This window comes from Hirundo rustica, chromosome 13 (genome assembly GCF_015227805.2).
Source record: "Hirundo rustica isolate bHirRus1 chromosome 13, bHirRus1.pri.v3, whole genome shotgun sequence".
In the NCBI taxonomy this organism is placed as follows: domain Eukaryota; kingdom Metazoa; phylum Chordata; class Aves; order Passeriformes; family Hirundinidae; genus Hirundo; species Hirundo rustica.
Genome location: NC_053462.1, coordinates 4,775,779 through 5,030,771, shown reverse-complemented (window position 1 = coordinate 5,030,771; position 254,993 = coordinate 4,775,779). Strand labels below are relative to the sequence as shown.

Genomic DNA, 254,993 nt, shown 5'->3' with positions numbered 1-254,993 from the left:
AAGAGCGTTTCAGCTACTTGGTGCTACCCGCATTTTAACAAGAAGCACTATATTCTAAATATGATGCTGCTGCATTTATATTTTGTATTTGCTTTCAATTATTTTTGACAGCATATAAACATATAAAATATGACAGCATATTGTCCTCAAACCTTAGAAGCCCAGATCTGTGAGATGCTTATGCTATAGCTAATAAGCTCCTGGCTTCTCCGGTAATTTCCTCAAAAACAAGAGTCCCTTCTTCTGTGAAGAACAGAAGCCAAAGGCAAAGCACACTGGCTGCAGTACAGGTTTTATCAGTAATGGAGATACACAGCCTGTCATGACTGTGCAGATCTAAGGCAGGGGCACCTCAAACACCTCACAGGCCATCAGACAGCAACAGATTGAAGTGGGAAATGAGCTTGGTGTGTTCATCTAGCTCTCGGGTGACAATGACCAAACAGCAGCCACTACCCTGCACATCTGTGGGACACTGACAGAGCCGACATGAACACGGGTGTTTTCCCCCATAGCTACATTCTGCTCCACAGAAAAGATCTGGATGCTGTAGCAGAAACAGTGCTGCCTATAAGCACAGCCCTGCCTAAAACCCATCTTCCTTCTTGGATATGTCCCACTGTCTCAACCCCACACATTCTCTAGTTCCAATGGCAAATTTATAACACACTTGGTGACACATTATCCAGCCTTCTGGAAAGTGTTTGTTACTATATTCAAACCCAACTGGCACCCAGAAAGTCTGGAAAATTATCAGAACAAGTAATGGGTCAGCTTGTTTTTTTTACTTACTAAGTAAAAGGTATTAACAGCTGGGTCCTTCACTAGCTGTTGCCACTTGCTCCAACAACTTCCTCCTCAAAATAATCCAAGTTTTTTATCATAATTGGCAGATGAGGTCTAGGGTCTAAAGTCACATTTCAAAGAAACTTGACTACACCATGACTTACAGGTTGTTGGATGTTGTGGAAGAGGAGTGGATGCTTGCATCTGCCATCCTTTCATTCCAGTCTCTCCAACACTTCTCAACCTTTGCGGGCATCCTGAAGATGAGTTCCTGTAGAATGAAGAAAGTCAATTCAGCATCATTCTACACAGCACTGAGACATCTGGCTTTTCTACTCAGATGGTTCTGTGACTTTCTTGAGTGAACACAGTGAGTTAACATTTTTCTGTGTAGAAAGACAGTAATGCAAGCATAAAACAAGGCACAGCAGAGGGAGGGCAGGAATCCCTTAGGAATTTCTCCAGCTCAAGGAGCTCAGGTAACTGCCTTGGCCTTTGCTTCAAGCAGATTTCTCTTATGCTGCAAATAGCTAAACTTTTGGCAAAGATTGGCAAAGATGGTTACAGATTTTTTTTTTTTTGTCTTAGACTCACATCACTTTGTGAGTTTTGATTAGCTGTTTAGCAGTCCATTATTATCAGGTACCAGTGTAGCACTCTTAAGTCCTTACTTCTCCTTGAAGAGGCCTTCATCATCACTCCTAGGAGGCACATGGCTGGCATGTCAGCCACAGCTGCTTCTTCCATTTCAGGATCCTTTTGCTCCTCTAAGTTCTTCACTCAAGCTACTCTTGACCTTTTCCTTTTTCCTTCCATTACTGCCCTCAAGGGGCAGCCCCTGCAATGCCCTCTCCATTTGCAGTGTGTCCCTGACCTGGGTAACTGTGGCACAGACACTTTTCAGTGGTGCAATTCCATTGTCACCATTTCTGATGTACACTGAAATTAGGTAAGAGGGACTCAGCCTCTACAACAGGCAAGAGAAAGGAAATCTTTCCCACAGGACTTGTACTTGCTCTTGATCTGAGGGTTATAGCAATGTTATACTGCTTCAACTACTTTAGTTTTGTTTCCTCTGAGGTAACAGTATTATAACAGCTCGGTTTCAGCAAGGTATCCAAGCTAGCTGGAGCTTTGGGAAAGGGACTCAATTTGTTATTTAAGTGCACTTTATGGCAGCAGCACACAAGGCTGTGCTGATCCAACTGCACCCCCAGGTTTTGCAGCAGCCCCTTATCCTTTTCCCTGCTTCTTCCCTGAGCTTCGGGGTCTGCCCACCATCACCCAGACAGAGCACACAGAAAGCACAAACAAGAATTCAAGCAAACAGGTACTTTAGAAATAAGTTAATTTTATTGAATAGGCATTGTAGCTTCTCTCAGATTCAAATAATGGAGAAGCCAATTCACACAGATTACAGAGCTATCAGTTACTTCGAGTAATCTTTCATAAAAGAAAGAAATTAAATACAGTTCTGCTATAAAAAGTGCGACAGTTATAACTGGAAGTTTTTCAAAACAAAAGCAAGTTTTACTACCTATTGCAAAAATTGGTTTAGTGCTTTAATACTTTACAAAGTAACAATCCAACTGCTAAAAACAGCTCTTACACATCATCTTTGTCAAAGTATGGATCAGATTAAAAATGACATTTAATTTAAATGAAAACTGCATGTAGAAAAGGTTCTCAAGAACTCACATTTTTCACAACAAGAAATACTCCTTATTCTTTAACGTTAATTAATGCTCCTGTTTCTTTTGAACAGTGGATTTGAACAATATGGCAGTCAGCTTAAAAATGATCAACTGTTTTCTTTCACAGACAAAGGCGACTGCAACCAATTGTGTTTTGAAATTATAAACAGGGAGGGGAAATGGAAAAAGATAAATTCATTCCTTTTTGCATGAAAATGAACAAACAAGAAACCTGAAAATAATTTCAGCTTTAAATAAATTTCTATAGTTTCTATTACACAGTTTATTGAAAGCCTAAATCAATATTTGCTGAAAGAGTATAAACTTATAGAAGGCAACAAGTAACTCAGACTCTGAAAAATGAGAAGCGTGGTAAGACTATGAAGAAGTTGAATTCTCAGCCAACCAAAATCATTGAGACTTACTTTATTCCTTATTAACATTTTCTTAAGCCCCAGTGAGAGCCAACTAATTTGTTTGAAATAGACTTCAAGTACAAATACATTAATTGTACATTTCTATGGGTTAAAAATGCTGAGTTTGCCAGGTTATTAGATACAGTCACATTACCAGTCCTGACATTTTAAACTTTATATAATTAGCTTTGGTTATAATTGACCAGAGACTCTCAGTTAATGAGTAAATAAACTTCTCTAAGCCAAGGGTGTGACATCTGTTACTTCAATTCTTGTTTGGGAGACAAGCCACTCCATATGCAACCTGAACTGAGAAAGCCTGAAAGTCTTCTTTATTGGAAAATCCATCACAGGCTTTAAGGACAAAGAGCTTTAGAATTTTTCTAAGGAAGTAGAAGATTTTTTTTTAAAAAAAGTTAGCAATAGGAAAAAAGATGTACAAACAATTGTGTGTGTGTGTGTGTGGGCATATTGTACAATAGCAACAGTAGAGTTATGACGAATTAACTCCATATACCTTTTGTATCTAATTCTTCAGACTGTCCTTCAAGCTTTGCCCATGTCTGAGAGGCATTGTGTTTTAACAGCACAAAGTGTACCAAATGGCAGAAGTGCATGTAAACAGCAGTGATACTTTCAATGGTTCATTCAACTTTTTCCATACAAAGATGTTAGTCACAAGAATCAATGAGGAAGAACAAGGCCTCCCAAGGAGAACAAAGTCTTTCAGTCCCACAAGAGACAACTTCGAGGCATTATGAAAAGCTCATACCAATATTTTATGTCTTAAAATTGAATGCAAAGTAAAACTCGAGATGGATTCCAAAAACAAAACAAGAGCTCTATGGAGATTTTAAAATCTGTTTCCAAGCTGAATCATGCTAAGCCTGCCACATTACAAACACAGGAGTTAGAGACCAAGAGCAATGGGCTTGGAAAAGACAGAAGCAATCGCTTCTCCTCAGGAAAGAGCACAAAGCTAATCTCAGTCATTGGGATGGAGTTTTGTACAAAACTGTCAAAGCTGGCCTAGAACACCATGGCTGGGAACTTGCAGCTGTTTTAGGTCTATGTGGCTAATTGAATCCATTATTTAGTCTAGGCCTAAATCCTGTTTGTTCTCCTTGGTTATGGTGAGTAGGCAAAGCTGGGCACCACGTGCATGCAAAGCTCTCCGATGGCTCCGAGGGAAAAGCATTTCTGTACCGTACACACACTGTGCATTATACAAAGACTGTATCTACAGTACTCGGAATCTTAAGCAAATAAACAATAAAACCATTACTTAATTTTTGTTAGTATTAAAAGTGCACACAATCTGCAAAGTTGAGAGATGAGAGCGCTTCTGTCACGCCCACATGGCTGTGTTTCGATTCATACCAAATGGCAAAGCCCATTTGAAGGAGATGAGGGGCATTCTCTGAGCCTGAGACGCCACATTCTGCTGCTGCATCTCCTGCATATTTTAACCAAAAGCACAGGGAAGAGGCTTTTTGTTACTCAAACCTGGAAGGAAATGGCAGCAAGGCAGAGTTCCACTTCATCTTTACTACAAAGATACCGTTCAGACACCACGGGCCAGGATGAACTGCACCTGTCTAAAGGCAAGAACAATCAATGCTGTTTTGGCTACGGCAGCCATGGCTCTCAGGCTCCTGACATGCTGTCCGGCTTCACCAGGCAAAGGTTCTGTCCCAAGGGCTTCTAATTTTACTCTGTGGCAAAGCAATTACATGGAATTTACCTATAAAGGTGGCTTTTACCTCTCAGCAGGGGAAGTACAACCCCAGTGTAACTCTTTTCATGTTTATATAGATTCCACACGTGAAAGAAGGAAGAACTGGATCATTAACGTACAAGTTTAGTCTGTAAACTTCCTCCTCAGTCTTTCTCCAAAGAAATGGTGTTTGAAAGGGGCAAAATGGAAATGAAATACACAATGCACGTGGGAGTTAGGCACTGTTTAGTTCCAAAATTGGATCATATTTTTGCAATCTCAGATGATTCTGCCACTAGAATTTGCTTTAAGAAGGGAAGAGAACTTCCTTTTCTCCCTTCTTCCCCAACAGCAAACCTCCGCAACAAAGTAAGAGGCTCCACTAGATGCAGAGATGAATGGCAAAAACATTTCTCTGTTTTCCCAGAATACAGGAAGATCTACAAAACATACAGTCTTGACAGGAAATAGGTTTTAATACATCTTATTTCCCCCCTTTTTAGTATTTTGGTGCCCTGGTTACTTCACTAGCTACAATAATTTCTCTGTTTTTACTCCATCTCCTCTTTTGACGAAGGTTTCCTGGCACACTAACACTCATCAACCAATCACAGTTTTTCAAAGATTTTCTGTTAAGATTACAGGGTATTCAGATGAAAATGCCTGGAGACACACAGACAACAGCAGGCTTGAGTGTTTTACAGTCTTGGTTAAATGAGGAAGCAGGACAGAGGCTGCATCCAGTTAAGTGACTCTCAGTCCCCAGAGAGTCATAATTTTAAGGCTGTTTGGAACACGGTGGCTTTTACCCACATGGCCTGTTCCACAGTGCAAATGTGCATCAGCCATTTCAATTCTCTTGGCACAGTACAGGCATTCAGGTAATGGGAGATAAACCATCAGAAAACAGCAATCAGAACAGCATAACCCAACCAGATGAATAACAGGATCACGATACCCAAGACAAAAATAAGGTCTTATTTCCCCACTCCAGCAGTGGAATACAAGAGCCCCATTAAGAATGCAACAGTTAAACAATTATATGGTGTTTTGGTACAAGGCAAGTCTCTCCAGAGTCAAACAATCACTTTATGAATAAACCCTATTATTTCTTCACACATGGAAGATCACTAAAGCTAAAATGTAAATTCCATTGACTGAAAATAAGAGTGTTAATAAAGAAAAGTCCTGAATGTGCGTTGGAGTAACACTCAATTGATTTTCTGAAACCAAGAGGGAGCTTTTCTTCCCACACAAACTGATGCTCAGTACACCTTAAAACCAGTCTATTGATCAGGAGAAACCCAGATGCACGATCATTAGGCATCCATTTTTGAAAATTTTGGTTGCAGTAAATACCTTAATAGTAATTCTTAAATAAACAAATCCCAACAAACTAAATTACAAAAGTTAGGGCATTTTAAAAACTACACAGACTTCTAATTTAACATATGCATTAGTTTGTGATTTTTGTTTTTGCACAGTTCATCAGTAATTGATATGCACAGTACAAAGAACTACGAAGAAATAAAATCTGAACATTTCAATCTGCAAGAAGCTAATGCATATTTGATACATATTAAGAGGATGTATCTGCCAATTAGGGATGACATCTCTGTGATCTAGAGTGATTTTTTTCCTCCAGATGCTAAATGATTGCATGGGTTATTCAGTCTTGATTTTCATTCTGAAGGAATAATAAATAGCTGATTATATATTAAAAAAAAAAAAAAAAAAAAAAAAAAAAAAAAAAAAAAAAAAAAGCAGCAAGCAAAGGAATCCTACTCCAATGGGTTCAGGGTGTATTATGAAAGTCCCAAGTCAATCAATATCTCTGCAGAAATGTTTCATTTGGTAAGGAATTTTTCCAGATGCATGTTTATTCAGAAGCTGCTTATAAAAGTGGCTGTTGGTAAGGACTGGAAGAGAAGAATTAAATAGAGAGGAACAGTGTTGTACCAAAATATATAAAGAAAAATTTAAAGCTTTTCAATTAAAAAAAATTTGTATATTCAACTTACATTAGATACAGATGTGCACAACAGACAGAGCAGTTAGAAACAAGTACATTTACAAAGCTTTCTTTTCATGGTTAATTTCTACCAGCATTTCTGAAAGTATCCTACTAAAATGATGACCCTGTTTATAATGAAGGCGCAAAATATTGCTCTGTAGCATATTTTGAAAATAATATAAAAATAATTTCTATATTACAATTTAAACTTGGCTTGTAAAATTCCAACATAATACAGCCTTAATTCTACAAATAGAACATACTTACAAACACCTTTGTGTTGTTTTCCTCTCATTTTAAACAATATAATATTTTAGTCACATACACTGGAAATCCATGTGCAAATTAAAATAGATATTAGTGTCTGTTATTGAAATAATTTCATTTCTATGCTATTGTTTGGTGATCCTCCGCATAAGCTGCCATTCCCTAATGCAAATACTCTTCAAATACACAGAGACTTAAAATACACTAAGCTGAAAAGCCATCTACAATCAGCATCAGTTATTTTGCTTCTCTGGACTTATGTTCATCCGAGATCATCGTGGTTTCTATGAACGTATGGGTTTTCACCTGTGCAAAACACTCACAGTGTTATGAAGACCTTACTCCCTCACTAGCTTGTACTTTACTTTCGTGCCCAGTTTGCAATATTTTACATGTCAATGAAGCACTTGATTTAAGGCCCCCACTACTAATGGGATTCTGTCCACGCACTGCAGAAGACAGCAAATGGAGCCCAAAGAGGCCTAAGGCTTCTCTTTACTCCTCAGGCAAAATTCTCGTCCATTGGCTCCTTGGAAGCGTAACAGTAGGCAGCCTGTGGGGAACAGACACTGCCAAAGGCTCAGGCCTCGATCAAAAGCGTTTGTTCTCTAACACTTGCCGAGAGTTTCGGAAGATAAGCGGCCTCCTTGCTGTCAGGGAGACCATTCACATTGGTGAAGGCGAGCACCAGTGGAGCTGTTTCAGACAGGGGAGGCGGAGGGCAGTATTCCCCAGCCCTGTGCTGCGCACGTTTTGATCTCCACACGTTCAGCACCCCAGCAGATGCCCCTGTGCGAGGAGGGGCCCAGGCAGGCACCGTGTGCCGGGTCCTGTGCCTGTCCCTGGGCCGCTGCTCACACCTCAGCTCAGCTCCAAACGCTCGGCCTGCTCAGACCGCTCACGGTACAAGCAACACAAAGCTTCCCAAGTACAGCATTGTTCTTTTACTGATGCTCCTCGCATTACCTTTGATTTAGGAAGAAGCAACTAATTGCTAAAGAAAGCTGGGACAATATTGCCATTGCACTTATAGAACGAAAGGTTCACCAGTTGCTTTAAAATCCAAAATATGAAGTTACTTTTGATAATTTACAAAACCTTCTCCTCAAGAATGAGCTGCTTGTTAGCCATAGCTACAACTGATACCCACCTCTGAAAATGTATTTGTAAACTCTAACAGTGGTTTATTAATTCTGTATAAATCATTTAAAATGAAACTTTAATATAAAGCATGGCTGAAACCCATTATGTATCACAGGTATCCTCTGTTACAAAAAGACCTTTGCATCAGAGTTTAGAACAAAGTAAAAAAAAAAAAAGAAAAGAAAAGGAAAAAAAAAAAGTGTAATAGGTTTAAACCTTTTTCAAATTAGAAAAATTGCACATTCACACTTCAAAAGTATTCCAGCTTCCTCCACCCTACATATCTCCCTCCATTCTGGGAAGGTGTAGCCTACCCAGTATTTACTCTGTACTTCTGAAAATGGACTACAGTGACAAATGTTGAATCACTATCAAGAAGAGAGAAGGGGAGGGGAAAGCACATGTAAATTCAAAACTATGTGAGTGCATTGCAGCCACTTGGGCTAACAGAAGGAATGAGCAGAAAGCAAAGCTGATTTCTCCACATCTGGGACTCTGGGAACTCTACAGCTCTGGAGGCTGTAGAGAGCACATCAGGCACAGAGCTGGCTGGCCTATGGCTGCAAACATCTCCAATTGTCAGGAAAAAGAACCCAAAAGAGAACTCGCACCTTAGCTGAGAGCAACACAACAACAGAAAAACACATACCAAGGTAATTACCTCTAGCATGTAGCTAAGGAATGACACAATGTCTTTCAGAGCTGGTGAATGCAACTCATGAGCAGTTGGGAAGTCTCTAAAAAAATAGGTAGAAAAGTTTCTTCTATAGCTACAATCTTCTTTTAAAGGAACAACACCTCTTCAGGAGGGGGCACAGTTTCTGCATGTTTGGTCTGTTTAATGACAGCTATGGCACAGCTGCCACAAATAGCCCAGAAATAGAATGTTTGAAGAGAGTTCTAAAAGAAAACAGCAATTAGAAAATTCTTGACAGATATCCCAACAAAAAGATTCTAAGGAAATGAGCACAACTAAAAAAGGTTCTGTCAGTATTTCATACAACAGGTATTTTAAAGTGAGCAATCCTGTAGAGGTGAATATTTATGGAAATATCTGAGAGTCCTGAGGATGATAATGAACACTTGGGTTTGGTATCTTAGACAGACAAGACAGAATATTTTTTCAAAATAATCTAATGCACAATACAATGTATTCAATAATTCGGAACAAAGTTACCTAAAGGCTGACTGGTTGTAAATATCTTTCTTTTATGAGAAGATCTTAAAACATACTATAGCAACAAATCCTATGAAAATGGGAAACAGCAAAATCTCATGGTAATCACTTATTTTTACACAAGTACTGCTTTTTTCCTCATTCAGAAAGGATGTAACACTTAAATACATGGGCTGGTGTGGTTTGCTGCTACCGCAGTATTTCTGGAGCACAACTTTACACAGAAATATCACACACTACTGGTACTCTAATGCCCTAAAAATTCTTAAATATTTCTGGTTTATCCTGCCAGCTTTCTCAGTCTCAGCAGCAAATACAATCAAGTATAATATTTAATTTCCTTTAACGTGGTCTGGCTCCTTTTAGCATAATTAGCGATCCCAGTTTTCTTTGACAATTAGAACTTAAATGTAATAATAACAACTGCAAAGCAAAGCAGGACACTGCTTACCAGTGTATGCAACAGGAGACACGGGGTTTGGAAGGTGCTTACCTTAAGGACAGAAGTCACACGGATCTTTAACAAACACCAACATTTCCCTTTCATGAAGGAATGCAAGTTCAGTAAGATTCAGTGTATGCTCAGTATACAGCAAGGAACACGAAGTACAGGTCTGGATTCATGGAACAGCTAACATGGCAAAGACCCTAACTTTTTATAGAAGTGACCAAGGGACTTATTTTGAAACCTCTCATTCAGCAGAAAACCTAAAAATATGGTCAATTTTAAACTCAGTTCTACCAATTTGGGACACAGGAAAAAGCTCAAGCGCTTTTTCTGAAAGCCAGGACACAGCAGCAGAAGTTTGTGCATTTTGTTTCACAGGGGACTTTAGGCTTGATTTCAGGGTTAATTAGGATTAACTGTATGCAACGGTGCCACCCATGTCAAGAATTAAAATTGGGCTGCAGCAGGAAAATAATCAGAAACAAAGACTCTTTGGCAAAGAACCTTTCCTGTGTGGGGCTGTTATTCCCCTAAGGAGGAGGGCAGAACTCCTGCTCTGCACCTTGAGGTGGCAGTCAGTGGTCCTGAAGGCAGGACATCACCTGTTATGCAAAATCAGCTCTTAAAACGAGCCATTGTTTACAAAGGTAACAACACCAAAGAGCTCCTGTCACTGCATCCTGCCAACTGATGGTGGAGGGGAGCAAACCCAGCCCTGTATCCCAGAAAACTTCCTCCTGTCATCCGTCTACTTCAACAGTATCTGCGGTGTCTGCTTTGCAGAAATGTTCCTGTGAGCAAAGTTTTATTTTCCAAAGTATTGCAAACACTTACGTAAATATTTGGATGTCAGACTTGTGCAAATCTGTGCTAGGAGCTGCCATTCCTGCTGGAGGCATTTCACAGCCATCTGGGAGCCTCCTGGGGAGGAGATGATTCACTCCAGGAGAAGACTTGAAAAGAGGTGGAGCCAACAGTCTTCAAGAAAGGCTCAAGTAGTTACATTTGCAATAATTATCACTCAATAATGTTCAGAAGGAATAAGTAAATAATGATTAGGTTTGTGCACTAGCTAAGGGAATACATTGATGCAGTACATTGGTTTTGGCAAGCACTCTGAGTCGAAAATGATCCTAAATTTCTTAGCTGGTCATCAAATTTTCCATATCTAGTAATTTTTTTTATATCTTAATTTTATTGTAATATTTCTTTGCATTTTAACATCAACAAAAATACTTCTGAAATTCAGGTGTGCAAAACTACACAGTGTGGGGGGCTTGGGGACATGAAATCATATTGAATTTTCTTATAAAACCTGTTTAAAAACTCAGTGCAAGTAAAAGTGGCTCAAATATACTTTTTTTTTTTTTTAAATGAAAATTTAGAAATAATTGGGAAGAACTTAAAATTAGGACAAGCTACAGCCCTCATGAATTCAGACCTTTCACTCCCATTTTTGCAGAATCATTCAATTCCAGACTGAAATATACAAACGTTAGTAGCAATGCAATACGCTGCCATGTTAAAAATGTGCAGTATGCAAAATCACTACCCTCCTGAAAAAAAAAAAGGCTATGAAAAATTTAGGTTTTACTGAGGAAAAAATACTCTCAATAATAGCCATATCATTTCAAATGTCTGCAAGGCAGATACTACCCTACTACAACACCACATCTTCACTAGTATGACTTTCTCCTATCATTCTACTACCTGAGTGATGTCAGTGTAAATTCAGGCACCATTAGTAAATTTTTGACCAAACATATACACAGCACTGACAAAGGAGTAAACAACCCTTCAGCTTACCAGTATATGTAAAAAAGACACTGACAAAATGGAAAATAATACTTTTTTTATGATAACTTTTTCCTATTATTTCCTCATTGCCCTGGAAAAGCGAAGAGCTAGACACTATTTACTCATCAATCCTTTATTCTTTTTTAAGGATTCCTTTTACTGCAATCCAACACTGTTTACTTTGTAAGTAAGAAAATGGTAAAACTAAGTAGTCATGGAAGAATCCTCAATGCCTGTGTCCCTTGCTGTCCCTCTCCCTGCGCTTTAACTCCTCTTTGTAGCAGTAGGAACAGTAATTTTCAGTCTCAGGACGACCATAAAAGGAACAGTTCTCCTTCTTACAGCGGTTCTGCTGGATGGAATATATCGGGCAAACTGTGCTTCTGCCTTGGTTTTTGTCATTGTTCAGCCAGGTCTGAGGAGCGTCCTCGTCAGCGTACTCTAAGCAGTCTCTGATGTCCCCGGTGTCGAAGCCGTTTGTGTAGGTCTGGGACTTGTGTTCGGCGGGCCTGGCGAAGCTCAGCGACTCCACCGTGTTCACCGTGCGCATCCCGGGCAGCCGCGCGGGGCTGTAGCTCTGCGAGGACAGGGATCTGTTCTGCTGGGGGTACGTGGCACAGGTTTTCAGGGTGCCAACCACTGGCTTGTAGGTATCGTCCTGGAAGCTCGATGGCTTGGAGTTGACGTCATGCAAATGGATGACACTTTGCCTTTGAACGGGGGGGGTATGGCTATAGTGGGCAGACACTGGGATGGGGCCGCTTTTCTTGGCACTGTTGCTGGGTGAAGAAAAGGACCCGGGAGTGGGACTAGTGCGGTCTTTAAACTTTAAAACCAGTTGAGTTGTATGGCTTTGAGGCAAGACGGGTGATGCCCTATCCTGAGGAGATGATTCTAATTTTTCTTTTGAAAATGCTTCCGGCTCCAGTTTCCTACTAGAGGAGCCATTCAGCGCAGCCTTTTTCTCAGCTTCCTTTCTTTTCTGTTCCTGTTCTGCATTGAAGCGCTCCTGGGCACTGGTCAGGTAATAGCCGATCATCTCCTCGTGGAACTGATGCCTGTGACTGGTCAAGAGAAGGCCAGCAAAAATAAACTTTCGTTCACCCTGCATGGCAGCTCTCAAAATATTTAGGCTGAGTTTCACGTCTGTGCTGTACTTCCACGGGTCAGACTGCTTGTCAGAGAAAGGTTTTGTGTTCACCTTTTCAGTGGGGGAGCTGCTGGCTCTGTCAGTTGGAGATGGAGTGGTCTTTTCAGAGGGAGACGTGCTCGCAGACTGTCCAGATTCCTCTTTGCTCCCCTTGCGAGACTTGGACTTCTTCTCTTTGACTTTCTCTACTGTATCGCCGTTTTTCCCATTCCCTGAATTGGCTTTGCTCATCTTCCCGTGCACCAGACCTCCAAGACCACCCATGTTCTTTTTCAGTTTAATTCCCAGGGTTTTACTGAGGCTTCCTATTTTATTGGCAACTGAATCCGTCCTGGTTTTGTCTTTATCTTTCCTTTGTTTGTCCTTTTCTTTTTCTTTACCGTTTTTGCCGTTATTGCCATTGGAATTACTACAGATGGAATCTCGGTCTGAGTCCATCGAGTCAGCCAGAGACTGCACGTCTTCTCCAGCGGAAGCTGTAGGGGATTCTGGTTGAGCCAAAGGGGCCTGCTATGGAAAAGGAATTATAATTAGATACAGCAAAATCCATTTCATACAGGAACTGGTGCAAAAATACCCACCCCAAACTCAATACAGATTTTGACACCAATTTTAAATATATTTTTTAATTTATGCACTGACATTTTTGACTGGTTTCATCACTAAATAAAGCTTTTCCAGCTGTGCTTACTATGTATTTTGCTTGTTTCCACAGTATCTCCTGGCTCATTTCAGGCACATTTGTAGAATAGAGGTCAGTCACTCAGAGGCTCTGTGGAAGTCAGTGCCTGACCCACGGGGGAAGTGCATCTCCTCCTGCCCCAGTGAGCCAGGACAGGGAGGATCAGCAGGGCAGGCTCCCCCTCAGCCCAGGGGAAAGGAGCTGGGGAGGATGTGATGGAAGGGGAATGAGCTGCTGCTGAAAGCTGTGTGGGAGATACAATGCACAAACCTGTGTGCAGAAGCATTTCAAAATTGATTATGTTCAAAACCCAGCTTATTTAAATTGACTTTTTATTTATTTAGGTATCTCTGGTGCATGAAAATCAAAGGTACCAGAGCTAAACACGTCATCTGAAATATCAGAGATTAAACTCAAGCAAGTAGGCTGAGGAATATGATTGGTCACAAGTTTGAGGTCCACTTTATATTTTAGATAACATGATAAAACATCCTCCTTGAAAATGCAATAATAGATCCTAGGGTACTTTAAAACAGGACCCTGTTCATGCACTCCCGCACAACAGCCTTGCTTTCAGGCACCATGAGGCTAAAATCTGCAAGAGATAAATCTGAAACCCTCCAGTGACTACAAGGACATGGGGAGGGACAAGCTCTGTACATCTGTATAATTCTGCTATAGAAATACTTGCCTGCCTCTGTCCCTGGGTACTTACACGTCCTCTCTCCTGGGAAGCCCTGAGTACCCCAACACCCAGTTGGGAGTGGAGGTGTTATTCCTATGGAGCAGAGGGGAAAGTGCCAGAGTGTTCTTACTGTGCTCATGCAGCAAATGTGAGCAGGGAGAGGTAACCCAGGCTCCACAAGGGCTCACCACTTACAACTGCAGGACCATTCTGACTCTCCTTTTTCTGATGTGGTAGCTACTACTGTAGAAACTGTAGAAAAATGGATTTTTCCCCTCTTGTGGCTTGTTAAAATACCTTTTCCTTTTGTGTTCTGTTTCTCTGTTCAAATCCCACCTATGTAGGCTGTCTAAATCACCTCCATCCTCTCCTAGCAACCTCTTGCCTCCAGCCCAACCCCTCCACCTATTCAATGCAATTTGCAGAGAAGTTTGTAGCTGACTCAGTGCCAGCTGGGCATGGCTCTAAAACTGCTCTGGGAGAGGCAGGCTCCAGTTCAGTGTCAGTCGGTGTTCTTTTGTCAGCTACTCTAAACTGGGAGCTGCTCACAGGTGCAAACACATTCTCAGAAAGAAATTGGTGACCTAACAGTGGCGTCAGGAGAGCAAGACAAAGTTCTGAGAAAACAATGGTGAGAAAAGATTTCTTTAAATTACACAAATGACTGAAATATATAACAGAAAAATTAAGCTAGAAGACACATTTCAGCAAAAAGTATACAAGCAACAGTGTTATTAAAACAAATAACCAGAAAAATCTGTAAGCCTGATTGGCGTCAGTGAGGCATGAGTGACTGTCCCTGCTGCTAGGACACTGAGGGGTTTGCAGGCAGCCTGTCCCACTGTGCCTTGTATCTCCCATGCTGCAGGACCACGGGGGAAGTTTACCTTACCCGTGTCTCAGATGGGATGCGGATCCAGGTTACATTCATGTAGCTGTGCAGAAGATTGAGCTTTGCCTCAAGAGACAGAATCAAACTAAAGACAAAAAAGAAGGGAACAAACAGTCAGAAAGCCTGAAAGAAAAAGCAGTATTTGAAAACAGGGAGAGATGTAACAGCAGCCTGATTGTGATTGTCAGCTCAAGACCCCCGCCCCCACATCTTCTGCCATGTAATCAGAGCACATGAACCAAGCCCTTGCTGTTAGCAGCTCTCCCAGTACTCCCTGTACTACAGGTACAGCTCAAGACATTTTACTGTTTAATACCGAAGTTACAGAAAGGTCTTACTTGGCCAGTCTGGTGTTATCATTGTCATCTTTTCCCCACTCCCAGTCCTTCCCAGGATCGACCGCAAAGTGCAAAGGCAGTAACTTGTGTTCAGAGTCAGTCAGGGGGATCACCGCTGAAGCAGAGAAAAAACAACGATTGGGGTGGGGTGAACAAAAAAGAAGAAAAGACTCAGCTGTGAAAAGCAGAATCGCTGCTTCAAGAAGGGCAGAACTTGTGCTGCAGAACTGCCTCATCCAGAGCACCACAAATCATTTATACTGGCCTCCATTTGCCTGTTTTCATGTTTGAGCAATAAAAGAGAAGAGGGAGAGGTTATTCCACTGATTGCTCCTGGAGTGAACGATAGTCACCTGTGGAGGAGGGGAGACCTCTGGAGAGAACCACATGGCCATTTGTACTGTACAATCAACATTTCCTGGAGACAGAGCCATTTAGCAGAAAGCAGTAAAATGTTGTAATATTCCTGCCTATCTCCCAGAATCAGGGATTCACATGTTTGTTAATTATTTTGTCTTTTCAGTGTCAGTACCTTTGCACTGTCAAAGAAATAAAAATATATTGATATCAGTATTAAGAAACAAAGCAAGAGGCAGACAGAGAGATTTTGGATTCAAACTGAATTAATGTAATTGAAGAGCAGACACCAACATATATATGGGTTAAGAGGTCAGTTTGAGGCCTCTGAGTGAGTGCAGTGCAAAGGCCATTATTGTTCTTAGGGCCCAGCACTGCTGCCCAGCAGTTCTGCTCTTTCCCCTCTCTGGTCGGGCTCTGCCCTAATGACTCTGCCTCTTAATAACTGTTTTATACTCAGCATGCAGGGACCACACGGGTGTCACAGAGTGTCTATCATTCATCACCAGCAAGAGACTAAGAAATTAAGCCATGTCAGTTTTAGTTAAAGATGCCGATTTGCTTGCATTTGATTAGGAAAACAAGTAAAAGCTGTTGAGGGCCCGGGTAGGATCCTCAGCGTGTGCAGGTCAATGCTACTCCTCTGACAGCCAATCGAGGTTATTTACCTTTCCCCACTAGAACCCTTCAGGACTGGGTATTCATTCCAGACAGACCAAGGGCAAAGAAACCTGGAGAAGCCACACAAACATCGTGGCACTCAGTTACTGAAACCTGACCGCACCAGGGGTTCTATGCTGTTCGTATCCCTTTCTGCGGGCCAGCAAACGCGCTGTCAGAGCGGAGGCGCAGCATTTCCGTCACACGCACTGTTCGCTCGCCCCGGCAGGGCAGGGCAGCGGCTCGGTAGCCCCGTAGCTGCGGCCGGGGCCGCTCCCGTTCCCGGGGCCGTTCCCGGCTCAGCCGGCGCTGTTCCCGTTCCCGGGGCCGTTCCCGGGGCCGTTCCCGGGGCCGTTCCCGGGGCCGTTCCCGGGGCCGTTCCCGGGGCCGTTCCCGGGGCCGTTCCCGGGGCCGTTCCCGGGGCCGTTCCCGGGGCCGTTCCCGGGGCCGTTCCCGGGGCCGTTCCCGGCTCAGCCGGCGCGTCATGACGGAGCTCAGCCCAGGCTCAGCCGGCGCCGCTGCCCACAAAGGCCCCAAGGCCGCAATCCCGCGGGGCGCCGCCCCCTGGCGGCCGCGCCGGGAAATGCGCACACGGCGCCGCGGGAACCGCAGCCCCGCGGGGAACTGCGGCGGCACGGAGCCCGTGTCTGCAGTTCCGAACGCACCTCACCGCGACGTGCTGCGGCACCGGAACATCACAAGTGTACAGCACACGTGACAGATGAGCACACTTCTAACCCTCCCTGGTGTCATCTGAGGGATTACCCTAATGCATTCAAGGAAATTATTGCAACAAGGAGGCTGGAATAAGAGAAAAAAATTAACTGAAGGTGTTTCACAAGGCAAATGCATAACCTGCCAATTAACTGACCTGACTGGCATCTGACCCAGCAGTACAACACCTCATTTAAAGGAAGAAGGCAGTTTAGCAAAAGTAATGTTGTAAGTTTACAACGCAGCAGATCCCTTCTGGCAGCACCTGGTTTTACAGGTACAGCCTGGCAAAGAACTGTGAATGGAATCCTAGGACAGGTGATGATGGAAAGCTGTGAGCAAAGAACCACCAGAGAGTTGAAGCAAGTCTCTTTTTGGGATGGAAACTTCAAAAAGTAAACGTGACTTTCTTCTCCATGGGCAGCTTTAAACTATTTTTCACATAGTTAAATAATTTTTTTAAATAAAAAAAATTAAAAGAATGCTTTTCAAAGCTTGCTATTTCTACTGATACTGAAAATACCTATTAAAAATGCTTAGTGATACTCAATTTTATTAAAACACAAAGTTAAGTACAAAACAAAGCTTAGAGCTGATTGTCTATGGCATATGACCGTTGTCTTAACTCCTGTACACATTCTGAGTGTCAGAAATGTGTTCACTGAGTTGAGTGCTAACTCTATCCCCATTCTAAGGTATAGTCTGAGGCTGATATGAAGCACTGCTGTTTTCATGGGAAACAAATCTGCTAAAGTGAGAGACTTTGAAAACTCTGTCTTCAGTGCAAGAGATTTTCTCTCATTTGATAGCTGGGGTTTAATGTCAGATTTCCCCAAGTTCCTGACAGAAAAGTATTTTTATGTCACAATTGCAAGCAGGGTCCATCCCATTCATTTCTGAAGCAAACCCCCCAGGACTGCAGCATGTCCCTGACACCCAGCAGGGTCTGCAGCTTTGGTCGCTGTTGGTCCCACTTGGCTGTGGCTCTCCAGCTGGAACTGCACTACTCCAAGCAATCTACCAGCCCTAATGCCTACAGATGGGGTAAGTGACAAGCAGCAGCTGCTGGCTGGTCCATGGCAGTGGGAGACACAGTGAGGACTCTGCTGCCATTCCCTAGCTGGGTGTGCTGCCTTCTGTGCTGTGAAGGAAGTAACAGCACTTCCCAGCTCTCATCCTCATGCCTCAAGTGCCGCTATTCATTTTAAAAGAACAACACTTTAACTCTTTCTGAACATGCCAGGACAATAAAATGCTGACACAGACACTGACACGGTGCTGTTCCAGACCACTGCCACACCTCTCACACTGCTACTTGGACTGAGCACGGCAGTGTGGGAAGCTCCAGTGCCAAGGAAGCAATCCCAGGGACAGTTGAGACCTAGACTGTGTTTTCCATAAACAAAGACACAAAACATCTGCATCAACAGAGCCTGTATTAATATAAAAGCATTTACCCAGACACTGGATTTCAAAACAAGAGGGCCTCATGTGACCATCAGAATGCCAGGGGCTGTGTGCTGTATGTGAAAAGAAGTGCCAAAATGTGTTTTAAATCCTCTCCAGACAAGGGGATATTAGCAGGTTTTCTCTTTATATCTATTTATAGTAGTGTTTTAAATGATCTGACACAGGACTCTATGCCAAAGCAGAACTTCAGCCATTCACATCAGTATTTATTTGACCACACATATGTCTCAAATAGAGACATACTGTCTCCTCCACTGCAGAGCTCAGCAGCTGCTTAAATGTGCGTGTTTGTACCTGTAGTAGTTTAGACACCTCCAGATGCTGCTCCTGACACCTGGTTAGAGCATAAATGCTACAAGTTATGAATGGCCTGGCTCTCCAGGATGCTGCTTCTAAGGTGCCACTCTTAGCAGCACACTCATAGCTCAAGATCTGCCCATGTGCTGAGGCCCCTGAGCCCTTGTTGCTAACACTTGACAGCTGTGGCTGTCCCTTGCCATGTGCCAAAGCTGCTCTGCTGACAAGGTGCAAACCCCAGGCACTGCTGGAGCATCCCAGTGCCCATTCCCCTCCTGTCACAGCATGGAGGACAAGAGCAGTGCTGTGGTTGCTGCAGTCTCCTACAGCAGCTGGCCTGGCAGCTACAGCTACAGCATTCCCTCCATCCCAGAATAAAAGCCAAATGCTCTCTGCTGCTCTACACAGCTGAAGCCTGTGTGCTCAAGGCCCTGAAGTAAGAGAGGTACAACAGGTCACGCAAAACAAACTCCACTTTGATTCACCGACCCTTGTCATTAACCTGGATGAACTTGCACATAAAGTCAGTATTTAATGTTGCTGATGCTGTACTGGATATCTGGTAGGAGTTTCTCTCCCTGCACCTTTCCTGTGGGAATACAGGTGTAGAAAGATCCTACAGAAAGGCAGTTACTAACCTCAAGAAGGATATTTATCTCTGGTAAGACCTGGGGTGTTGAAGTCAGATAGATGTACCTGAGATAAATAAAGTTATATAAAGATATAGTTCCTGTCAGTCTGTTGCTATTATTCCAATAGTTAGAAGGGAAGAATGGACTGTGTCATTGTCTTGTGATTAGGCCACTCAGACTCCTGAACATGCAGCAATAAAATTTACTGAGTATTGTTTCCTTCCTGATAAATACATCTACAGGTAAAAGAAAGCACTTTGTGCACTGTATTCAATATATATGCCAGTGTTGCTGTGTTTAAAGCATACCTTGTTCTCTCTGTTGGTCTTTTTGTTCCATGGAGACAAGAGCAGAGAAATGGGCCTGATCATAGGCCAGCACAAGAGGTGAGCAATGGCATCTGTTTGGCAGAACTTCAAGTGGCAAATAAATTCCTCCAAACGGTATCGGTGCAAACGCTGGAGGGAAAAAGGAGATTTTTGCAACTATGTGAAAGAACAGACCAGAGTTGTATAAACAATTGTGCTGCAATATTTTCAGAGCTCCAGGAGAGCAGCTTAAAGTAATCAATGCAGAAAACAGTCACAAACAGCAGATAAAATTTCTTTATAAAAATGTCAGGAAATATATGAAGAACCATAAAGAAAACCTTCTGCTCTTACATAATCTTCCTTGCTCTAATCGTTTCTTAGTAAAGATGTTATGGTCTTATAACAAAATCTTGATGACTCTCACATGTAAGGAGAGTTGTAACTCCCTGAAATGCTTCTAGGCAGAATTATTTTCTAACAATCATCAGTGAATACACTGTCAGATCTTTGGGTAACATGCTCTGCTTGTGCCTTCCATTAACAGATTTCTATAAGAAACGTTACAAACATGTTTATAGCCCACACACTTCATCACACACGTTATATCTATCTGAATGTACAGACACATGTATATACGATAAAGTTATAAAAATCCTACAAGTAGAATTTGAATGGGATGCTCCATCTGGAGGAGCAAAATTTTTCTTTGAAAGATTCTACACTTGTTTATATATATAATTATGGGAAACAGCAGGTTTGGGAAGGAAAACTCTCTCAATGTTTTTGGTTCAAATCAATTATTTTTCCTTTTGCTACAAAAAATTGAGACTTTATTGCTGAAATATTTGCAAGATGAGTTCCCCTCATGAACCCGTCGTTCTGGCTGTGACCAATGACTGCACTGTCTTTCAGGTGTGTTTTTCAATAAGCTACAGAATAATCTACAACCATTACTTGCAGTTCATAATTTGCAATGGAAACTGAAATGATGCAGCATTTTCCTGTGAAAGTAAATTTCTGTAAACTCCATCACCTGCTTAACATCCTCCCTTAATCAGCCAAACATCCCCCCCTTCAATTAACACCCTATCATGAATTAGAATTCTGGTAGTTCATGGTAGAAAGTGAGATGAATATAATGCTCTGAGTCCTGCTCAGACAGTGTCCAGCTGGATCTAACATTTGTGTGCTCACGTGTGCAAACTGAATAAAACTTTCTGGAAACTTTCGAATGAGAAGGTGCAAAGGAGTAATTTAAAACAAAAATCCAGGATACACACATCCAATTTTTCAAAATCAGATTAGATTGATTGCTGGAGAGTTTTAAGGAGCACCTAAATTACACGGCAAAATTAGAGCTTTGTACACTTAGACCAGTCAGAAATGTATTGTGTTCTGTAATGTGGTGGTTATTTAAGTTAATAGTGAATATCTAGGATAAAGAGGTTTCCAGCAAGGCTTATATAATTATCCTGTATTTTTTTACTTTTATCTAATAAAAATGGATTGAGCATGGTTCTGTGTTTTCTTTTTTTCCTTTCAGAAAAAGGCAGCAGCTCTGCCATAAACACTGATAAGTTACAGCTGGGTCTTTTGCTGGTGTCTGTTTACAACTGATTCAATATACAGAGGTGCATGGATCTCTAATAAAAGCTCTTACCTTCTCCCCCTGAGTCTCGCAACATCGTGTCTGCTACTACGACAATGGGTCTTCTCAAGATATGGGCTAAGACAAAAACATGGAATTCTTCCAAGCTCTCATACACTGGATCTTCTGCATTGTCCACTCTGGAAGACACAGCATTAAGGCTTTATGAAACAGCTTGAACCAGCCATGAGGCTTTCATGGATCAACACACCTCTGCAGCTGTTTCTTCTTCACTGTCCCTTATATCCCCATTCTTCTGAAATGCGTATTTCAATCACGGACATAGGTAAAAAGAAATGGAAAGGAAAATGCAGTTTTGTAAATAAAATAATAGCAGCATTTAAAAAAAAAAAAGTTGTCCAGCTAGTATCACTATGCTTCAGCCCCACAATCTTCCAGGAGATGGAAATGTCCAGCACCTTTAGAAGCCATCCTAGAAAGTCAATTTTCTACCAAACAGGTAATTCTTTGATCTGGACAGCAAGAACAAAACTGTTCAAGTCCCCACTTCTCTAACTGACCACTTCCACTTCTATGACTGCATAAACAATAGAATGAATTTTTGGTGCCAGTTATCCTCTTTTCCCAGCTTAATGTCATTTATATCAGTACCACATCTCAAAGCTTTGCCTCTGCCTGGAAAATCAAAGCAAACTAGATGGAAGAAGACTGAAAAACGGTAGGGTTGTCAGAAGCAGACAAAAATAAAGATGATAATTCACTGCTGAGTGCCACCCAGAGCCAAATAAAGGTGACACAGGCATACCCTTCAATGGAGGCAGCACCTGTCCTCCTCCTGCCAGTTGTGCAGGAACCTCCAGAAGTGACTGTGGTTAATTTTCTGTGTGTGTGGAAACAGTAATGGAGCAGAAGTGCCTGGTCACTGCTCCAGAGTGTGTGGCACAAACACAGCATCCTCTCAGAGGTCTGACAGCATCCAGCCCATCCCTGGAACTTCTCTAAAATCTTTCATCTCAGCCTAGGAGCACAGCAGGGTGGAAATGATCAGCACCAGGCTGGTGCAGTGGAACACCTCTCCTTCCCTGCATCCCTCCTCCTGCTACCCAGGCTCATCAGGAAATTTTTCCTGATGTTCAAACCAAATTCCCCTGTTCCTTACTGAACTCTTCTCCACAGCTGGCTGTGACAGCTTTTCAGTATTTGCAGTCCATTCTGTCACCTTAGAGTAATCTGTCAGTCAAAAGCAACTCAGGGGAATCAAGTTATTGGCAAGACAATATGCCAGAAAGATTTCCAGCTATCTTCTCACATTAATATTTCCAGCCTATCAGTCCTAATTTTTTCCTTCACAATCCTCTAATTATTCCTCATCTCCTAGTTAATGAGGTTTCTAGAACTGAAAGGCATATTCCAGATACAGCTGTATCAGAGGGATCCCTATCCCTTTCATCAGCTGATGCCATGCCGCACTACACAAACTCCAAAATTCCACTGGGCTTTTTTCCTCTTCCATACCACATCCCCACGCTGGTTGATTCACTGTCTCTGATCATATTCACAATTTCAAACCCCTCTCTGCTATTACACATTCCACTGCTCACTGCCACAGGCTCCGAGTGGCTGAGGTCGTAGGGAGCTCTAGGGAAGCCCTTATTCAGCCCCTGCTCCATCAGGGCCACCCAAAGCCCTGAACTGTGTCCTGACAGCCTTTGGGTGCCTCCAAGGAGAGGGAGTTCACAGCCTCTCTGGGAAACCTTTTCAGTGCTCAGTTTTCTACCATCACTGGCAGTAATTTGTGTGGCCCATTTTATATTTCCACTTGCTGAGGATTCAGTATGAATTTTCCTAAAGATTAATGAGAATGAAAAATCATCATTAACAAGTATCCATAGCAACCTGCCACATCCTTTGATCCACTGATCATTCCACTTTTTTTCAGGGATCTTTTATGCATGCTGGCTTCATGACCATGAAAATTGTGGCCAAAAATTTTGTCAATAAAATATGGAAGCAAAGAAAATTTAAGAAAATTAAATCAGTTCCTTTGTTCATGTAAAGTTAACTTTAAATAATGAAATCCACTTATATAAGAGCACCTAAATCTGCACTGCAGAATCTTGCTCAACCCGAGTACTCTGACTAAATAAATTACTGCCATTCTAAGAGCAAATTACGAATAAAAAGAAAAACAAATAAAAATCTCAGTCTGACCTACAGGACCACTGGTACCTTCAGTCCAACACAGCAGACACCGTCTCATCACTCCAAAGAGTCTCCCTCTCTTATGGAAAATCCAATTTGTACTGCAGCCAGGAATGAAAAGAAATACTCTTTCAAAAAGCTGGAAGGGAAAAGTCACCTACCCTGCTGTTCCACCTGGCTGGCTGCTGCTCTCTTTGCCTGTACACTGAGCAAGATCTGTTCTCATGTCCTTGGACTTCCTTCTAACAGCTCCCTATGGTAACCTTGCTTTCCTTCCCCACACACAGCTCCAGATTTTCAGTCCAACAGGCTCTAACAGCTATTCCGAGTTTAGGGCTCATTTTGGGGTTCACACAGAGCAAGAGACCAATGCCCTCAGACAGCTGAGACGCGCTGACATGACGTGACAGGGATGAAGTTCTTCAACCCGGTGATTTGTCAGAAGCAGGAGAGCAGAATGATGTCTGAGTTCAGGGCTTGGTTTGCCTCCTCCATTCTATTTCTGACACTTTTCTTTCCCTGCTTAACATTCCCCAAATGAAAACCAGCACAAACCACAGCTGCAGCTGTAGGTGTAGGAACCTCTCCTCTGATTTCCTTAGAGTGTTTGTCAGCAGCGGGCTGCAATTCAAACCCAGGAAATTGCACAGTAGTGGAACATTCTCTTTCATTCTTCAAGGAAAGAAAGGTATATTGAATTGACTCAAGGAAAGGAAACACAGAATGTGAATGCACTGGGTTCCATACTTGAATCACCACAGCAATTTGGCTGTGCTTGGCTTCAGTACTTTATGTGAACTGAAAATAGGCCAGATAAAAAGAGGTATTAGCCTTTAGAAACTACAGCTAATAATCAATAAATATGTTGTAATGAGCCATTTCTATCTGCACCCTATAATTGCTGCATACACCAAATAGTTCAAAAGAAATAGTGCTCCTGTTACAGACATCAGATCAAATAAAAATCATTTTAGGGCTATGTCTTGTTAAATGGTCTAAAGTAAATTCTGTACAAGGTGAGGGTCTTGCACGGCTGCAGGACTTGTGCATGAAGAGCTGTTTGTCGAAGCACTCTGAATACCAAACTAAGTCCAAAGCCTCATAGGACACTTGCATTTGAGAGGCACTTCCTGATTAAATGTTCTGGGTTTCTACCTCAAAGTGAATTCCAATGACACACAGGAAGATTACAGCAGTATTCCCTCCCTTCTTCCCCATTTTAAGTCCCTTGAATTTATTAATAAGATAATGCCAAGAGCACGGACACAGCTAGGAGGTGACAATGAGTACAAATTCCATTCTCTGCCAGCGTCTGTATGAGCTCAAACCATGACAGCACCTGGGTGTTCCAGCAGTGAATAACAACAGTGATATTCACTCTCACATGAGAACAGGCTCTGACTGACAATTGCACAGTGAAGGAATGGGTTGGAATTTTCTTTTGAGCAGGACGGCAGGAGTTAGGTTCTTAACAAAAACCAGGGTACCAGACATTTTCCTTTTCTCAATGCAGTTCTTTCAATTCAGTGCCCCTGCTTTTACTTGTAAATGGAGATAAATGAAGCAATTATGTTAATCTAGAATTTGTTTTTTACATTTACAGGAAGCTGTACAAATCTGTTTCAAAACAAGAATCTGCTTCACAAGTTTGCTCTGCTTTACATGCTGGAAACAAGAACTTAAGGACCAGGTTTTTCTGTCTTTCCTTTTTCTCTTTTTCTGACTTCCCAGCCTCAGAATGAGAGTGCTCTCAAAGGAGAAATCTTGGGAAATTTAGTAACAATTGCTGATCTCCTTTGCATGTAGATCACTCTGAAAAATAACTAAAAGAAGTTTGCAGTTGAATGAGGCAGCACAATTCCAGCCTGAGGTTTGTCACTGAATTCTTTTGAAGCAGATACAACTTCTGATGCTTTAGCTAATTCTGACAGCAAAGGAAAACATCTCATCTACAGTTCAAAGACTGATGTGCAAGCTTGCTTAATATAGCACCAAACTAGAGGACATAATATACCCCATCTCAAAAATACTATTTTGATATTCCTTTTCCTTGTCAAGGACCCCACTTTGAACATGGGCTCATTAAACTGAAAAAATAATTCATCTTGCCACATTCATTCTATCTCTGGAATGAATGTAAAGAGAAGTATACATTCACTTCTTGAAAAGGGTAAGTTTCTTGCCTGATTCATCTTTGACTATTTAAAAGGAAAAAATTAACAGTTGGCTATTTGTATTTACTTTATTTTGATTGGGAAAAAAAGATAAATGCAAACCATGATGAGAAGGTTATTTATGTACTAGTACCACTCCCTGTGTAGGTACCTGGGAACTGAAGGTTGGCTGCCTGGCAAAGGTAACATTTGAGGGCAGCTCTGACTAGGAGATACTGCAAATGTGTGGTACATGGGACATACAGAATGAGACAGAATAAGTCAGAGAAAACTGGGGCTGAATGACCAGATTAAATAGAAATATGAACTGAACTGCATTAGAAAACTGAAATGCATCAACAGAAAAATATCTACAAACACAGGAAACAAACTAGAGATTAAAATGGAAATAACTTTTCTTTTTTCACTTCAGAATAGAAGAAAATGAGATGCACTGTGGCTGACGAGTTTCTAAGCAAAGTCCTCCTGAATTCCTAGAATTATCTATCATTAAAATCACAAGGTTAAAGGGAAAATAAAATATTCTTTCAGAGCGCAAAGAATATTTTCTACAAACTTTGTTACTCTCATTGTACTCTATGCCTTATTTTGTCAGTTTACTCATCACCACACATGATTTTCTCCAGGGGAAATAGTAGGTAGAGAAAATTGTGCACTGAGCAAGCACTAAATATTTTTAGTGATAAACACTAGAAACAAAAACGAAAGCTTCTGCATTCTGAAGGCTAGTCAATAATCCTGTCCTCTGGGGATAACTGCACTGAAAGCGAGGGGTTTATCACACTGGCTATTTAAAGCAGATTCTGTATGTGGGTCAGGAGAAATTAAATATTGTAGATACTGTTTCTTCCCAAACCTTTTCCCAAATATACTCCTGGAAAAAAAGCAAAGCGATACTGCCAACATGCTTGTTCCACAACCGAAGCAATTATATTAAACCCAGACTCTTTTGGATACAAAATAACCTCAAGTTGGTGCGGCAACTGTATAAGAAAATATCACCAAAACGCTCAATATTATAACTGGATATTTAGCCAGTTCTGCCATGCCAAAAGAGTACAGCAGTTGCAAAGATAGTGTGGTGGTGCTCTGAACACCTTTCCCCAGCTGGCACTCAGAACAAAGCCTGAGGGATCGTGCCACAGCCTGAACTTACCCGCCACCGGTGCCGCCGTTCTTGCTGAAATGCGTGCGCGGCTCGCTGGACGCCAGCTTGAGCAGCTCGTTCCACTCGCGCTCCCACTCCTCCTCCGTGTACACCAACCCTGACTGCGGGGCAGAGGGAAACGCTGTCACCGCCCTGCTGGCACACGCTGGGAACAGGGCGCTGGAGCACTGCTCACAGCGAACTGGACTCACTTCAGTATCCTGAACCATTAATGGTTCAACATTTCTGCTCAGCTGAAACAATGTTAATGTATCAAAAAGATCTAAAATATCAAGTGTTGAGTCAGAGCATTCACTTGTTTGCCTTCAGGATTACTCCTGAAATTGGCTTTTCTAGCCACTGCCTAGGCACAGACATCTTCAGGAAATAGTAACATGCTGAAGGTACGGCTTTCAATCAAAAGTCAACCCAAATTTACAGATGATTTTAGTCAGAACACTTCCACTCAATATTTGGCCACAGCTCTAAAAATCCTAATTCATGATTCTGGGAAATCTTTCCTAAAGGGGGTTCTCTCTCATTTGTGGATTTCATCCACTCATTTTAAAATCCTTTGATAGCTAAATTACACATTTTATTTTCTACAGGTTCCAAATGCATCTTACACCTTTTAGGCACAAAACTCTACATAGTTATACCCACAAAGCTACAAACACATTTGCATTCTGGTATGAAAATTTCAAATACAAGTATCCCCTTTCCCCATACAAAATGGCAGCACAAGGAATTTGATAGCAATGAAAACTTTCACAGCAAACTTCAGAAGAATGCTTTTAACCCGAAATGACTTAACAAGTCTGTCTTTGGGCCATACAGACCTCTTTATTCTGCTGAGTCTGTTGCCATCTCCATCTTCTTTTCAGTGCTTCCCTTTCAGCTCCACTTCTCATCATAGTATAGAGGGCTTTCCGTAACACGAGGTCCCGGTCGTGAAATCCCCACATCCCTAAGGCAGCACAAGATGAGACCAAGTTTTAAAGAAGCTACTGTGAAATAGAAATAGCTAATACATAATTGAAGAGTCTCCCTGGCAAATAATTCACTCACTATTTTTAAGGTTTCCAGAAGGGAGAGTCATCACAAATAAGCTAATGAACAACAAGAGGGAGTTCCAACACATTTTAAGCTTTGATGAAGGAATGACCAAGGATTTGAGCTGGTTCAGTGTTTGCTTGCAGGCAACTCCAACTTTGCTGCAAGCCATGGAATATTCAGTGCACGGGCTGGTTTTAACTGCAGTTGCCAGCAGGCACAAGGATGGCAACGAGCACTGCAGGCACCTCTCGGAATCATGGATGGTGCTGGCCCCCAAAAGGCTCTGGTTCTCACACAGCAGGAAATTTCTTTTGGTTTCAACACCAAATGAAGAGACAAGAGCTCAAGATGATAGAAAGTCTAAAAATACAACCAGCCACAGGCTTGCAAGTTATTTTAAGACAACGAAACATATTTATATGGTTGGGAATGGCAACCTACACCAAAAGAAAGCAGAGTTGTCCCAGTCCTGTGCCTACGGACAGCCATGTTTCAGTCACCACATTGTCAGCTACCGAGTTCAGGTCACAATACTCCAGACATTTGCAGTAATTAACACACAAAATAAAGTAGACAAAGATAAAAGGATCCTTGGAAACAGCAAAAACTCTTTTCTAACTGCTTCTTTCAACAACAAGAGTCTCTTCAAAATATTAAAAATTCCAGTGTTTTTTTAAAAGTCACTTTTCGGAGTACTTTTCATAGAAGATTTTAGCAATGGCAAAAAATCTAACTTTCCTCATAATAGGTTAGGATGTAGAAAGCACATGAGAGACCTTCAGCTTCACAGGTTTCTGGTGATTTGAAGAAAGGCTTAAAAAAATCTTGTATTAAAAAATTAATTTATCAATTAGAAATTATTTTAATTCACCCCAAAATGAAATTATTTTAATTCACCCAATATGTTTCACATATGCTTCAACTCTACAAGTAACTGAGATAATAGCTTGACACTGCATTCTTGAAACAGCAGAGAACTGTCTGAAGAAAATCAAGAGAATGAATGAAATTCCTTGCACATAATGAGGACAATCCTGCAGAAGCACCTGGAATTTGCCTGTTCCAGATCTGTCAAGAACACGAAAAATATAAGGAAAATACAAATCACTGGTGTCTGTGATTCATGGGTTTGGATACTATTTCAGCTATACTTTTATATCCTGAGAAACCTTTTCCTTTCCTGCTTTAGGCATGCTTGAGGGAAACAACACTACAGCGAGATGTGAAGGACATTCTGCTCCAGAATCAGACTTTCAATGCCAATCTTTACATCTCGAGTGTTTCTGAGCTTTGGCTGGGGTTAGAGCAGAGCAGTGAATACTCCTGGCAGAAGGTTTCCTGCCCAGACTGGCCCTTACCTAGAGAGGCAGCATGCAGGAGGCAGTTTCCATCCCCCGTTGTCGCCAGGGGCAGCAGGCGCTTGCAGCTTGTGCACACTGTGGACCACCAATTGAGGCGTCCTGGAAAGGAAACACCTGTTACAGGGGAGAGGAACCTGCAACAGGAGCAGGGCTCAGTGCAGGAGGGGTAACCATGAACAGCTTCAGCTTGAATGTAATGCCAGACATCAAAACTGAAAAGATTAGACTTGAGGCAGATAAACTATTCTCTGCATGGATCTAGAAAAGAAAAGAGCACCTTTAATTGATTTTCATCTTCCAGTCTCATCCAGGGATGGATTTCCAAGGAGTTTATTGCCTTAATACTATTATGAGCCTTGCTGTCAGTTCCTAAACATAATCGACATTGGCCTCCCACACGCGCATGACAGATTACATGAAGGCAATAAAGGAATTTTCCTTATGTCAAAAGACCAAAGTAATATGTATGTGGTAATCAAGAGATGTTACTATAAAGGTAAGTTTATTAAGTAAATTACTTCAATGAGATGGATTGTTTCAACATCTGATTCTCCTCTCATTTCCCACAGTGTAAATCATTATTAGCTCTACTAATACCAACAGCTACACTATTAGAGAATTAAAATGACACCAAAGCATAGCCTGAGGTGAATGTGGCCTTTCTCTTTTGGGAATACTCAGAGAATCAGTTATCCATCATTGCTATGTGAAGCGTGTTTTACAGATTATAAACCAGAGATGGATTCTGGAAAAGCCTGGCAAAAAGGACAGATATTCAATGAAGAAACAAGTCATGAATACTATCACTGCCCAAACCCACATTAAAAGTAGGTAATTCCTGGCACACAGGTTGTCACTTTTAAGTGTGCCACTTAAAACTGGAGTGTTAAGTCATGGTCAAAAGGTCATGTGAGCACTTCTACTAGAAAGAAGGCAAATGGGGGTAATTGTGTAACATCTCTGGGGATGAGGAAGAGCAGATGATTAACAGGGATGAGTAGAGCTGGTACATTTCCCAAGACCTGGCAGAGCTGTGGGTAATGCACAAGTGAATAATTGAATGAATAATGCAATAGGCAGACCTTTTCTCCCTGTTTCTTGACTGGAAAGCTGGGAGGTAATAGCATCTATACATTTGTACAGGCAGTATTGCACTTAAGGTTAAACCCCAAACAGAAGGAAGATCAAACAACAAATAACTGTCTCTCCATTAATAAGTTTTCATTACAAAATTATACTGAAGTTTATTTGTAACTACAGGTAATACACATTAGGGGAAAATAGTGTAGCAATACTTATTATGTACCCCAATTATTTGTTCTGGGTACTTAGAAGTATGGAATTAAATTGCAATTAGTCAGAATACGTTAAGAGTGCCACGTTCTAAAGATGCATAGCAGATCAATAAGCACATCAGGTAATCCTCAAATTATTTTAACAGCTGGTTTGTAAATGCACAAAGGGTTCTTGAGTTCTAAATTAAATATGCAATAAAGAAACTTAATTTAAAGCACTATTAGACACCTTTGGAAAAAACAAGATCATTTTTAGAAACTCCTGAATCTGTGAAATAACAACTTGCCACCTGTTTTTAGCAGAATGTTTTGATGGAATCATATTCAGCAATAAGTTACACCAAGGTGCTGTGTAAAAAAACAGTGAGAAGACCTAAAACCAGACAGAGCTTAGGTAGAACTTAAAGAAATAATGAGTGGAATTGCTTTGCAGATTAACCAACATCTGTTGGTAAGAAATGCCAAGGTCTGGTGTTTATGCATCTTTTGAGTACCAGGAGGTTTCTATAAAAGTGATCTTCCATCAAGTGCATTCCACAAAAAGCATTTGGGGCCTTGGTTAACATCACAAAGCTCATGGCTGACCAAAAAAATAGCAGATATGGGTTTAATGGGTCCCTTTAGAGAAAAAACAGGAAAATGGAGCTTAAATGAAAACTGAGATCAAACATTTCCACAATTTTGGTGGATTGGTTTGGGGGACATGAAGCCAGCCTTAACAGCATATTAGTGTTTACTTTGGCTGTAGCTGTATAAAATGCTTCCTAGAAAACACAAACATGAGCACAGAAAGAAAAGTGTAGGAAAACAGCCCTTGGACTTTCATAAAGTATACTTGTACTATTTGTATTGAATGGTATTTCAGCACTGTAATAGAATTGGGTTTTCTTTCAGTTAAAAACACAGTGTTAGACCAGCCATTCCTCTGCCTGTACTGTTTTTTAAAACACAGTGCTCCAGTACAGCAGAAGTTTTCATTTTATCTCTCTTTGTGTCAACCCACACATTAACAACACACAGGGGAGCATGTGTCTATAATGAAAATCAACTTGCTGCAGCAAAATATTTAGAATTATAAAACTGCTTTCACACAGCTTTCATTTAATATTATGAGTACCTCGAGCAATCCTCTGTTGAAGAACCACAGCGATTGCTGCCAGAGCTCACAGAGATCAGTCTGCCTTTTACCCACAAGCTGACCTCATTCCAATTCTGGCAATAATCAACAGTCGAGTTTACAAGATGAACAAAACCTCAGAATGTTTTTATGGCTGTGATGCTTTCTATCCTTTCAGAGGAATATTTGGAAAGCAATCATATTAAGGAGTAAATAATACACTGCAGCAGTGGGGAGTAAATAAATCACACTGCCTTTCTCTGGGCCTTGCCTTTATCGCTTCACACAGCACTTTGCAGTAAACTGGGAATTTTGTTCTGAGTTTCCAAACAGATAGGATGTGACCAGGACATGCTGTTGCAAATAGATGTCAAGGCAGCAAGAGCTTAAGCATATTAAAAAAGAACACAAAAACTTTACAGGCTTTTACAGACACCCAGCTCATATGGCCACTTCAGAGCCCATGTGTTAGTGGCAATTCTGCTTTCCCAGTCCAGGCTTTGGGAGTAATAAGCCATTAGTTCCTAGCAAATTTCCTCCTCCTTTTGCCTAATCAGCCTCTTTCATATTTCTTTTCTCTTGAAATTCATGGCATTATATCCAAGTACACTCCCCTCTTCCTTTAACATCCCCAACCTCAGCTACAAAAGCTACTGTCCTTCATGGGATTTGGTCTGAAATAGATTTTAGGCTCTTTGCAGGGAATGCACCTCATCTTTTAGTTTAGTGTCATTGACCAAACCATAGTCAATTGTTGGTAGGAGACAATAAAACGTCTAATACTCTGTGGCTTTCCTATTAATTCAGTCTCTTCATTTTGTACAACAAATCAGATTAAATAAATAAAATAGGCAGGGAAGTGAATATATTTACATCTAAAACCATGGCAAAAGGTTTATTTCTATGAAGCCTTACACGATTTTCTTAAGCAAACTGTTTGATCTGTTTTACTTACTTGAAATACAGAAGTGTTTCCCAGGAATTCCAGGTTATTTGAATGAAATGCTCACAAAGTAAACTAAGTCTGTGTAGGCTACAAGGAAACCTGTGATCAAAATCCTGAGTACATCAAATGGTAAAAACCTCTCCTTTCCAGGATGCAAGAGGCTCGGGGGATGAAGGCACTTTTCCAGTGTGTGTCAAGTTACTGCCCTAATTAATGTGCAAAAAGAATGAATGATTTATTCTAATTTTCAGAGAGGTTTGACAGAGGAATGCTAAGAGGCAGCAAATTCAGTAGTTTCTGCAGCCATTTCAAGTTCAAAGCCAGTCAGCTCTGTATGGATTAGAGGATGTCAGCTCTAAATTCACATATTCTTTGATTTTAAGGTCAGAAAGCTTCTGTGATCCTCTAGTTCATGCTAGACTCTAAAGGCTGTAATTGCACTGTAGCAGGTAGAGCAACAATGGTACTGTACCAAGGCATCTTCTGATATTCCTTTGGAATTTGGAGGGTTTGGCAGAGCTGCCAGAGGGAGAATCATCCTACTTTTTTCCTGTCCTCCTTTGGTTAGCTAGTTCTTAGAGAAACTGGATATATTTTCTTGATAGGTGACTTGCAGTTTTCATGCTTCATAGCTGCCTGGTAGCATTCCTACCTTATTTTACACTGCTATTTCTTCCCCAAAAAAGGCCTTCTGAACACTGCTTGGGGTTCTGTTGGTTGTTTGTAGGTTTTGTTTCCTTCTCCTTAAGTATGTATTGGTTGAGGCTATTATCTAAGTATGTCTGGCTTTTCAATTACCAAAGCCAAAAGAGAGCACACAACAACACCTCCTAAGTACTCAGTAGGACACCAGATTAGCAGAGCTCCTGCCTCAAATGAGAGCTCCACTTTGGGGCTCACACAGGGCACCAGGGCTGGAGAATGAATCCCAGATCAATCCAGAGTGTCACACAAGCCAGTAGAGCAATCCACACACACAAAAGCAACTGTCTATTCCATCTCCCACAAGCAACCATGAAATCTGATTTTACAACTCTTTTACATCACATGGGTTGGGCATTTCACTATACAGATGTGTTCATTTCATGGTTCATTAGCACTCCTGCTGTTTCATAACACACCAATACTAATTTTAAAGAGATTTCTCCATATCCTTCAAAATTGGCTTAAAACTTTAAACTACTAATAGATGTGAATTAACATCAATTTTAAATATCTACACTTTTTTCCCCATGGCAATACTGAAGTATTACTTTAAAATTATGTAGTTCCTCATTTAAAAAAATAATAAATACATAAAATACGTATCTAAAAACTATTTTCCCAAGCTGCAACAGAACTTGAAGATGTTTCCTTTCACAGTCACTGCAATGCAATTTCCTCATGAGAAGTGGAAGTACCAACTCCCTCTGACCATCCAGACTCATGTCCTTCTCTATTGCATGACTTCCCCGCTAGGCCTTTCCTTTCTTTCCCAATTTCTTTGTTTTATTAACTAAATTGGACCGCTTTTTCTGTAATGTTTTAAAAGAAACAGAGGATTGGGATATGTGTCATTTGGCAAAGAAGTTGCTTTTACTCTCTGCCTTTTATTTCCCAGGCAGGACGTGCAAGCTCCAGACGTGAAGCAGGATTAGAAATGCCAGCCCGAATGTTGGATTGGCCACCTACTGACAGCCACGGTGTCACCCAGCTGTGACAGACCCCACAGTGTGACCCAGCTGTTACAGACCCCACAGTGTGACCCAGCCATGACAGACCCCACGGTGTCACCCACCTGCTTGCTCCAACGCAACCATGGTGGCCTGCTCGATCAAGTCCCGCTCGATGAAGCTCCTGAAGTCCTCGCTGTACACGCTCAGGTCTGGCAGCTGGAATGTGTAGATGGGCATCTCCAAAGGGAACTGCTCATTGCTGCAGTCGTTTGCTACATGTGAGCGAGCAAGGGAGACTATGGCTGAGCTGGCATGGGAAATTCCTCTGGAAAGACGCTTTTCTGTTCAGAAACCAAAGAGAAGTTAGATCTGTACCACTGCATAAAAGGCTGGCAATGGCAAGGCTGGTGATTGCACATTTATTTCACTAGAAATTTATTCTACATCTTGTCTGCTACCTTTTTCAGATTATTTCCCTACTGTAAAAGATTGCTTGTTCCTATTACAGAACCCTTTGGCCAGCCAGAGGAACTTGATTCTCCTTCTAGCAAAACAGACCAGCAGGAAAAATAACAAAATATGAAAGACAAATATTCCTATAAAATTTTTTCTTGATCTATCTTAGGTTTTCAAAGATTCATTGAGAGAAAAATTTATTGACCGACAGATGATAGTCAGTTAATGCTTTGCACTCCCAATTAAAGCTTACTTTAACATAACTTATCACTAATAGTGTTTTTAAGACATCTCAAACTGACTAATGGTTATTTAAAATTACCTTTCTTGCAATTTGTGAAACTTTTGTTTCTCTAATGGATCCAAGTCTTTCTAATTTTGCGAGTTAAATTGCACTCCCTAAATTATCCAAAATTGAGAGAGAGGGTAAAAGGTTTGATTTTGCATTTGTGCAGGGCAGCAGCTCCACGTGACATCCCCTCGCTGCCACTCCATCACCCCTCCCAGCACAGCCGAGCCCAGTCCTCCCCTGCTGGCTGCATCCTTCACTCCTTGGTGCAAACCAAGGTGCTCCTTTCCCTTCTCTGCTCCTCCCTGAACACCCCTAGGTCCCCCTGGCAGTCAGAGGTGGCTCTCTGACCAGAAGATCCTCAGCTACACAATGAGCTGGCAGCCAAATTCCTGTCAGTCCAGGCGGTCAAAGCCAGACGTACCCCACACTACCTACTGCACCCACTAAACATCAGATGGACATCTCAGTGCAAACTGTATCCCAAAGAAGCTGAAGGGACATGGCTTTATCAACTGTGCTGCTCTTCCTCCCTTTAGTTGTATTCAGAGCTTTAAGGAGTCATAAGAAGTTCCACAGTTCCTTTTCTTCTGATGGAAGTCAACAATTTTGAAAAAGCTTTATTGAAACTCCTACGTACTGATGCTATTTCCTGTTTAATAGGAGGGAAGAGCCAGCAGGAGAAGGGAAGCCCTTGTGTTCCTTTCAGCGGCTGCACAGAAAGCCATCACCAGGCTACTGCTATTATCTGCCTACATGACAAGCTGTCAGACCTGCAGATTTGTTTTGGTGCAAACCACAGCTTCTTGAGAAATTCATAGAAAAAAACTGCAACCCAACAGTCAGAGAGAGAAAGATCTGAAATAAAACCCGTAAGAGGTCTGCAAACAGAAAAGTAAATTCTAATGCTTATCATCCTATACTGGAAATTAACTGTCAGAGGTAGTTGACTAATTTTTCTTTAGGTTTCAATTTCTATTCAGCAGGGGATAGGAGGCAGTTTCTGTGGAACCACAAAAGAATAAAATTTTAAAGCTGAAAGTTACTCATAGTCTTCATACACCCTATTCACACACTGTGAGTAAGAATGCAAAGAGTGAAATACGGATTTTTAAACCTCTTTGTTTGTTTGCTTCAATAAGCATAGCAAACTGTATACAAGAGTGACACCCTCTAATTAACTCCTTTTATAAGTACCACAGGACTGCTTGGGGACAACACATTTAACTTCATTCACATATTAACAAAAACAACTTGCAGAGCTGAGGCAGAGCTCACAACCACAGAAACATGACAGATAGGGTCTAGCAGCAGCTCTGAGCCCCGTGACAATGGCACAGCTCACCGGCTGCTGGCACATGGCCTCCCACTCCCTGCAGCCAAGCACAGCTCCCAAGCAGACAGGTTAGAGACTCACCTGTCCCCCAAACCCCCCAGAGGAGCTCTTACCTTGGGCAATGTCATCCTGCCTTTGCAGGCAGGGCCTCTCAGCCTTGGTCACCTGTGGAGGCTGCTCTGGCTCCTGCTGCTTGTAAAACCTGCCCTCGTTGAACACCTGGGGCAGGTTGGCCGTGTGCACCTGCCGCAGCTGCTCATAGTCATTCAAAGCTGCTGTCAGGTCCCAGTTCTTGCCTGCAAAACAGCAAAGGAACCATGTGCTCACCCCTGTCTAGGGAGCAGCTACCCCCAGCACCCTCCTGGGCCCACACACACAGCCTGTGGCATCCCAACGCAGCAGCACTGTGGGAAGAAGTGTCAAAGACAGCTACCACTGAGTAAAAGCCACCATCCACTGCTCTCCTGTCATCCACAAACCCCAAATCTATGACATCGTATCACAGGAGATGATCAAGGCCGGGACTTCCCTTGCTCAGATTCCAATGAAATGGCTCCAGAAATCAGCAATTTAGGATGAACTCTAAATCCCACTGAGAGAGAGCAATAATTTGCAATTGTGTGGTTGTATTAATAACAAATAATAATTAGGAGCAATGATGGAAAGACAAGATTGATCGCATCATAGCTCAAAAGACTGAGAAACTCGCTTATCTTTCATTTGCAAAACAGAATGCAAACACAAAATACTTTAGGTCCCTTTATCTCACACAGGCGAGAACTTGTTCTCTTAGAGATTTTAAAAGCCTTTTAGAAAGCAGGTAATATAGGACAGTATTCCATAACAAAACCTGCAGCGAGACTCAGCCAATGTGGTTCCATGTCTGTGGGAGCTGCTCGTGGAACCTGTCAGCACAGAATCCTCAAAAGGATTTGCTTCCACCTTCTACTTCAGCATATTGCTCTGACCAGCAACCACAGAATGCAGGCCAGTATCCAGAGATGCACAAATCTGTTTAGTACAGGTGGTGAAACAGGATTTGTCATTCTCAAAAATCATGAAAAACATCTTGAGATGTCTGTCTGCTATTTTTAAAACAATCCTGCTAAGTTAAGATACAGAGATGTGTACTATTCTCCAAGTACTTCATTCTGATTGGAAAATTAAAAATATTTAATAAGAAAGAGAGACCCTATAAGTTAGGTGAGACTTTCAGAGCATTCCACAAGCACTTTTCCTGGCGATTCAAAAGTAACCTGATAGTGACTCATATGTGATTTATTACACCATAGAAGATTGTCATTTTATGTACTTTGAGAAGCTGCATTACCTGAGTGGCAGTTAAAGATAACTTACTTGCTTACACCAAGGAGATAAACTAAATATAGTACAAAGCAGTTTTAAACAGATAAAAGAAAGCCTTTTACTGTTACAGTCATATCTGTGAAGAACAAAAACCTGACTGAAGAAGGAAAAAATAGCACAAACAGCTGGTACCTACAGGGTTGAGCTAAACTACCTCAGGTTTCGAAGTACTAACAAAATTCTGAAAGGAGAATTGGTATCATTGAGCAAGAATGCTATCTAGCCCCTGAGCAGACTATAATATAAACCACCATGTGAGACATACAGCATTGTTCTGTAATGCTTAAATTACCTATTAGAAAGTCTGTCGGACAGACTGTAGATTCAGTGAAAATTGTCAGAGATACTGGAACAAGAACTTCAGTTATTGCCAGAATTTGTTCACCAAAATTCCTATGCAGAATGAATGGCCGTAATCCAGTCAGGGCTCTGCTGTAACTTTACACACATCCCAACCAAGTTACACAACCCAAAGAGGCAGAGCCATGAGTGTGTTCCCTAAACCAATCAGTGTTTGGAGTAAGAACTGCTTTTCTTTGGTTCTGGTTTCAAAAGGCATTTTAGACACATTTTAAAATTCTTCTTCTCAACCATAAAAACAATAAAGTAAATTTAAAAAAAAAAAAAGGTGGCAATAAGTATAATTCTAGGAAATGTAGCTTTAAACAAAACATTATTATTGTAGTATTGGCAATGCTACAAACCGAGGGCTGTGTGACTCCCAGGAACAACCTGGATTCATTGAGTACAGATCCCTGAGTACCAGACCTGTAGCAGTGGAACACAGCCAGCATTTCTCAGGGCATCCCCTGCAGTTCCCCTGCTCAAGATTTTTTCATGTTTAATTCAGAAGCTAACAAAAATCCCAGTGCATGTGCTGTAAGTGGCTGCTGTGTGACAGGGCTTTGATGTACGTAAGAGGAAAGGAGAAAATCAGCAGACTCACAGAAATCCCGCTGGCCTCAGTTTTAAGCCAAATGCAATCACCTTATATAAAAGCTCTGTCATAAAAATTACATTGAGCCTTCAGAAAGCAGGCTCACAGTGTGCTGCATTTAAAACTGGATTGCACTTCAGTTATGCTCCATGGTACGTTGTAGCAACTGAACTTCTAATACAGACTTGAAACTTTACAAAAATTAAAATTTCTATACCTAAAGCAGAAGTATTTTATTTTCAAATCTCTCCATATCCCTGGATTTGTCCCATCTCCTAAACAGAAGCACCGATTCAGCACCCAAGCCATAAACTTCAGAGAACCAACACAGGAAATTACGATTGGACTCACTTTCCCTAAATTTGCTGGAGCCTCCAAGCACTGAAATGCAAGAAAAACATTCAACCAAACTAAAGAACATATTCAGCACCTTTCCATCTCCATGAAATAGTGTTTTTGAAAATTAGACACCCTCACTGACCAGCATAAGTGTTCCCAGCTACCCTCTCCACTGGAAAGATGGAAGGATTCCCCCTTTGCCGCTCTCCGTTTTGTTTATACTTCCACAAGTAAATACAAATGACAATTTTATTTTTTTTCCCCATTGCCCATTAAAAAAGAGGCAAATTCATCAGTTTTGGAGAACGAGCAAAGAAAAATCCTAAGTGAAAATAAAGGATACTGGAGACAGCAAAGAAAATTAGAGAAAATAAAGAGAACAAAACTAAGGGTTTTATGAAAGATACTGAGAGAAGAAATACAAATAGGTACAAAAATTTAATGCAGTGCAAAATAGATTTTAAAAATTTAACAAATCTAATAAAAAATCTGATGCAATTTGGAGCACAGGAACAGACTGAAAGAGGAAGTCTTCTCCTAAGTTCTGTTTGTATCTGTCTCCCGTGTTCTTCTCTGACATCTCCCAGACCCTGCTCCTCACACAACTCCCTTCTCTGTCACATCTCTCATGGTCTTTGCAATCTCCTGCACAGGCACCCAAGAGAAAGGACCAGTCTTTCCTACCCCCACAGAGGTTATGTCTGAAGGACAAGTAACAGGCAATACTTTACTCTGCATAATTTCATCAATTAAATTAAGTCAAGTAAAAGCTTTTTTTGCAATTTGATAGACAAAAGCAACACAAGACTATTTTTTAGATTGTCTATTTTTGTTTCCCTGTTGCTTATCTAATGCACCCCATTCACTGACTGCTTCTTTGTTTATATGACATATGATTGTATTTAAAAAGGCATTTCAGAGGCATAGCAACGTTGTTTCAGTGCACACAGTCACATCAGATGACAAGCCACTGGCAGCTCTGTATCAGTAACAATTTGCACCAAACCAGCACCAAGTAGTTTCTCAGGAAACACTTCCAGTTTCAAATGGCCAGAGAACATCAGTCAGCAAAAAAGCTGGAGCAGCACAAAGTTGGTTAGAAAACACAGGTAGTGGAATCATGATCAGGGTGCTGGAACCAAATCAGCTCACTGACTGAACAGAAAGAAGCCTCTTACTGAGCAACTGCTTCCTGAACAGCTACATGTGCTACAAGTCAGCAGGTGTGCAATTTAACAACACTCAGAGGTCTCTGCTTTGAAACCAAGTCCTTCTTGTTTGGAGGAAAAACACACACACACCCACAGACACACACACACACAAAAAATTTTTGCAGATGAGTAAGGAAGGGAAGATACACTGCGGCTGAAGGCTGGTACTGATGTTTTAATGGCAGAGATAGCAGACGCCTACATAAAAGGGAAATTCAGAAATAAACACAGCTACACTGTGAAGTTTCTGCCCTAAATAATGGTTCTTTGAATAACAACAGGAGGCCTCATGAGCTTGAAGAAAAAACCAAAGATTTAGATAATATATGGCCTAAGAATCTACTTACCAATTTTTGCCTTACCACCTCAAACTAGATTAGCAGAGGGTTAATAAACAAAGTGCTAAAGAACACCATAACTAGGATTCACCTTAGAAGCACTGATAAAATTACAGACTCAAAGAATAGATTAGGTTGCAAGGAACCTCAAAGATCATTTCATTCCAACCCCCTGCCATGGGCAGGGACACCTACCACAGGACCAGATTGCTCCAAGCCCCATCCAACCTGGCCTTGGACACTTCCAGGGACGCAGGGCCATCCACAACTTGTCCGAACAACCTGTGCCAGGGCCTCACCACCCTCACAGGGAAGAGTTTCTTCCCAATATTTAATCTAACCCTGCCCTCTTTCAGTTTGAAGCCATTCCCCCTTGTGTTATCACTCATGCTCCTGACAAAAGCCCCTGTCCAGCTCTCTTGGAGCCCTTTTAGGTGTTGGAAGGTGCTCTAAGATGTTCCCAGAGCCTTCTCTTCCCCAACAGCCCAAGGGTGTCATACAAAGGTGCTCCAGCCCTCTGAGCATCTTCATGGCCTCCTCTGGACATGTCCTGAGAGGTCCCTTGGGGGAGCAAAGCTGGATGCAGCACTTCAGGTGGGGTGTCACATGGGCATTCTCCAGTGCTATAACCCCAGAGCAACATATTATTTAGTCTTTGGGTTTTTTTGCTTTGTATTGCTTTGGCTAACACATTATAGCTTAGTGGGGTTGTAATAGTTAATAAATCTGTTATCTTTCACTTCTTAAATCAGGTATAATGGAAATCAAGAGGATTTTATCATTAATTAGTAGGAAAAGCAAACTTGCAACTATTACACAGTTCCCCCCAGCCCCCAAGATTTCAAATATCCACCTACTCCAATATGTTAAAAAGAACATTTGAAAGGTCACCAGAAATTCCTGATTTAATGATAAATAAAATGCTGGAAAGGACGCAATTTGAGATGGGGAGCTAGGAAAGACCTAATAGAACAATGAAGGGCAACTTGCAGCAACAACATGTATAGACAGGACTTCAGCAGAGGAAACGTTCAAAGGGACAGGAAACACTGCTCGGAGTGAAACAGGACCAATGGACCCAGTGGGATCCAGCCATTATGGGACAACATCAGCCGAGTGGGAAGAAGTTAACTTGCAGTCAGACAAGAATAATCTGAGGAAGGCACTAAGCATCAAGACAATATCCATGAAATGCACCTGTAAGTGCAACTTGAAGGCAAGACAGAAACACCCCAGGCTAATGCAAAGAAGTCTGTTTTTACAAACCATCTGCTAATAAAGCAATCCTCAAGCTCAGTTTAAATGCAGGCACTTCTTCCTGTTTGGCATGAAGTAGTTTAACAAATATTTACAGGCAAAAGGTAGGAAGAACTTCAGACCAGCTTTTTTCCTTCTGAAAACTAATACACAAAATTAGGATAAAATTAGACCGTGTGCTTTAAAACAAGATTTCATTTTGGTCCATGTTCTGAAAGTAAAATAATGCAGCAAGGCCATTTTGGTAACACATGCCTTGTTTTCTGCTAGAATGCAAAGTCACTCCAAACGGAACTGGCAGCTGGAAATGACAGTTTTGCTCTCTGCTTAATGAGACACTGGTAGCAGCTCAGCTTCCTCTTCCCATTGCCAAGCCTTCCACAAGAGAACTAAAAAAGAAACCATCTGAGGGAGAAGAGAATGAGAGACTATTTTTGGGGAGTTAGTTTTGTACACTCAATCACATGACAGCACTGTAAATGTCTCTCTCTCTATATAAATAAATTACACACTTTTCTTTGAATTCTGCTTGTATACATTGTTCTTAGGAGATGTCTCTGTACTGCAGTTCTGTCTTTTTCCACAGGGCCAGTCACCTTTCCTGCTCACATTTCATGACTGGAAAGCCAATCTCCCAGTTCCTGAGTTTATGTTCAGCTATGTACCCATCAATTAAGCGCTGTTTGAAGCTGGAAAAAGACAGGAGTTATTTTTATAGAATGGTGAAATACCACATCATTTATATAAATAAATGAAACCTTTTATACAAGACAAAAGGGCAACTTTTCAGTTAAATACATTCTTTTAGAATCAGTTTGTATTATTATAATTTCACAAATCCTCCAGTACCTGATGATTGCCTACATTGTTGGCATCCTAAAGTATTTCATCCCATGCCTTCCCCCTCTGCTCCAGGGGTCACTGCCTGCACACCTGCTGCTCCCTGAAAACTGAGCTGTTTTCTCAGTGGTCTCTGAGTTCATCCACACCTACAGCCCTGACACTGTGAACCACATACAGTACAACTTGTTTTAAAGATTAAACTATTTTCTTTAATGGTGTTTCTGCCTTAGGGCACATTTTAAGTAGATTATATATAAACACACCAGCATTACATTCTACGTACAAGAGAATCAAGGTGCCAGCCCAGACTATCCAGGAGGGCAAGGGATGTGCCCTCCTCATCCCTAGACATTGGGGAATTTGGAGCTCACACAGCTGAAGGGAAGGAAATCAATTCTCCACCATGGAGAGCTCTCAGTTTGTGCTTAAGAGTGTTCCCAAAGCTGAGTGAGCCAAAGGAGTCTTCTCAGTGACCAGAAGGCACCTTGAACGCACAGAGGTGACATCTGGAGAGTCTTGCAGCTGATTTCCTGTTTCCCTCTGACACGAGGCTGGGCCATTTCTGAATTCACTCCTGCCCAAAGCAGTGATACACGTCTGCCGGCACAGGCTGCTTTTCAAACTGTTTTGCTAAGGTTGTTTCTGTCACCTGGGTCACATTTATTGTCAAATTGCTCTATCTATATTAACCACTCAAGTGAAGGCTTTTTTTAGGCTGTTTTTATATAAATCAGCAAAGGTTGAGAATGAAAGGCTGAAAAGGCAGACCCAGTGAAGGTTCACAAAACGTAATTTCTACTCTCCATCACCTCATATACGCAAAAATGCTTTCAGTTCTTGAGATCACGTAAACAAGGTAAAAACCTCAGGAAGTGGCAAACAATGTCTGAGATAGGAAATGAAACATGAAGAGTCGGTAAGTAATCATCCAAAAATGAAAGCAAAGCTGGAAAATAACATTTCTAAGGAACAAATGGTTTAGCGTGTGTGTATAATCCACTAACACAGAATAGGTACAGCTAATGATATGTAATTGAAATGTATGAATATTAATAATTAATTTGAAATAGCTATAAGCATCTTAATAAATATGGAAATCCAATATTAGACCTTTATACCAGATACCAGCCATGAAAATGTTATATAACTATTATTTTTTTAAAATCTCTTTGCCTCTTCATTTCAAAAGTAGAATGGACACTTTCTGAAAGATACATGCAGCAGAATGTTTTCTGAGCTAGAGAGACAAGCAGCTGCACTCAATAAAAAGCTCAGCAGAAGAAAACTGCAGGGATTTTACCAGCAGGATAGGCAGAGTATAGAAACATCAAGTGAGCCAACATTTAGGACAGCTTCTGGCAATGTAGAAAATCTATATGGAATGTATAGATTTTTTAGCTATTTGCACAACATTCAGTGTGTGTTTAACTCACGCACTTCCTGCCGGGACAAACAACACACTGTGCACAACTGTGCTGTGGATGTAGTAGGACATAATCAAAGCAAAACAATTAATATGTTAAAATAATTGGATAAGGAAGGAGAAATTGGTATCCTTGCTTATCTACAGGATAGTGAAATTGAAGAAATTTCCCCCAAGGATGAACAAAAGAAAGAGCATTGGCTTTGAAAAGGAGTTACTCCATAGGAGCACACTGTGAAAATTCAGTCTGAGCAAATTATAAAAATAGAATTTTTGAGTGGATCAGAAAGAGCAAAGGGGTACGAGATCATAGAAGATCTGACCAAAACTTGTGATTACATGGAAATGAGGGTCTACACAAGCTTTTTTTGGCTCCAAGTTCACTACAACTGTCATTTTTGGGGCTACAAACAACCAAACCTTGAAAATTCTGGGAAATATTTGTGCACACCTGTTTTTGAAGTTTGATTGTAACTATGGACATCATCATTCCAAGGCCAGGTACAAGGCATTGGCACCATGGGGTGGGGGGTTGCTCTTCTGAATATTGTTTATATTACTGTTAAGAAGCTACTCCATGGGTTTCAGTGCTGCTCACAGAGAACTGACACACTGGGATAGTCAAAAGGCTGTGAGGGTGCCAGTCCCTGTTGTGTCCTTTTTAAACAAATGAGAAACCACTCCATCAATGGCTGTCTCCCAGCACAAGACATGACCAGCGTTAGAAGCTGTTCGACCAATTGCAGCTACAGCCACAAGGGCTGAAATGGTTGTCTGAGCACATCTTGTTCAGAACTTGCACCAATCCCTTTTACTTTGAGAAATTCCTGTGTAGGAGGAAATGATTTGGGGCAGATGCATATGTCTATTAGTCTGTCAAAATAATTAGATTGTTTATTTCTTATTTCTTTGTTAGTATGTTCTATGTGAATCTATTCATCTACAGAAATGAGAAGTACAACATGGAGAAACTCTATTCGAAGTTTATTTGAAAGCATTACTCTTTATAGAAAGGAAAACAAGGTAAGTAACTCTCCTGAAAGACCTCTGATATGTAGGAACCCTTTGAAATTTTGGCAATGCTCTATCAGCACAATAACTGACAATCTGTCCTGAGATAGCTGAGAAAAATCTCATGTTCTTTTCCTAAAAGACCATCAGACTAAGACAGACTCTAGGCGAGAATGACAGGTTGATCAAATCAGCCAGACAAAACAGAGGGTTCTTAAATATAGCAAGCCTATGCTGATATTCCTTGCTAGGCATTCCAAGATTTTATTTCATGTATCAGACTACTTGGGAAATGCTGCAGAATTGTGTGCACCTCCATGTTAATAATCTATCGTGCCTTATTACTGAAAAGCCCAGAGTAAAGGAAGAACTCAACACAAAATGAAAAACTTTCAGCATACATAAACTGAAACAGCTCTGGCAAAAAGGAGATAAAGCAAACCCCAAACCTCTTAGGCAGCAAGTACAGTATGGAAGTATGGAACCAACTTGCAATTTACAGATATCATCTACTCTTCTCCAGCCTCCCATCTTCACAATTATTGTTAGCCCACATGAGGAGAAACGAACAAACCCAACTATTATGAAACGCTCTCAAATATCAATGGTGTCTTTCCACTTTTAAGCCTATAAACCTAAAAACAACTACAACAAGATGAATAAATACAGTTATTTTTACAATACAGCCTCTTAATTGTTTTCCAACCTAGCCACCTGGCTGCCATGCTGTGAAGTTCAGGTATGCATATTAACCAGTGGGACCCGAAAATACCTCTGGTGTCTTTATCACTGTACAGTAAATCCTTTTCAGACTAAGCACAGTGACATGAGAAACTTACAATTCTTTTCAGGCAGCTGAATATGAAAATTCAGCTAAAGTCTCCTCCCTTCTCTCACTGGCACATAAACATTTAGGGCTTGACTCTTGGTAACTTAACACAGCAATCTAGAACTAAGACTTAAAGTTTTTTGTTAAAAACACCTGCCTTAGTATAATCTATGGTCAGCTTATTACAACAGTTGACTTGGTAAAAATACTAAGAAATATCTGTTACCATAGCCCTGAGCTCTCTTGTTATGACTGGTTCTTGGTTTAAGCAAGCAGTGAACACAGGAAATGGTTGTGTCCCACAAGTTTACCTTCTAGTAAGTCTCTTGCCAGACCTGGTTCTGCCCCTGTGGACCGAACAAAGTCTGACAGGACTGCATCCATATCAAGAGTCATGTGATCATTCAGAGGTGCTGCCAGACATGCAGCAGCAGGATTCACTGGCTGGCTAAAAGGTCTCCATCTGCCAAGGAGAAAAAGAAACAGGTTTTAGAATATACTCCTGGGCGACATAAACAACATTTTTCCTCTATTCCCTAAACAAGACTAATAAAAAAGCTAAAACATACAAATTGCAGCATATTAAAATAAACAGCATTTGTCATCCATCTCTGCCTTAGCCTAGAGCTGCTGATCACTCACACTGGAAGCTTTTCTCTATCTTAGTATTTCATATTTTTATTGATTTTTCTTATGTGCAGCTCATAAATAGCTTTGCAACTTGACTCAGTTCAGCTAAACACAGGATCGGTTTATTAAAAGCACAATCACCAGATCATTGTCACGGCTCATAAACTGAGGTTTAGCAAGGATTTAAATGCCTAGAGCTCTTTTGCCTTACTAATACGAACACAAACACAGCAGGACTTAGGATTTGTTCTTTTATTTGCCTTGCCAATACAGCTTCTGTAATTTATAGATTCTCTGCTGTGCTGGATCTGGCTGGGATGGAGTTAATTTTCTTCTTTCCTTTTCTAGAACTGTGGTTAAACCCATGTTCATAACAGCTGATATTACAGTAATTTATGAGGCTTATTTGTTTTATTTCCTTTCATTGGTGACCAATGCTGTAGCTGCTGAACAATTTTTACTGTGTTTATGAGCAGCCCATGGGGGACAATCTTACCAGTGTGCTCTCCTGGGGGCACGATCACCCAGGGACCTGTTAGGCAGCAGATCATGTTTAGCCCCAAGTGAAATGTAACAATGTCTGGCATTGGAATTTTTCTTGCCAAATCCATGGCCAACAAAAATATATCTGCTCTACTGCATTTACTGCATTTTGCATCTTCTTTTCATTTCTGAAAACAGGAACCTCCTCCTAGGCAATGCTCTTTACAAACATAAAATAGAAATTAAAGCTGGCACCACAAGAAGGGTTCATGCTAGGCAAGCTGTTAAAACAGCTGGAATTTAAAACACAGTCATCCTAAGCATATTTCCATACTTCAACCCTGCCTGCACTGCTGCTGAAATAGTGCAAAGCAAAGAAAACAGGATGAAATGAAACAATACACAAAGTAAGGAAAACTATACGTTTTACTTTCATGCTTGCTATTCACTGGTCAAAGTTTACCTTTGAGCATGAATTGGATTTTTCCTGTTGATTCCTCCTCACAGGCTCAGTTGCAACTTTACCTCGTGCCAAGGGTAAGGACTGGCATGGGAATTTTCTATTGGCAGCAGATGATGTTGGTTGACTCTTGCTTGCACCACAGCTACAGGGAAATAAACTGTGAAATAAATTGGAATCCAATTAATTTCACTGTCCCCTCCATGAAACAGTCCTTTCCTCCTTCATGTTTAGTTACCTGGTTATAGTTTGCCTGAAAAATGGAATGCTTTTGCTTTCTTAGACATTGCCTTTTTCTGTAAGTCCATATCCCTGCTACACTGCAATAATTTACCTTCTGCCTCAGGGGGATGGGGTCCTTCTCAGCCTCCTCCATGAGGACTGGCCACTAAACCCAACTCAGTCCAACAAACTAAAACTTTGTGGGATATAAAAATCACAGAACCATAGAATTGTTACAGTTGGAAGATACTTTTAAGATCACGGAATCAATGAGGCTGGAAAAGACCTCTGTGGTGGTTTCAGGCAGATTTTGAGATCTGAGATGATCAAATCCAAACCATGACGTGACACCACCTTATCAACTAGACCACGGCAGTAAGGGCCATGTCCAGTCTTTCCTTAAACATCCCCAGGGATGGTGAATCCACCACCTCCCTGAGCAGCCCATTCCAATTTTCATCAAGAAACTCCTCCTGATGTCCAACCAGAACCTCCCCTGGAGCGCCTTAAAGCCATGTGCTCCTGTCCTGTCACTTATTTGGGAGAAGAGTGACACCCATCTCACCACAACCCTCTTTCAGGCCAGAGCCATAAGGTGCCCCTCAGCTCCCTTTTCTCCAGGCTAGACAACTCGAGCTCCCTCCCAGCCCCTATGCTCTGTGGATACCAATTCCAGGTTTTTCAGGACAAAGGTAGATTACACATATAATTCTACTCATTAAATGTTCTTTTGGCCTCTACACTGTACCACCCCCCATTTCAGATATTTTATACTATTTATACAAATGTATCATTATGTTTAGGCCACATGAGGACAGCAGGGGAGGTGATCTTTTCCTCTCTATTCAGACCTGGCAAGACTCATCTGGAATATTATGTCAATTTCTGGATCCACAACACAAGAATGACATGGACATGCTGGAGTGAGTCCAGTGAAGGACCACAAACCACAGTGGATCACCTGTGTGCGAGGGAAATGTTTCTAAAAGGTAATCCTAATGAAGATGCAGTAACAGAAGAAAAGCTGGAAATACTGAGGAGACTAGTTAAAAAGGAATGCAGATTTTCTGGAAAGAGAACTACCTTAATGGATTATGGCCAAATTTGACATCTAAGCTCTGTCTCAACGGAATCTGTTCCAATGCAAACGCAGGACAAAAATGCTACTTTTATTTTTAACAAACACTCATACATAGATACACTGTACTCAACAGCACTAATCTGTACGAAAAGATCACCAGAAACTGAATACAACTAATTTCTTTGGTGACTACAAGAAAGAACAAAATTAATCTTAGCCAGCAGGACGGAAACATATGGATCAAACGAAAGGAACCTGCCAGAGATGATACAAAGCATTGGTGCATTTCAGATCACCACCAGAAGTGACTCAGTAGTATAATGAGTGTTAATTTAAAATGCACCAGCTGGGCACTCAAGTACAGTCACTGTGTGGGGGCTGGAGTGCTCATGAGTTTGGGGAGCTGAAGTGCATATCAGCCTGGAGAAGCCAATTCATGAGCTCAGAATCAGCATTACTTCAGTATTTCCAACGGTACAAAAAGACATCCTTCTCAGAGCAAAAGACAAGCGCAATCTCTGCATTTATGATGTCACCATCATCTCAAAATGACCACATAGAATCTATACTCAGGAAGCAAAGAGCCGAGTTGGCAGGATCCTCTCTGCATACATTTGAACTAACAATGCTTTTTTCCCCATGGAAGTTGTTTGCCCATCCCTCTAGAATTTAGATTAAAAAAACCAAACAAAACAAGAAAAAAACCAACAGAAAAAGTCTTAAAATATTATTTTTGGCAGAAAAATACTACCAGCAGTGAAAACCCACCGAGACAGAAGTGTAAAAAGTAAGCAAAAAAGAAAATAAATTATAAATTCTAAAGGAGGCAGTGACTCAGAAGGCAGGTGGCTCTCAGACCACTTCTCCCCTAAGAGACTTGGTCTCTCCTCACCTAAGGAACCATCAGCACCACCTTTACTCTCGATGATTTGTCAGAGCATTAACACAACTGACACTAAATACACACAGGGAGCAATCTAACACAATCCTTCATCTCACACCACCCGTCCACGAGCACCCCTCCTCCCGTGGTTAACACTACAGACACACACAGACACCTGCAGTTTTCATTTCAAATGGGTCACACGTGACACACAAACGTCACTTTGAACTGAATGCAAATTGAAACACCTTGGCCATCAACAACACAGCCACACCTTGGTTTTCACTCACTATCTGGCCAAACTTGTTCCCTAAAAAATTTCTTATTTATACAGTGCAAATACAAGAGGCAGTGGAATTGGACAATTTGTTGTATATTATAAGAAAAGGAATTTTTAAAGTATTTAAAAAGGAAATACTGATTACTTTGAAATGTTAAGATGGGCTAATAGAACTTGAAATCAATTTAGTAGAATCTCAGTTACATTTGATCTTTGCTTCTCCTTTAAGTACCTCCCTCTCAAAGCTGAGCCATACTTGGAAGTAAACAGTCTTTACCTGAATCTAAATTTAGCTTCTTCAAAATCAAATAGCTTCACCCAGTTTAATGATATGAAGTTTTTTGGGTTTTTTTTCCTAAAGAACTTAAAGAGATGCACAGGGATAAATAATGGAGCAAAAGCAACCATGTTAAAACAAGTTCCATCCCATGCATCCAGAACAGACACAGCTGACAAAACCAAAGTGAGGAACAGAGAGAAAACAGCAGATACTGGATGAATCGTCAGGAAGACAGAATGACTAAGCTGCAACTGAGATCTTTCACTTTCCTAATTTTCAAAGAAAGGATGAAATAAGCACCATCAGTAAGATGCACAGGCCTGGTGCTCTGGGAAACGGATGGAGACACCCAGTGCTTGCATTAAAGCAGCTCCCCCAGGCTGTTCTATGTCCCTGCAGTGTGGCAGGGCTCAGGGCCTGTTTAAACCGCTGCTGGCTCTCAGCTGCACAAAAGTGCACTCAGCTCCTGGGTGCAACATTCCTGCTGCTTGGGCTGCCTGTGAAGGCAGAAAGACCCTCTTTGTGCACAGTTTGAGACTTTGAAAAGAATTCTTTCTGACAGGCCACAATTGATGGGAAATGCCATCCTTCTACAATATTGACAATATTATGAAATTAAACCACTCTTTATTAGTTTAAACTATTAAGGAAAAATCTCTAATTAAACAATCAAGCTCAGTACAAAAGATTTGTTTAGGAGGAAAACAACAGCTTTAAGGGAAGTGGTAGTTAATGCAGACCACTTTAGAAAGTGGAGATGGTATTTTTTTCTGCTAACTGGATTAAAAGGCACTAGTCGAAGAAGCCAAATCAATTATAATTACCTAAACAAAAGATTACTGTGAACCAGACCGGATGGCAAAGTGGGGCATTTATATCCTAAAATTTGGACTCTCAAAACACAGTAAAATTACACAACAGCATTTGGTAAGGGCCATCTACCTTCTCAAGTCTCAAAATCAGAGTTTTGGAACAAAAGGAGAAGAACATAAAAGACAAAAAGTAAAAGCTCAAATCAGATATTATTACTAAGGTTTTATCTATGCAATGGAACTCAGGAAAATGAACCCAATTAATCTATCTGGATTTGTCCATATCCAATAAATTCCTTTGGAAACACTTTCATCTGTGAATAAAATGCTGGTCTTAATTTGTTTTGGCTCCTCTTGCCTTCGAAGTGAGTTAAACGGAATTCACTGGAGGCCACTTTAATTATGAATGGGATAGTGCACACAGGGACTTGCTGGGATTAAGCTGCCTTCTTCAAATTCCTGCATTTAGTTGATTTGCATCAATATTCCCCGGTATCTTGTGTAGACAAGTCCTGAACAGATACATTAGACACAGAAGTGTAAAAAGCACAGAAAGAAAGCTGTGTTGAAGAGTCCTCAGCTCTGTGGGAACCATCAAAGAAGAGCTGTCCAAGAGAACTGTTCAAATACTTCAGGTCCAGTCCTAGGATAAATACCATCAAGGTTCAGACACCAACAGGGAAGTATTTAAAAAATGAATCTATATTTCAATTTTCAGAAATGCTATTTGAAGTATCTACTCTTTGCTTATATAGTTGAATTATTTCAAGCTAGAACTATAATGAAGGACACAACTAAATTATCTCTAGGTGAGATTTTTACAACTGTATTTTCATGGAGCTTCAGAGGGTTTTCATAACACCATTTTTCTTACTTAAGAGTGATTACATTCTCAGAAGGAAAAAAATGTCACAGATAAACAAGTAGTCCATAGAAACAGGGGTCCTGAACTGGAATAAACCAAGCAAGAGATAGCATTTCAGGAAAGGATCTTCTACATCCCTCAGTATTTTTTCAGGAAAAAATACCACCATTGCTATAGCATTGGTTTTTTCAAACAAGAAAACATGATACAGATAACATGATAAAACATTTTATGGAGAATGAATGTAAGTTGATTACAATGTTTCCCTTATTTTATTCACAAGGGCCGTCATAGTGTGTTAGTTGTATTCTAACACAAAGCAGCTGTGCGAAGGATAAGTGTAATGCCACTGATAAAGTCAGAATTTCTCTGAAACAAATACCTTAATTTTTAAACAAAGGCAAGTATTAATTATTCTTTTAGCTATGAGAGTGATAAAGAAGTAGGCAATATTACATTGCACTAGAAAAATGACAATTAGGCTTTCAAATGTTAATCTGAGGCCTCTTATCAAATCCAGTTTCACTAAGTAACATGCATCTCCTTTACTAGAATATATCTCCAAAGAAGCAACATGAACAAACTAGATTTCTTCCTCATTTAATTTTTTCTCCCTATTTTTCCCCTCATTTTCCTCATTTATGATTTTGTCCTGATACAGCAGGAAGATCTTATACTGAAATATTGAATATATTTCTCCAAATGCCATCCTTCTTTCTAATACAGACAGTATGCTGGCCAAAACTCTAATCTTAACACATCATGTAATCAGCCTGCATAAAATTAACTTCAGTGCATGAAAAGCATGCATTCTGAGCAGCCATTTTTAGATATCGATAACGTGGAATTTCATTACTTTTGTCAAGTCAGCCTTGCATGAGGAGTGACCCACTCGGGCCTGTGGACACCACGAGAAGCCTTCAGCTCCACAGCCAACCCCACCAGCTGCATCCCTTGCACTTCCCCACATTTTGAGCTCTTTACCCCCTGTTTCTCCACTGCGATGTCTGAAATCAATTGTCATAGCAACAGGAGGCTGAGCCTTCATTTGCACCGCAGATCAGCTTCCTGATCAGCCGCTGGCACCGGGGCCTGACCCCACTGCGCTGAGCCCGCTCCTGAGGGGACAGCCGGGTGACACCGGAGTGACACCGGAGCCGCGGGCCCGGCCCGAGCCCTGCCCCGCTCCTCAGGGGACAGCCGAGTGACACCGGAGTGACACCGGAGCCGCGGGCCCGGCCCGAGCCCTGCCCCGCTCCTCAGGGGACAGCCGGGTGACACCGGAGTGACGCCGGAGCCACGGGCCCGGCCCGAGCCCTGCCCCGCTCCTCAGGGGACAGCCGGGTGACACCGGAGTGACACCGGAGCCGCGGGCCCGGCCCGAGCCCTGCCCCGCTCCTCAGGGGACAGCCGGGTGACACCGGAGTGACACCGGAGCCGCGGGCCCGGCCCGAGCCCCGCAGTCGCTCCCCGCTGCCGCTCAAGACCGGCAGCAGCCGCAGCAAAGCGCCCTGCTCAGAGCAGCGGGGCTGGGTCCGGAGCTGGAAATAGACACAGTGCTGATTAAAGCTGCCTTGAAGCAAGTGGTTAATTTGACTTACAGTAGACTTTAAATGAGAGTTCCTTGAGGCAGGTGTTGGATGGGTGTTATGCTGCTGGTTTTTGGTGAGGAAAATAATCCATTTTTGCCACAGTAGAAGGTATGAATAAGCAAAATTTTGTCCCCTGAGAAATCTGGAAGAAAAAAGAAAAAGAAGTAGTATATTAATCATTACACTTCTGCTATCTGAATAAAAATAATTACCAAAATAGACTTTACCTCTGACCTTAGAAGCCTAATAGATACTACTCTTAAAACAGATAAACTACCATATACAGTAATTTGCATTAAGACTATTACTTGGGCACAAACCAGACAATTAATTAAAAAAAGAATTACAAACATGCAAAAAAAATCCCTACGGCTCTCCTACATGAAAATGGCAACATGCACTTGGAATTTCTTTTAACAGTTCTTTGTCCTAAGGTTCATCAAATAGAGCTTTGAAAGTTTGCTTCTCACAAACTTCCAAAATCTGAAGCAATGAACTAATGAAGAGATATCCAGGAAAAGACTCAGTCAGGATAGCCACTCTTTTTGATGAAAATAGATGGGCACGTGAAGAAAGAAGGAACACCATTTCATGGGGTTTATTTATTTTTAAAGGATACAGCAGTTCCCTTTCCATATAATCTACTCCAATCTCCTAAGAATAAATCTTGTCGCTTGCAAATACATAATCCAATTACAATAAGCTTCACCTTATTATTCTAAAGGGCATTTACAATCAGTTTTACTGTTTCTGTTTTTTTAATCCATTCACAAAACTCATACAGTTGTAACTGGGCCCAACCCTACCAAAATCAGGATTTAACCGCTCAAATATTTTTATCATGGAAAACATTCTTTCTAATAATGATTTTAACAGGCAAAACTATAACAAGGTCCACAACTTTTATTAATTAGGATTTTAAGATTTTTAGAATTTTAAGGTTAAAATTTTAAGATTTAAATTTCATATCCTTCTAAGAATTAGGATATGAAAACAGAACATAACATTATTTCTTGTTATTTCCTAAAATACATACACAAGTAAGCAAATCTCAGTAGATAGTGGCTCCTATGCAAAAACTCCCAGTTTTCTCTGTGACAACTCAACTGTAACATGAGTTAAGTACCTAAATCAACAAGTGTTAACTCTCCAACTCTAACTCAGGTGTATGTGAGCTAGCATATAGGAGTTAATAACATTCCTACCTTTCTTTTTTCTTCACTGTGACATATTTTCCTGCAAGAGCCATAAACCTGACCAAAGTATTGTCTTCAATTCTTTGCTGGAACTCACTTATGGATGTAGCACACCACAGATACCCTCACACTGAAGCAGATTATTTCAAAGTTTGTAACAGCATAAAAAGCATAATTTCATACATTGCAAAGGAATGCAGCCAAACCACATTCACCTGTGACCCTCTCTTTATCACCGTCAGGGAACTTAAAAAAAAAAAAACAACTGTAAACCCCTCAACTAACAGAAGCAATTTTTAATAACTTTCAAGGGTACTTGGACTGCAAGGGATAGAAATAATCAAGTGTGAATATGCCTCCACATTTCCAGCTATACGATATTAACAAAGTGAAATATCTACACTATGAAACTCCTGTTAGCTATTGGGAAATAACTAACAACTCTGATATCCAGCCCTCAAACCAAATGATGATGCTTCTGCCAAGGAGATGTAACTTTTATCATTGCCCTGGAAATAAAGAAGCAAAGTGTATTTTTTTTTTTTTCAATGATTGAAACATTTTTATAGTTTTGTTCAACACGTCTGCTGCACAAAGTAATAAACGCTTTCCAACACTCAGCCTACTTCTTCTGTTGAAAGAGGACTCAACTTATGTGCTTGCAGTATTTATTTTTTTAATTATATCACAATTTATCATTTAAACTAAAATAAAAATTATTCCATTTAGCGTGTGGGTAAATAAGTTGACCTTTGTATAGTGGGCTAAGAAACTGAAGAATGCTCCTTGTATGACCCCAACTTGGTCTGTGACAAACTACACAAAGATATAAAAGCTCAGAATAAAATTATCATGAGATACAAAAACGTTCAGGATGGAATTTCAGTTGTAATTCTTCATCATTCTGAGCACAAATTTTGAATTTATCTTTTTATATTTGCATGGTCCCTTCAACAGCTTCTGTGTGAAATTAGCAAAGAAAATGAAATGCAGACCAAAGATGCTACATGCCTATTTGCAAACCAAAGAACTCAATCTCCAACAAGTCTTTTGAAGGTAAGAGTCAGACAAAATCAGCTGAGGCCAGAGATCAGAGATGTTCTTTATTAAGAATGAATATCCACAGTAACTCTCATTTCCCCTATTTTTATCTGACATTTCAAAGTAGTCACTAACAAAGAGCTGAAGAAGCTTCCTCCACTCAGTTTCTAGAAATACCTCAATCCTCTCCCAAGATGCTCATGCACTGCTTGTTCTGAACTCAAAAGGGGTTCCAGTTTCCACTTCTGCTTCTGACACAGGACTCAAATACTTCCTACAATTTTCTCAGCAGCTTAGGACCAGCTGCACTGTGCTGAAACCCTCTGCCAATACTCTGTTGAATGTGGATCAGCATCTCCCCAAGTGTGAGCACATCTCAAGTGTGGGCTTGCTTCCATTATTTCTGTTACATACATGCGCACTGAAGTAGCTGTAAGTCCAGACACAAATCATCATCTTCTGTAACATCAGCTTTGTGTTTAGATTCTGTCAAGACCTGGCTTCTTCAGTGCAAGTTCTGCATTCAGTACAAGGCCTTGCTCACTGCTCCTTGGTTCTTTGCAAATTTTTAATTTAGCTCAAGCAACATATGAAGGAAAAGATATCTCTAATTATAGGGAAGCAATAATATTCAAGAAATAATAACAAAATCATCAGCAGGAAGGGGTATTCATGATAAAGATGGCCACTATCAATACTGGTCTTAAAGACGAAGGACAAGTACCAAAGAAATGATAATTCTATTCTAACTGTGGAACTTTGTCTATCTGTGTCCTGCAGATGTCTGTTGAAAACTGTGGGGGGAAGGATGCAAAATTTGACACATAGCATCTTTCTACAGCTCACCTACAAAAGATCCGTGACTATCTAATGTTCTTGCAGATCCCTGTGACAGTTGTTATTCCCCAGAGTAAGGCAGCATCTCAATGATCTAACTTTTCAAACACGAGTTCTTGAGCACAGTCTAAAGTGCTGGCACAAACTCAGTTTCTTTTTTTTTTTTTCTGAACCTTCATCAATTGAAATCTCTTTATAATCACTGCATGAGAAACACCTATTGCTTTATCTGTGTCCTAAGTCTGTAGAACCTCTCACAAGTTACTCACCAAGGCAAGGATTTCTCCTTCTGCTAGAAAAATGTTTTACTGTGACCAGTGTTCTTGCATGTGAACACATTTTTCCTCTTCCTGGCTTATGCCAGTTTGACTCAGAAAATGTGTGCAGTGGACTGAGCTGACAGGGGTATGGAGGCAGAAGCTTAAAGGACATCAAAAGTGTTAGCAGTATGAGCTCTGTATAAATAGTCTTACTGATACAAGTCTCCGAGCATCCTTTATCTTCTTGTACACAGAGATTAGAGGAAAGCTTAAATGCTTAATTGTATGTCAAGTGCACAGTCAGCGATTAAGGGTTCAGTATAGTCTTTAAAAATGGAGTCTGCAGCACATCCATGCCTTGATGGAGACAATTCAGCTGCTATTTTAAACACGAGGCTTGACTGTCTGTTACTCTGCACGTTACATTGTTCCTCCCATCAAGGCAAAACACATAATGGAGATTTTTCCACATTCCTCTTAAAAATACTGATCCAGTCAATTGGTTCGTCCCACAGCTTCAGTGACAGACTGATGAGAAAGTTCTCTCTCTTACAACTACCCTAAAAATAGCAGCAGGATTGAGCTTCTGAAATTCAGGTTATGTACAAAAAGCAAGTCCTTGTAAGTGCTCAGGTGCACATGAGATATAAAGAATAGCAAGCTATGAGCAAGCATTCATTTAATGTGCTGGAATTCAGCAGAGCTGGAATATCAGCTTGGTGTGTGCTGAGCAAAACGAGCTCCAGCAGGGAAGAACACACACACACACACACACAATGCAGCAAAACAGAACTGGGTAATTTCTCTCCGATCCTGAGACTCCTACCCTTATTTCTGTGAAACATGATGTTCCTCAGTTACTGCATTTAGTTTAGAAAATGAAACTAAGAAGAACAGAAAACTTAATTCCTTTTCATCCTAAAAAACTCCTATCATTAAATATCTCCAAGATTTTAAAACAGCTAGAGATACAAAAAATGAAATAAAGATTTGAGACGTGGCATCTAGAATGATTCATTTCACAACATTTTGAAGATACATAATAAAGTATAGCAACTGTGTGTTTCACTTAGATTACATAAGTAGTTGAAAGTCCTGCTGTAGGAAAGTCATTCAGTGAAATGAATGTGAAATTATCTAGTATTAAGAACTGTTGTTCATCAGAAAGATTTTTTAAAAAATGCTCTAAACAGTAAGAAAAAACCCTCTTTCATTTAGTCAAATAAATTTGGTAACACAGACTTAGTTTTCTCTATCCCTAAATAAGCTGTAACTACCTCTACAATAATGGTTTTTTCCTGTAATTCAGGCAATATGAAAAATAGTAATTAATAGGAATTATTCAGGCTAAACAAGGAGAACTAAAAGCTGATGGATCAAGGAAAGTGTTATCAGGAAACATGCAGCAGAATTGTACACGCAAAAAAGCAACAGCAACTAACAGATATTCCAAGTTGGATGTTAAAATAGCCTAATTTCTGACCAAGTTCAACAGGATTAATGGATATTCAGCATTGCTAAGAAGTAGCCCATTAGTTCTAATTGCCACTGTCGTCATCGTCTATTATTGCATCCTATGGAAAAGCAGGACATGGAATTAAATAGCACTGTACAAACTAGGAAATTCAAAATGCCAGGAAAAAACATATGGAAAAGGCCATTGATTGAAAAACAGAGCCTGGGGTGGGGGCATAAAACCCTTCACTACACTGAATATTAACGTCTACAGGCAACAGCTAAAAAAAAATTAACAGTGCCTGCATTATTTAACTTATGTATCAAATTCACATATGAAAAGAGCACCTGTAAACTAAATTAAGAACAATTTCTTCTGAAACAAACAGCCCATCATGGACTCCCAGACAGGAAAAAGAGGAAAATACAAAAGAATTTGCAGTCTCCTTGAGTCTTAGCTAACAAACGTGATGGCAACCTCACTCTGAGGAATTAGGACATAGCTGTAAGAGCTTACTGCAAGCTTCAGCATATAAATATCTTTCAATTTAATCTGCTGCAGAGAAAAATATTTGTATACTTTTTAAACATCTGAAATACCTGTATCTTCCCTGCATTTTATCATAAAAGCCTTGGAAAGTTGACAAATACATTAAAAAAATTCCTTTAAGCTATCCAAAAACCTATTCTCTTTCATATATTTAATATTTTTTTCTTTATTTTAAAGACATTGATCAAGCTCCTCTGCTTTGTTGCTGATCAGAAGCAAGATGCATAGAGCTGATTGGGAGTTGTTGCTGATTATTTTTAGAAACAAATGTTTCAGCACTTTGGACAATACCCACAGTCAATTTATTAGAAAGTATTCAAAAACTCGCGGCAGAAAATGGCTCTGCCTGACTAGCAGGGCTGCTTATTAGCCAGAAATGCAAGGAGGAGACAGAGAATCCTGTTACTCTTGGTTCAGAGTAAAAAGTTGTGGCTGTGGAGCAGGAACAGTTTCAAGGAAGATCTTCAAGTTCATTTAGGTTATATATGAAGCACAAATGGCTGCGTGGGAGGGAAAATTATGATTTGATGCAGGGAGCTGGTCCCACAACAACACATCAGTTGTGTTTGGGGAGACACGCTCAACAGACCGACAAGACTATAAGCCACACAAAATTTAAAAAAACCCAACAAACCCCACCAAAACCAAACAAATGAAACAAAACCCCACGAAACAAAACAAACTCCTCAAGCCCTCCAAAACAAAAAAACCCAACCAAGGGAAAAAAAAAAAAAAACAACCCAAAACCAAAAGAATGAAAAAGAGTTTGCTTGAAACCATGGCCTTCCATCACCTGCAAAAATCCCAACTATAAGAGCTTTTCAAATTGTTGGCTTGAGGAGTGACCAGCCACAGTGCAAGAAGCAGATCTCTCATTTCCTCTGCTTAGCTTTGCAGAAACCTATTTGAAAAAGTGATGGCTCTGTTTTTTCTGTCAGTCACTTTGCACTGAATCAGTCAGTCTGCCAGACTATGTGCTGTTGTAGTTTAACCTCAGCCAGCCCAGCCCCATGCAGCTCCATGGCTGCTCCCTCTCCAGCAGGACCAGGGTGAGAACTGATAAATGTAAAAGCTGGAAAACTCCTGGGTTGAGATGAAGATAGTTCTACAGGGAGAGCAAAGCAAAACAAGGGATCAATCCATGGTTGGGCAGGTGTTCAGCCACGCCCAGGAGGGCAGGGCCCCATCACACAGAAGGGTGCCTGCGGGAGACAAACACCAGCACTCCAAACGTCCCCTCTTTCCTTCTTCTTCCCCCACTCTATATTCGGGGCATGATGTCACAGGGTCTGGAACATCCCTGTGGTCAGTGGGGGTCACCGGTCCTGGCTTCTCCTCACAGCCTCCCGTGCATCCCCAGATCCCTCCCCAGCCTGGAAGCAGGAAAGCAGGAAAGGCCTTGGCTCTGTGTGAGCTCCACTCAGCAATGACAAAAACATCCCTGTATCATCGACCCTGTGTTCAGCACGAAACCAAAACACAGCCCCATACAGACAGTGTGAAGAAAATTAACTCTAGCCCAGCCAAAACCGGCAGACGTGCAATATTCGCTCACTCGAGTCAGCTTTTCTCTTATGTACAAATGTTTGGGAAAACCTTCTTGCTTTTCTGTTTGCTGAACCAGTTGATTAACCAGCAGTGTTCTCCGTTTCATGACAGACAGAATGAGCTCATTTCTTGGAGCTGCAGTCAGTACACGCTGAAAAGCAAACTATCTATACATGATATTTGAAAATGCAAAAAGGTACAAGCAGAACTTTACCCGGTTGATAATAATTTGGTTTTTTAAGCACTAGCTTCAAAGTAAAAGTGGTATGTCAAGAAAAGAAGGAGGTCACCACCATCAAACAGTCAAATATTTAAACTTGGATCAGAACTAGGCTCATGCCACTAGTATTTGTGTTTTAATTAATATAGAAAATGATCTGCTTATGTGCATTGTAACATATGCAACTCAGAAACTACACAGCAATCACTGTTTTCTTATGCATAACAATAATGTTTCCTGTGATGATGATCTCTACAGATCGGAGACTTTTAATTAAAAAACAAACAAACAAACAAATAAACAAAAAACCACAACCAAAACACCACTTCCACAAATAGATTTCATCCAAAAGAGATTTAGTTGCAAAGAACCTCTTGGGCAACTTCAAACAGTCCTGAATCTGACATGTGGATTTTTACATAGCTTATGTGACTGAATATCTACTCCACACGTACAAATCCATATCTGCTTGCTTAAATTACACTGTCAGTCTCCTGAAGTAAAGCCACAGCCAAATGGCCCAAAGTTATACAAAGGATCTCCAGGAGGTAGAAAATCTGGCTCTGTACCTTCTCTGTAATTCAAATGATAGAATTTAAGCTCTCAAACAGAAAGACATTCAGAGAATTCATATTATAATTGCAATTGCTACTTAGAGATAAGCAGCAAACGTTCCCATAATATTTCACCTCTGGAAAGTCAGACACTTAATAGAATGTCACTCCAGCCTGTGTCATCCCTGAAAGCTGACCTTGGAAATCTTCCTGTCCTATCAGGCCTTCCACAAACCACTACAAGAATTGCTAAGGGACAGATTTGCTCACATTGTTCTCAGTTCTTTCCATGAACTCATCCATCTGTTAAACACTGAGATGAAGGCACATCCATGGGAGTAAAGGCTTCAAACAAGGGCCCTTTTTTCCATGTGGAGACAAAAAGGTAAGGACTGAAGCTGTAATGTATCAGGTTTCTTACTGGAAAAACCTGGCTGAAAAAACACCTGAACTGCTGGAACTATATCACTTTGCCTTGCTAACACAGAACAGCAGCAGTGAAGTAATGTTTGTAATGGAAAAATCGTAGATAGGTTGACAGACTCACCATGCCTTGGCTGAGCAGGAAAAATGGCCATTGCTCTAAAGAGTGCTAATGTGCTCAGGAGGAGCAGGGAGGAACTGCAGTCTTTTTCCTTCTGCATCTGTATTTTAAACAGCCTGAAAAAAACACTGAAAAATTTTCATCTCCCTGCTCATTGTAGGTAGAGGCGTAAAGATGAAATTTGGGGTTTAGCTTTTATAGTGCTTTTGCTCTCCCTTCTGGGCCTTGGAAACTTTCTCCTGGGCATTACTAAGCTGGCTGTGATGTCAAACAGCACATTGTATCCACTATGTTCTCTGAAGAGAAATAAAGAACAACACTTGGGCCTTATACATCATTTGTAATGTGCCACAGCGCTTCAGTGAAGATAAAATATCCAGTATTCTTGCGGAAGGCCTTAAAAATAGAAAAACAGCCTTGTGATTGTGAAAGCTAGGAATAAAGTTAATTACAATAGTACATCAGAAGCTGAACCAAAAAGCACAAGCATGATAAGCCACATACAGTCCTGTGATCTTCCAAATTTATAAATAGCTCCAACATTTTTCAGAAAGAGAAGGCAAGATCTCAGTGCTGAAGGTGCCAATCTCTTCAGTTTTATCTGGACCCATCTATCTACTTTTGGTTAATAACAACACACAAGGATCAGCCTGCTTTGAGGCTTAATATCTATAAATATTAATAACACTTAATATCTGTGAATTCACAGAATGAATAAACCAGTTCCACGTGCAGAAAACTTATTTGGGAAATCCTATCAGTTTTACAGGAAATTGTTCTGCAAGAAGCAGAGAAAAGGAAGCATCATTTTCTTTGGATTTCTGCCCTGTAATACCCAAAACTTGTGCAGCACAGCCAGAGTTAGCCCAGACACTCGTATTCACTTCTGTCAAACAGAGTAAAAAAGAAGCACCATGCTAATTTCAGGGATTTTTTTTTCTCCACCAGCCAAACGTTCACAAAAGAGACAATTGGCTTCCTCTTGAGGAGCACCTCCTCTCAGTGATGCTTTAATTGTCACAAGAATCAAAATTGTATCTAATTGTCTCATCACAGCATTGAGCAATCCAGCAGATGCTTTCAGAATCAATGAAAAAATAATGAAATGATTTCTTGTACACAGCAAAATCTGTGTTAACAACAGTTGCTGAAAAGAGTGTAAATCTCTCTTAATTTCTGCATAAAGGGAAAGATCATTCCCTCACAAAATAAAATACCTCACCATAAAAATTTATTCAATTACTAACATAACTTTTCAACCAAGACATTTAATAAGACATCCTTTTAATCCCTGCCTGTTTAATAAGACAAATAAGACATTTGGTAGTTTATTATACCACCAGTGCACAATGCATTTTTGCAGCACAGCAACAATAAATAACACAAATGAAACAGTCAAATCTCATAGCCTCCAGAGAAACAATATTTGGAATATAATTACATGCAGTACACATTTTGCAAAGGACGTAGACTCAGTTCCGAATTTAGCAAGATGCGTCCAGGAAATAAGCGTCTGGGACTACACCACAGTGTTTGTTTGACCTTTTTCAGTTTTGAAATTTACTATTTGCCAAACGTGGCTTCAGCTTATGAGAGTGTTAAGGCTCCTCTAAGCCTCTGCAAAGAATTAACTGCTCCATGAAGAAATGCTTTTAGAATCTTGCTGGTCTAATTTATGCTGTAACTTATTTTAGTTACTGAAAACTTTATTCTCTCTGGGTAAAGTTTCCAAAGATTTTAAACATCCATACGAAACAAACTATGTCAGTTTTTCATGCTTTAAGTATACAGAGGTAGCTCAAAAGAAATGTCAGAGGAGATGATTTACTTGGAGACAAGGGATTTCCCTGTCTTCTCCATGAACTGGCTTTCTTCTTTTAGCAACACAAACAGCGCCGGCTTCTCCAGCCATGTGCTCTCTGCTCTTACAGACATTAAAAACACAGAGCTCAAGTATGGATAGCTTCTGTCTAATTTATTGAATTCCTTTCTGGCTTTGCAGGGGAGGTAATTCAAAACCACATGAATTTACTCATAAATATGACTCTGAATGAACTTAGGCTGGGCCATAATTTAGTTGTGCAATGCTAAAACTCTACCATAGACCCCATGCAGCATCTAGAACAGACAGACATTTATTTTGAACCATCCTGATTTTAAAGGTTTAACACATTAGAAATTAAAGAGTTTCTAACCACCTTACCTAAAATAGTAATACCTCAAGAGAGACAAAGATCATACTTTCGCCATGCAGCCATTGTCTCTATTTTTGTCTGCAGACACCATGCTAATATGCACATCATATTCTTAACAGCAAACCCAATGGAACAGAAATTCTCATGGACTTCATGCTAAATAACCATAAATAGTGCATGGATTCTATCAAAGGATACCACATCAAAACTTAAACTGTATCCTTCTACTGCTCTATATTGGTAATTTTCATGGATTAGCATCCTTAGATTAAGATAAATTTCTGTAGAATGACAGGATCTTGCTCTAAACTGAACCAGTCTGTATTTTAAAGTTAAATTATATCCTGATGGTTAGATTGTCCAGTGAGAACACTTTTAAAAAGGATACACTTAATTCTCTTCACCCAGGTCTAGAACTACCTACCTCAGAAAAATAAATTTACTGTGAAAATGAAATCTTCAAGACAAACAAAAATTTCCTAAAATTCCATGAGAAACTACCTTGGACAGTACTGGCTAAGAGAAGAAATACACTGTCCTGAAAAGCTCTGTGAAATTTGTGCTTTAGGGACATGGATTCAGTGGTAAAAAACAGGATTTAAACAGTTTGGGCAAAAGAGAATGAATCTCATTTCTCACTGTGGAATAGCACTTACAAGTATTTTACTCTACTTCTAATATATAGCAAAAGTAATTTGATTTCATGAGAACTGAGTAAATTATTTTATCAGTGTGAACTAAACTAAGTGATGAAAACTGGAAAGGCATGTAGCAAAGGTAAAGAGCACTAACTAGAATGTTTATGTTTATATTTTCTACATCTCCATGTTTGCACTCAGTCACAGTATGTACCTCATGCCATAACAATATTGTTGCTATTATGTAATATAATTGTCTGATAATAGACAGTTATTAAATAACCAATCCAACTAGAAATTAAATCTCAGAATGACAGAGCATTGCCTGTAATTACAATACAGTTCTACTTCCACCCACATTAGCCAGAGCTGCCCAAGTATCCTAATGCAGCAGTTAGTCTTTATTAATTTTATCTTAATGAGGATTCCTAGGACAAATTCAATATTGAAATTCAGACCATAATCAAATGGTTCATCATCTTAAATCAGCCTAAAATGAACAGTAACTGCCAAATGATGAATTCAAGAGTAAGCTGCCTGTAGTGGCAGGTAATGTGTCCCAGTTACTTGCAAAACCAAATGCCACTGCTCTATAATAAGCCAACTTCTGTAAAAATACTACCACAGCAACAACCAAGATGGCACTTAAATAAAATGGAATAACATTTGTGTCTTAGCACTCTGACTACAAGCTATAGTAACTGCATCAGAAAATTAAAAGTGATACCCACCTCCTCACTACGGGAAAGTTCTGGGACGTGGCCTACATCCCAAAGAAGGCAGTTTCCTAACAACTCATAGGCAGGAGTTTGTTGTGCTTTGGGTGATGCTGTCACCAGCCCTGCTGGGAAAAGCAGCTGCCTGATGCAGATGTGCAAAACAAATTCGAACCTGGAAATCCCTTTGTAAAGGAGGAGCATCCGGGAGGCACTGGGGGAAGGGTGAGAGATACTTGGGCTTATTTACGAGCCAGCCTTGCTCAAGTGGGCACTGAGCTGAGCAGGACCTGCAGGCTCCCACAGCTCAAGGCAGCAACACAACAGCACCTGTGACTTGAAGGTTCAGCCATCTAAAGCAGGCCATCGAGGGAGGCACAGAGAAATTAAGTTCTGTGAAGTAGGTAAAAGGAATATCCAAGAAGGATCTATTTTTACAAAAACAAGAAATAGCTTAAAAGAGATTTCTACCATTAAAAAAAATTATGCAAGGTGGAATAATAGATAATTGAATTTCTTCCTTTTTCTTCAAGTCTGCAGGTTGCGTGTTCTGCTCTAATTTTTCCCTGTATATAGTAGAATTAGACAATTCAGTTGCACAAACAAGATACATTGGATAAATTTGGTTTAGATTAGGTACATAAGAGTTATTAGTATATACAGGGCTAACCAGTATTACCTGAAATCAAGCTTGGAGAAGGTAAACCACATGCAGTGGTACGACTTCTGAGAAGCAAGTTTAGAATTTTTTTTCAGTTCAATTAGGCACAAAATGAGGCAAGATCAGTGTCTGACTTGTCTTATGCGGGCACTGCTTATCTCTATTTAACTACTATCCCTAGCAAGAGAATGGAATTGGCTGGAGCCACTGCCCCAAATAAAATAATCACTTTTAAAAGATTAAAGAAGCCATTAACATGGATTGACTTTGTCCCAGCAGAACAGAGCAATGCAATCTGCTCAGTGCTGGTGATCTGGCAAGGACAAATCAAAGTAGTCTGACACCCAAGTAGAGAGACAGGGACTTGCAGATGCTGAATGCAGTGTCCAAACTCACAAGGACTTCTAAAAGTGACAATGGTTCCAAAGGAAAAATTCTAGATTCAGCTCATGGATACAGCTGCTTCTCCATGATCAAAATGGATACTTACACAATACTCAGCAAGAATCCCAAAGGTTTTACTAATACCATACTTAATCCTCAAAAGCTTAAATAAAATCCAGTATGCACAGGGGAGGGTAGAGCTTGGAAAAAAAATTGTGCATCAGCTATAGAGAGAACTGATGAGCTCAGCAATAGTTCAAGAGCCTTAAGAGAGTTTGGAACATCAAGCCCCACTTCTGAAAGGAAGAGACAAAGAATCTGTATTGAAGCAGAGACAGAAACAGAATCTATGTTCAAGCAGAGACCTATGGAAGTCAGAAACGAAAAAAAAAAAAAAAAAAAATCAACCAACAACCAACCAACCTAAAAAAAAAAAAAAAAAAAAAAAAAAAAAAAAAAAAAAACCACACCAAAAAAGTGCTCGCAAAACAACACAGGAACTGGAGAAACTCATGCTTGAAGGTAGGAAAGAAAGATTTGGGAATTCTAACTTTGCTTTTTTGCTTATCCACACAAAATCCAGTCTGCTAACACACATTTGGTACAAAGGTTTGCTTGAAAGTAAGCATTAAACATTTTTCAGAAGATACTGCATTTGTTTTTGTTTAAATTAATCCTGAATTAATTCAAAACTGTCACATTTGTAGATGCATAAGTGCTTTGGCCTATCTGAGTGCAGTATGGGGGAAGCCTCTGCCCAGAAGCTTGACCTGGCACATCCATAACAAGGCACTGAGATGACGTGAAAACTGAGATAACACAGAAGTGGGAGGCTCAGAAAACCTGGAGAAATGAAGGCAATAAAGAAGGCAAGACATGAGACAGAATTATCATTGTGAGGAGGAGGGAGAAGGGCAATGCTTCTATAGCAAACTATGTTTCATTACTCCCTATTGCTGCTGAGAAAGTTCTTTGCAGTGAATTTCAAACCCAAGGTTAAGCTTCAACATTAGAAACAAATCCATTAAATGAAGATACCAGGGCAGATACAACGTCCGTGCTGCAGTGCTATGGACTGTCAGGAGTTCTGTTGGGACTCCTTCACAATCATAGTGAACAGTGACAGAACACTCCATCTGTAGTACTGGAGAATTCATCTCTATGAAGGATTTTAGAGGGTATTTAACAACCCAAATTAAAAATACAGTTCCCATGTACTTAATTTTAGTAAAATGTTCAAGACAGATGCTGTGGTTCCAAATCAAAGCTACAGACCACAGTTTCTCATACTTTTCATGTGTACATGGTAGAGTAATTCTTTTTAGCTCCATTCAATTTGCTGCTTTAATTTGCTGAAGGTCCCCTCAAGCACTTTTGTGGACCTCACGTGGGAGGGGAGGCAAAAGCAGTAGGGAAGAACCTCTCAATCCAGCACTGCTGCCAAGGAAGGGTTATGTGTAACCTATTCCAGGGAAGAGAGCTGTGTGAACAGTTTGGTTTAAGCAATGTACACTGAGAAGCTCTGCAGCAAAAGCAGGGACAAAATCTGACTCACCATGATAGGTTCTGCTTGCAAAAGTCTCCCTTCTCTCCTGCATGCCTTAACTCATTTTGGTGAAGTAAATGAGGCAGGCATCCACAGCAGCAAACCCACCTTCTCCCTGGAGACAGGACAGAGGAGCCAGCAAGGAAAAGGCAGGTCAGAGCAGGTGAATTCAGCAGCTATTCAGCAAACATTGTTCTGGTCACTGCCCTGACCAAGGGGTCACCCTGGGGATCTCCTGTTTGAGCCTCACGTGGTTACACCACGTCATTACAGAATGAACTGCTAAGAAATACAAAAGCAAAGAACTAAGCCCCAACCAGCCTCTGCAGTGACACATCAACTGCAGCATCAGCTTAACACAGCATGATGTGGATGGTTTTAGGAACTTGTGCAGCATCCAAGCTTTAGGAAGCACAGATAAAGGTTCATTTAATGAGTAACAATGCATCATCCATCAGCTCTGTGTAGCCACAGGTAACAGGCATGCTGGTAGCCTGTTAATAATTTTAGTTGGTTTCTTTGGTTGGCTCCAATTAAATGTTGTCAACAAGAAAACAAATTCAATTTTTTGTTTTCTTGGCCACATCCTTATGCTCGGCATTCCTAAACAACAACCTGGCAGATGCAGATTTGAGGGGTGGAGGGGTTGTTTATAGCTACTCACAGGAATGAGGTAGGTAGGCCCCTTCTTCTGTTTCTAATAAGTTTGCCTGTTTAAGAAGGCAGGAGGCAAATGTCCAGCTGATTTACTTCTGATTTTGAATCTCTGCAGTATCATGTGCCTGTGAGGACAGAGAGAAGAGCAGAACAAGTTTTACTGTTTTATTCCAAAAGTGACACCAATGTACTGTTCTGCATCCACTTATCATATGCACTACACACTCTGACCCTGGAATACTTTTCTGTAGCACTATTATGGAAAAAATAATTCTATGCTATCTACATCAGATGGCAGCTTCTTAGGAATCCAGCCCCCTTCCTGTTTGGCTTTAAGATAAACAGAGGAAATACACCTCAAAATCCAGTTTAGAGGCTGGTTTTCTACCAGTTTAACCAGTTCTGTCAATGGCAGAACAGAGTAAAATATTCTAGTAGATCCAATCTATTTAGTCCCTTACTACTTACGAAAAATTCATCTGCAGATGGATAACTACTCATTTTGTTCACAAAAAATATTATTTAAAAAAACCCAGTAACCCCCAAACCAACAAGCACTGCATACTGATATAAAAGAATCCTCAATATTAATTAAATTAACCATGAAGCATAGACTAGAGTGATTTAATGAGCTTTATCTCAAGTGTTTTGCATATGTGAGCATGTTGTCATTTATATAGCTTTAATCTGCTTTACCTACTAAGAGAGCAAAAATGACCTGCACATACTCTTCTTCTACAGCCTGTTTAGCAATACTGTGACCCAATTTAATTTTTTCTTCGACACTGTCTAAATATTGCTTCTCTGTAAGTCTATGCATCATTAGTCAAAGTCTTAGAACATAATCTAAAGTTTTTGGGGCTTTCATTCTTATAAATTTTAAATACTAAGAATATGAATTGTGAATTCACACAATTCTTTCAAGTTACATCCCTCCTAGTTACACTTCCTCCCTCATTAAAGAGACAAATTATATATTTATGTAAGAAAATACACATATTTGTCAAATGTATTTCTTTTACAAAAAAGGACAGACTAACAAACTCTTTTCTGTTTTCCTTTTCCACTCTCTTAGCTGTACTTTTTTCAAGTATATACTGTTGCACAAATTTATTTGAACATACCACACCTTTGCTGGACATTTTTAAAGCCCTTACACGCTACCTGCTCCACAGGCTGGGTTGAACTCACCTGGTGAACTCCTGTCAGCCACCTAGAATATTAAGTTTACTATTCTGTGGAGCTGCACTGAAAAGGGAAAACAGCCATGGTAACCAGACCAGAAAGAACTAAATGGTCTCCATATTCATACACAGAGTATTTCCCAGTGGTGGTGACAACACCAACATATTGAAGATTTAGAAAATGAAGATACAGCTCCATGCTGTTGGGAACTTACGTGCACATTTTAACAGATTTCTACTGAATTTTCACGTGCAAAATTTTACTGACATTTTTGACTAAAGATAACACACCTTTAATTCTCAGCATTAAAGGAAACAATCCAAAATGCCAAATTTAGACATTTTAAAGAGACTGTCCAGATAAGTTTTTCATTCTTGCCGAAGTCTTTATTTCAAACTTCTAGACTGAAACATTACCCACACTTCACCTCAGTTTCACTGTAGTGTTTTGACTGTTTATGCAGATTGTATAAGCGCACATAATTATGCAAAATTTCTCCTAGATGAAAAATGGCGCTCAAGATCTGTGAGTTCATCTGATCCCTTTGCAACAGCAGCATTTCCTTCACACACACATTCCAGCCACACCCAGAAATCCCTGGGAGCGAGTGGTGCATCAGTAATGCTGCGCTGCTGCCCTGGTGCACTCTCATGCTGCTCAGCTGCTGCACGCTCCCAACACTCAGCACACGTGGAAGGGCTGCTCAGAGTGTCACTGGCCACCAAAGTGCCCCCTGGTCTCTCTGAAGGCCCAATAAAAATAGCTGTTCCAACTGCAGGAGTTAAAAGATAGAACAAATCGCTCTCTAGATAGCAAAAACCTGAAAGGAAAAATGTAATACATAAGGGGCTGCAAAGAAAAGTCTCTTGTGGTTTCTCTGCCTCCTGTTAACACCATCCCTGGATGTTTGCATGCATCCACTGGGTAATAAAACAGAGCTTAGGGAAATGAGAGAAAGAATATCGGTGTCATCCTAATTGGGTTTAACTCATATGGCAGCACAGTGGGCATGGAGATACAAAATGTGTCTTTCAATGAAGAGGCTAGAGAAAAAGCCACAGCTTCTTACAAATGTGAACTACAGATTTAAATTAAATTGTAATTGCCAATACAAGCAATGAATTTGACCTAAGTATTCAATTCTACATTTAGCTATTTGATGATTCATCCAAAATGAAAGAAAAACAAATGGCACTAGCGTCAAACTGAAACAATCACAAGAAAATATTTCTGGAAAGAACATGAAACACTTACAGTAAGTTCCTAAAAGGCTATTAATACTTTCAAAATTCAGCCTGGGTTTTGTTTATGGCAGAACCAAAATGTGACAATCTCTGATGACTCATGAAGGTTTTGGTGACAGAAGCAGCATCACCAAGACACTGGGAAGCTTTCTGTACATTCCCTTTAGCTCCCAGAGCATGTGTCACTTGGAGGCAGCTGTCTGGTTATGTGTCAGCATCTGCAGTAAAGCATGCAGTCATAGAAAACACAGCAAATGTTTCACTGGTCAAAAGCTAGAGACACCTTTTTACAAGGGAAAACACTTTTTAATTAAGACCTTGCACACTACACAGTTCTTTATCACAAAAAGCAAAGGCACTTTTCCAGGCCCATGCTAGAAAGATACCAAATCCCAACTCTCAAGTTTATCAATTACCTACATTCATCTTCTGAAATAAAATGGAACCAAGAGTGGATGTTACCCCCACCCAGTCTCCACCTCTCTGCCTTATAGCACTTCCCCAGCAAAAGTGGTCTGCACTGCCTCAAAGGTGATGCTAAAACCCAGAAGGCCAGAACAGGTGGATTCCTCTTCCTTCTCTGCACCACTGGTTTGGGCCATCTGGTGATGGTCTGAGTGGTCTGTAAACATGACTGAGAAATAAATACAAGATCACAAAGCTTGGTTCTGCCTCCCCAATACTGTGAACACCTACACTTTATTGAACATATTCATATTTTAAAAACCCTATTAAATAAGAAGTTATTTTTTTTTTCCCTAGCCACTGAAAGCTCAGAATTCTCAAATGAGAATGTATGTCCATCATTCAATCATTCCTAGGTGGCAGAAGATGAATGACTTTTGACATATATATTTCTAATTTCTGATGATTTCTAGTTAACTTATCTGCCCTAAATTTCTGAGAAAAAGCTACTTCTGAATCTTATACACATGCAACCCCCCCAACAGGAACTGAAAGCCACCAGCAAAGCAATTTACAGGCAAATTTACAGGTGGGCTGCAGAAGGAAAACCTATTGCTAGAGAGCTGCACAAACTTCAGCAACTCAGTGAAGTGCACTGCTACCAACAGAGTAGTGTTCTTTCCCTTCTGAAAGAATACAAAAGTAAACAATTGAAGTTGTTCTCTTCCACTCTGCACCAACCACCCGGTTTGCTGACTTCACAGGAAAACAAAGCCATAGCTTCACCCTTCAAGACATTTTTACAGCACTTCATCAACTTCACAGGGACAGCTTCACTACACAAATAATAAATGCAATTTCACTTTTAAAAGAATCATATTTGATTAACCACAAGGCACACCTCTGGATACAAAACCTGACAAGCTCCCAACCCAAAACCAGACCACACAGTACGTATGGATTCCTAAAGATTCACAGCACAAAGTGCATTCTCCTATTGATTTTAGCTTCATCTCATGAGACCCATTTTCCTTTAAATCCTATTTCACCTAGTAAACCCATTTTCCAGTTGCCACTCTCCTGATAATGCTGGGGGAAAAAAAAAAAAAAAAAAAAAAAGCCTGACTGAGAAGTTAGTGAGAGCTGCCTGTAAAAACTGGGAACTTGCTACTGCTTTATAGAATCTCTGAACTATTGTTTCTCCTCAATCACCTTCTGGAAGCTGAGGATTGAGGGAGAAGGGAAACAATGGCCTGGCTCCCCACCATGGTACAGCTGAGCCATGGGAAGGGCAGGGGGGTGCCCTCAAAGAGCCACTCAGGTGGTCATCAGCCACTCTGTGCCCATCTCGGATTCTTCTTCCTCATCTAGGATTCTCAGCAGGGAGATGTGGGCAGGAGGAAGAATCAAAGACACCAAAACACGCACAAATCTGCGCTTTCCTCAGTGATTGCTTCTATACCATGAAATGCCAGCAGAGACAGCCTGACCTCCGTGCAGGAGAAGGCAATTAAGGAAAAAGAAAAATGACTAAGGGAAATTCTCCCTATGATTTAATGAGGGGAGTGTATATGTGTGAGAATATATTTCGAACCACAGGCAATAACTCTTCTATCACTCAAAATAGGTACCTATAGCTCAGATGTCAATGAAGGTCTTCCAAAAAATGATTACTCAAAACCTCTTTTTAGAGGAAAACCAAAAAGAATGAAACCATCTTTCTTGTTTTTCAGAGATGCTCTAAGTGGAAAACATGATGATTATATGATGAGCTGTCACTCGGCTACAACCCACTCAGTTCTATTACTGCTTGCTCCAGCTACTTTAACATTCAGTCATCTCAGTTACCTTTTATACTCATGGCACGCAGGAATTATCAAATGTCCCTTACAACACAGGGCAATCCTTGCCCTCAGAATCCAAGCTGATTTGATCTCTTTGTGCTTTACTGGAATTTAGGACTGCATTTAGTTATCTTTTCTTCATATCATTTGAATTCCTGCACCGCACACATTTTTCTCTGCCCTTCCTTTTGCTCTCTAGAAGACTGAGGTTACAGAGTACAGTGCACCATTTGCATATCAAAAGCAGTAGCACTTTACATAAAAACTAAAAGCAGGCACTTCTCTGGTTTCAGTGACTAAGAGCTCAAGATTTTCTTCCTCTAAACCTGTAACTTCAAATTCAGGTGTAACTCAGTTCATCGAGACTGGTTTAAATAAATGTTTTAAAAATTAAGAAGCTTCCCCGTTACCAGTGTTACCTGATACTTTTTTGGCAGAGACATTTTCTTTCCAAACCCTCTTCTTCTGGAGCACTTAAAGACTTCACTGTCTTACCTGAAAGAACAAATGAAAAACATGCAAACAAGTTCAAAGTTCATATAGAAACAATTCTTATTGACTCAAGTTATATGTAAGTTGTTTGAATGCTGCATGGCGCTACCTCACTTACTGGAGAGTTTCAATAACTTCTTCCAGCTGGCCTTCCTGGTCTTAGGTGTGTCAGATTTTATTGTTAAAAGAAGTAGGATGACTCTCTGCTCTAATTTACACCTTGTAACAAAAGAACACATACACAAAATACTGTTCCAGGTTACTGCAGCTTCCTGAAGCAGCAACCTTGCCTTAAGTTTCTACGTGGAGGTGCCTTTTCTGAAGCAGAATGTCCAACCCTGGTGTTAACAGACAAGTTTTTAGTGCAGGACAGTGAGCACACCATGAACTCTGACTTGTGACCTTCATCAAGCTCCAAGACACCCAGCCTTGATACTTTATCACCGCTCCAGTTTTTCTCAGCAGGAGGCAGGATTGATTCAAGCACAAGCCATACTACCTGCTGAACGTGTCCCTAATTGTATCACCCCTAACCTTTATATCCTTGATCAGACCAACTGCTATTGACCTAAAACCACCATCCACCCCCCAGAAAGCAGGTGGCAAATGAAGACAATAATACAAAGATATTCACAGTTCTGTTTCTGTAAAAGACCATTCCTGCACCTTGGTAGGGATGTGCAGCCTGGTGCCTGGCATGCCACAGACAGGTGAGACTAAAGGTACAAGCTCTGGTATCCTCCTGAGGGATAGTAATTGGCTCTCTCTGTGTTGCTCCACTGCCCTTTTTACTGATGGACACATACAACACACAGGTGAGAGCAAAAAAGCTCCAAAGCAGGTAAGAAAAAGGTGCAATCCTGTCCCCTCTCCCCCCTAACGCTACTGTAAGATGTGACATCAATTTTAATGACTTCCTTGCCTAGAAATGTACCTGGCCACCCACACAGGTAGACAGAGCGATGAGGTGGGAACGGAGAGTGAATGACTCAGAGAAATCCCAGCTGTTTACCACAGTGTCTCACCACTCCCCACTCCAACTGCAGTGGCTGTTGTTCGAGCTGTCCTTGACCCTGCCAAATCCCTCTTCCACTACTTCCCACCATTAGAAATGTTGATGTGTTTCCAAGTCCTACCATGACTGCATTACTGATTTCATGAGGAAGATCTATCTGCTTCAGATGGTTTAAAAGAAAAATGGGCAATTCTCATGCTTAAGACAATCATGCTATAATATGAGTGCACTGGATTATACATTCTTTTGACCTGTTTATCATTCACTACTCACCTAAAACCCTTGTTAATCCTCAGAGATATCTGATCTGTTTCCCTATATGTCTTCAATTAGAGTCAGGTCATTTAAAGAAACTGCACTGGATCAGAAACAAGATCGGTATTTAAAATCAGTCTCAGCAAATGTCCTTCCATTTTCCATCTATTTTTTACTTAAAGCACACAGCATAATGGCAAGCTCATTAAACACAACACAAAAGTATTTATGAACACATTGTTTTTTGCATAGGAATCTTAATCCCCTTTCCTTTAAAAAAAAAGTTTCCAAGTTCTCACATACATTTCCGTACTAATGCTCTGTGCCTCACACAAAGCCAGTCCTGTCAGGACCACGTTTGAAGAGAGAAGGATCAGAACAGTGGATACATAAAGACACCACTGCCATAACTCCTTAACCCTTACAGGACTCCCACTCACCTGAAATGCCATGTCCTGTTATTGCCCTGTCAGCAATAAAAGGGAGAACCTCCTAGAAGTGCAAGTTCACCTTGGCTGCTGAAGTCACACAACTTACAGTGAATAGTTCTCTTAAATGGTTGCCAAAGCAGGGACTGAATTTGCTCATTATTTGGAAAAAACTACACCCATCTTTCTACAAGGACTCTCCTTTGGGGGTTCTAGATCTGTGCTGATTGTCCCAAGATGCTGGAAAGCTGAGATGCTGCACATCAGGTGTTCAGGAACCCAGGTTCCCTGGTCTGACTGCACCTGTCTGCTTGGAGACAAATGTGAGAAAAGCAGCCACGATTCAGTACATCAGTCCTGCTCTCTGCCGTCTACACCAAACACTAATGAAAGAAAAGGATTTTCCCATAAAACTGCATAAACTGGTAAGAGATAAAAGACACACAGAACATAAATAAGTACAGACACCTGGCAAAGACCCATGTGATCTAAGGTAGGTTGGAAAACTGCTGGCAGGTTCATAAGAATAATCACATTCAAACCAAAACTGACTGGATGCATGTGTCAAGAGTGAGCATTTCTCACAGCTCTATTTCTCAAGAAGCATGGAGAAGAAACTTAAAATTCTCAATTCCAACAACATATACAAACCTCTTAAAAAAAAAAAAATTCTAATTCAGCTGTCAAAACTGTCTTTTATGTCCAGCACCATCTTCAGTGCAATCCTGCATTTCTGCCTGCCTGATGTATTCAGAGGTTGTTGCTGGAGTCACTTCCTCTTGTCTGTCTTATTTAACTAATGCAATTCAAGAGAATAAAATAAACTATTTCTGCAATAGCAGGAAGGCACATAGTGAACTGTGGAATACAAAATCTACGAATTCACTTTATTCAGTGGATACAAATTTTACCCATAATACTGCTCTGTAACTGACTGACACTAAAACAGAACAAATAATTCAGTAATCACACCTGCACCCAGAACAGTCTGTCTTGTTCAGAACTGAGGTCATCCAGAGAGGGGAATTTGCAGTGCAGCTGCTGTACTTTACATAAACACAGAGCCTCCATGGAAATTTGAATGCTTGCTTCTCACCCCTCCTCCCTTTTTTTTTTTTTTAAATATAATTTTCCTATAGCCTTTGGAAAATCATAAATTTTGTGGGCAGATGTGGGGTTTTTCCTAATATGAGAATGAAATGCGTAAAAAATATATTTTCTCTTGTAAACAACAGAACTGTCTGATGATTTTAGTATATTAACAAAGTCCTTAACTATTTTTATAGCATAAGAAACAAAATTTTAAACTGCGTAAGTCTACTTTTTCAAAAGCAGGCAAGACAGAATTTTAAAGGAGAAATGCCAAACATTTTATATTAAGTGCTCCAAGCTGATATTTTATGCTTACATGGTTATAGAGTTTCATTGGCAAAATGACCCAGGATGCACTCACTTCTTCACAATGCTAAGTTCCCCTCCAAAAATTCCCCTCCTCCTCCTCCACATTTTTTATTATGCTAAATAGAACAGTTACATTTATTTCTCATGTGCTAAATCAATATTATTTTCACAACACCATTAATGGTTTCCTCTTATTAAGGGCATTCCCCAGTACACATCTTCTCAGTCCCTGTGAAAAACACATTCTAAACATTTCTCAAACCATGCTGGTAAAGGATGAAATTCAGATGTGATGTACAGAATAAGCAATTTTACACTGACAGCTACACTTAAAGACAGTAAAGAGTTCTGCCATACAACCACGTGTTTACTAAACCCCGAGATAAGTTCATTACAATATCTATGTGTTTGTGTATCATTAAGCTGCATCAAAACACATTAAAGCTCTCATTTTGCAAATAGCTCGGCAAGGGTGCAGAGCCTTATTTACCCGTGTAACTGAAACAAGTTGCAAAGGCAGATATTTCAATGCTGGCCAGTCTAGGTGTTCTAACTGAGCCCAAGCCCCCACTGCAGCAAGGTGGAACCCTGCCTCAATAAGAGCTCTTAGTAGGACCCATTCAAATTCTCATATGTATTGGCAGAATAAGCAGGAAGTTCAACAACAAAAAAAGGAAAAATATTTGCGTATTTCAATGCATTAAAATAATGCAGGACTTCCATTCTTCTCTATTCGAGTTCCTGTGTGTGTAAAAGAAGATGAAGAAGCAAAAGTTTCCATTTCAACTACGGATTGTGTTAGAAACGGCATCGAAGGATGAAAATGTGTCTCTGCCAGTTCAGCTGAATGTCATCTAGTCAACAGTTATAAAAGGTACTTACTGAAATGAGTGGCACAATCACCATCCCTTCAATAACAATCCTCTCTGAAGCTAATAAAATTACAACATGGTTGTTTTGCACTTTTACTAACTTTTTGCATTACATCAGCGTTTGCATCAAAGCTGGTAGTGCAAAGAGGAAAGCAAAGCCCATTTTATGAACTGATGTAATCAAGCCTAGCGTCTCTCTGGGGCTTTTTTGTTCCTATGGTCACAATGACATCAGCCTACTCTGCCTATTCAGTAGTGGAGAGCAATGACAGCTCTTCACCTCTGCTCACATATTCCTCTCTTCTTTTCCTCCTGCTTGTACATCCTCACACATTAAGAGCCACTTGCATTTCAACGGGACACAAAAACAACACTTGCCTCAAATGCCTCTCCTCACTCTTTTCCTCAATGTTTCCAGCTGTTGAGGACAACATCAAAACTTGGCTTGAGAAAGTGGGAAGAGGGGAAGGAGAAATCTCAGGCACATCTAAGCCCATCTAAACGGGCCATGAATTCCCAGTGTGGAGCCCACGCTGTTTTGGCAACAGCCTGATGTTAAGCACAGCCACACAGAGCTGACCTGCAAAGGGTCTGAAGCCCGTCTGTCTGTCCCATGGCAAGGGAGATGTTTCACTGGCACCCACACACAGCCACGCTGCAGTTCCAGCTCGCTGCTGCCAGCATCCTCCTTTGCACGGCCCCAGATGTGCTCCAAAAGGCTCCTACGAACCCATGCCAGTAACTCCGCTTTTCCCAATCCGTTTCTACGCCTGTAAAATAAGACTAATTATGCTAATCTTAAAAAGAACTTAACATCAACTGAAGAGAAGTCGATTTGCTTGCCATTGACATAATCCAGCCCTGGAATTCCCCATCTAATTAATTCTCTCATCTGAGACACGACATCTAGGCCGGAATACATTAAAGAAAATATATTTACACATGGAAAATACTCTAAAGCTTAGCAACAAATGTGATCTGTTACTGAAGCCTACCAGCAAACACAGAGTACATTTTGTAAATTTTCCTACTAAGAATTTTCTTGGATCTGCTCTGCTGTGTAGCACACAAACACATATCTGCACAGTATTTGGGATCAAAACTCATCTAATAAAGATGAAAAAATATCCACCATCAAAACAACCAACCCATTAAGCAAACAATCCCCCAATCTCCACTTCTTCTTCCATGTTTTAAACCACTAGGAGAAACTAATAAAGTGAAAATGATTTTTGTTTTAACTTTTTCACTGAATTAGGTCTTTTGCAAGGTTTAAGGAAGACATTATGGAGCACCTTGTGCAAACTACAAGAAATGTAATCTTGCCGTAGACTGAAAAAATTAAATGTCACATTAGAGAGTTGTGTGCATAAGATTATCACAGACTTCTTATGTTATCCCCTTCATATATTCTTCAGCTGAAGTCAGAGAAATTATTTCCATATTTTCCTTACGAAATGTAGACAATAAGAAAAATATGATTCTCTGTAGGTGAACTGCCTACTTCAATCCCTAGAATTGTTTTTAATTTGCCAACTGTCCTACCCATTATTAGAAAGGAACACAATCCCCCCAACATCTGCTCTAATTTTTGAGCAGCTTACCAAGTAACATGCAAAGAAATGAGCAAATATTTTACTATACTAGAAGTCAAATGCATTAGAATATAGGCATTATAAAGACAAAAAATACAAGTGAGTTTTTATGGACAGAAAGAAAATGTTATTCACACATTAAAATGTATATCGATATCCCATATTTACAGAATCCATATGCAATATATAGGTAGATTACATCTATACAGCATCTATGTTGTCTCTATGCCTGTGTATTATGGATATATTAATACAGATAGAAATATACATACTTTTTTTTCTCTAGATAACATAGATCTCTTCACTAACATCACCACCACCTTTTTTTTTTTCCCATTTGGGAGAAGCTGTCAGTTTAAAACAGAGAACTTGAAACACATTTATCCCTAACCCTATGGTAAGCCATGCAGTTAGAGCCTAAAGGATTTATTTAATATTCTTCTTACTAGCAGCTGACAGACATCTGACAACACAGAAACGTAACATTTAATTTAATTTCTCCACAGGCTGATTTCATGGAGCCCCAGATGTTTTAGCAGAAGAAAGAGAAAGACATTCAGCATTTTTATGGTGGGGGATGGGAATTTGTTTATAACAAGTGGCCCTTGCTTTAATAATTTCTATCAAAAATTAAGAGGCGTTAATTTAAAAAGAATCTTAGGTAGTACTCCATTCATGGTTCAGTAGCTTGCTTGTCTCTGTTTTTAAATTATTGTGTGTGTTAAGGCACCACATGTGGCAGAAACAAGCATGAAATTTTCTAGAGGACATTCCATATTATCCCTGTAAAGTTATCATCTATCTATTCTTCCCCCTCTAGCAGAAAGAAGGTAAATTACAACAGAAGACAAGTAGCTCTTGCTAGTGCATATCCCATGCATGAAGCAGTACACGACAAAATGCAATGAGAAAAAAATTACAATAATCCCTAAAATGACTGTAAGGTGATTATGTTCCATTTCACTTCCCAAGCCTTCCAGAAGGATTGATTTTGTGCCTTTATTTAACCTGTAATATGTTGAGAAACTCCTCAGAGGGTTTTCTGCAGACAGGACACACACACATACACAGGGACAGAGTGGAAGTGACAAAAGGCAGGGTCTGTGACAGCTTCCCCCACTCCTCACAGCGGGTCAGGTGTCACACGTCCCACTGGCACCGGGAGCAAGGTAACACTGCCAGGTGTCTTGAACTCCAGCCCACTCGGGTTTGTTCCTTTGCCAGCTGCATCCACAATGTGTGTAATTACTATCAGGGGAACCAGGCATTTACAGAAGCACTTCTGAAGCACCTGAGACTGTACACATGAAGTCTGGCAAATAACTAAAGACAACATTTCAAAATACACTCAGTGTTAGACGAAGTAAAGAGCTCTGAACTGCTGCACAAAGGTCAAAGTAAAGAACAAAATCCTCGATAGATCTACAGATCAAAGTGATTCAAACACAGTGACAAGATGTAAGTAACATGTAACGTAAGGAAGCTCAACTTTTCAACATAACAGCTTGGCCAACAGCAGAAATCTATCAGAAACTAAACTGAGTATGATGATTACTATTACCTTTAAAGGTAAGTATTTAACCTCTTTTTACACTTGTTTGTTAGACTGTATTTTGTCTGAAATGCGTATTTTGAGCAAGACAGTTGAAGAATGATGAGTTATGGACTGCTTAGAAAGAACAGAAAGTGCAATATAAAACCACTATTGCCTCATAATATAGATAATACCGTAGTCTATAGGAAAAAAGTATCTTCACCCTGACTACAAATGACTGAATGCTGCTCAAGGACAAAACATTTCCAAGGTCGACCTGGCAAAGTTTCACCAACCCTACCTTTCATTGAAATAAAAAGAATCCTTTTATTGGTTAAAAGACTAACACTTTATATCATCATCTGGCTAATGAAGAATCACATATACAGCAACTCAAATACAATTTGTAAATCTCAGCAAAATATGCCATTCCTCCAGAAAAAAATCAAGATGTTCCATAGTGATACTGGCAGAGCATCTTTACTTACGAATAAAACAAAAATGCATCCAGCCTGCACACAGGCCAACGTTCAATAGAAGGACTGTCATCCTGCAGAAATAAAAATCTGTTCAGGTCATGAACGGAACTGTGCCTACCTAAATCTCCAACTGAGCAACTGTGTCACTGACTGGAAGGACACTGGGCAGCACAGGAGGAAACCGGCCCAAATTTTAGCAGTCAGAAAATACAATGGGGGTTACAGCCGGAAGGGATCAGCAATAGGCTGGAGACCAAACAGTGCAACTGACCATAAACAGAGTTCAAGTACTGCAGAGTTACAGCGTTATTATACTAAATTGCAAAAAGAGAGGGCATTGCTGCTTTAAAAAAACTTCCACGTAACAGAACTGTAGCAGTGCCTGGAAAAATGAGCCCAGATCTTCAACAAGGTACATCTGTGACATAAGTTAATTGGAATATTTCCCGCTGAGGCACAAACTGAAACAGAAAAACCCACCATAAGAGGAGACTGAGATGCCTAATACAGAAGATGAGAAAACAAAATCTCTGTCATATTTCCCTCTCTTTTCAGACACTCATCTACGAAAGATGTCAAACAGATAATATGACAAGGCAGCAACACAGCAGGAAAGGGACACCACATCCTAACCTCCTCCTCTGTAACTCTGCCTTACATGTGGGGCATCCTAAGGATTGAATTACAGTTCAAACTTTAAATGGAACAGAAAAGCTTTTAATATACTATGTAAAACAATAAACTAATTAATGCTCAAGCAGACGTGAGGACATGCTGTAGATCATTTTTGCAATAGCATTTACAAAAGTCATAAATAACTTCAGTAAAGAGCCAGCTGAGATACACTTTGAATATAGGGTAGCCAGATTTTCTTGATGGCTGGTGCTGCTCAGGGCAGACCCAGATTCAGAGAAGCACTGTGCTTCTCAAGAATCTGTGGAGGTTTCTCCAGATAAAAGACGATTCTAGATCGACATCCACATTTTGCCACCTCTAAGTCATAGCTCTGCAATTACTCACGTAACAGGGTGAAGACTGGCTTGGTCCACCTGCTCCTACTGCAGTGTTGTCCCTTCCCTACCCCCATTATCTCTACTTAGGTTCTCCCAAGGCTGATGAACTGGAAAATGAATATGGGAAGAAAGCTTTAATTGCACCTTCCATTGCCATTTATGATTTTCCTGTCAGAAAACAGTTAAACTGAGTTTTTAGGTCAGACAGGACACCAAGCTCTCTGTCTCAGGCAAACTGGATATCTCTGCCATGTGCAAATCTCTCCTCCTGTACATCTGTGTTACATCTGAGCTGGATACACATCGAGAATTTCTCTGCATCTCTAGAGGAACTGTGACTCCAACTGAATGTCCCATGGCTTGATTGGAGTCACTACAGGAATTCCCAGGCAATCCTCCAAAGGCCTCACAAGGAACCCAGACAAGAACCAGCCTCACACAAGTTCCAGACACAGAAAGCCACAGAAGCCCAGAGAACAAATCACTGGAGCAGGACAGAATGCCCCTCTTTGGTAGAGGCTGAACTTCTAAGAACTGGTCATTCTGACACAGGCCTCAGGAGGGAAGAATTATCATTCTAGGGATATCAAAATCTTCAGAACACAGATGGAAAATTTCACTCTATTATAATGCTAATTTATTGGTTTTAATTTCCCTAAAATTTAGAAGCTTTTGTGTGTGCTTACCAAGAGAAGAAAATAAAACCACCTTTTCTCTATAGCTTCATCCTCAAGAATAAATAATGCAAGGCTGTTAATATTCTCCAGATCCTTTGGAAATTTTCACTCTAGCTAAATGTTATTTTACTGCTGAAGCAGTTATTGACCAATATTCCAAGACAGGGTGAGCTCCCTATTCAGATTACTCATTTCCCTTATAAAAACATTTCCCAACCACAGGAAAGCAATTCTTGAGGGAGAAGGGGAAAAGCCCTACCACCTTACAGTAAAAACAAAATTCTGCTTTTGTAACTGCATGTTCCATCTGAGACATCAAGAAGAAATAATAATTTCAATTCTATGACCTGCTTACAGGGACAAAACAAACATTATATGTATTAGCCAAAGACACTGAACCACTGATTCCCTGTGTTGTGACCTGAACAGAGGGATGTTATCTAAGGAACAAACATTGAAGAGATGTCTGGGGAGAAACCGAACTAAACTGCAACCAGTTCTTCCCTAAAATAACTTAACATCTCCAAAGGACCAGAAAAAAAACCTTTTAAACTATAACCTGAAACAAGATTTTTACTGAATTTGTGTAAATTCTTAGGGACTTCCACCAGAGCAGCTGTCTAAGCAGGGCTTTTACAACCCACCCCGGCACACACACCCTCATGGTTTTATCTACATTTCCTGTCTCAATTTGCTTTCCTAACACAGGTCTGCAAAATATTTCCATACAAAATAACAGAGAACTGTCTAGAAGCTCAATGAAGACATTTGTCCCTGAATGAATGCAGATAGCAAAAGTAATAACACAGAAATTTGTACTTGGAGAGGGCCAGGATTTACTCCATTGGTAATCCTGTCCCCCATGGACTATTCCAAATGCACAGACAATTGGAGCCAAATGGAACAGCTTGCAGACTCAAAATCTACCTGAGCAATGCTTCTCTTGACCTTGCAGGCACTTGTCAGACCCAGTTGAGGGCTATAAGCACTCCCATCCAAAAATGCTGCAGTGCTACCTGACTTGGACAGGTCACGTGGAGCAGGTTACTGAAAATTGCAGATAATGTGCAATTTTCTGGCTGATTGTAAGCACATAAGGTTTCCTATGGAAGAGTCCTGCTGGAGTGAGGTTTTCAGCAATGAACCCTCGCACTAGTGTAGAAAACCAGATAATTAGCATAATGTACATACTCTCTCTATATAAAGTAATACATTCTTCACATATTTATATTATTTTCTCAAAATTTAAGTCTAGATTTCTTAAATTCAGTTTAAAACAATGCTTAGTTATTGCAACATATTTTAGAACTAATACAATATCACATGAAGCAAAGGTCAAAAGATTTTTAGGAAGTCTTTAAGAAGTCAAGGAGCACTTGATGCTGTTCCACGGATCAGAAAACCACCAATATCTGTTGTATGCTGCTCATAGTTAACTGGAATTTTCCCCTATTACTCTATCCATGCAGTGTGCCAGTGGACAGATGGCAGCAAGGTACAAAATACGTAATGGACACAGATCAGCTGCATGATAGGGAACTTGTATATTTTTCCAGTGTGTCCAGGTTTATGTCAAGAATGAGCTCTTAGAAAAAGCAAGTATATTTACAAGCGTGTATAAATAAAGGAAGCATGCATTAGCATATTCCCATGTACTTTCTTTTTTTTTTTTTTTTCCCATATACAGAAGGGGGAAGAATTTTTCTTCTTTCTTGGGTTTTCTTCAATTGCAGCCATAATTGGCCACGTTGAAAAAAAAAGGTGAAAAATGCAAGTTGAGAAACATTCACCACATTGCCGTGCAAATATGAAGAAGAAAAGGGGTCAACAATTACAGAGCTGCACACAGCAGAAGGCTGCACACTGCCCTGCAAGAGGCTTACAGTGGTCACTGTAAGCATTGTCATTGTCCTGCAAGAGGCTTTTCTGCCCATGGGCTGCCTTGATGATTTACAGCGTGAACAAACTCATGCCATAAGACACTTCCTCTGAAAAGAACATCCACAAGTTTCCCCTCTCATCCAATTAGGCACACAGAATGATGTGTACACTGAGAAAGCTTTTCTCTTAATTTTCCCATTAAGTGCAATGACCACAGGAATACTAAGTTTCCAGAGAACAGCAAAACTGTTCTTTCAGTTGTCAAGATCTCTAATACAAAAAATCGTAAGCAGGGAACTGCAGTCAACCCACTCTGAAAACTTGGGCAAACATTGCTTTTTTAACCTGAACGAACAATGAATTGTTATTTTGAAATTTCACCAAATATATACCAGAACAATTAAACTTACAGCTGGACTCATATCAAGAGTAAACTGAAATATTAATTGTTTAGCTGTCCAACATCCTGGACATCTAAAAAGACAACAGAAAAGTGTTTACTGGGGTTTTTTCCTCCCCTTTCACTGCATTTTTCTCAAAACTGAGTAGATTCTGTCATTTACTAGAAATACAAAGATATAACTTTTTAAGGAAAATTATTAATAAAGGTTCACTAGAGTTTTGTAATGAACAAGGGGAAAAAAATAAACAGAACATTTTTAAAACTAGAGTTTTGACCAATTAAATTTGTTCCAAATACATCATTTTAAAAATTGGCATTTAATCCTCATAAATTTGAGAACGAAATTGAAGTCAAAGTAGTAATTTAGAGGACAGTAGTGTAATTCAGGGTCTCTGGCTGCCTAGCTCTTGCATAAGACAAACCAAAGAAATGAATTCTGTCATCTTTGTATGAAGTCCATGACTTCCATTAGAATGGAGTCAAATCTGGTTGGTCAGTCACAAGAGGTGACTCAGGTTTGGGGCCAGTCCAGCTGCAAATGGCACCAAGTTGGGTGGGAGTGTCACGAGAAGGACACTGAGGTGCTGGAGCAAGTCGGCCTCTTCTGTCAAGTAACAATCAACAGGACAAAGGGAAATGGCTTCAAGTTCTGCCAGTGGAGGTGCAGGTTGGACTTGAGGAAGAATTTCTTCACTGAAAGAGTGGTTCAGCATTGGAAGAGGCTCCCCAGAGGAGTGGTGGAGTCACCATCCCTGCAAGAGTTCAGAAAATGAGTAGGTGTGGCACTCCACAATAGAATTAGTGAGCGTGGTGGTGTTTGGTCAAAGGATGGACTTGATTAATTTGGAGGTCTTTCCCAACAATAATACTTCTATAATTCTATTCATTTAAGCTACAACATTGATTTTAGGAAGACAACCAGCACTGATTAAAAGACTTCAGCTGGTGGAAAACCCCTCAGATTCCAGATGGTTAATTACACTTGCCACTGAAAACTTGGTCATCTGCTTCCATTCTGTTTTATCTAGCCCCATTTTCTAAGTCATGGAGCTAATTATACCATGTCTACGCTTAAAAAGATGTGCCTACTATCATTAGTCTTCTCTGTTGTGGTGATTTTAGGCAACAATTAAATCTCCTCTTACCCTTTCCCTCCCCCTCAATAAAGTAAATTGTTAATTTTTATTTTTGCAAAGCTTGTCCTATAAGAAGAGATTGTAGAAATTTCAGTTATCTCACACATAGGCAAATCAGTATTCCTACAGTACTGGAAACCCACTTTCAAAAAAATAAATGAGCCCTTAGTCTTTAAAAAGACACTTTTACAGCTCAGTAAAGTCCCACATCAGTGCTGCAAGCAGCCAGCAGGATTCCACATGACTGTACAGGAGGTTTGGGCAGTCAGGACAGGAACCCTGGTAGTCACATCTGACGGTCACTGCCATCCTTTGCCATTCCCAAGTGTTCACTGGCAGTTTGCACACTGACAGCTGAGGACACCATTAAATGGAGTTACACGTTCACCTTGCCTGTTCTAGCCTGTGGACGGTCAGGCATGGCAAAAGGTTTTTAGCTTAAGACATTTTCTTTGTCTGGAAGTAATTAGGTGCATCTCATAGGAAGACAAATTTCCTTTTCATTCATAAAGGGCTGACTAGAAGATATCCCAGCTATAAATACAGAGCTCTCTAAACTGTAGAATATCACCCCTCACACTTGTGTGGGTGGGCTGTGAGCTGTCACAGATCTCTGACCTCACAGAAACCTTTACTAAAATTACCCCAACAAGTTTGTGAAGGGCCTTCCAGCTGAAACCAGTATCAGGAAAAACTTTCAAAGAGAATCTGCAATACAAAAAACCCCCACATCTGCTGATATGGAACTGATGAACAAAGTCAGTAAATCTTTAAAAACACTGTTCTATTTTGAAAAATCTTCTGGGGTCACACTTCTCCGATAAGTCAGAAATGCTCAAGATATAACCTTGAAATTGAGACCTAATAAGTGACATTATTACAAGGCTGCATTGTAATAAGTAAACATAAGACACTGAGCTACAAATCTAAATTTTCTTTTATCACTTCCTAATTTCTTAGTCTTTGGATTTTCAAGCATAATCTTCTGCTGAGGTAGCTCTTGCAGTAAAGATTTTTGTATTGTTTGCTTATTGTACAAATAAATAAACTGCAGACTTTCAGAACAGTTTTTACTGTGCTGTCTGGATAAAAGGCAACGCAGCTTTCAGTCAAACTGCTGGAAATATAAGGTGAATTTTCATTATCAAGTACATTCTGAAAATATGCAATTTCTTTGTGTTACTGAAATAAAACCCAACAAAATTGCATGAAAAATCCATATCTCAAAAAGGATCCTATCAAGCCCCTAGAAATTTTATCTTATGTAGAATTATATATATATATATATATATATATAAACTATTGATAAGAGCAGGTAACACAACATTGTGTACAATTAGTGGGTTTTAATTTCAGAAAGGATGAATATGTTCATTAGCATGGCATCCAGCAAGCAGAAACTGATCCTAGTGTGGTTTTCTCTCTCTGAAGTCAAAATGGCAACAAAACCCCAGCTATGTTTTCTATTTGGTGTCAGAGCTGTCCCTCAGCAGACACACATCTTCCCATCTCACAAAATCAGCCTACATATTTTGTCTACCATCTACTGCAAAGAGGAAGAGACATGCTGATTCTTTTTACAAAATCTATTTATTTCCTGGCCACTCCTCTGAAGAACTGAAGGACTCATCTGATGAGATTGTTCAATGTCAGAGGCAAAGCTCTTTGACAATTGCACAAGTGCTGCAATACTGATCTTGCAAAGAAAGGCTTTGGCATCCAGAGGATGAGTGAGACCCCAGGCTCTGCAAGTTATTTGGCTCTCAAATATTAACAAATGACAAGAACAGAAAGATTTTGCTCACTGGAGATGCTGACACTGTAGATACACCTCATAGGGAGTCCCTATCACAGCCAGTCCAGCTATTCCTTAAAGGATCAGCCTCTCAGGAAAAAAAAAAAGGCAAAAAAGGCAAAACACACCCCAAACCCTCCCCAATACCCACAGATATCAACAAAATGAAAGGCACAGCAGGTTCTACCTCTTTTGCAGAGGTCTTTATACTCAATTACTGATGGGGCAAAAAACCTGCAACTTTTAAGTGATACCACAGACACTGCAGAAATTATGAGCTTTTTTGCAAGAAGGTGTCCTTCTGGTAAACTTAGGGAAGTTTAACAGGAGTTTTCCACTGTCTAAATAACAAAATATTTAACATACTGTACTGTATCTGGCAGATTCAGTTGTCTCTCTAACAGTGGACAAGACTGGGAAAGCTGCAAAGTCAACTGCTCCTAAGCCTGGAGGGAAACTTATATTTTAGTGTAAAATTAATTTAATGATCATAGCTCATAAGAGGGATTATTTAAATTCTTTTCCTTTAAATAGTGATAGGACCATGTGGCAAATATTCCACAAATAGGAGTATATTGATGCAAAGAAAAACAGCTCTGTTAAAATTTGCACCAAATAAAGTCCCTCTCCCCAGCCTGTAGACACTGGATGGTGAGAAATGGATTAACAAGGAGTCTTCTGACTACTCACATATGTAGTGTGCTCCTTTGCTGGAAACCTCAGAAAAACACAGCATTCACTTCTTTAGGCCCTAACCAGAAGCCTTTTTTTCTTTCAACTTCAGGAAGCAAACATGTCAAAAGCTGCTTGGACTCCTGATATTTAAAAAATTAACACAGCATGCTACAGCTCTTCTTTGCCATGTTCCCATTTTTTCTGCTTTCTCATTTAGAGTGATATTACTTGCCAAAATATGTTTCAAGCTTGAAGACAAGAAAATGTCTTCTAAAATTAACAGTAAAACAGCCAGAGAAATAAAGTTGCTCCTTTGATGAAACAGTAACACGTGCAGAATCAGGGAATATATTTCCAGAGGTGAAACTATTACTTCAAGATAAGCTGGTAAACCAAATTACTAATGTTCAGTCCCAAAAGCTTGTTGGCCTTTGTTCCAACAACCAAATTACTGAGAAAATCCTTCTGAGATACAGAAAACAAAAGAATAGGAAAGGGGAAATGATGTCAAATTATGAAAGTTAAGAGAAACATCATTATTATTTATAGGAAATCCTCCATCCAATTCCTGGAGAGAAAATCAAATCAAAAAACCTTCCTGAAATACAACAGCTACTAAATCAAAGCTACTGCAGTAATGTGAGTATTTTATTAGGTACTAAGTTGCTAAATTCCTTTTCCTACTAAAAGATCCCATTGTAGAGTCCCCAAAGCTCATTACTTTTATTACTTTTGTATTACGTCCATCTCTCACTGACCACAGCCATGTCTCAGCTTCTGGAGAGGGACAATTGTAAGTGCAGCAGTGGAAAGCTGCAGATATTTCTCCAGGAGCAGCTCCCAAAGCCAAGCCAAGCCCAGCCTGTGTCAGGAGCAGGAGTGCACTGGGAGCAGCATCTCTCTCCACCTCTCTTTTTGGGAGCAGCAGTTTCTGGAGTGCTGCAGCCAAAGTTATTTGCTTCAGTACCTGAAGAAAGGGCTTAGCTCATCAATCAAAGGCACGTTCTCAGACACCTACAGCAAAACCACCCCCACACACTGCAGGCAAAATGTATATGTGTAGCAAGAAAAAGAAAATAAGGCTTTCTGATAGATGAGTAAGCTTTTTAGAAAAATAAGTCTCTTATCATTTAATGATTGAATTTGTACAGCGTCTTTAACTACCTAGTTGCACAGACTGCTGTAGTGCACTAGAATGAAAATTCAGTAAATTCTGTCTCAAACTCCCAGCCTAAGATTTTGCATTACAAAATGATTCTGGTTTGAATATTAAAATTAATTTTAAAATTAACTAGATGACATACCAAACCAGAATTTATTTTCAAAACCTATGGAAGGCTTTGAAACCCACAGAAAAGGGGATGGTAAAGTATTCAGTCATAAATTTATATTAGTTTATTTGAAATATTTGTTTCTCACTGCTACAAATACATTTAACCACTATTTTTGTACAGCATGCTTTCCAAAAACTACAGTACTAGGGTTTGCATTCTGTAGCTGCTTTGATTTACAGATTTTTCCCGTGGATATCTGTTGAATTCAATTCTCACTTAGCCTTAACTATCACATTTCATTCTCCAATACATGGAATCTCCTACACCAAAGCTGATTACTTTCTGAAAGGCATCTCATCAAACTCAACATCTCTTTCTAAAGGAAAAACATACCAACACAATTAGAACACCTTTTGTTCTCAGTATCTGAAATTCTTTTGGATTGTATAATCTGGCCGATTGAAAAAGATAAACCATTCAAACTGAGTCTTAATGTATCCACCCCAAACATGGAACATCTATGAAACGTACACCATGAATCTTGTCCTAAACTATTTCCTACATAATCTATTTATTGTGTTATCTAGAACACGACCCAAACTGGGTATTACATCTGCCATCTAATAGCTGTAGATCATTTATAGCATTTCTGATTAGACAGAAGTACATATTCCTCAGATAAAGCTGTATCCAATCAGCCAAGTCAAGCTACTTTGGACTTTCTAAAATGTAGAAAAGCAAAAAATTGCTGCCAAAAAAAAAATTTCATCAGAACTGTGATTAAAAAAATGGTGTGAAAGGCAGCATGCTGGCAACCCTACTGCTTCTCATAATTTGGAAGAAATGAAAATTATATGAGTGATTTAAGGGAAAAAGCTTTTACCCCTGATGAACTGTGAGCATATTTTTTACTGTCTTACTTCTCTTAATCTGGGAAATGTGTAGTGACTGTGTTCACCAGCACATGCCTGCAGGCCTCAAGCGATACTCTGGCTATGCTTCCTTACCCTTTCACTCTTCTGACACAAGACTGCTGCTTTCTTCTGGGACCTTGCCCAGGAGAGGCCTCATGGAAGTCACACACTTTTATCTCTGTATCTTGTGCCTTAATGGCTACGCAGAATTATTGTACAGCTGTTGATATGTATAATCAAAAAAGAAAAAGAAGACAGTATTGGTAACAAATCTCAGAGAACTGGCACTGCTGAGGTTGTTTATGGCTTTGGAGAGGTTGTGGATGAGAGATTTTGCTGACATTTGCACTTGAATAGCATTGAAACATGAAACAAAAATGGTTCATGAAATGTATATTAGTTTCTCCACAGCACTGGAAAATAACACTACTCTCTTCCCAAATTACACATAAAAATAAAGAACCCTTCATGATGGCTGCTTTCTGCAGAGCTCACATAAATGGCTTCTAGCTGTCACTGTCTGGCCCAAAGCTTAATTCCACTGAGCTGCTGAGAATAAAAGAGAGTGATTAAAGGAATACAGTGTCACTTCCAATACTGGTTTTGTGGGATACTGGAACAATATAATAGATTAGCATCCCTATCGTATTTTGGAACTCCGATATGTGTCTGCTGTATACCCCAGCCCAGAAATCTGGCTGATAGACTTTACTCTGTGTTTGTCTATATAGTTGGAGACTACTGGTTTCATGTAAAGCTGCACTGATCTGATTTTAATACCTCCCAGCACAGAATGTGCTGGACCTGACTTCCAATGCTGAACTGCAGTAACAGGCTGAATATGCAATTGTGCTGAGTATATCAAAGACTATTTTCCCTTCCAAAGCACAAATATCTCTGACAGTCTCTCCTCTATATAGATGTAGTAACTTTTTTTTAAAGATGTTTTCTTGATTATGAATGCCTAAATATTCACTATCTATTGTAACTTTTTCTTTAAAATCCAGGCACTTATGGGAACACATCAGTTAACTTTTAAAAAAACATAATAAGCAACCGTTCTTTGGATAATCTATTAATTCATTTTATGATAGAACACGTAGTGCAGCTATTTGAAGAGCTCCACGGTAAGCTTCACCTAAAGCAGACAGTTGTAAATTTCTAATTATAAGTGAAAAAACTCTCTGCATTCCATATCTGATTCATATTTTGCTTCTTATAAAGGAACTACAACATACATATCTTCTGAAGCAAAATGAATGAAAACTTAATAAAGTAATTTGAGAAGGTCTCAAGAAAGAAAAAAAGAAGTGCTATTAATTTTAGTATTAGGGAGAGGTTCAGAGAGGTAACACTAAAGTACGTAGGGACAGGGTAAAGCTCTTGGGTTCCAGACCAAATCTCTCAAATCCAATGCTCTAAATGGGAGACCAAAATTTAGAGAGACTAAATTTAGGTGTCTAAAATTAAAATGGCCTAAGGGGTCAACAGTCTGTATCTTCCAGTTTATTTAAGAAACTGTACAGTTACTCAATTGTGTGAAGGAAAAAACCCAACCCAAATCACAAAGCTCATGCCCTAAGTTCAAGGGCCAAGGTTTAAAATATAATAATTTGCTGTATTCTATGCACTGATTTTCCCTAAAGTTAAAACTTTCACCTCAGACATGGAGGTCTCTTTGCTCATAGTGTTCTGAATATCAAAAGCCCTCTTTGCCTGCCATGGGCAGTAATACAGCTGATTAACACATGTATTAAGCAGCTGTTCCCTTCAGTTTTTACAAATTTGGCAATTGTCTTCTATACACTCCCTTACTTCCCCCCCACCCCTTCCCTGTTAAGTGATCTATCAGGGGAAGAAGAAAGTACAATTCAGAATCTGAGTGTTAATCCTCCAAATATTTAGTAAACTACAGTTAAGATTGATTGAAAGTTGTAGAATTGTGCTGCCAGAAGATGCAACAACAGGTTAGTAGGAGTTAAAATTTAATTTTTTTACTGTTTTTCCTTCTGCATCTTTGAGAAGTTTTTAAGAGAATCACAAAACACATATACTTTTGAGTGGACTGTGACATCTCCTGGCTACAGCCCCTGACTCTAACTCAGACTGAGGAGAGATGAGCTGTTAATATTCCATGTCTGCACTTCAGCACCTGATGTATCCATCAAGATGGTGATTATCATAACATCATTTTGCAAATGCAGGAAACGTTTTAATAACAAGAGATCTTAGTCGATGAGCCAATAACCACATAGCCACTCAGCAGAAACCCAAGTGCCCTTTCCGTGCCAGGTTTGCAGCAACAAATCTCACATAGTTTGCACAGAACATTCACTGTCCTGTACAAACAGGCTGTGACAGTTCCATCATGCCTTGCACCTGGGAAGTATTTTCATCCCAGGTCATATATGAACTAAATAATGAGGTGGTGTCTCTGTCAATTACATTGCAAATCCTTGCGGTTAATTATCTTTATATTTAACCACATATGTGAGAGAAGAAAAAAACCTCACCAAATCAAAAATACCTACCCCCAGTACAAGATCAGAACAAACCCAAATTCAAAGAAAAACCACACTGAAGAACATCTAAAAAATCCTGCATCATTCACTCCCTAAAAATCTCACTGCCTCCCAAATCACCTCTCTTGGCCAGCATGGCCAGAACTCCACTACACACTACATCCCTCTGCATTCCCAGGACAGACAGGTGAAAGACAGAGGAAGGGCCTGTGGAAAAAGCTTTCCCTGACCAACAGGAACAGAAACTATCCTGTTCTAGATGTACATGCACATATAAATACATGCATATACACACATATGTAGAAATATTTATGCTACCCTAACAGCATGTAAACCCCTGTGTGGCAAACATCTTTCTCCACCACAAATACAAGGCAGGCTTTACCATCTAGAATGTGTTTTATCTTTGCATAAAGGTTGACATTTTACATCCCCAAGTGTTCCTGAGCCCTTTTCTCTAATTGATTAAATTAAAAATAAATTTAAAAAATATTAAGACATCTCTTTCAGTTCTGCCACAGAAGTAGAGCAAACTGCTCAAGAAGTACTTTATAATTTCCTTCCAAGTTAAACAGCAGAAGTGCTTTTAATTAGAACTGTGGCAAGCACACGTTTTGCTATAATTCCTTTGGCTTCAGTCAGCAGCACAGCTCTTGAAGCTGGCTGAAACCTTCCCATTTTATTTGATACTCAGCAGCAGAAAGAATGCTAAACCAACAGAAGAAAAAATCAGGCTCCATACTGTTTTCTCTTGGGAACACTGGACATGCCAATATCCCTCTGATTAAAAGAGATCAGCAGAACAAAAAGCTACAGAAACACTACAAGGAAAGAACATGAGATGAGTATCTGCTTCTTGAAAGGCCTATGGCATGAGAAAATGAGAGGTTTCCTCATCTCTGAAGCTGTTCTTCATATCCCAAATGCTTTCTCCCCTACATATCCTGAAGCATAAAAATAACAGCCAACCAAAGCGCTCTGCTGCTTCTACAATGCAACTTAAGCAAGCCCATTAACATTTCTTTCAAATTTATTAGCACCTTTAGTAACAGAAAAAAACCAGTGAGACATAAAAGCGATGCCTTTGGACCTTGACTGCCCCCAAACACTTGCTGTTTCTGGGGTCTCTGCCTCCAGGCATGAGACACCATCCAGCTGGACTCCTGACTCTAAAAAGTGAGGGGAAACGTGACCCTTCCCCAGTCCACAGAGACACCCTCACATTAACCATGTAGGAAGCACCAGAGAAAAAGACCATCATCACAAAGCCAGATGAAAAAATATGAAAAAATAATCAAAACCTGCAATAAGAACAAAGACCTTTTCTTGTTACTATTAAGTCACCTTAATTTTTTAAAATTTTACCTGTATGTTTCTACACCCACAGTCAACAGTGGAGTCTTTTGCATCGTTAAAGGACTACAGCACTACCTGAAATTTATCACGTCAAGTACTGCAGCATGTGAAAGTTCTCACATTATGTAAAGTCTTCACACAGAGTAAACCTTGAAATTGTCATGTGAGATGCAAAATGACAGTCATATGCTGTCCCTCCTGTTCTAGCAGCAATCTACATTTGGATTCCTTTTGAACCAAGTAAACTTAGAAATTCTGTGTGAAAGAATGCTGCAAAGGCAAGATACTCACGTCAGTGAAGACCAGAGACTATGACAAGGTGAATGAAGGCTTTCCTAATGGCAGCAAACACAGCTTTTGGCATAAGTACATCAGTGAAAGAACAGCTCAACTGCAAATGCTAACAGGCAGCAGGGCAGTGGGGATTTGTGTGGGTCTGTGGGTGAGTGAAGCTGGATTCTGAGCTCAGGCACAACACTGGTACCTGCTCCCTGCAGTCTGTACAGGCAGCTTGTACACTTTGCCGACACCTGGACCAAGCAGAAGGGTCACATTCTGACTCCTCCAACCAGCACAGAGGCAGAGCATGCAATTAAAAAGGCTGTTCACATATTGTGTTTCTGCACACTAACTATTTCAACTGGGGAAAAATAGGAGTGTTGAAAATAAGGGTTCCCTGAAAGCAGTGACAGCATCAGGATGAAGAGGAAGCCAAGGAAAGAAGGCAGCAAAGATCATGGCAACAAGACAAAATCCTAGAGATGACAGACGAGAGATTCATGGAGATGAATCCCAGAAACCCAGACCAGTGTTTTCCAAGACTGGTAACTTCAAGGAGAGGCACAGCATAAATCAATGTAACTTTCTACCCAACCTAGCAGCGCTCAGCCTGCTGGGAAGGGAAGACCCACTGAATGTGGTGCTGGCAGCACAGCAGGTGAGTGATATCCCAAATGGGACCAATGTGATAAAAGCCTCACTCTTGTCGGTTCTACAACAAACCCACTTCATGCAGGTTTTAGCTCTGCCTCAGCTTTGACTGCAATACTCAATTTTCTCTTAGCTCTCCTCAGCAAGCTGTGGCCTACCTTAGGAATAATACTACCAGTTTATAGATGTTTAAGCACATTTGAATCACCATTTACAAAATAAAAACATAAACAGTAAAAAAGAGAAAAATATATATACATCTAACTCCCCCAAATCAAAGGAAAATTAATTTTATACTGATTGTTGCCACTACTTCATGGAAAACACAGCCTAACAGATTAAAAAAAAAAAAAAAAAAAAAAAAACACCAAAACAACTAATCTAAAACTGAAGTTCACAATTAATAACAAAAGAAGTTAGGAATCTATTGAAGGATATCGAAGAATTAACTTTTATTTCAAGATTTCTATTTCATGTATCATAGAAAGAAGCAAGCAGGAGTATAAAAGCTTGAAGAAAGAGCATCTTACTCTCCTGGGAGTCCATTTTATGCTGTAACTGGTGAAAAGCCTCTTTATAAAGGTTATAAATACCATATTAATTTCATTAGGAAAGGTCCCATGGCATATTAATTTCATTCCTGGCACTGTTATTGCATCTTTTTAGATGCATGAAATCTTAGAGGTAATTTCATTAACAGTAAAGATCTGAGAAAGGCAACTAAAATATTTTAAACAGATTGGTGACTATTCAGCTAGAAAGCATGCAAGTTTACTCTAATTCTCTTCCAATTAACACCACCCTGGCACACAAGAGCTAGCAGGCTCTGCTACTGAAGTTATGTTATCCCCAAGGCCTCTGTATTTGCAAAGACTGCATGAAGAGCTTTCAAAAGATTAATGACCTGCTCCTTTATTTAAGGCAGATACTCATCTTCAGTGATCACATATGAGCTTTGCAGCTAAGCATGAAATTTAACAGCTGTCTTAGCTTATTTTGCAAAGAAAGAAGAGTTTTCTCCCCCAAACACTTTCTACCCTGGGCACTGGACTATTCTGGCCGTACAAAATACTCTAAGTGCCAACATGTGCAATGGCAGCAGCAGCTTCTCCAGCCTGGCCTTGATTCTGTAGTCTGACTTTGCATACAGGCCTCTAAAGTTACCCATGGTCTCAGCAAAGTCAACAGGAGCTTTTCATCATAGGATAAATTTATAAAAGACTAGATAGAGGACAGATAGAAAGCAAGTCCTAGCAAAGAACATTTCACACTCTGTGATCACTTTTACAAACACAGGATGTTTGTTTGGTATGTGTTAAGTCATGACAATTCTAAAGCCCACATACACTTACTGCTTAACTGAAACACCACCTTAGCTACCATAAAAAAGGAAATCCTTTTTAGTTGTTTTAAACCCAAACTTCATTCACCTTCGCTCTTAGTCACAAGAAGGGTAATATGAAAGGGCTTCTTTGAACAAAGGTACACCCTGTGTGTCCAAGGCTGCTACTCTTACAGATTCACAATATTCATCTATATGAGTTAAGAGTCTATAAATCAGGAGAGGGGGTCTTTTCTGAAAAGGATGCTACAGTTCAACAAGACCTGTGGAATTTTAAGAAGAAATTCCATGGCTGAGTTCTACAGCTAGAGTGATTTCAGGAGATCAGAACGACAAAACCTCAGAAATGTCCCACCAGCCTCAGGAAACTAATGAGTCACATCCTAGACGTTTCTCCATCAAAATACTAAAACCCCACAACAGATGCAGTCTCTAAAGAATTTACCCATTGATACATAGAAACTACATTCTGAAATAAAATAGATAACTTTTAAGCCCTAGTCCCCTCGACACTAAGGCAAATTTTGATAATAATAGTACATTTGCCCATCCTTTGGGCATTTCATTTGAAGGGGTTAAGAGGTACTGAAAATTAGTATTTTAGAAACTTTGCTTCATGACTGATCATTATTCACACAGCAGTATAAGCCCTGTCATTGACAAGCATGGGATTCATAGGACAACAGGGATTTAGAGCAGTTCTAGAGGATCCCAGAAAGGGAAAGGCTGGAAAGGAATGCTGGAGTACCTGCCATAGCTTCCCAAAGACTACACACCTGCAGGTTCAGTTTTAAACAGGCATAGCTATGAGCTAGGAAAACGTTTCTTTTTGCACAGTACTAAAGAACAGACAACACAGCAGTGTTGGGACTTAAGTGCAACTCTACTTTTCCAGATGTAGAATCAGTGTTTTAAATTAGGGTTTTACAGCTTGGCTATTTATGACGTTACAACTTTATCTGGAAGTTTAATCATCAGGACAATAATAAACTTTTTAAAAGTACTTCATATGACCTAGAAGCTTAAATCCCATTAAAAGAAGTCATGTGCTCTCTTAAGGACCTGTAGTCAGCATTTCAGCTGAGGCAAAGGGCATTGGAAACTTTTAAAACAATTTTCTTTGTATGGCTACTGATATAAAATAATTCATTTTAATCCATCTCTGGAAAAAAAAACCAAAACCAACGCAGATTTATCTCAACTATTCACACACAAAACTTAAACTTAATGTGCTATTGCAAAACACTAACAAAAGAGCTATCAAGCCACTGGATCTTAGTGCTATAGTCTGGTTTTTGCTACATTTGGTCAACTTTATCGAATCCTGAGCCCTCTGCATACAGAGAAAGATTCCAGAAGAACACAGTTTGTGAATGGCTAATAATGTATTTAAAGGAAATGTGCTTATTCGTAACGAAAATATGTTTTCTCTAAATACTGTGAGATCCTGCTGCTAACTTTTTCTGTAAATGCAACAAACCTTCTTGTCTTATTTAACATGCATTATATTCAGTGACCCAATTTTTCAGTGCAAGGCTTGAAGAAGAGCTGTTAGATCTACAAATATGTAATACCACTACATTCCAGCCAAGCAAAGAGTGGGAACGTGAAAAAGCAACACAGAAGGAGAACTGCATATTATTAGCAGTTCTCTCCATCCAGATATTTTATTAAACAGGCCTCAGGCTTTTCCTTGCCTGGCTGCTTAGGGATTTCTAAAAATTAAAATTAAAAAAACCCCAACCAACCAACTAACCACAAAATCCCCACACAACTTCCCTGGCAAATTACTGGAGGATTAGCTAATTCCCTACTTCAAAATAATTTTATAAGGTTTAAAGATTTCTACAGGTTTTCAGGAATATTTTTGCAATTTGACAATAACTCACGCTGCCAGAACACATTTGTAAATCTTCAACCATCTTTTCCACAACATTTTCTTTCAAATGTAGTGAAAGCCCCTTATAACTGTGTACATATAGTTTTATATCTACAGCTACTGCATTTCATTTGCTTTGTAATTTAAGCTAGAAGATCAAACAAAGGTCACATTTTGCATAAGCAGCTGTGCAGACAGGAAAGTTCTGCTTTGGCGTTTCCACCTTCACAACACTCGGTGAACCCTTGCCTGCAGTGCTCATTATCTCAAATTACAAAACTACAATTAACACCAGGTTAAATTTATCACAGCATAGCAATAAAAAAAAAGTAAGATAACCACAAGATGCTATAATTAGAGTTTGACTTACTAGACATTTTTGCATCTAGATCTCAGGATTTTACTCTACTGCATTGAATCACTTTTAAAATTAGCTGCTCATAAGGCCAGAAAATACAAAACAGTGATGAAGTTACAGGTTTCATGAAACCAAGAAAGATTTGGCTTGGAGATAAAATATCACCAGAAATCACACCTATGTGGCAAACGATTTTATACAGTTACATTTCTCCCCAGTTTAGAAGTGAATATACTAACATGGCATCATTTCAAACAGCTCAAAATAGACTTTTTTTTTTTTTTCATAGCTATTAGTCATGAGATGTGTTTTAAAATATCTGAACCTTAATCTGCAGGTCTCTGTCAGTTAAAGACAGTTTTATGGTTTTGAACAGAGTAATGGTAATAGAGAACTAAACCCACTTGTTGTCCATCCTCTCTTTCAGTATTTCAGCTCAAAATGCATTTTGCTGCCAAAATGATTCCCTCTGAGGTAAACTGCCAGAGATACTCAGAACTCCACAACTCAGAGGTTATTTTCTGGCCTTACTCTACTAGGAGAGAAGGCCCATTTCAATGGCCTGGAGGAGATGGATGGATTTTGTATTCTTAAAGCCCCAGAGCTCTTTTTTTCCAGTTCCTAAGGTCCATGGCAGCTTGAATCTAGAGGAATTTCTTCAGAATCATTTTCTCCTCCATTGATAAGACTCAGACCCATAAAAGAAAAGTGGTGCACAGAAAACATACACACACATGTTACTATAACCTCTATAGGAAAACAATTGGGATAAAGCTGGTCATAGGACTATTTCTACCCAAAATGTACAGTAAAATTATGTGCTCTCCCAATCTTTACCTCACAATAATAAAGTAACTTTTTATGGAAGCAAACTTCATTATGAAATCCAGAGAGGATATTTCACATGTTTCTTTCTGTAGAGACACATTTAATGACAACCAAAAGGTTTCAGAGATACCTTCTCTCATGAGCACGTATCTCTCTATTTATACTGGATAGGAAAATATTTTATCTTAAATATGAGAGGCATGTGGAATGAAACCCAACAACTGAATAGCTCTTGAAGGGGCCATTTCTCATGTAAAGCATATTTGAAGAGACAAAACTGGAGGAAGGAAAATTATAACAGCTCTGTTTCTCAAATTCTATATCAAAGAAAGTCAAGAGATGATCAACTAGATGCAAACGTGTCATCAATTGCAGACACTTAGAACTGAGCTGCTCAGGCTGAGTGAGCATTCATCTCTGGTGGTAGCAAAAGATAATGATTTATATTTCTGTGCTAATTGAGGTCTGCACTTTGCAGCCTTGTGTGCTCATAATCAAGCACCTGATCTGCATTAGCACTGAGGGGGAGCAGCCAGCAATACCTCGACTGGAAGCACATGCATCAGGTTTTCCAGGGTGAGTACATAGTGCTTATCTGCAGACACCAGAATATCATCCTTTTGAAGTCAGAGTGCTACCAGGCCTCATGAGCAATACATTACAGCAGTGAGGGGCGTGTGCCAGTGAGTCCCACAGGCTTGCTTTAGAGATTCCCGCATGTGTACTAAGCAATTAATAGTTTGCAGCATGTGTTTTTAACCACAAAACCCGTTCAAATAGACTTGGACCCTACCACAAAATTCTTAATAATGCTCTCAGTCACAAGTACTGAGATTCTGAGATTCAATTTCCAACTACTAGCCAGTGTTTGACACATCCTCCTCTGCCAATCACAGGGATTTTGAGAACAAGATTTGGGATGGATCAGGATGGATGGATCACAAACTGAGAACAAGATTTGGGATGGATCAGGAAACAGGAATCTCCTGTTACAAAGGTGATGTAGCCCAGAGAGACACAACAGGGTGATTACTGTTACAATCAACACAGCCCTAGATTTATGATGCTGCTCTTTCTCCTGCACAGGCTTTTATCTGCCAATGTCAGAAGAAATTTTGAACAATGTAGAATTATAAAAATGTAAATTGTGTTTACATAATACAGACCTCCACATGGAGTTCCTTCAAGAGAACCTTCATATAACATTTTTTCACAACCTTTTGTTTCCTCTTATTCTTGCCACGAAAAGGCATCATTTTAATAATCCTGATTAAGTTCTGCTTTAAGCATTTACAGCCTGACTATCCACTAATGAATATCTATCTTTGTATTTCCTGCCCAAAACTGTTATACAGTCCTTATCTACTAAGCATGCTCAGGTTGGAATGCCAGAGCAGAGAGACAAGTGTGACTATACACAGTGAGAAAAATATGAGAGAAAGAGCAAATCAGCAAAGCACTTCTGGGTGCCCCTCAGAAAAGGATTACTCATATGAGTGCAAGCAGCTTTTCCTACTTTATTTGAAACTGTCTTGAAGTATTGAGCAGTGAATTGAACCACAACACAAACATCTAAGAAAGCTTCATTTATAAAGATAGATGTGAGTTCTGTATATCTGAGGCTCATATGCATTCATGTAGAGAAGCCTGACAGAATAAACTGTCTATTGCTAAGGAACACTTGGCTTCTACAGTTTTCATCAGCCACTAAGACACTCCCAACTACAAGGCTCAAAAATTCATTCCTTCAGGTAGGTCTTCTTTCAATACAGAATAAACAATGCAAAAAGTCCAGTAGTAGAATATCTGATATTTTTTCACCTCCCTCCTGAGATATCAAAACTATACAGGATGAGAAACTGTGAGAGTAGCTCACAGGGCCTCAAATCTCTGTGGAAAACTGTCACTAAAACCTGGAAATGCCATCCTACATGACTTAACATTGACATGCCTTCCCACAGTTTTATTTAAACCTTGATTTTTATGACTGCCGAAAAACCAAACATGAAACACCAACATTGATATAAATTTCAGCTGTCGTGATTTTTCATTTAAATTCTGAATTTTCAGGTTACCCTCACCATCTCCCATTTAAATCCCTTCTTGTAAATGTGTGGTACTCAAGGGTAATGAAAAAGGATACTACTTTTCAATGGCAATTCCTTACCCGCAAACAGCCTCAACATAGCAAAGTGCAAACAGTGTATCAACCTGAATTTATTTAACCTTATCCTTGGGGCTTTCTCCATTATATGTTACTTCTGTTAATTTGTTCTGAAGAGGAGCTGGTCTCCAGCTGTACTTGGCAGAAGAGATGAACACACCAGACTAACTGAATCTTTCCTATATGTGAACTTTTTATATACAGGTTGCATATTCTGTCATTTTTTCTGCTGAAATGACATAAATCTGCCTTTCCTTTAAACCACTTGTACTCTTCCAGAGACAAAAATAAATAAAGAGTTATTTAGAGGGACATGGAAGTGATTTCATTGTTTCACACTTAATTATAGTTTGCTAAATCAATAAGTTATTTTACATTAAAACAATCCTGTCTCGTTACCATAATGCTATTTAATACACCTGTGTGTCCTCCTCTTCATGAGAATTGACAATGTAACAGCTCTAAGACGTAAAACAGAAGCTGCTGGGATATTAAATATTCTCAGGTAAGAGATGGGCAGATGCTAAGAGATGGCAGATACCTGAAACCATACCTGACACATCCATCTGCAATGCTTTGGTCTGGGTTCTCTTCTCAGGTAAGTATGTTATTCTGATTAGAGAAAGTGTGTTATCATCTCTGTATCTAAGTGTACAGCTTGATAGTCTGTGTTTACTGCTACTGTCTGCTGCTTAGCACAGAGTGAATCTAGGTAATAAACTCAAGTTCACCAACATCAAGCAATTGTCCTTAACACTGATCTCAGCGCTAACAGGGAAAACTACTTAACACAGGATAAAAGCTCCTTTGCACTGCCTCAGAAACTTTGCAGGCAATTAAGTGTTTGTACTGAAATTTAATTGGTGTACAGCTAGACACACATGTCTGGGTTCATCCCCCCCATGTCCTTGCTTTAGCAATATTCTACAGGGTGTAAGTACTCTTTAGAGTCACTGATCAGTAATAGTGAAATGACTCATTCCAACCAGACACAGAGCAGCTTAAGCCAGGCACTGTTTCTTGCTCTTTGTTTCTTGTTGCAATAGATCTGAAAAGAGATGAGAAAAGCTAAGCAAGTAAAGATATTAGTGTTATATGATGTTATTTGACATTCCTGTACTCAAGATTTGCGTAGTTCGAGAAAGTCAGGGTCCCAAATTAAAGTTCTTTCACTACTGTACTGTGTCTGTGTAGACACTGGCTCTGGGACACAGTCACAGCCCTTCTTTGATTGAAGAGTGCTTTTGAAGGAAATGATACTTATTGTACTATCTGGAAAGTAAATACAATGGAAAAAAGTCAAGTGACTTAACAACAAATATCAGATCTATAAGAAAGGCCTCCTACCCCTGTGCCCTTGCTCTGGGGACTAGAAGTCATCTGTGGGATGACTGAATTGTCAGTCACTCATGCATTTAATGCTTCAGCAGTACCGATACAACAACCTGAGCCCGGTCTGCTGTGCATTACAAAGGAATTCATTCAGTATGTTTTTCAATCAGGAATATAACATCAGCAGTTTCATTCCTGTTTAGGTGCTGAAACATAAAAAGACAGAAAACTAGAGAAGAATATTTCATTCAGATTTCCTAATAGGCACTGATTATTTTACCAGTTTCTATGGCACTATCACCATGGCAGCTAGCCATTTTAATCAAAGGCATTCGAACACATTTCTGATAACATCACAGCATTATATCTCCTGGTCACACGCAGCAGTAACCACTTTGTACATTTCCATAGGACAGAGGCCACTAATGTCAGCAGACATCAGGATTAGAAATGTGATATTTCAAGCATCTAATTAAAGAACAAGTTCTCAGTGTTCCTTACTCTAATTCTGAAAACAATAGTGGAAATATAACCGTTATGACCAAAATGAGAATCAAAATTCTTCCACAGCTTGCTCAGTTTCTACATGGGTTTTGCTCCTTCTTTGATTAACTACTCAATGCAAATGATTACTCAGCAGATCCTAAGAGAATGTGCAAGTGAAAAAAAAAAAAAAAAATCACTGTAGAGAACTGAGCATCTGCAAAACACTGACAGATAAAAATAGCTACTTTACCCTTTCTACAAAACCCCTATATTTTGTTCTGTGTACAGGCTAAATTGATGCATTGCATACAAGACTGAAATCACGAGCAGAGAGCAGCAAAACTCAGGGTTCTGACCAAAGGAATTTTCAATATACAACAGGAAGCATTCCAATTTTACTAAATATATCATGAAGCATTTGCAAAAATGCTCAGTCTGAAAAATGCCCTGCAAGTACTGAAAAATACTTCCAGCAACAGCAATCCTTCATGTCATCTATAAAATACATTTTCAAACTAACATAGAGCAAACTCATACTTTCATCCTGAGATTTCTGGGGTTTTTTTAACTGAAAGTGTATTTCAAAAGGTTGAGATATTCCAAATAAATGAATTTATAAACCCTTTTAATAAAAGCTAATAAGCAAGCTGAACAAATTCTCTATTTCATGCCTAAAACTTTTCAAAGGGTTCATCCAAGAGATATTAAATAAATGCAGATAATGTCAATACTCCACAGTAAAACTACAGCAAAACACTATGACTAAAAATCACTGGTATAGCAGCATCCTAAAATAGAAAACACTGGCCTCAAATAGAAGTACAAGAAACTTAAGGAAACTGAGAATATGTCACAATTAGCTTCGTCTTTTCAAACTACTGAAACTCAGAAAAAAATCACAGAAACAGTGATGTTAGGAGAACAGTATGAAAACAAACAGTAACTCAAGTCTTTCCTATCTCCAGTACCTCCGTGCTTGTCCGATTTACAATTTTTCTTCCCTTCGGTCAGTTGGGGAAGGACAACAACAACAACAAAACTTCAGAAAATATTTGACAATGAAGTCTTGTACTGTTATATTTACATGTATATACTAATTAATCTGCCCTTAAAATAAAACCAATTGAATACCACCTAGGATTTGAGACCAGTTCTGCCATCTTACTCAGCTTCTCTGTTTTGTGTCATGCTTTACCTTAGGAAAACAATGATAAAGAAATACTGTGTCTAAAGGCAGGAACAGGCAAAATAACAGTATGTGACGGCACAATGATATACACATTTTTTAAATTCTTGAGCTTATGCAGTATATAACAAATCTAATAAAAATCACTCTTTGCCCCCCAGATAACATAGATATAATACCAATGAACTCATACAAGGCTCTAAATTATCTGAAAACACCAAAGGGATTATATTTAAAACATACAGTTTTAATTTAAATTTGATGTTCTATGTACAGTACCAGTTAAAACATAGATTCCCTAATTTTTAAATAAGTAATACAAAGGACAACTGTGGCAACAATTAGCACAATTGCTGCACTGGTAACATCAGTCAGTGTTCATAGCCTGCATGTGTGCAGCTCTGTGAAATTCCTTACCTGGAGTCCCACTCGCTGAATGGCCTTTTTGCTGAGTCTGACAACACGACAATAAGAGAGATGTGCCAGGGCAGTGAGAGATGCAGAGCTAGGCTTACTAGGGAAGGACTAAGTACCTTTCTACCTGCTCATTACACACTTCCTTGGGTCTGCAACATCCAGCCACCATCACTATTACATGAATTTGTATTGCTTAAACGAGGACTAAAATCTTCTAAAATCCATTGGCAAAAAAACCAAACCCAAACCAACAAATCGACCTCTTCCAAAACCAGGAACATTATGATTAAGCAATCAGTCACTTCTGCACTACACATGCACAAAAATACAACTCTCTAAGACCTGGTCCCTACCTGGCCTCATTCCCTTAACAGTTGTTATATTATATCGGAATTCAGCTGAAGATGACTGAGTTTCCTGTAAAAACTACAGATGAAAATGTAGTATCACAAAAGAACCAGACTCACAAAGGTGTCATTGCTAGCCCGTGTCGTACCATGATTGCTGCTGTGGGGGCACACACAGCCCACTGAGGTTCTGTACTCCACACCAATGTTACAGCTTCAGCAAAAGCATACAGCCGTGTAATAGAAAGTGTTCCAGAGGCTGGTAGGCACTGATATTCATCTATATGCCAGATTCAAATGGGAAAAGTCTAGCTTGCCCCTGTGTGAGCAGCACAGTCATACCAGGGAAAAATCTGGCCTCCATCCATAGAAAGGAGACCATTTAGTCAATTCACACCAACAGCAGAAAACAGAGCCAGATCCAGCCTCAACAGCTAACACACTCATATTTTAATAACAGATTGTAAATAACAAAACAACACTTTTCCTATCAACAGCGGTTTCAATTCCAGAAGCTTAATACAATTTGCCTTAAATCTGTGCCATAGCAACCTTTATTAAAGTCAATGTCATCTGTAAGGACTAAGTTAAAATAAAATGTGGGCCAAATTTATCAGACATTAGTTCCCTCTGATGGAGAGCTCAGAACAGTGACTGTGTGTCATCCTAGATATGGTATGAGTTGCATACGTTGCATCTAGCAACATATTTTAAACCAGGCCTTTCCAAAATACTTTCCCTGATCATCAGTTTTGAGCATTTGTCTGAGATGGTGAAGGTCAAATGAAAAGTGTGAAAGGTTTCTTTCTGTTTCTGTTATTAAATTTATATCCATATGCTAGAAAATGCAGCACTATTCAGGCTTAGGGAGAGAAGCCTCAAGAGTTTATTAAAATATGACTGTTTTAGCTGGTCAATTTAAAGGCACATGCAAGGGACAACAGAAGAGACCGTTCCCTCTGGCTGCGGGAGCTGTGTATGCCCATGTAGCCATGACTATCACTGTGTGTGCAAGACACTGAGCAGCAACGAGGAACTTACTGTGACACAACTACAGCAAAAGTAGTCAACAATTTATTCTTTTATTTTCAGCACTGGCTCATAGGGCACACTGCATCTTTATGTCAGATAGGTACCAAACGAGTCTCCAGAAAGCGCTTAGAACAGACATCTTCCTACAACCTCCAGGGTAAGCGTAGGGGTAGTGAGCTTTTTAAATTTAGATTATGTAAGGTCGTGTGCCTCCCTGCATTATGTTTTATATGCACATTATATCTCACTGCACTATATTGCACCCTGTGAACTCCTAATGAGCATTATTCACACAAATCCAGGCAGATGCCCTTTTGTAGCTGATTTAGAAGGAGAACAAATATCATATGTACATCTAATAGTTATCGAATGAGGTCAATCCCCCCCAAATGTCCTGACATGGTCCAAGAATCACAGAAGAATATACCACCTGCCCGAATCGGCCTCTTGCCCAAGCAGCACCGAACCACCCGGCCAGGGAACGGGCTCCTTGTACAAGCTGAAGCCGCGAATGCAGGAGCGAAGCGAGTCTGCAATGCAGAAGCCCTTCCCGGAGCTCATCAATGAGCCGGAGGAGACGGGGCGGGGGCAGAGCCCTACCCGCATCCCCGCCACGACAACCCGCGGCACGGGGCGGGAGGCGTTTCTGAACGCCAGGCTTTGCCCTTACGAGCTGCGGCCGAGGGCGCTGCCCTCAGGCTGTCCGCCCGCAGCTCCGCACAGCGGGACCTGCTGCGGCCGCGGCGGCGCGGGCAGCCCGCGGGCAAGGACACGGCAGCGGCCGGGCCCACCTGTGCCACCTGCGCCGGTGCCACCGGCCCGCCCGCAGCCCGGGCGCGGGAGGAGGAGTAGCAGCCCTTACCTGCTCCCGCTGCTCCTCCCGCAAGCCCTCGCTAACCGAGCTCCATCTTCCTCCGGCCGGGAGGGGGAAGGGGGGGAGGGAGTCGACCCAGCGCTGCCGTCCCCCCCCAGCTGCCGCTTTCCGTCACCGCTGTCCCCCCGCCCGCGCTGCCCGGCGCAGCGGCCGCCTCTCGCCCGCCCTGCAGACGGCACCGGGAGACGGAAAGCGAGACCCACCTCCCGCCGCCGCCGCCTCCTTCCCATGAAGTCACCGGCCGCAGGGCCCTCCCTCCCCTGGCTGCCCGCAGCGGCCCGGGGAGCCGCGCTCCGCCCCGCTCCGCCCCCGCGGCAGCCGCGCCGAGCCCCCGGCACAGCCCTGCCCGGGGCCGCCCGCGGGGCCACCGCCTTCCTCCCTCGACGGCCCTGGGCGAGCGTGGCCTCGGCGCTCCTGGACGATGCCGGCGGCAAAGCGCGGCCGGGAACGGTCCGCAGCCGCCCCTGTACCACGAGAGCTCCTCCGCCCCGCGATGTCCCGCGGCAGGGGGAGATGGGAAGCGTTGCCTCCTTTCCGTTTCCATCCTGGTTCTGGAAATCACCATGTCCCGTTTTGCCCACTGCAAAGTGGGGTACGTTACAACAAGTTACTGCCTCGACGTGCCTTCTACTTCGACACCAAAGTCTACTTCAGGCTACAGTAACTTCTCAACTAACCCGGTTACAGCTATTCCAGCGGGCACACAGGTGTGTACTGTTTCACTCGGTTAAATCTACCTCCCCCACACTAAAGAGGTCTTTCACTGTCACTTTTCCAATAACAATAAAGTTGGAAAGAAAGCTGATTAAGGAATACACTGCTAGAAACAAGCACTCCATTTTTCAGTTACTATGACAAAACCAGAAACATGCAAGACTAAGAACAAGGCAAAATATGTGGGATAGAAGGGGAAAAAAGTATCACAGGTGTACCTATTCCTGTTCAAGAAAGGCCTCCTTATCATCTAGAAACACCAAGAATTCTCACCTGAAATCAGTCCACTACAGATGATGCACAATCAGTGACAGATACAGCAACCCCAAATCATTAGGAAACCCCAGCTGTTCACAATGTAATACATTTTGCACCAACACACCCAAAGAAGTACCTTTGGTGACACATGAATACAGTTTGCAGATATGTATTTTCATATCATAAGCAAGTGTAGGTTGATGGTTAGAGAAGAAAACCAGATCTAGTTCTCTGATAGAACCCCAACATCAATTTAGAATATTGTTGAAACCCCCAAAAGAATCTCATCTTACCTTTGAAAAATATTTCCTTCTGTAGCTAATGTGAAGGACAGGAAAAAAAACATTTGAAAAAGTTCCCAACAGTTGTACATATAACCTTCTGCTGTAAATGCACTGAGCTATTAGCTTTTGGCAAACCATGACAGGCAAAAACCAAGACTGTTTTGGGCCTGCATAAAATGAATTCTCACATTCTGTATTCTCTTTAGAGAAATTCTTTATGCTCATGATTGAAGATTACTTCAAAAACCAAAATACCCAGGAGCAGAACATTTCCTTGGTTTCTTTGCCAGTGCAAAGTCCAGCATTCTTTAAATGTGATAAAGAAAAATAATTTGCGAAATTTATTCAAAAAAGAACCATAATTACAGAAAGACATACTTTTTTCTTTTCCTTGATGCGATTGTCCATACAGGATGGTCCAATAGGTGATTCCCAGCCAGTGAGAGCTCTGTCTGTAAAAGAAAGAACAGTTTAGCAGAATTGTGCTGAAAGCTCTAGTTCATTTGCCTTGCAAAAGAGATTAATTAGTGAGTATGTGACCCTCAGGTGGCTGCTCTAGAGCCCTCAGGACTGAAGATACTCTAGAAGTAGTCAGAGAAGCTGTGTAGTGCCAGATATTCACAGTGTGATGGGAAAGCTCTAGTTAGCCATGTGGTGACACAGAGCCGGGGACTCGTTTAGATGGTCACTGCAAAGGAAGTGGATAGTTGTCTGCCGGTCAGGCAAAGCCAGAGGTGCCAGCAAAAGTCTGGAGGGCTTAGCAAAGGAAAGGCTGGCCAGGTTCATGCAAGAGGAGGCTATCTTTTGAGGACTGAAAGTTCCTCGTTCATCTTTTCTTCCTACAAGCAAAACTTTTTTTTATGCCACCATTATAGGAAAACAAACATGTTTGTAACAAGGTCCCAGATGAAGTGTGAAGACCCAGAGATGCTGGATTTAGGTGAATTATACTCTGGGGGCATTATATTCTGCCTCCATGGAAGTGGTAGTAAATCCAAAACCAGCAATATGATCAGATTATAGAAACAAAATTCTCTCAACCAAAGAGATGCAACACTACTGCAATGCGTCATCCGAACATCTTCCTCTCTTCAAATGAGAAAGCAGGTGTGCAGTAGTCCACAAAGATCAGGAACCCAGAGATCACTAAGTCATTCAGAGACCTTAAATTTCCAGGCTACAAGAGAAGGGAAGCATGCATACGAGTGACACTCCCTGCAAAATCTGTTGTACCTTTTCTGTGACCATACACAGACACAGGGGGATGAAATGAAAGCAGTATTGCCAAAAGCAATGTTTGACTCTGCTCATTAGTCCTGGGGGTTCGGTGACTGTCAGCATAACAAGACTGTAGAAGTAGAGAGGTTCCTGTTGTGGGGAAAATGATCTGGTATCACTGAATTGTTTGGGCTGGAAGAGACTGTAAAGGTCATCCAGTTCCAACCCTCTGCCAAGTTGCTCCAAGCCCATCCAACCTGGCCTTGGACATTTCCAAGGATGGGGCAGCCACAGATCCCCTGGGTAACGTGTGCCAGGGCCTGACCACCCCCAAGTCCAACAGTGTACTTCCCAATTCTCATGGGAAAGAGCTACTTTGTAGAAAATTATAAAAACACAGAATTCATAACATTTAGCGAATAAAATGAGCTTAAATCAAAATTTGCTGAATCCTTGGCTTGGAGAATGAGGTTTCCTGCACAGCATTTGCTGTATATCTCCTTGACATACTTTCTTCTTTAGCCTATCCACATTTCCACACCTCACTGAATGCAGGAAGTTCTTTAGAGGACCACAGATGCACTGAAGCTAACAAAAAAGATGTAAATGCATATATATATGATAAAAAAAAAAAGTAGAATAAGGTATCTAATCAGGAGGCTTAACTGGTCTGTTAGGTATTTCACCTTTATAAAACAACTTTCTTTCTATTCCATCTCTTTTGTCCTTAATATAATGAAGCATTCACTTTAATCCCCCCCTTCAGAAAACATGGAAACTGGGGCAAAGCCATTAAAAACAAGTTATATACCACACTTTAAACTATACCCAACAGAAATGCAAACTGGATCCCATTCCATCATGACTGATACTGAATATAAATGGTAAGCACAACATAGAGCGCTCTTTTTTCTGCTAATACCCTTCTGCAAGATCATTAGAGACTAGATGCAAATGGACAGGTAACAGGTGCATCTTGCATACTAAGATAAAGAGATATTTATGCTTAGAGTCCAACAGGAAATTTTTCAGAAACTCTAGCTTTGTCTAATTAAGTGAAGACAGAGTCAACTACCCCAAGAAGAGAAACTCCTCTAGTCATCTTTTATGGTTGCTACATGAGAAATAGCTCTTAGTGATACTTTGATGGTAGGTCTGTAGCATCTGGAAGAGTTTCTAATGAAATACCTCTTAATAAGAAGTATTATTCTATTTTAACATACAGTATCCACAGAAAAGTATTTCCTTGAAGGTCTTAGGAAAAATCTTCTTTAACTGTAGATATAAATTAAAACTTTAAATAAATAAAACCACAGACACAAGGAGGTCAGTTGAAAAGTCAAGAAGGACATACACACGTGCCGAATACTTCCAAATATTTAACTTAAACTGGAAAGGAGGGGTGTAACTATTTTAACTGGTTTTGAGTAGTTGTAGCTAGTATAAATTAAGGTTACTATAAGTTGCTGTCTCCCCTCATGTTTATAGAAATCAAATCATTGGAACTTTTGCTGCTCAATCCTGCACTGTTTAAAGCACATACACCGCAGGCCAGGACAGAATAGGGCAGGGCAAGAAATCAGATTGGTTACCTCTTCTTCCTCCTGACATGTGAGACTGTGACCGAGAAGATGTCATTTCCTAATTAATTTGATTTTTAAAGATATTATTAAGTGTCACTGAAATTAGCAGCAGTTCTTGCCAGCCAATTGCTTTTATGACTTGTTGATTCTGTAAATGTCTACTCAACAAGAACACATTTTTCTGTCAGGTCAACTGGGAAGTTTATTTCTCCCATCATTACATCAGATTACTATTTTACAGTTAAAGACAGATTGTTATCAGCCTTCAGAGACTTTAAAAATAATACAATATGGTTCCTGACACTCACAAGCAGACTGACAAATGCCACCCACACAATTAGCAACACATTTTTTATGCAGCATGCAAGGAGATCCGTTCTACAGATGTTTTGGAGTTAATTATGCAGTGCAACCTGGTGCAGAACAGAATCACCATGGCATGACACTTCTCCACTGAAACTTGCAGCAAATCTGCAATGCCTTTGCAGTCTACTGTAGAGAAAAGTAGATGTGGAAATTGTTTGTCACAGACAAAGGTGACATGGCATTCCAATTTACATTTTTTATTTATTTCTAAATCAAGTTGAATGGCTAAAAGGTCAGCACTACAAGCATAAGGAATGCAGTAAGCATTCCTGACTTAGAAACAATATGGGAAAATTTTGCTTTGTGAGTGACCACACTTTTAGCTGATACTTCCTAATCTGCTGGATCTCCATGAACAGAGAGGTCTTTCAGTACAAAATTTAAAACTTGTAGAAGAAGATAACTGCCTATGTGCTATGACAGAGCACTCAGAACAGTCAGTTCTGGATATGAACAATAATCCAGTAATGAGGATCATCTCAGCTTTCTTTAACAGACCATTGCCTTTGCATTACCATATTACTGTGAAATAGGGAACTTGTTCATCTACCAGATAAACCAACAGTAGTGTAAGAACATCCCTGTGCATTCCTGAATCCTCTGAATTGCAAGATCCTAATATATTTTTCACATCTAAGCAAAGGCACAGCAATACTGTTCCAAATATCATAGAATCAATTAGCAGACTTGTGACAACTGGTTTGAAAAGAAACAAACTACAAATTTTAATAACTAAAAGCTTTTATATAGTCCTAAGAATTAAAAGTAGGAGATACATTCTGCTTAGTTTGCAAGAGCCTTGGAAAGAGCAAAGAAAACACTGTCTTTCAAAGGTAGTAGCAATGTCAAATATTTTACTACTGAAAGGTAAATTTTCTTCTGGATTATTGTGCTCAGCCTGAAAATGCTATCTGTGAGCAAAAGCAGAAGAGACTCAGAAAGATGTAAAGAAAGAAAAGACTTTTAGGTGAAGAGACACTACAATCTATACAGTTAATAGGACAACAGTGGTGGGCTTCTATTATCCTCAGTGGGGAAATCCAAAGCAGCATGTTATTAAAATGAACTCCAGTGACTGAAATTATAATACTTCCCCTTCCCTCTTAACGCATTAACTGCCCCTGGAACTCAAATTCTCAACACATCTGAGATCAAGAGATTAAAACAAAGCCTGGACAAGCAGACAACTTGGGAATTCTCAATATTGCCTAATGACATTAGCTACCCAAATCTCACCAAAATATACATAGGAAGAACATTACTAATGAATATTTTCATCTATTGGCTCATAAGAGAAGTTTTTTTACTGTCCCATGAAAGAAAAACACTATGAACTGTTAAAATACTACTTATAGTTATTCTTCCAGGAAGAATTGCACCAGCACACCAAAGTACCTAATGGAACATGTTGCCGTATCTGTGATACAACTTGGAACAGACAAGTTTTCCCTGCTAAGAGATCTTCAAAGGTCTCCATCAGCATCTAGTCTCAAAAGCTAGAAATTTTGATCAACATTTAGTTGCTTTAGTTAAAGTTCATATACTCAGTTTACACATTCAATTCTAGCAAATGGAGCATAAATCTGAACAGTTTATTACTACCTTAGGCCTCTTTAAAATTCTTAACCAACCAAACACAAACATGCTAGAACCTCTACATCATTATTTGAATTTGCAAAAAGGCCATTCTGAGCATGGCAGTTAATAGACCAGTACTTAGCTGCTAACACCTCCTTGATTACAAGTCCATGTTTACCCTTTGACTCGGCACAGGGCTATTACTCACTCCTGGGGAGGAAAGGAAGGTTTTATGGAGAGAAATAGCAAGCAGGAAGCTCTTTATATCAAAGGAGACAAACCTGTTTCTTAAAAGAACCCTGACGTGCATCTCCTAACACAGAAGGGCAGGATGCTTTCTAAGGCCAGTCATTACCGTGGGGCTTACTCCAGGCTGAAAATGACTCATTTATCCAGTTCTCTGGTGAAGTTCAGAAACTGGACAGTAAGAGGGAAAATCCTGAGCCTTTATTGCTGCTCTTGCATTTCTCAGTCCTTATTCCCTTTTCCTCAAGCAGGAACAGGCCATATGCTGACTAAAAGCAACAAGAGAATACATTTGAGCAAAAGATTCTGCAGCATTAGCCCCATCCCCTATGTCAGGCCAGTTTTCCACATGGTCCAATGCTACCAAATCCAGCAGAACGTAGCCCACATCTATAGACTATGAAAAGTGGGCAGCTTCCACCAACAGAATTTACTAAAGTGTTACCTAGAAAAAAAAATCTCAGGAAAAAAAAAAATCTCCTTGGGCTGAGAGTACAGAAGACCTAATTAAATAGTTGGGTTTTTTTTCCTTTTCTCCAGGAAGAGCTGAGTTAGGTCCCATCAGAGGTTTGCTGATAGAAAGGATGTTTAATCGTAACACCATAAAACTCATCCAGTTTGCTTTTACACATAATGCAGACATTCTTAACTAAGAGGGGGTCTGTGAATCTGAGATAAGATCTTATCCTCTGAAGAAATGAGTTTTGAACAGTTACCCCATTTGTGCTGATTTTGAGTTGTGGGTTTTCAGTTTGAAGGGAGCACAGAGCACACTGCATGGCTGGAGTTTACCTCAGGACACTCACTATGACTCACCACAGTAATTTTGTGACATTACTGGGTGAACAAGCACTCCCTGGGCAGATGGGTGGATGCCACACGTCAGTCCAGGATTTAATGACAGGAGGAATCCCTGGGCAGATGGGTGGACACCACACGTCACTCCAGGGTTTAATGACAGGAGAAGCTCACATGCAGCAGTTTCAGGGTTTGCAATGGGCAGAATTTGCCAAGCACATGCTCGGGAAGCTGGATGCTTCCTGGAGACACTATTCCCAAAGCCAGAGGCTTTACTTGCACGTGCACACTGGGTATGTGAAATACTCCCAAATGAGCCACAGCCCAGGCTCCAGCTCCAATCAGGGTGCTCAAGCAGAATGAAAATCTGGACAAGAGTACCAAGTCTTCACATTTCACTGTTCAAATTCTGGGAGAAGCTCAGGATGTATTCAGGATGTTTGAGAATCAGAAAGGAAGGAAATGGCAGAGGGACAGTTACATATCCAAGTTTCTCTCCTGCTTCAAATCAGCTTAAGGTGAAAGACTACATCTGATCTTCCCACAGCAGCCACTAAAACATTCCTGTGCCAAAACCAAAACTCATCTCTCTGCTGATGGGGGAGAAGAAAAGCAAGTAACACACAGAGGGAAAACAAATAAAATGGAACATAATGAAAAGTTAATTTTCTAAAAGATGGCATTCAAGGTGGATGCCCTCAGACACAAGGCAAGACCTTTGAGACATGAGTGGCAATCGTATGTGTGACAATCCAAGTGCAAGAGGCACATGGGTAGGGCTGATAATGACTGTGGGGAAGTCAACAGCAAAGGCCTCATACAACACAAGATTAAGTTCTCAATGAATAGGATTCTTGGTTATATAAAATTCAGGGATCTTTCTTTATTACAGAAAAGCATACTTTGCCCCTCTACAGATTTCCATGAAAATGGTTCTTGCGTAATTCAAGAAGGTTTTCTCTGAGAGACCTCCTGATTTACACTGCTCTAATAGATGACACTTCATGGAAAGTAACTGGACATGCATTCATTTTGGTGATTTCAGTTTGTCAACATCTGTTAAGACTGACTTCATTTAAAATAAAACTTTCTTTGGGCAGATGTATTTTTGCCATCAACTAGAATTCTTTCACGTAACTGCAGCCAGAACTTGCACTGGCAAGCCTGAAAATTTTATAATTAAACAAAAATATGTATACACACAGAACAGAGATAGCAGAGTGACAGCAATGTCTGTTGTGTGTTTTTGTTTGGGGTTTTTTCCTCTCCACTGTCATGCAAGGATGTTACTTTCTGACACCTATATACAGCAATGCACAGCTGTTTTTCATGACCCTGGATTCAACAGTTGAATATTCTCAAAATAATCTTGGGTAGCATAAGTATTTTTTTTTCCCTCCATACTAAATTCTATAAGCCAAAATAAAACAAGACTTAACCAGTTTGTTCTGTCAACATCTGTGGTGGACACAGTCCACCGTGCTCTATTTCATGCAGTGATTGTTTGCATCACCTCCAGACTATCCTGGAACTGAGCCAAAAGTGATTTTTGTTGCTCACTCCATTACTTTCTGTAGTCTGCAATAAAATATGATAAGAATAATTTTCACCAATTTTAAATAGAGAGGATTTCCTATCAACAAACATTAAACATTTCACATTGCACATATGCTGGCTTCCCCCTGCACATATGGTGCAAGTCTATCACTGTGGTGCACACAGGTCTGGAGACAGAGGCTGGAGCTGTCCACAGGGACACAATTTATTTCCAGAGATCATTACTCTGCTACAGTTAACATACTACAGAATAGAATGAAATCAGCTTCCTGTAGAGTTTGCCTTTCCTAATTTTGCCTTTTCTGTTTCTGGGACTGCTACTGTTACTCCTCTGAGATTAACCAGCCCATTGCTCACAGCCTGAAGAGCAGAAAGCACATGACACAGGATAAACAGCCAAACACACTTCACACATTATTCTAGTGTGAATAGAATAATGGGTCAGAGGCACTCTCACCTAGCTTTTAAACAAAGAAACATAACATGGTGGGGCTTATAACTAGCTTTTCACTGCAATGTATCTTACATACCAAGTGGGAACCCTGCAGGAAGACTGATATCAGCCCATGAGACACACCACTACCTTCAAGAAGAGTTCTATTTCTGAACCAGCATTCTTTCTTTCCCTGCACTCAGCAAAAAGATTAAGCCTTTCTTGTAAGGAAAAAAAAATAACCTTTAAAATTATAATATGCTCTAATTCTCACAGTTGTCTACAGAAATTGTTCCAGTGGCCTTTGGGACTGAGAAATTTGACCTGAAGTTACAGGTTCTTCTCTTATTTGATCCAAAGTGCCTCAAATGGCCTAATTAAACCTATCCAGTAAGTGTTATAAAGGCTGTCTTGCTCTGCTGAACCTCAGAGGGATAAAGAAAGCACGAACATCATCTTCTACAGAAGGCATCTGAGCAATCTGTTCCATATAGCTGATGCACTGGACAGGAATTCTGTATTTCATTGTTTTGATGCTGACAATTAAGTGCAAACTGCTTACCATTATAAAAGAAATCTCTTCAGGTTACTAAAGTTAAGAACACCAGAACATTAGGAAAAAAAAAAAAATTGATCATTTTTGTCTATATTTTGTTGTTTATAGAAGTAGTAATAAAAATAACATTAATGTTAATTTAACAGTCTTAGAATAGTTATTCCCCTAAATAAGCGAAAGTTATTTGGCTTAGGTGAACTATCTCTTTTAAAATGATCATTCTTAACTCTTCCTACTCAAACACTCCTGACAGCTGACTTGTATTGATTCTCCATTCTCCTGCCTCTAAAACAAATTGAAAAAAATCACACTAAAATCAAAACCTAACTGGACATAAATGTAAATAACTGCTTCAGTCATCCTTAGTCCCTTTTACTCACGTCAGCTCACAGATAATGTTCTAGAAGTGACAGAAAAACCTGGGCTGGAAGGAAGGTAGCTAGTCCAGCTTGCTGATCAAAGTCTAATGTTAAAATTACCGTAACACATTATCATTTTATAGTAAAATTACCAGGCAACTAAAGCCTGTGCTTACACCCAGGCTTTTTATTTCTTATACAAAATCGTGAAATTAGAAATTTTAATTGCTAGTAATCCCTATGAAGTTTATAAGATAACTTGAGGTGTGGGGAGAGGGCTTAAATACTCCTCCCTTCCTTCCCAATCCAAAATATTCCCCAAAAGCTGTCTGTTCTGACTTGGACAGCCCCACCTCGAGTCCTGTGAGCAGTTGTGGGTACCGGAGTGTGAGAAAGACATCAGGCTCTTCGAGAGTGTCCGGAGGAGGCTACCGAGACGGTGAGAGGTCAGAAGAGGCCGAAGCAGGAGCGGCTGAGGGCTCTGGTCCCGCCGGGCCTGGAGGAGCCTGAGGGCAGCCCTCGCTGCAGGTACAGCCTCCTCCTGAGGGGAGAAGGACGGGCAGGCGCGGACTCCTTGGTGCCCCCGGCAGGGCCCCAGGAAAAGCCCTGACGCTGTGTCACGGAGGCTCAGGTTGGACATCAGGGGGAGGCTCTTCCCCCAGAGGGTGCCTGGGCGCTGGAGGAGGCTCCCCAGGGCAGCGGGGACAGCGCCGGCCCGGCAGAGGCCAAGGCCCGGGCGGGATTGCCGGCGTGCCCGCCGCGCCAGGAGCTGCGCTCGGCCGTTCTTGTGGGGCCTTCTGTGATTACAGAAACGGACACTTCCAGGAATGCTGGAATCAAGATAGACACAAACACAGATATCATCGACAAAAGGAGAAGTAGTTTAAGACAGGCATCCAAGAGAATGTACCCTTAAGAAACTTTAAAGGATATATCCTTTGGGATGTGAAATAGAGCTATGAGCTTTCTCGGTTCTGAAAATATATTCAGTATTAAAACATCAAAAGCTTTTTTCAAAATCATATTTTAAACTTAGTTAAAGTAGTGGGTAAATCTTAATTGACTAGACTTAGTTCTCTAGAATTTAATGATACTAAGAAGACAAAATTGAAATGGCTGTAAAACACTTATCAGATGACTGTGAAGGTCAAAACTACATTTCACTCTCAGTTTTCGTGGACATTATGTAACTCACTTGAGATTCTACTCTTAAAGCAAAAAGTGTTTTATAAAATTTTCCTCCTCCTCCTCTCTAACAGTTAGAAAAAGAGCAAGGGAGAAATCAGATTTGCATGGAATTAATTCTGACTCATTAAATGAAACTTTTCAAGAGTCAGTGAAACAGTATTCACCTATTACAGCTCATCATCTCAAAAAAAAAAAAACAACCAAAAAAAACCGCCTCCCAGGTGTGGCAGCTGCAGTGTTCCACAAAACGCCCCCTGTGACTCACAGGGGTCATCACTCCTAACTCCAACTCACACATTTTATAAGCCTTTGTTCAGGGCAAAGCATTAGGAAAAACCAGTATTTCTTAGAAACCTGTTTCCTGCTATCTACATTACATTTCTAAATGTAACATGATTTTACCTGTCTGAATGAGGAAGATTGAATTTTTCATCAATAAATAACCTTCCTCACAATTATCGAGCAAAACAGAATCATCAGCTACTTTAGCACCCCAGATGAATTTGGGAAGAGAAAACAGATGCACTAATTATCTCTAGCAGATCCCCTGTGAGCTTCCTATGGGCCACTTCCATTTGCTGTGTATCTTATGCCCATAAACCAGAAGCAGTACAATATCCCTGCAGGGAGTTTGTTCTCTGCAGTAAATCATGAAGGAGTAAAATTTAGATAATAGTTCCTTTCATCACTATTCCAATCCGAAATAGATCCTAATAATGAACTAATTCCAGCAATTTATGGTATTTTTATATTTTTAGACACAACTTGCTAGTGAGACACTCAAATTGTGGAAATACAAACAGTTACTTCAGCAGACCTACAGTTGCACTGTGCAAAAGACCCCTACAGATCATGCTGAGGTGAGCATTAGGCTTTAAAAACCTGCAATTTCCTTCTTTTTTACTGTGGTAAAGGTAGAAATAGAAAAGAAATTTCATTCATCTACATATGTATAAGCAATGTATATACAATAAACCTACTATTAAACCAAAGGCACTCATTTTGCAAGAACTGTACGGAAGCCCAAGTCCAGGCAAAAAAGAACAATTTCAACATATATCCATGTGACTCACTGATCTTAAGAATTCAATATAACACATTTATCCCATTCCTTGTTATCAGCAAGGGTGGCCACCTCCTGGTGTTTACACTATAGAAAAATAGGAGAAATCATAAAGCTACCTCATCAAAATGTTTCAAAAGCAGATAATTAGACCCAGGTATATAACCATGAGAGAGACAAAACTCTGCCAATACCAGGCAACCCAGATCAGATTTCAAAATAACTGTTTCAAGGTAAATTTTGTTATAAGCATCACCAAGAGGAAAGATATACAATAACAATAACCCCTTTGTAAACATTCTAGAAAAAAGACATATTCAGCTGAAGCCAAAGGAACTGAACTGCCTGGAAGTCATTTTAAATGCATCAGACTTCCCCCCATCCCTCTTCTGTTTTTATTTCTTAGCTGTAAATGAAAATAATAATAAAAATACAGCCTTCAGATGTATACGGGCAGCTCTGCCTTGGACAAGTGGCACTTCCTGGTCTCTTCAGCCTCTTTACTGATATATTAATACAAACAAATGGCAGATTTCCAGACAGTAAATTGCTTTTATTTCCACTTACCTCCTCAGCAATAGCAGACTCTCTACTCTTCCTAGAAGAATCGAGTTTTCTGCCATTTATGTTGCTCTTTTTGCCCCTGGAGTGGGGGCCACCCAGGTCTCTTGACCTGAGAAACCTTTGTTGGTTGGGTCTTTGCAATGACTTGAATTTGGCACTGTCAAGTTCTTTCCCTGGCTCTTCACCACTACAAATCCAACCCAACCTTACCAGACCTGCAGTCTGATCACAGCCTCAATCTAATATTTCAGTGATTTACTGTCACCTATGGAACAATTACAAAATTTGTTAAATCTTCGATTTTGTGATTAAGTAATCCTGACTTTACAGGCGACCTTTAAGGTCTCTACTCAATACTTTCAAAGCAGCAATCTTCCAACTCCTTTTCCCTAAAATGTTCCAGGGGTACACGGTGAGGCACCTCACAGAAATGGAGTATTTCAGCCCAAAGTGTGTCAAAGGGATTTCCCAGTGGCAATCCCAACAGGCAAATGCCTCCTCTCGCACGGGCTGCAGGGCTGGCTGTGCCCTGTCTGTGCTTAGTGAAGAGAAAGGCAATTCTGAAGTGACCTGAGGTAAAGCTCTAACTGGAGAGGGTCTCACTGTAACAACTGCCTTGACCAGGACCACAACCATAACCGGGACCAAAACATGCACTTCTGAAGGGAACAAAGGCTATTTTGCAGGGCTGTGCAAAGGAAACGATACTGGGCCATAAAGGGGAAACTTCTACATGCTCCTGCATAAGAAAACACCAAAAAGGAAGAGACTCTTCCATTTGCATATGCTTTCTCTCAGTATTGTGTGGGATAAGATTCAGCCCTCTGAAGCAACACTCCCCAGGACATTTTGTGTTCACCAAGGACAGTTACTAGGGCTTTGAGAATGACAGAATTACAGCTCTCTGCCAGGATTAAGGACTTCCATGAAGCAGAAGAAGGAAAGGAAGAAGGGAGGGAGGCAGGAAGGGAGGCAGGAAGGGACGCAGGAAGGGAGGAAGGAAGGGACGCAGGAAGGGAGGCAGGTGTTCTGTCAATTTGGATTGCTTCAGGCAGATGCTGCACTGTAACAGGCCAGGAAAAGTCCTGTGTCATCTCTAAGCATGGCTCAGCTGAAAACACTCTGAGGGAACTTAACAGCAGCAAATGCAAAGTATCGAGCCACTGGTGTTGAAGAAAAATATTTTAAAAGGTAAGTGATTGAGACTATTATATAGATCTTTCTGGGATACTATGCTGGCTCCTTAAGCACACTTTGCAAGAGAAAAACAACTGGCAAGAAAAACTATTTGAAGAAAAGAAGATGGAAGAGACAACTTTATCCAAACCAAGTTATTAAAATGGTATTTTCCTTATTTCATGTGAAAAGCCTGTGTTACTTCTAAGTCAGGCTAAAGTGTTACATGAACTTTAACTTGATCTGAGGCAATCCATGATAAAATTTCTACATTTTAAAATCAGTTTTCCTTATTTTAAAGTAGCTTGAAGTAGCAAGAAGAAAAAAAAACACCAAAAAAACCAAACGCCCCCCCAAAACCCAAAAACAAACAAAAAACAAACAACAAAAACAAACAAACAAACAAAACAACCCCACAAGATTTAGAGTCAGCTATTTCAACATTGGGGATGGGGGGAGGAATAAATACATTTCTCAACTTAAAAGTTTACAGGTTTGCCAGTCTTATTTCCCACACACGTGTGCACACACAATTCTAGTTCTAATAATGTTGCTAATAAATAGATAGTTGCTTATTTAAAAGAACTCTCAGATCACGATTGTATGAATCTAAACTATAGCACAGTCTTCTTGTATAAACACTAGTCCCATTTCTCCCTTAGAAACTTTTTCTTAAAATTGTACTTTATTATTTAAATGAGAGGCATAAAAATGTGACACAAAATGTAAAACAGTATTGGGAAATGGCTGGAGAACAGCTGCTTTGCTCTGTAGCTTCTAACTTCAGAATGGAAATCTGAAGCAAAGAAAGATTGACTCATAATAGCAGTTAATGAATATATAAGTAGGCTGCAATTAATTAAGCAGATATTTGCTTTTTAAAACTTCCCTTCTATATCGCAGTCTTCCTTTTTATCTCAGTTTGCTCAGTCCAACTCTTCTGACAGCTATTGACAGCAATAGCCAAAAATACGACAGGTTTTCCTACAGAAGCCCTCCCAATACCGACTGCTAAATCCAGTGGTGCATGTCAATTTGATGACTCATGCCTCTTATTTCATTTTAATCTCCTTTCCTTTCATGTTGATGAACTGAAGTTCTACCGTTTCATTACAGCCTTCTCCCCTGCCTCTTCCCATACACCTAAGTAGGACAAGTAGAAAAGCCCCACTGGCTGTCACTGGCAGCGTTTGTGCTGTTGTGATAGCAGGCTTTAACAATTTATAGTATCTCTAAAGCTTCAACAAAAGGCACAGAGACAGGAACAACTCTCAGTAATGCCACTCTGCTTGCCACAGAGTAGTAGGATTTAAGAAGGAATTATCCTGTTTTCTCTTTCCTCTTGTTTCCTTCCCTACAATGCTGAAGTCTGTAGAAGTGAGAAGATTCCCATTTTAAGTTGTGCTAACTAAACAAACCAAAATAGACATTCAAATCGAAGTCTAAAGTGCTTGATATTTATGATATTTCTACTTTCCTGCTCAAACAGAGTCACTGCACCTGTGGCTATGATTAAGGCTGTTGTATCATTTATTCCAGGTGACCATACCAGATTGTTTTTTCATTAATCATTTAAAGGTTATACCAGTTTATCTTGCCATGTATTTTGGCAGAGACTGGAACCTTGCTTGGACAGATATTTCTATTACACATTTCTATTAAGCATCTTCAGCTGCCTCTGACTGAGATTTGGGTTGGATACTTAAACACAGGGATATGAACTCCTGTGTGAAAGCAGGCCTCTGAAATACACAGTATTCTTAAAGAGGGGAAAAAAAAAACCCCAAAAACCCCAAAACCCAATAAAAAAGTAAACCCCAAAGTTCCTAGAAATGATGGTACATCTTTCAGGACCAGGAGTGCTAAATCAACTCCTATGCACAGCTATAATCTAAGAGATGGTGGGATCTAAAAACTTACTCTCATGCTGATTGATATTCCTTGACATTTGTGAACTTACACCTACAAATGTGCAAAGCTACAACTGTAACAGGAACACAGTTCTCATTCATCCAAGCAACCGTGAGAGGGTAAAACTGAGTCCATGACATACTAGAGTATGGTATGTGTTTTCCAAAGCTAACCAAAGCTGGTCTAGGCACTTTGACATTTATAAATTTATACTCCCCACTCTCAGTCCTTACTCAATTATCCAGATCATACAGCCACCCACAGTAAGCAAGTCATGGGTGAATGGGTGAGTGTGAGAGATAAGAGCATTTCTCCACCAAAAATTGTAGTTTATGGTTTTGTAAAATATTATTTACCATACAGTTAGTGTCTGACAATCAAATTAATTCCAGTTTTGCTTTTTTACTATGCTGCAATGAAAAACAACTAAACTCTGAAAATGTCAGGTAATTGTCAAGCTATATTTAACTACCACATTTCACTTGTAAGGAAACATCAATTTGAATAAACAGATGGTGTTGCTATGGGGTTGCCATCACAAGTAGAAGCACACATTTAACTCTGAAAATGGCAGATACAAAGGACAAGAAAATGATATGCAGTGCTGGGCATTTCTGGAAGCAAAACCATGGTTATATTAAACCTTTTTTTGCTTAATTCCTGCACTCAATAACACCGTCTTACTGCTAGAAGCACTTGATTCCTAAGAACTAAATAAGAATTCGGAATATTAATAATATTAATCCTCAAATAATATCAGGAGTATTTGCATCTCTAGCTCCATTGCTCCCCCCCTTGAAATCCCTGGGAAAGCAAAGGTACAATTTTGATTACTTCCTCAAATCATTTAGGTGGCTGGGAGTCTACGGAAAAAAGATGGTCATGCAATTTCAGGAACAAGGATGCCACTGGCCAGCTAATGGATGTAGTCACTGTTACTTAAATGTTGAAATAGAAATTTTTAAAAAGCTCTCAAAATAAAAAAAAAATATGGACAGAGTATTCCAGTTCATCCAAAGAAATACAAATAGAAGGCCTGTTTAGATAGCTATGATACTTGACATTACTTGTATAAGGAGCTGAACTTTACTAAAACTGGGCATCCTGTTGAGAGAGTACTGTTTTATTTCCAAGAATTGCTTTAAAACTACTACACCCAGACATTTTTTCAGACTACAATGAGATTTTCATCTGTTTAAACACTCAAATAACATTAAATTAAATAATTTAAACTTTCAAATTCCAAATTAGTATGAAGAGGAATGAAAAGGGAAGCATGGGCAATTTCATCAGCTGCTTATGTAAGTTAATAATTTCTCAAGAACACTGAAGATAATGTTGATGCTATTCTTGTGGATTACTTTGAGATTTAGAAAGTGGTTTGTTGTTAGATTTCATTTTGACCTTGTTGATATTTCATTGAAATACACATAACAAAATAACAGGTCTAACCAATAAGTTTAGCGATATATAAAATAGCATTTCCACAAACAACTTCTAATATGTAGAAAGGACTGTGATTATTATTTACTTCAGAATTTCTCAGTGTACTAACACAAGCATGGACCTGCAGGAAAAATCTTAAGCTCCCTTGAAAATATTGCCACCAAAATACTAGTGAGCTACGGTCTAGGAAGGAATAAAATATGGCCAACAGGAAAATTCCATAACTGACCCAATGGCATCTTCATATTTCAGTGTCAGAATCTTAGTGAAATTTAAGACATGTACATAGCATTTTATGTACAACCACAAACAAGTCAACAGGAGTATGGAATCACTGAGGAAAACGAGAGCACAAAAGTAAACTGTAACAAATTAAACTGAATTTTAAGAAGACCATCAAAATATTGATGACACCACCTTTAAAGTGTGGTACAGTAAAATCAGAATGTGAAATGTCATGTGTCACACTGGACAGGGGTAAATATGCTTTCCTTGTTAACAACAGATATCTATAGTGAGAAAGCTTACCTACCTTCCTACAGATACCACACAAATCACTATTCAAAAGCTGAAATTCTGGGTTTGTTCAGGAGCAGAAGTTTCTTAAAACCAGAAAATTTTCTTTCTGCACTTACTAAACACCCAGTGCTAATGGTAAGGATGGGACATTTTTCTTTCAGTACTATCACAAGCTTGGCAACAGCCATTCCCACTTTCAAGGGTACTTCCTTTCTAAGGAAAGGAAACAGGAAATCTAGGAAAGGAAATCTAACAATTGTTAGATTCATACTACCTGAGGGAGAAGGTATCATAACAAACCATTCCAATTCACAGGTAGAAAGGACCTGGCTCAGTCCTTAGTCTGTCTAAGGTCTAAGGTAGAACAAATCCCCAAACCAAGTTGCCCATCATGGTTTTTTTCATACCTCCTTTCATGCTGTTTTGTAGAATTATGAGCTGCCCTGTCAGCCTCCTCCCTTCAAAGTGAGATGTAATGCACTTTATTTGCATTACACCTGGCAGCAATTACAAAGCTTTTATATTTAAATGTTAATTAAGAGAATGTGAGCATAAATAGCTGCATGTAAGTAGAACCTTCTTGCTAGATAGAGATTTATCTCTAGGCAGAAGTACTAATACAGCATCTTTTGAAGCCATGGGTATTACAGTGGAGATAAAGCAGCACAATCACCAGTTTCAGAGAGATCATTGTGCCCAGCATGCAGATATCTTCCCAACATTCTCCAGATCATTACCACTAACCAGAGATTAGTACCCATGACTTTTTATCCAAAAAATGCAGCATGCACACAGCTTCAGTCTACCTGCAAAAAACAAAGCTATCCAGGAAATGATAAATAATCTGATTTACATACTAGGTCTGTGATAATGTATTGTAAAGAGCATGTTATTGTAATAGGCATAAACTACCTTAGAGCATTCAGCCAGGAGTTGGTTTGTGAAGTTTTTATAATTCTTACAGGAAAGAAAGAAGCAGCACCCTAGAAAAAGCAGCTTAACTTCAGACGCCAAGTTAATGAATGCATGCAAATTGAGATTCCTCCCCACTCCTCTCAGAGGCAACACTTCCTGCTCTTGCAATTTTATCATGACTCTCACTATTTTTAGTGCTTTGCCTAGAGCCTCTGCTACTGGAATCACGTCTGAGACTCAGCATTAATTTTAAAAGAAAATATTTCCACTCCCCTGCATCCTGAGAAAAGCTTGGAAATGTGAAACGAGTGCAGCCTACAGCCTAAAAAACTAGAAAGAATACAAAAAATTCAGGGTGGGTTTTGTTTTGTTCTTAAAAAAAGCTCATGATATCTAAGCTGATTCCCTGAGTGGCAGGAGCTAGATAATGCATTGATTCCTCATGGCTGGCTCTTCCTCACAATCTCTCCAGAACAGATGTAAAGCACATCAGCAGTTTTACATGGGAAAACTACACAGTGCCACTGTCACTGCTCTTTCTATGCAGTGGATATTCTTCTTCAGAATACCAATACGGCTTTTCTTAAAAGTCATACTTTTAAAGAGAACATTTGACCTTTAGAACTAAGATGAAATATTGTTTTGTGCACAAACTATTCTTGGTTTCTCTTCTCTGAAAGCTATCTCTTCTGCATCTAAGAGCATTTTGCTTAAGAAGATAAACCCAAGATAACCCTTGTTATCTGCAAGAAATATGTAAACACATGTTAAGGAGGAATATAACATCAGGCTTCCTAGGGGAAAGATAATGCCTTTTATTCGCTTTTACACAGCTACTTGCTTTTAATTATACATGCAGTTGGAATTCAAAATAGAAAGTTAAATAGATTATCTGCCTTTATCTTAGATGATTGAGAGGCTTTTTAAAAAGATACCACTAGATGGTGCAAGAGTTTAAATAATTCATAAATGCACAGCTAGTCCCCTGCCCTAGCAACAGCAGGAGACAACTTAGCACTGCCAAGCAAACAGAGTTTCCGTGATTTGTATTTGGCAAAATTGCTGACTTTAGCCCTAGAGGCAACAACTCACTCCCTTCAGCCCTAGAGGCAATAACTCACTCCCTTCTTTGGTATTTCTTTCAAAGAGGAGGAAATATTTGGTCATCTGAGGGAAAACTGGTAATGAAATGGCTGTGACCTCCCTAAGGCTCTGGGACTTGGGAGTTCTGGAAGGAGGGAAGTGACCGACTATGGCAGGTTAGGGTGGACACAGTGCTCTTCTTGATCTTGAGAAAAGGCAAATTCAGCTCCCTCCTCAGCTGGACAGACTAACTCAGCAAACCCAAAAAACAGATTCAACCCCACTGAACCTCAGTTCTCATTTGGAAATAAGTTCAGTTATTGCTTGCTAGCACTTCCAACCTCAGAGGGATGCTGAGAGGAAAAATACATTTAAAAACTATGCCATGTTACAAAATGGTGAAGTATTTTAGTATATGTATGATGCCTATACTGGTGGTGAAATATGAATGGATTTTTATTTTAGTAATTTTGGTTAAACATTTAACAAGAGTACCAGGAACTAGCCATCACAAATTAAGTTAAACTGATATATAAAGCAAAATGTCTTCTCCAGTTCTAGATGCAAAACATAGAAATACCTGAGCTTACTTTGTTCACAACTGGCAGAACTAGAAGTCTAAAGTGTATATTATTCCAAGAAACATTTTTTTAATGATCATCAGTAACTAAATTATAACCCAAGTTTTGATTAATATGCATTGAAGCCTATAAGAATAAGGTAAGTGTTGGGTAGGTAACATTAGGAGAAAGTAATGTAGACAAGGTAAATTTTCTATCAGCCAGTAGACGTCAAAGACACGATTTAATTATTCAGGTATGCAAGATAACACATGGAAAGCACACACCTTCATTGCACAGGAATGAAACCTCCACCCAGCCATGGCTACCCACCACATGAACCTAAAAAACCCCCCAAAAGCAAACAAAGAAAAACCTGCTGAGTAACACACACACATACAGGGAGATTGTGACTAATATATTAATAACTAAGACCTGAAAACCAAGATAACCAAAAAGATTCTTCTCACTCTGAATACATTCATGGGATAGAATTTTCCCAGGAGATGGCAGGACTTGTGGCTTTCATAATAGGAAAGAACATTTCTTGGATATATATTATAAATTTAGCTGTCAAGCCTTTTACTATTCCAAACAAAACCTCATAAAATCAGTCATCAAGTCTGTAAATCTTTGCCAGATTGGCAAAGAGAAATGGAACTGACAGTCCCAGAAAGGCATGATAGGATTTATCAGGAATCAACTGCCCAAAAGGGATACCAAGTGTGCCTTTTTCCTCTTGCACTGAATGGAACAGAATTGTGTAGTAAATATTTCAACAATATAAAACAAATATGAACGCACCTGTTGAGAGATACAGTGGAAGTCCTACAATAATCCAGTAATAGCTTGATTATTCATGGAAGAAAATGAAGATCAATAATCCAGTTACAGTCAAATTGTTCACACGCACTATATATTAATATAAATATGAACTCTTTATACAACAGAATAAGGCAGCTATATAGTTACTAAACAGCTTCAGCAGTGATGTAGCCTCTTTTGGTTGATACTATTCCCATGGGAAGTAGAAGAAAATATTTTTACTTGAGGAGAAGCAGAAACCACAAATCAATACTGAGGGCACATCTGCACTACGAGGCCTTTCCCAGCACAGCACATGGTCTGTGGCACTGTGGAAGGCCTGTGCCACCACACCAGCAGAGCTGCTGGCCTGCACTGAGAGCAGTTCATCCTGACATGAACTATGATGTCACCTTCTTAAGTGCCATGGGGAGAGCTGACCTAACCACATGCTGGCAATTTTTTTTTTACTCTGGATGGTTTGCTAAGACAGGTATTTTGTCAGGCCAAGTCTAAACTTAAATCCCCACAAATGCAACTACCCACTATGGTTACTGAAGTGCCACCTTCAATATCTTCATCTCAGGGTACTGCTTAGGGCACCCCCCTAGCTCAGCACACTTCCCTTGCTGCGAGGTGGAGGACGAAGCCATTTCAGCAAGGTCTGCCCTGTCTAAGGTGGTAGATACTCCTCACATCTAAGCTGGATGAATATCCTGTTCTATTCACTCCCTTTTCCATTCTTAACAAAGCTCTTCCACTTGGTTGCAAATTCAGCCTCCATCTTACTTGTTCTGATGCTGCTGCAGACAGAGCCACTACACAGAACAGGGGCCAGGTTGAAGAGAAACAGGGAACAGGGGCCTCCAGCGCACTCTGAATCCCAGCATCGGCTAGCCCCATAAACTGCTGTGGGAAAGTCACCTTGGCTGCCCTGTGAGCAAGACTGCTGGCAGCTCTGTTTTGAGGCCAGGCTATTAATTTCATTACCAGTCTCCAAGTGACAGAATTTTAGCTTAATTTCTCCACCACAGGATGATGCTTGTGGCCATTCTAGACAGCTGCAGGGGTACAGGTGTGACCCAGCCCTGCAACCTAAAAGAAGCTGTTTCAGGAAGCATTCCATGACACACTCCAGGGCAACCCACAAGGAATAATATATAACATATTGAAGCAAATAGAGGCCAGGCTGTGGCACTTCGCTTTTCCTGGATCCTCCCATCTTCAGAACAAACACAAGACAGCGGGAAAAAAAAATGTGTCAGATAAGCTGCTCTTGAGAAACCTGCTGGCTCGTACACAGCTCTCACAAAAGCAAACAAGGAAACACCAGACAAGACACAATTTCCATGCCAGTATGTGCTTTGCAAAAGGCTGAAAAGAACAGCAAAAAGCCATACAAGAAGAGGAAATGGCCCCAAGCTGCATCAGGGGAGGTTTAGACTGTGACGATCAAAAGTGTTGTCAAGCACAAGAACGGGGTCTGCAGGAAGGTGGTTGAGTGACCAGCCCTGGAGATAAAAGACTAAATGTGTACAGTAAAAGCGTAGATGCGGCACTTTAGGACATGGTTTAGTGGTGGACTGAGCAGTGCTGGGCTGACACTTGGACCTAGTGGTCTCAAAGGTCTTTTCCAAGCTAAACAATTCTATGATTCTGCAAGAGAGACTACAGCGGGTTCTGTAGGAGGCAGAGATTTTCAAAGCATGTTTTGTATATCCAGTGCTCTGATTAAGTTCATAGGTCCGAGTCAGGGAAGATACTAACTGCACATTTTTCAGCAGATCTTGTATATTTGCAGACTTGATCCCTCTGGGTGCCCAGGAAAATTCACGAGCCAAAATGCCAATCCAAATGAGGAAGATTATGATTAAGGCGTAGGCACCCACATGGCACCTCATACTGCAAAAGAGATTGCATAGGGAAAATATTAACTTAGGAAAAGCCCTGTGAGACACCGAAGATCAGTTCCACGAAGGGAGTATAAAAATGAAGATCAAAAAATTACATTACATTGCTTTTCACCACAGCAAAGTCTAAAAATTAAAATGAATCTTATTCCCAGGCTATAACTCTGAACATCCTTGTCTTTTCTGAGGCAGGAACAGTCTCTTTTCTTTTTGCTTACCTTTTTTTTTTACCATATATTGTTAGACAGAGTAACAGTGCTGGAAGAATACTGAAATACATGCACAGATTCTATCCAAAGTGCACCTTTTCTCAAAGTATTGAATTCTGTGAAATGTATAGTCTAATTGAAAGATGACCAAAATTTATGTAATTAGCTAGGATAAAGAAAAGTCAGACAACGTGGTTAACAAAAATAATCTGAAAAGCATTTTGTCTTTTAACTGAAAAATATAAAACTTTTAGATTCTCTAAGAGTTCAGATTTCAGCTACCTACAGGCACACTTGTATTTTACTGGTTACTAATGAAAGTCTTCCCTTATCTCTCTCTCACAAACACACTTTTTGCTTTTTAACCCAGAAGTTTTCTATTTTCTAATAAAAAGCACCACAAAGTATAAAAATATACATGGAAAGAACTGAAAGAATGCATAATTCATCTGGAAAATTATTTCATTTTAGTTATTCTAGTAACTTTAAAAGAATTCTTTTAGTATAGGCATAAACTGATGAGCTCCCATTAAAAGAATTTCTAGTGTATTCCTTTCTGGAGTTTAATTAAGTTCTTGTAAAAGAAAGCATGAGGACTGCCAAGAAAACACAATCTCTTGTCCCTGTCCCATGCCATTAAAAAAAACTTATGTGACTCTGACTTCTAGGTCACTAAAATGATCTGATAGAGAAAAGTGGAAATCTTGATTCTTTCCTGACGTAGCTGCTCACATTACAGTCATCCTGCTAGCAGTGACAAGGGAACACGGAGCAAGCAGAGCCATCCCTCCTTTAACCACAAGGTGAGCGGGTTTATTGCATCCAGAGAGGTGCTAAGCTAAAAGCCCTGGTGCTCTTTAGGAAGGAGACATGGAGTTATTTTTGCATTACTAAGCAGGCACTTGCCCAAGAACATTGTGTTCACATATTTTTAAAAACACAGAACTCATTCTGTAGTAATTTATGATTCTGCAAGGTGACAAAAGCTAATTAACTTTGCTCATTTCATAAAAAGAATTAGAAATCTGCAGGAGAAAAGACAGCTGGTGTTGCTTGAACAACACATTTACAGCAAACAATAGTTTTTAACTATAAAAGACAAAGTTAGATTATTTTGTGATTTGACTCAAAACCAGTGCTGCACAAACCAAATAAAACCACACAGAACCTGTAATGTTTAAGGAGTTTTGACACAAAATTGTTCCTCTTTTCTAACCAGCAGTACTGGTCTTGGTAGTTATTTTAGTCACATTTTATTCGGTTTTCCCCTTGAGAAAAACAACTTCCTTTTCCTTTTGCTTCCAGTAGCACTAACCTTTAAATTCCCATTAAAACTCACATTCTGTGTCTCAGCAGGGTAGTGATTTGGACAGATGGGAGTATGTGTGTATAGGAAAGAGTCATTTCTAGCTGAGGGAGACTCTTCTAGGATATACAAAATGTAACATGCAATGTGATATACATACCTTCAGTGCCAGAGGCAGTGTCTAGTTCAAACATTCATTGGGAAACAGAACGGGATTTGTTACTATGGATGAAAGTTCTCCCTCACAATTCCTTTGTGTTGATACTGCTCAGCTCGTCACTGGAAACCACCAAAAAGCTACAAAGAAACATAGGGAGTAACTAGTTCACATTTAACTAATAAGACAAACACAGCTTTTTTATCATGAAAGAGTGTCATTCTATCAACTACCACACGTGACGCTGCTCACAAGAGGCATATTATCTTTATATGTATAGAATATAAAAATCATTTACTTGAAGTTCAGAATTATAACTGGCAGAATGTCTCACACTCATTATTTGAATCATCTGCTGGAAACAATAGAAGAATTTGAACTACAGTTGAACTCTTCACCCAGAGTTGAACAACAGGGCTAGTTAATGGAATGTAGCCAGTTCCCTGAGCAGTAAATTAACTTCAGTTTAGTTAGAAACACAAGCTGACAGTGGAACAGTATTAGAGGCAGATCCTGCAATATACTGGATTTGCCAGATCCTCTCCGTCAGCTAGCAGACAGAAGGTGTTGCTGATACAGCCAGTAATTTGGCAAGGCTATATCTACTTCAAGTGCTTGTCTAATTTAGTCCCACTGTTAGGCCATTCAGTTGGTGTTGAGGATTGCAGAGTCCAGCACTGGACTCTGACAATTTTCATTCTGAAGCTGAAAAGAAAAACAAACAATGCTGAGATGATTCTGAAATACAGAGGACTTGTTTTTCACAACTATGACATGCTCCAAGTGTTCCTTTTGAGGTGATTTGAAAAAAAAGTGTTGCTTGGGTTTTGTTCTTTTTCCGTTGATTTTCTTCTTTTCCTGAAGACATGTATCCTCCCTTCAGCTTTACTCACCTTGCAATAAAAATACTGGAGTTGCAAAGTGGGACTTGTGCACTTTGCAGGTGTTACTCACACCTGCAGCTGCAACTTGGCACTCTATCTAGAAGGCCTTTGACCACACCGGCAGTTTTAAGCACACACGAAGTATTAGTAGTGAACAAAATTGATGGCCTGCAGATAAGCCCAAATTAATCCTTAACCCACATGGAAACCTAAACGTTGGACAAGCAATTTACACCAATCCTCTTATGGAGGAAGAAAAAAAATGGACTTGTACTGTCATCCTAGCAAAGATAATATTTTGTTCAGTCTTACTTAGTCTATAGACTACCACGTATTTAGCATTTGTTCTGGGTTTTTAGTACCTTGTTTCAAACAAGAAATTTTCTAACCCAGTTTTCAGCTCACCACACCTGTTTATGGCGGTAATAAACCATGGAACGGTTTGGGTTCAAAGGGAGGTTAAAGATCATCCCGTTCTAACCCCCCTGCCATGGAGAGTTGCACGTGCCCAACTCTCCACGTGCAGCACTATTGCCTTCCTCTCATGTCTCTTCTCTAATTAATGCCTCTCCTTATCTTAATTTAGGTCTAATCCCTGAATTCCAGCGCTACATTCTTGATATATTTTTGCCTGTTCCTTCAAAAAACAAGAGTCACTAATATCCAATGAAAAACATCATGCCTCAGGGTATTAATTGATAGAATAAAGTTTTAAAACATAATATAGAGCCTTTCTGATCTTTTTTCTTATAGTGCTCTTTCAGCTGTTTGCTCATGAAAACTCTGTTATCAATTCCAGCAATAAAAGCTCTTTCCAGTATATTCCCTTCTCAGAAACTCAGTTTTTTGTTGCATATTGCCCAGACTCTTTTGGGTTTTTTCTGCAGTCACAGCTGCAAATTTTCCCGATTGCTGCTCATCTGGAAATCAACCACCATCTCCTCTATGAAAGTACACAAGGTATTTTTTGTGAAAATGAACACAACCACAAACACCACATTTCCTGACCCAATTTTCTGCTCCATGTTCACTGTTCACACTAGTGAGTATGTAAGTGCCTGTGAAGTCTCTACAGTAAGACAGAGCCATACTGCTAATCAGATTTATTGTTCCAGTCACACTAACACTCTTAAAAGGAAAAAATATTAATATATTTTTTAAAAAAGGAAACAACAAACCACCAAGCTGTTGACTACCAATACTCTGCATTTCCTCCCATCCTCTGGATTCAGCAATGGTGGCCAACACCTTGTGTCAGCAGCAGGTGGACAATGCCATCTGTATTCTAGGAACACTGTCCCACACTGGCACAGCACAGGGCATCCTGCCACAGAAGCAGTCAGGATTTACACATCAGTGCTGGGATCTCACCATTACAAATGTGGAACAGTCTAGCCCTTTCTGCTGTATTATTTCCAAGTGGTTTCCAGGAGATCATGAACCATAACCTTCCTGAAATAAAAGAACATTAGAGTTCTTAAAGAACACCTTGTTTCAATACGTAATCTATTGTTTGCTCAAATATACCCTTGCAAAGGGTGGTAGGTTTTTTGGCATTCTTTTTTTAGCTTTGTTTTTTCTTCCCTGGTCTACCTGGGGAAGAGGGGATGGAAGAACAGTTCCAAATCATCAGCTTGGTTGAACCCAGCTTTTATTGTCCAAGAACTGTTCCCCAATTAGTCAAATACACATTTTGCAAACATTCTAATTTTTTTGCACTACCATGTGGCAAAATCTTTCTGGCCCAACCTTTTTTACATATACACCTTAGGAGTCTGGTATGGTTTTAGTGACAATTCCAGTGGTTTTTCTCTGAACCAACCTGCAAAATTTCACTTCGGTTGAGACTAAGAAAAATGGCCTGAATAATTTTTTAACTGAAAATATATTTCATAGTACCTTGTCACTCTTCTGCAAGCTGCTTAATAACTAGAGATGCAAATATTCAAGTAGTTATTCTTATTTCATAACCATAAAGACATTGGCTCTACGACTTGCAATTGCCAACAGAGTCCAGAGATGAAGTGATTAATAGCTACTTATGACAACAGCAAAATTGCTCTAAAAAGATGGGTGAAATATCCTGGACACAGCTATTCATTGCTGCATTAGACAATACTGAAGTAATCTGAAGACCAGTAAATCACTGAAACTCTCTCATTCAAGTATCTGGACTATTCCAACAAGAGAAGTTAAAACACTGTACCTTTTTAGCTAATGTTAGAACAAACTTGAGCTCAGCAGTTTGGGTAAAAATGATGAAATTATCCCTGTTTGAAGTAAAACACAAACTCACTTCTCTTCTTCATCTGATTTCAGTGAGAAAGAGTGCTTCAATGCACACACCTCCACTCAGATTTATTGCCATAGCTGTATAAACTGCACTAGTAACATCCTCACTGCTCAACACAGAAGCAGAAAAAAAGACTTAATCCAAATCTAGAACTGAAAATAACATGAAGAGAGGGAGATGCCAGTGTCATGTCTTTTTAAGAATAAGCTGCTACTCTGCCTCCTACTGTTTTATTTGTAATTAAGGTGTTTTACCACAGGCCTACATTTTAGTACCTCTGAAAAGTGCACTATTTGCCTAAAACAAACGCCAAACCCATAGAGAATGGCATTACTTTATAGGCAGAAAATTCATGTCAGAAGGTTAGAACCTATTGGGTTTTTGGTTTGTTTTGGGGGTTTTCGTATTGTATTTTTTTTTTTTTAGTAACTATAGTAAGTAGAAATACATATGCCAGTATTTGATTTACTGATATCTGGCACTACCATAACCAGCTTTGTTCACAAAGATAAGCTCAGGCATGCTCGTTTGCACACACTGAGGAGCACGACCTTCAGTCAGCTGAATCAATATTTCAGTCTTTGAACCATAAACACTCCTCAAAATCCAGCTCCTCCTTCAGTGCCCACTGCACGGGCAGGACACACTAGCACATAATACATGACAGAAGAAAAATGCAATTGTTGTCTGCTGCACCAGCACTACTTGCACAGAACTGTTCCGGAATACAGGTGCACATACTGAGGCACTTATTACTTTTAGGTGGGATGCTCAAACACCTCAGTGGTTCTAGACCTCTGTTGTTTACTTCTCTACAGAAAGCTTCTCTTTTCCTACAGCTAAGTTTTTCCCTGGAGGTAGTTTACAGCAGTGTGAAAACATCCACAGACATACAAGCTGTGGAGACGTGTTATAAGCATGGAAACAATGAAACAATAAGCAGTAAAAACCTTAAACTTTTTTATGACCTAAGTGCAGCTAATGTTTCTTCTAGCTTTGTATAAGGAAGTAGAAGTGTCAAGTGTATAGGAAAATTTTAAAGGGTGAAAAATATGAAGCAAATAGATCACCTGAAATAAGGAAAAAATGGTACTACATTCCCCACAACTGCATTTTCACCTACAAAATGATTTCATATTGACTTTTGCTGTGAACATGTGGCAGAAAAAGCAGGGCACTCAAACTATAATGAAATACTTTGGCTTCGTTGCAGAACTGCAGCCAGAACAAGGGCGGCACACTGCAGGAACCTCAGACAGAACTCAATAACCCACAACAACAGGTCTAGAGTGACAATCACCTCTCGCCCATTGATTCCTTGACTTCCCTTATAATGCACTCCGTGAGTGTAAAGGTGAGGGTTGCTCTGTGTGAATCCTCTAAGTGTTGAAGGAAAATTTACTGAACTCAGCAAAACCTATTCAGCAACTGGATCAAATCCCAGGCCAAGGTATTCTTAGCCAGCTGTGGGATATTCAAGGGCAACCAGACCAGCTGTAGGTCTAAACATATTCAGATGTTTCTGGGCAGCCACAGAGACATGGAAACAGCAATGTCCATTACACAGAGGCTTTGGACATGATCTGTGTGTCAGCCCTCACTCTGTGCATGTATCTGTGTATCGGGGCAGGGGCTCTACTTGTGACCAAATACAACTGCACAGAACACTGATAAATTGTTCCACCACAGAACAGAAACACCTAAAGTTCAGAATACAATTTAGACAGCTGAAAATGAGACAAGAAATAAAACTAACATGCTTTTAAGGATAAAAGATAAAAACCTTTCTCAGTAACATTTATGTCTGCTTCAGCAAGTCCCTTATCTCTTAAAAAACAATCTCTTCAATAGGATAGTTATAATGCAGTTTTCATTGTAGGAAAGGTACAAAATTAAATCCATTCTTTTTGGCTCTTTAGTCCTGTAACCCTGAACTCCTCTATCATCTGTCTAAAAGAGTTTTGTTTTCTGTTTTGTTTATATTTCCCATGATGTATGAAGCAATCCTTTTCTAGAAACAATGAGACATGAGCTAATGTATTTATGATCCCCAGTATCACTGTTTCCTTTGTGTTACATCCTTCAAGGAAAAAAATCAGGTTTTCTTCCCCCAGGACACAGTCCAGTTTACAGTGCTGAGTATCACAGTCAGAAACAGTGCGAGCTTTCAGAGTGGTTTAAAGGAAATTCTTTTAAACATCCTTACCAGCATCATCCTATTTATCTGTCTGTCTCTCCAGCAACCTGTATAGGGTGAGTAATGCCTTATCCCCCTGTTTTGCTTTATTATACAAAATGTAATTGAGGAAACTCATTATACCTTATGAGCAGTGTTCAGCTGTTGTGTAAAATTTCAAGTAAACAATATTATCCTATAGACTATATGTCAATTATGGTTGTCTGCTTCAACTTTCTTCTAAGCCATACTCAACTTATGCTCCTCGGTCCAGCAATTTTGCCTTGGATAAAAGCAGAAATCCTCTGACTCCAGTAAAAGTGCACCAGAGGTCCAGAAAGAACAGAACAACGAGTCTGCAGCTGTAAGATGAATAGCATCAGCAGTGCTCAGTTAAACAACAGGAACGGGTATGCATGCTATAAAAACTATTGTGGTTTGATATTTTACTTACAGCTTTTACTGCTGTCCTTTCATGTCCTTTCTGAATCAGGTTCAGAGGTACTGCATGTAGTGCTTTCAAACCATTTGTCACAAACCAGCAATGAAGTAGAACTCTGAAAGGAAAATTAACATCCACCAATTTCTTCAAAGATGAACTTGACCTCTAACTTGTCATCAAACTGACCCAAGCCTCTGACAGTGAGGATGCAATCTCAGCAGCTTGTAAAGATACAGCTTGAACTGTTAAGACAGTAGAGGACTGACACAGAATTCAGCTGAAATTAAATGGAAGCTAAAGTCTATAATCAGAAAGTTTTCAATTTCCAAAAGCAGAACACATAAGACCATGTTCATCATGTTAAAGTTTTACAGATAAAGTGTACGTACACAAAATAATTATATTTGCATAAAGATTATTTATTTTGAAAACTTCAGTACCTCCTTGTTTACTTCCCACCTTTGCTTTCCCACTCCACTCTGGAGTTTGTGCCAAATACTCCATATAAAAAGAACACTGAACTTATGATCTCTGAAGATATACATTAAGAAATCTATAATGAAGTTTTTCCAAATATTTGTTGGTAATTTTAAAACTATAAATCTCAAAACTATAAGCTAAATACAATCCCATGATTTTTAGATAAGTATCACAATACCAGCAAAGACAGTAAAAAAAAAAAAAAAAAAAAAAAAAAAAAAAAAAAAAAAAAATCTGAACAGCCAAGAAGATGGAAATGTAATTTCTTCTCAATTTCTGTCATGGTTCAAAGGAAATACTGATTTTAAAAAAAACCAGAAGAATAGTTCTTTAGAAAAGAGCCATTACTACTCGACATAAATAACAATATTCCTTATGTGAACACAAATGGAAAATATACAGTACGGTGGATCACAACAGGATACTGTATCTTACTACCAGATGTGTCCTTCACAGCAAATTATGTATGAAATATACCTAGGAATAATTTTGTTTAAATAGCAGTCAGTAAGAGTATCACTAATTTTGCTTAATAACACTTTATTACATAACCAAAAATTAAAGGAAGATCATAGCCAGCCCTAAGTATTTTTAGGTGTGGGCCTATAAAATGATTTTACAGGCCTTATGCAGGGTTAGGTATTTGTCAGATGACTAATACAAATATCTCCGGAGAGAGGCAGCAAGCTGATTCACTGTGGGTTTATGTTACCTGTTACCTATAAACCTGGATATTCATCTACGTGTCTCTGACACGTTACCTATATCACAAATTGGTCAGTGACAAGAGGGTACTCAAGTGGCAATCCAGACTCCCCACTTTCAGCAGCATTCAATCAGAATGAAGCAGAACCCCATGTTTTTCACACAGAGGGTGTTCTGGCACTGGAACAGGCTCCCCAGGGCAGCGGTTACACCACCAGTCTGACAGAGTTCAAGAGATGTTTGGACAATGGTCTCATGGTGTGACTCTTGGGGTGTCCTGTGCAGGGCCAGGAGCTGGACTCGGTGATCCTGACGGGTCTCTTCCAACCCAGTGTATTCTGATTCTACACACTTTCCTTGGCAAAATAAGTCAGTTCTCTATTCAAGTTTCAAATTCTGGCTGCAAATCATTCTGTGCAGTGTCTATAAACATTACACAACTTGCAATACCACTGCATGCCTTCAAATACGGGAGGAATGACTGGAGGCTTCCCAGGTGTTTATAATTTTATTTGTGCTCCCTTTCCCATAGGCCTTTGGGCCAGAAGATTGTGTGAGATCCCTTCCAGCCTGGGCTGTTCTATGATTCCATGATCTTATAGATGTAAAACACACTAGTGGACACTGGGAAGACTAGAGCCATTAGCCCTTCCATGCAAATATGTAACCAAGTGACAATGGGAGAATGTGAATAAGGGGAAGATAAAAGCAAGAAAGAAATCCTATTCAACCATTTCCTTATTGATATCACAGCCTTATCACTCACCTCACTCTCTCCCTGCCACTAGTCCAAGAGGTTCTTATACTGGGCTAACACGGCAATAATTTTGTAAGCAGACAGAGGGGTCTCTGTGGTAAGAGACCTGAAGCCGTCCCACGTCAGACATAAAATGTTGAGCCAATCTTGCAGACACCAAGGTCAGCGCAGGAGGGTGGAAGCGTGGGGTAGCTGGTGTGCCTGAAGGGAGTCTGCCAAGAGGAGCCACTGTGGAACAGATATCCTGGAGGCTATCCTGTTTATCCTGTAGCCTAGGACAGGACTCACACTGGAACAGTGCACCAAGGAAAATGCACTGCTTTCTGATTAGAATTATGCCTCATGCACATACTTCTGTCAAGTTAAGGCTTCACTATCTAGATGACACATGAAAACCAAACAGCTGTGAGACAGAATGGTCAAATAACAGTCATTGTGCTGTTAACACAAAAGTCCTCCTGTAGACACAAACGTTCTGGGCAACACAGAATTTATCTGTGAGCTTGTAATGCCTGCAAAGCAGTTAAGCCAACATATCACAAAGCATGCTATGGCTCTGAATGAATGAGCAGGAAACAAGGCTCTCTTCTGAAAACTGAGAAATACAGAAAAGCAGCAGAATGATACAAGCAACAATGGCCTGATAGCTTAGAAGTGGTATTACAGTTTCCAGGTAGAATCCTTCAAAATTCCCACAAGATGGCCTGTAATAGGGAGGGAACTCAGAACCCCCCCCAAACAAACCAATCAAAACCAAAAAAACCCAACCAGAACACTTAACACTCAAAACATTTTTGACCAAGAAGTTAAAACTGAAACTCTTAGCACCCCCACCCCGCCCCAGTCAGCGGAGTATAACACACTAGATTTTTTTTTTTTTTTTTTTTGTAGCTTATACAAGCCTGGTCTCAGATGTCTCTTTGACAAAGTTCACAAAACTCACTATTTCCAAATATTTCTTAAAAGTCATGCTAAAAAAGCTGGAAGTGTATCTATATATACAGTAATCCATTCCTTACATATTTGAGCAATTGGTACAGGCTGATCCCTCCATATGAGATTTTTTTGTTCCTCCTTATTAAAGTTTCTTTCACTGGGAAAACCTATTCCTTTTACAAGCTAACTGTGTACAGGTAAACCTGGTGAGGTTATAACCCTTGCCACCAGTGCAAATTTCTACCAGGTACTTCATCCGGTCTGACAACATCAGCAGACAATCACAATTTGGTTTTTTTTCCCCTTGGAGAAGCAAGCAGAATAGATGTTTCAGGTTAACTTGTGAAGATTCTTTTTATCCCTTAACAGAAAAGCTAAAACCGCAGAAACTTCTGACTTGATATGGCTTATGAAAATGGAAACAGGTACAAAAAGGCACTAGAGACATGACAATTTGTCTTACCAAAACTATTTTTTTACTTCAGGTAAGAGCCTATAAATGAAGAGCTGTGTACCACAAAGTAAATGATGAAGCTAGTAACTCAGAAATCTCCAAATATGTCAAGTTTCTTGCACTGAACAAGTTCAAGATGTTAATACTAAGCATCAAGCTTCTTCCAAAGAAGTTCCATATTGGTGAATCTACAACTAAATTTACCGAATGTTGACAAATTAATCCAAAATAATTTAAGTACTTTTAATTACATTCCTCAAGCCTTTTCCCCCCATATTTCTCCCAAGCATATCCATGTTGGTATTCAGCAGAGGCAAACTGACATTTTAACAAATAATCTCAAATTTGAAACTGGAGAAGTAACTGCTGCTTTATTCTAGAACCTGTGCAGAACTGCACTTACAACTGTCCTCGGTCCAGCTGCAGATTCTGTGAGTTTGGTTTCTTTATACATCTGGAGAAAGAAAAAAAAAAAATCTTCTATCTGAAAAATCCCATCTTAGAAATTTTGATTGATCACTGAAACAGTTGAAACTGGTCCTTTCTTATAAACGTGATACCACATACTATGCTTGGTTCAAACCACAAAGGATTATTCAAACCACAAAGGATGACTGCAAAGCTTAGGGAGCATCATTTTGTTCATCACAGCACTAGGAGTGTTTATCACTTGCAGTTACCCCTCTCTTCTATGTGATACTGCCTTGGTCAGTGCGCTGCTGCAAATATTACCTCAATTCCTCCTTTACACAGGCACTTTGTGGTGATTTATAAACCATAGCCTCTACCTTCACCCTCTGCTTCCCAGCAGAGTTGACTTCGCCCAGCTCTCTTTTGCAGTAACCCTTCACTAAAGCTCAAAGTATGCAAGAACAGCAAGAAGCTTGTTGAAACTGGCCGTTTAGCTTATCATTAGTCTAGAAACCTATTGCTGCCATTTCCTTGACTTATGAATTGAAATGATCATGTACGGAAAAACATGCTATGTAAAGCCAGTGTCCACAAAGGAGACAGAGGAGTCCTGCAACCGTGGGGTTTTCTCTCTCTCGGTTTTAGAGAAGACAGCCTCCTTTTATCCTAACTCCCAGCCACATGTTGCCCTCTTCCTTTCCCTGTTGGCTGAGGTACCAGGAAGGTACAGCCTTCCTGAACCCCTTACCACATATACCCCCCTCTTGAACCTGGCGTTTTACCCCAAAGTTCAGAAGTCCAGGCTTGTACAGATCCCTGTCTGTTTCAGGAGTCAAACTGTCTGGGCTCTCTAACAAACCTGCTGCTTGAAGTTTACAGTAGAGACACTAAGTTTAACATCCACACCTTCACCCATCGAATTTTTCGTTAAGACAGCACACATCTTCCCTACCAATCAGAGCACTGGAAGAGCAGGTTAGACGCCAAAGGAATCTAGTAAGATCTTTCAAAAAAAGTGCATTACACAGGCTTGAATTCCAGAGGACTTTCCCTTGCATTACAAGCTGGACAGGGGTAAGATAAAAATATCATCTTTTAAACAGACACAGAAGATATAGAACCACCCCCAGTGTTGATAAAACCAAACAGAGCCACGCCACGGGGAGGGAGGGGACTGTTGTTCACCTGCGGTCACACCGGGATCGCCCGGGCACTGCTACCCCACCTCCCAGAGGAAGCAGGTGGCCGGGCTGCTCCGTGCGGCAGCGCAGCCAGGAGGCGAGGGCAGACGCACGGCGGGGATGCAGGGGTGGGAGCGGGCCCTGGTGGTGCGGCGGCGCTGGGTGCTGCTGCTCGGGCCGCTGGCGCTGCTCGGCGCCGTCCTGGCGCTGCGCGGCATGGACCGCCCCGACCCCGCCGACCGCTCCCGCCTCTACCGGGCGCTGGAGCTCTCCCCCAGCCGCAGCATCAACTGCTCGGGGGTCGTCCGCGGGGACCAGACAGCCATCCAGGAGGCGAGGCTCAGCATCCTGGAAGTGGCGAACAGAAAGGCTTCACCGACGCCCGCCGACTACCTCAACATTACGAGAGACTGCAGAGCCTTCAAGGAGACCCGGCGCTACATCGAGTTCCCGCTCAGCCAGGAGGAGGAGGAATTCCCCATCGCCTACTCCATGGTCATCCACCACAAAATCGACATGTTTGAGCGGCTCCTGCGGTCCGTCTACGCCCCTCAGAATGTCTACTGTGTCCATATGGACAGCAAAGCCCCGGCAGCCTTCCTGGAGGCCGTGCGGGCCATCGCTGCCTGCTTCCCCAACGTCTTCGTGGCCAGCCGCCTGGAACGCGTGGTCTATGCCGCCTGGTCTCGAGTGCAGGCCGACCTCAACTGCATGCAGGACCTGCTGCAGAGCCCCGTGCCATGGCGCTACCTTATCAACACCTGCGGCACCGACTTCCCCATCAAGACCAACGCCGAGATAGTCCGGGCGCTGCAGCTGCTGCAGGGGCAGAACAACGTGGAGTCGGAGAAGCCCACAGCCGCCAAGCAGGAGCGCTGGCTGTACCACTACGAGGTGGGACAGACCATCTCTCGCACTGCCCAGAAGAAACTGCCGCCACCCCACAGCTACCCCATGTTCACGGGCAGCGCGTACAACACATTCACGCGGGACTTCGTGCAGTACATCTTCGAGAACCCCACGGCACAGAAGTTCCTCGAGTGGTCCAAGGACAGCTACAGCCCCGACGAGCACATCTGGGCCACCCTGAACCGCATGCCGGGCGTGCCGGGGGGCACGCCTTCCAGCGACAAGTTCCTGCTCTCGGACATGAACGCCCTTCCCCGCCTGGTCAAGTGGCAGTTCCTGGAGGGGGACATCAGCAAGGGCGCGCCCTACCCGCCCTGCACAGGCCGCTACCAGCGCGCCGTCTGCATCTACGGGGTGGGCGACGTGCCCTGGATGCTGCAGCAGCACCATCTCTTGGCCAACAAGTTCGACTCCGAGGTGGACGATGCGGCCGTCCAGTGTCTCGAGGAGTACCTGCGCCACAAGGCCCTGTACGGCCGGGGCCTCTGAGGGGGAGCCGCGGAGACTCTGGACAGCACCTGCTGCCTTCCGTGGGCGAGTCCAGCCGACGGTGCCTCGGGGACGGCGGGAGAAGCTCCCCTGGGCCCCTGAGGGGCCCACGCCTCGAAAGGGCCCCGAGGAAAAGCCCCAGGGGCGGGCGCGGGGCTGCGGGCCCGCTGAGGGCCGGCCGGCCGGGACGGACGCAGGGAAGCGGCGGTGTGGAAGGGCGGGAGGCTCAGCCCCGCCGCCGGGGTCCCCTCACGGTGCGCGGGAGCGCCGCTCTCCCCCAGACCGGCTGGAAGAAGCGGGCGGGGCGTTTTACGGGCCCCTGCCGAGCCTACCGGCAAGGGTAACCACCCCAGGGCTGCTTGCAGACGGCCAGAGCCGGGTCACGGTGCTTCCGGGTCCGGCTAGGGGCAGAGCTGAAAACATGATTAATTTGCTTTTCCACTGAGCACCTGGCAGCCGCCCGCCCCTTCCTGGCACCCGCAGCGCTGCTCAGCTGAACATCTGGCTGCTGCTTTTGCCTCACTTTAAACTTTGATTCTATCAAAACCCGTTATTCATTAAAAGCCAATCTTCAATAAAATCCAAGATACTAAAATACACAGTGCTGCGGTGCTTTATGTCCTGTAAAGAGAATGGTTTGTGCTCCTGGGCAAAGCATTAAACCAGTTAATCCTTTGTGCATCAACTTCTCCATCCGAAACACTGGTGTGCAAACCTACTTTCTAAGATCTACATCACTCTTCCCACCAATCCTCTCCCCCTCACCCCCCGCAAAAATATTTTGGTGATATTTTAATACTGTAATTACCGTATCCAGTAATGGACAATGAACAAACCAATGACCCAACACATTGGTTTTTCAAAGTTTCTAGAAGCTAAAAGGAAGATTTGTGAACTTCTGTATTTCACGCACACGTGTTTATCTCACCTTCTCATATAAAGCTAGCCACTTTCCATGGATCCAACAACAACAACAAAAATCTACTAAATAACTTTCTTGTAAGTAAACACCTTAATTTAAGGTCTACAGTGGAGAATTAGCATTATACAAAGAACATCTAAAGCAATTCCATAACACCAGGCTACGTTTAGATGAAGTTATGATTGCAGTCACATGGATCTTTAAAACATTGATTTAAATAGGATGGGAAGATGAAGCCACTGACTTGAAAAGGTGTGTCATTGCAATTTTTTTAGACATTTTAAAGTGAACTTGGTTGTAAAATAGTGATTCTTAAAATGCCATGGTAATTTCACAAACAACAAGTACTGGAGCAAGAAAAGCTCTCAAACATAAATACCCAACATATCATTGGGCATTTGTTTATGCAAAAAGAGCAAATAAATAGGGTTACTGATCCCGGGGGGAGCTGTTTCCAACTTGGGTAAGCAGACATTTGCCAAAGAGATTAAAGCTTTATGCTAACCTGATGGTAACATACAACTTTTTAAAATGGTTTCAGCATCAAATTCAACATTGAATAGAAATTATCTCCATGTCTAGTACATTCTTTTAGAACAAAGAAAACTTCTCTGATGACTTAGGGTAAGAACTCAAGTCTCCCACCATAGAAAACTGCATCAAACCACTGCTGCCTAACCTGATCCTGCTCATTAGAACTATTTCACTTACTTTAAATTAATACGTATTAGTTCAAAATGGCAAACTAGTGCCAAGGGGCTCACTGGGGGGCTGGGATACATTCAGGTTTCTGGACTGAAACAGGCAGAGAAGAGTCACCATGTTTCTATGGCAAAGTGTTATCCTTTCCCTTGGAAAATGGCAAAAAAATATGCATAGTCATAGAGAAAAAAAGTCCCCATATTAACAAAAACTGCATCAAAACCAAATCCATCTATGAAATTCATGTCTGTAAAAACTAAATTATTTACTTCTCAAAGAACAAAGGTGTTTGGGGGGCTGGAAGGAATCCCAGCTTGAAATAGTGAAAGATTATTGAATGAGGAGCCTCTCTATTATTTTCCAAATATACCTGCAGAGAAAGATACATACTTAGAAGTTACTTACAGACTTGTCAACAGTAATTTTTGTCCACTTTTCTTTGTAAGTATGTTTAACTTCTTCAGCTGTTTCTCCTCTCAGAAAAGTGAAGTATTGCTTGTACACACTGTTATTAACGGTGTTTCATCTGTTATTGTCAGACACAAAGATGTGACAGATGGAGACAGAGACAAGGATTTAGACAGGGAGTGCAAAGTGCCACTTCAAATCTGTTCCATGGTAAACCTTTAAAAATGTCAAAATATTTTTTCTTTTAATGTTACTTACTGCAGTCTGTGCCCTTCCTGGTTAGACCTGAAGAGACTCTAAGCATTTATTCAGATTTGAAAGAGCTTGCCCACAGATTATGAAGGCATCAGGTGAAGGCAGCATACCAGAAAACCAGCCTGACGACTCAGTAGGAGGGACAGCAGTTATCTAACAACGCAGCCGAGGCAGCCCTCCTGTTCAGAGATCATTGCTTTGATCAGAAAACAGAAAACAACTGTTCTGGGGCTGTTACCTGCAGAGGTAAACAACTTGCAAACCCTGACATCCAGTTTTCTGGATCCAAAGGAACTTTTCTGTTTCTGACAGTGTTACTACCCAGAATTCCTCTCAGATGATTTGGTTGCAAAAACAAAGGCTATCTTGTGCAAATTTATTTTCAAATCACTTCTTTTAGTAGTGACCTAATTTCTTGTGAAAGAATGAGCCTGCTCCCAAATGCTTAAGGTGAACTAAGACAAAAAGATTCCTACAAAGGAATGTTCTCAGCATATCCTCTTTCAAAGACATTAGAAATGCCATATTTATGAGTGCAAGCAGTGATATGTCTCTGCCATTAGAAATGGCAGTAAAAACCATCACCCAATTCTAATACAGAACTTTGCCTTCCATAGATCTCAAAGGATCTTAGAAATCAGATAGCTGGCATCTTAAAAAGCTGGCAACAGTGCACAGAGAAATCATGTCACTCGCCAACGTTAGCTGCAGAACTGAAAAAGAATGAACTTGGAACAGAGCAGGACCAGCTCTAGCCCCAAGTAGCAGAGTCACATCAGCTTACAGGACCACCTCCAAAAATAGGTTAAACCCCATATGAAATCAATCAGTAAAATCATGGGATGTCCAACTGGAAGTCATATCAGAAATATTAACTTTGTGTAGTAAAAAATCTACTTATGACACTTCTGTCTACAATCATTAACTAACAACTTGAACTCTAAATAAGCTACCAGTTGTTTAAGGAGGAAATCTGCTGCTAATTTACCTTTCAAGAAGTGCATGGGAGGAAGATGAAACTATAATTCTGAAATTTAATAACAGAATTATTTTCCTGGCTTAAACCTGACTTTAAATTCTGTTTTATTTCCAAGTGGTTTTCACAGAACAATGGGGCTTATTATGTACTTACACAATAGGTCCATAACTGCTCTTTTTAGCTTTAGTTATGAGGGTCTATTTCCTTCTTGCTTTGCATTTGATACTTTATATGATCATCTCTGAGATGCCCTATAATAAAGAGATAAGTCAATGAAAATGAATTTGGAGGAAAACAGATAATAAATGCTAAAGAAATGAAAATTAAACAGGAACGATATGAACACAGTACCAATAAAGTATTTGCAGTCATGAGTTGATGAAAATTGATTCAGGGAGCGGGCTTAGGGTGATCTTTTTCTTCTGATTGCAACAGCAGAGACCATAAAATGTTAACTAGACTCTGAGTGAACAATTTTCTACTTCCTTGAAGGATGCAGGTCTTTTAGCACAAGATGCAAACCAAAATATTAATGTATCTGTGAATTACTGCCTCCTAGTCCATAATGGATAACCCTAATTAAGATCACCCTTTGGGTTACAGTGGAGAAAAAGTTGTCTCCCAGTACAGTCCTACTAAAGTGCTTTGTAACATGCTCCTACCTTCCTCCCAACCCTGAAATTTTAGACTACAGGAAAGCAAACCCAGGTCAGTAGGAACTTGACTGATATCCTACCCCCTAAGCTGCCAAGACCCTTAAGAACAAGTATCTGTGCTTTGAGCAACTCTCCTCTACCTCACTGTGCCTAGTCACCACGCAAAGGTACACAATGATCCTGATTAAACTTGTCTTCTGGAAATTCATCATAAATTCTTCCTGCTCAGCACTTTAATTTGTGCCTCTCTGATAACATTTGGAGTCAGGTATTGACATCCCTGACTGAGCAAATAGCTTACATCAGATAACATCCTGGTTTGCACGCTTATGGAACTGACAAAATCCTTTTTCTTGGAAACCATGTTTAAACAGGCAGTCACCCACAGCCAGTTCTGCACTGGTGTTTATTCTTGCCTTCGCTTTCTTTAAGTTAATTTACTTTCTAAACAGAAACATCCATTCCAGTTCAATGTCAAGGTGCAAAGGTGTATTTTACTTTCTCTCTGCTGCTGAGAAGTGGAAGCACTTGCAATCTTCCTAAAGAAAATCAACAATGAAATAAGCAAATAAATGAAGTCTGGAACACTACAGGCAAAGAATCACCAAATAGGCAGCAGCAAGTGAAATGACGTGTCTTCCATGGGATATTAAAATAGCTTAGTACAGCAGAAGTGCAGCTGATGCTTTTTGTTGTAAATTCAGTCTTCCAAGACCACAAAACACATTAACCACGTGAACTTGGCAAGATTACCTGAAATTCAAGCACAAAAAATAGCAAGTGGCAAGAAAGTTATGGAGAGCAAAGCAACAAAAAGCAGAAAGAATATTGGCACCAGACTGCCTTAACTTCCCTTTGCTCCCTGCTCCTTCAGTGAACTGAAACAACCTCCACAGGAGCAGATCCAGAACCTGGGCAAACACCATCCCAGAAATATGGCTAAAGCCTGGAGCAACAGAACAAAGGCGAATGACTTCAAACTGAGAGAGGGTAGGTTTAGATAATGGGAAGAAATTCTTCCCCGTGAGGGTGATGAAACACTAGAACAGGTTGCCCAGAGAAGCTGTGGCTGTCCCACCTCTGGTAGTGCTCAAGGCCAAGTTGGACAGGATTTGGAACAACCTGAGATAGAGGAAAGTGCTTCTGCCCATGGCAGGGAGCTGGAACGAGACCATCCTTAACATCCCTTCTAACCCTGGCCATTTCATGACTCTAATGCACACTTAATTGGAACAAAATGAAAGATGTAACTGTTTGCATTAGGAGAGTACAAAAGCTACAGAGAACTTGAAATGGAGAAGTCTGTGTAGAGACAGGAAGAGATTACAAGTAGCTGGAGGTAGGAAGAGCAAATTTTTATACTCATATGGGTTGAAATTCAGTTTATCACATGATTATTAGAAAACAAAGCAAAAAAAATATTAAACCTAGAAGATTGAGTCTGAACAAAAGAAAACCACGGTGCAGATACACATTTGCATCCCTTAAGATAAAAAATTACACTTATTGTGCAATTGAAATAAAAGCAATGTATCTTTTCTTTTGGTTTCAAAAATGGTTACTTACCAATCTGCAAGTGTGCAGCAAAGGGCACGTAGCAAAGCTCTTTATAGACAGAAAGATGCAGCCACAAACACACAAATATGCTGCCCAGCAAGAGCTGCTAAGCTTTTGCTGATGTCGTCCTCCATCATTTTGTATCAGCCATTTCTTGCAATGCTTAACAGTGCAACCACACTCGGAACCCTGTAACTGAAAGACTTTCTCATTTGCAATACTTCTCTAAACTTAGAAAATTTCGGGAAAACATGGTACGCTAGTGTTAGTTTCTAAACAAAGTTTTCCAATGATCACTCTTTCCAAAGTTTTTAAATAAAAGTTTATTACAGAAATTATTCTGAACAACAAAAAAAAGACAACAGTATCTCCTGTAATTTAAAAAAAAGGTAACATTGTATTCATGCCCTATAAGGTGAAATGAAGAAATGCTACAGGTATTTCTTCCACTGTCATTCTGTGATGCTTTCTAGTATGGATTAACTCACATCTGCATCACAAGAATTGAGTGTGATCAGTCCCTTTCCATGCTTCTCTCCAAAGTGCTGCATATTAACAGAAAATATTGCAGACAAACCACAGGTCTATTCATTCTGCAGTATTGGAACCAGTGTCTAGGAAAGAAAAGAGAAAGTGAGACTAATATACATACCCACTGAAAACAGAGAACCAAGAACACTCTCTAATACTTTCACCAAGTTCTAAAGTGTTCCCCAAGCATTTCAGAACATGTTCTGTACCTACCCAATTCCCTCCATGGCTCTCAATGCCATGTATGATCTCCTTGTGGTGTTTCACACCACTTAGCAACACTGAAAAGAGCCAGCACAAAACTCCAGGGCTGCACACACAGACCCATTAAAAAGACTAAAAGCTCTGCTCTAACATGTGATGATACACAAACCCTCTACTGCAGCCACAAACAGAACTGGCTATCATCCGCTAAGGAGAAAGGGTTTTGCACATCCAGCAGCATAAGCTCTGATGGAGTGTGGAATACAGCCTATCATGTAGTTTGAAACAGATGCAAGAATGATCATGATCTTCATAAAGCAACTGAGACCAATTCTCTATTCTGACCTTTAGTCAGAATCACCAATTAACACCAGTGCGGTTTTTGATACACTACCACTACTGCTTTCTTGTTTTTAGAGCTGTGGAAAAAGTATGTAACTCAAAATACAGAGAATGACAAGCCAGCGTTTAGTACTGTTCCTTCAACAAGTCAGCTTCTCGTGGGAAAAATAAAGGCTGTAATGCTAATAGCAACTTCAAATCAGCCAGTTGTTTAAATCTTATCTGCACAATTTATCAAGAATGAAAACCATTAATACTTGGAAAGTAAAGTTTCCTCCACTAGCTATAATAAGCACACAAAAACCAAGCAGTAAGATTATATGCTTGGCTAATACCAGAAGTTGAGAAAACAATAAATTCTGTCAACTCTTTAGAACTACAACTTGAAGTGACTATTGTAAGCATGCCAGGGTCAGGAAGCCATGAAGAACCTGTTTCAGAGGTCTGTGGTGCATTTAAATAAAGCCTTTTCCATGCTCAATTTCTGCTTTTAGTATCACTCTCTGAGGATGAAACAAGTGGCATCATTTCAGACAGCTTTAGCAATACTCTGCCACATTGATGGTTTTGAAAGTTATAAAGCAGCTTGCCACAAAAGTCACTGAATAACTTTCTCGAAGAAAGAATCTCAAGGGACATGGACAAAAGTAATCCAGTCAAGCAGATATGGATTGCAAACTCCCACAAGCAGTGTACATACACAGGGTCACTTAGGCAACAAGTAAGTCTTATGACTTGCAAATGCACGCATGCTTCCCATGGGTTTGTGTCCCCAGCTATCAAATCCAGAGAATGACTGCCTAGACACTTTTCTCAGACAATTCCTTGCTCAGACAGTTGAAGCACCCTTCAGATTCAGTAAAACATGGTGCTATCCTAACAAATGGGTTAGTACTAGAAAACACACCACACAAAAAATAAATTTCAAATAATCACTTTCAAATTGCTCTAGTATTATGTACTTCCCAGCAACAGGTGCACAGCAGTCCCTAACATGGTTCTACCTCAGTGCTTATGAGTCAGGGAAGCATTTAGCTGGCTGTGGTTTCATCTCTCATCAGATGTAAAAAGGAAAGCAGAGCCCTGCTTCTAAGTCATACAGTAAATCTGGTTTTAGTAAGACATTTGGTCAAAGCTTCTAAAAACAATCAAGTCTCGTGTCTCGGCCTATTTATATCACATTCCATACTTACTTTTTCCATCACATGCTACAATTTTCACTTTATCCACTTTCACAAGTTCGGTGACCTCCCTAAATTCCACATCATTCAGTACAAATGTCCATACATTGTCACAGAACCTGTAAGTGTTCAGAGACCCCTAGAGAAAGACAAGAGATATTTTCTATAGGACACACTTCAAAAGCAACAGAAAATATGACAAGTATTGACTGAACTATGTCCCTTGTAGAACAGATTTGCTACAAAGCCAACAGTGCACCTGAATGCGTACAAACTGGCAAGCAAACAATTCTGAGGAAAACTGGAGTTTAAATGCCCTCCAGTGGCTGAAATTCTCAAGAACAGGGAGTGACATTACAGGATATCCGAGGAGAGGCAAAGAAGTTTTACAACTTTTCTTATGTGTACAAAGGATCAGTAGCAGAAAACATTTCTTAAAATATTGGGCCATAAGAAAAATCAGATACAGCAGTGATCATAACAAGATGTGAATTCTGCAATTGCTTTAACAAAGTGGTAGCTTAAATAAAAAATCATGACAAAACTGACATATGTGACATAATGAGGTTATCCCTCCTATTTGATGTATTACCGAAGATGTCAATATGGAAAACTTCTGACCTTCACTTTTACATACTTTACACTGACATTCTTGAACTGAGAACTTAAGCTCCAAGTAACATTTTTTACATTTATCCACTAAACACACGCTAAACTGTTGTTTGTAACATGCCACATATACAAAACAATTCAAGTGTGCTAGAGAAAATATGCTATTTTTAACATCTCTACACTGTTTAAATATCTAGTCTCTTAGGAACCCACATCATGAATGTGTTCTACACAGGCCGTAGAGAAGTATTATGACAAAAGTTAACAGGAAGCTGGGCTTTGTGGTTTTTTTTCTTAACGTTACATTCAAGTTGACATTTAAGAACTTGCTGACTATCTAACATCAGTTAGGGTGGATGACTAGGAACACCCCCCAACTTATTTGCCTATGATACCTCCAGAGAATGCTACAAAATGATCCAGTGAAAGGGTTCATCTAAAACTCTCTAGTCTCCCTTCACATTACTCATGTGGCTGAAAATCTGGCCTCATCTCACTTTTGCTAGGGACAGCTGCAAGAAGCAAAAGTCTCCCTCCTTGTCTGCAAGACACTGAGGATGGCAATGTAATCCATCAAAAAGCATTTCCTTCTTCCCTGTTTTCATAATCTGATTTTTGCATTCAGTCAAAAGATCCCCGGCAGAACAAGGTAACGAGATTTAGAGCTGCTTACAGAATATACACATAAACAGTCATTATTAGAGCCAAAATGAAGTTCTTGCTAAAAGAACACACCTTTTAATGACATTCTGCATTGACACTCAGTTGCTGTATCTCATGTAAAACTTTAAGATATCAATTCCTTACCCTGAAATTGACTCTGTTCCTGACTCGCTGTGCCAGTGCTGAATTTATAGCTTTATCAAACTGAAGTAGCACCTGAAGAGCCAACTGAGGTGTGATTTGCTGTGACTAAAGCAGTTGGAAAAAAAAAAAAAAAAGTTTTGAGTTATTTCAAAGGAAGCTCAAATATGCAGTATAAGTTAAAAACAGCAAAAACAAAGTTCACTTCAATGAAGCAGATCTCTAGAAGAACAATCTACAAAATAATTATGTTCCTGTATTTATTTCCATTTTTGTATTTCAATTATGTACTACACAAAGACCTCTTAAAATAAATATTTACTGGAAATAACCAGAACAGCAAATGGACTGCAACGTTCCTCCTCAATCTGGCTGTTTATCTACTGGGCCTCATGAGATTATGCCACTTACATAAAACACTTCCCTTTACCCAGAATGTAAAGAAAAAACCACAAGTGAATGGAGTAGCAAAACCTTATGATTTCAATCACTAAGTTTTCCAAACCTTGGCCATAAGCACCGTGATACAGGAACGACAAACCCGTTTGGATAAGAACTTCTGTCTTTATTAAGCTACTCGCTCAGACCTCAAGCTCCCAACCTGTATGAGCTCATCCAGACTCTCCTGAAGGCTGTTCCCCAGCGTGGTGTTCCTATACAGCTGATACGCCATGGTTCACCGGGAGGCCTGGACACGTCCTGGTCATCCGCGGCTGCGCGCCTGTGCCGTCCTCGCTCTCGTTGGAAACAAACAAAGGCAACAATAAACCCTCTACGCCTCCCAGCCGAGCCCGTCGGGCACAGCACAGCAGGGCACGCACGGTCTAAGCGGCCACCCCGCAACACCGTCCGACACTCGGGCGCGCTCCCGGCGACGGGGCCGCATCGCACAACCGACAGCCCGGCCCGGCTCCGGGAGCCATCCCGGCAGGAGCCGATCCGGGCGGGAGCCGAGCACTGCGCGGCCCCACCAAGCCCCACCACCACCGCCGCCCCCGGGGAAGCTGCCCCGGCCCCGGCGCTGCCCGGGCCCCGCGCCGCCATCGCCCCTCACCGCGCGCGGCCGGAAGCGCGGCCCCGCCCGGGCGGCCGCGGCCCGGAAGCGGAACAGAGCAGAGCCGGGCCTTGGCACGGCACCGCCCTCGGGCACGGCACCGCCCTCAGGGCACGGCACGGCACCGCCCTCGGGCACGGCACGGCACCGCCCACGGGCACGGCACGGCACCGCCCTCGGGCACGGCACGGCACCGCCCTCGGGCACGGCACGGCACCGCCCTCAGGGCACGGGACAGCACCGCCCTCGGGCACGGCACGGCACCGCCCTCAGGGCAAGGCACGGCACCGCCCTCGGGCACGGCACGGCACCGCCCTCGGGCACGGCACCGCCCTCAGGCACGGCACCACCCTCAGGCACGGCACCGCCCTCGGGCACGGCACGGCACCGCCCCCGGGCACGGCACCGCCCTCAGGCACGGCACCACCCTCAGGCACGGCACCGCCCCCCACCCCCCCGAGGCGCCGCACAGCCCTATGTACAGCCCCGCCCTCAGGCCCAGCACAGCCCTATGTACAGCCCCGCCCTCAGGCCCAGCACAGCCCTATGTACAGCCCCGCCCTCAGGCCCAGCACAGCCCTATGTACAGCCCCGCCCTCAGGCACGGCCACAGCTCGGGCCTTTCCTTTGCTGCACACAGCCGCGGCTTGTCACTAAAATACCCCCTAAGTCATGACCACTATTCACACACGTGCTTTGCACATTACCCCGTGACGCCCTGGAACACAGATAACAAGCCCAGTTAAAAGAAAGGCTCAATATATTCTCAAGCGGTAGCTGAAGAGTCTTCTACTTATATTTTTCCTGTTAAAGGGATAAAGGCAAATAGTCACAACTGTGAAGAGTGTTACTAGCCCAATTAAGCTAGTTCTATTATCCATGACTCACAACCTGTGCTTTTGCATGATTACTGCAGTTTCATTTTGTTAAACACTGCCCGTGTCTCATTATCACACACAATAAACTTTACAGGCACTAACTGACAGCGTAATTCTATCTAAACCCTTCAACCATTATAGCAACTTACTGCTCAGGTCTTTGTTATAAAAAGATTTTGTTATATTACTAAGAAACAATGAAGAACTGCAGAGCCACTGGTAAACCAAGCATCTGTAGTCCATAAACATTTATTTGTAATTATTTAATTTGTAATTACTGGAATTCCACGTTATCAGTATTAACTAGCAGTTAAGCTAGCTAGATTAAGGAACACGGTAAGATAATGACTTTTGGAAAAAACTGATAGCTTCTCTTCAGAACATTTTCATTACTTTAAAAAAAAAAATCATGTAATTCAGAGTAATCTGGACAGTTCAAATTGCAAAACTGAAAAAAATCTAGTTGAGCAAAGAATGGCTTTAATTTTACTGATCTCAGTCATGCTTGAAGAGAATGATGAAAAACTAACATGACTGCACCCTCTTCACAAATGTCCTCTTTTCCTATTAGTTTAGTAGGGGTAATGAGATGTGATAAAATAAAATAGCGTAGTTCAATGTAGAATTCTGAAGCTAAGAAAGCTGCAAGATATGTCTTTCAGAATATGAATATTAAAATATTCCTTACATTTCAGAGTGTTACTCTGACTAAAACTAGGTGTCCTTAAAAAGTGTAATTAAAGCACTTGTTTCAAGTGTCTCTGACAAGCAGTCAGTGGAACAAATCCTGTAGAGAATGACTTGCATCCACAAGGACCGAGTAAGAATTTTGACTGCAAGATTTGTAAGGCTTCTCTGGTCACAAAATGCACGCAAGCTGTTATCCCTCTGCTCTTTGTTCCTCATAGGAGGTTTTTGAGGGAGACTGGAATGACCTGAGAATTCAAGTCATTTCCAAAGACAACAGCTTTTGAGAAGACATGAATTTAAACCATCTTTCTAGACACTAAATACTGTATAAATCCGTAGGATATACGGACAAAAATTTGACACTGAAAGAAAGGGGCTTTTAACAAAAAAACTTTCTACCTTGTGACAGATTTAGTTAATAAAGTGCCTATTCACAATGTAGTTTAATATTTTCAGACATTTCAGCAGACAGCATCATGTGAAGCTGACATGACCAGGCAACAACAACACCTTCTCCTCTCCATGACACACTGTGAGGTCACTTCATGAAAGATTCCATTACTGCCACATGTAATCTAACCTTGAAGTATGACACAATTAATTGCTGAAAGTTTTAAACTGTCATTAGAGCTTTTAGAGTATGATGTAACAAAGCTGCTGAAAGAGATTCAGGCTCTAATATCCTAATGGACTGCAATTTGGAGTGTAGCTAGTCTCTCAGTAAAATGTTCCTCACAGCAACTGACTGTTCTTCACTTGGTTACCGAGAGTATAAGGAAAAACGCATGCCAAACTGCATTGTTATGAACAAGGTTACATATTATTCTAACTAGTCTAGGTTCTATGCTTTCTGGAATAAAAGTTCTTCATTTCAACATCCCAGAGCCTTGAAGACTTCAATATCCTTCAGCACTAAATCCTTATGCATCCCTTCCCATTACCCTCCAACAGAACATGCCTCTGCCATATTACACAGATCAAGAACATGCAAGCAAATCCAGAGTCTTCTCACATCAGTTTTTAATGACACTTTGTCCAGAATCTCTTTGCCACTTCTGAATTTACGCTGTTGCAGAAATCATTAGGAAATGTCACACTGAGTGGCCACTGGCCCAAACATCTCTATTTCAGTTGTGGAGAGCAATAATGAGATAGGTAATGACTTATTACTACATATACAAATATATATGAACTAATGAGACCTCCAAATCAGAGGTAAATCAGTGACACATGCATTTTTTTTGACAGGGCTCACCAAATTTAGCAAAATTACTTACTTTTAGAAGGAAGTGCCATTGAAAGGTGAATTCCCTACAATACTCTATCTTATCACAAAGTGATTCAAATTATTTCTTGAAATAAGTTTTATTTAAGTAAGACATTCCAACTTTTCAGGTTTTTAAATATTAAAATATATTACATTATATTATAAATTTCAAAAAAGTTAAGTTTGACAAAACATTATCCATAGCTTTGGGACCACTTTGCTTTTTGTAAACATCCACCTCACCACTAAAGGATGAGCTGCAGGAAGTCAGAGGGGAATAATTCTTTAGTACACTTCTTTCTCAAGCTGCATATCTTTATAGAGAGAACAACTGTTGTACTGTATACTCATTCAAAACAACTTATACTAGAGAAAGAAACCATTTACAAGCACATACACATTTCCAAAAGAAATCATACTGCTGCGGCATGAAACTGTAGAATGCTTGGCCACCAGGAAGCACAGTAACAATCCCATCATTTGGTAAATGTGGCATAAACAGAGGGACGGCTGCTCTGTACTGCACTATACACACGGGAACCCACAGGACACGGACAGCTACAATCCCTCCATTAAGAATATAATTTTACTGGGACTAATCCTTTTACCAGTTAGGAAAAAATGGAAAGGAGATAATCAGAATGCTTTCTGTTTAGCTTAGGACACATGCAAACCCAGTAAAAATAAGATTTGCGTGATGCAGACCACACTGTCAAAGTATCAGAAGTAAACAGGCTGCAAGAGCTCCATGTACTGACTTGAACTTTACATTAATCTGAGTCAAGGTGAAAATTGAAGCAGGAGATAAGACAGCCCCAAAAAAAGTGCATTTGCATTCTGCTTTCAGAGCAAGATCCAAGCCTGATGGAATTGATGGAAGGCAGCTTGGCATTGGTATTGCCTGTTGTGTGAATACATCCTGCCTATCAATCTCCTTGAAACTCTGATACAGAAACTACTGCAACAAAAGGACTTAGATCTTGAGATGAAAAGTATCTGAACCGCAGACTTAAATAAACTCCCAGAGACATGAACGGTTTTCCCTCACCTGACATCCATACTCACTCAGAGTCTATACAGGCATCACTGGAGACAGCGGATCAATTGTTACTTGGCAAGTCTTGACCAGAGAATATCTCACGCTGCTGATTATCAGTGTCAGGTAGTAATCTGGTTGAACATAACTTTTTTTTTTTTAAATAAGGTAACTGCGTAGCATTAAATACAGTTAAAAAGTGGTATTTTTTGGCATTAAAACAAAATTGTGAGCACAATAAACACCAAAAGCAAAGATTTAATATACTTGCTACAACATATTGCTCAACTCCTGAATGAATTTATTTGCATACACCTGCCCTTACATGGAAAATGCAATGTTTATCAAAATATGTTACAAACTTTTACAATGTATCAACCAGTGTATTACTGTTGTCCCAGTAAACCTATACACACCAGTTACGTGTCCAAGAAAACCCCTTACAGACACAGATTTACCACCACTGCAGGGAGTGAAAACACCTCAACCTTTAAAACACTTCTTAAAAGATAAATTAGTGCTGGGATCATGTGCCTAACAGCTTTAGAAATAGATGTTTCATCTACAAGAATGACACAGGTAGCATAAGACTAAAAAATGGTAAGACTTACCATATTTCTGCCCCAAAAATGGTATTGTGGCCAGAATACCTGTGTAGCTCCCTAGTTCTACTGAGCGTGACCAGAGTTCCTACCAGTAACAATCAAGATTCATCCATGAAGAACTGCAATGAACTCATTTCCTACTGCTAGCTGAGACAGTCTTGACATACTGAAGCAGAATCTAAATTCACAACTTCAACAGAAAAAGGTCTGGTATCTTACCAGTCAGACAGTTCAGCTTTTGTGGCTTAGGCTTAAACCTCGTGGCCAACAAACTGCCACCCACAGAACTGCAGTCCTGCACCCTAAACGATGCAGAACGGAAAGACACCAAAGCTGAAGCTCACTCTAGTGAGGTAAAGGAGTGAGCTCGTATAAGGTGAGTGAACAAAAATATGGATCTCTGTATTTGTGAAAGCCAAGTTAATGTGATTGTTAATATCCAAACAAGTTTTTATGACAACAAAGAAATGCACTTGACCATTTACAGCAAAACAGATTTATACAATAACAAGTAACTTATGGCCTTGTCTACCTGCAAATGAATTCCTTCAGCAGGTACACACAATATATTGCTCAGTCATAAAAATATATATATTATCTCTTTCCTTTAACATTTAGGTATATAAATATTTTACTGAAGAACATGCATCATTTAGATAAACAGTTGCAAGAACATCCTCTGAAAACATAGGGTTCTTTGCCATTTAGCAGTATAAAACGATTACATAAACAGCAATTAAAGTCAAGACAAACCAATACAGCAGTAAGCAGTTCATTGTGTGCTAGTCCAAAGCACCTTTTGCAACAGATTATATAATACATACACACAGAGAATGCACTGTAATGGAGCACAAACGGCATCGTTCCATCTGCGTATTCTTCAGTCTTGTTTGGACTCCAAACTTACTGTTCACTTTTCTGCTCTTGTTTTCCATTCAGCTCTTGGTCAACTCTGCTTAGCAAAGAAAGTAGTAAAATTAAACTGTGTTAACATAGTTTGATAGCTTGTATTATTAAGAAAAAAATATTAACCTTAACAGGAAAACACAAAGCTTTCCCATGGGAAAAGTTTTAGTAAATAAATATTGCATTAAGGTTTTTATTTAATGAAGTCATGATACTTGGGTTCTTTTCAATATCTATTTTCCTACCACCCCCTAGAAATTAATTAAAATTGTTAGGAAACCATTTAAGTAACTACAGCACTCGAGAGGAGCATTTAAAAAGTGCAAGTGAAATTTGACTACAGAAGAAAAAAGCATGGCCTATGCTCACAGTAACAAATGCAAGCAGGAATACAATACAGGTAACATGACAATACTGGCAAGCGCTGCCACTGATGTATTCATAAGCACTGAATTACCTTTAATGTTACAGTAATTAAGCCAAGAAGGTAATAGCACTAGTGGAATCAATAAAAGTGAAGAGGTTCCTTAACTGCAATACTTTTTATATTACGTTCTAAAACTCCTGCAATTACCCTGGAAAAATTCACCATCATGCTGATACCAGGAGGTTTGATTTTGTACCTTATTTTTGAATATCTGCCTTGAGATCAGCAAACAAAATGCTGCTTTGCAGAAACCAGGAGACAACTGAAAGCCCTGCACAAAATGTATTTTTCCTCCTTACAGTAGGAACAAGCTACAGTCTTGGTAACATCTTCTGGCAAATTACATTGTGCATGGAGCTCAATTAATTTTAAAACCAACAGCAGTTTTAAAGTGAGAGACTAAGACTAAGTTTGTCTTCCAACAATCTGTCTAACATGCCTGTCCAGTCTCTCAAAATATAACCAGACAGTTTTTCAAAATTATAGAAATAGTGACAGCTCCTTTGGGCCATGAAACCATAAAAAGGAGCTGCTTTCTACCTGATTAAAGGCTCAGTATCCAATTCTGCCTGTGATCTCTGGATCTAATTTTCACTGAAGAACATACTACTTTTTACAAAAGTGATGGTAGTACAGGTGAAGTTACCAACAGGAACACTAAAAGGTGCTTGTTCTACAGGAGATTTTTAAAATTATCATTTAATTGGAATAATTCCTAAAGAATGTTCAACACATCACTAGATTCACATGTGAGCTTCCGGAAATAATTTAAATTCCTTTTACTTCAGTCTCAGTGTTTGTCTACCCAACTTAGACAATAAACCTTCCTGAATAGTTAGGCACACAAAGGCAAAGTAATTAAAAAAAAACAAACAAACAAACCACAAAGTTAGCAGCAAAATCTTTCAGTATATTTGTTAGTGAGTGAAAAAAACAACATATCCATTCAAAAAAATATATCAGCTGTGGAGTAGCTTGAGTAGTTAGCAGGAGACTGGAAATTAACAAAATGGAAATCCAGTATTTATTAGGAAGGAACATAGGCACTGCAAATACAAACAGCACTAAAATACTAATTTAAATTGCATCTATGCAAGTTAATAACTAAAAAGGTAGTGAATACCAAAAAGACAAGATTTAATATTAGAACTTCTTACGGAGTTGCATCTCTGCTAATGCATAGCTACAGCTTAGCACCTAAATACAGCTCATTTCCAGAGATCAATTCCTGTTAAAAACAATGACATTTGATTTAATGGGTTCATACAGAAGCACAACTTTTGCCTCTTAAAGACTTCAAGTTCAGAACCCATGTATCCCCTTAAAAGTGAGTATCTCACATAAAAGTGCAATGGAAACTCTCCACAAAGAACTGTCTGAACCCCCAGGGTGAATTCTTACAGACTCCATACTGCCTGCAAGTACAGTATAGTTGCTGTCATGCATAAAATCTTGGGCACTAGTGCATGTTTATATTTACAAATGCTTATTCCTTTATGCAAGCCAATCAACTGGGAGTTAGTTGCAGTGCAAATTGTCTTATCTAGATGCAACCCTGATCAAAACATGAATATACCTTTTCTGTTTCTTTCTAAACTTTTCTTCTTCATACCTTGGTGAAGAAAAGTTTTATTTCAGTAAATATAATATATGAAGGCCAAAATCAACAGAAGCTGCAAACCAGTATTAATGACAATAGAATTTGCAGAAACTTGCCAAATTTTGAAACTGATATAATTAAGAAAAAAAACCACTGTACCTCCAATATTTATTAGCATTAAACAAAACCCAGTTAGATTTAGTTACTATGACATAACAAATCAATTCGATATAACCTCTAGTACAGTGTTAGCAGTCATCACTAAAATTTAAAGTCTCTATCCGTAACAGTTTGAAGACAGATATAATCCTCCACAGAAATCTGAGAATTAACTCCTCAAGTTAACCAAGTCCAGACTTTGTAGAACAGTTAAAGGGAGAGGAGTCTTTTAAAACTCAGAATGACAGTCTGAATATTCATAACATACCCATAAAACCCCAGTCAAAAAAACTCTAAAGACAGCTTACAAGGCTGCCTCAGCTTTGTCATGTGTTTCACTCCCACCCCATGAAAACTGTTTTTCTGTCTTACAGAGTTAAATTGTGGAACTGACAGCAGCTGGATGTCTGCTGAAATACCCAGCCATGTGCAGGGGGCACGAGGCTTTGTCCAGCCGGGATGTGCCCTTGTGTGTGCTCAGGGACACTGGGGCACCTTCCCCCAGTTTGTGCTCACCTACGACAACGGGGACAACACAGGGTTTGTGTGTTATACCCTCTAATAGGCTGTCATCAGGATTGTTAGTGTTTGCATCTGGGTAAGATTCGAGTTTATGGTTTCTACTCTATTACTGCATTCACAAATGCTTTTGACAAAAGGACCGGCACCTTATTTGAGAGCTGGATTGTGCTGATGTTAAAATGGGTATTTTTATCTGGACAGGAAGGGAAAAAAACTACATTGATGCTGTCTCTATTTCTTTACCAAAGTCGTGTAGAACTGTGGTGGGTAGGGATTCAGCATTTTCCCATTGCTGCTTTTCTTTTAAATGAAAACTCAATTCAAGTGGTATTTCAGCACTTAACTTGTTCCACATTTTAATCAAAACACTTTAGAAGACATTATAAATAACTTCAGTATCAACACGCCCACAATTTCTCACCCAAAAGCCAGTTTAATACACACACTAAGGCGCAGAACAACTGGAATGGGACCTTCTCGTCCCATTTTAAGGTTTAATTCACACACCACAACTTAATAATTGCACAAAGCTCCACTGTGAAAATGACTACACATTAACATTTTGGTCACCCATGCTACTCCATACCAAACTGCCTTTAGCAATGAGCTCAAACATGGACACTCCCCCTAGAGACAGCAATGATCTCAGCAAAGGCATTATGTGCCAAGTGTTACATTCAAACCAAACACTGATCACATCATCTACCAGTCCTAAAGCATGATCAATGTAGAAGATGTTGGAATAAAAACGTACTGTTTTATGCATTCTGGGATGCCAACGTATTCCATGGGGATGAGTTCAGCTAGTTCTGCCAGGGTAAAGACATACCTAATTTTTTGGCTGAATTTTGAACTGTGGAAGAACAAATACAGGGTACAGTTACAACTTTTTCATTAGGTCAATATTAAAACAGTCTTTTAAGTTCAAAGGAAACAGTTGTCAGAGTTATTTATGAAAAAGCTTCCAGGGTATTACCTAATAAAAGGTTTTGTGATAGCCAGGAGTGTTCTGATGAACCAGGAAGGATGAACTATGATCAACGATTTCAGATTTTTCCTTAACCTGAAGGATTTAAACAACGGCTAATTACTAGAATAAAAAGGCAGCATGACCAGGGGTTTTGGAATATATAAGTAGTATGTTTTTAGAAGCACAACTGTCACATAAACACAGTATTCTGACATCCCATTATTAGAAGTCAACCTCCACCAGAAGAAAAAAATACTACACAACTGTAAAATAAAAACTAAAGCTTCAGTATCAATTTGACAAGGAAGTAACATGCCAAGGAGAAGCTTCTTTGAATCTTTTTACACAGCTAAGGATGAAGTGGTTCACAAAGGAAGTGGTTCTCTTATTAACCTTGCGTTTATACATTGAGCTGTAAAGATACTCTACAAGACAACAATATTCAGTATTCTAAGAATACTATTTTCACTAAAAAAAAAAACCACCCTGAGAACAACAGCAACAAAAAGTATACATAAAACCCCCAACCAATCAAAACACCACACAACACCACCCAGGCATGTCTGTAACATCATCCCACATTGCCTAGCATAGGAAGAGGTTCTCAATACACCAATTGCCTTCATCAAATCTTGAACAGAAGGGCCAAGACATCACATCAAACAGCAGTTTTTCCTGAATATGTCTATCTCTGAATATGTAAATATTGTAAAAAAAATATAGCAGAGCTTCTTACCTTCTGTCAATTTGCTGGTAACATTTCCTAAGCCAGCCTAAACTTGGCATTTTTCTCCGTGTTGTTGCACCATTCAGGTAAACTATCATATAGTTCTCTGCTACTAACAGCTCTAAAGTGCCAATTACATACCTGGAAAAACAAGCAACGAGAACTTTAATATCCACAATCTTCATCTGAAAGTAATTCCTAGTAGTGCTCAAATATATTAAACATAACAAAAACCCAGAAAGACAGATGATGACTTACTTAAATAGATTGTCCATTAGGTATCTGTAGTTAGGCTGGCTGCTCTCAGGCATGAAACAAACAGCAAACACAACAATGGCGTTTAACCCATCACCATAATAACCTAAAAACAAAGAAGCAGCAGTAGTGACAAAGGTGACAATACACTGACTACATTTACACAAAGTCAAGCACATTCAGTAAGCTTTTTCATTATTTATCTTAAAGAGATGTAAAATATCCATATGGACACATTCATACAGTTACAGAAAACATCAAGGTTTCTTTTTCAAGTTTGTCTACTTCTAAAGCAACAGCTGAAGCTGATGTCAAACCTGTATCTATAACCAACATTTCAGTGTAGAACCTCAGTATATTCAATAATATCTTATGCTACTAAAGTTTAGTCAGCTTTTCCTCCAACCTAAACTTCACAGACTGTTGCAAAGTGTCACGAATTGATTTCTGCCTTAGTAGATCAACAGTTAATGTTTTCAATAGTCTAGAAGCCAAACAATTAGGTAGCAGTGACACAGGAGGATAGAGTAAATATATCTTACTACAAAGGTGCATTTTAATACATGTGACCATGCGTACACCTTGGAACTTTCATTTAATAGAGAATTATTATATTAACCATGTCTTAACACTGCAACAAATGAATTCTCACAAGTCTTTATGCCCAAAGCCCTTCCCCTGCCTCCCCAACTCAGCTTAGAGAAGTAGTTGTTCAGCAGTTCCCCTGAGCAGGTCCCCAGTCCTTACCACCGTGACTGATAACTTTTTTGTACGGTTCAATTGCCTTCATGTCCACCCTGTGGTCCTGTTCTCCAATCCTGAACATTCGCCAGCGCCGACCGTCATCCTTCTCCTCTGCCGCAGCGTACTCAGCCAGTGATCCTTTCCTAACAACATCAGTAGTTTTTGGTTTTGGAAGATCATCTGCCAAAATGAGAGCATGTTGAAGACCCGTTATGAATACCATGCCTAGTGACAATCAGCTACAACACAAGTTAACCACTTTGCTATCTAATCTATTCTGGTATTCTTCAGCCAGTCAGACACAGCAGCTGATGTCATGGATGTTTTATTAACATACTCATGTTGGCAGTTATCTGTTGACTCTAATTTTCTCTATTACAAGTACAAGGAAAATTTCCATTCATGGAGGAAGCCGAATTAATTGTAGGCTTTCAGAACACAGCCCTCAACAAATTTCAGCAAAATAGACAAAGTGGTTAACTCTAATGAGAATTACAGAGGTTGATCACAGATTTACATGAAGCATGATTTAAAACATTGAGGTACCTTGCAAGCAGACATGCAGGCATATCTATTGAAAATTAAATGTAATTCATGTGTGCAATCAAAATATATGAAATTTGTGCTGACAGCAATCTGTAAGACAATTTGCTCAAATGAAATTATGATTCTTGACTTTGTTGCATGGACCTTACCCAAAGCGAGAAAAACCTACTGCAAGTTAGTTGTCTGTTCCCAAGACAAAGCTGTTAATTGAAACTATCCTTCCAGGAAAATGAAGGCAGCAGCATTAAAGAAAGAAAAGACAGAAACCCTTTTCAGCCACTTTTAAAAACAGGACATAAACATCCGGAACATTTCCTTCACATCACTGCAAAACTAACCCTAAATACCAATTCTTCTCCACTAAAACAATGAAAATCCTTTTACAAAGTCAAACACACAGTCTCTGTTGAGAAAAGTTCTTTAGCTACTTAAAAACCAAAACTGCCCCTGTTTTCTAAAGAGTGTTTCTTTCTCCACAGGTAGTGTTTCAAACAGTGAAAAGAGAACCTCTTGTTTATTCATGAATTAAAATTATTTTATTTTCAGGATGAAAAAATAATAATTGAGTTTACATGTTTACTTATTAGAGACATTCTAAAACCATGAAGTTTACAGATGTTAAATACTCCAACAATTTGCCCAACACAACTGTTTTTGGCTTTCATAAGAGGACCTTAAAACATTATTCAACTCCAAGTTTAAAATTTGTGCTTTAACTCCTACACAAAATGTTTATCTCAAATAAAATTTGTTAGAATCTCCAGGTTTTCCCTAGAAGATATAACACCTATTAATGTCTTAAAACTGAGATCATTGCTAGTGTGGCTATAGCTACTTTAACTACCTATAAAGTTTCAGAATTCCTTGACATAAAATAGAGGCTCTTCTACTGCCTCTAGTCAATCTGGAATACTCTGCAAACTCTTATGGCGACTGAGCTTATGCCATTCTCACCACAGGAAGATTTGAGATCAAGTATTACTTAGTATTTTTAAAAATACCATTCAGTCCTCCTTAAACTGCAATTCATCAATTTCTGCGCAGATAATCTATATCCCTTTGTTTGACTCCCTCCATTTAAAACTCATTTGTAAGACATGCAAAACACCTTTTTTTCTGTTGGGTGGTTCTTAAAAACTTACTGCAACAGAGGATTTTCCATAACTTCAAGTCTTACAGATGCATATATAGATGATCTTCACCTAAGCTTATCTGCAGCTACAGCTATTAACTGTTTGCCTGTTTACTAATCAGATGAGTTCTGATTTGCTCTTTAAAAAGTCACTGCACCTATTTCTAATTCCTAATCTAACCACTCCCTTTGTATTTCTCCTCTTGCACTATTGAGTCATAGCTATTTCTTACGAGAGAAACAATCTAAGAAAATATATTAAAAAAATATTTTGGAGCATCAGACAAAAGGACCAAAATACTCACCTTCCCATTCAAATTCATTGCTATTTTCTGAAGGAATATCTAAATCATCCAAATCAATCTCTCCACTCTCATCCAAGTCATCAGACAAAACAGAGTCCTCACTGGGATCCAAAGTTAAGCTAATATCTGGAGCCATTAGTTTCTTCCTCAATTTGGTTCCATTACCCTCTGTATCTAAAGAAAGCAAATTATTTCTTTTCAAAACTAAAGCAAGTTTAGATAAGCATATTACCAAGACAGGAGAGCACAGTCCTTTCTCATAATGCACTATAAATTAATGTCCATAATTTACACAAGGTATCTTTGGAGTAAGACTTTAATAAGGGATGGAAAGAACAGCAGGTGGAAGTTCTCAAGTTACCCACTGCACACACACAGCCTGAGCAGGGTGGCAGACACCCACCAGAAGAAAAACCTGATGAACTGCCACCACCTCAGGCACTACTGCCCCTGCCTGCTGCACCCACGTGTCCCAGGAGCTGTTCCAGCTATTACACTGAATAAACCTTGCAAATAATACAACAGATTCATGTCCCTAGCACTTGCTTTTGTTAGGCTTCAGTGACATCATAACCACCTTTGATAAAGTGGGAAATAATATAGGAGCTGAAAAAGAAAAAATAAAAGACTGACAGACAACAGTGAGGACAGGAATTTAAAGAATCTGTTCTGTGAATACATAGAATGCTTCAAGGTACAAGGAAAATATTGGCATGACTTAGACAGGAGTTGAAAACAAGGAATAAAATCAGATTACCAATCCAGCACTGGAAATGCCCCAAGTAGACAGACAAAAGCCAAAAACACTTAAATGTACAAACCTCCAAAACGCCAACCAACAAAATGGGAAAAAAAAAAAAAAAAAAAAGCCAACACAACAACAAAAACTCCAAAACAAGAAAAAAAATCCCCCCCCCTCCCCCCCCCCAAGGAGCTTTAAAGCAGCCTTTTAGGTAGGAAGCAGTCAGCTGGACTGGAGTGGAATGTTCTTACTGGCTTCACTTTCTGTTCCAGCTGCAGCCAATGCATCAGACTCAACAGGATCATCCTCTGGCAGGGGCCTGGGACACAAAGTAGAAATTATTGTTACAAACCTTCTTTCACATTTTTTTAATGCCACGTATTTAGACTTAGACACTACTACAAAAACCCACTGCGGGATAGTACTGAACTAACTTATGGCCTAAGTTCAAGCCTTCAGTTAACAAACACCAAGGCAGCAGAAAATTCCTTTACAGCCTTCAAGTGACCATCCCTTCCTGTGACAAATACCAAAACACTGACTACTACCAGTGCTTCATCCTTAAGAGAACCTGTCATATTCTTGCTTGACAATATTTGACTTGAAATAAATTACAGAAGTAGTTTAGTCATGCTATCATAAAATGTGTCCAAAGCTGATTTGGTTTTATTGTAGGCCCAAGCATCAGTAGCAGCATTAACTTTTAAAGACTTTTCTCAGAAATTTTGCTTAATGAAATATTTGGGCATGAGACACTGAGAGTAATATGTAAACAATGTAGTTGCAAAATATTATCACAGGAAATAAACAAAGCCAAGCTTACAGATCTTCATTTTAGAAACACTGGAAACTTCAACAGTGGCAGTCCTGAAGAAATATGCCACAAAACCTTTTCAAAACTGCTATATTAATGGAAATCACTTCAAGATTATTACTGAGTATTAGTTCACCAGGAAGACCAAGAGGTAGCTCATTGCTGATGTTATGTCTTTGATCTGAATTACTTTAAAAAAGAATTCAGAACCTTGGAAAATCTTCATCTTGCCACTCTTCCTTAAACTCAACCCCTTCCATTCTCCAGCCAACTTGAACTGCTAACAGAGACTCCTGATCAGGCAGAACCTCTGGTCTTCAGCACAGTGGGCTAAAGAGGAGCTGCAGGAATATAACAGAAGGTGTTACTTAATACTGTGGTAATTCCCATACTTGCAAAACATCCTTTAATTTATCATCAAATTAAGGTATTGTGCAGAATAAAAATCAAACACAGGGAAAAGTTTTTTGTTTGTTTCCATTTTACTTTTTTTTTTTCCCAGACAAAACTGCTTGTGGAATGGTTTATCATACAATAACTTAGGTTGAAGGGAATTCATGCAGTCAAGGAGGATCAACCCCTCAGTTAAAATTAAAGCCTTGAGCAACCTGTTCTATCAGTTATGATTACACCAGTTCACTCCAAAATGTAAGAAACCTGATGTCTCTAGATTCTACAGCAGGTAACTAATAAGTGGATATTTTTAGAAAAAGTCCAGATGTTCAGATCTAAACTACAAGCCATAAAATAGAAAAAACCCCAAACACTTTAAAGGTAACTATTTAAGACAGTGTTTTTGGAGAACTCACCCTATGAGGTGCAAGTGAAGCTGTATTTTTTCACGCTCACCCATCACCAGCAACAAGGAATCCCCAATAATGGAACATGGTAAACCATTCCGTTGACATAAAAGTCCAAACCAGTCGAAGCTCTTGGCTGTGTTGGCTCTAAAGATTAGCAGAAACAGGTAAACTTATCAATGAAGGTATTAAGAAAACCAATATTCATGAAAACAAGACACAAGAAACTATTTTGCAAAGAAGCAATCAACACAGAATGCCAGTAAGTACAAACTCTGAATGCAACCAATACTGCTTATTAACTGAGAGATGTATTTTTTTTTAACATAGCTGAAAACCAAATTACACTTCTGTAGGATGAGCTTTCCTTTCATGACAAATCCAGATTTTTCTTTTCCTGACCTGATTTTAAAATGCCCTGCAATTCTTAAAGCTATGCTACGCAAGTTGATTATTAAAAAAAAATTAAGTGATCTTTTTGTAAAACCGCAGTAATACAAATTAAACACTAATGATCTCAATTCAAGCCTATTTTACTGACATTTCCCTGCTTCCCTCACCCATAAAATTTAAATAAATGTTCTAGAAGGTAGCAACCTAGCGCCTCTTAAGGGCCAGAGTCTCCTTGTTTGAGACATTCAGCACCTGCACCTCTCAACTGTCCTTCAGCAGTGGGAAGAAGTTGCCCCAGGGAGTGCCCTCCCAGCTCTCCCTGTTTGTCCTGACTAAAGCACTGCTTGGAAACAAGTCCTGCGTCTCACCAAGCTGATGATGCTCCCAGCATACAAGGTAAGGACATTCCTGGGCACCAACTGCTGCCTGAAACAGTGGGTTTGAAATATTTGCTCAGAGGGAAGATCGCATTTGGATCAGAAGTAACAGTGAATGTGTGCAGAGCTCTCTGTGCATTTGTCTCCGCACACTGAGATGAAGCCCAAGGAGTTTCCCCAGGGGCCCTCAGCAGTCAGGAGAATGCAGTGGTCACCAGCAGCACAGAATGAACTGATGCAAAGATGCAGGTGACTATAAACATGAACAAAAATTTAACTCAAGACTTCACTCTTAAAGGGCAAAAAATTGACAGTGAAAACACCCAAACACCACCCCCAAACCTGTCACTGTGCTGGTGGCTGGAAGATGCTCCTCTTGAGTTTGCCTGCACTGCACTCCCTACACAGCCCTCAGACAGTTTAAAGCATGGGTTTGCTCCAAGACTCAAACAGTTTTCTTCCCACGATTTTGAAGAACACAAAACACCAAGTAACACATACTGATTTCAAATGGACAGCCTTTCAGTGCCACTTACACTCACCTCAGCACACTGGGATAAACCTGTTGTACTAAGACAAGAGTTTAAAAGCTACTCATGCTGTTATCCAAGCTTAAAGTGCTTTCATGGAACACTCCTCACACTACCTGCAGAATTCTCATCAGCAGCTTCCCATTAAGGCAGATTATAAAGCAATCATTTGCTAAATACCACACAGGACAACTGAAAGCAACTTACAAGGCAAACTTGTAGTTCAGCTTCAGGTAAGACCGAATTTAGGTTGTCAGCATCCTACTTAACACACCGACATCCACAGCCTTTGGATGTTTTGACTTCAAGTTTCACCTATACAAGCACTATCTTTTGTCAATTAGCAGAATGAGAAACAAAGACGGAAGGGTAATCTTCTCCAGAAAGTTATGAAAGTGATGACTTCAGAGTTATTTTACATGAACTAATATAAATGCTTAGCAGGCAAAAAAAAACACCCTACTTCTGCTTATACAAACTAAAGCTGAGTTTAGAATAGTCTTCCTACCCCTGCAGTGGCATTGCTGACATGTTTTTAAAATGCCAAAGCTTTTTTAATTCAGCTGTAAATCTAAAATCCAAAAACTTAACTTGGAAAATGTATTATGTTTTAATAATGCAAGTATTTACCAGTCATGTAGGGAAAAAAGCAAATGATTTCTACCTGATCCTAGCACTCTTCATGGCCAGCTCAAAAAGCTTTGGTTTCTAAGACAGGCAAGCCCCATCTTATCCTCCATTGCTCATTACTTTCTACTTTGCATCAAGAAATGGAAGATGGAGAGTTATCTAAAAGTCAGAAACTTCAACACATCAAAGAATATCTGGATGCAGGGTTGCCAGGAGGTTCTGCTCTCTTCCTGGAGTCACTGGGCTTTACCACTCTAACAACACCTTTTGTATTTCTAAGTATCTCAACAGGCAAGTTATGGTATTACAACAAGGGAACACATCACTCAAACCCACTGCTCTTTCACTACAGCTAATAAATGTATTTCCATTCCAGAACAGCAGGTTAAACCTACTTAAGAGGTCAAACATCAGTATTTTCATCCTTTCTTCCTAGAAGAATAGATCATTCTCAGAGTTCTCCCATTACTACCAAGCTGCCTTAGCTGGTAGGTTGGAATATCAAGTACAACAGTTTTAAGAAGCCTGTCAAAAATTGCCATTTATAAAAATTTACAGTACAGCTAAACAGATACTTGGGTTTGTCCCAGATACCTAAAAAGAGGGGGTGGCAGCAGGGGTGGGACAGAAGGACAACAGAAAGCATGAGATCATTTTATTCATGAAGTTAAAGGCTGCTTACAAGAATTATTATGAAGATTTTCACCTCTGAGTTCTCAGTCAAACACACAAATAATTACAAGCCAGACACTTCCGTGGTCACATCTGCCTATCCAATACAAAGACCTATATTCAGTCCTTGATCAGCACCCGTGCACCTTAAATAGAAGAAATATAACATTTAACTTTGCAAGACAATTGCAAAATCAAGAATTTTTACTGAACAATGTACCTGACAGGCAAAGAACAGAAAGCTGTTTCCATCTCAAAAGTCAAAATCAACTTCAAAACAAGGTTAGGCTACATTTCCCCCCTCCACATTTCACCTTCACTCTGTCAACTGAAACATTAACCGAGTGTCAAGTTAATTCCAGGTTCCAGGCGTTAAAGAGGCGCCTTGAAGAGTAATTTCCACATTTGATTTTACAGCAAGCCTAAAGCAAGGAACAGGCACAGGATACAGCTCACTGCAAATTTCTAAATGTTTTTTGCAATTCCAATGGTTTTTAAAACGTGGGCAGACTAGCCATAAGTCCAGGACAAGTTTCCCAAATGTGAAGATGGACCTCCAGACTTTACCACTTGCAAATTTGCAAAGTGAGACGATGAAAGCACTACAGTCAATAACAGATCAACTGTCTCCTTCTACCCCCTTCTCTCAGCATCAAAGCACAGAGAAATCAGACAGCTAAAAGAGAAAACTTCTGAAAACTCTTGCTCTCCTCCCAAGGGTGCTACTTTAAACTCCACATCCAGAGCAACGGAAGGGTCTCTATTTCTGCGCCACTCAAATTTATTTAAAGGTAAACACTTACTTCTCAAAACAATCCCAAAGAACTTAGAGCCTGCCCAGATATTCCTTTGTAAGAACTAAATATGCTTACAAGACAATCAGAAATAATCAGCTACTATTTAGTGTACTGAATCAGCAGTAGGAACCCAGGAGGAACTAAGACAAAAGGCACTAGAAAGCAACTTCCGCGACACGGCTCTGCACTGCGCGTTCGCTACGCCCGCAGCGGAACAGCCACTCTAGGCGAAACCCTGCAGGGCAGGGCAGGGCAGAGCAGGGGATTTTCCCCCACAGATTTCCCCCCTCAGCGGGGGAGCCGCGGGCGCGGCCGAGCGGGGCCGAGGAACTGCCCGGCCGCGGGGTCCCCGCTCGCCGCCACCGCCGCCCCGGCCAGGCCCAAGCGCTGAATCCGCCGCCCCCCGCGCACCCGCGGCCGGGCCGCGTCCCCCAGTCCCCGCCTCTCCCCGCGCCCGCCCCGCAGCTCGCGGCTGCCGGCCCGGTGCTCCCGCCCCTCCGCGGCCGTACCTGGCGGGAACAGGAGTGGGAACAGGAGCGGGGCCGGGCCGCGCTCGGGGCCGCGCTGCGCTGCGCGCCCGCGTTCACCCGGAACCGCATCCGCCGCCCGAGTCACGTGACAGCCCTGGCCGCGCGGGGCTCGGCAGCTCGCGCGCATGAGTGAGGAGCGCGGGGCGGGGCTCGCGCTGCCGTGAGGGCGGGCGGGGCCGCAGCGCAGCCGCCGTGAGGGCGGGACCAGAAGCGGCTCCCGAGGCAGTGCTCGGCCGGCCACGGGCACCGTAGGAAACACACTGCGTGCTCGACAGTGTTGTCCAAACGCTCCTGGAACTCTGTCAGCCGTACTGCTGTGACCGCTGCCCTGAGGAACCTGTTCGGGGCACGATCACCCTGTGGGTGAAAAGTCTTTTTCCGATACCCAGTCCTGCTGTGCCCTGCCCCAGCTCCAGCCGTTCCCTCGGCCCCTGTCCCTGGCTACACCAGAGATCCGTGCCTGTCCCCGCGCTACCCCTCGGGAGCAAGCTGCAGCCCGCAGGGAGTTCGCCCGTCAGTCTCCCCGGCTGAACTGGCCAAGTGCCCTCGGCCGCCCCTGCTGGGGCTGAGGCGTGACGGCGCCGTGCCGAGGAGCGCTGCCACCGGCCCGGGAGCGCGGCGGGGACGGGCCAATACACCGGGCAGCCCTCGACTGGAGGTGATTACCGCTAATTAGCTGCTGTCCGTGCACTCGGTGCCGCCCTCCCCCACTGCCCGTGCCGCTTGTCGCAGGAATGACTCGAGAGGTCGAGTCCTGAGTCGCCCCCCTCCCAGCGGGGCACGGGATGGAAAACGTCAAATCCACTCCCTGAGTTGTGTGTGCGGGGCTGGAGTGCCGTGCCTGATGCTTCAGGAGCCCAGGAAGGTGTAAAATGAGTGTCAAAAGCACGAGAGGAACCTCTTGCGTGAGGGAAAAGAGCACAGATAATGTCAACGCTAACGTAGCGGAAGCAGAGGTACCGAGGAAAACCTCAGAATCGCCACATCATTTCCAGCTACAATTTCACCTGTATAAATACAGCATCCAAAATACAGACCTTCATCACAGTAAAAACATGGCAAGGTAGATAATTCTATTTTTTTAAATCTCTTTCACGTGCCGAATGGTAATGGTACTAGGTTTAGAACTTTTGGCTAAGGTTTAGAACTTGCCACTAACACACATAATATCCAGACAGCTATTCACTTGACCACAGCTGATCTATTTCCTGATAGACACAACCATAGCAGCAAAGTCAGTTTTATTGTAGGGTATTAAATGAATTTGGAATGAATGTGACTGATATGCAGAAGTGTGGAAGAAATTACAAAGCCATATAAGGGTGAAAATAAATGCATGGATGAAACCATGAGAAAGAAAAATACCACTAGAGAAAAAGCAAGCACCACCAACCAGCAAAGAAAAACAAAAAATAAATAACAGGTAAAACCACCACCGTTATGAAGGTATATTAATTATAATACTGAAAATATATTAATAAAGACTTAGTATCATGCACAGCAGATGGCCCAAGGGCTTTATACATTATCAGATAAAAGTTACAAATGTAAAGGAAGCGCTAGCTTAAGTATAAAGAAATAACGTAAGAAAAATTAATTGTCATATTAAATACTTCTAATAATTTAAAAAATGTGTTTCAGTTGCTGATAAACTGAAAAGTGTATTGAAAATGCACAAATATCTGCAGGACACCAGTGGCAAACTCCGGTCACAGTGGTCAGGAAGTTGTGTAATTTCCCATCTCTTACACGGGGTGGCACAAGATAGCTGTAAATCCATCAAGTGTTAAAATTGAACCGAGGAAACAAGCAAACGAGGTCAGCCAGCTGCTAGGGAATGTTGAATAATTCTACTTTTAAACATCAGATAACTGCAAATATAAGAAGTTTCTGACACAAAAGCATTACCAAAGAGAACAGGCTTGAAGGAATAATGCTCTGTTGTATGCACTTTGTCCTGTGCGTGGGGAAAATCAACTGTTACATAATTTCGGGGTCTGACATAATTGACAATTAACATTTAAAGAGAAATTAGTCATCAATAGTAGCAGAAAACAAAACATTCCCCCTTTTTTTATAGTCCTTCACATTTTACATATTAGAGAAATATTTTATAGTAATCTAAAAAGCCCCCATCGACTAGATGGGAAGTGCCTCCTTTTCAAGTGGTTCAAGCAACAGCTCAGAAATGTTGGAACTTGAAAACATTGATTTGAAAATCTGTCTCAGTGGGGTGGATGTGGAGACTTCATTTGTACAGAATTCGCCCTTGCCATTTTCCCTATACAGGAAATCCACATATTGTGGGGGTTTTTTTACAACTTTGTTTTGCTGGTTTTTGATGGTAAGGTTTTTGGGTTGTAGCTTACCTTGCTTTTGTAGTCCATAAAAATAATTTGGTTCCTGCCTTAGACAACAGTGATATAAAATAACAGGATCAGCATGTTACAAAGTAGCAGCTTTCAGGTATGTGGATAAGAGGTAAGTAGTGTATAAAATTCTTCACTTCTGATATTTTGATCATCTCCTCTTTAAAGCCATTCTGTTGCACTCAGTTGTCCCACTGCAATAATAGCTGAGTTTCACAGTCTTTGCATATCATAAGGTAGATTATTGATCCAAAAGTCACCCTCACACAGTCTGTGTCCCTGTGTTCTCTCGTCCCAAGCTTCCTAAGCTACTTCAGATACAGCTCACAATGCTGTAGCAGATTAGTTCTCAAGCAGACTTTCCTTTCACTTCCCCTACCACACTCCTCTGGTGTTTTGTCTTTCCATCTCTACACAAATGCACAGTTGTTGAAAAGAAGCCAGGTTCTAAGTCAGGTCTACGTGAAGATCTTGTGTTCGGAATTCAGCTGCAGAGGTACAAAAATTGAGAGAGAATGTGCACCCTTCTAAGAGTCAAACAAAATCCCACATGTTTGCTGTTTTAAGGACGTAGCTGTTACCTGCATACAATCTATTGATCCTCTCTGTGCATGATTTTCAGGGGGTTTTATATCTTTTTTCTGTATCAGAGAGCATCACAGTGTGTTGGCTACAAACAACCATGCTGGTATGAGAGAAAGCAAGAGCCAGCGTGCTACCCATGAGAACCTTCCTGTCTGTGTTTGGAAGGGAGGGGATGTATAATGATTAGTTTGTTTACAGAATTTATCAATGTTTTTCATTAGTCTTTAAATAAGATTTCTGTATTGCAAGTGAAAGGTACTAAATAGACTATTCATACCATATTTGCTAACTTCTATGCCCTCAAGAAAAGTGAATATTAATCCTGAATTTCATTTTGGCTGAAAACTGGGGGACCTATTAATTGTGGGAATAATGCATAAAAATAAAAGCAATAGATCTCTTGCATCTCCTTCTGGGTAGGTACCACTAGATAATTCCAGTACAGCAGTAGAATTGCAGACAAATGTGTGGTTGTATATCGTTAACACAACATTCCTAAATTTGTACTGGGAAATGTGCCTGTCTCAGACAAGAGAAATAGTTAGATCCAGATAACTTTTGTTTTCTGAGGTTATTTTCTGCATATTTATTTTTACAGGGTAAACATTCTTACCTTCCTGTGCCTTATAAAAAATGTCAGATCTTTGCAATTTGCAGTGTTAATGTCTACAATAATGGTGTGTTTATATTATAATTTTTATCATATTGTGGTCTAAATCCAGTATCAATTGTGGATGAATCATACCAGGAAAATATTTATGCATAATCTAAAATTTTGCAGCTTCCTTGATATGAAACAGTTGAGTTTTCCATTTGTGTCTGTGTGCCCCGCTGCTCAGGCTGTTATTCCTACCTGCATGCAGGATGCATTCAGTTCAGCTCACTTCCAACAGCTCCTGGAAAAAGACACGAAACACATGAAGTACCCTGTTACATGGAGAGAAGATATCTTTGCTGGTTGAGCTTGAGGGGAAAACTGGGTACAATTATATATTCTTTTAATTATTCATGACTTGGGTCTGAAGTGAATGTGTATACATTTTTCACTTACTCACTTTATAAAATTCAAAACTAAGCCCAGGAGCAGTTTTATTCTTGGCAACGTGACAAGTTTCCTTTCCTCAACGAACCAGTCAAAGGAATTGTTCCTCAGAGAATTTGTCATCCTCACATATCCCAGAGAGGCGGAGGGAAGCTGGCATTCATTACGCCCCTCGTCACACATGTGTGTGTGCTCTCTCTCCTTCTCCTCTCTGACTGTGACAACAAGCCCATCTCAGAGGACTCTGTTTATCTCTAGCATGTGGTTTCATTTGTGTAGCTGATTTGTAGTTCATTAATCTAGAAAGCAATGCTCAGTTCTGGTAAGGAGGATGCATCCATCCAGATTCTGCTTACTCCCCTCTCTATCCCTGATACGGCTCAGTTCAGAGACAGGGAATTTGTGCTCATTTGCAGAGCAACTACAGCTAAAGCAGCTCAGAAGCCAAAAGCTGATGTAAACACACACCAGGAGATTGTTTTGATCTGGCCTATCAGGCTGCTGGCAATGCACTGTGCTTCCTTGGGAGACATGCAAATTTATGGGACACAACTTGACATGATTAAGGCAATGCATACAGAATAGGTAATTGCCCTTTGGCAAGAGAAGGATGTCAAGAGCCAATGATTCTTTACATTCTTGGCAGTGCAGGTAGGATCATGAAATTAGGGGCCTCTTGCAGACTCATTATAATTTAGGTGTATTGGATTAGGTATCTTTTAAACCATGATTTCCCAACTTTTATGTGGTATTACTATTAATTGTTTGTCTTTGTGGGGAACCTAAGAACAATAGTCAATTTGTAGCCTTCAAAACCTAAGACTGCATCTGCTGATATTATGACAGCTTATGATAGTTGTTAAGTTTGGAGACAAGAACAACAACAAAGAGGAGTTAAAATAATGCCACAGGGAAACATCAACTTCTGCTGCTCACTCACAGCAGTGGGGTTCTTCACTTTGAAATTTAATTATCAGAGATACTGACACTCCTTGTTGACAGACATGTGCTCAGAAGTCATCCACATGCCTGAGTGGAGTTGGATTCAGCTTATGTCAGGGTTAATGAGAAATTACTGATCTCTACCTGGGAATTTGGGGGTAAGAATGGCTGAACTTAAGGTGAAAGACTCCATATCCTATTACTACTCCCCTGAGCCTGCCCAGCAAATAGCTAACTGTAATGTCTTAATTAACCATGTGCTAGAATCAACCTTATTCTCCCTCGCACGCTGTACACATTGCTAATTACATTAAGCAGGCACACAGGAGCACAAGGGAAGCAGGCTGGGGCAGTTGGGTTTCCCACTGTACTGTAGAGCAAGGCAAGTCTGGTGGCACTGGGAAACTGTTGTGGCTCCCTTTTGTTTAACACAAGCGGGAGGAGGGAAATCACACTCTGTGTGCTGGAGAACCTCACCCTTCCGACCTCCTGGACAAGGCAGGTCCAACAGTCACGGGAGGTTGTCTTGGCCTAACTTAACAGGGGAAAGCAATGCACAGAACAAACTCGAAGCACAAATTATGGAGCTGTCACCTGTCTGTGCTACACAGAGAGCCTGTGACACACAGATTCTGCTGCTCTGAATGCTCACCAGTGCTGTGCTCAGTGCACAGTGAGAGGAAAGAGCAAGCGTGCTTGGAGTGTGTTGTGTTCTGCCTGTGAACAGCTGGCACATGATTCTTCAGGGACTTGTGCCATCTGGTAGCGATGAGAATCCATCATGTTACACAGTGTCTTTATCAGAAATAGGAGTTTGGAAGAACATCACAAAGCTGTGATTAGTTTGCCGGTACAAATTTGACATTACTACAAAACTCGTTCTAAAAACCACATTCTCTGGTTTGTCCAGTACATAGTTGATAAGTACTTGATTTACTAGATTCTGCTATTTGGATAACTAGAAGTGGGTAATTAAAAAATGTGTAATTCCTTGAGGTTTTTTTAGATCTAAAAGAATATAGTACCAAAGGCTTTTTTAGAGCTAAAAGAATATAGTATCAAAGTTTTTTTTAGAGCTAAAATGCTCCAAATTTGATTTTTGCCATCCTTCTCCCTTAGTACACAACTCTCTTTTCCTCCACTGATACCTGTCACATTCTTCTTTAAATTAATTTTTAGCTCTCTCTTGCTTCATGCATTAAATGCAATTTTTTGAGGTAACTTCTATCTAAGCTTTCTGCATCAAGCCCTTCGTGTCCAAGCTTTTATTCAGGTAGAATACTTGGATTTTATCCTGGCCATTAATTTTAATTTTTGAACGGTATTTTTTGAAGATTAGCTAAATTAAATCGTTTTTGCAATTAGTGTCAAATTAATCTCTAATGGAAGGTAGATAACAGCAGAGATGAAGTCTCTTAGATTTTGACAGATACCCTCATTGGGTTTAATGTTTTGTATAATATCTCCTTAAGTGAGGATAGAGCTCGCCTTGATGACTTCCTTCCTCATGCCCAGGCTGCTGGCCACAGAGAATAACTCTTTTTCCATTTTAGCATTCTGAAAGGAATTGCTGTTAACCCTGATTATATTAAAAACCATTTTTGCCTTAACCAGGCCTTATTTCTGACACTTGATAGCTGATGGTTGCTGAAGCTCCATGGATTGTAACATATAAAGCCTACCACAAAATAAAACAAAACCCACTCAAAAATCCCCCTCAAGCTTGTTTTCATATGGATAGGGGGAAAAGAAGGCAGATAATTAATCTGACCAGTGGAAACCAAGGAATAGCAATCTTCCAGTAGGCAAACTAGTGGTGAAAAGGAGGCTGGAAATGGATTAACACGACCAGTCATTTTAGGATCAATTCCTGGATCAACAAGAGTTGGATCTGAAAGTACCTGAAAATCCTAGGAGTTTGTCATTTAGAGTGACCAAAATAAAAGAAAGTAAATACACTTGTACTTAGATTAGAGTCACTGGAGTGGGGCTATAGATACATCTGTGCCCAAAGTGCTTAATTTCAGGTGCATGATTCTGAGCCCCACTGCTCTGTCCTGGGGTTAAACTCAGCTTCAATTTCTCCAATGATTAAATGCTTACTCCAGACTACTCAGGTTCCTCAGACACTTTCATTTTCTAAGACAAATTTTGGGTTTTTTTTTTTTTAAATAGGCAGGGACATTGATGTAATGGTTCATTTATTCTGGCATCATATAGCATCACTTAAATGATTGGTTAAAGTCAAAACTTCTTTTTGTGCCTGATCTGGCCTCCCTGAATTCTGTGGCAGTTTTGTTTACAGTAGTAGTATGTTTAAAATTACTGAGATTCAGTAATAGATGAATAATTTTTAGAAATTATCTGTTAAACTTGAGAAGACAAGCAGTTCTGCTGGGGTAAAATTAATTATAATTTTTTATTGCTTTAGGATGAGCATTCCTTGTGTAGTCTGTAAACATACTTTGGGCTTGGTCATACCTGCTAGTCGAGCAGAATTCTCAGAGAACCTTAACAGAGCTGGTGACCAAAAAACCAAACAAACATAAAACCTCAAGAAAGCAGTCCATTTCCCCAAACATTACTTACTGACATCACAGGAAAACACACAAGCTTTGAGGTGCTAGGGCTAAACATGCCAGATACACGTGGGTAAAATTAAAGAACTGAAGTACTTATGCTCAGGGCTGGAAGACCTTTGGCAAGCAAAGAAGATTTTACCTTTCTGCAGCTATAAAGGCCCCAGTTTGTGCTGCACCTTGGCTGCTGCAGCCCTGGCTGTCAAAGTGCCCCAGCCCAGCTGCACCTTTCTGGCAGAGGTTGCCCGCCTGTGACACACGGTTCAGAACAGAAAGTTGACTACTTCTCCTCTACCGCGGTTTATAGCCTGACTTAGCAGAACCAGCTCAAAGCTGTGGCAATTTAAATTAAATGACTGCATTATTAGGTTAATGAGTAAAAGCTGTCTTTGCTGGTTCTAGTGTGGAAGCAGTAACACAACAAGGGCCTCCCATAACCGCTCCTGAATTGGAGATAATGAATCAAAACCTTTTGGATGCCTTTGAAATTAAGACTGGCAAGTGGAAAATCTGTGTGTAGTTTTCAGTTCTGCTCTTTTTGTGACCTTGGCCAAGGAAGTTCACAATCTACTCTGCAATTCCTTATTACCTCAATTCACAAACAAACAGTATAGACTATAAATTCTTCTGTGTAGGATGATGTTAAGCTGTTAGTTTTGCAAAGTGAAGCCTTGGCTTTCTCTGTAGCTATTTAATGTTACTGTAGCATCAACCAACAATGCCAAACTATTGATTTAGGGAACACAGGGATCATTTAAATTCACTGTTAATAATATTTGTACAGTCTTACTCTGTGTATGAACCCCACAAATGAGGAATACTCCCGAGTCCTTGAAATGCCTGTGAATATCCTCTGGAATAATTAAGCCTTTCAGCTTACTTTGTGTTGAGCTGAATGTGTAAGCTCTGCAATTAATGAGATCTCTGAGAATGGGGATGTCTCCTTCAAATACTGTTTCTTGTAAGGTTTACACCTAAGTGCTTGCAGAGACCTAATTGTCATTTGTGCATGTCTGTTGGGTCTCTCACAAACATAGTGTGGATCCCAAATTCTATAGAAATAGGGGAGACAAGGAATACTGTTAAAAGTGCAGCATTTTGCAGCCAAGTGTTCACATGGAAAATTCAATCGGTTCTACTTGTTGGCTAGAATATTTGGAAGGAGGAGATTTTTCTTGAAAACAGAACCAAAAATCCTTTGCTATCACTCTAGGAAAGCAAAAATCAATACAGATTTGGCTAGAGGTGAATTTTGTTAGATTCGTGGTCAAGTGAAATGTGAAGAGCACTGCCACACAGGACAATGTTGGGGCATCATAAACACCATAAGAAGATAAAAGGACAGTAAGAAATGCATTTGTTGTGTCCCACAGTCTTCAGCTTATCCCTCAGGCATGCAAAAGAATTGAGCAAACCAGAAAGAATCTCATATAATGGAGCAGTCTAGAATATTGGCCTCAATTTCCAGTGCATTTACAAACTGCTATTACTAACTATGACTCATCAAGATTAAAAAAGGAAAATAATTTAGTCAGGGCTGTTGTCAAGTCAGTATTTAATGTTACTTTTTGTATTTGCTGTGATAAGCAGTAAAATTTCCACACTCCTTGATAAATCATTGTTTAGCAATGTCTAGAGGGTCCAGTAAATGGTTTGAAATTGCCACAATGTAATAAATGGTTATTTGATAATGAATGAAATTGTTTGAAAATACTGTTAAAATGTCAAGTTTTAACATATAGAACATTAGTCAAAAGGAGTGCAAACATGGAAACCATAGTGACACTATAAATATACTGCAACAAATGCATTTATTTGTACAGGGCAAATGGTAGATGCTGTATACAAACCAGTATAAATTGATACATGAAGTTAATTTCAATCTGTAAAAGTAATTGCATTGGTTTAACTTATTTAACTCTCCTTACAATAATATTTATAGCAGAGCAAGAAAGTAAAGAAATAAATTATGATAAATAGATAAAATACATAGGAAATGGGAATTGTTTTCCAGTTTGATTATGCTGTCACATAAAATTATCATAGAAATACACTATGCCAACAAGAAGAATACATTAAAATCCCATTATGCTGTGCAGAATTGGCTGGTTTGTGTTGCTGTTTATTCCAGAAACAGCTTTTCATTTTTTCAACTACAATGAAAAGTTTTTTTTAAATCTTATTTTTTAAACATACCAAATCAGAATCCCTGAATCTTTAGCCTCTGATTGATGATTTTGATCAATGAAGATTAGCAATACCCTAAGTAGAAAGCAAATCTCTAGAATATGAAATACCTGGGAAGAAAATACTATGTGCAAAACCCAGAAGTCAGCTTTCTTTGTAAGATGAGATTTAGGTCATCAAAGATACTCCTAGTACTTGCCATAGCTGTGTAAAACAAATTAATGGACTAGCTCCAAAACTTTATGCCAGCTCCTTGAAATTATGTGTATGCGGCAAGAATGATTTTTTTTAAAGCTGTCTATTGCTATAAAAGAATGGCTATAACTAAAGTAAGCTATCATTAGACTTTGGAAAGGATAATTTATTATACTTCAAAATGTCCTGGTATTTACAGTTCTTATTAAAAAAAAAAATGAACGTGGAATGCATTCAAATTTCAACAGAGTTGTAATACTGTTAACTTGCCTTCTGACAGTAGCAAATGGTATTCTGGCTCACAAGAATGATTTATAGCCTTTACACTACCACATGAGCATTTCAAAAGGACAACATAGATGCACTTTTACACACCTTTTTGGGATGCAGGGCTGTTCAAGCTAATAACTATTAGTAATTAACAGTAGAAGTAATCACAGTAATGAACAAGTAACTGTTACAAAGACACACAGAATAAAAGAAGAACTAATTATGTCCATCAGATTGAGTCAGCAACTATTTTGCTTTATGCAGGGCAATATTTATCATCAAACCCATGCAGAAATACTCCACTATAATGTCCTAAATTCAGTGTTCCTGACAGGTCCTTTGCCAATGCTCCTTAATTATGGACTCTCAGACTCCAGTGTGTCCTCAGTGGAGTCAGAGAAACACAGAACAAGCAGAATTCAGGACCTTAGGCTGCACATGAGACTCTGAAAATCAGAAGCTTCCAGGAGTAAATGGAGGTTTCACTTGAAATTCCAGTAGTGGCATTCTGTGCCTCTTCAATGGCATAACAGAAGTAATGATTGACTTTAAAAGCATTTTCTAGGGTCTGTATTTGTCACCTTCTTATGGCAGGGTACTAATGCTACTTTCCATCATATATTGTAGGTTCATACCTTCAGCAAGAGCACCAAGCCAGATAAATGACTCAGGTAGAGACATTTTGATTGTGTGATTTAGCCTAAGTGCAGAAAAAAAATTACTTCCTTCCCTATTTGAAACTTATATAACTATACACATACATTTACATAATATACACATACAAAATAGTGCAAATTTTGACAGCTTCACTAGGTCATTTTGTTTGAATAGCAAAGCAGCAAACAGGATCCTAAATAAAAGGATAATCTGACTTCTTTTGCTAAAATTTAAAGTGAATTTAATGTTTCTTACTACTTGTGAATAACTGCTATGTGAAAATATGAATCTCTGTTACTGAGCAGGTGATCACTCAGTGCTTAATAGGAACTAGCAATTAGTGTATGTAAATCAACTGAGACAGCAGCATCTCAATGGCTATTCTGCTTAGAGGAATAGTTAATTTGTAGGAGTACATGTTTCCAGTCCAGATTTTTAAAAGTCACATTTTCTACTGCTGAAAACCTCAACACCTATAACATTTGTTGTGCATTTTATGATTATTCTTAATGCCCTTGCAAACACATGTAATAAAATGTTAACAAACCATCATCCACTACTTAATTATGTTTATCTAGATGGATAAAGTTGAGGTGGGGGAAGCCTGTGGTAAAAATATTGTTTCCTGCTTGGCAAACAAAGACTACATTTACAGCTTAATTATTCCTTGTAATGCTGTAAGAGAAATCTTTCTGTAAATCATACTCAGGAGTAGAGTTGATTAAAAATAGTTGTGGGTGGAGTTTTTCTGTTTGGCTTTTTTGGTGTTCCTTTTTTGTAGTGAGGTTTAAAAAGTATGTTGACTTACAGTTAAATCCACCTCCCCTCCAGTAGGGGATTTAAATGTTTGCGAAGCTTCATTGGGAACTACACAGGAAGCTTCTCTGAGAATGATGAAACACCTTCTATAAGACAAGACAAATATCTCAAAAAACTAATGCTATAGTGCCTTCAGAAACTGTGCCTTTGGAAAATATCAGAAAAATTTGTCTTAATTAAGAGAAATACTTCTGTGTTTCAGCAATCAAGTACAAGAAATACAGAGGTCAATTGTTGAAAACCACTAAATCCCTACAGATTATTTGTGTGGACAATGATGGCCATGTGAATAAAGACTGCAGTTTACATCTACTCGAATTTTTCAGTGCTCCATTTGGAATGTTTTAATAGTGTTTTTTCAAAGCCAAACCCACACCAATTGCAATGGACCGCTAGACTTTAAAAGCAAAAATCAGAAATGGTGTCTTGTAGTAGAGCTGACTCTCATTGCAAAGATAGCCTAGGAAGTGATTGCTGAGAATCATCAAGCAGCCTTCCTAATTTATTTTTCAGTGGTGACTGCAGAAGCATTCGGTGCAGTGAATGTAGTAAAAGCCATCACATTGAATTTGTGGAGTAAGCCATGGAAATGCCTCCTTTTAATGCTGCACCTGACAATCTCCATAGGTGTGAGATAAATCCATACATCAGTCAATGCATTTGCAATGGACAGCTTGGCAAAGTTGGCATAGCTGTCTTGGTTCTAGCCAGCTGTGATTTGGTTAACTTCTGTGTTAACTAGCTAACAAATTGCTATCTGCTGAGTGTCTGGAAGTAGAGATTGTGAAAAGTTACTCCCAGAGTACCTTCCAGTCCTGGCACAAAGTCTGCCTCAGTTGCATGAACACAAAAAAAAAAAAAAAAAATTCACATCAACATTTTAAAGGGTGTCTGAGCACTGGGTATGCAGTGCAGTAATAAAACACTTTTCCTTCTCACCCACCCCCCATATGGAACTAAGCTGTAGTTTTTTAAGGCCTGGAAAGAAAAATAAGAAAAGTATACTTTATGTATATTATATAAGGGTTGAAAATCTATTCAGTGAAGATATAAGTAGAAAAAGCTTAATCCAGAATCCCATACACAGATATTGCTAAAATCTCATTTTTTCAGCCTAACTAAAATGCTGCATCAATCATTTTTGCGTGGATTTGAATTTTTACTACCAGATTATTTCTGTTAACTTAGTAATTTACTATGTGACCATTTGGTTTCACTTTTCTGGGTATCAGTGAGTTCTTGGGTAGTATGAAATTTTAAACAGCTACATTAGGAGTTTTAACAATTAGATTAGCAGTTAAAGAATTATGCTAGTAGTTCTTGAGGGTATCTTTGTGTTCGAAAGGCTATACTTTGAAAAAAACAGCTGGAAAAGTTTTTTTCTTCTTGAAAAATAATTAGTGAGAAACAAAGCAAATATTTATTTTCATGGTTCTCTATGGATCACTAGGCTGCGATGAAGAATCTGTAACAAAAAAGAAGTAATAATCAATACTGACCAGTCACCAAGGTAGTTACACAAAAGGCTGTGACTTGTTTTCTGATATCAATCCAGCAAAAAATTTGGCATACATGAAAGTACAGCAATTTAAAATGTGCTTTTAAAGACTTTGAAGGTTTTGTGCTACCTCCACGAGAATTTGTTTTATCAGTGTAAAAAAATTCATACTGATCTCTATCCACACCAAGGAAACATCTTCCTTTTCATTAAATCATTATAAAGACGCAGGAGAGCTTTTAAATCTTTTTTTAGGCTAGAGACATCCTAAATAAGACTTGCTTTTAATATCTGAATTATTTTAATGTGCTTTTTAAAAAATAACAAAAAAACCAGGAAAATATGAAATCTGAAAAAGGAACTTTTAGGAGAACTGGTTATGGTCCTGGGTGATAGTATACATGTAAAAAAGGTAAATAAAAATAAATAATAAAACAGTGATGTTAACCATGCCACATGTGGATGTAAAGCTTGTGAAAGTCAATATAAGGTACACTACTGCAAAACACAGAAGCAATTTCATAGCCTTTCAAGCATTGCTACGAGAGAGCCAACTCTGAGCAAGACAGGAAGTATCAGACTCATTACTGATCACGTGTTTTCTTCAGATCAATGCCTTTCCAGACACTGACCAAATATTAAGAAGAAGAACAGTCAGAATTGACCAGTAAAATCTATAACAGAATATTCACAGACCTGGAACTTAATGTTTTTTAAACTTGACTTGGAGAGGAAGAAGAGTTCAAAAATAGTTTAAAATATTTTTCTTTCTTTGAAGGAACTTAATATGTTAAATGAGGAAAATAGAAAGCTTTAATATGTTAATTTGAAAAGCTGAGCCTGTGTTTCCCAAATTAAGTCGGTCTGCAGACATAGCCTACCTTATTTAAGAAGGGAGAATGATAATTAGGGTCACTCTGGAGGAAACCTCTTAATCACAGCTTAGAGTAGTTGATAGCTTGAAATACCTGCCTAAGCACTTCCCTGAAAGGGCCTTTCCAGGTGAAAGCTAACATGTGATGATCACATGGAAAGTCTCTGAATAATTTCATGCCTAATTATAGTTCAGATGACATGAACTCTCATTTCTTACTCAGTTTCCACATGTAAAGGGTTTCACTGAACTATGGGATTCCTGGTAATAGTAGGAAATTTTCAGCTGATTACATTTATACCAAGAAACTTATGAGGCATCATTCAGTGATGTCTGCAGTACCTGTGTCAAAAGGGCTGTACAAGCCCAGAATATTAGAGCATCTTCTTTAAAAGAAAATCAGATATTAGGAAAGAAATTCAAAAATTTGTGTATATAGACAAGTTAATACCATCTAAGAGGAGAAAAAAGCTTATTAATATTTCAGAGTATCATAAAAATTCTCCTGGCAGATTTAAAGGGCAAAATTTGGTATGTTTATACTGACACTATAATAATTTTCTCTTAGCACCTGGATCAGCATTTAGCAAACACAGACAGCTATAGTATGAATATTACAGTTTCTGAGTGTAACTTATTCATTGACTGCAACAACTTAAAAAAAAACTGGTGAAACAACATCAACAAAGGTTAACATTGAAAGCTTGCTAGATGATCAGCTTATCAATATCTGCCTTCAATTATAGACATTACCTGTTGGTTTTCCACTTCTGGCTTTACCCAGACCAATTTTCCATTAATTTAATTGATATTTGACAGTTTAAACACAAAATAAAACTTTGGGATGAAGCCATTGCTCTTATAAATCCCACCAAATTAAACTGAAACAGTTTTGTTTTAGTTTATTTAGTTTTGTTATTCTAGATCTGGATTAAAGGCTCTGACACTAAAGGCAGCTTGATGCTTCAGTTTAACCTTAGGCCTATAGCCATAATTTTGTTGAATTTAAAAATGGACACTACATTTTACTCTAAAACCCAAAGCACCTTTTACTTTGGGTGTAAGTACTACTCATGTCTTTATCCAATTCTGGTCTAATTGCACTGGTGCTACATGAAATGCATGTAGGCTGTATTTTTACATTTTTACTCTGTGCAATGGCAATGCTGAATACTGGTAAGAGGGCAAAAGCTGGTATAATGTGAACCTTCTGCTTTTTATAACATGGATTGTTATAACATTTATGTTACAAAAATGTTATAGAGAGACTTAGCAAACTTAATGTCTAATGTCAAACTGCAGTAATGAAAGGTGTGATCCAGTATTTGCAAGTGACATGAAGTCCCTAGCAGAAAGCTTTAGTGAAAGCTTAAATATAATTATCAGAAAGAATATGTTAAAAAATATTTGTCTAAGTCTATAGTAAAAGTTTAGTTCACAGGGCTGTAAGTCTAGAATGTCTTTCTTGGCAAGGTCTTGTCTCAGTCCTTTGCTCCCGAGTCAAAAGTTCCTGTTATCACACACACATGACTGAAATTTCATTGGCACAACTCTGAGATTCCCTTACCTTTGAAAGTGATTTATGTGTCAACAGCGTGAAAACAGTGTTGTTTATAAGCTGGAATTTTTGATCTTGCCACAGCTCTACACTAAAGACCAAATGGAAATGGTCACTTCAGGTAGCAGCAAATTTAGAATCAAGGGGGGGGGGGGGGGGGGGGGGCGGGGGTGGAATCTTCACTTGGGTGATTCGCACAAAACCTAACAGAGAAAAAATGCCCCATCACTGTCAGATGAATATTCTATCAAAAGTGCAGTCACATTCTGTTCTATTGAGATTAACTTTATCTGCTGAATGCTGTGAAATTTATTTCAGTGGCCTATGACCACCATATATCAGCATCCAACCCCTATCTATATAAAACAATAAGCATGATCTTAAGGCTGTCTTAAAGGCTGTCTGAGAGACGCATATTTACTGACATATAACCTGACTAAAGCCAAACATCATTACCCCTGTGACTGATTGGAGGGCAGTCATAACTTAACAGTTTTATTTCCTTTCTACAGCTGAGCTCCTTGACCACGCTGGCTGAGCTGACACGGCATTTCAAGTCTTGTTACCAGCTCAATGGTTCTCTTATTTAGAAAAAAGAGGGGCGGGAGGGGGGAGATGCAGGGAAGGCTGGAAAAGAAAAAGAAAAGGCACCTCTTCATTTAGGTTCTCCATCTTGATCATTGCTGATGGGCTATCAATAATTTCAACTTGGTTAAGCAGCTGGCTGAAAGTTAAATAAATTCTGCCTGTTGTTTGCATGATGATACCCGATTTCAGAAATTTTAATTTGAAGCAAATTTCTTTCCAGTTGCTCCTTGGGACATTCTTATAAAGTCCAATATAGGCTAGAAAAGTTATTTTTGTGGAGAAGCACAAGAACAGTATTAAAGTCAGTGGGGCAAAGCAACTATACTTTAAAATCTCTGAAAGGAAATGTAAAGGTATGATATGAATATACACATTCCCCAATTCAGATGAGGATGACAGGAACAGGGGTCGTCAGTAATCTTCCAGTGAAAAGGATTTTGCCCAACTGCTTTAACAGGTTATTAAAATCGAAGAGCTGTCCACTGATTCATGAATGAGTCATGATTTTTAAAGAAAATTAAGTGGCTCATGCCATTTTGCCTGCACTGGGTTCAATTATCTTGTGTACTACTATTTTGACAACCAGATAATTATTTACAGCATGCACAACTATCTATACGTCTCAGCCAACGTGAGTACTAATACTTGGTTAATAATGCATTCTGTAGACTCAACATTCCTCTTATTTACATCAGCATTATTGTTTATTCAAGTATTTACTTCTTGGGAGTATTCCTGTTTTCTTTCAGTAACGAAACTCCAAGCCTGATATGAATCAAATACACATGCTCTCACATTTAGCTGTAGTAGGGTGATTTTGGAGCAAACACTCTCCTTGGTACTGAGATATAAGAAAATGCATGCTGAAATTTGTCTAAAATAATCAGAATAGTTAAGTGTCTTAAATAGCAGGTGGTGTCCTGTTAAAGGAGGAAGAGAATTGTATTTATGTTTGACTCATATAGCTGCTTTGCCTCATACAGGTTTAAGTATATAGTCTACTTTTACACAAGGGTTGATTTTTTCCTAATCAAATTACCTGCATTTTCAGTAGTTTGCTACTGAAAGGCAGAGAAGTGATTTAGAGAGAGGAGTCAGATTCAGATCACAAAAGGGCTGCCAGAGAACTGAGAACTTCAGACAAAGACATGGAGAGAGAGGAAAGAAGGAAATGGGTTCAAACTGAAAGTGGGCAGGGTTAGAGTAGCTGTTTGGAAGAAATTCTCCTTGTGAGGGTGGTGAGGCCTTGGCACAGGGTGCCCAGAGAGGCCGTGGCTGCCTCATCCCTGGAAGTGTCCAAGGCCAGGTTGAGGGACTCTGAGTAACCTGGTCTGCTTTCCCTCCTCTGAACTACCATTTCTAACTGTACAGTTGTATCTTTTCCAGCCTACATGTGCTTACTCACTGAAGTCCAAAATTACAAAATTTCTGCAATTTGATTTGTCTTACAGCAAGAGAACAGAGATGGGATTCAGCCTTCTCTGTAAGCTTTCTGTAGGGCTTCTCAAACCACCATCTAGACTGTTAACCTCCTGTTTCTTCTCTGAAGGGCACAGCAGAGGAGCTTGGAGTCACCAGCTCCTACAAGACAATCTGTTGACCTTCAAGTGAGGGACTTGCAGTCATCCCAGCTCAGATGCAGACTGCCTCCAAAACAGCTTCTTATAGCACAGCTTGTCCTCTAGCTTAACATTTTGTAACTCCTGCTTCCTAATCCTGTGTAAGGAAATGTTTCAGGGATTACTGACTACGTAGCCAGTGTGTTTCACTGGTTTTAAGACAAGGACACTTCTTTGGCTGTGCTTTGTCCTCACACTTTGGGAACCTTAAGAAGCAGAAGAAAGAGGATGCCCCTCCTCAAAGAGCTGTGCAAGTTAAACAAATAGACATCCCAAAGTATTCTCTTAGTCCTCCGTCTTTCACAAAAAGCTTAATATGAATATCTTCATTCAAATTACTTAGGGTGAGGTAGAGCCATAGAAGAGTTTGGATTGGAAAGGACATTCATAGATCTGGCCCAACACCCGTCCAAGTGAACTGGGTCATCTTCTACCAGATCAGGTTGCTCAGAGCCCCATCCAACTTGACCTTAAATGTTTCAGGAATGGGGCATGTACCTCTCTGGTGAATGTGCTCTAGTTCTTCACCACCTCATCTAAAAGAATTTCTTCCGTATATCCATTTATATACTAAACTTTAAACTGGGAAAAATTATTTCCACTACAAAAACAATTCCTAAATTCAATATAAAACTGCTAGTTTGTTCATCACTGTCATTAATATATCTGTCAATAGCTAAGAAAATACTGTCCTAATAAAACAGTAGGCTGCAATCAGCTATTAATATAATTCAGTAACTTGGCAAAAGCCATGAAAGTTGCTCATTAACTCACATATTTTTACAAGTTACAGATCCATGGCAGCAATCTCACAACAAGGATATTAACTGGAATAAAGTTATAAAATATTTTATGGAAGCAAAAAGTACACACAATTATATTTTATTAACAAATTCTCAACCTTAGAAATTTCAGTGTCCATATTCAAATGCTACTGTTGAACTGACCTCAGTGCTGGCTTTGTTCCTTCTCTAAGTCCAGTGGACTTGTGCCAGGAATGATTAAAGCAGAAGGATAGTCAAAAACAATTGAAAATTTGGAATGTGAAACGGATCAATTACAAATTGCCTCTGCTGGTTGTCATGAAGAGGGGGAAAAAAAGAAAAATATTGTCACAGTCTTCAAAGTTCCATAAAGACACAGCTCTGAGTTCTCAGTTCTTTGCACAGCTTCTGCAAAAGCATCAGGTTTTGGCTTTTTTAAAACCCTGTAAGGAATTAAAGCCAAGCATTGGTATCATATGTCAGTTCCATACTGACTTAACATATATTCATTGAATCTGTTATAGAGATGCTGGAATTCCTATCCATTTTTAGGACATTGTATGTGCATGTAAATACATATACACTATAGATATATAGATATACACACACAAATACACACAGGGATTATCAGTATTGTCCCATGTAGGGAACTGGCCATAAAGCCTGACTGGAAAAACTACCACTTCCAAAAGAAGTGTACCAGTACTGAGCAATGGAACACAAAGGGATCACCTCACTATACCTGCACATCTTATCTATTTTGTTGGGTTTTCTCCTTTTTGGGAAGGCTACTATGGGGCATTCATTGATTTCTGACACATCAGCTTCTATCCTGAACTTTCTTATATTTCTGTTTCATCCTGAGTAATTTTCTTTCAAGAAATCTTGTTGATCACAGAACACTTAAATGTTAGAAGGGACCACAGTGGGTTATCTGTCCAAGCTCCCTGTTCAAGCTGGATCATCCCAGAGCACATGGCGCAGGATTGTGTCTGAAGGGTTCTGGAATATCTCCCATGAGAGAGACTCCACTCCCTCTCTGGGCAGCCTGTTCCAATGCTCAGTCCCTTGCACAGTGAGGAAATTCTTCCTCATGTTCAGGTGGAACTTGCTGTGCATCAGTCCCTTCATCACCACTGTGCCCTCCACTGGACCAGCTCCAGGTCTCTGTGTCCTGAGGAGCCCAGAACTGGGCCCAGCACTCCAGAGTGGCCTCACCAGGGCTGAGGAGAGGGGCAGGATCACCTCCCTGACCTGCTGGCACTGCTCTTCCTGATGCACCCCAGGATCCCACTGGCCTCCTTGGCCCCCAGGGCACTGCTGGCTCAGGACAGCTCGTTTTCCATCAGGACCCCCAGGTCCTTGTCGGCAGAGCTGCCTCCCCGCAGGTGGGCCCCAGCCTGTGCTGGTGCCTGGGGTTGTTCCTCTCCAGGTGCAGGACCCTGCACTTGCCCTTGTTGAACTTCAGCCAGTTCTTCCCTGCCCATCTCCCCAGCCTGTCCAGGTCCCTCCCAAGGCTGCACAGATCTCGGGGGATCGGCTGCTCCTCCCAGCATTGTGTCACCAGTGAACTCCTGAAAACATTTAGAGAGATACTAAGTTAGAAAATTGTATTCCTCTAGTATGTTGACCACTTTAAAATTAAATGTGATAGTTTTCAAAATTCTTTATTACAGATATGAACCACAACTTTTAACTTTTTTCTTTTCTTTTTTTTTTTAACATACAGGTTAAAAACTATTTAACAAAATATTTTATTGATATATCTGTAGACAATTTCTCTTTTCTGACTGAATTCCATGTCTTTGGGAGCTGACATCAGATAAAAACTTGTAAAGGCTATTAGCAGGGAAAAAAATAAAGTACATTAAATACTTTTTAAATTTCCGCTGCCCAGCGGTACTTTGCCAAGGAAGATACTCTAATTCTCACCTGCCTCAAAATTAGCAATGCAATTAGCAATCCTACAAAATCTCTACATGTTTTCTAAAGAAAACTGTTAACCCAGGAGGCATATATCAGATCTATTGCAAGAAACCCCATTCCTTCATCAAATTCCATTTTTCTCTAACAATCTCTCAGCTGTCAGTTTGATAATGGCTGCTTGATTCTGCAGTCACTTAACTGGGGAACTTGCTATTCCAAGCCACATTATGTTCATCTGTTCATCTGATGATAGAATTTATCTCCTCAGGCAACAAATTTGGAGACCAGAATTTATCCACCAAGAGATTTCATTCCACTGAAGGGTAAATTAAGGTGGATTTGTAATGTCTTTGTTTATCCTAAAAAATTAAATATATTGAAAGAAGTTGAAAGCAGATTTAATTTAAATTAAAAGTAAGGCCATTATATAAACAGCAGCAGATCTCATCCAGAATATGTCACATAAATATCATACTATCAAACAAGAAATGTAAATTATCATACATAATCTATAATTGAAAAGTGTATTATACATTAGTGAAGTCACCCATTTATCTAATCATAATCAGTTCCAATAAAATCTCATTTAGGAAAGTTGAATGTAGTTCAGGGTGGATGGTTATGAGGATATCAGTCATGCACCGAAACAGTTTTGAAAGATAGTTCGTATACATAGAAATCCAATTATTGCCTACCTTATCTGAAAGGAACTTTTCCCTGATAAGGGCTAAAACTGTGGCATTCAGAGCTACCATAAAAGTAATGCAAGTATACTGAGTAATGTTTCAAAAAAAATCTTTACTCCAGTAAGATCTTTGCAAGAAGTCATTACAAAAATGACATGGTGTTTTAATGTAAGAGAGGCTTTAAAAGCAGAGGAAAACCCCTGATATGTCATTTGAAAGTTCTGATGATGTACAATAGCTTGGATCCAAACCTCCCGTGACTGGTTGTAAATCCAACCTTTCAGCAGCAGAAGTTCTATTTACCAAACATATGTAAGTGTGTTGCAAAAGGTGCTAAAGTGCAAGAATTTTCTATTACTGCTGCCCTTCTGCGATAGCATTTTAGATAGAAACGTCTCCAGACAGGAGAAATAAGTGGTTTTATTGAGCTTGTTAACATAAATCCCACAAAACAGACTAATTTTGCTATTCATAAATTGCAAACGAATTACGAGAACATTTGCTATCTTGATTTCAATAACAATGCTGGTGACTGAATCTAGTATTAAGGTAATCTGAATAGAATGTATGCCATGACTACAGCAGAAGAAGCAGTTCATGCTAAATACGTTATTTAGTATTATGAGCCTCTTCTGAAGTTAGTATTAATGGTTTTTTCTTCTCTTTCTCCATTTGTTGTGCAGAGCTACTCATCTAATCACTTGCATTAATTTATCTTAACCTATGGATTATTTATTATATACCTATCACTCTTCCAGCATTGCTACCTCAGCTATACTGATTTTATCTCTTCTATAGGCTCCAAAATTCAAACTTTCTAAAGAGCTGGTCCCCACTCCATTGTGAATACTCACATATGTACATATGGGTGACAATATTTACATGCAGATATATTCAAACCATTTGTGAATGGGTCAGTAGCATAGAGAGTTACATCCCAAATATCTACATGGTCTTTGTTAAAGTGGGTTACAAGAAGACAGAAAACAAACCTAAGAAAAATAATATCCATATATCCTCTTGATTTTTTTTGGTACTTACTATGCTCCAGGCATCAGTACCCACCAATATCCATCAAATACTGAGATTCCACCATATTTCTTATATTGTGATTTGTTTATTTCTTCACAAAATCCAGTGGATTCTGAACAAAGGGGCTTCTTCAGAAATCCACGGCAGGGGGGAGGAGGGGGAGAACTATTTTAACAACCCTGTTTTTGCAGCTGTAGCTAGCCCTGATTTGCTCTACTTTGCCTGGCTAGATGTGTGATCATACATGCAATTTATCGAATTTTAATAATTTAGAACAGACTAAGGCACTTGGAACATAACCACAATGATCCACAGGAGTGAACAGGATACCTTATTCCCATTTCTATATTCTCTTGCAATATTTAAAAGTAGGAGAGCTAATTTACAAGTGTCTAGTCTGTTGTCTGTTTTTATAAGGAGTTTTAAACCACATGCAGGCAAAACCAGACTGAACATTATACTTGCAAACATTTCCTGTTTAAATTGACTCTTGACTAGATATTGGCCATCTCCCCACCTCTCTGTACCTCTTCAATTCGATGAGATGTAGACAGCTCCAAAGCTCCACCTGCAGCTCTATAAGAAGCCACTGTGGTATCACTCATTTCCATTTCTAAGTAAGCTTGTCTGTGGCTCGATTGACGCGATCCACTCTCAGTCTCCAGCCTTGAGACCATCCATGTTGTGTGACACTGTTGGGAGATGTCCTTTGCAGTCACTCTGTGATCAAACCCAAGTGAAGCTGAGAAATTCTGTGTGCCTTCGTATATCTCACTTCAGAGATCCATCATCCGCTTCTCTCCCTGTAATCCAGCTGTTCTACCTGCTCTTTTCTTCTCAAACTGTGGGGACACAGACCATGGAATGACATTCCCAGCATTTACAAATACTACCTACAAACCCTCGGAAATAGCAAGAGCCCTGGTCTGAGTATGTGGAACATACTCAGGGAACGCAGGGAAGTAAGGTGCACTCAGATGACACATACACCTGAGAAGATGAGTCTTTCTCAGCTCCACTGCATTTAAACATCTCAACCACAATCACATAATTGTAATCACAAAACACAGCACAAAAAGGAGATCTAGCTCATCTCTCCTGAAAAAGATACATTACTGTTCCACAAAGGCCAAATAGCACAAAGAACTAGATGGGTTCACAACACAGATTTAAAGAGAAGATCAAATACTGGAAGCAAAAGGCTTTTACTGCTGAAGAACTATGTCTAGTGAGATTCAGAAGGTGACAAGGTGCGGGAGGAATGCTACACTCAATATTCTGTACCTAGAATTTAATTCCATTCTGACTGTCCCAGCTGCTTTAAGAGATCATCTTAATCTGAGCCTGTAAAAAATAGTATTATTAATATATTAGTATGAGGACCAACTCTTGTAACAATATTTTAAAAATCCACTGTTTAATATTTTGGTTTTGATCCTGGAAGACTCAGCTTGACAAAGGGTATGAAAGACCTCACTTTAAAATCTTGTTCACTTTGAAAACTCTAACACCCTCACACCCTGGAGAACTTTCTCCTTTTTTTTTACAGTCCCAACAGACTATTTGAACTTTAAAGTGTTTCATTTAAGAAAAATAAATCTACAGTAGAAAAAAAAAATTCTGCAGAGTTACATAGAAAGCTAAAACCTGCTTATTCTTCTCCTTCCCAGTTCATATCATCTGGCTTAAACCAGCAGTGAACTATTTTGAAATACGCTGGGCTTTAGCCAGCAGTTTAAATGAATATATGTGATTTAGTTCATATTTTCAGGCCCCTTTATTAGATACCTCCCAGTTCCATCTTGCCTAATATTTGATCCAGCAAGTTTAATGACCATTCCTTCATTAAACATTACAAGCTTTTTAAGACCTTGACAGTGCTGCATTTCATCCAATAACCTAGTGCTGCTACAAAGTCAACATTGTGTGCCAAGTTAATCCCTCGTGTCCACTAATTATGTCCAGTGCTGCAGCTTCTTTGGTGAGCCTGAATCAGTGGGGAAGTGCAGGATTTCCAGGCCAATGGTTTCGGCACTCCAGCTATATCTCATGTCTTGACACTAGATGTCAGCGAAGGGTAATTGTTGTCTCAATTTAGAGGCCAGCCTAGGTAGCTGCTAGCAACCTCTGTTAATGTTTTATAGCAAAGGTGAAGTATAGCTTAATACAAGCATCTGACATATATTACAATAAAAAAGGATATAGTTGTCTAGTGTTTTTAAAGTCAGTCATAAAAGATGAATAATGATGCAGTTTAAAGCTAAAAGACAGCTGCCAAGCTGAATGGCCGTGATGGATGTCTAAACACCCAGTGTAGAGAAAACCTGTTCCCTAGAGACCACCATCCAAAAAATTAATTACTACGATTCAGCATCTTTAAATGTGCCACTTAATATACTGCCACCATAATTAAATTTCCAGCCCTGTGACCTTGAGACCATTTCCTGAGATAATAAATGAGATCAAGGTTTAATCGATGCAGATGCAAGTAGAAACTGTCCGAGGAAGCACAAAACCATCACAATGTAGTCAAGGTCAGGAAAGAAAAACCGAGTGAAGCTGTGAATCAACCCTAATTGCTTTCTTATGATAAAAGATGTTTATTTTAATTTGCTTTATTTGCAAACAGTTCCATTGTGTACTCTCTGACAGCAGCTTTTAAACTCCAGCCACAGATGAAGTCAGTAGAGGGCATATTTGTCTCCTTATAGATAAGCACTTTTCGGAGCAAGTGAAGCCATATTTGGTTGCACACTGAGATCTGATAACCAAGCTCACCACACATCAAACAATACAGAGACAAGAAACAACTGACTGCCTCAGGTACACCCCTTCCTCTCTGGTGCAAGAAACCAGACAAAAAAGAGAGTTTGGGTAGTGATATGGAGATGTGAGGGCTATTTTATGTCCTTTTGAAGTTGGAGTGACACAAAGGGCATGGGCTGACTTCTGCTGTTGGACTTTACTAAAATGCACAATCAGATGCTGTATACAGATGTACATGGTGTCTGATAAATACAGAAATATCTGTGTATATATATATATAAAACCACCAGAAATATATAACACCATCTAGTAGAGAACCTATTATTTTGACAGAGGTAAATATTATTTGGGCTGTTATCCACTTAATGAGTTGAAGTGAAAGTCTCTGCAGCTGAGCCAAGTCTCCTTAATTGTATGCTCTTAGAGAAATTAGAACCAGCTGATGATGGGGGGGCATACACTAAACAAAAATACTGCAAATTTTTGAGACAGCCTTGTTTAGAGGTGGGCTTCCTTTTTTCACAAGGCTAGAGTGGAAAAAAAGTTTGTGTTCTGACACCTAAACCCTCAGAACTTGAAAATGCATAGAAGCCATCAGTAAGAGGACAGAGAGGAGACTGAAACAATGTAGACAATACATCTTTAAATAACAGTACTCAGATGTATTGTTTTGTAAAATAGGTATTAAACAACAATATCAATCTTGTCAACATTAAATAGATTCGATTATGACCACTGTAAATTCCAAGGTGGAACTGTATCTGATATAATAGAAATAACCTCTATAAATACCTCAAGCAAATCAGGGGACCTGGTGTGATACACAGAACTCCAGTAGTGACAGGGAGTCACTAAATTTACTCCATACCAGTAAGGCAAATGTACAAAAATTTGTACAAAACCCAAAGAAGAAAAAACAAGACAGTCCAATAACCAAGAGGAATTAGAGAGTTCCAGTCCCAGAGGAGCTCCACAGACAGGGGGCAGGGCACATACCAGGCTGCTGCAATGCAGCATTGCCTTCCCAAAGCGGTTCCAGGGATAACTCATCAGGCTCTGCTCCCTGAGCGCACGAGTCACAGGAGTGTCCCATGCACTCGTCCAGCTGTCGTGGGACTCCTGTGAGTGTGGCTGTGCAAGGGGACATCCTGAAGGTGCACTGAGCATGATTAAGACAATTATCTTCTAATCAAAGCCGACCAACTACCCTTGAGAAAGGGAAAGTATCGGTAAAACGGCTGTCATGTCTACAAAGTGATGCAACTAAATCACCTTGAGGACTCAATCCAGCCGCAGCTCTAAAAGATAAGTAGTAGTAGCGTTGAAAAATAAACAAATCAACCAAACTGCAAAGGTATTACTGTCTCAGAACAAAGTCTTCTGGGGAATGGAGACAGACAGTTGAATTTGGCTTGACTGAGGCTGAGACAGTACTATATTGAAAAATAAATCCAACATTTGTTGAAACTTGCACTTGTTTCATCTTCAGTCAAATGCTGTTAAATTTGGATTCAAAATATCTGCTGGAGTTAACACTTTCAAAATTTCAAAATTTTGCCTTCATTCCTATGTTGGTAGGTCAGGAAATTCCCTCTCCCTGACTTGAAACTTCCTCCTGTCATTCTATACATACAAGACCTCTAGAGAATAAAAGTAAGGGGAAACAAAGTCTTTACTCTTATCTGACAGGCTGGTGCTGTAAATAATGCACTATTCTAACAGTTCCCAGGAAGTCTCATTGCATGACAAACACCGAAGTCTGCCAACACTGGCAGTTCCCATCTTTTCTTATTGAAACATCTATTTAGATGCATCAAGACAACCTGAAGGCTACTTCTAATAAGAACAATGGGCAGTTTTAAAGGAGAACAGGCAACATTTCAATTACAAATTTCTATTTTATTTTTAGCCTAATTTAGTGTCTTTGTGATAAACAAGATGTTTTACATATGCCTAGTAGTAATAATTGATAGTTCATCCTTCTGTGTGTTATACTTGTTAAAATATTTGCATTTAAAAGCAAAGTTGGACTTCTGGCTCTAGGCTATCTATGTGTCTTTCCTAAGGAGTCTCAACTAGAAGAAACATTTTGAATTATAATTGTCTTCCCAATCTCAAATTAAGAGAGACAGAATACTGTTAACCCTTCACTTTGATCACTTATCTATGTGAAAACAAAATTTGATTTAGGAAAGTTGAGTAGAGACCTAGCAGATGCTCTAGAATCACTTGATTCTCCCTGTATTCAATCACAAAGATTAGACAGATGAGTAGAAATTGTTTAGGCTGTCAGGGGTTGGAAGATCAGGCCTCAGCTAATTACAGCATTAGAACATATGTACTTTATGAGGGGATCAATTTTACAGTTAGAAGTTTTATAGCCTGATTCAGAGAAGCAAATTACTTGAAAACTTTGCAGAAAATAGTAATAGATTATGAAAATAGAGATCCTGTGTTCCAAACAGCTGCTGAACTACTCACACAAGCTTTCATTACCTCCAAAAGCTGTGTTGTGTGGAACGCTTCCTGTATTGGACGTAGGGTACTTTACGTAGTATGCATGACAGAAATATGAAATACAGGAATGCACATCCAGTCTTTTTAACTGAGGCATCTGTAAGAAAGGATGTAACATTTGAAGGACAAGATTTTCAGAAGTGACTTGTTATTTTGGGATGTGCATGGGGAGACATTAAGAGTACTCCTCAAGAGGCTGAGGAGACAGACACATCTGTATATGCTGCTCTCTCTCCTCAGGGGGACCACTCCGCACACTCCAGCATGGGGTCCCTCTCCCTGAACACAGTCCTGCACAAAGTCCTCCAGCAAGAGTCCAATCCCAAGGCTGCAGTTCTTCACATGCTGCTCCAGTGTGGGTCCCCACAGGGTCCCAACTTCTGCCACCAAACCTGCTCCAGTGTGGACTCCTCTCTGTAGGTCCTGACAGGCTGGTCATGACTTCCCATGGAGTCATGGCCTCCTTCAGGCATCCTGCTCTGACGTGGTCTCCATCCAAGGGCTGCAGGTGGATCTCCGTTCCACCATGGACTACCATGGCCTGCAGGAATGGTGGCTGGAGCACCTCCTCCCTCCCTTTCTCCACTGAACTTGGTGTCAGCAGAGTTTCTCACATATTCTCAACTCATCTCTCCAGCTGCAATGGCTGTTGTGCAGCTTTTGCCCCACTTCTGGAATAAATTATATCCCATCCACTGTTGCTGATGGGCTCAGTCCTGGCCAGCAGCGGATCTGACCTGGAGCTGGCTGGCTTTGGCTCTATCAGACATGGGGAAGCTTCTGGCACCTTCTCATTGACATCACTCCTGAAGCCTCCCGCTACCAAAGCATTTCCACAGAAACCAAATCTATTGCTAAACCTGACAGAAGTCTGCAGCTGCAGTAGAGCTGCCCCTTCCTCTTCCCTCCCACACTTATGCGTTCTTTCAACTGATGTTGTGCCAAATCACACCTCTTTTAATCTTTCCTGTTTATTTGCTCTTGCTCAGTAAAAAATCCTCTAGAAAAAAAAATTTAAAATATGTCTAGAAAAAGAAATGAGAATTAATTAAGCAGCTTGACAATGGCAAGTTGTCAAGTCCTTTCTTTTGTAGATACAGAAAATCATATTATATTTTGTAAGATCATTTTGAGGTATACCAGGGAAAAAAAATAGAGTAGATTAAATCATTTGCAATGTTATTCTTCGGTCAAGCAAAAGGATATCAGTGTATATATATCAGGTATTATATCCAGCTGAGGGGCTTGCCCACAGTGTCCCAATCAAAAAAATGAAGTTTTAATTAGCTTTGAAATAGTTAACTGTCCTTGACAAATATGGGCACCAACATGTTTTGCTAGAATAAGACTTTTTACTAATAGATTCCTGTTTCACATTCTCCACTGAAGATGAGAGAACTAAGTGCTTACAGTGAAACAGTAGGGTGGCTTATTAAATCAATACACATCTGTTAGATAATGGGCTCTAAGTCAAGAATGTTATTCTGAAAACCTCTCAGCAAAATGCTGCTTGTTTGGCACTGTTGTCTTACAGCTATTCCCTCATTGAAGAATCCCCTCCAGAGCTGACCATCTATTTTGTAGTGTTCAGTTCCTAACAAGCGTGTCCAAACATCTCTGCCAAATGGAAAGGATTCTCCAAAAATCCTAGACAATATTCTCAATTATGCCAGCAAGTGACAGCAAGAGGCTGTGAAGTTTAAATCTCTTCATCCCACGACAGAAGGTTAAGGCCTTAAGAACACTAAGTAAGATAATGGGAGCCAAAAAATCCCCTATACCAGTTGCAATGTACTGTGAACAATTTGTAATGACATCTTGAAATATGACAAAATTAGACACAGATATATATCAATACACAAATATAAAATATATTAATGTATTAATATATATTATAAAACACATGTTCCTCAATTAAAAATATTTCACTTGCATATCTGTTGGGACATGTGACCCTTTGTGTGTGTGATCGGCATCTTTCAGCTCAGTCAGCAGACACTGTTCCTAAGCATTCCACCTCTCTAAAAGAGTCACTTCTCAGGCTGTGTGTGCACTCTCATCTTTTGTCTGTATTGCTTATTTTTACTACAAAGTGTGTGAAGCAAAAATTGGCCCCTGCAGTACCTATGAACTGCTCAGCAAATTCATTCAGAGTCCCTGGGCATTATTGCAATAAATCTGAGTAAAAGAATACCCAGTTAGAGATGGGTAAACCATTTTGCTTTTATCATCCTAAAATAAACATCTCTATTCGTAGCTGGTGTGTCTTTCTTATTTCAGATTGGAACAGTAAAGAAACTTAAAAATTAACATATTTAATGATGTAATGTAATGAAGAGGAGCTTGTACAACTGCCAAAGCAAGGTGCTCTGAAAAAACAGCAGGGAATGAAGAGATCAGCTTATGCTTGTGACACTTCACTCACCCATGGTATTTCCATGATAAGCATAATTTGGCTGCTTCTGTAATATTTGAATTTGTGTTTTACAGCATGCAAATGTTTTTTTCCATCGTAGGAAAACATAAATGAAAAACATACATGTAAGGCTGTCATCTACTGACTCACCATGGTAATTCCTCATGCAGTGGCTTCAGTTATAGCGCTGAGCATGGGCAGAAAAAATAAGGGATGGCTGATGTTTGCACACTAAACAGTGTGAATCATAATGTGATATCAATATTAATCTACCCCTTATAAAATCTTAAGGCCTTTTCATTTAATGAATAAGATGCTGCACAACAATAATCTGTACTTTTCCAAATTAGCCACAAACCATCTGGTTTCTCTCCAATTACTTCATTTTTTTTTTCTACATCTCTAAATGTTACTGACCTAAAAAAGATTTCATCAAAGGCGGTAGGAATCCTAACCCCTCTAGCAACTATTAAATTGGTCCACTCTGTGTCCTGTGCTGACAAATCATTATACTCCAGAGCCTTACAATCCATGGTAGTATCTCAATTAGGGATAAAGATGAAGCAACAGTGTTCCAAATTCATCCATCCATCTAAATTTATTCTTAAATAAAACAAAAAATCAATATACAGGGATCCCTAGTTGGTCATTGCTAAGTTCACCCATAACAAAATAGTGTTTCTGCAGTAAACAAATCAAGTGGTTTCAAAACAACTGTTTAAAGTTATGTAAAGTGTCCAGCCTAAGTTTAATGACATTGGAAACAGCATCGTCTTCCTTTTGTTTTCTTCCATTTTGCATTGTACAAAAGTGTTGTTTTTAATTTAAATTTTTAACTTAATTTTTATTTTAATTTAGAGTTTACCTTGGCAAGTACTATGCTTAATGAGTGAGGTCAGAGGTAACATATTCTGAAATTCAGGGTATCCACAAAATAATAGTGAAATGACTGAAAAATACATCTGCTAAATTCTACTGATTTGTTAATTTTTGTTAACTGACCATCCTAGTAAAGAGACAAGAGTCCAGCTTAGCCCTTCTTTGTCTAATGCTAAAGCTATTCCCAAACATGTCATAAGGACCACAAAATGTATTACCTTTGGCACTAAAACACCAATATCATGTGCCAGCTCTTCAAGAGATTTCAAGTAAACTTGGAAGTTAAATGACATTTTTGCTTTTTAATAGGCAAATACACACATGGCTGAGCCATGCTGTCTAAGGCTGAACAAGAATGACCAAACAATAGTAACTATTTTGCTTTTGGTGGCTCTTTTAACGTCTAAATTTCAGTATGCTGGAAGTAGGCTCTTGCGGCAGCAAAAGCTGCTGTGGAGAAATGGAGCATTGTTTGTGCCATTTCTGTAATTCCAGTTTCCTGATTTTAGAAATCCAGTCTATCAGAGTCAGCAGCAATTACATAATCCTCAGTTAAGAAAAATAAGCAAGCTCATTTCTTCTCAGAATGGCACTTGAGTTGATCCTATCTGAAAGAAGGAGAAAGAAAGGCAAAAAAGGGGCACAGTTGCAGTGGGTCCTGTGCCGTCTGAGCAGGGAGTCTCTGTGGGGGCATAATGAGCCCTTCCAACCTACTGCAGGTTTTCTGGTGTGTGCTGTCACTGGTACAATAGCACTTTTTTACCTTGTGGAATGATTTAGAAGGTGTTAAACACAGCTATGTTTCAGTACTAAATCCTTTGGCACTTACTGGAACAGTCAGGAAAATATCTGGCATTCTTTTTGCACTCCTTTTTATCAGAGCATGTGAACTTAGACTACAAGAAATTCTCCTTTAGGCAACAAACATTGTCATTTTCCTCTGTATTTGGGATACTGTGAACCAACCAGTGGAAAGCTACTTGCAATGACAGCTTTTCCCCATTGCTTTGGTATCATCATCCCCCACTTGACCAGACTAAAACTATCATGATTTTAAACACACAGTCACTCCCTGGATGGATTCCATAGGCAATCAGATCCTGCAACTCGCTGGGTACTTTGAACTTGTTGAGATGCTCAATATGTGCCAGACTTAGATTCTGTTTTAGTGAATCTTGAGAGAATGCTGAAGATACCTTAAAGATTTTATAGCTTCCTGAATCAGATGTTTATAATAAAGTCTGTATTTTACCTATTTTTCCTTATCTTACAGATGTCTCAATGAACACAACTTATTGCAAATTAAATTTAAAATGGTCAGCAGTCTGTCATACCATAGTGGGAATTTCCTGCTTATGATTTACCAGTATCTTCAATTTAGTCATCAATTTTTTGTTTCAAAGAACTTAGCAGATCCCCCCCCACACACAAATCAGTAGCAGACCAAGTGCTAATCTAATTACTAACTAATCTGATCTAATTACTGACAAGCTGTCAGTCTGGGAAGGTTAGATAGGTTATTTCCACTAGTTATTTCCACTGGCTCTATCCTTTTGAAATAAAACAGGTTGATAGAAAACATTATCTTGGGTTAATTCCAATATCAGAGTGCAGCTAGCTGCCCATATGCTCCATATATCCCATATATCCAGTGGCCTTCCATGCATTTCAAGCCATGATTCCTTCTATGCACCACACACAGACCATTCTGTTAGCTTGACACTCCTAAAAGGGGACCACTAAAATTACATGCCACGGTGGGCACAGAAGAAAAATGTTTAGCTTCAGAAAAGGAATACTCTAGTTGCTAGACAAAAAAATAATTAATTCATTTTGCTTTTTCAAAGTAAAGTACAACCCAGATACACACATTAATGCTAACCACTCATCATCCAGGTGGGAGCCATGCAGCTTTAATGGTTTACCTGCAGCTTTATAGTTATCTTAAGATGTGGTTGCTGTCTGTTGCTATGTTGTTACTTGTTCTCTTAAAAACTATAGTCTTAATACTAGAAATTTTATTCTGAATGAGATTTTTTTCAGTCAATGCAGTGTCCTATGTATTGGTGGGTCAAAATTCAAAACAAATTTTAAGTTATCTTCCTAATAGTACAATGAAATTGTACTATTATATGAATTGTACTATTATATGAAATAGCTACACTGTATTCCAGTGCTGTGGAACAGGGAGTCTTACAAGACAGCAGTTCTTCTTTGGCTAAGTGGTTTTTTGATTCTAAGATGATTAAGCTGTTTTTTCTCCTCTGCACTTCAGAACTAATTCTTCTAATAGTAACCCCACATTTTGCTATCAGTATGGGAGCAGTGAATATTTACATTGTGGCTGTTAAGTACTGTAAACAGATCTCTGGCATAACTCACCAGCTTCAAAGGCCTTTGAAACAGCCCTTATTCTGCCTACCAAAATCCATCTGAATTACATCACTGTCTGTAAGGGAGCAGTGTGATACCTACTGTGAAATGAATATTCCTGCCATATCAATCTTTCTTAAATTTAGTATTTTATTATGACCCATGACTTCATTCACCTTTTGTACTGCTCTGTTTGGTTATAATTTTATCTATTAATCATGTTAATCCAATAGATTCTGACTTAATCAAATGCAAGTCAATTACTTCTTCAAATTATATTTTTAATGAAAGACATTTTTTAAGGTTGAATACCAATTAGAGATGTGTTTAGAGAAGTGTGGACAGCTTTAGACCATAGGAACATATGATTCTCCCCTGTGAAGGTAATTTCCATATCCACTTCCAGGTCAAGTAGTTTGAAGAACACTTCTGAACTGACACTGAACAAAAAAGCAGATAGTTGTGCTTATGCACCCATCTAAAAAAAAAATACCTGCATGCTGTCAGGAAGGGATTAGGCTGGGTAGACGTTGAAGAAGAGGTCATGACTTGCCACATGAGAACTAAAATTAAGAGGAAGACTGCACTCTGCAGCTGTAACTTGGAGAGGTTTGCTTGTTTCTGATACACTGACTTGCCTAACAGACGTATGCAAGGGCAACAGTCCAACACACAGGACACCAAATGGCACTGTGAAGTGACACAATGTACTTACCTCAGGAACAGAAGGTCATCCTTAATGTTTGGAGACTGCCTCAGGTATCTGTGCTTGCATCTCTTTGGAAGGACAGGAATGTGAAAGTGCAGAGAACTGAGCAATGCAGTGCCATTGCAGGACATGAAAGAAAGATGAGAGACTCCAATTATTTGAGAAGGCAAAGAGCATAGAAAAGGCTTTATTGTCTAATGCTTACTTCCTTTTATAAGGTGTTCTGATACAGACTTAACGTGATTGGTGAATAGGAACGACACCTCTCTAATCCCATTGGTTAAACTAGAGAAACAGCGAAACACCACCTGGAGAAAGATTGTTTTGAGAAAGGATAGTTGTTTGTCAAGATTGTTTAGAGAAGAAGCTTTCTTGAGAAATTTTCCCTTGGGAAAAAGTTAGCAGCTGGTAGCAGGCTAAAATCTATCAGATCCAGAAATACCAGGCCCAGGCCCACCACGTAGGGATAAAATACCCTGACTTCATCGAGGGCAAAGCATTCAGCTCCTAGTCTTGTTTTCATTTAATGATCCATTACACATTTTCTTCTAAATCTGACCAGTTTTCAGCTTCCCACCCCTTTCCCCCCACCCCAGCTTTTGTTGTTGCTCTTGATTTCTTTTCCAGGTGAGGCACTTGATAAACTTCACTAGAGCTTGAATTAGACCTTGGCCAGTATCAAACTTCTAAGGCTACAAAACAGTAATGTGAGTGATTGCATGAGGTTGGCAGGAAGGAAGGACCAGCTGCATACTTGTTCGTCTCTACTGTACATCTCATTTTTCCTTCTTATTGCGACGCATCAAGTTGATCCTTAGTCCCATCTTAAAATATTCTGGTTTTCAAAGCAAATATTTGATACATGATGCAATTATTCTATTGTTGAAATGGAGGATGTCACTTAACTAAGGTCATTCAACTTAGTGAGCTTTTAAATGGTATTTTGTAGGTCCTAAGGAGTTTTCTTTCTAGGATGACATTTAAATATTTCCGCTTTAATTTATGTTATGCAGCTGACCAGAAGGGATTCTTGTTGGAGTGTGGGACTGCTTATATCCCCCTTATATATATGCTTATGTATATAAATATATACAGGGGTCTTGGAAGGCTGCAGCTTTCCAAACTTCAAATTTGTGCAGTGAAACAAACATCAGGAATGTGGAAGACTTGATTTAATACTGAGTGACATAAAACACAAATTACATTTTGTCTGCAGACACACTTTATACCAAAGAGGACTATTTCAAGGAAACTAACCTTTATCACTTAAATTTGGCCTTTCACATTATTATACTGACAAATACCTTACTACTAATCTCCAATTTGAAGTAAATGAGCAAATCTATACACATTGATTGGTATGGCTTTCCTGCATCAACTATACAGACAGTTTTAAAACATCATGTCCATTTAATTACTGTTATTAGAATAAAATAATTTGGTTTATAAAAGTGTTTTCATATTCTAAATTATTTTCCATTAAAAATTGAATTATTTAAATTTGCCATTAATTGAATCTCAATAAATATTAAGCAACAGAGACACCAGGAGCTTTTAAAAGAAATTATGCCAGTCAGCCAGAGCTCAAGTTTTCTCACAAAACTGATTGATGGCATGGAACATAGTAAACAATCTATTTCCTAGCTCCTAACAGCTACATGATGTCCTTGTTTCTTATAATAACAGGATAGCCAATCCAATATTGACAAAGCATCACCAGGCTGGAGCCAAGCTGAGCTCATGTCTCCATTTTTCTTTCTGGGCACATAAACCTTGTGCTGAAGCTCAGGAACAGCCAGCCCAGAGCTGTCCTGTCAGAAAGGCAAAGCTCTCAGGGCGCCTCAGAATACCTGCACTGGCTGGATAAAAAAAAAACACTTAAAAATGAAACTGGTTTGGGTCATTGTCCAGGTGCCAGAAGGACTGTGAAAGCCAGTTTTCCTTCTATCTGTACACACTTTTCAGGATTTGGACTGAAGTGCACAAGGTGTTGGTTATGCACAATATCCTGGTTACCCAAGCACTCCCAGGAACTGTTTGTCATCTGCTGGATGTTGTGAGAGGAACCCTAAAACCCAGCAAGCTTTGCAAAATTTCTGAACAAAAATATTTCCTATCTCAAAGTTCCAATCAATCAAAAAATCCTTACGGCCCAGGACTAAATACCAAATCATGGTTAACACAAAGCAGGAGAAAATACAACTATCCAAAACATTGGCAATTAACTTCAGGATTCTATAAAATCTAAGTATCCTGAATGCTTTTTGTGGCGGTTACACAAATTCATCATCTGAAAATACACATATGAAAGAAATTATGTAAAAACTGCTGTATATACATTAAATCACTGAATCACTATGTTTGGAGAATCACTATGTTCTGTACAGCAAAGCCTCATGGAGCTTCCCTTCAAAGAAAACGAAATCTGTAAATAATCGTCAGCTCAGCATCGCAGCAATTTTTGTTTATTTTGCAAGTGCACATCACATCACAGTGGCTCAGTCCTTTGCCAGAGCTACTGACTGTTCAGCCAGAATTTGATGCTTTTTAAAGCGGTAACCACTGATTTAACTGAAGATTGCCATACACTTGTATTTTTTATGTCATAAATGATATGGAAGAGATTTATATAGAAAATAAAGACCATTACAGTCTATAATTAACACAAAAATATTCTCAAGGCTTAACTGTCCAACACAGTGACCAAACAATAAATTTATGTTTTACTTAGCCACATAAATGCTGTTGGAACTGGGAACAAATTTCTATAGGGTTGTCACATACCAAATCCACATCAAATTCTGATTTTCTTAATTCTAATGAACATTCCACCCTATTCCCAAACCTCAAGATTTTAATGATTATTTTCTTCATCCTGGAAGCCTTTTTGTCAGTTACAGTGACTGAAGAATGCTGGTCTCTGTCTGGGACACCTTGCAGTTTTAGCAGGTGTGAGATAAAGCAACTTTGATACTCACAGCCATACTTCTTCATCCTTCTGTTCACCAATTATCCTGAATTTTTCACAGTTCTAAATTTGTCCTAGTTAATACAGCTCTGGGATTTTTCCCACCTTTCCCCCTTCCAACATCCTTTTGTTTTAGGAATGTGCAGCCAGTTGATACTTCGAGTGATGGGTACACATGAAAAATGGGAAGTCTGCTTCAATATTGCCTATTAGTACTGCGGTACTTGAAGTCTCCCCAAATGATCCCTACTCTCATTTACATGACCTAGATAATTTTCCCGTCAACACTTTCAAACAAAAAGAATCTCTACATCTGAATGAACCATCCCAGGCTGATTAGTGGGCTTGCATTAATATCCTAAAGTAGTCTCCCTTCACAAGTAACAGCCACGCAGCAAAACCTCACCTGTGCTGCCTCCCTGGAGCTGGTCCTTGCTGCCCTTACAAATGACATCTGGATGATTTTCTCTGGCACAAAAGGATACTTCCATCCCTCTTTAACCCTGGCTGGAGATAATTAAACTGCACCATTCTCTTGAGCCCACAGTGATTTAGCACAAGAGTTTTGCATTTCCATCCGGACCTAGCGGAGGAGCCAAGTGCCTGACTAATTTTGTGCATGTCAGTACATGAGTGTCTGAGCAGTTCCATTTACAACAGTCACACTACTTACATGCTTAGGATTAATTAGACATTTAAGACAGATTTGCCAGTGATTACCATTAATTGCAACTGCAGTGATTTAGGTCCTTCCATGAGAGTTAGTATAACTGCAAAATGTCTCCTTCTTTATAAAAGTTTTTGCAATATTATCAACTCCAAACATACTGAAAAATTACAATTTAAAAAAGTTAAAGCAGTATTTTTTTAATCCTATATCATCTATATGGAATTTAATCTAGGACTATTTCACAACATGACATTTTCCTTTAATTTCTGGAAAGGGCCATCTTTATTCAGCAAATGCATGTGGTGGAGGCTCAATGAGGCAGAGATACAAGGAAGAAAATGCTGGGTTAATAATGATAAAAAGAGATTTAGAATTTTAGGATTCAAGTCAATTTTCATCCTGATTGATCATAATCAAATACAATAATTGCCAGTTAAAATACCACTCCAAGAGCACTCAGTGCTGTAAGGCAACATCAGAAAAGCTCAGCTTCAGCCACCATCAGTTAACAGGGCTACTTTCACAAACTAAGGCTTTGTATGAAATGGTTCTGAATCATGGGCAAACAAATATGAGAACAGGGAGGTACTTTGTTAGAGCAAGCTTGGCACTCCTGACACTCCCACCACCGAGGGCCTCTGCACCCCAGGACAAGAAAAAGACTGATGTCCCCTTTTGGGAAGCCCTTAGAACAAGGTGTTAGTATTTCTTCACTCTTCCTTTGAGCCTGATTTTGTGTCACAATACATCCACACTGAATGTTACAAAACCTTACTGGCTGCACATTGATTGCTATTCAGGCAGTTTTTATACTGGCATTCAAAAATGATCAAATAAGTAGCTCAAGGAAGAAAAGAACATTGCACCTGCTTCTTTGACAGTCCTTCCTCCTCTTTTTTTTTTTTTTTTTTTTTTTTTTTTTTTTTTTGGTTTGGTTTGGTTTGGTTTTTGTTTGTTTGTGGGTTTTTTTGTTGTTTGTTTTGTTTTTGTGTTTCCACTAACCTGCTATATCAAAGCAATGTAAAATGCTTTGAGTTAGTAATGGCTCATCAGGAAAAAGAAAACCTACTCCAGTGCCTTATTCAAACTTAACAAGTAGGGGCTTTTGAATGAATGAAAATTATCAGTTCAGCATACCGATAGCTAAGTGGTGAAGATATCTGTTTACATTATGACATATATATACCTATATGATAAATACTGTCATACCTTTTCTCTGTTTGTGATTATCTAAAACGTTATTATCTTCAGAATAACATTTTCTAAAATAAATACCAATCAGTATTGTTAATTTTCCTAATTTATATTCAACTTGCCATACTATCAGTTAGAACACTATTCAAAAGTGTTCTATTTTTAAGTTGTGATAATGAAAACACATATTTCTAGTGACTAAATGAAAAACTAAAAATAATTACATATATTAATTAATAGCTATTTATCCAAAATTAAATCTATACCTAAGTGTCTCTAACTGTGTATAGCTAAAAGACACAAGGAAATGAGAAATGTATAGTTTATCTATACACATAATAAAGGCAAAATAAATACAGGCTAGTCATTTTATATTATCCTTTTGATCTTAGGCTACCAGTGGAAGACAATCTTTTATTTATATTATGTGAGGTAAAATTTTGAAACAGGATTTTCTGTCTCTATCTTCCTGCACACTTCATAATTAAGCCTGTAGGGCTGCATGGTTTAGTTTTTAATGCTGTACTTGTCAATTTCTATTATCACTAATTTAAAGTTCACAGCTCCATATATCATAAAAATATGAGGGCTCAACAATTTATATATATAAAAACCACCCCAACCAACAACAACAAAATGTTTTGCATTGAGGGGGTGTCTAAGTTTTCCGGTGTGTTCTCTTGATGATTTAATTTCAAACAGTGCTGATTTACAGAGCACAGAGCTCTAATGACATGCACTTTTCTCCACACCTCCATATCTCCCCCATATATGTATTTATATTTTATATATATGATTGAGAAAAAAAAATTGCCTTCATTAATATGTTAGCCTTTTAAATTTAACTCCAAACTTGCTAACACAGTCAGTCCTACCAAGATTAACTACGACACTCGCTATGAAGAAAAAGCATCTCTTATTTTACACAAAACATTACAAGGTCAGATCCGTGCTTTTCATCTCTTCCCACCTTCACCAGACTGAACAATAGGCAGCAACAATCCTGTGATATCCACAACTAATTTATCCAGCAAGAAGACAGGTAGCACTCTGAACCGCACTGCTGCCTGAATAGGTGCAGTAAATAAGCAGCTTAATGGTAGCCTTTCAGGCAGGAGGGCAACATATCACAGCATGGCATTTTTATAATCTTCTTGGCATGCCTACAGCCAGAGCACCGAGCTGAGCGTATGTTCCCTCTTCTGTCGGGCTGAGGATGCATGGAATCGTTAGATTGTGACACATTGTGCCTTAAAGCAAGTTTAACTGTTTTATATCCCCTCTGATCTACAGCTTTGTACATCTGTTAAGTTGTCTCTTAAACTTCAGTCAGCACATCTGTGGATCTGATCTTTCTGAAGCTCATTGCGTGGCTTAGGTTTTGCCCGGTGTTTCTTTGTATCTGTCCAGTGTTTATTTGCAAGGAATACCCTTTGTATTAGTGTGCTTGCTGAGCTAGAGCAAAAGCCCACAGTTAAATCCACATGGGACATCTTCATCTGGCAAAAAATGAATGGGACACTAGGAACTTATTCCAATAACTTGAACTATAGATTGGTAAAGTAAGTTCCCTTTTCTTTATGTTTGAGCAGAGGAAACGTCTTCTCCCTGCCTAAAATTCGTTTTGCTCTAGAAGTGTAAAGGAGGCAGTTACTGGACTCCTCCCACAGAGAACACCGATTCCCCCAGGAATACTGATGGAATGGTACCAGTTGTGGATGGATGCACTAATTTGCAGGTGCACTGACTACCCCCTTAACCTCTGAATGATGTTGGCAGGATTTCAGCTGATGTTTTACCTGCTGACCGGCCTCAGCATTTTGTCCTCCGGCAGGAAGCATCCCCAACCAGCCAGCATCCCCCAAAACTGCTGCAGAGAGCCTGATGCAAGAAGTACTGCTGTACTTTGCTGTACTGGGCCAGCAAAGCAGAAATCCCTCTGAATCCTAGAAATATTTGCAGAGTTCCTCTGCAAAGGAGTACATGTCAGCCATAAAGGCAGCCTGGAAATCTCTCTAGAAAGTCTCATGCTAGATATATTTTACACCACTGTTTTATTGTGCTACAACTCTGCATTGAGATCCTCCATAGAAACTGCAGGCAAATGGAATGAACATCTGAATGGTCCCCAGTACAGCAGGTCTGGATAATACACAGACTGAGCAATGACATTTAGACATCCCTGTAAGCATAAACTCAAAGGTCAGAAGGGCCTCACAGCTTCAACCACACAGCCACCAAAATGCTCCAGTAAAAATTAGGCTAATACAGTTCTCTCTGCATGTACTTGTCAGATTTCTGTGGGTTTTTTGTTGGGGAGCTTTTCCAGCTGTTGGAGGAAATGCTGTAAATAAGTAATGTAGGAGGTTATGAATCTTTACGTTTCTTCCTGCCTTGTATTGAAAGGGATGAACTGTTATTTAGTCAGTGAAAAGTTTTAAACTGCCCCTTATAAGCTGCTGACAGAAGCCTTTATTGAGCCAACATCATCAGGGATGTGTGCAAGAAGTTCTTGTCCTACCCCAGCAGTCAGTACAGCTCAGTCCACATGAGCAGATAGAGAGCATGGTAAAGCTCTCACACCACGAGAGCCAAAGTCTGGCAAAATTTGGGTCAGACAAAATTATTGTGGGCAAAACCATGCCTACATCAACATCAGTGGCAGAATTCCCCATTACCTATTTAAGAAGATGGAAAAATTCAGGTGTTAGATATCTGCTTTACCAGAAAATAAATTCTTTTGAGATACTACCCAGATATGGGTACAGCTTTTAGTTACTGTTCTGCCAAGATATCAATGGAGATCCCTACTAAGTCATGTACTAAGTGGATAACTACTCACTCACTCAAAAAAAAAAAAAAAAAAACCAAACCAAAAACAACCCAACAACAACAACAACCTACAGAAACTGCTTTTTTTTTATTCTCACAGTTGGGATTTCAGCTACTCTTGTAGAAGTGTCTCTACGTCAAAGCTAGAGGCCAAAGAACTGAAATAGAAATAACTGTTCAGGTTAGACAAGATCAGATGAGACCAAAAGCAAGTGGTATGAGGAAGCATGTGTTTCTCAGAATGACTTGGATGCAACAGTTCATTACCCAAAAGTGGCATATGCTGCTGGACAGAGCCATAAAGGAAAAGAGAGTTTTCCACTGAGGCTTGCTCAGTGACATCCTTTCGTACAGTCTGGCATCCTGACAAACACGAACCTTTGATTTATCAGCGTTGCCTAATTGCTAAGAGATGTCACAACTACCTTTCCCAAGCCAGACTTTCAGCTGCCAGGTTTGTCCCTTTAAGCAACTCTGGTGCAATTGTAGTTGCCCAGATGAGTTTCCTCTCTTTCTTCTCCCGTGACAACTTTCCTGCTCTCCCTAAAACGATCCCCTATGTTTATATACGATGAATTTTCCAGAACAGTGAGAACAGATTTCTTAGTGCAGCATCATTACCCCTTTGCTTGGCACAGAAGTAGAAAAGAGCTTGTCTGAGCTGGCAACCATCAAGCTTTACAGTCTAACAAGTTCCACTACTATAATGAAAATCCAAAGACCTGGAAACAATATACAGAGCTTCCCTGACTAATTTTATTATGCAGACACACTTAATAGCTCCTGTTACAATCACATTTATAGCAGGAAAACAGTATTGGATTGTGACTATCACACTAAATCGACATGGATTATCAGTCATTAAAAAGGAACAAAATTAGCAGCAAGCAGCAATATTTTACACTTATCAAATCTACATCTGGTCAAGGTTCATTACAATACTGTGCAATAAAGTCAGGAAGCATTGGCTCATTCTACAGAACATTTAAATCTCTATTGTATTTGTGTAGGATATAATTTCTGATAGCAATAAAGCCTAATAAAAGTTACACCCCGATGAATAAAGTGTTAATAAATTGACCCAAGACATTTAAATGGCTAATTATATTTGAGATAAAGGAGGATTCACTTGTTTCTGTAGGTTGTTTGAAGCTGTACTCTAACCAGCTAACTAACCAACTACAGAATTATTTTATATAAATATATCTGTGATATAAAATATTAATTTTCTAGTTCCTTTTTCAATAGATTAATAATTAATCAGAATTTCCTAACACATTTCCTATTCATCAAAAGACTCATACCTCTCTTTAAAATGTCCGAGCTTTGCATAACTTAACTATTCCCTAGATTTGATTTTATTTAAAAGTATTTATCCCAACCCTGTATAGCTTTTCCATAGGCCATTTCAGTATTGAAAGGGGTACTTCATTAGAAAATACCAGTACTTGATTACAATGCTTACATGGTATATAAAAAAACAGACCAAACAAGCACTGGCCAGGTCTGGGTATTCCTGCAGGATAATTACTGTGATGGGCCTCCCAAGACTGAGCCTGACTAAAAAGCCATCATCCTTTAAGTCTCAGCCTAAATCAGTTTACTAGCTATTTATCGCAATAACTTGAGCTCCCAGGTCATATGTCTCTTGTGTAACTGAAGGTTTAAGATCAGGTACAGGAGAGGCAGCCACTCAAACTATCTTTACTGCTAAAACAAGACCAACCTGCAATTCAATGCAAAAAGTCTGATTCTACATTCAAAAGCAAATCTTGCTCATCTTCCTAAGGAAATCACACTGTGTGAAACATGCAATTGATATTGCTGTTGTTAAATAAAATTTGAAGCGTCAATAGCTGCAAAACCAGTATTTACTTTTCCCCCTTTGATGTTTTTTCAAATTCTGTACTAAAATCCCAAAAGCCTAAGGGTGTTTGTTCTTATTCAAAATAGCTTCAGTCTCATCAACGCACTACCTTAATTCCTTGCATGCTCGATTTCCTTCCTAAAAGATATCTGCATTGTGTGCTTTTGAAATGGGTTTCCAAGCAGGTGTTTGCTTGGAAATGCAGCCCAAAGCAGAAAGCAGCAAGTGAGCCTTCCTGGAAGCATCCTGCCTGCTGGGAACACTGGGCAGACACAGCAGTGGGGTCCATGCTGGAACCTGCAAGATTGTCTTGGATGACTCTTCCTCAGTGCTCAAAACAAAGAGAAAGTTTTAAGATAGGTGCCATTACTCTGCCTCCCACTGACCATCTGCCTCTGGACCTCAATAACCCACTCCTTGTTTATTTTATTAGAGTATAAATACTTAAGGAAAGATTTGGAGGCATCACTAAGAGGACTGGGGACTTTCTGAATTACACGTAACTATCTTCTATGATAGAGTGGAAAAATATTTCCACTTCTCCCAAGGGCACGTAAACATGAAAACTGCACTGTGCTGATTGCGCTGAGGTACCTAGCTCCTCTGGGAAGCCTGGGACAGGTGAAACTGGATAATGCTGTTTCTATCATCTGGAAAGTATCTCTAATTTTTCCAGCAGCATTAAACCATTTGACCAGCAAGCTATGTTACAGATGCTCTGGATTGTCCCGGTTCATCCCACCTGCATATTAAATATCCCTATTTTCTCATGGGAGCCTCTGTAAATAAGCAGCATGAGATCCTATCAAAACTTATTTCAACTATTGTGTATTTCCCTGTTTTCCTTAACCAATGGTAGAGTTACCCTAGTTATTCAGGAAAAAGATAGATTTCTTCTGTCGTATTTACCCGGCTCAAGACAGCTTAATTCCAGGACTATTAACAGCAGTCAAAACTGTCATATTCTTGAAAAGGCAACTAATTGAAAGTCATTGGAAATACTCATGGCATTTGCAAAAAGAGGTTGCACAATCTCTCCAGCAAGCCATTTAATAGCCATCAGACTACAGTACTAGAGTAAACAAAAATCATGTTCTAGAAGCACAGCCCACAAACATGAAGGGAGAATCCCAAGAGAAGTAGAGGAATCATCTCAGGGAAGACAGATCAGTTCAGTCCCTGAAAGGCAAAATGCAGTCACATTTATTCAAAGACGACTTTGATCTTTTCAGCTGAAGTGTTGTGAAGCTTTAATTTTTTTCCTGAATATCAAAGTGTTTTCATTACAGCCTCGTTCCTTGAACATGGAGACTGAGAACTTCAGCTTACAAAGACCTGTGGGTACTAGAATTTCAAACCATCTACTTGCACTTAAGTCAGTCCCTGGCAAATTCCAGGAGTACTGAATGCTCAATTTATCCTCAGCCTTATTTATTGTAGGTAGCTCTTCTCAGCAAGTGTACTACATATCCATAGTGAAAATGTAAAATTAAAGATGAATATTTATGAGGTGAATTACTCATCCAGAAGTTTTCCTAAGTAACCATAGGGAGGGGGGAAAGAAAGAAAAAAAATTTAAAGACATGTTCAAAACTATGGCAGCAGCACTACATGAATTGTGGAGACAGGCACAATTAGATGTGAGGAAACTGCTCTCAATGGAAAAGAGGAGCCAGCCTGCGCTTCCTTCAGACTTAACCTGCTCACAAGCATCTGCCTCATCTTCACTGGCTGCTCCTGCCACCTTGGCAGAAAGCAGAAATCCTTGTCTCACTGGAAAACATATCGATGCAATCTTGAATCCCGTTTTGTATCTGTAACTGGGCCTGTGTAGCTTGCTTTATTTATTGCTCGAGGTCCATAGAGGCTTATTTTGTTCATGACCTTTCTTGAAGACAAAGGGAGTTGCAGGTGAATGTTAATTGGAAGACAGCAGATAGCTGGTAATTTAAAAAGGTGTGCTCAGCCATGCAAGGGTTTTGCATGACTTGTCAGAGAAAAAGCACAGACAGCCCTGAAATCCTGCAAAAAGGAGGAGAGTTACTTCCTGTGGAAATGCTGGCCCACAGTACAGCAGGAAGATAGACCCTATACAGAACCAACGTACTGAGGCAAGAGAGCACAAATCTGTACAAAGCTCTGAACCAGAAATCCTCAGCTGCAGTCAGCTGGAATAACTCCAGTGTTGAAAACAAGGTCTTTCCATAGTTTCTTCTAGAAAACTCCTAAATCAAAACTAACTAACTTCAAAAAGGGCAGTTCATAGTAAGGAAGAGCCAGTGTTGTGGTGCTGCCCAGCTCTAGCACCAGCACCAAGTCTCTTCTTCTGAAAAGCAGGTAAATTGCACACAGCACCAACAGGATGGGCTTTGCTCCATGAACCAAGTCATGAAACACCAAGAACTACTTATGGCCTTTGGAACCAGGACATTAGCAAGGGCCACTACAAATAATTGGGTGCCAACTGCAACTGAAGATGCAACTTTTTTCTAACTCGCTTCAACTCTGGGGAATCATGAATGGTAGCTGAGAAACACAGAATGGAAAACAAACAAACAAAAATCAGGAACAAAGAGATTAGTGAAAAACAAAAGTAGAGGGTAATGAATCAGAAAAAGGCATAATGCCTAAGTGTTATGCATAACACCTAATGCTGACCTGTGAAGAATCAAATGAGAGCAGATAAAGATCATAAATCAAACATGTACTAGCTAGGTAAAAAACTTCCTTCAAATTATAATGGAATTAGAGGAGAAAATAGGGGACAAGGTAAAGTTTTTAATGGAAAAACATTTATGCATATAAATGATTCCAACAGCCAGTTTCCATCAGTTTCACCCATTCCATCTCTCTGCCACGTTCCATCTCATCATTCTGGGATCCAAATACTGACTGCACAGATCTGTCATGGATGTAATGCTGGTGCACAGTGCAAGAATACGTTATAATCTAGCGACAGTTTTGAGAGAAATTATTCCTGCAAGTCACTGCTGGGAAATGGAAACCATGAGTTGGAAATACACACACTGTCCAATCAGTAAGTTTCCAAGTAAAGGAACCCTTCAAATACTTACTTCCCTAATTAATCTAAATCTCAGTCATAGGAAGACTGTTGCATAGTGCCTCTTTGGCATTCTTGCTTGCAGTTTTCTTTGGGTCTCTAAGTAGGAAGCAGACTGTGCAGAGACACAGAGATAACTTACTGAATTCTCAAGGACAGACAATTCTCCCAGATTAAACAACATTCGCTCTCTGTCAGAAGTTCAGCTTCAAAATTGCCAAAGCATGAGGAGAATAAAGTGCTGCTTAGACCTTTCTATGCATGACAGGATAAAACAAAAGACTTCTCTGCCTAAAGGAATCCAGATAATGAAATAATCTTTAATCTTTGTCCCTTCAAGGCACTCTCAACACCTGTTTTCCTTGATACTGTCACAGGCAAAAAAAAGTGTGTGGATTCATCTCAAGGCTGGTAATTATTTCAGCTAATTGCTCATTTGGATGGGGGGAGATTACCAACACTCCTTCAGGTACAGCAGTAGCCACTTTTATCCTGGCTGGTACTTCACAAAGCAGGAGAGTTGCTGTTCCCCCATCTCTGTTATTACAGGTAGATGAACTCCCATGCTACTTAAAATTACTGTAGTGAAACAGCCTGGCCAGCTGGTTAAACCCAAATCTTCAACAATTCATTTTACAGTCAAACATCACTGAATTAATTCAGCCTTATTACACACAGCAGCAGTTTGGTGTTCAGTATCTTTCTAGAGGTGCGTGTTTCTCTAGTACTGCTTTTCCAAACCACCCTCTAGCTCTATAAATAGGAACTAGACCTCTAACAAATGTGTTTTAGTTTGACTTTGCTTTTCCAAAATCAATGGTGGTTGCAAATCACAAACACTCATGATGAACAGAAAGCGCAGTCTGGAATCCGGATTTTGGTGCAGCTGTGGAAAGGCAGAAAAATGGGGAAAGTTCAGTTTTATAAGCACAAAGATGCCAAGACAGTACCCTTTCTTTGTAACTTCAAAACTATTTCAGACAAAAAATCATTTGCAGGCATTTCTTGGAGCTAAACCTAACCCGAGTTGTTATCTTGGTGTGCTGGAGAGCTCAGACTGCTCCTCTACTATGCCTTCAGTAAGTACTTTACCTCCACCTGTCCAGACAAAAACCATGCAAATGCTCCTCAGCCTTCAACCAGGGTGAAAGTATTCACCTGTGCTTGGGTGTGGAGACGGCTCATTCCTCTCAGCTACTAATTTCTAATTCACAGCAGTTCAGGACTATGGAGACTCCAACACTGCAGATATTCAAAACTGAGCTTGACACAAACATGAGCAGCCCTACCCAGCTCTGAAATCAGCCCTGCTTCCAAACCTTCCTCTCAACTTGAATTATGTGGTTTTCTTGTGTTTATTGGAGGAATTAGTATCACTGGAGGGGCACCTGCCTTTTTGCAAGGCATGGGTATAAATAAGCCACTCGGTTGAAGGTCACAAGTCTTTTTCCAGAGGGTGACTGCTGTGGGCAAGAGAGAGTGGGCAGAAATACCCAGGGCTCGGGCAGGGAAACCACTCCCCAAGCAGCTGGGATTGGGTCAGAACACAGCTACCACTCAGCAAAGGAAAGGCACCAGCAATGCTGGCTCTGCTCTGCTTGAATTTCCATTCACGTATCTGTACAAACAGCAGCACAGGTCCTTCAGCACTGCTTTTCTCCACAGTAGGCCAAGCTTTTTAAAATTTATGTTGCATAAAGAGAAATAAAGAAACAGCATAATCCTTATTTCTAAGAGAAATCTCCTTAAGGATTCCTTCAAAATAATAATCAAAATATTTTTTACTTGGAAATAGGAAAAAACTGATTATTTTTATTTATTTAGTTGTCTTTAGTTTTCTAAATGTTAAATTACATAAAAATACAGTACCATGCAAACCAATCATTTTAGTGCACAATATAGCACATTGCTTTGATTTTTCTTTTTAGTACTCACCACTCAGAGACTGCTTCAGGTTCTTAAATAATTGGGAAGACAATTGTAGCCCCTCAGATTCCAGTGGTCATTAGCAGCTAAAGATCCTAAAGAGCTGCACTGCTCCAAGCAGCAGAGTGGTTTTATACTCTTAAAGAGGCAATTAATACCTCTGTATTGTTTTGTTCTCATCAGTTGGAGAACGGTCTGTGCTTTAGCAGAGGGCATTATTTATGGTCTAGTTTGCTACCGAGTGGGATTCTTTGCTGACCGATTGATGTCTTCTGACATGTCTGACACAGGAGGGACACAATACTGGAAAGAGGAAGGTAGCAAATTGTCCATCCTTTGAGAGTCACCAATCAGCAGCACAATCCCTCATCATTAGCTTCAGTGCCACATTCTCTACAGCATCTAGTTTTGCCTGGAAGATAAATGCACAAGGGTGGGATTTTTTTAATACTATATTTAGGCAATTAATATTCTACCACTACATGTGTCTCCTCAGGACATGATCTAAAAAATGAACACTGCTCTCTCCATACTTCCAGCACACATTCTGACAGCACCACAGGAATTTCACTTTTTTCTGTTTATTGTCTACAGTATAGATTCACTGCCATTTGGTCCTCTGGCTGTTCTTCCCATAATACTGAACAGTTACCTACTGTAATGGTTCTGATCTTCTAACTGTTCTTTATCTGTTAGCTGGTCAAACTGGAGTGAATTGTGGCCACTGCCACCTATATCTGACCCTTTTCTGTAGGAAATCTCCTACCAACTAGCGCCTAGAGTGCTCCTAGGCACCCTCAATCTCGTCCCTTAATCATTACCCTTATTCTGCTCCACTTTCTGCACCTCTGCCCCTGAAGAAGTACCTTGAGCTGCACAAAGGAAAGCCCTATTTCTTCCTTCGTGGCAGGAGACCTGCTATCTCTTTTCTGATCACACACGTACAGACATCACAGGCTCCCAGTTCCAGTGCCTGCCTTCCTGTTCCTTGCCTTCCATTTCTATTAGCCACCCAGAAGGATTTTCTGGGATCCAACCTCCTAGTAGGATGCCTGTATTTTCTCTGTATCTCACCTCAGAAACTGTCCCTTTTGTCATCTTCAGCTATCAAAGATTTGGTTGGTACCCTCAAGATTCTTCAGCCTGGTCTGTCTTTTGGTATTACCTTCCTCCTGTGTGCTCAGTGTGTAAATCAGATACACTGACCAAAACAGCCCAGGAACACAAGGACTGCAAGCAAATGCTATAACTTTGCTCATACAGCCAAGCCATAACCACAGACTCCTGGTTCCACAGGAAGGGTTTGAACAACGGATGTCCCACATTCCTGCTCCCACTAGTTCCAAAATAGACTCACATACGTTGTGATGGTGTTAATATTTCAAAACTCTTTGTACCAACAATCACAGTAAGATGATTTAAGCAGATATTTTCAAAATTTCATAGGACTTATTTTACTTGAACTGTCACACTTTTGTAATTGAAACTTTCAGCTTGCTGAACTCAAGTACCTTTTTTTTTTTCATACAACAATATGGTCTTTCTGTACCTAGAAAAATCTCTTTCCATCACCATCTTTCACTTAAACCTTTTCTTCTTTTCCTGACCAGCATATAAGCAAAAATCTAGAACTACTGGATTAACAGTGAGATAGACTATATTACTTTGCTGCCTTCTACGGAAATGAATCTAAGATCATAATTACATAGCAGCAACAGTAAAAGAGGTAGTGCTTGAACTGACTCCATTAATTGGACTTGACAAATAGTATTATCTAATTTGCTAATATTTTGAAACCAAAGTTTTCTGTTAGCCACTGCCAAACTCATAATCCAGAGGAAAACTGCCCATTTAAAAACATCTGTGTTGTACACCTTTGTAAATTAGAATACTGAAAACCTCATGCCCTGCAACTTGTTAATGTGATACCCTGGCATTACAGAGTGAAAATGCTTTGACAGCTTTAATGTGTCCTTTTCCAGTGTAATGACTTGGTGCTTAAAAATGAATGTTTTTCTACAGCATGATCCCTCAGCTCCTAACAGAAGATTTCAGCTCATTTTACAACACATGATGAAGCATCTTCCTTGTTATAATGTGACAATGGCACTACTGAGCACAACAATTTGAGCATGAATGTGCCACTGAAAAAATTTCAAGAGGTAATTCCACCTAGAACTCTGCAGAAAATGCATAAGAAAGATAAAGAAGAATGATTAAAGATGCATTAGCACAGTCTGACAAACGAGGACCTCGACAAAAACCCCTTGGTCCTCTGGTAAAAGGGGAGCAGCAGAGGTGATCTGAGTGAGATACAGCCAAAGAAACTGAGCGGGTCTAACAAAGTCTCACATTTTGAAATACTTGAGATGAAAATGTGTCTGCTCAGACAAAGTAAATTCTAAACAATCTCACTATAAAATATATCACTTCTGAAAAGCTTTTTAAGCCTAGAAAAAAACCACTCTTTTCCTAATTACCCAGCCCAAGTATTAAATTTGGCTTGTGGAATAACCAAAAACAGGTGACCCAGATAATTTAATTTCAGATAAATTAATATACAACACATTGGTTCAATGTCTCATGCCAGCTCATAACACACCACTTCTCCTGCAACTTGTGTGTTTGGTCTCAGCTCCTGATCAGGAAAAACCCAACCTCAACCACCAGCAATTAGTGAGATTTTGATTCAGCCCAGGCCAGACCCCTAATAATTAGTGTGCCCTCAGAGAGAAGCAGCTGCTTGGATCTTTTCTTTTGGTATGGACTGATCTTGCCTTACAAAGTACCTTTAGAGAGACTGCCCCAAGGAAAATACAAGTAAAACCATATCTGTATTTGACATTTTAAATCCCCCTTTTTTAATCTCAGTTCTCCCATACACTACTTTCAAAAAATAAATACCACTTTGAACCTCCTCTGCTAAGCAGATGAAGTCATTTTCTGTTTTGCAAACCTGCAGGAGGACCCACATGTGGCCTCATAAAATGACTGGTCCCTTAACCTCTATTGTGTGATGGAGCATTACAACCACCTGTACACCGGTTCCTAACATACTTGGTAGCAGCCTCATTACTGTTTGACAGCCTTAATTTGAATATCTGGATTTCCAGGAAGGAATACATTACTGATTGCTGAACCAAGTTAAGCAGTCCTCCGCAGTCTTAAAATGAAATTAAGACTTATTAAGATTCAAATTGGGGAAGACACTTGCTTTAAAAACAGTCTGATGAGTCTCTATAAAGTGCTAAACCACAATTTTTTTAAAACCCCTCACATTTTACATCTGATTTAAGGTTTGCAAATTGCCACATTAAGCTATCACTTGCTTTTGCACAGTGCTTGGACCCTTCAGAACAGTAAAAAATACTTGTATACACAAGGATGAAATAATTCCATTTTAAACAGAATACAGTATTCTTTCAGCTTTTGTAAACCAGAAAAGTCTTCTTGCCCCTTCAGTAAATCAGCACTGTGCATGAAGCTGAGTGCCCCCGTCTGTACAGAGCAGCAGATCTGTGCAGATTGCCAGCCACAGTTACCAGTAAGTTCTGCAGGGTTTACTTGTGTTTCCTGTGGAATTAGCTTGCGAGGAGCGTGGGAGATTTCAGGAGTGATGAACCACCACAGCTCCCCTGGTTTTGATGCAGTGGATGAACGCCCAGCACCCTGGCGTGTCTCACAGGGATTCATAACCAAACTGATCAGGATATTCCTGAGGGAACTCTTCATTAAATCCTAGCCATTTATAACACTAACTCTTACAAAAAATAATTACCATAGCAACCACTGCACACCATGGATTTGCTGGCACCAACAGTGAGTCTTCTGTAGGGAGGAAGCGGGAGGGAAATGAGTCAAAACAAAAACTTCTACAGAGGTTTGGCATAGTCAGGCACAACTAGATGATGTTCCCCAGTATTTATTTATCAAAAGACCATACCCTATATTAAGGATACTGTTTCAAATAAGCAGGAAACATTTTAGAATTTAGAAATAGACCACAATATGTCAACATTTCACACAGCATTGTACCAAACCCTTTGGTGCTTTTACGTACAATAGCACTTTACATACTCCAATCCTTCTGATCTCCCTTAGAATGCCAAGGCAAGCTGGGCCGCAGCTGAAGATGTGAGGAACCTGGTGTTTGGTTTTTTCCTTTTCCTCTCTGTATCAGAACACCAATGCAATTCCCATTTAAACCCAGACACTCAAAAGACATTTAGTTGTGTTTCATCCCGGTCCCTCAGAAGACCCAGTCACAGAAAATAGAACACAATTTCCCATCCATAAAAACGGAAGTGGCACTGCCCTAACCACTCTATTGCAAACATACTGCAGACTGTGATGCCCTTAGATTCTCAAAGCAGTGGAACCACACAACAGATGACAAATACACATGTAGAACCAGGGCCAAGAATGCCTTATGAAAAACAGGCTGGGGGAGTTCAGATCTTTTCCAGCATGAAAAACAGAAGCAGAGATGCACTGGAACAGCTCTGTTGCCTTAAGCTACCCAAGCCAACATCTTCAGAGAAGCCTTTACGCTCCTACAGAACTCACCAAGAGCTTTTTTCATTATCTCCCAAGGCCAAAATCTGTTTCCACTGGTCAGGATTTGAAAGACTGCAAGATCAGCTATGCAAGGCCAAACTCAAATACCTTGTGAGATATCTAATGTGTGCAAAGACACCTAGACGACTTTAGCTAACCAGTTACAGTTCCATCTGATGTTTTTAATGCCTAGTTATCACAGAACAGGGAACAAGACCTGGGACTTGTGAGGATGGTGCTTGTCATCTGCACAGAGGAGTGGAACTGCTCAGCTGAAGGCTGTCCAGACAGTTCAAACACACATTCTTGTGAAACATGGGAACTTGCACTTTGCAATTGTGAGGCTTAGCAAAACAGCTCTGGAGTTTCTGGCCTCTGAAGGCCTGGAAAAGAGTGTTTCATTGGGAAGTTTTACAATACCAGTTATAGATTCCAAAGAGCAATAAGGCAAAAGGTTCTGCTCCCTTCTGAACTCATTCCATTTGTTAAGCCTTCCCTTCCTTTTTAAAGGAAAAAAAATCACCATTATTTTACTTTACAGGATTTAAAAAAGCAAGAAAGTGAAACCCTGGGGGCTGGGAGACTTTGACTTTAAAGGACTCTGTAATGAACTGTTTCATGGTAGTTAATCACTTTAATCGTGCTTCCTTTCCTCAATAAAAGTTTCCCTGTCTGTACTCTCCAAGTGATCTCCAATCCTTCTCTAATACAATGCCCAGAGGGTTAGAGTGTGATCCAGCTCTGGAACACTGGCCTGAGCAAAGCGCAAAAATCCCTTATTCTTCTGGCTGATTACTTTCTGAATTCATTCCAGAATTACCACCACATTTTAACTCCAGTGCTGTGCAGAACATGCTTGTGCTATCAGTTACAACAGACTCTTATTTATTGCTCTTCAGACATTAGCTCTCCATTTTATATTTGGGTTCATACTTACATTTCACAAATGCATTGTTTTTTAATAACATTGGATGAAAACTGAATTTCTTTCATTACAAACTCTTTTTTTTTTTTTTTTTTTTTTTTTTTAATAAGCTCAGGATTAAAAACAAAACAAAACCCCACAAAGAAAATCAACAACAACAAAACAGAAATAAGGATGTGAGGCCCATTGCAGTGGTTTGGGGAAATGGGAGAAAGAAAGGAGAAAATGTCTTACGAGTTTTGATCTTCTGTCTTGCTGCCAAAGGAGATGAGAGTCCCAGTAAAGTGCTGTGTGCACCAACACAAACCTGATCATCAGTGCTTTTCTGCAATGGGAATGAAGGATTCCTGTTAGAAGTGGGGCCTCCCTGACCTCTTTTGGCATCTGCCTGACTCCCCTTCTGCAGCGCTTGGTTTGTACACACTACGAAGCACAAGCTTTCAGGCATTCCTCAGTATTAACAAATGATTAACACTGTGTCAATTTAAGTCAGTGGTTATCTGAGGGGTTCCTATTTTCAACATAGTTTCTTTTAAACTACGTATGCCTTCAGTCCTATTTTGAATACAACTTTCAGTTTATTATCCCAGTGGAATAAGTACACCTCTTTGTCCACATTGAAAAGAAGCCATTTCTCTCCAAACACTGTAAAATTTCTGCTCACATTGAAATAAACACTGAAACTCAGAGCAATGTCTTTGCCTCCACAACCCCTTCCTCCCCCCACATTTGCTTCTTGACAACTACTAACAATAAATGTAAAAGTAATCCTAGTTTTTATTTGAAGCTATCCTAGCTTTAAAACAACCTTCCAAATATGATTGAGGCTATGATTTAAACCCATAGGTAACCCCTGAAATCTGCTTTGAATAGCAACAAATGCCTAACAAGATCTTGAGCGCTTGCAGCGAAGAAATCTAATCTCTGAACTCCTAAAGGTCAAGATTTACTGCCTGGTAACACAGCTCAAGTGTAAATGCTCTGTAATGCTACAGCAGGTGATTGCTTTGCTCTCTAGACAGTGTCAATTTTGCCCAAGTAGCAGCAGATGTGTCTAGCATTAAGCCAGAAAGGTGTCAAGGGCCCTTCTTGAACAGAACTGCTTCTCAGAGAAACTGGTCCTAAAGCCCTAGTCTATTAAGACCATACCCAAAAGACAGATAGTTAAAACTTAAAGGATGCTGGAGAATCAAGGTGCTTTAGAGCTCTAATATTTCAGAGTCTGATATCCTAGAAGAAATTCTCTTGTGATACAAGCGCACATCCTCAAATGTGCAAGCACACGCATCCTCCACCGCACAAACTGCCAGGGCAGCTAAAGTAACTTACACCAGAAAAGTATTTGGCTCTGGATATTCTTCATTCCAAACTTCTTCCTCCTGAATTTCCTCAGTGATGTGCTGCCATGGTGTCACAGTTAATGTCACAGTGCTCCCGCCAGGGGTGCTCCTGCATCCCCTGCCTCCCTTACCCAGGCCATTTATGCCCAGCACCTATGGCAGCTTTGAAATCCTAAACCTACTTTTTGAAATCATTCATCATTGCTCTGACCTTTCCAAGCTAGAGAGATACAAAAAGTTAAGATTTCATTACATTAAATACTACCTATTTTGTTATGATACATTCTAAGTCCAAGAATAAGAAGGTAGGGAAAGCACATTCCATTTGCAAATAAAGACCTGTAATCAGTCTGCAGAGGATCCAGTGCACTTTGGTTCTACTTATGTAAAAGAAGCAACACAAAATGATTCCAAAAGCAGCAGTGGAAGTTCCTCACACAATTTCCCATATCATAGTCCAACACTTGTACCTGCAGGCTGAATTTTTATCCAGCTGTTGATAGCCCTTCCCACCTTGGTGCTGCTGGGCATAGATACTCCAAAGGCTTCAGGAAACACAAAATAGGCCCACTATGTTTCTCATGTCTGCAGTGTCTAAAGAATATTCACGGAGAAGTTTAGGACAGCTCGAGGGCCAGCTAAAACCAAGGACAGCATTGCCCAAGAGTCTGAATTTGGTCTCACTTGCATTTCAAAACAGGTCAGCGAAGACAAGAGGGAACGCAGGTATGATTCTCAGGATGTTGCTGAGGACGTTTTCCTTCCATGCCATTGTGCAGTCAGATGATACTTCTGAAAGAGAAGATTCTGCCTGGGCTGAGCAACATGGAAACAACTTGGCTGCCAAAATGGAACTTAATCTGTTGAATTGGAATTTAGGAGGAATATTCTCTGCTTCTAACAGAGATTAAGTTGCCCTGGATAACTAGAGATTTTCTGGTTTTCCTCCAAGAATATTTAGAAAAGGTTTTCATAGGATTCAGACATGATTAATAAATATTTTTACAACTGTGTAATTACCCAATGTGTATTCCAACAAATTTAGCCCATTCTCTGATTTCATCCAGCTGAGAATTCTTTGCAATTCACATAATACAGTTTCTTGGATGGGCTTGCTTTGTGTTGCAATTCCTGTCTGGGGTGCTTTGTGCTGACTTGGCATACATACACTTCATGCCTGTAACTTATCTGTAGATATCTAAGATACCTAGTAGGCTTTTACACACCAATTCTATGTGAAAATCAGTATTACAATGACTGAGGTCTTTACAGAAACCTTGTTTCTGCAAATCTGAAGCTTGATTTTGGGCCTCCCAAGAGGAGAAAATAACTGCTCCCTCAAACTTTCCGTGGAGGACAGTAAGCAGCCTTTAGAAAAAGCTCTGATGGACTCTGTTTATGTGCAGAAGTCATACTGGGACAACTTTAAAAAATCAATGTAAAATCCTAGTGCAATCAATAGAGTTTAAAATTAACTACATTGGCTGAGTTTCTGGCTTTAAATCATACGAGTAATTTCACTAGTGCTACCAGAGTAGGCATTCCTGCCAGACCTCACTGGGAGCTCACTCACCTATATCATTTGAAGTAATCCTTTTGAGGTCTTATTTATGGATGCATGGCAAGCACGATGCCATCCAACCCCATGCTGGGCGTGATGTCATTAAGCACTGAATGGCAGCAAATGCAATTTAACTTCTCAGAACAGCATCATTTGGAATAGTCCCAGGAAATCCCAGCATAAAACTAATTTCTAGCTGCATCAGATATGTAAGTATTTACAGAGGTCTTTGTAAACATACTGTAATTAAAAGCATTCAATAGAGAACAAACCCACTTTACCATATGGCAAGTCATCTTCAGTTAAGGCAAGAGAGCCTTAGTGTCTGACAAAGAAGGCAAGGGGGACAGACTGTAAATTCCAAAGACTTGACAGAAAAGGGGCCCCCAAAATAGCTTATCTATGTTTGAATTATGACAATGACATAGAAAAAGTAGCCCCAGGCCTCAAATCTTTGCCATGGGATGCAAAGACACCTGTAAAAATCCCTGCATAGGACCAACACGTCTTATATGAAAAATAATTGCTTCAAACAGCAGGAAGTGTAAGGTACAGTGTTATCCCAGAACCTCCCAACCTGTTAGTGCTGTCAAGAACTGCATCAGGAGATTCATCTCCATCTACACAAGGCTTTCTCTCAAGTTAAAAATTCACATACAAAGTTGGCATGAAGGGAGAAGGCTGACAGTGGAGTGGAAGATATACCTGATTCCCGCAGCAAGACTCAGAGTCCTCCTTCAGGTACATTTGATACAAGATAATAAAAAGATTACTCAGAAGATTTAACCAATATCCTGAAATTGCTCAGAAACGCAAATTTTTTTCCAAAGTGTAGATCTGATTTTTTTAAAAGACAGACATTTGATGTGGTAGCTTAAAGAAAATAAATATTCCTCTTCTTTTACTACCAAGTTGTGCGCTGGAGTCCCCAGTTTGTGCAGAGCCCCTGAGTGACCCTAGCTTTTCCAAGCAGGTCTCATACAAGTTGAGAAGAGGTTCTCCGGAAGAAGATGGGATATATATCATTCCCTGAAACCTGCTAACGAACAGCAATGCCTAAAATGGTATAAATCCTAGGCCTTTGATTACCAGAGTAGAGAGTAGCTTAGGGACCAGGGTAACTGCAACTCCAGCAGCAAGAGCTCTCCCTCTGAGCCATGGAAAGGTCTGCTGTGCAGGAAGGGATCACCAGGATTTAGTCACCTTCCTGAACCTCCTGCGGCAGTTCAGAGGATCACCTGGGTAAGACTCAAGCAGGGATGGCCAATGCTTTGCAGAAAGGGCTGTAAAATGCACAGAGAGAACAAGAACTGGAACAGGCAGGGCCCAAGCCAACAGAGGAAGAAGCCACCTCACATCACTGTGAATCACATCATGGAATTTGTGAATCTGCAGGGAAGCACATCTGAATGTACTCAGAGTGGGGCTTGGCACAGCCAAGAACACCCTTCCAGAAGCCCAGCTTAATACCTGCAGTGATCCTGGTGATCAGAAGTACCTGTACAAAGTCCATTTTTTATGTATTACAGGATGTCAGAGTTGTCAGATGACTCAGAAACACCTGAGTAGTCTTCAGTGGATTAGATGCTTTCATAACAGGTTGAAGTTGAGTGACATTTTTAAGCTCCTAAGTGAACCAATATGCAAAACTAATGAGATCATAAATTTTTCCTCCAGTTAATGTACTAGGTGGAGGATGGAGAGCAGAGAGAAGCAGGAAGATGAGAGGCTGCCCAAACACATGAGGTTGATTAAATTAATTTAATCTGCAAAAAGAATAAGACCCACAGAAGCAGAGCCATTATTTACTGGGCTACAGTATCCCCACTGAGGATACAGCCTTCAGCTGCTCTGCCTGCCCAGGATCCAGACTAACTCAGTGCTTTTAAAGTTACAGCAAGAAACCAGAACACGGGGTCGTTGAATCAGAAAGCCACATCCCTTTTTCTTTTAAGGTTCAGTAAAATAATGTGCTGCTGTCTCAATCCGGCAACTGCAATTTTCTGTGTATCATCTTGGTAAAGTAATAGGGACAGTCTGGCACTAGCTGTCACTGCAGGGAGCAGGTCACATACGTGCACCACCTGAATTGCTGCTCTTACAACTGCAGCAAACAAAATGCACAGTGTCACTGCAAAAGGCAACGCAACCTTACACCTTGTCTCTGTTAGAAGATACCACACATTAATAGAGCAAAGAAAAATCAGGTAGATACAGAAGAAACCCACTCAGAGCAATGCTTCAGTTACTGTGTTAGTTATAGTAACCATGTAAATCAGAGCACGGAACCATCCCTGCCAGAATTCTTGCTGTTTTTAGTCCTTACAACTCTCATTTGGAATGAATGATTGGCATTCTCCAACCAAATGTACTGTTTTGATTATACATACATACACAGACCAACTTACCAAAATGAAACCTATGCTTAATAAATTGCTTATTATGAAAATGCATTTAAAAAGAATAGTATTTTATCTTAGTAAAAAATTAGCTACTTGCAAACTAACTGCTTATTTCAAACTTTGAGTTCAGTAAGCATAAACCTTGGCACATTTGTGAAAAGGCATCCACCAAAATCCTGTCTTTTCCTAGAGGCAGAAGTACCAAGCACTGCCAGATGGGGAATGGACTGGCATTGCACAAGGTGTGTTGCAGCTGCTGGGAGACAGGCAAATGCAGGCACTTCATGATCTCTCTGCCTTGTAGTTTAGCTTGGAAACTCAGCAGCCCTTGGAGCCCTGAGGGTCCAAGTTGAGACTTGCTTTAGTCGTTTAAGGGTTCCTCCCTTCTCACCAATCACAGAATAAAGGAAATCTTAAGCATGATGCAATTGTGGTGTTATTCACATGGTGCTTGAGGATGATCAGGTTTTGGGTTCACTAGGACCTCAGACGTGTGCAAGACAAACACAAGATGAGCAAATTCCATGTTTGTTTGAAAGTTAATCCGGTTTCCCCAAATATTCCAGTATAGGCTCATGCTGATTAAGGTGGAAACAGCCACATATATTCACTGCAACATTATCTCTTTGTGCTTCTTCCTTAGGGACTGTCAAGGTAACAAGTCACAAGGAAGCTGGAATTCCCAACCACCCTGAACTGCATACTTAGACCTGTAAGTCTGATCACAAGAATTGCTTTCCCGAATCCCTTTCAACAGATTTGTAACACTTTCTGTATTTCCTATATTTCTGTACAAATTTCTTCTTTCCTTTTCCCAGCACAGTACTGAAAGAACAGCACTCTGTTCAGCTGCTGCTTTCTCTGTTGGTTAACACTGGTTTGAGTTTCCCTGCACAACAAGGTTTGTGTGTCAAGTTGATAACTGAGACAGAGAAAGGACACTCCACTGCCTGGCAGACAATCCCAGAGCACAGGAAACCAGATCAGTCCCAAATTCTTTTGTGAAATCTGCTAAATGGGATACAACAAGTTCTCAAATCTTAGCTTCAGCCTCTGTGTCTCAAATCCTACTTTTTCTTTTAAAAACCCAAGATATTTGCATTTTTTTCATAGTGAAGTTTGTTTTCAGAGGATTACATTGGAAAACACAAGGTCCTCAGCCTTGTGGGCAAAGTTCTTAAGAGACTAAGTTAAGGCAAAAATGTTAAGGAAACAAGACTTTCCAGGGGATAAAGCCAGACTATAACATACTCTGTTTATGTATGATATTTATTAGCCTTCAGTTCCCCCATCACTCACGAGATAGCATTACGCATTCTTCACATTGACCCAATTCTTATCCTAAACACACCTTTTTCCCTGATAACACCTGAATTCTTACACTGTTCACCTGCAGATCAGCTCTTTGCCTTGTGCCGTGCACCCCTGGCTATTAGGGACTGAAAGGAGACCAGCCTATCTCTATTATAGCCTTGGATTTGAATTACAGAAGTGTTATAACTCCCAGCATGCGACCACAACTGAAATGAGCTAGGCCTTAATTAAACAGAGGTTGAAGCTCATTGTTTAATTAAACAGATGTAAGTGCCTAATCATTCAACTATTCCAAGCATACACTGCATATCATTTAATCTCCCCACCCACACAATGAATGCACAGCTCTAAGACTGCACTGCAATCAAACTGTTTCAAATAAGCCAGCCTATGCTTTCAACACAAAAAAGAAATTTCTAATGCCTGGATAAACATGTAAAAGAAGAGTGAATGTGAATTTACTGAGAGAGCCATTTCCAGTACAGCGTGTGTGAAATGAGAATCTCTCTATGGTGCAGCACACCCACACCTCTTGATTTTTCTGATTTACAGAGGCCACGCTATGAAAGGCTTTACAACACCATGCAACATGTAGGATACTGCATAGATCCTTTTTTGGGCAAAGAGGATGAATTTTCCTCAGAACACTTCCAGAAAGCCTGGGCTGTGTGTGCATACATCCAGGCAATGCCTTAAGGATCTACAAGAGGCACCGACCCACAGCACCACATGCCTTGTGTGTTCCAGGGGAGAGGCCTGGCAGCAGAGGAGGGAAATACTTTCCTATAGATCATTTTCATGTAGCAGTCATAAGACTGCTACTTTCTGGAGCAAAAGAGTTTAACTGAAAGGAGTTTGCTGCATGGAGGAAAAATTAAAATTGATACATTGGGCAGTCAGCTTTTTATCCAAATCTAACAGAGCCAATTGTTTCTGAGGAGAGCAGAGGGAAAGAGATTGACTGATTTCTCCAGATTCCTCAAGCCAGCTGCCAAAAAAAAAAAAAAAAAAAAAAAAAAAAAAAAAAAAAAAAAAAAAAAAAAAGATGGATTCCAGAATGGATTAAAAAACTTGCACAGGGAGATGAATTACAATATTTTGCAGTGAAAGGAACCTACAGCATAGGTAGAGAAGCTGTAGGTACATTCCATATTCAACAGGAGAATCACCACAAAAGGACCCTCCTGACTTTGTGTCCAACCAATCGTTTCCATTGCTTTTGCCGCTGTCCTCTCATGCTGCACTGTGGCATGCACTGAGGGTGGCAGCATGACAGAAAGAGTAGTCCCTTGTGTCCCTCATCCAGTGATTTCAATGTCAAACCTCTGTGCCAGCTCATATCCCAGCAACAGAGCATTTCTCTGCTGGATCAGGTTTGGCTGAAAATAAGCCACTGGCCTAGACCAGTAAAGCACAGGGAAAGTGAAAAAAATGAGGAAGGTGTTAGGGATTGGGTTTGTTTCATAAAACAAATCCATGCAGACTTATTTTTATCGTTATCATTATTTCAAATGGCAGCTAATTTTTAATTATTTAAAAGTGAACAGTCAAGGTAATTTCTGCAGCGTTGATCAGAGGACGAAGTAGATGGCAGCCTCACCATAGCAGGAACAAGAGGCAGGAGCAGAAGAAAAATAACTCATATGAGCTTTACTCAAAGGTTTCGTAACACAGACCTGCCTGTGCTCAGCACTAGTACCTTGACCTGAAGATTTGGGTACTTGCAGCCAGGAAAACTCTAAATTGTAACAATGAGATAAACATGTGGAGTGTTCACTGCTTCCTAACAGGGGAGGCAGGATCAGACCTTTTCAAGGGAACAGAAGTCACTTATTTATGGTATTCAGCCAATGGCCTGACACAGCCTGGATGTCTCCAGTAGTGAGCAAAGCAGGCAACCCCACACCGGGGAGAATGTGCAAGGATTTATCACCCCAGCAAGGAGGGAGTCCTTTTTACTCTTACTGCCCAGGTTTCAGCCCTTACAAGTGTCTGAAATTGTCTGAACTTCTACAGATACCTGGCTATGAAGTCAATTACTGAAAGAGCACATGACACTTGCAACAATTACTTTTCTGAAACCACACATCAGGTGGGAAATAAAAATAAGGAAACTATTACATGAGGGAGAATCAAAGACATTTGAAAACAAATTGTTCTGGCTCAGCTTTTCTGTTCCTCAGTAGTAACAGGGTCACACTTGCTGGCATGAGTCTTTCCACAAGAGGCCAAATAATTTTGGATAGGTTTCAAAGTGAATACTAGAATGCGATCATATAGGGCTTTTTCCCTTATGTAGTTCTTTCGTAGGAAAAAAATGTACCAGGAGAGAATTATTCCACAATGGTAAATTTGCAGTCTTCATGTTGGGTGTTTTTGCAGACTGGAAAGTAAAAAGAAAAACAGAAATATAAACTCGGTATCAGGCAGCGCTAACAAATGACCGCGTGCTGCCGGTAATGCTGCAAAGCGACAGGATTCCTGTTGTTAAACTTGATGAGCAGCAGCATCGCCGAGGAACGCGTAACAACCGGTGAACTTTCCACAAAGACACTTTGCTTCCCATAGATCTCCATACATAACCTTTACTGGTCTCAGTAGGATCATTACATCCATTAGACTGTGGACTCAGCACTGCTTTAGCTCTTAAGTTAATACAACTGAGACTTTTTTTTTACTTTCCTATTGGGAAGTAGCATGTGCAATTTTAGTGATTTCTTAGATCATTCTATAAGTAAATCAAATATTCTTTCAAGCCTAGTTATCAAAATTGTGTCCTTTGATACTACATCCTCCATCAAACTGCAGTAATCCAGATCAACACATTTTAAACCTCCACTATCTCTCCTAATATCATTCTAGCAGATAGAGTAATTAAATTTGTACATTTTTTTAAGTCCTACTCAATAAATCTGAATAAATTAACAACGCATTACTAAGGCTGCTACATTAAATTTGCATAGTGCATTTAATGAATATGCAACTGCAAGTGAAAAGGTCTGCTACTGTGAACCTTCCACATTAGCATAACTACTTCCAGCATGTTTCTTAAATAATGCACTCATTTGCACATCACTGACTTGGCTAATTCTGACTTCAGTCAGGGTAGCCTTGTAATTAAGACTCTTGCTTTAATTTTTAATGAAGTTTATGTTACATCAATCCTGACAGTAATGAGGGGACATGGAAACAAAAAGGCTGCTAATAATTAAATTCACAAACCAGTTTGAGGGATAATAATTCCTGAGGAGAAATTACATGACTAATTATTAATTAAATATTCATACTATTGCAGGGCCATCTCCCTTAACTGCTTCTTCTTGTTGGTAATAATGCTGAGATGTGGATGCCTCCTGCAACCATTCTGATTTTAAGGTCTTTGGTTAATTTTAGTGCACCATTAATCAATATGACACAAAAAATAAAATTGCTTTAATTGGTATCACTTTATTGTTTCTAAATATTACTACAGTTGGTTTAGTTGTGTAGAATTAATCTAGTTAGTCGGTGCCCATTTTATGGCAACATAAATCCAGTTTATATCCATAAACTTCTAATGGCAGGACAACTTGACCTTTTTTTGTAACATTACTGTTTACAGATAATTACACCAACTCTTTAAAAGGTTGTTTAATAGCTTTGCATTCATCATAGTAAAATGAAAAACATGCATATTATTTAACTCCAGACTGTTCTAAGAAGGTCTCAAAGACCCTAATTTACCCCTGCTGAAAAGTAAGCAATATTAATTTGTGTACTTTTAAGAAATCTATGAGAGCTTTTCCTCAAATGCATACAAACAGACCGAACGTGTTTGTGTGTGGATCTCTTCATCTTTCACACATTTGAGATGACATATGTAACAGTGACAGCCCTTCAATGACCTCTTTCACAGAAAGAAAGATGTTGGTGTGTGACTTTCCTATCACACAGGACTTGAATTTATAGCTTTCCAATCTCTCATAAACAGATACCATACACTCACATCCGAATTAGAATGATTAATCCTAATTTATAGCAACATTTCTATCTGCCAGGATTCTGTTTACTGAAAGTTTCATAATAAACCTTTAGGATTACATGCTTACTAAAAGAAGTCCAGTTTATAGGAAAGTTTAGCAGGAGGAAAGAAATTCCTTAAAGTAAGCTTATTAGTCACCAAACTCAGATGGACTATGAATTTGTTTAAAAGTGTATGTTAGTGCTTTAAAGAGAGAGTATTTTGCATAGCATAAAAATTGATTCTCAAATTATTAAAAAGACATAAAGTATGTCCTTTTATCCTGAAGGGGCATTTGGAAATTCTGAACCAGGGCAAACATTTCATTTTTCTAATAATTCAAACCAGTTGATTCATCAAAGTGAAACAAGTCCATCACCATACATGGGGCAATGATTCCCTTTAGCAAGCACTTGTCACATTACTACAATCTGACAGGTTTGTAGGGCATTATTACTAGCTCTGATTTGTACCAATCTATCCCTTTTACTAAATCTTAAAAATCTTTTTAACTTTTCTTTTTTCTTCTACTCTCTTAAACTAACACCTGAAGGCAATTTAAATATACCACTCCATAATGAAATAGCACTTTCATTCTCTCTAGAATTAAGATATCATTATCAACCATATGTTCCTGGTCCTGCTCTCTATTTCTTCCATCAAAGAAATAATTCCAGGCATGAAACACCTCATTGGAGCAACAATCACCTGAAACTGCTGGAGCGCTGCCATATGAGGGTGGGGCAGGCTCGCAGGGGAAATAGCAAACTTTTTTCAGTTATTGGTGTCACTTTATGCAGCAAGTGAGGAGAATTCCTACTGGGTCTTTCTCCCTATTCCTTGTCTCTACAAGCAGCACCTGTGCTCCTGAGTGTGCAGTATCTGGTACAGGGGACCATAGGCATCTGAAGAGTCCCACAGGTGAAAGCCCCAGTTTGAGGAGCAAAGATACTGGGCTCACCCTGAGCCATCTCAATGGAATTCTGTGGAGTCTGAGCTAGGATTTGATGGTAGCAGCCAGAAGAGCACAACTGCACCTGTGCTTCCCTGAATACCACCAGTGGTTTTACACACACAGGCTGTGTGTAAAATTTGGCATGATGTGCTCTGACAAATCTATCATCATTCTGCAACAGGATAACCACCCCTTGGTTATCAAAAAGGAAAGGCAAACTTCATGGGTAGAGATAAGAATGGTTTACTAACTAAAACATAACTGCATATAATAAACATAACAAAAAGGAGGGCTAGAGAGAAATAAAACCCAAGAGAAAGCACTGACGTACAGAATTGTGGAGTCTAACAGCACCCAGCCTGTGTCTGAGCAGCAATGGGCACTCCCCAGGTTGTGTGTGACATTCCACACCTTGGAGCATCCCTTTGGATGTTCAGGTCAGCTCTCCTAGCTGTGCCCCCCACCCAGCACCTTGTGTACATGCTCACTGGCAGAGCACGAGGCACTGGAAAATCCTTGATATAGTGTGGACATTCCTCAGCAACAACTAAAACATCAGTATGCTATGAACATTACTCTCGTACTGAACCCAAAGCACAGCACTCTACCAGCTACTACAAAGGAAATTCACTATGAGCCAAAACCAGGACAAGAGTGAATTATAAAACAGGTAGAAAATCACCCTCAAGACCTAATCCTGGTGTTCCAGTGTCAAACCCCACCGTTGGGCTGGGCTCTCTGTGCTTCCTTCCTCCATTACTCTCAACCCATACTTTCATTACTGACTTGGAAGACAAAAGAGAATGCCTATAAACGTGCTTCAAGGTGGGAAGGATTGTGAATGTTCTCAAGGAACAGAATTCAAAGTAATTTTACCAGATAAAAAACACATAGACTAAATGGAAAAAAAGCCCAGACAACCAGATATAACAACATTAGAGTCAGCAAATCCCATTGGGGAAAACCGAAACAACTGGGGTGTTGTTTGTCCCACAGAAGAGGTTTCTCACAGGACAGAACTAAAGGCTGCTGCTAAGGAAATGATTTTTCCCCACATCCATGATGATGGTGATAAGAAAAACTAGTCATGTACTTCAGCAGGAAAATTAAATATTAGCATTAGCACTGGAATATGTTGTGCATCTTTAATTATCTTGGTTTAAAAGCAGTGTAGACAAAAATCAGTCAGGAATGACATTTGTAGGGCTGATCCAGACTTAGGAGAGAAGACAAGCTACATGTTTTCTTTGGTATCCCAGTCCTAATTCTAGAATGAGTTCACTTTTATGCAAAAGCTGTGGTTGTGTATGAGCCTGTGCACTACAGCTACAAATCCACCAGTATGACTAAATAACTACTAACAGAAACTTGAGGTAAGTTTTGGGGATTCAGAGGAATTACAGTGTTTAAATGAGGCCTTCAGCTCCCTAAGAAGATAAAATTACAGGTGCTGAGTAGAAGAATGTAGATCACTCACATTAGACATGGAAGTGAAAAGGATGAGGAGTGAGTTGGAATGAAAGGAAGGGACTGAGGAAGGGCTAGGAAGCAAAAGCTTCCTTGTGAACAGGACACAAAGATGGCCAAGGATTGCTTGGTGTCTCTCTTCCTTTTCTCTTCTTTTTGTGCTGTTCACCTCAAAAAGTGAAGCCCTTGAGGTGAAGACAAAGTAAAATTCCAAGCAGCTCCCACCTTGCACTGCTGTGGGCTGCAGTGGCTCAGTGCTCCCTGGGACAGAAAGCATTACTGTCCAGGCATGAGACTCACCTGTAAATCCAGAGCTGCTCTGTGCTCCACACCTCAGGGCCCAAGCCCGGCCTCTTTGCTGAGTTTGCAAAAAAAACAAAGTGACTGAGGTGATTTTGTGTAGACTCACCAGCACTTCCGTCCTCTACTCAGAATACGTATGTTTTCAAAAATTCTTGGGATATGTTTGAAACAGGTTTGGCTTAAAGTGTAAAAAAAGAATGTTTCAACTGACTCTTTGTTCTCCAGCTAATTCTATTTACATGAAAGGAAGTATTTTTAAACAAGAAGATGCAAATATTCCATTTTGACAAGGTTTGTTTGGTTTGGTGGCATTTGTTTTTTTGGTTTTTAATTAGAGCTCTCTTCTCCCAAGTATACCTCCATTAAAAACAGCACAGTTTTTGGAAGAAAATCTTTTCCATGAAAATATCTTCCAACGCACCAAACATTTACTAGAAGATTTTTACTACCCCATACTAAGACTAGTAATACTATATTTTGTACAAAAATTTCTGCAACTGAAATCTATTATTAATTTCAGAATGAATTAGTTATTCAATGTGGAGCCATGATGAGTTCTCCCAGTGTGAGAAGATACTGGCCTGATCCTATGTGAAAGCAACAACAAGAATTAAGACAGCAGATAGGATCCTCTGAAAACTATTGGGCAAGTGAATAATTATTTTTTTATATTGCTTTTAAACAGCAACTCACCAAGAATGATAGGCTGAAAATGTTTGAGTAGCAGGATGGTTTTTAAATTGAAAGGCAGTCTCTAATCTGCTGGTTTTAGGCACAAATCTGCATAGCTTTCAGAAAAAGTAGAAAATACAGGATCCCACTAGCACTGAGGTGCAAAAGCAGAGTGTTTACAGTACAAACTGCAGAGTGGCAGAGTAGAATAATCACGTTATTGTAAATCTGATGAAAGAAATGGCACATGGTTCAGAAAATCAGTATCCATACAACGCCACTTGAGCAATCAGCCCCTTCAAACACCACCCTCCCATGAAGTAAATCCATGTAAAAGAAGTTTTTTATTTGGTCAGTTTTCAGCAGCCACCATGTCAGATAAGCTGACATATTAACATTTAGTCCTGTATGCTGTCAGTATTTCCTAGAGGAAAGTGGCCTTGGCCACCTTCCAAGCTGTTAACAGCTACAGCATTCTGACCAATGTGGGAGTGAAGGCTCCAAATCAGGGAGCCTAAGAGTGCCTGGCACAGGGAATCAGCTTAAATCTCAGTGTCCCCTAATACATTTCCCTTCTACAAATTCTCAATTTTGGTAGCACCATGAAAAGCAGAAGAGAATGTGAGGGAACAACCATACTTGAAATTTTGTGCACAGCTCTTTTAGGAATATACAGACTCCAATTTATCAAGTGGACAAAATAGGCTGAAGAAGAGAGACAGCATTTCAGCATAAAGAATTCAATATGATTTCATAGCTAATAGGTCAGCAGGACCTATCCATTCCTAATGTGATGTATACTGCAATTCCTAAATATTGCTTAATTACACCTGCAAAAGCCTATAGCCCACCAGACTGAGCATGCTGCCCAGAGGTTTAGTGTTTTAAGACACACAGATGATCTTGGAGATACTTGGGCCACATCAACACACCCTGATTAGTCAATGTCTAACCTGCAGGAAGAATATGCAATTTACCTACTAGAAAGAAACCGTTCAGGCAAAATCCCTGTGCTAGTTTTCCTGCACTGTTCAGCAAAAGTTGAGTGCATTCCATAGAGGTACAGAGGCTTCAATATAGATATGAAGTTAGCACTGTTCTGCTTTGAGGTGGGAGTCAAGTGGAGAATATTTCTAAGGTAAGTTGGGCAGCAACACTGCCAGGCATTTCCTCCATCACACTTCCAGCACAAACAAGAGGCAAAGCAAAGAGAGTGTAACAATGCACCAGCCATATCCCCAAATCCCAGCTTGGACTGGTTTTGTCTGGAATAGAGTTAATTTACTTCAGAGCAGCTGTGCAGTGCTGTGCTCTGGATGTGTCACCAAGCAGTGCTGATATCACACAGATGTTTTAGCTACTGCTGAGCAGAGCCTACACCCTGGCCAGGCTTTCTCCATTCCTCACTCTGCCCCTGCAGTGAGGAGGTGGGTGAGAGGCTGGGAGGGGACAGAGCTAGGACAGCTGACCCCAGGTGAGTGAAGGGATGTTCCAGAGTGATGGCACCTGTATTCCCAAGTCACAGCTACATGTGAGGACACCCTGATCCCCGGGAAACAGCCAAACACGAGCGTGATGACAAGGAGTAGTGAACGGATTCTTTACTTGGTGTCGCTTTCTTGGGCAGCTTTTGCTTGACCTATTAAATTGTCTTTACCTCAGCCCACAAATTCTCTCCCTTTTGTCCTTCCAATTGACTCCCTCACCCTGCTGGGGGTGCAGTGGCTGTGGGTGCCAGGCTGCCTGCTGAGGCTGAGCCATGACACCAGTCAGCACAAATCTGTATTTTGGCCATGCACAGACCTGCCTTTAGCCTGCTGGTGTCCCTAGCTGTGCAGCACAGTTGGCTGATCAAGCTTTTCAGCCTGCATATACAAGAACTATTGTCCATCCCTCCATGCACAACTGCAAAGACTTTTAATGCCCAATACACCAATTTCAGGTGCCACTGCCCACTCCTTCCATGTGCTGACATAAAACCCCCAATCTTGCAGCAGTTCCCTTTCTCACTCTACAGAACAGTGTGGAAAGCACAGTGTGTCCCAAACACCTCTTTTGCCAGAATAAAATCATACTCTCCAGTCTCTTTGCTCACTGCAGACTCTGATACTGTCTGATAATGATAATTCAATTTCCACTAATGACTAATTCCACGGTACTTTATTGTTAAGATCAAATAACCTAGTGTTAATAAATGCAGATTTACTCACACAGTACCTTCCCATTGTTTGAGATCCACAGTTTCAGTGAGTGTTCCCAACAAAGAATTTATTTCTCAAAACTGGAACAAAAAAAGGATCTCAGGATCAAGTGCAATGACAGCTCTAAATCCACACAAGGAACTCATGGTTTCCAAGAGAAACATGTTTGTAGCCTGCAAGATGCAGACACTATTTTATAAATATAGTTTGAGTTTTACTTTTTCAATCAGCAAAGCAGAATTTTCATCATACTTTCTATGAACTCAGTTTGAGTTTTGTTTTTTATAATTACAACAACAACACAATGATGGGAATTTCTTTTATCCTTCAACATCATGAACGAGTCAGATGAGAACTTTGTATTGCATAATACATGATACCCTGCCTTACATGTGATATGCTGTACAAAAATCTTAGACTAATTGTGAAAGACTACTGTTACAAAATATTCTCATCACTGGCGTGTTTAATTGAGCTCCTGAGAGGCAGTATCAGTAAGACTTAGGGATAAATAACTGGTAGTCCCATTGGTCTCACCAAGAATCCATTGATGTTTCATAAATCCTAGTCAGTACAAATCTAATTGAGTTACCATGCTGAATTAGCTTACATCTAAATGGCATTCATGTCTACAAATGGAATAATTAGAGGCTAGAAAATGGGATATATGAAGTGCTATCCCAAGTGACAACAGCAAGACATTTGTATTCATTCAATCAACTGCTTTAAAAAAGCAGATGCAATACTTGATTTGGGGTTGATGACGAGACAGTGTTATTGAGTCTAGCAATGATATTAGACAGAGAATGTTAACTGCCTCTTCATATCCATCTATTTATGTTTATTCTAAGAGATTCTTCACTTTGATTCTTTCAGGTTTTGCTTTAGGATACAAAGTCATTACATGACTACCATGACTACAGACTCCCTATTTTATATCTATGGTAATGAAATCAGCGACGCTCATTAGTGCTCTTCTTGCCTCTACTAGAATTCTAAGATGAATAGAAAATAAATCAATAAATAACAGAGCTTCAAAAAGAACTTTCAAAGCTACTAATATTTTTAGCCTGAGTACTGAAGGAGTTTTTTAGACAGAATAAAGCAAATAGGACTGTTAATTTTGTCACCTTGCTTAGCCACTTTTTTCTGTGTACTAAATTAAATAAGATGCTGTTACACTCCCACTGGAGGCAGGTGTCACCCTGCCAGTGATGCCCTACATTATAGTGACATTCATCAGATGCCACTAGTTGGCTGGTTCAGGCTTAGTTAAATACCAGCTAGTTTTTTCAGAACAAATATAAAACATGGCTATCTCAAACTGTATATAAAACCTATTAAATTAGGATGAATCTTTGCAATGCTGGATAACAGATTCCTTTAATTCAGAAAGTAGTCTAATTTGCATGCATATTTTATTTATTACACCAATTAAGTTTTGCAAATAGTTTGCAATGAGGTCCCTATGACCTAATAATTCACAATTACTCCTGGGATATCCTGCCCACTTTAGCATGTTTTGAATAATATTACTATCTCCTTGAGAAAAATAATGCATTTTTACATGATGAATTTATTAAGAGTGCACACACCTCTTTCTTAACCAATTTTACTGTAGACAGGGTTACTGGAGCTACTTCATAGACCTTTGTTGTGTTGGTTAATGAATGCTTTCCTTTAGCTTCCTCTCTTTTCATGCACTTGTCTCCTAAGCTCTTGTGGAAATCCCACATATATACAACCTAGATGAGCACTCCAGGTGGTAACACAATATAAATGAATAATAACCATTTGAAGCTGCCAGAAAGAGATTCTCTTTCTGCTCTAGCATTAAATAATGGAGAATAGTTGAAAATGGACATTGTGGGGCCAACTTATTGCAGTGTAACCTCCCCAAGACCAGCAAACTTGCTTCAGATTGATACTGCAGAATTTAACTTCTAAAAAATGTCATCAGAAATAAGAAGTTGATAATCACTTGAATCTATTCAAATAATGACAAGTTACATTGACTTTGTTTATAAAAACAAACTACGATTTAGATTGCTTTGTTTTAGAGAGCTTTATAAGGAATTTTAAATGAGCATAGAGTATGAGAAAGTGCTTTATTTTGGTACAGTGTTCAATCAAACATTGCTATTTCCTTGTACTTCACATACATGGCTTCTTCCCTTAAACCATTCAGCTAGTAATCTGCATTTATATTTTTAAAATCCATTACAAATACACAAAACTCCTCTAAGAAAGAAAACTGACAGCTTGCAAAAGCAGTTATGGAAGATTATATATTTGCTAAAAAATAAGAGCAAAAAAAAATGCAAATCAGCCTTATTTTTCATGTGCCTTTCACATTCAAGCCTGAATATCTGACTGGTTTTGGAGAATGTGATTTCTATGGGAGTAGAAATCTGCTCAAGAAATGCAACAGGACGTAACTTTCTTTTTAAACTGTCTATCCATAGTGATAGGGATCATCTCGGTATTCCTACATCATATTTTAGACAGCTACCTGGACACACTCAGATAAATCCCTAAAGCTGATATGTCATAGTGAGGGCTGAGCACTGCGCTCCTTCTACAGCCAGGCTCTGCCTTCATGTGGGGAAACCTCCCCTGGGGCTCTGTGCACACACAGGGCAACATCTGCAGCTCCCACTGCAGATCTACTCAGAAATAGCTGAAACCCTTCCCACTGCTGCCTCCCACCACTGCTGGCACCTGCTGAGCCTTTGCAATGACCCACCAAGTTTCCTGTCCCATCCCATGGCTGATCATCACCTTTTCCTCAGCCTTGCCATAAGTAATCTCAGTTCACATTACTCGTCCAGTAAAATGGCTTAATTGGCACCTTTTCTAACACCTTTGGATTTAGATACTTTTCTTTATGGCTGAAGTTCTCCTTGATAAAATACACCCAGCAACATCAGCAGTAAAATGGACAATTCCCAATTGAACAACTACAGGGGAAAATAGCTGTACTTTTAATTAATTATTTTTGTTTAAGTAGCTATTTCCTTGTCCTCAGCAAACAGCTTCTGAAGGGAATGCTGCAAAAGGCCTACATATGGCTTTGCTTAGAGTGGGACATAGATTAGAGGACAACAAAATGAAGGAGAGAAACCTGCATTTTGGTCTGCAGAAATTATGTTTTTAAACAAGTGGGACCTGTGCTCATGTGCATGAGAAAATAATCCAAACCTTCAAAAACATACGGAATTGCCTCTTACGCAGCGTAACTCTCAAATGTCTGGATTCACTGGAGCAATGAGTACTGAAACTGATCCCCTCCCTGGATGAGGGATGTAATGAAAGCCTTACAAAACAGGCTTAAAACAAAGCATGTTTACAATAGTCATAAGTGTAATAGGCAATAACCACAAACTACATAATATTCCAGCTCTTTGCGGTCTTTCTATTTTAATTCCGTGCAATTTCATTAACCCCCTTGCAAGGAGATGTGCTTGAAGGAACTCTATAATATAGGTCATTTTTAGTAGACATTTATATTCCGTTGTTAATTGGCGAAGCAAGGAGGAATGGAATAACCTGGGAAGTATCCTACAGGGAATAGCTTGCATTGGCAAACAAAATGAGCGAGTAATCTCACAGATCTGTTTCACTTTCTAAAATCCTTCTACAGCACCACATTTCCAAGTACAAGCGTGAAATGCAACAAATTAGGATTAGTACAAACCATTTTGTGCTGTGCCAACAGTTAAGTGATGAGCAGAGCAAGAGAACCAAACCCCCATTTCTTCCGTGCACCAAGCCAACTGCTGGAGATGGCAAACACGGGGTAAGACATCAACCCCAAAAATGCTGTGGCAACCACACAAAGCCAGAATAGAACACTTGGTTCCATGGTGATGGAGGGAGACTTGGACTACATTTCCCATCATGCACAGTGTAGGAATATGACTGACAGTTTTAGTAACTTCATTTTCATAAAAACAGACCTGTGACTTGGCTCCAAGAAAAAAAAATACTGTGTGAAATTGCTTGGTGTTATTTAAAAGGACACAGAGTAAATGACTGTTTATCAGTATACAAAATACTCAGTGAAATTTTTGCACAGGAGTAGCAGCCTGAATAGTATTAACAGTGCTTTAAACTGTAATGAATTCCCAGTCTAATTCACTATGAGGTTTCAATTTATACCACATTTAGAGTACTCCAGGTTCAAGTAATCACTGCAGTAATTAGCTTACTTCCAGTCCTCCAAAATAAACCCACTAATTTTTGCAATCAGCCTTCATTTGGTTAATCACCAGTTTAATTGATTTAATTAGTTTGATCTGCAAAATTACTCAAGTGTAAATACTGTTTTGTAAACAGAGTTTAGCTCCAAGCTGTAATATAGGGAATTCTAATTCAAAGCTAGAGTTAATAATAAAAACCAACACACACATGATTTTTGTTGCAGTATCCAGCAGTTTTAAGTCTGCAAGACACAAATTTACACTTTTAATAGATAATGTGATTTTGTATTAGTGATAAAACTGAGGACACCGTCTCTCAGAATTTTATTCCTACTAATGATTTTTACACTCCAGCAACTGACACCAAAACAGTGTTCTCACTGTCTCTAGGTGAAGAGAGAAAATTTTCCTTTTTAACTTTGTTTTTGGTTTCAAAAGGTGATAAAAAGCATTTATTAATAAGCTAAACCAAAGGAAAAATTATATATAAGGAGAGCTGCAGTTACTCTTAAGCAAACATTATTTCCAAACATTTAAGAAGGTACAAGAGTAAACGAAGCAAGCCAAGCTGCCAACCAGGCAGAGGGAATGCCTAAACAAAAATAATGTCCTGAAATTAGAAGTTGAACAAAATTTGAAATAGCTCTGGAATCAAAGATTTGGCATTCTAGCACAGCTCCATCAGTTGCTGATACTGACCATCCTAAAAGTCCAACTGCCCTCTGAAAATCGCTATGGATTTCCTGACAGATACCCAAATTCACCACACGCGCCCCAGAGGACGCAGAGCATTTGCTCAAACCAAGGTGAGATGCTCAGGACAGGCAGGTTGGCACATCCCTGGGAGGTGACAAACGCTGTCACGCGGCACGGGGTGTCACTGTCACACGGCACAGGGTGTCACTGTCACACACAGCCCAGCCTTGCACCCCGGCCATGCAGAGAAAGGCAGGGACTGGGATTTGCCATGACCATGAGATTTCTTCCCATGGAATACAAGCTAGGAACGGAACAAATCCAGGATGCAGATAAGGGATCTGTTCTTAGCTCTGCTGGGCTGCCTCTGACATCACCATCAAGTCATTTAGATTTCCTGAATCTCAGTCCAAACAGTAAATGTAAAATAGTGTTCATTCCTAACTAAAAAACAGATTGCATCAATCTATTACCAAAATGGGGAAAATAAAAAATCCTTCTATTGGAAAACCAGACTATATGGACAAAACATCAAAAAGTACTCAGATTATTTTTCCCTATAAAAAAGTATTTATATTTCAGTTTGTTTTAAATTAATTCTCTATTCTATTTGAGTTTATTCAAAGATTTTCCTCTTTTTATTTTGTACCAAGCTTTACCACATCTCTCATCTCAATCTTGTGCCTAAACATAAAAGTATGTCTACAACTTCTTTTCCTCCCATTTCCCCCACCCCCTTTTCCCAGCTGAAACCTTTCAAAATATTTTGAAATTGAAGAAATTTAACCACTATCCTCAAACACTTCAGGATTTTCTTCACTGTCTGATAAATTATCTCCTGACAGCAGCCGGTTTTCCTAACTGCAAAGATATTACACTTTCAAAGAAGAGAAAGAAAAGAGGGAAGAGGGGGAAAAAAAGACCTACAAAAAAACTCAACTACCATTTATTTTTTCAGTTCTCTTCACTGTGTGAAATAGAACACACCTGACAAAAGAGATATTTCAGGGAACAAATTCAACAGTGAAAACAAGTTTCTGTTCATTGCAATTTGAATTTCTCTCTCACAAAATGCTGCAACTTCACAGCAAATGTTTTTGTTGAAGAATTTAATTTTTTGTTTCTTTGATTAGCCACTTGGGGGGGAAAAACCCCCCAGCAATAACAAATCCAAGAGCATCTCTTCAGAGCCCTTCAAACTTTAGAAAAGCACTCATCCAGTTCTGGAGAGGAGCAGAAGCCAGCCAAGAAAGCTGCAGGTATTGCTCCCAGCCCTGTGCCTAAGCTCAGACTTCATTCCCTCCATTGCATCACAGCTCAGTCAAATTCCACCACGGAAAGACACTGAAAACCCACAAGGTCTAAGCTGAGAAACCAACTGGGAATTCTGTTTCGTGTATCTGGTGTTGGTTACCACTGAGGGGATTCACACAAACCAAGTCCCAGATGTTTCTATCATCATGATTTGCATTCATCTTGTATTTGTCAGTTCTAATTATCAATCAAATTGACTGAATTAAGTCAACCACTCTGCAGAACACCTATTTACGCACATGATCAAAAGCAGAGCCATGGTACAAAGCCTGAAGGTGTTCCCAATGCTCTTCAGTGATGGCTCTCTTCATGGAAGACACAACCCTGCCCCAGCCCCATCTCCTGAGCAAACACAGCCTGTATAAGTCCCTCAGTCTCTTTGCAGGACTTTTATGTGAACAAGTAACATTTGGTGCATGAAAACAAAACCTCTAATCACGAAGCCCTTGAAGAATAGCACCCTGTGGGATAGATTACAATATTTCAGCATGCTGGTTTCCTTTGGTGTTTCCACCAGTACTCCTTTAACAGTGATACAAACTGCACTTTGGGTACTCATTACACTACACTGGAGAGAGCAGGGATCTTGTAAATACACATTAAGCTGGGGTTACATTTTCCTTCCCTGCACACTGTGTCTGAGCTGAGGCACAAACTCGCGTCCTTGAGAGCAAGAGTTTGGGCACATTCCTGGCATGCTGCCACTGTCAGTGAAATATGTCCTTTTTACAGATGTTTCTTATACAGTTGGGAACAAATTGCTCATCCACATGCACAAAGACATACCTAGATAGACATAAGGTACAAAGAAGAAAAAATTTATGACTATGTATTCAGTGAAATGTGGCTTTAAACAAACTCAGTTTGGAGAGCACTAAGTGTGGACAACTCCTGTCTTCTTAAACACAAGTCAGAGATAAAAACCACACAAATTTCACAGGTGGGTGTAGAAATGTGCATCACTGGGTCTAACCTAGATGCGAAGCAGAATTGAAGTTTATTAGCTTTGTTGACATATATAAAATACTCATTAACTAGTTTTACAAATAAACTCCAATTTGTTCCTTCGCATCCTGTTGAAAGATCTGTCGTATGACCGTGAACACTGGGAGATTTCCAGAGTTTCCGAAGCCAATTCCCACTGAAGATACAGCACATTTCCTTTTTTTGAGAAGTGAAAGGTGTCCCCTGACTGTTCAGCTATGGAAAGAGCTGTTTGATGAATGAGCTGGACAAGAACTTCAGAGTGCACAATGACCTGACAACACAGAACCCCGCAGGTAGGACAGCTTATTAGCTTATGAGACTTTAAAATGCTTTAGCTTTTACATATCTATAAAAAGAACATTTCTGAAAGTTTAGAGGCTGGGAATCTATTTAGTATCAGAGTCCTATCTCCACAATCACCAGGGCTGGATCTCTGCATTGGCATTTTGGGAGGATCTCCGTTGCCACAGTTCTGTCAAAGTTGCCAGACTATATTAGAAAAAGCTTAGACCAGATTCCTGCTCTCAGTTTTATGCTTTCTATGGAAAGATCCTGCATATACCTGGAGGGGTGTGGATGCATGATATGTAGTCCAGAATAAGCACTGCTAGTGCAAAGCCCTGTGATGAATATTCTTCAAAAATTGAGTTCAATAGAACAAACTTAATATTAGCTTAATAACAGGTACTATGTAGAGACAAAGCTGTTGCTTTAGTAGTTAGAAACCCTAAGAGCTGTTGTCATTGAACTTTTTCACTGAACTTGGGCTCCAAAATCCTACATACCCCGACCACATCAACCGTATTTTAACTAAACTGCAACTTACTTTATTTTATTTGTATAGCAGGTCCTTTTAGCTTTGCTCTTGCAAGAGGAAGAAATTAGGGGACTGAAATACATTCTGTATTCTTATTTATATATGTTATTCATGTTTTGCACCACCTGACGGATTTTCTAATTTGTAAGATTTCTTAGGCAATCAGGAGTAACTCTGAAACAACAAGTGGATAATGAGCACACTTGCTATATTTGATTTAATGCATTTGGCCAGGGTGAACCTGTTTGTGTTTGTTTCCTTCAACAATATGTTAGTAAAGTTTCATTAAAATAAAAAAGGATCATACATATTCCTGCAAAGCATCCTGCATATTCTTCAGCAGCTTTCAGGCCAGTTAATTTCCTGTTTTGAAGGAGCTAACAAGCCTCAACAGAAGCTTTGAAACTTATTTGAATTTTAACATTCACGTCAACTTATGTTACTGATCATGAATGCTGAGAACTGATTAAGACTGGTCTATAAATATAAAGCTTTAGAGCTGTAAGCAGTTCTTGTTAGAGTCACAACAAAGATTTCCCCTCACCATGCCAATATTGGTTACCCTTTTCCTCCCTTTCCTTATGGTCTGTGGCTTGTAATCAGAGGGAATGAGAGCACGCTGCAGAAAGTATCATCCAGCATTACAGGCCACATATATCAAAGATAAAACACAGTTACTTCATAAATATTCCAGGAGCTCTCAGAATTCCTGGCAGCAGATTTTAGATGACTTTGTGCACAACATGGTCCCAGACAATTGCTAAATGACCACCCAGGCATAGACTCAGTCTCAGATACACACGAGAGTTTCAGTCTTAATTCCAAAATGAAGTTACTCACCCTCTGCCTCCAACCAAGGCCTCAAAATCCTCACAAAAAGAAATGTCTCCTTGGCCATGAGGATCGTGCCCATACAAACATTCCCTGCTAGTTGTTAAGGGCTTCCCCTTGAGGATACTTTCCTCCCTTCCCCTGTGGCAGACCGATGCTGGCTCCAGGGGGGCTGACGAGCTCCTGTCTACATCACTTGACTCCAGGCTCCCCCCAGCCCCACCGCTGCCATGCAATCCCAGGGAAATTCCCCCCAGCCCCACACCTGCCATACAATCCCAGGGAATCTCCCCCCAGCCCCACCCCTGCCATGCAATCCCAGGGCATCTCCCCCCAGCCCCACCCCTGCCATGCAATCCCAGGGCATCTCCCCCCAGCCCCACCCCTGCCATGCAATCCCAGGGAATCTCCCCCCAGCCCCACCCCTGCCATGCAATCCCAGGGCATCTCCCCCCAGCCCCACAGCTGCCATGCAATCCCAGGGAATCTCCCCCCAGGTGTATCCTGTAAAAGTGATGACACCCAGTACCCTCTCCTTATCGCCACCTCTAAACAGAGACTGTTCCAAGTGCTGCTTAAGTAGATGGCTTCAGGGTAGAGAAAAGTTAAAATAAAATACAAACCTAAAATGGGTGGCAAGAATAGAGGAAAAAGACTTTTATAAAACTCCTGGAATTTGTTTTGAATGCTAATTAAGACCACCTTACTCTTCTGAATGCCTGTGAGGTCACATCCCCACAGCACTTTTCACAAATGCTGACAATTACTTGTAAATGCACTCAGCAGCCCCTTGAGCACCCTGAGCATCAGGTGCCAGTCCTTATCTTTGAGACACCAACAGCACAGCAGGAACCTGCACAAAACTTTTCCATGGCACATAAACAGTTTTTTAAATGAGTGATTATCACCTCAGTTTTTATAATCTATAACATCCCTATGGTCATGCCTTATTGTCCTGGTTTATTCCTCTAAACCATACATCATCTTTTATTTCTGCGGATCTATTTCTGCAGCTCTAGGAGCGTTAATTTGCCCTGCAGCACCTGGCTGTATCCGGTACTGGAACAGCCAAAATGAACAAAGAAAGCTTCTGAGGATACTGGGTGATACTTTGTATTTCAGACTCCAGTAGGAACACAGTGGTTTTAATGATGAATCTATTCTGGAGCCTCTCCCCTCAGGACTTTTGAATAAGTAGGTGATATCACACGACTGCCATCATCTTCAAATAGAAGTCATTATGCTGAGACCAATAAGCCACAAAGAGCAAATACTGATATTTTTAAGATTATTAATGGAATCGAGGCCTGAAAATTGCAAGAGTCAGAGTGACACTTGTAGGAATAATGTAATCCCAATTAATAGCAACAGGTATATAACTACATCTGAAGATAGCAAATGTCACTCATAAAGGAGAACATTGTCATAATAAATTTTTTAAGCAATGAGAATAAATTAAGATATGAAATCTGCTTAGAGGTTGGCACTTCACCTATTCCCCACCTTCTGTCAGCACCATACAGTGCAAGTCAGCTGAGCAGAGACAGAGGGAATAAGTCCTCTTCATGCAGTTCTGTGCTTTCATACAATGTTTTATTTGGCTGTGTTCTCCTTGCTCAAGGAATTATGTTTTCATATACATAAAGCAATGTCTTTCTCGAAGCATATCAGCATTTTAAGGCATAGTCACAACTCTAAATCTGAGTTGAAAACACAGATTTAGAAAACACTGACCTGTTTTCAAAAGGAACAGCCTAATCTTCCACGCACTATAAATAACATTGAGTGCATCTGTGTGTATCCACATGTGCACACACCGCACATTGGCTACCTGCGACAGAAGCTGCTGAGACATTTCATGGAATTTGACCCTTCCCATCAATCCCTCATCTTCCTGCAGCAGAGTCCCAGGATAATTTGGCAGATGCTCTCACCCACT

The 254,993-nt window shown here is 40.0% G+C and overlaps 5 protein-coding genes across 12 annotated transcripts; 2 read left to right on the top strand and 3 right to left on the bottom strand.

Moving 5' to 3' along the window:
* Nucleotides 1-11,581: 11,581 nt before the first annotated feature.
* On the bottom strand, nucleotides 11,582-132,834 carry OTUD7A (OTU deubiquitinase 7A). 4 transcript variants are annotated; one of them, XM_040077180.2, is made up of 18 exons: nucleotides 132,768-132,834; nucleotides 109,638-109,711; nucleotides 73,531-73,606; nucleotides 68,441-68,558; nucleotides 67,786-67,891; nucleotides 53,441-53,573; nucleotides 47,420-47,576; nucleotides 46,155-46,306; nucleotides 36,404-36,586; nucleotides 34,332-34,550; nucleotides 29,194-29,295; nucleotides 27,619-27,746; nucleotides 26,789-26,901; nucleotides 21,308-21,435; nucleotides 19,645-19,794; nucleotides 15,207-15,321; nucleotides 14,869-14,953; nucleotides 11,582-13,119 (listed from the first exon to the last, which is right to left on the bottom strand). In XM_040077180.2, the coding sequence occupies exons 8-18, from the start codon at nucleotides 46,237-46,239 to the stop codon at nucleotides 11,686-11,688; spliced, it is 2,742 nt and encodes a 913-aa protein (XP_039933114.1). In that variant the 5' UTR covers nucleotides 46,240-46,306; nucleotides 47,420-47,576; nucleotides 53,441-53,573; nucleotides 67,786-67,891; nucleotides 68,441-68,558; nucleotides 73,531-73,606; nucleotides 109,638-109,711; nucleotides 132,768-132,834; the 3' UTR covers nucleotides 11,582-11,685. The 4 variants fall into 4 exon arrangements, with proteins under 4 accessions (XP_039933114.1, XP_039933113.1, XP_039933112.1 ...); XM_040077179.1 differs by lacking the exons at nucleotides 109,638-109,711; nucleotides 132,768-132,834 and adding an exon at nucleotides 108,207-108,278; XM_040077178.2 differs by lacking the exons at nucleotides 109,638-109,711; nucleotides 132,768-132,834 and adding an exon at nucleotides 107,992-108,156.
* Nucleotides 132,835-143,603: 10,769 nt separating this feature from the next.
* Nucleotides 143,604-144,881, top strand: GCNT3 (glucosaminyl (N-acetyl) transferase 3, mucin type). The gene has a single exon (XM_040077459.1). The coding sequence runs from the start codon at nucleotides 143,604-143,606 to the stop codon at nucleotides 144,879-144,881; it is 1,278 nt and encodes a 425-aa protein (XP_039933393.1).
* Nucleotides 144,882-150,664: 5,783 nt separating this feature from the next.
* On the bottom strand, nucleotides 150,665-155,132 carry GTF2A2 (general transcription factor IIA subunit 2). Its single transcript, XM_040077201.1, has 5 exons — nucleotides 155,089-155,132; nucleotides 154,636-154,771; nucleotides 154,038-154,142; nucleotides 152,631-152,757; nucleotides 150,665-150,974 (listed from the first exon to the last, which is right to left on the bottom strand). Exons 2-5 carry the CDS (start codon nucleotides 154,705-154,707, stop codon nucleotides 150,949-150,951), a joined length of 330 nt encoding a protein of 109 aa, XP_039933135.1. The 5' UTR covers nucleotides 154,708-154,771; nucleotides 155,089-155,132; the 3' UTR covers nucleotides 150,665-150,948.
* Nucleotides 154,706-155,745, top strand: LOC120758815 (proline-rich protein 2-like). Its single transcript, XM_040077487.1, has 2 exons — nucleotides 154,706-154,736; nucleotides 154,820-155,745. The coding sequence occupies exons 1-2, from the start codon at nucleotides 154,706-154,708 to the stop codon at nucleotides 155,743-155,745; spliced, it is 957 nt and encodes a 318-aa protein (XP_039933421.1).
* A 1,914-nt stretch (nucleotides 155,746-157,659) lies between these two features.
* Nucleotides 157,660-174,235, bottom strand: BNIP2 (BCL2 interacting protein 2). 5 transcript variants are annotated; one of them, XM_040077252.1, is made up of 12 exons: nucleotides 174,122-174,235; nucleotides 170,223-170,360; nucleotides 169,624-169,754; nucleotides 168,851-168,918; nucleotides 167,858-168,031; nucleotides 165,878-166,054; nucleotides 165,134-165,236; nucleotides 164,885-165,016; nucleotides 164,155-164,241; nucleotides 163,933-164,031; nucleotides 162,474-162,509; nucleotides 157,660-160,516 (listed from the first exon to the last, which is right to left on the bottom strand). In XM_040077252.1, exons 3-12 carry the CDS (start codon nucleotides 169,671-169,673, stop codon nucleotides 160,468-160,470), a joined length of 975 nt encoding a protein of 324 aa, XP_039933186.1. In that variant the 5' UTR covers nucleotides 169,674-169,754; nucleotides 170,223-170,360; nucleotides 174,122-174,235; the 3' UTR covers nucleotides 157,660-160,467. The 5 variants fall into 5 exon arrangements, with proteins under 5 accessions (XP_039933186.1, XP_039933187.1, XP_058278362.1 ...); XM_040077253.1 differs by lacking the exon at nucleotides 174,122-174,235 and adding an exon at nucleotides 172,826-172,961; XM_058422379.1 differs by lacking the exon at nucleotides 174,122-174,235 and adding an exon at nucleotides 170,975-170,993.
* Between the last annotated feature and the right edge of the window lie 80,758 nt (nucleotides 174,236-254,993).

Bases quoted from the DNA above. Each gene is read 5' to 3' on its own strand.
- LOC120758815 (XM_040077487.1), top strand. From the start codon at position 154,706: ATGGTTCACCGGGAGGCCTGGACACGTCCTG. The intron at 154,737-154,819 runs GTCATCCGCGGC...TACGCCTCCCAG, and splicing joins GGAGGCCTGGACACGTCCTG to CCGAGCCCGTCGGGCACAGC.
- BNIP2 (XM_040077252.1), bottom strand. From the start codon at position 169,673: ATGGAAGGGGTTGAGTTTAAGGAAGAGTGGCAAGATGAAGATTTTCCA. The intron at 168,032-168,850 runs GTAAGAACATTC...TGCTTTCTTTAG, and splicing joins TGGAACAGAAAGTGAAGCCA to ATACAGAGGGTAATGGAACC. The intron at 160,517-162,473 runs GTATATTCATGT...TTTGCTAAGCAG, and splicing joins TTTAGAAAGAAACAGAAAAG to AGTTGACCAAGAGCTGAATG.
- OTUD7A (XM_040077180.2), bottom strand. From the start codon at position 46,239: ATGACTCTTGATATGGATGCAGTCCTGTCAGACTTTGTTCGGTCCACA. The intron at 26,902-27,618 runs GTCTGTATGGCC...TCTGCCCCGCAG, and splicing joins AGACTCAGCAGAATAAAGAG to TCAGGGTTGGTGTACACGGA. The intron at 19,795-21,307 runs GTAAGAGCTTTT...TTTTCCCTCCAG, and splicing joins GCGAGACTCAGGGGGAGAAG to CGTTTGCACCGATACCGTTT.
- GCNT3 (XM_040077459.1), top strand. From the start codon at position 143,604: ATGCAGGGGTGGGAGCGGGCCCTGGTGGTGCGGCGGCGCTGGGTGCTG.
- GTF2A2 (XM_040077201.1), bottom strand. From the start codon at position 154,707: ATGGCGTATCAGCTGTATAGGAACACCACGCTGGGGAACAGCCTTCAG. The intron at 152,758-154,037 runs GTAAGGAATTGA...GTCTTTCTCTAG, and splicing joins GGAACAGAGTCAATTTCAGG to GGGTCTCTGAACACTTACAG. The intron at 150,975-152,630 runs GTAAGTATGGAA...TTTCTTTCCTAG, and splicing joins TGTAGCATGTGATGGAAAAA to ACACTGGTTCCAATACTGCA.